Source organism: Macaca thibetana, chromosome 13, assembly GCF_024542745.1.
Source record: "Macaca thibetana thibetana isolate TM-01 chromosome 13, ASM2454274v1, whole genome shotgun sequence".
Lineage (NCBI taxonomy): Eukaryota > Metazoa > Chordata > Mammalia > Primates > Cercopithecidae > Macaca > Macaca thibetana.
Window position 1 is genome coordinate 98,067,044 of NC_065590.1, and position 288,358 is coordinate 98,355,401.

The 288,358-nt window shown below is 39.9% G+C and overlaps 2 protein-coding genes, 1 long non-coding RNA gene and 1 other non-coding gene across 39 annotated transcripts in view; 2 read left to right on the top strand and 2 right to left on the bottom strand.

The window, feature by feature from the left end:
- Window positions 1-2,905: 2,905 nt before the first annotated feature.
- LOC126933803 (uncharacterized) lies at window positions 2,906-26,515 on the bottom strand. Of its 3 annotated transcripts, XR_007718730.1 has the most exons (6): window positions 26,465-26,515; window positions 25,039-25,116; window positions 22,376-22,439; window positions 21,178-21,326; window positions 4,989-5,086; window positions 4,121-4,340 (listed from the first exon to the last, which is right to left on the bottom strand). It is a non-coding gene; the product is annotated as an uncharacterized LOC126933803 (long non-coding RNA). The 3 variants fall into 3 exon arrangements; XR_007718729.1 differs by lacking the exons at window positions 4,121-4,340; window positions 22,376-22,439 and adding an exon at window positions 2,906-3,669; XR_007718728.1 differs by lacking the exon at window positions 22,376-22,439.
- Window positions 26,516-26,618: 103 nt separating this feature from the next.
- On the top strand, window positions 26,619-169,841 carry MBOAT2 (membrane bound O-acyltransferase domain containing 2). 7 transcript variants are annotated; one of them, XM_050753914.1, is made up of 14 exons: window positions 41,992-42,775; window positions 43,888-43,937; window positions 66,485-66,630; window positions 80,577-80,654; window positions 125,431-125,526; window positions 139,136-139,191; window positions 144,649-144,703; window positions 149,699-149,882; window positions 154,007-154,199; window positions 159,463-159,566; window positions 163,829-163,893; window positions 165,340-165,472; window positions 167,289-167,440; window positions 169,062-169,841. In XM_050753914.1, exons 1-14 carry the CDS (start codon window positions 42,748-42,750, stop codon window positions 169,285-169,287), a joined length of 1,566 nt encoding a protein of 521 aa, XP_050609871.1. In that variant the 5' UTR covers window positions 41,992-42,747; the 3' UTR covers window positions 169,288-169,841. The 7 variants fall into 7 exon arrangements, with proteins under 7 accessions (XP_050609874.1, XP_050609872.1, XP_050609877.1 ...); XM_050753917.1 differs by lacking the exons at window positions 41,992-42,775; window positions 43,888-43,937 and adding an exon at window positions 26,619-26,665; XM_050753915.1 differs by lacking the exons at window positions 41,992-42,775; window positions 43,888-43,937 and adding an exon at window positions 26,798-27,063.
- Window positions 51,806-51,906, bottom strand: LOC126934574 (small nucleolar RNA U13). Its single transcript, XR_007719036.1, has one exon. It is a non-coding gene; the product is annotated as a small nucleolar RNA U13 (small nucleolar RNA).
- A 21,045-nt stretch (window positions 169,842-190,886) lies between the features above and the next one.
- KIDINS220 (kinase D interacting substrate 220) overlaps window positions 190,887-288,358 on the top strand; it is a 117,839-nt gene continuing 20,367 nt past the window's right edge. For 2 of the 28 annotated variants that reach the window (XM_050754743.1, XM_050754750.1), the window contains exons 1-27: window positions 190,902-191,030; window positions 201,363-201,506; window positions 203,476-203,596; window positions 209,287-209,385; window positions 210,380-210,478; window positions 214,983-215,081; window positions 215,834-215,935; window positions 222,295-222,393; window positions 225,527-225,724; window positions 228,159-228,257; window positions 230,334-230,432; window positions 231,780-231,878; window positions 234,653-234,830; window positions 237,395-237,559; window positions 238,540-238,719; window positions 239,453-239,618; window positions 241,918-242,069; window positions 242,247-242,536; window positions 248,868-249,008; window positions 249,743-249,986; window positions 250,147-250,235; window positions 252,002-252,146; window positions 258,465-258,627; window positions 277,982-278,160; window positions 279,574-279,797; window positions 281,934-282,047; window positions 282,798-282,854. In XM_050754743.1, the coding sequence (XP_050610700.1) occupies window positions 201,493-201,506; window positions 203,476-203,596; window positions 209,287-209,385; window positions 210,380-210,478; window positions 214,983-215,081; window positions 215,834-215,935; window positions 222,295-222,393; window positions 225,527-225,724; window positions 228,159-228,257; window positions 230,334-230,432; window positions 231,780-231,878; window positions 234,653-234,830; window positions 237,395-237,559; window positions 238,540-238,719; window positions 239,453-239,618; window positions 241,918-242,069; window positions 242,247-242,536; window positions 248,868-249,008; window positions 249,743-249,986; window positions 250,147-250,235; window positions 252,002-252,146; window positions 258,465-258,627; window positions 277,982-278,160; window positions 279,574-279,797; window positions 281,934-282,047; window positions 282,798-282,854 (3,615 nt within the window). In that variant the 5' untranslated portion in view covers window positions 190,902-191,030; window positions 201,363-201,492. Of the gene's footprint in view, window positions 191,042-200,855; window positions 200,877-201,362; window positions 201,507-203,475; window positions 203,597-209,286; window positions 209,386-210,379; window positions 210,479-214,982; window positions 215,082-215,833; window positions 215,936-222,294; window positions 222,394-225,526; window positions 225,725-228,158; window positions 228,258-230,333; window positions 230,433-231,779; window positions 231,879-234,652; window positions 234,831-237,394; window positions 237,560-238,539; window positions 238,720-239,452; window positions 239,619-241,917; window positions 242,070-242,246; window positions 242,537-248,867; window positions 249,009-249,742; window positions 249,987-250,146; window positions 250,236-252,001; window positions 252,147-258,464; window positions 258,628-277,981; window positions 278,161-279,573; window positions 279,798-281,933; window positions 282,048-282,797; window positions 282,855-288,358 lie in introns of those variants that run through there. The other 26 variants (XM_050754746.1, XM_050754752.1, XM_050754745.1 and 23 more) reach the window with 18 other exon arrangements.

Genomic DNA, 288,358 nt, shown 5'->3' on the forward strand with positions numbered 1-288,358 from the left:
ATCTGAATGCTAAATAGATAGTTTTTGACTTTGAGGTAACTGATAGCACACTGTTCTTCTAGGAAGGAACCAAGAGTATAAGCAGCTTCTAGAAGCCAGTTCTGCGACACAGTAAGTTCCTGCCATCAGCACGTAAAATGGTGCTTTGTCTTTTTATCTTATGTTCAAAAACAGACTGATATACCTCTGATTAGACCTGGGCTAAGTTGATAACATGGAAATGGTAAAGAAGAAACATTTTCATCTTATTAATGATAAGGAAATTGACAAAATGATAGATGAGTTGGAGAATTTGGAAGGTGTTGTCAAAAGGTCAAGTTAGCATAGAAATTTTCTGGAAGCGTGGAACAGTGGAGAATCGAGCGTTTCTAGTACAATGAGCCTGGTTTTCTAAGTGTGAAGTTTCAGGCATCAGAGACACATTCAAATGCAGATATTCCAGAAGAGAGTTGAGATATGATAAAATAGGTCCCAAGCATTTCCCTATCTCTGTCTCCTCAGGGTCATTCTGCTGCCATCAACCATCTCACATGCTTAGAAAAAAGATAAATACTTCAAAGACCCAACGTCTTTGCTTTTCCCAGCTACCCCTTCTTAGGCAGACCTTCTTCTCACTATGCCCACCGCAATCCAATTCAAATAGTTTGTTAAAATGCACCTCTATGCTATAAAGGAAGTTAGACGGTATCACTGTAAAAGTTGAACGAGGCTGGGCACAGTGGCTCACGCCTGTAATTCCAGCACTCTGGGAGGCCAAGGCAGGTGAATCATCTGAGGCCAGGAGTTCAAGACCAGCTTGGCCAACATGGTGAAACCCTGTCTCCACTAAAAATAAAAAAAAATTAGCAGGGCATGGTAGCACAGTCCTTTAGTCCCAACTACTTGGGGGACTGAGGCAGGAGAATCGCTTGAATCCAGGAGGTGGAGGTTGCAATGACCTGAGATTGCTCCACTGCACTCCAGCCTGGGCGATAGTGTTGGGAACAAGCCCCCCAAAATCTGGCCATAAACTGGCCCCAAAACTGGCCATAAACAAAATCTCTGCAGCACTGTGACATGTTCATGATGGCCATAACGCCCACGCTGGAAGGTTGTGGGTTTATGGGAATGAGGGCAAGGAACACCTGGCCCATCCACGATGGAAAACCACTTAAAGGCATTCTTAAGCCACAAACAATAGCATGAGCAATCTGTGTCTTAAGGACATGCTCCTGCTGCTGTTAACTAGCTCAACCTATTCCTTTAATTCAGCCCATCCCTTTGTTTCCCATAAGGGATACTTTTAGTTAATCTAATATCTATAGAAACAATGCTAACGACTGGCTTGCTGTTAATAAATACGTGGGTAAATCTCTATTTGGGGCTCTCAGCTCTGAAGGCTGTAAGACCCCTGATTTCCCACTTCACATCTCTATATTTCTGTGTGTGTGTCTTTAATTCCTCTAGCGCTGCTGGGTTAGGGTCTCCCCAACCAAGCTGGTCTCAGCACGATAGAGTGAGACTCCATCTCTAAATAAATAAATACATACATACATACAGAAAATAAAATAAAATAAAAAATAAAGGTTGAACAATATACTGGATGCTGTGGTATAGTGTTGAGAGCTCAGATTCCGAAGGTGAATGTTGCTTGAATCCTGGCTCTACAGTCTACCAAAGGTATGGCCATGGTCAAGTTAGTCTGGCTGAACCTCGGTTTTCTTCTCTGTAAAATGTGTGTAACGAAAATTCTCCACAGTGATTAAATGAGATGGTTCATGAAAAGTGCACAGCCTAGGTCCTGGCACATGGTAAACATCCAGTAAATGGGAGCAAGTATATCCCACGAGTTCTACTTGTCCCACACTTAGGCCAGGAGATGCATTCCTGGAAGTGGGAACTGTAAGTAAAACAGCACTGTTAGGGATTGTGGGCAGTATTGCATATTCCCTGTGAAGATGAGTTTTGGAATTATACATCGGCAACCACTGTTTTGTTCTCTTCAAACCCTTAGAAGTCACTGCGTGCTCAGGCCATGGGCACCTCCACCCACTATTCATGTGCTTGATCATTCCTCCCAGGCTACTTTACGATAGCCTTGAAGATTTTACAGGATTTCCAATGATCATTAATTACCTGCTTATCATTAAACTCTCTCCTCTCCACCATATTTTTCCTCCTCGATATAAAACTTGATTTTTGTTTTTTGAAATAGAGTTTTGCTCCTGTTGCCCAGGCTGGAGTGCAATGGTGTGATCTCGGCTCACTGCAACCTCCACCTTCCAGGTCTAAGCAATTCTTCTGCCTCAGCCTCCTGAGTAGCTGGGATTACAGGCACCCTCCACCATACCCAGCTAATTTTTGTATTTTTACTAGAGATGGGGTTTCACCACATTGGCCAGGCTGGTCTCGAGCTCCTGAGCTCAGGTGATCCACCCGCCTTGGCTTCCCAAAGTGCTGGGATTACAGGTATGAGCCACGGTGCTGGCCTAAAACTTGATTTTTGACATCCAGCTTGAAATGCTTCCATGACACTTTGGAAACAGGTGCAGCACTGACCCCGTTTGTGGGCAAATGTGTTCACCAGAACATGAAATATTGGTGGAAGGCGAGATCACAGCCATGTCATGAGCAGATAGGTGAGCACATTTCAAAACAAGGAAATCTCCTTGATGGGCAGAGTGCCATGGAGCCCCTGTCATGTTGTAAGTTACACAGATGTTTGGGGATGAACAGGGGTAGGGTGAGTCAGTGTGGTATGAGGGGGGATTGAAAGAGGAGCCTGACCTCAGCTATGTCCTAAACCAAAGGGTTTCCCCAGAACATGATCCACATTAGAAAAAGACCCCAAATTCAAAAAGGACTGGGAGACCCTGGATAAATCATAGGGCTCTCAAGATACTAAAGACTCGGAGGAGATCTTCTGGCTCTGTTAAACCCATACTCTCCTGAGTATAGGGGCCACAGAACACATTTTGGAGCAATAAGTAGAAAACCTGCACCAAATACCTGCTTCCAGGCACTGCCTGTTCCACTGCAATTTGGTCAGATTATTGTCCTTCTCCTGGACCTTGATCTTGATGGTTACAGTCCTTGCAATTAACACACATTACTTCTACCTCTACCTCCAAATGAACTACCATTTTTCGTTTTCTTGTTAGACCAAAATCCTTTCTCTTTGAGTCTCAGGTATATTCCAGTTGTCATCAGTTCCATTAATCTGCACAGCTATGACTATATAGATATTATTTCTTATGCCAATAGCTTATCGATTTTATTTCTTAGAGCAGTGCTGTCCAATAGAATTTCCCGTGATGATGAAAATGGAAATCTCTCCCCTCTCTCTCTCCACTGTGTCCAATACTCTAGCACTAGCCACGGGGAACTATTGAGCACTTTATGTGGCTAGTGCAACTGAATCTTAGTAGAATGGAATTTTTTATTTTAATCAATTTAAATTTAGATAGCCACATGTGGGTAATCACTGTCATATTGGAAACTGTTGGGAAAACTCCCTGCCAGAACAGAAAACTGCCCTCTTTATGCAGAGAGCAAGCTCAGACTAAAGAAAGAGGTGGACCACTCCAGTCTGGGAGGTCATCAAAGATTTATTCAGGGGGAACTTACATGTGAGGCAGTCCAGGGTGGCAGCAAGACAAGGCAGATCTTGCAATGCATGCTGTCTATTCTCTTACACCATGAAAATAAAAGGGAAAGGGGGAAAAAGTCACTGGTGGTGTGTCAAACCTCCTGGCTGTTTTCCTAATCTATTTACTTTCTACTTAAAGGGACTGGTTGAGTTCCCTATAATCTGGTCAGCATTCCTAAATAGGGCTGTTTCAGGGGGAAGCAGTTATCTTGTTCCACCGGTTGCTCTATCCTACAACTCACATTGTGGCCACATACCCAGAATACATTTTCACAACAGCAATCTTACTAGATCCTGTATATATATGTATCTGCATCCAGGAGAGAAATAAGATAATAGTTAGAAGTCACGTGAATCAGATAAAGCCACAATAACCCCTACAAGGCACAAAACATTGCTGATCACCAATCATCTCTTCAAAACATACAATGTTGAATATTCTCTTGATGTACCATTTGTATAATTTTAAATAACAAAAACATAGATAATTTTTTGTATAATATAGCGAATAATATAGAGAAAAAGCACTATTGGAGTATAATAAATGAAACCACTTATTGGCAAAGCTAATATTATTAGACTAAAGAGAATTTTTGGAAAGATACACTTTAAATAATGATGGAAAGGTTGGAAATAACCGCCAGGAATATTCAATGTGGATCCACTCTGATGTAAAATTGACTTTCAAATGTTCCAGTGGAAAAAGCCAAATCTGAAATATAAGAAATCCATATGACTAAAGTATCTTTGGGTGTCTATGGCCACCTCCAGAGTGGAGGGGGTGGCCTCCCTATGGTGAGAGTGCAATGCAGATGCCTCAGTGTTCACGAAAGGGTGCTCTGCTGCTTACATATCTGGTAAAGGGAGCATGCGGCTCTCCCTTCAGTTACAATATTGGTTATCTGACCTTCAGCTACATGTTAGAGACTCAACTTATGAACTGTCTGAACATAGCTCATTTCAAAACTCCAGCTGAGACAAATGTCATTTTCCAAGGATCCTGTTCCTTAAGGTTCCCTGAGTTTCAGCCCTGTGTCAAGATGAGTCTCTAGAAAACTTGGACCCAACTTGTATTCCCTTGGCACCCTCATCGCAGAAGAAAAACTTCACAGCATGGCTCAGCTTCACAAGAAACAGTCACGAGTAGAACTTTTGGGCCTTTCTTGTGAGACTGGGGGGACATTGTCCGGCATGCTGCTCACTAAATCCACCCTCTTGAGAAGTTGCTCACAGACATGAGAGCCAGAAAACGATTGTTTCATGATGGACTGGAGTGTTTCATTTTCTAAGACAATGAAAAATACATAACCAGTGTGTTTCCCTCTTTGTCTTCATCCCCAAGAAACTCAGAGCCACTTACGTGCTTATTTGCAGATTTTCTCAGTCCAAGATTTCTTTTTTCTTCTTCTTTTTTCTTGTTTTAACAAGGCCTGTTTTTTTTTTTTTTCACTCCAACATCTGGAGAAAACACATTTAAGGAAATGTTACCAATAGTTACAGGAATTGATAACTTTGAAATAGATGTACTTCCTTATAGAGCAAAAAAATAATCAGAGTAGATAGAATCTTTTAAATCAGTTTTACACAGAGAATACCAAAAAATTTAATCATAAAAATGATCTCATTTAAGAAGATTCAGTTTATGTCCTTTCCTAGGGTCAACCAAATGACTAATGTCGAATTCCCAAAGCACATAGATACAATAACATTTCCTCACAAAAGAATGACCTAGGATTTCAATGTTCAAATTTTCAAATTTTCCACTTTTTGAAAAAACTGTGTTTTATTTTAGATTCAGGAGCCCATGTGCATGTTTGTTACATGGGTATATTGTGTCATGGTGGGATTGGGCCTCTTGTATACTCATCACCCAAGCAGTGAACATTGTACCCAATAGGTAATTTTTCAACCCTCACCCCCCACAACCCTCCCCTCTTTTGGAGTCCCCAGTGTCTCGTGTCTATTATTTCTATCTCTTTGTCCCTGTGTACCCAGTGGTTCACTCTCATTTTTAAGTGAGAACATGAGGTATTCGATTTTCTATTTCTGAGTTAGTTCACTTAAGATAATGGCCTCCAGCTCCATCCATGTTGCTGCAAAGGACATGATGTCATTCCTTTTTATGGCTGCACAGTATCCCATGGTTTATATATACCACATTTTCTTTATCCCGTCAACCACTGATGGATACATAGGTTGGTTCCATGGCTTTGCTATTGTGAATGGTGCTGTGATGAATATACATGTGCAGATGTTGTTTTTATATAATGATTTCTTTTCCTTTGGGTAGGTACCCAGTAATAGGATTAATAGGATTGCTGGGTCAAATGGTAGTTTTATTTCTAGTTCTTTGAAAAATATCCATATTCTTTTCCATAGAGATTGAACTAATTTACATTCCCACCAACAGTGTATAAATGTCCCCTCTTCTCTACATCCACACCAACATCTGTTGTTTCTTGACTGTTCAATAATGGCCATTCTGACTGGAGTAAGATGATATTTCATTATGGTTTTAATTTGCATTTCTCTGGTGATTACTGACGTTGAGCATTTTTTCATGTGTTGTTTTAAGCCCAAGATTTCTTTTTTAATCGTTTTAATTTTTTTTTTTTTATTTCAATAGGCTTTTGGGGAACAGGGTGTTTGGTTACATGGATAAGTTCTATAGTGGTGATTTCTGAGATTTTGGTGCACCCCTCACCCGAGCAGGGTACACTTTTACCCCTCACCCCCCTCCCACCCTTCTCCCCGAGTCCCCAAATTCCATCATATCATTCTTATGCTTTTGCATTCTCATAGCTTAGCTCCCACTTCTAAGTGGTGTCCGCCACCACTCCCAGCTAATTTTTGTATTTTTAGTAGGGACGGGATTTCACCATGTTGACCAGGCTGGTCTTGAACTTATGACTTCAGGTGATTCACCCACCTCGGCCTCCCAAAGTGCTGGGATTACAGCCGTAAGCCACCACGCCCAGCCCAAAAAGATTTTTATAGGATTAAAAGGACCATCAAGTTTATGATGTTTCTACATAAAGTTATATTCTGATATCTTTGCTGAATAGCATTCAAATATTGCCAGATGGGTTGGTATCGCTGGCATTCTTAAAGTGCTGCCATGCCTCTGTTATGCACTTTGTATGATAATGATCTGTTAGCATCTAACTTTGAGCTCCTTAAGGGAAGGGCTATGTCTTATTTCATTTTCCCATTAGTGGTCCATAGCACGGTATTTTTTGCCCACTAAATAAAAAATGGATTTTCAGGAAGATTATTTTTCTCATTTGTCACTTTAATCAATATTCTATTTATGTTGAAATACAGTACTGGTTGTTTTATTGCTGTTGTTATTCTGCCCTTAATAAAAATGGGAAACAATGTTATAAAGAATCAAAAACAGAATAATTAAATTCCTTTCCCTAGCTACTTACCTTTCTGCCCCCAATCTCTGATTTTTCAAGCTTTCCTTATGGATAATTTCTTCTTAAAAAATCATTACTGTGTATCTACCTCGGAACTTGTCCAGATCCTCAATTTTATTTAGTTTGGAGTTTTAAATTTTTGTTTTTTAAGATACCTGTACAAATTATTCCAATAACTTTTGAATATTTATCTTCAACTTTCATGTTGAAAACTTTCATTCAATGTAGTGAACAAGAATTTATTGATCACTGAGGGCACTGTTCTATTAGAGGTCAAATAAAATTTACGTAAGTCTTTCTCACTCAGCTGTGTGAAAATCCCCATGTTTTCCCTCGTATGTTGGAACTCAAAAACTACTAACTTACTTGCAGAAATGGAAAGGGTAAAAGGAGGGTGTGGCTGACTGTAAAGATGGCCACAAGAATCCTGCCCATCCCTACGCATGCATGCTTCTCCTTCTACCAAGAGGTGCAGTGCGTTTCCCCTCCCTTGAAATTGGACTAACCTGTGATATTTTGATCAATGAAGTGACACTGTACTAGTTCTAAGCCAAGGGTGTAAAAAGCCTGGCAGCCTTCTACTTTCTTTCTCTTGGATCCCTGAACCGCAATGTGAGGAAGCCAGGCTACCCTGTTGGAGAGAGAGGCCGCATGGAGGAATGCTGAGATGCCCCAGCCAACAGGCAATGCCATGGTCCCAGATATATGAGTCAGGTCATCTGGCATCCTCTAGCCTTAATTCAGCCCAGCTGCCACCATGTGGATCAGAGAGAAAACATTCCACTGAGACTTCCCCCAACTGAAGATCTACAGAATGGTTAAGTCCATATGTTTGAGGATAGTTTGTTACACAGCTTTGGAAAACTGATACAAAGGAGGTGTGGTGGTTAAATCATATGTGTCAATGTGACTGGGTTAAAGGATGCTCAGATGGCAGGCAAAACATTGTTTCTGGGTGAGTCTGTGAGGGTATTTCCAGAAGAGATCAGTATTTCCAGAAGAGATCAGTAGATCCAGTAAAAAACCTCCTCTCTCACCAATTGGGCTGGCATCATCCACTCCATTAAGGGCCCAAATAGAAGAAAAAGGCAGAGGAAGGGTGAAATCTCTCTCCTTCCTGAGCCAGGACATCCATTTTCTCCTGCCCTCAGACATTGGCACTCCTGGTTCGGAGGCCTTTGGACTCAGACACACTGGCCTCCCTGGGTCTCCAGCTTGAGGGCAGATCATGGGACTTCTTGGCCTTCATAGTCACATGAACCAATTCCCATAATAAATCTCCTCTAGTATATCTCTATGTATTCCATTGATTCTGTTACTCTGGAGAACCCTTATTAATCTAGAGGGAAAAGGGAAACCCTTTCCCTGTGCTTAGCATCTATATTCCTTGTCTGCACATGCTACAATGCTAGTTTCTATTCTCCCTATCTATCAAAATTCTACCCGTCTTTAGAAACTACACAAAGATCCAAGCATAGAAGATTGGTTTTTTCCAGATTATTTCCTCCCCCAGGACTGAGGCACAGTATCTTCAAGATGGGCCTGGAACTTATTGTTCCAGAAGTGGCCCATGCGCTAGGAAGTAAGAAAGCATGCACACACACACACAAATTACAGGGATATTCAAGGGGATCTCACGGGTCACATCTGTTACACTATTGCCACCAAAATTAAAAAGTATAGTAATGAATTATAAATAATACAGGAATTAATGAGTTTAGACCAAAAATAAATATATATGAAGCAAAAGGAGGAAGAAGGAAAAAAGAGAGAAGGATATATTGATAGATGATAGGTAGGTAGATAGACATATAGATAGATAGATAGATAGATAGATAGATAGATAGATAGATAGATATAGAGGAGAAGAAGGGAGGGCTCTTGCTTATCCCAAAATGCCAAAGCCAAATGGAAAATATGATGGGAGTGTTGGAGTTGGAAAATCCTAATTTTGTAACCATCATGTTAAATGTTGGCTCCAGCAATTAACAGCTGCTAAGTGTAAGGGAAATATTGATGAGAAGCAGGATATTCGTAAGTTCTTAATGTGCCAGTCTCTAATAAAACTCATTATTAGTTACAAGGGAGAAAAATAAATCGTAATTATAGACTGGAAAGATCAGACAACACCTTAACCAGATGATCAAAATGAGCATTGCTTACGAAGGACAGGTGGATATCACGTGCTACCAGATGTGATACCCTGAAAAGAACACAACCCTGCCTGTACCGTCTTCTGGTCAAGAACACATAACCCCAGTGTAACCACAAAGGAACAGCAGATAAGCACAAATAAATACTGTTATCAAGGTAAAAAGAAAAAAATAGTGGGAACTAAAACTAGAGTCTCCAAAAGCATTAATGCCATAAAGGGCAAAGAAAGGTTGTGGTTTCAAGGAGGCTAAAGAGTCTCAATAACAAATGCAATATTTGACCTGGATCCTGTACTGGGAAAAATGCCTTAAAAAATGCTACTAGATCAAAGGAAAAAATTGGAAAAGGGATTGTAGATTGATAGATTAGAGAAATGCATTATGTATCAACATAATTTATGAAGTTGATAACTGTACTGTGGTTACTTAAGAAAAAATCCTAATCTTAAAAAATATACACTGAAGTATTTAGTGGTAACGGGCTATAATGTATGTAACTTACCCTTAAATAATTTTTTTAAAGTGTGTGTAAAATAAATAAATAAATAAAGAGCAAGCACCAGTGATAAAGCGAATGAGGTAAAATGTCAACAACAGGTGAATCCAAATCTGGATAAAGGGTATACAAACGTTCCTTATACTATTTCTATTTTCGTAATGATTTTAAGGCTGAAATTATTTTCAAACAAAAGTTAAGAAGTTCTACCATTCTAAGATATAGACCATGAAACTGTTTAATTCTCAGACCTAAATCATCTCTCCTCTCTAAATCCCATGGCACTTTACTGTTTTGTTTGTTTTCGTTTAATTATCACACACAGCTTTGTATTGTTAGTTGTCGCAGGTTGTTTGGGGTGTAGAAGTCTGGATTTTGGCTTCTTGGTTTCATAGGAAGTCCCCCGCATGCTCTTTGTAACTCTCTCGTGTCCCTTGTAGAATGCTAGCATAGGGTAGGCGCTCTAATGGGGTGTGGAAAGCTCTGGATACCAAGATTTGGCTTGAAGTCTTTGCTCTGCCGCTCAATTGCTCCGTGAGCGTGGCAAATTAACATAAGTCTCTGTGCCTCAGTTTTCCTGTTTGTTAAACTGGAGTTTTCCTGCTTGTTAAACAGTAGGTGGCTTTTCCTGTTCTAAAATCAGTGGTTCAGTATTTGTGTGGTTATGTTTCAGCAGTTTAATGTTCTAGATGAAAATGTAAACAACTTTGGATTAGTCAACAATTTTGAGATTTTTTTTTTTTAAGACAGAGTCTAGCTCTGTTGCCCAGGCTGGAATGCAACGGCACCATCCCGGCTTGCTGCAACCTCCACCTCCCTGGTTCAAGTAAGTCTCCTGCCTCAGCCTCCTGAGTAGCTGGGATTACAGGCGTGCACCACCACACCTGGCTAATTTTTGTATTTTTAGCAGAAATAGGGTTTCACCATGTTGGCCAGGCTGGTCTCAAACTCCTGACCTCAGGTGATCTGTCCACCTTGGCCTCCCAAAATGCTAGGATTACAGGCTTAAGCCACTGCGCCCAGCCAATTTTGAGATTTTTAATGTGTGTATACGTGTCGATTGATATGATAACAGGTTGCAGCTATTAAAAGTGATTCAACAGCCATTGCAGTACATCGAGTTCCATAGAGACTGTGCCAGGAGCCCATGAGAGCTGGACAAGCACGGGGCAAGGCTGTGCCTCACCAAGGAAACATAACTAACCATGGGCAAAGGTGATCCTAAAAAGCTGAGAGGCAAAATGTCATCATAGGCATCCTTTGTGCAAACTGGCCAGGAGGAGCACAAGAAACAGCACCCAGATGGTTCCGTCAGCTTCTCAGAGCCTTCTAAGAAGTGCTCAGGGAAGTAGAAGACCATGTCAGCTAAAGAGAAAGCAAAATTTGAGGACATGGCACAGGCAGACCAGGCCTGTGAAATGAAAGGGAAATGAAACCTACATCTCTCCCAAAGAGGAAATAAAAAAGAAGCTCAAGGATCCCAATGCATTCAAGAGGCCTCCTTCTGCCTTTTTCTTGTTCTGCACCCCAACATTAAAGGAGAACATCCTGGTATGTCCATTGGTGATGCTGCAAAGAAACAGAGAGGTGTGGAATAACAGTGCTGCTGGTGACATGCAGCCTTGTAAAAAGACTGCAAAGCTGAAGGAAAAATACAAAAAGGACATTGCTTACTGCTGCATACCCAGCTAGAGGAAAACCGGATGCAGCAGGAAAAAAAAAAGAGTCATCACAACCGAAAAAAGCAAAGAAGGAAGAGGAGGAAGATGAAAAGGATGATGATGATGAGGAAGATGAAGAAGATGATGATGGCTAAGTTGGTTTTAGGGCAGTTTTTCCTCGTCTATAAAGCATTCAACCACCCCGCACATAATTCACTCCTTTTAAAGAAAAAAACTCTGAAATATAAGGCTGTGTAAGATACGTTTTTAAACTGTACAATGTCTTTTTTTGTACAGTTACATTACCAAATATGTCTTTAAATAACCCTGTTCTGGTGCTATTTTCAATAGCCACTAACCTTGCCTGGTACAGTATGGGGATTGTAAATTGACATGGAAATGTAAAGCAGGTTCTTGTTGGCGTACAGCACAAATTAGTTATATACAGGAATGGTAGCTTTTTCATTTTCAGTTGTCCTTGATGCAGCTTATAGGAAATAATTGTTGTTCTGTTAGCATTGTTGTTCTGAATACCACTCTATAACTGCAGAAAAAAGTTGTAACTATTTGGTTGACATTCCAAATGCTTCTAAGTAAATACAAGTCATTTTTTTAATTTAGAAAAACAATAATTTGGGGGCAGGGGGTCCAAGAGTCTTAGAAGTGACATTTTGCACACATTTGTTGAACATTCATAGATCCTTTCCTTGTTTCATTTGACGACATTTTTCTGTACCATAGATGTCATGATAATGACTTTGGATGGAGGCACAGAGAAAGCTGAGACCCGGGACCCCAGACGCTTGGGTTGTCTTTTTCAGCAGTTAAGTTGGTTTTATATCAGTCTATCCACACTCTGCCAGTTTCCCTTGTGGCTCGTGAAATACATTTGCAAGATACTTGGTGAAGGTAATTAAGTGTGCCCAGGGTTCCTAGTAGTTTAAAGTTCATTTAATAATTCTTCACTTCTTATGTCTTACCTTATTTTTGCCACTAATGATTTTGAACAAAGGCCTATAGAGTTTCAATCTTCTTTCTCCCTCCCCTTCAGGGCTAAAAATTGTTGAAATATAGTGAGAGAGTAGTCAAAATTGTGTTTGCAGATTGAAGCTATAAGAAGAAGTCTGGTTCAAATACACATTTTGTTACTGAAATATGAAAATAATGGGGGATTGGTGTGGTGGTTCACACCTATAATCCCAGTGCTTTGGGAGGCCCAGACAGGAGGGTAACTTGAGGCCAGAAGTTCAGACCAGCCTGGGCAACAGTAAGAGACCCCGTCTCTACAAAAAAAGAAAAAAAAAATTAAAAGCTTAGCCAGGCACTGTGGTGCCTACCTGTAGTCCCAGATACTCAGGAGGCTGAGGCGGGAGGATCACTTGAGCCCACGAGTTTGAGGTTACAGTGAGCTATGATTTTACTACTTCATTTCAGCCTGGGCAACAGAGGAAGGGTAAAAAAAAGAAAAGAAAAAAGAAAAAAAATAAACAAAACAATGGACATAAAAGGAGTCCTTCTCTTTAATTGATTAAATTATCAAATTGTTCTCTTTTAATTTGATCATTATTAAAATAGTACTTATTTAATGTACTATCACATGAAAATTTTAAAAGATTTCAGCTGTTTTTGAAAAGATTTGACCCGCTGACGTAGGAATAAAATGTACCTTATGTTCTATTTATGATCTTTAGAAACATTTTAGATAATAAAAATTGTGTTGGAGCACCATGCTTCCCAATTGTCAAATCTTTCAGCGTGTGTATTAGAATGAAGTGAAAGTGGCATGTGTGTGGTGGTTAAACATGTGATAAATAAGGTTTGCAGTTCACAGAAACGCTGTTCGATATGTTTCTATAATCTCCTCAGTAAACATAAAGATATTCCACTCTTTGGAGGCCTGACATTCTTGTTCACTCTGATAGTACCAGTGATTAATACAGTATCTGATATTTTAGGAACTCAATAAATATTTTGTGAACAAATGAATCAGTGAATAATAACCGATACTTAAAGAAATCTTAATTTAATAAATTTTACATACATTTAAAACTATTCTCCAACAACTGCATGAGCCATCTGGTTATACTGATGAGTTTATTTTATTTTTATTTTGTCATCTGTGCAAATTTTAAAGAGCAAAGCTGTGTCACCTAAAATTTCTAATATTAGGACCATGAAAGCTAACTCTGCTTATCCATTCTGGTTGAATCAGGTTTGTTTTGTTCTCCAGATGGGGACACACTAGTAAATTGGAATAGTCATGACCACAGAAGGAATCTTCTTCTTCTGCATAATTCTGCACCACTCTTGAGCCCTGGTCTCTCTCTACTGCATCACTGAGCTTTGCTTTGTATTGGTTGATTGAACGTATATTGGGAATAGTGGAGAACTTTCCATGATTGATCTTGTTGTTGTTTTCATTGTCATTTTTTATTTTTATTTTATTTATTTATTTATTTTGAGACGAAGTCTTGCTGTGTCACCCAGGCTGTAGTGCAGTGGCGTGATCTCCACCCACTGCAAGCTCTGCCTCCCGGGTTCACGCCATTCTCCTACCTCAGCCTCCCAAGTAGCAGGGACTACAGGCACCTGCCACCACACCCGGCTAATCTTTTTGTATTTTTTTTTTTTAGTAGAGACGGGGTTTCACTGCAACAGCTAGGATGGTCTCTATCTCCTGACCTCGTGATCCACCTGCCTCAGCCTCCCAAAGTGCTGGGATTACAGGCGTGAGCCACTGTGCCCGGCCTTCACTGCCATTTTGTAAAGGTTGATGAGAATTTTAGCTTGTGCCAAAGCTCTTATAGATATCAAAACAGCCATGGGGGAAAACATTGTTCAGAATTTCTACTTCGTTAGCAACAAGGAGTGATGGTTCATCTGGCTCTATCACTATTATTTCTAAATAGAACTATACTTTTTGACTCTTGTGAATAGGACATCTGGGGAGGAAATGCTTGGTTTGTATATATAAAATCAAATATATTACCCCGGCCATCAAATGAGACCACTGACCAGGGTCAAAGATGTATTTTACCTACTACAGGAACACCACTGAAGGGGAGAAGCAATATTTTCTGAAATTTGTGTCCACATTATAACCCACTGCCTACATTTTCACAAGCAGTATTGGCTTTTTTCAAAAAACGAATGCGTTTTCAACATGTTGGTGAATTTGTAACTCAACCCTCCCTTTAAATAAAGCATATGTCTTCACTAGAAATGCAAGCTGTATTTCAACTTGGAAGCCCAGGGGCTTATTATGAGATTGTGTATATTTTTAAGTGAAGGTCAATTTTTTTTTTTTTACTAAGTTGTTTGCCTAACAAAATGTTTACACCCCAAACCTTGACAATATCTTTATTCAGAATAGGTTTATGTTTTCACATTTCAAATCGAACATTAGAAATACTACTGTAAGTTTGTCCAATTTATACATTTAAGATAAATTTTTGTAAGAAAGCCTTGGCATAAATACAACTTAGGAAAAAGTAAACTTGGTTTAAAACTTAAATCTGAACATTGCTCATGTGTAACATGAAATATTTTAAATTATAAAAATGCATGTGTGTTTGTTTTTCTTTTCTAAGTAAACTAAGTCTTAACAAGTGCATAAATATTAATTTGGGAATAGGTATTTGGAAAGGTCTGATAGATGAAGTCATATTCTTTGATATCATGTTATGTGTAATGATATATAAAATTGACTTAGTGGACATTCTATTTAATTAGAACATGGTTTAAGTGGATACTTTAATATGTATAGACATTACGCTTGCTGATATTTATTTGGTGTTCTTTGTTATTCATGCTATTTTAACATAAGTTGTGACAAATTCTTCTTCTTTTTTTTTTAGATGGAGTTTCATTCTATTGCCCAGGCTAGAGTCCAGTGGTGTGATCTCAGCTCACTGCAACCTCCAACTCCTGGGTTCAAGCCATTCTCCTGCCTCAGCCTCCTGAGTAGCTGCGATTACAGGCATATGCCATCACATTTGGCTAATTTTTAGTAGACGGGGTTTCACCATGTTAGCTAGGCTGGTCTTGAACTCCTGACCTCAAGTAATTCACCCACCTTGGCCTCCCAAAGTGCTGGGATTACAGGCATGAGCCACCACGCCCGGCTGACAAATTCTTCTTCAGTATAGTGAAATTCACTATTTCAGCAAAACCTGCTCAGCAGGTTACAAGAAGTGCTTGCTTTTTACTTTGGAAATATTCACCATTTAGAGTTAGTGAAGATGGTATGAGTTTGGCACTGATATTGTGAAAATCAGAAACATGAGGTAGATCTCGTATTTCTTAATGTTCTCACTTACATTTCATAAGTGATTGATTGAGGAGTTACATAAACTGTAACGTGCAGTGGGCTAGTTGATGGGAATAGTCTTTGCACAGACATTTGGATGTGTTCTGGGTGCTTGTTCACATTTGTTTATTGTTTCTTTTATTGTACAAACCCCTTTCTCATAACTTAAACTTTTTAAGTGTACGAAACATATTTCATTGTTATTTCATTTTGTTACTCTTATTCATTGCAGGAATTTTTTTTTTTTTTTTTTGAGACGGAGTCTCGCTCTGTCGCCCAGGCTGGAGTGCAGTGGCCGGATCTCAGCTCACTGCAAGCTCCGCCTCCTGGGTTCACGCCATTCTCCTGCCTCAGCCTCCCGAGCAGCTGGGACTACAGGCACCCGCCACCTCGCCCGGCTAGTTTTTTTTGTATTTTTTTAGTAGAGACGGGGTTTCACCGTGTTAGCCAGGATGGTCTCGATCTCCTGATCTTGTGATCCGCCCGTCTCGGCCTCCCAAAGTGCTGGGATTACAGGCTTGAGCCACCGCGCCCGGCCCATTGCAGGAATTTTCAATGAGGAGAATGTATATATTTTTGTGAACAATATAATGAAAAATATCTAGAGAAAATAATAGCAAATCAGGAGAAGGTTGGAAGATAAAGTCGAGAAAGTTATATAGAAGAAAAGACAAAGCTGGAAAATAGAGACAAAAATTAAGTTGGAGGATTAATCCAGAAAGTCCAATATCCTACAAATAAGAATTCCACAAAGACAGAACAGTAAAAATGAAGAGAAGACAATTATCAAAGAAACACGAAAAACTTCCTGAACTGAAGGTCTTGTGTTTCTACATCCAAAGAGTCCACAAAATACCCATCCCAATGAATAGCAAAGACCCACCCTAAGACAGATCACTACAATTTCAGAACATCAGTGATAAAAAAGAATATCTCTAGAGAGGGAAGAAAAATTAAAAACCAGGTCACATCTAAAGAATCAGGAATTAAAACGGCATTTCTTAATAGCATCATTGGAACTTATAAGAAAATGGAGCAATGCCTTCAAAATTCTAAGTGATAAAGGTTTTGGTCTGAAAATTCTAGACCCATCTTGGGCAGATATCACAGACTGGGGCACTCAGCACCCACTCTTCCATCCCCTTCCTAACAGCTTTCCTCTACTTTAGACACTAGAAAGAAAAAAACTGTATTTCCCAGGCTCCCTTGCAGCAGCAGCTTTGCATGTCACTGAGGTCCATCAGGTAAACTCACCCAGGAGAGATTTGGGCATTGGAGACAAGAAATGGTAACTACACAGAGGTAGCACATATTCTGGGGCATTGTGGCAAAGGCTCTGCTATCTGTGTTTCTCATCCTTTTTTCTTTTTATTATTGCCCCTCTGTGGAGTCTTTTTAAACATATTTTCCTTTACCCCATCCATGAAATCTGAATATAATAGATATATTGTTTATCTATTTATGTACTATGTAAATATCTATTACCCCCAATCTCCTAAAACCAATTTTCACTGCCATTGAGAATGCATGTACTATCTGGTCCCTAGAGTTAAGCACCAAACAGCAGGTGGCGGGGGCTGTGGGATTACTATTAGAGCAGTCCTACGGTGGAACTGGGTGTCGTTCCTGGTTGTGTAACATCCAGGTGTCCCATTATGGCAGAGGAGTGAAAGGAATCCCTCCATCACACCAAAGGAAAATCCTAGGCTGCAGGCTTGCTTTGGGGCTTAAGAGTAGCCAGGACAGAATGAAGCAGAAGAACACAGGGGGCCAGGATACCCAGAAAAACACAGAACTAATAGGTCACTCTGTGCACATGGCCATGTTGATAGGAGTTCTAGAGTTCTGTGGTAGGATTTGGAAATGAATTCGATAGTTATGTAGAAAACTGAGTGATGAAGGAAAGGCAACTGTTAGCTCCAGGAAAAACACAAAGTTGTAGAGGAATGAAAACATAATCATAATATACTATGTGGCTCCTCTCTGAAAAATATTTATGAGTTCATAAAAATGGAAACACCAAATATTTGTTTAGCCCAAAGTAGTAATATAATTATATTGGGAGAATCAGGTTGAAGGGAGAATGGGAAAATACTTCTATTCTCATCATCCACAGTTAGGTTGTCAATGTACAATGTTTAAAATGGAAAAGTCCTGAAGGAGCACTATAAACATCTTCCCCCCCAACCCCAGAAAATGTGAAGGCCAATTCATATAGAAATAGTTAAAAGAGATGAAAATGTTGGCCGGGTACAGTGGCTTATGCCTGTAATCCCAGCATTTTGGGAGACAGAGGCGGATCACTTGAGGTCAGGAGTTCAAGACCAGCCTGGCCAACACGGTGAAACTCCGTCTCTACTAAAAAAAAAAAAAAAAAAAAAAAAATTAGCCGGGTGTGATGGCGGGTGCCTGTAATCCCAGCTACTTGGGAGGCTGAGGCAGGAGAACAGCTTGAACCTGGGAGGCTGAGGTTGCAGTGAGCCGAGATCGCGCCAGTGCACTCCAGCCTGGGCGACAGAGTGAGACTCTGCCTCAAAAAAGAAAAAAAAAAAAAAAAAAGAGTTCATAGTGTTAACTATAGGAAGCAAAATTTAGGAGAAAACATAAAACAGGGACTTCTCTTTTTTGTTAAAATCTTATAGTGTTATTTGCCTTTTAAAATTGTTTAATACAAATAAAGTGAAATCCAAAAAATAAAAACAAGAGAAAAATGTCTGCCCTGTTCTAAAACTTCTTAATTGCTTCTTTTTTTCATTTCCTTCTTTGACAGTTTTTGTCTGTGATTACTTTTTCTTCATAAAAGACCTTGGCTATACCATATGTATATTACTTATGAGTCTTCACCTAGATGAAGCTCTTAAAACTGAACACTGTGCTACACGAATTCCCTTTACTTCCAAATTCTCTTCCTGGTCCAAATACTCTATCACTTGCATGGTGAATCTAGCCAATGCTGGCTCTCAAACGCAGGATCTCAAAGCTAGCAGGTTTCTGAAATTTGTAAAAACCATAGCTACTCAGAAAGATACAAGAATATTTACATCTTTATTACACATATTCAGTAAGAACCCTGGACATTTGATTTTTATTTTATTTACATAATAAAATGGATATAGTAATGTTAGTTGTCATAGTTATTAGTACTGATGTAATGTTAGTGAATTTAATTAACATTTTAACATACAGAAAGGATTGTGGATTATTTGTAAATTGGAAAGACACAGTAAAACCTTGTTAATTTATTATGGCATATGAATCAGCATATAACAATTATTTTTGTATTTGCTTAATTATAATGAAGTTCTTAATAGAATACGATATATTAAGGGCCCAGGGTAATAGTTCTTAAACTTCAGCGGGTACTTAGGAATTACCCATGAACACTAATAAAATGCAGATTCTAGGGCTCTGACGTAGAAAACGCTGATTCTTTATGTGTTGACTATTGCTCAGGAATCTGGACTTTAAATAAGCATACTGAGTGATTCTAATAAAGATGATCCTGGGACCCCACTGAGACACACTGTCTTGTTGAGTTGTATCAGACATACTTGAGTTGATTTTGTCTTTTGATTTATTTCTCAATGACACTCAGGCAACTCCAAAGGGAGCAATTTTAAGTGCTCTCTTAAATAAGTATCTAGGGACCAGTAGTGGAATATATTTCACACAAAGAGGAATAGAGTGGCTTTATGCAATAAAACCAAGTTCCTGGCTCCTGTCCTATAATAATGTAGGATCATTTTACTGGTTACCAGCTGGACGCCAACCAAAAAGAGATAAATATTTGTGGATTCAGAGATGGTATTTAGAGAAATACTGTGCAGAAGGATGAAATCTAATGGTGCCTGGCATTTTCAAAATAATCAGAGTAATAATTTTTAATGTGCCACAAAGTAATATGATACTGTAAATTATAAATTATGCATTCATTTGCTTAGTTCTTATCCATGAAATTTTTATATGAATTACTGTTTGTCCTTTTAAAATCCCTTTCCTACTGTGTAGGTTGTAAAGACTCAGAAGAGATACTAACAGTTAAAAGCAAAATATCTAACCACAGTATATTCCAGCATTTAAGAAGAAAAAGTTCAAAACTAGTTGTTGCCCAATTTATTTCCGTAAGTGCAAAATTCTGTTAACGCTTTCAGGTGAGATAGGCCAGGAATTCATTAAATTACTGAATGTACTCTTTATACCCTAAATTTTAGCCCTCAGTGGTTTTTTTCCCTCAATCTGGAGGAATAAGCTGACTAAAGCAACAACTTGTGTTTTTTGTTTGTTTGTTTGTTAGATTTTGTTTTAACTTATGGGATACATGTACAGGACATGCAGGTTTGTTACATAGGTAAATGTGTGCCATGGTGGTTTGCTGCACCTATCAACCCATCACCTAGGTATTAAGGCCAGCAGGCGTTAGCTATTTATCCTGATGCTCTCCCCTCCCACCCCCCAACCCCCAACAGGCTCAAGTGTGTGCTGTTCCCCTCCCTGTGTCCATGTAACAACTTGTTTTTAATCTACCCTTCTATCTAGCATATGGTACTTATGATGATAAATGTAACCATATGCTGTAAGACATAATGGTGATGATGATGATGAAGGTGCTGGTGCTGCTGATGAAGGTGATGATGGCTAATATTTATTGAGCACTTACAATATGACAAGCACTAAGTGTATTAAGTTATTTGAACACCACAACAAATCATTATTACTTCCATTTTATAGATGACAAGATTGAGGCCCGAGGAGGTTAAGTAACTTTCCCCAAATCAAATAAGTAGGCCTCAAACTTAAGGCAGTCTCATTCCAGTGCTCTTCTTTATCTGTTGTTTTATATTAACATAACCCTCACCACCCAGTTCCTCAACAAAGCTAAGGACAAAATTTCAGATGAAGTATCTAATAAAGGACCCTCCTTTCGTGTTTATTTCCACCTGACCTACATCTTCACTTTGGAAGTGGTAACCCATTATTTGTAAATTTAATAATAAATTGGTTTAAGCTTCCTTGGGAACAGTATCTCTTTCATGATAGGTTTTCCTTTAAACTTAATGTTTTGTGATTTTAATAACAACTGTCTTGTGACATACAGTATTTTAGGCCTACATCAAAATGTACACACAAAAAAATCTAAATAAGAGGGAATAACTATCTGATTTCAAATGGAAAATAAATTAAAATATAATTTGATGAGATCGAAACTAGACTATTATCTGATTATAAGGTCATTCCTTAGCAGGTACCTCATGTTTATCCAGAGTCACCCATCCTGGAGAGCAAGTTCTTTGGCAAGAGAACAAGGTTAGATGTGGTAACCCCAGACATTATGGAAAGAGATGACTCTCATTTCTAATTTTTCACTGGCTGGAACCCTGACATTAGTTAGGACACTGGTATTGTAACCTGTGGACCAAAACCCAGCATCTATAAAATGACAATAAGGGAGAAAGGGTTTAGACATAAAATAACACACAACAAAACATGCAGTTTGACACATTTACTTACAAAGGGGCAATTCTGCTGAAAGTGATAGGCTTCTGGGGACTATGCAAAACTCTTCAGCAGGCTGGAGAATAACTTACAGCTTTCTCTTTGTCACAGAGCTGGCAGCAGAAGAGGGTGAGTGTAACTCCTTCCCTAGTAGCCAGACTACACTGTTGAGAAGAACAGTGATATGTCAACATGTATCAGAAAGGCAACTCTTCTTACAATTATAGATAAACAGAAAGAACCTGGAATATTAGGTGAACTGGGAAAATGAGACCTTCTTCCCCAGTGCAGTGCCCCAAGCAGATGCAATAAATGCTGCTAGTAGTGGCAGTGCTTATGATGAAACTTGGGGAGGCTACAGCAATTTATATTTAAGATGTTTCATAATTTGGACACGAAAACTACTATGCAGACATGAAAGAGATTGAACTTTATTTTTCTGTACGTAGGGATCAGGGGTTGCAGGTTGCATGCTCATGTTGTAATAAATAAGCATGAAAGGGGTGTTCTTTGTATTGAGATTTGACTCATTCACATAAAGATAAAAACGCCAAATAAAGCTATGAGGAAAATAGAATGCTTCCCCAAGATGCACAGATTTAAAACAGAAATCTTTGCAGGCCGCTGAGAAATAATAGGCATTTTTAAGAAGAATGATTGATTAGAGACGTAATAAATTCGAGGTAGTTCTGGAACCTGTGAAGTAATTAGAAAGCAATGCTATTCCCAAACTGATGAGTAATCATTAGTTTCATTTGCATCTTTTAGCCTAATTTAAACCTAGACTGTGGTCTCACAGAGAAAGTACCAAAAATTCTTGGGAATCATATAATTTTAGAGGAACAGGGGACCATTGAAATCATTTATTTTAAAAATCTCTTAACATTCTCAATGAAATTGAAGATAAGTGATTTGTTTGCTGGTACAGTCCACGTCAGTGGTGAAGCCAGAACACAGTGGAGCCAGGACTTCTCCTACTGTGTTTGCTACCTCTTGTTTAGCCTAGTTAGGTCTTAAAAGGGTGACATTCTAGTTCCATTTTCCAGTCTCAGGCTAGGGTTAGCTTGTAAGTGCTTAAAGATGCCCCTCTGGTTAACTTGGGTGTTATTATGTGTATGGTTCAATGTTCTTCATCTATCAAAATTATTCCAGGGTAAAGGAGCATAGAATAGGCAAAATAATTGCCTGAGAGCTCAAATTTCATGGCACATACTATTTTTTACAAAACAAGAGCAGCTTGGCAGATTCTTCATTTCTTCTCAGTGGTTTCTTCAAAGCTAAAAATAAGTTGGGAAGGAAAAATGTCATTTTAGCAATCTTTAATGATCACAGCGATTTTGGGAGGCAAGGACAATGAACCCAGGACAAGCACACTGCCGCACTGCCATTTTACCACACGTGGACACTGCCTGGTGCTCCTGCGCCTTTGTCTAAGTAACTCTTGTTAACAACGTGGCTGCTATACTGAAATCCCTTACTACGGGTTATTATTCCTCAGACTCATAGTACTAGTAACTTTAAAAATAATTGAGTCTATGATTAAGTTCATGCTCATAGCCACAACACTCCTATGAGGTAGGATGAACAGTTACCATTATTCACATGTAACAATGGGAAACTTAAGGCACACAGAAGTTGAGCCAATTTCTAAAGTTCACAGCTATCTGATGGAAAAGTTAGGGTTAAAATTCAGGTCTTTCAACTTCAAGCTAAACTTCTTTCTTATAGACATGTTCCTTTGATTTTAACATTAAAAAAAGAACCTTCCTTGGTACTTTTCTTGTAACATATGAATTTGTGAATATGACTGTTTCTTCTTTTGATTATAGGCATCATTTATCCTTTACATCACCTCACATAGTTCCTTGAACATAGTAAGCGGTTAATAAATGTTTTAACACAAGAATTGCTCTTTATAGGATGGATGTTATCCAAGGTAGGGCGGTGAGGCATTATATACAATTAGTTTAATTCTTTCTCTTTTGTCTCCACTGCAGAGCTTCTGGTATAATTAGCAGATACTGGTCAGGCTAATTGTATGGCCTGCATACAGTTTATGCAACCATCACTGAGTTATCAGCTTAAAATGCCAGCTTCAATTCTTCATTAAAAACATGAAGAGATAGTATTTTTAATATGAAACAAATGGTTTCCATTTTCAGAATTATACTAAATTTCTTGGATTAATATTATGTGTCAACTTGACTAGGCTAAAAGGTGCCCAGATAGAGCTGTTGAAACATTATTTCTCAATATGTATTTGAGCATGTTTCCAGGAGAGATCAGCATTAGAACTGGTAGACTAAGTAAAGAAGATTCTCTCACCCACGTACCCTGGCATCATTACATCTGTTGAGGGCCCAAATAGAACAAAAAGGTGGAGGAAGGGTGAATTCATTCTGTTTGAATTGGGACATCCATCATCTCCTGCCCTCGGATATCACTGCTCCTGGTTCTCAGGCTTTCGGGCATAAACTGAATTACACTGTTGGCTCCTGTGGTTCTCAGGCCTTTGGGCTTGGACTGGACCTACACTACTGGCTTTCCTGGGCCTTTAGTTTACAGATGGCAGATCGTGGGACTTCTCAGCCTTCATAATCTCAACCCAATCTCTTGTAATAAACTTCTCTCTCTCTCTCTCTATCATCTATTTATCTCTATCTATATCTATCTATTACATATCTATCTATCTATTATATCTAGAGTTCTCTAGAGAAACAAAACCATATCTATCTCCTATTGTTTTTGTTTCTCTGGAGAACTCTAATATAATCTTTCTTAAGTTTTATCATGCACCAAGCAATGTTCTGAGCTCTTCATATAAGCACACCTTTATAACCTCATAAACTTGGAGTTGGTGCTGTTATTATGCTCATTTTTACACGAGGAAATGGAGACTTAGAAAAGGTTAAATAACTTGCCCAAGATCTTGCTGCTAATAAATGGAAGAGACTAGGTCCGTCTAATTCCAAAATCTAAGCTACTATTACTACTATACTATATTTTACCTATAGTTTTGTAACTCTGACACAGCAAAATTTTCCCAGATGGCTAAAATACTCCCTATTCTCTCTCTCTCTCTATATATATATATATAATTTATTTATTTATTCATATTTTTTTGAGACAGAGTCTCACTCTTTCGCCCAGTCTGGAGTGCAGTGGTGTGATCATGGCTCACTGCAACCTCCTCCTTCTGGGTTCAAGCAATTCTCCTGCCTCAGCCTCCTGAGTAGCTGGGACTACAGATGCCTGCCACCATGCCTGTCTAATTTTTTTGTATTTTTAGTAGAGACGGGGTTTCACCATGTTGGCTGGTCTCGAACTCCTGATCTCAAGTGATCCACTGGCCTTGACCTCCCACAGTGCTGGGATTACAGGCGTGAGCCACCATGCCTGACTTATTTATTTTTTTGAGACAGGGTCTCACTCTGTCACCCAGGCTGGGGTGCAGTGGTGCGATCACAGATCACTGCAGCCTCAACCTCCCTGGGCTCAGGCCATCCTCCCACCTCAGCTTTCTGAGTAGCTGGGCCTATAGGTATGTGCCACCACACCCATCTAATTTTTGTAGTTTTTGTAGAAGTGGGGTTTCACCATGTTGCCAGGCTGGTCTGGAGCTCCTGGGCTCAGGTGATCCCCCTGCCTCAGCCTCCCAAAGTGCTGGGATTACAGGCATGAGCCACTGCACCCTACCATTCTAGATATTAAATAATTTCGTGTAGTTACTCCAAATACAGACTATGTTCTGTCATGTCTGACTAAAATAAAAATTTCGCTTAAGGAAACTCCTTTCTGCAGACATTATTTGTTCTAGCTCCGAGATTGTATCTCCATGCTGCTTACTTTAGGTTGCAATATGTTCCCAACACCCACCTTTCAAGTTTTTAAAATGGCATTTCAATTTTTTCTTCAGTTTGTATGCTCAGCCACCTGTGCGCTTCCTCTACTTCTCTAAAGTGAAGAAAAGGAAAAAAAAATAGTTTCTTTCCAATATAATGTTAGTAGAGAGGTCTGGATTTTTGGATTAATATACTGTAAGAAGCAGCTAATTGATTACAAATCCCACTGGAACACTCCCCCGGGGAATGAAGGTCCCAGTTTTTTTACTCTTCCTTTTATCTTCTATTCCGTTTCAGCTGAGAATCCACCAAACTAGGATTGAGTCAACCAGTGAAAGAATTCTAAGCAAGAAGGGATTGCACTGATGAGTTCCACTGCCTCTTTTTCAGAGAGACAAATGTAAGCCCACAGACTGATTACTAAAGCAGGTGTATTTTTATCTGTGCTGTCTTCTTATTCGAGACTCTAAGCTAGTCATCAAGCCAATGGTATAACTGATAGCTGACGGGAGTTTCTGGAATGGGTGTTAAGTGTGAGAGACATGAAGTGGTAAGGTCAGCTCTAAATGTATTTTTACTTGGATTCCAATCTACTGATCAGCTGTGTGCCCCTGGGCAAGTTACGTAACTTTTCTGTGACACAATTTCCTTTAAGGAGGGCGTATAATAGTATCTATTTCACACGGTTATTGTGAGGATTAAATGAGCTATTCTACCAAAAGTATTAAAGCTGTGGTTAAACTCTCATTAAACATTAGTTATTTCTACCAAAGTTAAACTGCCAAATCCTTGAGTCTTGATTTGTCCTCATAACTGCTGTGGCATTCCTCCTCTTTTAAAGTCTTCTGAACAGAAGTTGACGTTTGCATTTTAAAGGAGCTCAAATGGCTTACTTTTACGAAGTTTGGGGCAAATGGATCCTATATACACGAGACCCGCCAGGGCATGTAAACCTGGCGGACTTCAACAGTCTGGGGGTGACTGCGCTCAGGGGGTGAAGGGATGCTTAGAAACTGTCTTTCTCGGGAAGAAGATGAGGCCTTCAACGAGGGCGGCTGGCTACCAAAGAACTAAACTTTCACACAGCAAAGCGGAGCCGGTCTCCCTGCGCCCGGGGGGCGTCGAATCCAGGCCCGGCTCTCACCACCCAAAGGCCCGGGTGCGGCTGGAGGGTGACGAAAGCGTCAGACCCCGGGGCCGCTCTCAGCTTTGGGCTTTCACCCGGCAGTCTCACAGACAAAGGGGCTTCTCAGCCAGGTCGCTGTTCTGGTTTGTCGTCCTCCCAGCCCCCACCTTGGTCCCCAACTTCCCCCGGCGCCGACTCGGCGGCGTCCCTCACATCGCCCCTTTGGCCGCCACCCCGGGCCCCTTTGTTGTCTGCCGTCTCTCCTAGAGAGGGGTGGGGGGCCGCGACATTCCAGGGAGGAGAAACCGAGAAGTGAGGGCAAAGACGCTCTTACATGCTCCCACCCGAGGAGCGCGCCCCACGACGCTCGCCAGCCGCCCTCCGTCGGCAGCCCCGGCCGCGCCTCAGCGCCCTCGCCCGGGTCCTCGGCACAGAGGAGGGGCGTGGCGCGGCCGGCGCTCTCTGATTGGCTGCGGGCGTCAGGGCGCCGCGCCGCGATTGGGTCGCGCAGCTGTCTGGAGCGAGAGCGCGCGAGGTGGGGAGGGGGCCGCTGGAAGCTGCTGGAAGTCGGGGGCGGGGGATGCGGCGGGGGCGCCGGGGCGGGGACGACTGGGGCTACGGCAGGAGGGGCCGCGCCTGTGCAGGGCGGTCGGGGGCGACAGGCGCGGGAGGCGGTGGCGGCGGAGGGGGAGGTGCGAGCCGGGCGCCGCCCCCGGCCCCTCCCGGGCCCTCCCCGCTCAGCGCTCAGACCGCGGGCGGCCCAGGGGCGGGCGCGCCGCTGCATCCCCATCCTCGTCGTCGCCCGGCACAGCGCGAGCGGGCGAGCGGCGCGGGCGGCCGGAGCGCCGAGGCCCGGCCATGGCCACCACCAGCACCACGGGCTCCACCCTGCTGCAGCCCCTGAGCAACGCCGTGCAGCTGCCCATCGACCAGGTACCCCGAGGCGCCCTGGCGCCGGGCGTCGCGCCCTCGCCGCCCCTCCTCCCTGCCGTGGTGCCACCCGACCGGGGGCCCGGGAGGAGGGTGGGGGCTGGGGCCGGGCACCCGTTGCCCCCCTGCCCGCCGCTCCCTGGAAGGGAGGGGGCAACAAGCCGGTTATTGTCCCAGAGCCCCCTCCCTCGTCAGTGCGCCCCCGGGCCCCCAGCCCTCCAGTCCCGGGCCTGGCGGGGGTGGGCTGGGCATTGTTGCCAGCGACAGCCCCCGGGGAAGGTGGTCGTATGGGCATGCGGGTGTGCATGCCGTCCCTGCCCTCCGCGGCAGCGGCGCTCGGATTCGGTGGTCGGGTCCCGGAGCAGCCCCCGGTGTGCATGGACCGGGGTGTAGAAACGGTGCGGAAGGCTGGGCTTTGGTGAGCCCGGCGTGGTGCTGCCTGCCCCGCGCGCGCCTCTGAGCGACCCCTGGAGAGGCTGATGCATGGGTCTGGGTGTGCTGGGTGCCTTATAGACGGCGTCGATGGGTGCGAGGGGCCCGGAGAGGCTTAAGCGCTACTGCACTTTGGGGACAGTTTGCGTTGGATTGTGGCTTAAGAGAGACAGAGGCAACAGTTTGGGGGAAGGCAGACAGGTTATGAAGAAAAGTCAGAGGGAGTTAATCCCAGGATTCTAGCTGAGAAAGTGGCAACCCTGTAGATTGATACAACCACCTTACCTCCTTGCTCAACCCTCAAAAAAGCTCTTGACAGTGTCTAGGGAAGGGTGGCATTTAAATGAGGCCAATCGAGTTTGATGGTTTAAAGGGCCTAAGGATTACTGAGAAATAAACAGCATTGTGATGGGAAAAGCAGCGCCATTTTCACTGAGAAAAGAAAGTTTGGAAGTACTTTGTTGTGAGAGTGAGATTTAGGGAAGTTGTTAATGGGGCTGGGGGGCGGGCGGGGGTATAGTTAGGTGATTGCTCTAGCCCCAGTCTAAAGGTAGTTAACTTTGGAAATTTTGCCTACAATTATTTCAAGTGTACTTAACCTGGAAGTGTTTGCACTTCACACGGGATACAGGTTCACTGTCTTGAACTTGAAGGTGCTGCTGTCATTTAGTCTTCAGGGATTTCATTTCGATATGGGATTCCTTCTTGTCCAGACGGCTTTCCATAGCAGCAAGCTGGAAACCTCACATTAGGATACTAGCTGCTTTGTGCTTTACTGTTTTAAATAAAGTCGCCTTAAGTATGTCGAAGGAGTGTTAAACAATTGTGGCTTCTGTTGAAATTCCACATCGCAGCCATAACTTCTGATTAATAGTAAAGTACCTATCCCCCACCTGTCTTGAACAACAGTTCTAATGTGTGTCTTGCTAATGAAGTATGGTAGTGAAATTGATCGTGTATTTGAAGAAAATATTCTTCTCTCTTTATTAGTAAATTGACCAGAATTTAGGGTTTTTCATCCTCTCGGCCCTGCAGAGGATTCTTGCTGACGTTTCCGCACTGGTGTGCAGTGTATGACCTTTTAGCGTATCACACTCCTGCCTGAAATAGGCTGCTTCCAGTGTATCAGCAAATGCAGGGTGGGTGTCTGTTGAAAAGTTCCTTGCTGATGAGGAGCAAGGGAGATAGGTTTATACACTTACATTTCTTTCAGAGAGATGGGCACATATTCACGTTCTCTTTTTCTCTCCCCCCTTTCTTTCCCTTTCACTCCATGTCTGCTGTAGCCCTGCCTGTCCCTGCTATGCTGAAATATTTTCTTAAATATGCTAATAATACCTATTCATTTATATAATGCTTATAACTTTTTAGAGTGATTTTATATTAATGAACTCATTTAAGCATCCAGAGAAAGTTCTTTTCAGTACTGAAATAAGCAGGAGAATCAAGGGAAAGTGACAGGACTTAAAATTTTTGACATCCTTCTTTATTAGCTAAAGGTCTTAAGTTGGTATCGTGGGACTACTCTAAATTTGTACAGCCATGTGTAACCCTGACTTTGTGTAGCACAGTCGTGCACTGCATAGTGACATTTTGGTCATCAGACCGTATGTCTGATGGTGGTCCTATAAGATTATGATGGAGCCGAACAATTCCTGTTGCCTAGTAAAGCTGTAGTCATTGTCATGTCATAGCACCACGCATTACTTAGGTGTTTGGGATGATGCCAGTGTAAACAAACCTACTGTGCTGCCAGTCCTATAGAAATCTAGCACATTGTGTATAAAACTACACAGTTAGGTACAGTACATAATATTTGATAATGCTAAGTGCATCACTGCTTTATGTATTTACTATACTTTTTATTGTTGTTTTAGAGTATACTCCTATTTATTAAAAAAAAAAAAGTTAACTGTGGAACAGCCCGAGGCAGGGCCTTCAGGAAATATTCCAGAAGGCATTGTTATTATAGGACATGGCAGCTCCATGCGTGTTATTGCCCCTGAAGACCTTCCAGTGGGACAGGCTGTGGAGGTGGAAGACAGTGATGTTAATGATCCTGACCCTGTGTGGGCCTAGGCTAGTGTGTGTGTTTGTGTCTTAGCTTTTAATTGTTTTTTAAATTTAAAAAAAATTAGAAAAAAGCTGATAGAATAACAATATACAAAAAGAATATTTTTGTGCAACTGTGCAGTGTGTTTTATGCTATTATAAAAGAATTAAAAAGTTAATAAAGTAAAAAAGTTACAGTAAGCCAAGGTTAATTTATTATTGAAGAAAGGAAAATGTATTTTATAACTTCAGTGTAGCCTAAATGTAGAGTATTTATGAAGTCTACAGTGGTGTACGGTAAAGTCCTGGACCTTCGCATTCACACACTACTCACTCACCCAGAGTGACTTCTAGTCCTTCATGGTGAGTGCCCCATGCAGCTGTACCATTTTAAATCTTTTATGCTGTATTTTTACTGTACCTTTTCTATGTTTAGATACATACATACCTACTATTGTGTTACTTACTATGGTATTCAGTACAGTATGCTGCTGTATAGGTTTGTAGCCCAGGAGCAATAGCTGTACCATCTGGTCTAGGTGTGTAGCAGGCTATGCCATCTAGGTTTGCGTAAGTACACTATGGTATCCACACAGCAACAAAATTGCCTAATGATTTTTCAGAATATAGCCCCATCATTTAGTGACACGTGACTGTACTTTGAGTTGTTTTCTCTTTGAGCAAGGCTTTAAAATACTGGATTAACTTTTTGTAGTGATAATAAATTGTTTCTTTGAAGCACTTAAGAGTTGACTTTCTTGTTGATGAAGCCGTTGGAATAACTAAATCTCAATTTTGTAAAATTGGATGACTGAAGTCATTTATCTATTATTTTTAAATTGAGCAAAATAGAAAATTTTTATAATGTAAATAATTTATTCCAAGTTGAGAGAAGGCTTATGAATTTGTTATAATCGGATAGTGTGATTCAATAGGAAAAAGACAAATCAGGAAATGAAGAGTGTAAAAATATAACTTGTTAGTATGTTAATTTGGTATGTGCTAATTAACAGTGTTTTGAAAAATTAGGAAATTATAAAAGCAGTTGTTTGATGTCTGAGGAAGAAAAGGATTTAATGTAAGAAAAACAATTGACTTTTTACTAGGTAAGTGTGGAATTTATGAGATGATAGAAATTATGGGTCTGCATGGAATGTAAGAATGCACCTTGCAGGGCAAGGTAGCAGAAAGGAGGAAGTGTTTTGTGGTTAGGCTGAGGCCAGGGAAGGAAAAGAAGCAAAAGACTACTTTGCCGTAGACTCCTGTGCTGTTTCATCTTTACTGAGAATTCCAGAGGTATTGGAATTTAGGTAGCCATAGTATTTGTTCAGTAGGCCTTAAATTTTAATAACAATATAGAATCTATTAAGTGAGGTTACCTGATGCTTTAAGAGAGGAAGTATCCAGCATCTGATGTTTGCCTTTCTAGGCCTTGTTTTCCAGATGACTTTATTTCTAGGGTAATGTTTGGTAGGTGGTTATGATTAAAGGAATGTATGGACAGTGGGTTTTGAAGAGGGAATTGTACTGAGAAAGAGCTGTGCCAAGAAAAGGCCCAAATGTGCTATTTAGACGACATCAGGAATCACTGAAGGTATCTGTGTTCTTTATTATTAATAGTTGCTGATGTGCTGGATTTTTAAGACTCGAAAGCGAGTACCAAAATGAAACAAGAAAATAATTAAATGTCCCAGATCAACCTATTTTTTAGAGTTTTTATTTTTCAATCTTAACATACCCTATACTCTATTACATTTGATTTGCCTAACTCCCGGTTACCAGACTGAGGTTGCTATCTAGCCTTTTCCCTCTTCCTCCCTCCCTCCCACCTCTTTCTTGCCTTTTTAACCATTTTCTGTCCTTATTTCTCATGATGCTGTAATTACTGCTATGAAACTAGAGTAAATTTCTCTAGTGATGTGATATCCAGGATGGCATACTTGGCAGAAGGCCAGTTAGGGATGAAACTGGCCTGTATAAAGTCATTGAGCAGCCGTGTTTAGGGACAGGGGTCATTGTTTTAGAGATAATGTGCTGAATTCTGGGCAGGGAGAGGGGCAAGATGGAGACTCAGGATCTTTTGAAAGGTTTGGAGGGGGAAGGGGAAGGAGGAACGGTTATATGTTACTAATCCTGCAAAGTCAGATAATAATTATAATGTCTAACACTTAATACAGTTTTCAAAGCTGTTTCACACAGATTATATTATTTAATCAAATCCTCACAGCACCTTGTGAAGTCAGATAAAGTTCAAGGCCTGAAGTATTTAGCTTCACGGGTGTGTGTGCATGCATGTATGGTATTTACTATTTGAATAAAAAAGGTCAATTTTAGTTTATAGTCTTAGTAATATACGGCAAGTATTTTTGGTAGATCATTATTTTAGATCATATTTTTGGAGGGAAAGGTGGAGAGCAACTGAAGGTGCCTGAAGTCAACACTGAAGGGCTAGGGGTTGTGGTTGACACAGGGAAAATAATGATGCATGTAAGGGAGAGAAAGCATTGTGGGCTTACGAGATCTTTGTTTCCTTTTTGGACAGTTCATTGACTGATCTTTTCTGTATATTCCCCCTGCCGCACTGTAACCAGTGAAGTGAAGTTGATGTTAGGGAAAAGAGTAGTTTAAAACATTCACTTCTTTAATCTTTCTGCAGGTCTATACTATGATGAATTCCATTTCATAGGGGAAGAAACAGGTGAAGTTCTCAGTATTGAGCCTTCTTAAGAGTGTGACTTTTAGGAAGAGAAGGTGAATGAATGGCAACAAAACAAGCAGATCAAAGATTTATTTTCAACTTGCCATTTGAATGCTCTAGGTTTAGAACATAAATATTTAACTCATATCTCTCTCCTGTCTACTTTTACACTCATAATGAGCATTAGTCTTCATCACGAGAGCATGAAAATCCCGACAGTCTGCTGTGGACGATTCCTTTTCATCAGGAAGGCATATGGGACTGAGAATCTCGAATCTGTATTTTAGCCCCTGTCACAGTTAACAGTTTTAGATATGTTACTATACATGAATGAGTTTTCTCCTCTGTGTGTGTTGGTCTTAGTTTTAAAATTCCATGATTCTCTGTTTGTCTTATTAACTGATGAAGCTGCCCAAATTCTTTTTGGACCAAGTTGGAGAGAAAATAAATAAAAATTTAGAGGAGGAAAGTGAACTACTAAATTTTGAAGATGTTTTCAATAGTAAAGAGAGTTGAAACTGCCCCTCTGTTTAATTCAGAGCAGCTAAGCAAAATACCACAAGCCCTGACAACAACTGCAGCTAATACAGGTTTCCCTGTATTTCATTGTCCTTCATTAAGAGGAAGTAGTAGGGCAGTGGTGTAGTGGAAATGGCATGATTAGGTTGGCAGCCAGACTCTGCCAACCTTGTGCTCTTTGGTAAAACACTATGTTTTTCTTTAAGCCCTGATTTCCTTATCTGTAGAATAAGGATAATAATAAGTAGTAGTACCTACTTGTAGGTTATCGTGAAGATTGAAACCGTAATCTTTGTAAAATGGCAGGCCTCTAGTAGATATTCGATGCACAGTTTCTTCCTCTTTACAAATTATCAAATTTCTGGAATTTGTTTTTATTTTGAGAAGTTAACATCTGTTCATATGTATTTCATTTTTAATCTTTAGGACTTCCTTTTTAGGAAGGGAAATACAAGGCTTGGGTTGGGTCATATGCCCACACAGTGATTAAACTAGGATTAAAATCTAGTTTTGAATTTGGAGTCAAAAGTGGTTTTTCTGCTTCCTCACTGCTCAAGAGCTCTTTGTCTCCCTGCTTTAAAAATGCTTCCTGTGTTGTTACTGCCTCTGTAGGTGCAAATAGCCCTCATCTCTGTTTATTGGGTCCATCAGGGCCAACTTTCTAGGGAAATAAAACAACTCACACTCAGCTTTTGGCTCCAGTTGGTTTAACAGGTGGGACTCTACAATGATAGCACTTGGTAAGATTCCTTTAAAATAAAGCCAGCCATAAATATTACCCTCAGCAGAGTGGTCTTTTAATGATTTTTATGTGTGCTATGAGTGATTGAAGCAGGCTTTTGTCAGTATGTGGTGTGTGGCAAGTGGGGCAGCTGATGGGTGGAAAGGTAGGCTCAGGATTCAGGAGATAGGAACAGGCACTGGTGACGTGCCCCTTCTACCATGGCTTCCCAATCCTAACCATCCTTCCTGTATTCACTGCACCCTCCATACGAATCTTTTTCTGAATCCCATCTGATGTGACCGCTTCCTTATTTGAGCCACGAGAGTATTTTGGATTTGGCGTTGTTCTGGCATTTGCATTCTGCTTAATGTTGTACGTGTCATTCAGGGTTCTGGTAAGAGAGACAGATTGAAGTAGGTAACTAAGGCAACCAGGTAACTTAAAGAGCTATTTACAAAGATGTGGGCAGGTCTTGGGAAATAGCAAGGAATAGCGAAGTTCCCAAGCCAGCTGTACTAGACGTGGAGGGTCAAGGGGGAAGGAAGGAGCAGAACCCCAAGATAGTGGCTGTGGAGCAGGGGCTTCTTCGCAGCAGGGGAGGAAGAGCGATGGCCTCCAGTTGAAGGACTCAGTCAGCCTCCAGCGAAGCTGAGTGAGGGCTGCGGCCGGGAGAGCATGCCCCTGCCTTTCGCTTCTCCCATCCTCTCGTCTCCTGCTGGAGTCTACTTCAGAGGACAAGTTGGTGCTTTGGGGGCACAGAATAGAGAGGAGAGTGGATCTGAAGGGGCATTTAAATACAATCCAGAACGTTAGGGTTACTTCAGTATTACTTATTTCTCTACCCGATGAATACAAATAAAAAACCCGTTGTCAGACTGCTTTATGCGCATTCTTATTTTGTCTCTTTCTTCTTAGTCATACATTTTGAAAGAATAGTTGATTTCCTAATTCCAGTTCACTCTTAAAACCGTTATAATCAGGCTTCTGTCTCTGATACTCGGAGCTGAATCCAGTGGCAAATGTTGAGACACGCAGCACTCATCAGTTACTTCCTTGCTTAAACTCTTCACAGCTTCCATGTTGCTGAGCCATTGTGGTGCTTTTTTAAAGTGTGGCTCTGAGACCACTTGTGTCAAAAATCACTGGGGATTGTTACTAAAAGTGTACATTCCCAGGCTGTACTCAGGCTACACCCAGTGAGGGCCAGGGAGTCTGCCTTTTTGACAGGGTTCCTTCCCCCCACCTCCCGCCACCATCACAGATAAGAGACTTGGACCAAAGTTTTTAGGCTCTTCGTGTTATTAAAAGTTTATTAAAATGGAATGTATTTTTAAAAAATGTTTATATTTAACACATTAACATGTACTCACCAAAATATAAGGCAGTATAATTATGCTATTGACAATATAGTCACAAGGGAAAAATAAAATTCATAGTGGACTCTACTGTAGGCAGTTTGGCCCTGAAACAAGACAAGACTGGAGTTGGATGATGTACACATCTCCCTTCAATCCTGTCACTGCGTCTCTGGTGACTGTACGTATAATCTCATGTGCAGAAATGTTGAAAGTCTACATTTGGGGTCCTCCCCGAAGGGGAGGCCTGGGCCAAGTGTCCCTTTTGGCCTGCTCTATGAGAGAGCCTGCTCCATGTGGTTCTTTTTTCCCTCCTTTAAAAATTTTATTGATTGATTAATTGAGATAGGCTGGAGTGCAGTGGCTCAATCTCAGCTCACTGCAGCCAGTAATGAAATTGCTGGACTATGTGGCAGTTCTTTTCTTACCGTGAGCTTACCTTTGAGAGCCTCTGTCTGATGGGGTAGGCTTAGACCTTCCGAAGGATGGCTTATTCAACCCCCGACCCCTGGCAAACTCTCACACTCTTTCCACACATGCCAAGTAAATTGCTTAGAGCAATGCATGCAGAAATGGCGAGCTGGAATTTAAATCCTGGCTTTCTGCTGCTTCAAGTACTTGCATACTCAATTACTTAAAATGCTCCTCGATACATTTTCTTTTAACTCCTTGCCTTTGATTAAGCTGTTTCCTCTTGAAATCCCTGCTACACTTTCTGGCTTGGCAGATCCATGGTTTTCAATAGTCAGCTAAAGCCTGTGCCTCCTTAATGAAGCGTTTTGAGATTTGCCCATCCTTTCCTCCCTTTTTCGGTATCTTGTGTGCATCATATGTTCATGCATACTACACCTACATGCCATAAGTATTTGTAATACTTCAGCCTCAGGCTGCAGGCATCCCGGGTGGACCCATGACTTGGGACCCCTTCAGACAGCTGTCTCACATCCCATGCAGCATTTATGTCATGAGGCCAGTGTTCTGGAGAAGGACTGAGAGAAGAGAGGCCCCTGGTAGTCCTGATCCGCCTCTCGCCTGTGCTCTGGACTAACCAGCGTGTCCCATTTCTGTACAGCAGAAGCCCAGTGTCATCCAGTCTTTCTCTCTTTCTTAGGAAAGAGTTAATGGCAAGATCCCATGCGGGGTCCTCACCCCTCTCCACTGGCTCCTTGTCATGTGTGAGTAGCCCTCCAACTCCAGGAGGCAGTGCTGTGAGAGAGTGCCTGATGTTTCCAGGTGACTGGGCCGCCCTGTTGATTAGGGTCCTCTGAACAGTCCCCTCATGCCCCACTTTCACTGTATTCTACTCTGATAACACCTGGAGCATTGAATTTTTTTTGCTTGCTTTACAAGTCTCCCTCCCAAACTAAATTTCTTAAGAATAAGGACCTCCACTTACTCATCTTTGTGTCCCGTCTGCCTAGGACCATTCTTGGCATGGAGCATGTTTGGAGTCTGCAGGTGTGATGAAACATAGACTGGCTCAGCTTCTGACTGTCACTTATTAGCTGGGTGCTCTTGGCAAGGTGCTGATCTTTTATTCGCTTCAGTTTCCTCATCTATCAAATAGGGCACATAGTGGGTCCCTCCCCACGGAGTTGCGGTTAGCACTGAGGAGATGATGCACACAGAGTCAGAACCTGGTGCTTTGGGTGTTACTGACTTTAAGTGCTTTTCCGGGGGCTGAGGAGGTCACCATGCTGTTTAAGTCTTCACATTTTTCAGAGCCTAGCAGAGTGTTCTCTGTCATCCATTTTACAGGAAGTGGAATGTCTTATATATGCCAGGTGGTGAACAAGACACAGGGTACAGCGGAAGTACTGCAGTTGAATGCAGTGATTTTCAGACTTATAACACCACCGCTCCTTGGAGCACCTAGCCTGGTAGAGAGGGCCAGGTCCTGTCGAGGAAGTTAGGAAGGCCAGGTTCTGAGAGGTGCGGTCTGGTGGGGTTGTGCTAGGTGTTCCCAGGGGACTTTTCCTGGTAACTGTGCACTTTTCCTGTCTTTCACTGGCACTCACGCCTCCTGGGCTAGGTAGAAGGCAGGTTAGGGGCTGGGGAATCTGTGGACACTCACTTCACTGGCCGACAAGCTTCTACACAGACTGAGCTCCCCAAATCAACTTCTGGTCATTCTGCAGCTGCTTTCTCTTGCAGCTGGACTGTGCCTCTTACCGCTGTGGAGTCTTGAGCATTCTGATGCCTTTGGTGGTTAAGCTCACTGAAGGACTGAGCAGCAGGTCTCTCTTAGGTAAGAAGTGAGGGATAGAAACCTTTTTCAAATGGGTTACTTAAAAGGAGGCTGGGGACATGCAAAGCATTGAAGAATTTTGGGGGATTTTGGCTGGATTATTCAAAAACAATTGAATATAACTCTGAGAGGTACCAGTATTTTCAGCTGGATGATTACAATGTCAGGTGTGGTTGGAAAAAGAAGCTTTATGAGCATTTTAATCAAGAGATTCGGATAAAAGAAGCCTGCAGTTGCACAATTGTCTTTATCGATGGAGAACAAAGGACTGCCACTTTTAGTGTCCCTTTAGTAGGGCCCTCTAGAAAGACTCCTTTGGGATATCTCACCCACCCTCCATGTCCTCCAACCATCCATCCAGTCCAGGGAAGCCTGGCTTTTGGGCAGCAGCGGATGAGTCATCGACAGATCCTCCCAGAGCAGCTCAAAGGAACAGGTAAACTCGTGTCCCTGTGGAGTGGGGAAAGCTCTGCTGAGCCAGGCGACCAGCCAGCTGCCAACCCTGTGGACCACATTCTTCTGGGAAGTCCCAGGCTCTGACCAGCATGCCTTGCTTCTGTCTAGGCATTGGACAAAGATGTAACATCCCATTTTAATCCATTATCTCTTATAAACTTTTTTAGGTTTTGGAGATTTTCTGTGCCAGATTTAGGTGTGTAGTGGAAGGTCAGAGTGATACATAATATATAATTTTAGATATATTTAAGTTGTTCAGTTACATGTATAGTGTATGTTAAAATAAAATAGATAGCTCCCTGCTTATACGGACAAAACATTCTGGTTCCTTTAATCTTCTTTTTGAAACTAAATTATAGCTGAAACTACAATAATATACATGAAAAACATCTAAGTGATGCTTTCCTTGTTAAAACTCAATGTAGAGGCTGGGCACGGTGACTCATGCCTGTAATCCTAGCACTTTGGGAGGCTAAAGCAGGAGGATCCCTTGAGTCCAGGAGTTTGAGACCAGCCCAAGCAATGTAGCAAGACCCTTCATCTCTATATTAAAACTAACAAAAAGAACGAATGGAGAGAGGTGCTTGCTGCCTGTTACATAACAAGTAGTTACAAAACTATTTATCTACTGGGTGCTCAATAAATAGTAAAATTGGATATATCTAATTTAACAATATTAAATTTCAAGATAGATGTAAAGACCTGCAATAAAGGTCTAGAAATTAATTGTAGACAGAAAGTGACTTGAGACCAGAAGTACATTTTATCAACAAGCCCTGGGAGTTTTTGTTTATTGTATGGTATTGCTTAGCTGACCGGATCGTGAGGTTAGGTGAAATAGCTAATCCCAACATAAATTCCAAGTTCACATGTCTGGAGGGTACCAGGGAAGGAACATAAATGGAAAGGCAGATGCATGGGTTTTCTGAGGTGTGGACAGCATGACCGTCCGAAAGCCCATGTCCAGTCTAAAGGGAAAGCCCCTACTCACTTTTGCTAGTGGTGACCGTAAAGGAATGTTGGCTTGATGCGACCAAAGCTGATTTGTCAAGGGAAGATGGAAATTTCGATTTCTTGTGAAAATAGGATTTTTAAAATTTTGGGTAAAATTTTAAGTTTTCTCCTTTTTGAGCCCTGATAACACATCTAAGGCTAGATTTAGTTGATTGGCCACCAGGAGTTAGGTAACAGTTTCTGTTACAGTTTATGGTGTTCAGTCCATCTGAAGTACACTTGTGTTTTGCAACTTAAAAGGAACATTCACAAATGGGATTATAACCAGAGCAGGGCACTGAGGACTACAGAATGCTTAGAAACCATGTCAAACAGTAGTTGAAGATACAGTTCTTATATTTCACCATTCAGTAATTTCATCCTTAAATTGACTGAAAGAGTTTCAAATTTTATCTGACTAGTTCTTTTCATTTGGAGAAGATCACATCTTGGAAATAATCTTGAAAGTTAATACCCCGTTACAGTGGAAGGTTGGAATTTCACACTACTAGCATTTTATTCTTTTTGCAGATCCAGTATTACTATTATTAATTGGTTTACATTGTCAAGGCTATTTTATGGTATGTGACATTAAAATAAATGTCTAGCTGGAGGGGAATAAAGTAATACTTGGAAAGGTCTTGATAAGTCCCTGTCAGTTTTTTGTTTTTCTAGAATGTGTATTGATTTTTGGCCAAAATGTTTTATTTTGTGGTAACTCTGGAGTTACCAGCTTTGGAGTTTAGGTTTAATCTGCAGTGTGCTTCACTGTGAGTGTCAGCATGCCTTTTCTAATACTAGGACTGACACAGCTGTTCTTATTAGCTATATCCCAAGAATAGCAGTGACGGAGATTTTTGGTTTGCAAGTAGAGCCAAGAAGATGAAGGTAGAGGACAAGGCAGAGGTTTGTTGAACTAGTACTTAGTATCTTTGGAGATAGTTAAGGGGTTCTTAGTATAAGCTTATAATGTTGGGTGCTGTAATTATAGCCCTTATATATTTCCTGTACAATGAGACTAGTTATGTCTTCACCTTTTGTTCTTGGAAAATACTTTTAAAGCCACATAGTAAAGGAAAATTTTGGTAAACTTGGCATCAAATATTGAGCCTCAGCTGTCTATTAGACTTGAATGGAAATTCTGATACACTAATCAAAATTAATTCTAAGTATTGTTGCAATTTTTATATGAATTGAGGGAATTCATTTCTAAGCACTCAAGTTTCTTTTTAAGGTATAAGAAATATAAATTAATGGAGAAATATTCCAAGAAGGTTTTTGGCATAGACTCAGAGTTTTACTTTATAGGATTATAAAGTGATCTGTTAAATAATTTTTGAATGAATATTGCATTGGGTAGGAAATGCTTCAGTAGATTAAAAAATTCTTAAAAATTAATATTAAAAGAGTATATTAAAGATAAAAGGATGTTGGTACTATGTCAGCAAAGACAGAAAAGATTGAAATAGTGCCAGAGGCTGGACTTGGATTGCTTTCCTTTTTGTATTTTATTGAAAGCAGGAACCACTAGAAAATAATATAAAAATATTAAACTACTTTCCCTATTTTGTCTCTATCTCCAGATTTGGTGTGATACTGGAGTTTAGCCCTTGTGAAATGAAGGAGAAAGTATAAATTTTCTTGGAATCTTGTAGCAAAGGTGCAACTTCTAGTTAAGGAAGCTGCAGTGTAAAGAAGGGACAGCTTAGCTCATTGAGTATTTATTGATTGCCAGGCTTTTTTCTAAGCCTCAAATTTCAGAGAGCAGAGGGTCGAGTTGGCAGGGTTGGATGATATAGCAAATGAAAAAACAAACGTGTTTCATATATTTAGATTATAGTGACTAAGATCATGGATTCAGGAGTTAACCTCTGTTCCAGTTTTGGTTCTGCAACATAGCATCCCTTACAAGCTGTGTGAGTTTATCTGGGTGCACAGGAGTGTAGTGTGTAATGAGTACTCTATAAATGGTAGCCATGGCTGCCATTGTACCTTTTGTGCAAACTGCTTGTGTGAAATAAAATTTTATCAGGTGATGGTCATCTGGATTGTACTTGAACACTTCTGCTGGTGCAGAGCTTGCTCCCTTCATTAGGGCAGCCAGTTTCATTTCTGGATAGTTGTAGTTGCTAGAGAGTTTGTCGTTTATGTGCTTGCAAACTTTCTGGAGTAACCCAGAAGTGGTCTGAATAAGCCCATTTCTTCGTGGTTACCTTTCAGAGAATTGGACGCTTCCTATTCTTTTTTCACATGACTGGCTTATGAACAACTGCGTATTTGTACATTAGGCCTCAGTAACCCTCAGTCTTCTGTGAAATCCATGGGCTCATGATTGAACATTTCTAGCTCTCCTGGGATGATACAGCCCCATATCTTGAAAGTTCACTTTCTAAGTTTTGTCCTCTCTAGAGTTTTGCAGTGTTGGTGTACTTATTTGAAGATATGTTTTTGTTGTTGTTTTTTTTGCCTCCATTATTTACTAAAATGTACTGAAAATAAAAATGACTAATTTATAATAAGCATGTTCTCATAAATTATCCTGTTGAGTCAATGATAGAACCCAGGAGGCATGCCCAGAATACCATTTCTTTAGACACAGTAGACTTATTTGACGTTAGCTGGCTGATAGTGTGTCAGGAGTGAGAAAGGAGCATAACTGAAGGATGCAGGTGGCATGCTGGAAATGTGTTACCTAAGATTGCACTGAGATAGGGGCTCATCAAACACATTTTTGGTCAAATGTCTTAATGATAGTGTTAAAATCAACGTTGAGTTAAAGCTGAATATCATCCACTCAAATCTCAAAGATTTCTTTGTCTTCAACTCCTGAAAATGATCAACAATGTCATCTAATCATTTCTGCAAACATTTGTTTCCCTCCGTAGATTCAAAACAATAGGAACTATCTTATTAAAACATTTAAAGACTTAATTTCAGGTTTGATTAGTGAGAACAATACATGTTTTAGATACTCCAGTTTTCTTTAACACTTTCCTTTTTTCTTCATATACTTTATGTATTTTATTGTGTATGATTCATTATGGATATTATTATGTATGAGTTTAGGATTTTTTTCTTCTTGCCATATTGAGATGTCAGAGCTAAATGTTCTCCTTTTAATTCATTCTCACAGGATGTGTAGAATTCACAGATAGAGCTTTTTCATGAAAAAGGCTGTTTTTCGTTACTTGAATGGAACTAAATAACTCAAAATCAAATACAGCTCCTAAGGGTTGTTTTGTTTAATGTTGGCACACTAAACAAGCTTGCAAATAACATATTGTGAAATAATCGAATCTCTTAATGACTTGTTTAAAAATTTGGCTCAAAGGATCTAATGTTCTAAAAGTTGTCATATAATGAAGCTTTCTCAATACTCACATTAACTTGTTTCCCTAGTCTCAGTTATAGTATTTTATTTTTGTAATAAATATTTAAACTGATACAATAGTAATATATAAATCATATAAAGTCATTTATTCTTTACACTCCAAGGTAACTGTAGAGTGTTTATACGTATTTGAAAGTTGATGTTCATATAGTAACAGTAAATATGAATGACATGCATTGTTTGTATTTTTGATGTTACTTTGCTGATCAGAAATGATGGTAGTTTAGGCTGTCAGATGGTCACTGACCTCCACCAATTTAAGGATGCTACAAATGACCAGCAAGCAGACATTAGGCCAAAACCCAAACCAAAGCAAAATAGCAGGGATTTGGGCGTAACCACGGATAAAGCCAAAGTTCAGTTCATCTGTACCTTAAAAAGGGAGATGAAATGAGGTACCTCATAATGTTTTTGCTGTTTGAGAGCTAATTCTTCTCTTATAACATGCAAATATATTTAACATTTTTGCTTTTCTAATTTCATTTGTGTTTTCAGTAATGTGTTACATACCCTAGTAGGGAACTGAATTTAGTTTGTATGTTTCTCATCTGATTTAGAAAGTAATACATCTTTATCATATGAAACTTATAAAATAAAAAAAGTATGAATAGAAAATTTAAAAATCACCCATTACCCTTTAGTCCAGAGACAACTTTTGTTAATATATTTATATTAGAGTATGTGTGTATGTTGAAACAAAATTGGGCTTATACTGAACATAAAATTTTTGTAACCTGGCCACCACGTTGTGAGGAATCCCAGGTTATATAAAGATGCCTTGTGTAGGTGTTTGAACCTACAGGCCCAGCTGAAGTCCGGATGACAGCCAGCATCCACTGTCTGACATGTGAGTGAGCAAGCCTTTAGATAATTCCAGTCTCTTATGCCAAATAGAGAAACAATGAGGTATCCATGCTGAACCTTGCCCAAATTCCAGATTCTAGAGCAAAAGAAATGTGAGTGTTTTCAGCTGCCAAATTCAAGGGTACTTTTTAGGTCATCACCGTTTTCATTTGGCAATCATATATATTTTAAAAATTTTAATTGAATCTAACTTAAATATGGTGAAATGCATAGACGTTAATTGTGCAGTTTGACCAATTTTGACAAATATGTACACTTGTGTAACTCATATCCTGTGTAACCCTAGTAAAGGTGAACATGGTAGGCCAGAGTGAGCAAGGCGTAAGTGTTTGTGTCACCCTAGTAAAGGTGAACATGGTAGGCCAGAGTGAGCAAGGCGTAAGTGTTTGTGTCACCCTAGTAAAGGTGAACATGGTAGGCCAGAGTGAGCAAGGCGTAAGTGTTTGTGTCACCCTAGTAAAGGTGAACATGGTAGGCCAGAGTGAGCAAGGCGTAAGTGTTTGTGTCACCCTAGTAAAGGTGAACATGGTAGGCCAGAGTGAGCAAGGCGTAAGTGTTTGTGTCACCCTAGTAAAGGTGAACATGGTAGGCCAGAGTGAGCAAGGCGTAAGTGTTTGTGTCACCCTAGTAAAGGTGAACATGGTAGGCCAGAGTGAGCAAGGTGTAAGTGTTTGTGTCACCCTAGTAAAGGTGAACATGGTAGGCCAGAGTGAGCAAGGCGTAAGTGTCCGATGATGAGTGGAAAAGACTGGGAGGACTTTGGTCATAATATAAATATCATAGGAAGCCATGAGATTTTTGAAAATATACTTTTAATTTTAGAATAGTTTTAAATTTGCAGAAAGTTGTGAAGATAGTACAGAGAGTTTCCACATACCCCATGTCCAGTTTTTCCTCTCGTTAACATGTTTCATTAGGATGGTCATTTGTCACAGCTGGTGAAACAATATTGATACATTATTGTTGACTAAACTCTATACGTTATTTGATAGATTTCTTTAGTTTTTACTTAAGGTTAAGGTCTGTATTAGTTAGCTTTCATAACAAAAACCATAGACTGCGTGGATTAAACAACAGAAATTTATTTTCCCACAGATCCAGAGGCTGGAAGTCTGAGATCCAGGTGCCAGCACGGTTGGGTTCTGGTGAGGGCTCTCTTCCTGCCTTGCAGATGGCCACCCCTGGGGGGTGTGCTCACCTGGTCTTTTCTAGATGTGTTCTTGGTGAAAGAGAGAGCAAGCCCTCTGTGTCTCTTTTTATAACGGCACTAATCCAGTCAGGCCAGGGTCCTACCTATCCTCACAACCTCATCTAATCCAAATTAACTTCCAAAGGCCCCCATCTCCATATGCATCACATTGGGAGTGAGGACTTCAACATATGAATTTTGGGGGGAAACAGACATTCAGTCTATAGAGTCCTTTTGTGTTCCTGGATCTTATGCAAGTTACTGTATTACCTTTTTCTTTCTTTCTTTCTTTCTTTTTTTTAAGACAGAATCTCACCCTGTCGCCCCCAGCCTAGAGTACAGTCATGTGATCATGGCTCACCACAACCTTGACCTCTTGGGCTTAAGTGATCCTCCCACCTCAGCCTCCTGAGTAGCTGGGACTGCAGACTACGTGCGTCACGAGGCACGAATAATGTATTTTTTGTAGAGAGGGGATTTCACTTTGTCGCCCAGGCTGGTCTCGCAAGACCTGCCTCAGCCTCCCAAAGTGCTGGGATTACATATATGAGCCACCATGCCTGGCCCATATTACATTTAGTCATTGTGTCTCCGTAGCTTCCTCCAGACTGTGGCAGTTTCTCAGACTTTACTTTTTTTTGGTGACCTTGTCAGCTTTGAGGATTACTGGTCATGGATTTTGTAGAATCTCTCCGGTGGGATTTATCGAATGTTTTTCTCATGAGTCTGTGCTTATTGGTGTTTGAGAGGAAGACCACAAAGATGAAGTGTTGTTTTCATCACATCATTCCAGGCTATGTACTTTCAGTGTGACTGATCACTCTTGATGTTAATTTGATCACCTGGCTGAGGCAGTGTCTGTCAGATTTCTCCACTGTAAAGTTTCTCTTTTTACTCCCACTTTCCATATTGCACTCTTTGGAAGAAGCCATTCTGAGCAGCCTATGCATAGGGATAAACTGTGGATGCTTTGAATAGAGGAATTAGCTACTCTGGTTTACGTCTGAAGAAGCTCTCATTACTGTGTGGAGGGCAAGAGTTGAATCAGGGAGGGGAGTTGGCTTGTGATCACAGTAGTCTAGGCTTGGTGATGGTGGTTATGGTGGGTGTGGTGAAGAGTGGCCTCATTTGGGATATACTTGAAGGTAGAACTGATATGACTTACTGGTGGATTGAATGTGGTTATGAGAAAAAGAGAAGACTCAAGGATGACGCTTCCTAAGTTTTTGTCCTAAGCAGCTCAGACAGATAATTGTGGGGAGCTAGGGGAGAGGGTGGGGAGGACTGGAAGAGAAGTGGCTTTTGGAGCATGGGAAGGGGTGGATGTGAAAGGTTTTCCTTTGGGCTGTATTAAGTTTCAGATGCTTGTTAGACTTTGAGGTATAAACATGTAGACCATTGAAGATGTGAATCTGGAGTTCAGTTATAGATCAGGTCTCAATATTCTATTTGGGGGTCACACATTTTGTCTTTAAAGAATTCCATGTATTTTCAGAATAAAAATTTAGTTTGATAGAATAAAGAGCTTGTGGTAATTCGACTCGAATTATGAAAAAAATTTAAATCAAACTTTTTTTCCCCCTGAAAGCATTGTGAAAAAAGGGTAAAATGTAGATGATTTTCAATCAGCATCAGTGTGACCTGTCTGTGTCTGACCTAAGTCTCAGCTAATATATCCAGTTGAGCAGTGGAAGATTAAGAATTTGATTTGCATGTCTTAAAGCCGTTGAGAAAAGGAACTAGACATTTTAGGTTTTTTTTTTTTTCCCTAAGGAACTATATGCATATATTTTGAGCGTTACATTTTTTTTCTTAGAGGGAAACTAGTCAGGAGTGGGAGGCCTCTGAACAAGCTGCATTCTGTGTAGCCGCCAGCTTTTCTTTTTCTTTATCCAGGAGAACGCTGGCCTTCAGCGCCTCTTTCTGCTTCCCCTCGTTCAGACCAGTGGGGGCGACTGGCTTTCCTGTCTGATTCCTCGTGTTCTGGTAATGAAGATAGGGAGGCTGAAGGATTGATATTATTTGGCTCCCTGTTTAGAAGGTAGTTATGTAAAATTAAATAAAATTTGGCCAATACCACTTACAACTTTAAGTTGTTGTAGAAATTGATTCATTATTATTCAGAAAAGATAATTTTAAGTTAATAATACTGGAAGAATTTATGGGTTTTTTTCTCTTCCCTTCCCTCCCCCCTAGTTCTTTATTTATTTTTAGAGGTTTTTGTACTAGTACATCCTCCCTTTTCTGGGGAGTTGATTTGAAAAATTAGATTTGCAAGAGAATGTATGCTTTTAGAGGATGATGAAAGCAACTTGCACTGCAACTTAAGGAAAACCCTTTTCAGCTCCCTGCATGCCCTATCTAGACCCCATCCCAGAGAGGAATGACTTCTGGAATATTGTGTTAATCATTTCCTTGCCTTCTTCGTAATGTTAACCACAAATGTTTATATGTATGTGGTAATAAACATGAAATATACCATCCTAACCATCTTTAAATGCACAGCTCAATAGTGATAAGTATATTCACAGTGTTGAGCAGTAGATCCCCAGAACTTTTTCATCTTGCAGAACTGAAATTGCATATTCATTAAGCAACTCCTTGTTTTCCCCACGTCCCAGCTCCTGGCCTTTTGTTTTTATGAAGTTGACTGTTCTAGATACTTAGTGTAAGTGGAAACCTATAGTGTTTGTCTTTTTGTGACGGTTTAATTTCACGTAGCATATGTTTTCAAGGTTCACTTATATTTTCACATAGGAGGTATGTTATGGGACCTCATAAAAGCCGGAATTTCCTTCCTTTTAAAAGCTTAATAACATTCTATTCATAGTTCTTAATTTCCATGTGATTGAAATTATAACATTTTATTCATGATTTGTGATATTTTTGTACTTAGTTTAGGAAAATATTCTGTATGCTGAGATCATAAAGATATCTTCCTATATTATCTTTTTAAGAAATAATTTTTATTTTAAAACAATATTAAACTCACAGAAAATTTCCAAGTACAGTTTAGAGAACGTTTTCCTGAACCATTTGAGAGTAAGTTGCTGACTCGTTGCCCCATCACTTCTGAATACATTTGTGAGATTTCCTACAAAAAAGGACATTTTTCTGTGTAATCTCAAAATGACTATCAAAATTAGGAAATTAATACATTTCTATAATCAAGTCTTCAGATTTTAAGTTTTACCAGTTATCACATAAAGTCCTTTTTAGCAACAGCATCCAGTTTAGAATCACAGGTTGCATTTAGTTTGCGTGTCTCTTTAGTCTCGTTAAGTCTGGAACACTCCCTTTATTGAATTGAGAAGTATTCCTTCTTCTTCTGTTTTCTGGAAGGGATTGTGTAAAACTGGTATTAATTCTTTTTTAAACATTTGATAGAATTCTCCAGTAAAACCATCTGGGCCTAGAGATGTTTTTTTCTAGGAGATTTTAAATTCCAAAGTGTTTTGTTAACAGTTACAGGGCTATTTAAATTATCTATTTCATATCGGGTGAGTTATAGTAGTTTGAGTATGGAATTGGTGCATTTCACCTAAGAAGTTTCCATTTTAGCTAATCTGTGTGCAGTTTTATTCTTCCTTACTTTATATAGATATATTTGTAATGAAAATACAATATGTATTTATGAAAATAAATATGTATTTTACATCTGTGTCATATACTTTTATATCTGTATCATATAATTTGGATCAAGCTCTGGATGCAGTCAGGACCTGCACAGATGGGAGTCTCAGTGACCTGTAAAGTCTGTGCCTTTACACACTTCAGAATTTGCTATGCGTGAGTCTTCTGACCGTGCAGATAGTTGTACTGTGGCTATTCTGTGCACACACCTCATTCTATTTCAATTTTTTTCCTTCAAAACAGTGTGATACAGTGAAAATCAGATTTGCTATGGTCCCTGCCCCCAGGTTGCTTAGAGTCTCTGAGGGGTTATGGAGAAGTAATTAGGAAATTGGGAATCAGAGTGGTTTGTGTTCTGATGAGGAAGGGACAGGTCCTTATGAGAACACAGAGAAGAGGTACATGTTTTATTCTCCTCTGCGTCTCTAGCACCGGGTACAGTACTTGGCACATAGTAGGTTCTCACTAAATCTTTGTTGAATGAATGAATAAACTCAGAGGTGGGTTGATTGCATGGTCACTTTTGGGGAGATCTTACGTCTGAGCTAAGTTAGTGATATCCACTGGAAGTAGATGGATAGAGGGAATTCTCCCAGGTGGGTGCAATAGTACGCAGTGTCATAGAAGCAAAGAAAGCTTAGCGATCTAAACAGTTGTCTAGAGGTAACTATTTGCAAGTGAGGAGTGGTTTCCAAAAGTGATTACAGACGGAGGACTAAGAAGAAGTTACTCTGACCAAAGTGTATATTGGACAAGGTTAGCGAAGAACTAAAATTGATTTTTATGGATTAGCATTTTTGGTTCTGGCTGTTGTTTACCATTGTTAAGTTTAGTTTCTAATATAACTTAAGAATAATGCTTCCCAAATGAATGAGAAATATTTTTTTGTGAAATGTGGTACAGCTTTCTCCAGGTCTTACCTAATCATCTTACTCAGACTGTCTTTGCTCGAAAACAAACCTTTCCTATGCTGTAAGTATGTCTGTGATAAATCATGAGTTGACTGCTCATACTGGTGGGTCATACATGAGCATTTTCATGTGCCAGGTACTGTATTGAGACCCTGCTGTGGGTTACCTCACTTAATCCGGACAGCAGCCTATCCGAGAGGAAACCAAACCTGGGTTCACTCCCACTTTACAGAAGTAACTAAGGTTTGGGGAAGTTAAGTGGTGTGTACCCAGCGTCACTTTGATAAGCCCACTACTCGTGTTTGGATCTAAGTCTGTCTGTCTTCATTAACCATTGAGTTTTGTGTGCTCTTTCCAAGGTTTCATATGTCTTTTTATTAAATAAAAAAGACCTGGGATTTAGTTTTGGGTACAGATCTTTAGAAAGTTCATCAGTTAAATAGGGAAATAGTTTGTAATGAAGTAACATATTAGGACACCCCTAAAGCAAATTACAGAAACCCACTTCAGCTATAGCCAACATGGCTGGATGCAGTAAACACTGTGTTCTTCGTCTCCGTCTTCCCTCTTTTTTTCTTTCCTATTTCCCCTCCCTCCTTATCCCACTGCCCCACTCCCTCTCTCATCCTGCTTTTCTTTGAGTGTTGGCCCATTCCCTCCTGTCATAGAAGCAGCTCATTTGAAACCAGTTCCACTTGTGATCCTGGGAAGGGAGATCATCGTCTTCTCTGAGGCTCTGGCAGAAATGCCCTAGGGAAGACTCTTGTTCCTGGGGCCTTGGGCTGTGACAGGACTTTGTGAAACTACATGGAATGGGGCTGTTGGGGGTGACAGAATATCCTTATTTCATCTTAATAAGACATATTCGATGGCTGAAAGCTATAATTATTATGTAAAGATAATGCATAGTATATTTTAATAGATTTATCAAGATATAATTCACGTACCATACAACTCGCCCATTTAAAGTGTACAATTCAATGGTTTTAATGTACTCAGCTGTGCACCTATCACTGCTGTCTAACCTGGAACATTTTCATCCCTAAAAGAAACCTTATACCATTAGCAGTCACTCCCCATTTCCCCAAACCCCTCAGCCCTAAGCAACCACTCGTCTACTTTCGGTCTCTATAGGTTTGCCAGTTTCATGTAAGTGGAATCATACAATATGTGGTCTTTTGTGTCTGGCTTCCTTCATTATCATAATGTTTTCAAGGTTTATCTTTGCATATCAGTGTGCATTTCATATTGCTAAATAATATTTCATTATGTGGATATACCACATTTTATCCATCTGTTGATGGACATTTAGGGTGTTTTCACATTTTGGTTATTATGAATAATGCTGCTGTGAACATTTTTGTAGAAGTCTTTGTGCAGATTTAAGTTTTCAGTTCTCTCATATATATACCTAGGAGTGGAACTGCTGGATCATATGCTAACCGTGTCTCACATTTTGAGGAACTGTTTTCCAAAGTGGCTGTACCATTTTATATTCCCATCAGTGGTGTGTGAGAGTTCCAGTTTCTCCACATTTTTGTCAACGCTTACGATCTTTTTGATTGTAGGCCTCTTGGTGCATGTGAAGTGGTATAATTTATAATATTTTATGAAAAGGTTGTTTTGTTTTTTAAACACTTGCCTGTTTACTTGTTTTTTTTGGTTTGTTTGTTTTTTTGCCTTGTGTTGGAGCTCTCCCAGTTGTCTCCCTGAACCTTTTCCACCTTAGTCCAGGTGGCCAGGTAGGCAGACCATGTCACTCAAAGGATCAGAAGTGCATGTTTGCTTGTTTTTCTTTTTCTTTATAAACTTCATAATCTACAAGTACAGATAGGGATTATTCTTATTTTCATATTAAGAAACTATGGCGTAAAGAGGTTGTAAATGCCAGAGGTTTTTTGGTCAGGGCTGAAACAAGGGTTTGTCGTTAGGGTTGATTGAGTGGTGTTGAGTTGCTTGCCTCAGATCTGCTGTTGTCCTCCTGCTGTGATGTGGTAGGTGCATTCCTGTGGCACACATTCCCACTGTGTTCACTGTGTTATATGTAGTTCCCACAACCTAGTTGCATCTCTACTGCTTTTTTCCCTAGAAATGTGAGGGCAAGAGTAATGTTTTAGGAATAATCTTTATTAAATTGTTCACAAACTTGACTACTTTAATTTTCATTAGTATAAATTACTTGCAGCACACCAGAACTGAACCATTTTTCTATGATTCACAATTGGTGCCTTTGACTACTTAGTTATGATGACCTTTATCGGCTGTGTAGGGCTATTTAACATTCACCTTGGGGTTGGTATAAAATGTGATATTCTGGCAGTCCATAGTCTGGGATGCACAGATGGTTTTCCATCTGTGGCTTTCTCCCTGGCCCTAAAGAGACTCTATTGTTAGGGGTATTAGTAGTGGAGTCTGCATTCCAGGACTCCATGTTGAGTCTTGTGTTGTCAGCACAACATGAAAGAATCTATGTTGATCACACCTTATGCAAGAATCTATGTTGATCTCTTGCCATCGATTTGCCACATGCCACTGTATAGTTTGGAAGTCAAAAACTTGTGATTTAGAATTGCTGTTCAGCTCATGCTTAATATTATAATGGCATCAAGCAGTAGCAAGAAGAGATTACACATATTGGCTGTACCCCCTAAATTTGGAATAATACAGTGATCTGCATAAGATAAAAGGAAACATGAGCTTGCAAGTATCTTAACACATACTTGTTAAGCTGATAATGTGCTGGGACTGCATGCTGGAGGACACAATAAACAAAACAGATAAAAATCCCTGTCCTTATAAAATGTACATCCCAGTGATTAATTTAATGACTTCCTAAAAGATCAATTCATCATATGCGACATTCAGGCAAAATAATCAATTGTGATTTCTTTTTGGTAGCAGTTTCTGGAAACTTTAAAATTCTAAAAAAGAAAAATAAGAAATTAAAAATGCCTAAATTGATTCATTTAGATAGTGTATTATGTAAGTGATTATTGGTTAAATATCCCAAAGACAAGATACCACAGATCCCAATCTATCCATTAAAAGTTAGTACCTTTTGTATTGACCCGATCCTTCTTGAAGAGTGTACTATTTTAGTGGGAAGCAGTATAATTTCAAAATCACATCATCATATCCATAAGTTGATAAGTTGATATTGTATCTAATGGAAATCTGATGATAATGAGGCAGGCCAGTAGAGGAGTTTTTTTTGTTTTATAGAAGCATAATTTGAAGATGTGTAAAATTAGCACTCTGGAAATTGATCTTTATTTTTAAGTATTAGGTAGTGTGCTGATGTTGTAAAAAAGGTTTGAGGAAAGCACATCTCACACATGAGTGTGGAAACCCAATCATCACACTTAGGAATTTAAAAAGGGTCAAAATAGATGTCCGCTTCCCCGCCCCTTTTTTTTTTTAAGATGGGTGCTTTTTAAATTTTTATTTTACTTTAAGTTCTGGGATGCAAGTGTAGAATATGCAGGTTTGTTACATAGGTATATGTGTGCCATGGTAGTTTGCTGCACCTGTCAACCCATCATTTAGGTTTTAGGCCCCAATGCATTAGCTATTTGTCCTAATGCTCTCTCTCCCCTCATTCCCCACCCCCTGACTGGCCCCAGTGTGTGTTGTTCCCCTCCATGTGTCTATGTGTTCTCATTGCTCAACTCAGGTGGATGGATGCCTTTTACCCCGTAGTACCTAGGCACTTGGAGAGGAATGCTTTCAAGTTAAATTAGGAAAGGATCACAACTCTTATTTGGGCTAATGTTTCTGATGGTCATAGCAGGAATGAATGAGTGAATAGATAAATTTTATTAGCATAAATAAATGAATGAGTGAATAAATTTTATCTAATTTTTTTAGATAAATTAGTAAATTTACTTATTATTATAAATAAGTAATTGTTTACAAGATAATTTTAGATGACGAAAAATACTGTAAAGTCAGTAACATGGGGTCCATGACAAGTGATTGGGGATGCTGCTTTAGATTGTAAGGTCTGTGAAGCTTTGGAAGATGTTATGTGAGTTGTGAATGGTGAAACATCTGTGTGCACTCCAGGTGTGGTGGCGGGGAAGTGTCAACTTTGGGTTGGAAGTGAGTTGAGTGTGTTGGAGATGGTCAATATGTTGGAATATAGCCAGTGAGAGAAACTGTGTGAGATGAGGCTGGAGAGGTGGAAGGGGCCTTGGCCTTTTAGGGCAGAATAAGGAGTGGAGATTTTATTTTAATCATGGCAGTCTGTAGAGTGTTTTAGGTCTGGGGATTGGTGGCCTCATGTCTGTGGCTTCTGTGTAGGGACTGACTGGTAGAGGCAGGAGAGGAAATGGGGACCTTAAAGAGCTGTTGTCCAGACAAGAAGCCATCACAGTCGTGGAGACAGAGCCCGGCCCAGCTTTGTGATGTGCTTTGAAGACAGAGCTAAGAAACGTAAGTGTGGATTCCTTGTGGAAGGCAGGTGATGAGGAGTCAGGGGTTGATTGCTGGGTGTTGGTCGAAGTGTGATGGTGCAGTTACTGAGATGGGTCAACTTGGAGGAGAGGTTGGTGGTGAGGGGAATCAGCAGCTCCCTTTTGGCCACAATAAATTTTAGATACTTATTAGATATTCAAGTGAAGTGGTTTAATGGGCAGTCGAATAAATGTCTGAAGTTCAGCGGAGAGGTCAAAACTAAAATGACAGAGGATGGTGTCAGCAACATAGAGCTCACTTCAGAGCCATAGGACTGGACGAACTCCCCATTAGGGAGTGGGCTCTGCAGTTTACTTCCTTAAACTGAGAAAGTTGGACGTGATGGTCTTTAAGGTCCCTTTTTTTCCCCCAAAAAATTAGATATTCATCGAGTTCTAGGAGCCTTTGTAAGAAACTTGAAGTGATGAGAATTTTCTCTAAAATGCTCTAGCTTCTTTTAAGCCATGGAAAGGATGAATGGGGAAGAAATATAGACATTTCAGTATTCCACATCTGTATTCATTCCACAATTGCTTGTCCACAAAGTGTGATATGTAACTTCAATGAAATACCCTTCTGAGAGGGAAAGTAGTATCAGTCACATTGCAAGGTTTTCAGTTGAACCCAGTGGTGGTCAATGTGAACTTATTTTTGTTAGAAAAAATGTAAACAGCTTCATTGAGGTATAAGTGAAACCCAAGCTGTACATACTACAAGTGTAAAATTTGGTGTTTTGACATAGGTATCCACCCATAAGGCTGTCACCACAATAAAGATGATAGACATATCTGACACCCAACAGTTTCCTTGTGCCCTTCAGTACTGTCTCCCTTCTGCCTCTCCCTGGCCTCCATCCTCAGGCAACCACTGATAAGCTTTTTGTCACTGTAGATTAGTTTGGGTTTTCTAGAAATTCATATAAATAGAATTATGCAGTAGGCACTCTTCTCTTCTTCTGGCTTCTTTGACTCCACATAATTATTTTGAGATTCATCCATGCTGTTGTGTGTGTCAATAGTTCTTTCCTTTTTGTTGCTAAGTAAGTCATATCCTATTGCATGGCTATACCAGATTCACTTGTGCAGTCATTGTGAAGTTAGACTACTTTCTTTTTCCCTTCAGCAGGTCTTCTGATTTGCTGGTATTGTTTGTAACCACCTAAGAGGTTAAATGTGTAAATGTGCACACACACAGACACGCTCCGAACTTGCTTTATGGAAGGGCTTCCTTGTTCTTGTATTCATCCCCCTTCTTGCCATTCAGGGATGGGCTGCTTGGCTTTTCATTTGTCAGAGCAAGCTTGACAGTGTTTGGAGAGGAAGCAGGCCCGTCCTTTCTGTGCATCTGTGTTCTGCGTGGTGTTTTGGGATGTGTATGTTGTTGAGCCTTACTTATTTTTTATCTGGCTTGTATTTATTTCAGTAGGTCGCCTACTGAAGCTTCATAGTTTAACCCTTCCTTAGGCTTCATGGTTTAGCACTTGTGGATGCAGTTAATCTAGTACCTTTTAATTTCATAGGAAGTGTAAATAAATTCCTTCTCAGTTCATTGGAATTTTTTATAGTTGGTTAAGACAGAGATCAAAATGAGACAAGCACTCATTAGCCTGGTAGGTAGGTGCCTACCTTTAATCTCTGTGGTGCTTTGATTAAATCACTCGCTTTCTGCTTCTGTTTCAGTGCATTTGGAAAAACTCACTGCTTTTTGGTTTGTATGGATGATCTGAGAATATATTTAGGGATTTGTGAGTTAATCAACCTTTGGGAGTCTGGCTGTTTTTAACAACATCAGCTTTAGCGTGGAGTTTATGGATGTCTGGGCTGTAGATTGGCAGTTCTCTGTGCTGTTGTCTGGGGAGGAAGAGGAGAGGATGTTGTGTCTGATGTACAGGCTTGTCCTGGCAGAACAGGGCTTCTTGCTGGCTGAACCCAGTGTGTTTGGTGTAGGTGGGATTAGAATGGGCAGTGGCCATATAATTCAGGAGATAAGAAATAGCCTTAAGAGAGGCATGCCAAATAAATCTCTCTACTTTGTGTTCTCATGATGCTATTTCTCTGCCTAACATAAGACTTAGTGGCCATCATTTTTTTTTGTATTGTTCATTTAATTGTCTTCTTTTACTGGCCTGTAAGTTTTGTGAGTACAAGGAAAACCATGGTTGTGTTGTTCATCCATTGTACCTATACAAGAAGTGTTTACAGAATGTTGTTAGAATGTGTCCTTATGCTTCTTGTATTTATTTTACATTTGTGGTTATAAAGTTTCTAGTTGTAGCAATTAATGTTAAGAGTTTTAAGCCCTTTAGGAAAGATGGAAGATAAATATGAGCTGTTTTATTAGTCTGCTCTCCTTGATTTTAAGCAAACTCTCGAGGCATGATTCTGGCCCCCACCCCCTCACCCCCATTTTCCTTTCAGTGAATGAAAGGCACAGATGGAGCCAGGCCTTCCACTCAGGGATTGGTAGGAATGCATAGATGAATACAGTTTGTTCCCAAGCCATCAGAAGCTCACAATCAAAAAGGAAAGTCAGACTCATAGGCCAGTAAGTTACAGTTTAATATAAGCACATACAGAAATTACTTTAAAAGTATTTTGGGATCCCAAAAAGTATGAATAAAGGTTCTACTTTCTAGGTTCAAGAGGTGGGTAGAAGTGACCCCATTAAGTAAAACAGGAGATCCAGGAGGAAACGAGGCAGATTTGGCAAGATGGTGACATTGGTCAGGTACAAGTACAGTAAATAATTCAGTTTTGGGATGTTCTCAGTTTGAATTTTGTGCAGTGTTGTTCTTTTTAGGTAATCTGTAGATTTTTGTGTTGGTTTATAAAAAGCGCTTTCCCCAGTTGGTAGCTTTGAATTCGTCTTCGTTATTTGTGAGGAGGCTATACTTTTTGGATTAGATATTCCCCGTTACCTTACCAAAGTTGGCTCTAAGTAGTTGAGCCAACTGTCTGCTTACGTTATGCTTGGAAAAAGTGTTTTTTCTATGACAGTGACCTAGAAATGTTTGAAAATGTTTGCATCCTTTAGGGTGTGGTTGCCATTGCATAAAATGTACTGGGATGAAACTGGCAGATTCAGTATAGGGAGATGAGGTAATTACTATCTTAAATGCTGGTGCTCAGTTTCTTGTTGAGAAATTTGAAAACAAGCATGTATTTCTTAAAAAATCATCTATTTGGGAGTAGATAATAAATGCCCATGTTGCAAAATATCAAGGGAGATGGGTACGTAATGAGAAATAACTCTCCCTTTTACCCCATCCTCTGGATTCCCAGGTGCCTTTCCCCTTCCGTGTGTCTCATGTACATGGCAAAGTCCACAGGCGAAAAGCAAGTATCTTTGTTGTATCCCTTTTTAAGAGTGAGGAAGACTTTCCCAATAATCCCTAGCCATATTTCTCATTGAACAAAATTGCAGCACAGTTACAGTCCCAGAATTAGTTGTTGGTGATGATTGGTTGAGACCAGTGACTATTCATCCCGTGAGACTAGGGAAGAGTCTAGCTTTTCTTAAAACACATGGCTGCCTGGTCTGGTTACTGAACAAAATCTGGTTTCTCTTAGCAGGGAAAAAGATTACTGCTATGGGGTATCTAAAAGATCATTACATCTTAGTGCTTTGTACTTGGTACAGGGCTGCCTCATTCTTTGTAATGGCTAGAGAACATTCATTCCATTCACTTCATGTACATGCTTTAGCAGTCTCTGTCTTTTCCAATTTTTCTATTATCACCATGCTGCAGTACATGTTTATAAATGTAAATACATCATCTTCCCTATTTCCAAATTGTTCCCTATTAACATTGTATCAGTATATATTAAATACTTCCACCAACAGTGTTCAGTGTGCCTGTTTCCTTATACACTTGACAGTGCAGAGTACTGCTGAAGTCCATCTGATAGGTGAAAATGTTATTTTACTCTTATTTTAATTTCCGTTTCTCTTATTATAGGGTTTGGGCATCTTTTCTTATGAATGAATCATTTGTGAATCTTTTTCTGAGACCTGACTATGCCTGTGCTCTGCCTACTTTTCTATTAGGTGGTTACTGTGTTTATTATTGACATGTAGGAGCTTTAGATAGATTAAAGAAATCAGCTCTTGGTGATATGACTTATGTTACGGCTTTTAAGTTTGTTGTTTGTCCTTTGACTTTGCTTATGGTGTTTTGCCATGAAGGAATTTTTTATATTTATGTGATGAAATTGTATCTATTTTTTTATTGCTTCCAAAGTTTGTGTTATACTCAAAATATTTCAGATATTACCTTTATCATATTCTGAATACCCAGTATGCATTTGGATCTATCACTGGAATTCTAGTTATGTTTCACTGATCTGTCTGTTCATCTGTTCATCTGTTCATCATTCTAGGTTTTAAAAAATGTGTTCTAGTCTCTGAAAGGAAAGTCATAAATTTTCTGGCTATCTCACATGATTATATTTCTATATTAGTTTTAAAATCAAGTTTTCTTTTTTTAAAATCCTATTGACATTTTTATTGTATGGACTTAATGATTAACATAGAGAGAAAGTAACATCTTTATGATTCTGAGTCTTCTCATCCAAGAAAGTTTTGCGTTTCCATTTATTCGAGTGAAGCTCTTTGAGCAGGGTATCTCCTTTGGACAGTTATGTGAACCTCTGTTTCATTAGAGCCATTACGTATTTTTTGTGTCTATTTATTACAGTACATGGTGTTACTATTAATAATAAGGTTTAACAAAAAACTAAAAGTCAGTATCTGTGTAACCACCCTGGGCAAAAAGTAGAAATACTCAGCCCACAAAAGCCCCTTGTTGTCTGTCACTATTATAACCCGTTCTCTCCCTTCATAGGTAAACACTTTAGTGACTTCAGTGATAGTCATTTTCATGTTCTTCTTTATAGTTTTATCAATTATGTAGGCGTTCCCAGACAATATGGTTTATTGCTTGCTGTTTGGAACTTTTTGTGAAATACATTTGTATATTGTATATATTCCTCTGAATTGACTTGAGATGTATGGTTTCTTCTAGAAGTTAGTTTCTTCATCTTCATTGTTTTGTGTAATTTCCCATTGTACAGATAAACCAGAATGTATGTAGCCATTTTGCTGTTAAAGGTTTTATTTTTCCTTAGCATTTATTTGGCTATTATGAACAACATTGTATTGAACATTCTTGTACATGCCTCTCCTAGTCCCCATGTTAGACACATGGGTATTGAGTGCTCTGTCATGGATAGGACTATTTTCAATCCTGTAAGAAAATACTGAATTTTTTTTCTAAAGCACTTGTTGACCATGTATGAGAAATCCCATTGCTCTACATTGTATTTGGTATTGTGAGACTAAACTTTTGGCAATCTGGTAGGTGTATAATGGTGTCTTATTTGGCTTTGTTTTATCTCATAAAGATGTAAAAAAAAATGGTTCTTTCCTTTGCCTTTGGGCCCTGTCATCTCTACTTAACTTTGAAGTTGGTTTGTCGCTGCGAGGTTGGTTGATGAGGACACTTACTTTCCAAACATAGCTGCACATAAGTTTTGCCTGGGAAATTAAAAAAAAATTCAAGGTCCCATTTCAAACTGGGGAATAAAAAGTTATGGAGCTAGAATCCAAGAATCTGTTTCTAACTAGCTGTTAGATGATTACTACACAGCTAAACTTCCACAGATAAGATCCCAGCACAGGGTCCTTGAAACTGAAGGTTGTTCTGTCTGTCTGTACTGTGTCTTCCTAGTCTGGTGAGTGTTTGGCATTTAAAACACACCTCAATTTGGAATAGCCACATATAATTGCTCATAGCCACATGGGGCCAGTGACTGTTATATTGAACAATGCAGATCTATTCAGTAAACTGCTCAGCAATAAGTGTATAGTTTGATACGCATTTTGAACTTTGATATACACTTTGATCTTTCCCATCAGGTTGTATACTTCACGCCTCCCCACGCCCCTTTCTATCAATGCAGGGTCTCACAAAGACTGGCTGTTCGCCTTGGGAGGGACTGGTTAAGAATATGTTACCGAAAATCCATTTATATTATTTTTAAAAATTAGAACATATTTTGTATTCCATCAGTAGAGATGTGGATGTAACAATTGATTTTTGGGGGCTGTTTTTATTGATTCGTTGAAGATTGTAATCACTTTGCACTATCTTAAAATTTAAGGTTTTTTTACTCCAAAATTATTATAGGTTAATTTTTGGCTTAGTGTAGAATGCTTAATTCTGATGTGGAGGTAATTAACAAGCTTTTGTTGGGCACGTGTGACAGTTGATGGGCATGTGGCTAGTGGCTATCATATTGAACGGTGCAGATCTTTTCAGAAAATCGCTCAGTTACATGTAAGTGTATGGTTTGATATGCATTTTAAATACCCCAGAAACTCCTTTCTCGTGTTCTAGTAAGAGGGAGGAAAGTTAAAGCATGTAAAGCTGGAGAAAATATACAATCTATTGTGGAGACAGAATGTAAATTTGTGAATAACATTTTTATATTTTTTAACCACACATTAATTAAAGTGTAAGCACCCTTAGTAAAAATTTAAAGATGATAAGATCAGGTTCAACTTTGGAACTAAAAGGAAAAAAGTGTAAGATGGAGGAGATCGCAGAGGTTGAGGTCCTACATCTGCCATACTTGCTGTTTCCTTTTAAAGTAGAGGTAACACTGGTCTCACATGAGCATTGAGGATAGCTTAGGTTTCCTGAAATGTAATAACATTTGTTATACAGAAATGGAAAATGTTAGCACTGGGAGCACTAAGGTATTTGGTTTAAGCAGGAAATAGGTATAGATAAATGTTTTAATGCCATAAGTGGGAAATTCAGAATTCCTGGTTTCTCTTAACTCAATGATATAACTACACTTGAACTGTTCTGTTTTTTTAAAAAACTAACCCAAAAAGTACATTGATGCGTGTCCATGTATTCATGTAATACAGTTGTATGTATACTGCAAAAATAAAAAGCTAAAGAGCTCGCAGACCATAATGGAAATCACTATTGGAAAAGACACCATAAAAAAAGATACAAGACTAAGCCATAGACTGACAGAGATGCTATTTGCAAAAGGTCAGTTTCAGATATATAAAGAATTCTTTTTAAAGAAATCAATGAGGCCGGGCGCGGTGGCTCAAGCCTGTAATCCCAGCACTTTGGGAGGCCGAGACGGGTGGATCACGAGGTCAGGAGATCGAGACCATCCTGGCTAACCCGGTGAAACCCCGTCTCTACTAAGAAATACAAAAAACTAGCCGGGCGAGGTGGCGGGCGCCTGTAGTCCCAGCTACTTGGGAGGCTGAGGCCGGAGAATGGCGTGAACCCGGGAGGCGGAGCTTGCAGTGAGCTGAGATCCGGCCACTGCACTCCAGCCTGGGCTACAGAGTGAGACTCCGTCTCAAAAAAAAAAAAAAAAAAAAAGAAATCAATGAGAAAAAGACAAGCTGATAGAATAATGGGCAAAGGCTCTAAAGGGAAAACTAAATGTCCAATAGACATAAGAAAAATATTCATCCGGGCTAGTAATCGGGAGAAATACACATTTAAAAAATAGAGAAATAATGTTTTACATTTATTAGCTTGGCAAAAATTAGTAGTCTTGACAGTACCAACTGTTGTCAAGAATGTGGAGCAGTGGAACTCACATTGCTGATAAATACTTAATTAGGAGAGCAATTTAGCAATACTTAGTCAAGTGGATGTTGCTTGACTTAGAGCTTCTACTCTGGGTATTAACATAATGAAATACAATACACAAGGTGAGTAAATAAGGTAGAGCCATGTGTATCAACATAGATAAATGTCAGCAATGTAATACTAAGTGAAAAAAATTGCAGAAGCTTACATTCAGTTTTATACCATTTTTAGTTTAAAATATTCAAAGCAATACCATATGTAAAATACACAAGTAGCAAAAGTATAAAAATATGCACGAGAATGCTACAACAAACTTAAGGCTAGTAATCTTTGTGGGAGGGATGGAAGGAGTAGGGCCAGAGGAGGGGTTTGCACAGGAGGCTTCATTGTATGTGTAGTATTAGAAATACTGGAATATTTCAAGTCCCTGTCGTTCTCCAATACCTCCTTCCTAGAGGTGACAGCATCTAATGATTTAGTGTCTAGTGTTTCTGGGCCTGTGCATATGGAAGTAGAATAGCATGGGCTCTGGGGTAAGGGTGCCTGGTTGTGCAAGGTGGCTATGATTATTACATGAACCCCTCCTTGTAAAGCACAGTGTGCTGCACTGCCTGGCACACATCTGGTATCTACTGAGCACCTACAATTAGTGAAGTATGATATATAAATGGACTATATGGAGACTATGTTAATGTCTAGCACATAGTGGGCTCATAATAAGTACAGAATAAATGCATATTTAATAAATGAATGTATATACATAGTTTGGATTTTTCTTCTATAACTCGTACCTTTCACTTACTAGTATTTCTTGGTAATCTTCCATATCGAAATATACAGATTTATAAAATTATTTTCGCCACATTTTAAAAAATCTGATTTTAATTTTTAGTTTCAGGTTGGGCGTGGTGACTCATGCCTGTAATCCCAGCACTTTGGGAGGCCGAGGTGGGTGGATCCCCTGAGGTCAGGAGTTCAAGACCAGCCTGACCAACATGGAGAAACCCCGTCTTTACTAAAAATACAAAAATTAGCCAGGCGTGGTAGTGTATGCCTATAATCCCAGCTGCTTGGGAGGCTGAGGCAGGAGAATCGCTTGAACCCGGGAGGCGGAGGTTGCAGTGAGCTGAGATTGTGCCCCTGCACTCCAGCCTGGGCAACAAGAGCAAAACTCCGTCTCAAAAAAAAAAAAAAAAAAAAGAAATTTAGTTTCTTTTTGTGACTTGTTAGTTTCTTCCCTCCTCCCACCATTTTTTTTTTTTTTTTTTTTTTTTTTTTTGAGAAAGGCTCTCGCTCTGTCGCCTTGACTGGAATGCAGTGGCGTGATCACAGCTCACTGCAACCTTGACTTCCAAGGCTCAAGCAATCCTTCCACCTCAGCCTCCCCAGTAGCTGGGACTACTGGTCTGCACCACCATGCCCAGCTAATTTTTGTATTTTTTTGTAGAGATGGGGTTTCGCCATGTTGCCCAGGTGCGAACTCCTGGATTCAAGTGATCCTCCTGCCTTGGCCTCCCAAAGTGTTGGGACTATAGGTATGAGCCACCTCGTTTGGCCCTGATTTTTGAACTGATGTTTATCTTTCTCTTACTGACTTTTAGGAGTTCTTTCTACCTTTTGAATACTAACTGTCTGTTACGTATCTCATGTGTGTATATAGGTTCTTTTTCCTTCCACGTTGTTACTTAGGATGTCTTTAGTATTTTTTTGTTGTTTGTAGAAGTTTTTTATTTTTATGTAGTAAATCCATTCAATATATAAAATTTATATTAAATTATTGTTATATCACATAAGATTATAATCTCTTACATTCTTGTCTAGGATATACATACATACATATATATATGTACTATATATATATATAGTGTTAGTTTTCATAGTTAGGTTATGCTGCAGTAATAAACTATCCCCAAATCTCACAGGCTCAAAACACCAAAGGTCCCTCTTGCTACTTGCCCACTCATGGACTGGCAGGGTAATTTGCTCCTCATCATTTCTGGAACATTGCAGATAGCACAACTCTGAAGATTCTTGTTCTGGCAGTTAAGTGTCCTGGCCGAGAAGCAACACACATCACTTCTGCTAACAATTCACCAACCAAAACTTGTCCCCACAAGGGAGTAGGAAATACATCCTCTGTCTACCCAGAAGGGGAGGAGAACCAGATATAGGTGACTGGTACTAAAGACTATTACAGTTGTGTATGGACCTTTATTCTGTTTGGGGTTTGTTTTTAAATGTGGTAGGCAGTATAATGTAGTGGTCAGGAATTCAAGTTCTAGATCTAGACTACCTGATGAGTAACAAGTTACACTAGTTAAACTGTTTCAGACTTGGTAAGTGGAGATAATAGTAGAGTTCTCCTCATAGGGTTATTGTGAAGATTAAATAGATTATAAATGTAAGGTGCTTAGAATGTTGTGTCAGCTTGGGTCCTCTGAGGAGCAGGTGCCAAGGAGCAATTAGAGAGCAAGTGATGAGCTGGGGAAGTTGTCTGTGAGACAATGCTCTGGGGAGCTGGCAGAGGGAGGGAGAGCTGTGGACTGCAGGACCGGCCCCTCTGGAGGAGAGGGGGAAGGAAGGAAGGCTGGGCAGGTGGAGGCACAGGCTGTCAGTAGTATGGCCTTGGCATGAGTCTGGGCAGGGAGCCTGGCTGTGGGGAAATGAAGTTCTAAGGAGGTCCCAGCATGGCCTTGGCATGAGCCTGGTGATGGGTATCAAGTGTGCTGCAGATGATGCTGCCAGTCAGTTATGCCCCCTGCGGGTGGAGATCTGAGGGGCGTGTACTCATACCTGCCATATAAGCACACGATTAATATTAGCAACGTGGCTTATCAAACGGGAGTGTAACTTGGTTTTTCCAAAAGGAAAAGCAGTTACCCCAGCTACATTAATTGGATAATCTAGCTTTTTTTTTTTTTTTTCCTACTGACGGGAAATGGAAATGCTGCTTTTCTGTAGATGTGAGATGCTCTATTTGTGTAACAGTCTCCTGTGGATGGCCCTGTGCATGTGTGCTCTGACAGTGTGTAGTGGATCTTCGTGTGTGCCTAAGCTCTTGTGCTTTTGTGCCACTTTATCTGGGGTAAAGTTGTAAATGTTGAATTTCTTGGTAAGGAATATTATGTTTTAAGTTTTGGTGGCCGTTGTCCAATTTTCTTTAAAGAGCTGTCCCAAGGTACAGTCAGATTAACAGTATAGAGCACCAGCTTCCTCATGTCCCCAGCAGCACTGAGAGGTGGAAGATAGTGCCTCACTGATGGTTTATTTCACACTTCATTACTTATAGTTGAGAGAGAATATTTTTCAGATTTTATTGGACATTGATATTTGTAAATTGTTCTTTCCTTTTGCCCAGTTTTCTATTGAGTGGTTCATAGTTTCTCATGGATATCCAAGAGTTCTGGATATGTAGAGGTGGAGGGTCAATCTCATCACTTTCTTGTTTTAAAAATCTTCCATGGTTTTGTCGTCACTATGGGCTCAAACACCTTGGCATGGCATTCAAAGCCCTCACTTCTGAACCACCCCACTTCCGACCTCATCTCCCATGATCCCTGGCCATGCGGTGCGTTGGCGCTTTCCTGTCTGTGTGCTTCCTTCATGTTGTTTTCTTCCTTAAAATGCCATTTCCCTTTTTCTCCAACACAGTGCTTCTCACACCTTGAGGATCATGAGAACCTATGTTTTCATTTTATTTTTTATGTATATTTTTGGGCCTATCCCCCCAAGGATTTTGATTCAGTGTCCAGAGTGAGGCCTGATCTCATTTTCTTTATCTGAATGATGACAATGTTGAAAAGAGATTTCAAAAATTCTGTACAATCCTATATGTGTGTTGTCCTTGACATACTCTTTCTTGGCAAGAATCATACTTTGTCTTGTAATGTATGAATAGATTGATATGGAACAGGGGAGGGGAAGCTGCCCCCTCCGATGGTTGTGGAGATGAGCGGGATTGGGAAGCAGTGCCCGCCTAGCTCGCCCCTCACATGCTTTGTGGCACGCACCCCTTCAGGCTCGCTCTTTTGTGGTGTCTTGAAGGATGTTCTATGTAACCATTAAGAAGACTCTGATGTTGGGTTGACGTTCCTTCTGTATATGTTTATGTTTTCCATTAGGTTCTAAAGTCATCCTGAGCTAGGACTGGGACTCGTGCATTTTTAGATTTCCCATGTTTGCGCATAGTAGATGCTTGGTAAATGTTTGCTATAATTAAATTAGGAGCTATCTGAAAAAGAAAGAAATAAGAGATATTTGAAACAAAGTTTTAAACTGTAAGAAACCATATAGATGTGAGTAGTTAATATGAAGAATACTGATTTTTCCATTTTATTCACTTTTTGCTTAATTAAAAAAATGCTGTTAGAATCCTTTAGAAGGCAAGAAGTGTTACAACTTTTGGAAAGACATTTTGCTTTTATTGAGTCTGTTTTAAAGAACAATTGTTTCTTAGACAATGTACAACAATGTTCTACTGTTTTTCTCCTTGAAATGTGAGAAAGAGAACATACTTGTCTGTGTCTTTAGGCAGAGATATCTCTATGGGTCTGTGGAGATAGCTACATGTAGATAGTGTGATTTGTTCACAATTTAGGTGCCTGAAACACTGATTGTTTTGTTATGTATTTTTTTGCAAGTTCCTAACGTCAATGGATTTTTTCTTTTATTTATAGACTTTAAGGCCTATTATTCCTAAGATTCTATGAGAATGTGTTTCGTAAGAGAGAAATGGAGATTTTTGGCCAGGTGTGATGGTTCATGCCTATAATCCCAGCCCTTTGGGAGGCAGAGGCAGGCAGATTGTTTGAGCCCAGGAGTTCAAGACCATCTTGAGCAACATAGTGAAACTTTGTCTTTCCAAAAAAATGCACAAATTAGCTTGGCATGGTGGTGTGTGCCTGTAGTCCCAGCTACTTGGAAGGCTGAGATGGGAGAATTGCCCAAGCCTGGGAGGTAGAGGCTGCAGTGAGCTATGATTTCACCACTGCAGTGCAGCCTTGGCCACAGAGCAAGACCCTGTCTTAAAAAAAAAAGGAAAAGGAAATGGAGATTTTTCTCCAGTCTGTCTTTACTTACCATGAGACATTCTTATTTTCTGTCTTTTTGTTTGGGGAGAAAAGAGCAGCAGCAGTCTTACCAGAGTGTATTTCACTTCTATAAGTCAAGAACAGTTTAGTTCCTAGTGAACTATGAGGAAATTTAAAAATTGAGGTTGGTGGACTTGAGCTTTTCGAAGGCTGCTTTGTCCCATATCTAATTCATTCCTTCCCCTTGGGAGCCGATCCTTGAGATGCCTCAGAGCTTAGCTGCAGATTCCCACTGTCCACAGTGGTGATGTTTAGGCCACAGTAGACTCCCCTTTACTCCCGTTGCCACAGACTGTCTTGCATCCCACCAGATCCTCCAGCCCCTGGTGCCCTTATAGTCTCAGGGTGCTTGGGGACTTTGACCCCTCCCAGAGCTTTTGCGAAGAAATTTAGTGCTCCTCTTTTTCACCAGTTACAGGGTTCCTTCAGTCATTAAAACAAGTTTCTCTTCCCCTTAACCCATAGGTGCCCTGGGCTTTTTGTTTCTGTGTCTGCAAACCAGTGTCAACCAGATTTTTCCAGGTGTCCTTCTACACCTCTCCCCACGTGGCCACACCTGTTCCCGGCCAGGTGTAGCAGAGACAGTATTGGTGGGCATTGGCCCATCACTTGGAACTTGAGGCTCATCCTTGGGATTTCCCTTAATTTTTGTTTTTGTTTGTAAATTTGGAAGGTCTTAATTTTTGTGTAACCTTTGTGTTTTTGTCCTGAGAATTTCAATGTAACATGACATGAAAAATTCAGGTCTGTGTTGCTAATACAAAATTTTAATTTTTCTTTACAGGTCAACTTTGTAGTGTGCCAACTCTTTGCCTTGCTAGCAGCCATTTGGTTTCGAACTTATCTACATTCAAGCAAAACTAGCTCTTTTATAAGACATGTAGTTGCTACCCTTTTGGGCCTTTATCTTGCACTTTTTTGCTTTGGATGGTAAGTAACTATTTTGATCCTTTTAAAATGAAGACTATTTGGATATATTTGAGAATTGAGTATGTGGAAAGATACAGTATGTAGGGTGTTGTTCTTACATTTATTTAAAACGTTTTTTTTCCAGGCCAACTTTTAAATTTCTATTTTTAAAACAAAAAACAACGAATGGGAAATGGGCTCTCTCTCTCTCTCTTTAGTTTAGTCTTAGAGGAAAATTTACTATTTATAATTTATGAAAAGACAGATGAAAAGTATATAAAAGCATTTTATCCTGTCATGAGTAGTTCTTTACACCTATTTTGCAAATCTTTTATACTGACAGAAAAGCCATTTAAAATGTGTTTTTGTTTGTTTGGCTGTTTTTTCTCTGGGCAAGTAGCTTTTAAGAGCCTGATAAAGCCTATGATAGAACTTTATTGCTATTTTTTAGATTCTGCCATTAGCAAAAAGAGGCTTTTTGTTTGTTCATTTATCTGTTCTTCATGGGGAAGAATTATTTATGATGGAAAGCTTTTATTTCTGACTTTTCAGATGGATGTTGGTATTTTCTTTCATTAGGTCTCTTTCTCAGTCCTCAGGGCTACCCTGAGAGTCTTAAATACAGAAATACTGTACTTCCTGTTTGTTACAGGAAGTAACAAACAAATGTTAGCTGTGCATGCAGAAGAAATCAGAAGGGCACACTGTCTTGGCAAAACAGCAGAAACTCTCAGTGGCAGTCTCTTTGTGGTCTCTTCCTGAGCTTGCTTTCTTATGTGAGCACTTGTGCTGCATGCTCATCTGCTGTAGTGACAGTGAAGGACTTCTAGACTTGCTCTTCTGCAGATTGTTGTTTGATATCAGAATTCCCTGAGAGGATGAAAATGCACTCACTCGGTCTGTGCCTTAGTAGTTTCTGTTGTGGGTTGTAGAATCTGGGACTTTAATGACGCTTTTGTGTTTGTTCTAGAATGTTGTTTTTTGATGGTTATGAGGATTGGAATACACTGATATTTCTTAATCTAATTTTTGCCTCTGGCAATTGCAAGTGTTTCCTAGAAACTCATGAAAAATTAATTAGGGATAATTTATTCAGTCTCTACCATATTATCTCTGATAGGCACTGCCTTGGTAGACAGTGTTTAGTATTGAGATTTAAATATGACCTCTTAAATAAGACCCAAGTCTGGTCTTTTTTGCTTCATTGATATCACATTTATATCATCACAGTTTTTTAAGGTTTCTCAGGTGATACTATTTAAACTTTTCATAAATCATGCCATGGAGTAGTATATATTTTTCAAACTTTTGATTATGGAGCTTTTCAAACATAAAGGTACAAAGAACAATATAGTGAGCCCTCATATGCCCATCACTGAGCTTCAACAGTTATTAAAATTCTACCATTCTTGTTTTATCTTTTTCAACTTATTTTTGTAGAGTATTTTAAAGCATATCCCAGTCTACGCATTTCATCCACAAATAACTTTGATATTCAGTATATATTTGGGTAGCATATTTCCATAATGCATTGGGAAAGGCTTATAGTTCATATTGGCCAACTCCAGGGGACACCATTCACTCTGTGGTCTATGGAGACAGAGTAGAAGATAAAAATATAAATAGTATCTCCTACAGTTGTGTAACATGGAGGTACTGCCAAAGATGAGGAGGCATCTCTTTACTTAAAAATCTTTTACTAAAGAAGTGTTCTATTGCTGTGAAGCCTTCTTGGATGCCTTGTAACACAATGTCACAAGTAACCCGACATTGTTAATGTCAGGTAGTCTGAAGTACTTCAAATTATATGTGATAACCAGGATTTCTTCTTTATTCAATTTTTTAAGACAGGGTCTCACTTTGTTGCCCATGCTGGAGTGCAGTGACGTGATCACAGCTCACTGCAGCCTCAATCTCCTGGGCTCAGGTGATCGATCCTCCCACCTCAGCCTCCTGGGCAGCTGGGATTATAGGCGTGTGCCACCACACCTGGCTAATTTTTTGTAGAGGTGGAGTTTTGCCATGTTATCTAAACTGGTCTTGAACTCCCAGACTCAAGCAGTCTGCCCACCTTGACTTCCCAAAGTGTTGGGATTATAGGCGTGAGCCACTGTGCCCAGCCAGGATTTTTATTTTTATTTTTCAAACGAGTTCTCTATTTTTTTCTTAAAGGAGAAAGCTTTCTGTATTCTTTCTTTGGAAAGAGGGATTGTTTATGCCTCTGTACCATGTGTAAGATCACTCTTTGTTAATTGGAATTAACTAATAGGGATATATTATTTTGATTTGCATTTCAGTATTTTCTTTTGTAGGCTCAAAAACAATTGTATCTGCTATTGATTTTGACAACTTGTCTTTTGGAAAACATGTTAGTACTCTGTAAGTATACAGGCATGCCTCAGAGATATTGCAGATTTGATTCCAGACCACAACAATATAGTGAATATCATAATAAAGCAAGTCACATAAACTTTTTTGGTTTCCCAGTGCATTTAAAAGTTATATTTACCCTATATTCTAGTCTATTAAGTATGCAATATAATTATGTCTAAAAAAATGTACATACCTTAATTGAAAAATTTTTTATTAGTAAATAATACTAAGGATCATCTGGACCTTCAGTGGGTTGTAATCTTTTTGTTGGTAGAAGATCTTGTTTGATGTTGATGGCTGCTCGCTTATCAGTGTTGTCTGCTGAAGGTTTGGGTTGCTGTGGCAAATTCTAAAAAGGCAACAATGAACTTTACCATAGTGATCGACTCTTCTTTTCACAAAAGATTTCTCTGTAGCATGTGATGCTGTTTGATAGCCTTTTACCCACAGTAGAACTTTCAAAATCGGAGTCAAACCCTGCTGCTGCTTTGTCAGCTAAGTTTCTGTAATATTCTAAATTCTGAATTAAAAGTAGAGTCCAAGATGGCTGATTAGAGACTTTCAGTGTGCCTCAGCCACTTGGAAATAGCATGGTAGTACATAAAGATCAACTCTCTGAACTTTAATTCAAGAAGGAAAACAGAAATTCACCAGAATTGTGAAGGACACCTCAGATCCTGAAGGGAATGCTGGCAAACAGCCCCTGTGATAGCATCCAGTTGATAAAAGTGAGTGAAGCCCCAGTAAGTGAGAGAGGCAGGGAGCCCTTCTCTGTTGCTCACTTTTCCACTGAGGATCTGAGCAACCCACTCTGAGGGAGAGCACTTTGTTTCTCCCAAGCCAACTTGGGAAGAGGGTTTGAGACACTGTGAGAAACAGACATCATGAAAAGCTGCAGACATTCTCCCAGACCTGAGATGGAAAACAGGACACAATTTTTAATCCAGGCACGTATGAAGCCAGCCATTCCTTGGTGACTCAGCAGCATGGCCGTGCAGGCATTTCAGTCTTGGGCCAGAGATTAGAGCACCTGCCCTGGAGTGGGGTAGGGGCCTCCACAGCTAGAACTGTGGAAAGCGCCTCAGCTGTAGGGCTAGAATTGTGCTTTCCTCCATTGCAAGACTGGGTCAGGAGGAGAGCTGCTAAGTTGCAGTTTCTCCTGGGCAGCAAGACTTGCAGCCAAGGCCAGCTTGGTGACCTGAAACTGATCCATGTGTGCCATTATTGGGTGCCCCACTCTGTTCTACTGATACTGTGGTATGACAGGCCCTCTCTACTCCACCTGCAGGCAGAAATCCAGACATTTGAGAGCACCTGTTTGCCTGGACCAGCAGACTGAGCCACCCCATCCCTCCTGGACATAGATCGTGGTGCAGTGAGGCTCTCTCTGCTCCACACCCAGGCAAATCTACAGGCATTTAGACCTTCTGTTTCTCTGGTTCAGCAGCCTGAGCCGCCCCACTCTTCCTGGACGTAGCTTGTGGTTCAAGGGGACCCTCTGTGTTCCATGCCCAGGCAGGTTTCCAAGCATATGGAATGGCAACTCTTCTAGATTAGAAGTTTAAGCCATCTCCCATTCCTGTGTAGAGAACATGGAGCCCAGATGGTTTCCCAGCTGCATGTCTAGGCACAATCCTGCGTTCTTGGTGGCTGCCCTCTGGATTCTCCCTTGGCACTAGTGTCTGTGCTTGCCACTGGGGGATCTGTAGGCCAGCCTGCTCTGTTTGGCCCTGCTGTTTGTGGCCCCTGTCCCCCTGGGGCTGAGTAGGGAGCTCAGACCACTGTATACTCCACAAACCAGCTTATTGCCTGAGGCAGTAGAGAGCTTCTGCCAATAAACAAGGATCAAGTATATACTCTGTGTTGGCTGCAGCCAGCTTTCACTTATAAGCACCATCTGTGGGCTTGTAGGTTGAACTTCACAGCCCAATCTCATTAAGGAGGGAGAAAAAGGAAAAAGGAAAGAAAAAATAACATGACAGGGAAAGAAAGAAAAAGAAAAAAACTTACCTGCATGAAAATAATTACAGAAATTAGAAGTGCCAGCATCTCTAGATGAGAAAGAACCAGTGCAAGAATTTTGGCGTTATGTAGTGACACCACCAAATGATTGCACTAGATCTCCAACAATGGACCCTAACCAAAATGGAAACTCAGAAATGACAGATAAAGAATCAAATCATGGATTGCAAGGAAGCTCAGTGAGATCCAAGACAAAGTTGAAAGTCAACACAAAGAAACTTCTAAGGCAATCCAGGAAATGAAGGAAGAGATAAACATCTGTAAAAGAAATCAGTCAGAGCTTTTGGAATTGAAAAACTCACTCAAGGAATTTCAAAATACAGTTGAAAGCTCTATCAATAGACTGGACCAAGCAGAGAAAAGAATTTCAGAGCTTGAAGACCAGTCTTTGGAACTAACCCAATCAGACAAAAATAGAAAAGAATTTTAATAAATGAACAAAATCTTCAAGAAATATGGGATTATGTGAAGCAACCAAATGTACAAATTATTAGCATTCCTGAGAGAGAAGGAGAAAAAGTAAACAACCTGGAAAATGTATTTGAGGAAATAATTCAAGAAAACTTCCCTAATCTTGCTAGAAGTAGCCATCCATATATAAGAAATCCAGAAAACATCTGCAAGATAGTATATAAAATGAGTAACACCAAGGCGTATAGTCACCAGACTGTCCAAGGTCAGTGCTAAGGAAAAAAATCTTAAAAGTAGCTTGAGAAAAAGGGCAAGCCATATACAAAGGGAACCCCATCAGGGCTAACCTTACAAGCCAGGACAGATTGGAGAGCTATTTTCAGCATTCTTAAAGACATTCCAACTAAGAATTTCTCAACCCACCAAACTAAACTTCTTAAGTGAAGGAGAACTAGACTCTCTTCTAGACAAGCAAGCACTAAGGGAATTTGTTACTATCAGACCAGCCTTAGCTCCTTAAGGGAGTTCTAACACAGAAACAAAAGAACAATACCTGCTACCACAATAACAACATAAATATGTAGCCCACAGACCCTGTAAAGCAGCCACACAATAGAAACTACAAAGCAACCAGCTAACAATGTCATGATAGAATGAAAACCTCACATATCAATATTAACTTTGAATATAAATGACCTACATGCTCCACTTAAAAGGCACAGAGTGGCAGGTGGAATAAAAACAAAAGACTCATTCTTGTGCAGTCTTCAAGAGACCCATCTCACACATAATGACACCCATAGGCTCAAAGTAAAGGGTTGGAGAAAGATCTACCATGCAAATGGGGGGTGGAAAAAAAACGCAGATGTTGCTTGCTATTCTTATATATGATAAAACAGACTTTAAACCAGCAGCAGTTAAAAAAAAAAGGGGGGGTATTACATAATGAATCCTACATGCATAAAATCATAAAATTACGTACAATTCTACCTGAATAAAATTACATAAAATTCTACCTCTCAAGGGTTCAACTCAAGAAGAAGACTTAACTATCCTAAGTATGTACATGCGCAGCATTGGAGCACTTAGATTGATAAGACAGGTACTTCTAGACCTATGAAAAGACTTAGCCACACAATAATAGTGGGGAACTTTAACTCCCACTGACAGCATTAGACAGATCAATGAGGCAGAAAACTAATAAATTAACTCTGGACTTATAGTCATCACTTGACTAGGCGGACCTAATAAACATTACAGAATGCTCCACCCATCAGCCACAGGATATATGTTCTTATCTGCACATGGAATGTACTTCAAGATCGACCACATGCTCAGGCATAAAGCAAGTCTCAATACCTTCAGAAAAACTGAAACCATACCGTCTATGCTCTTGGACCACAGTTGAGTAAAAATGGAAATCAATACCAAGAAGATCTCTCAAAACCACACAATTACATGGAAATTAAACAATTTGCTCCTGAATTGCTTTTGAATAAACAATGAAATCAAGGCAGAAGCTTAAAAATTCTTTGAAATAAATGAAAACAGAGACACAATATACCAAAAGCTCTGGGATGCAGCAAAAGCGTGTTAAGAGGAAAGTACACAGTGATAAACATCACTTCAAAAAGTTAGATCTCAAAATAATGATCTAACATCACACCTAGAGGAACTAGAAAAACGAGAACAAACTAACCCCAAAGCTAGCAGAAGAAAAGAAGTCACTAAAATCAGAGCTGAACTGAATGAAATTGAGACCCAAAAATCCAACCAAAGACCCAACAAAACCAAAAGTTTGTTCTTTAAAAGGATAAACAGGGCCAATAGATTGCAAGCTAGATTAACAAAGAGAGGAAATCCAAATAAGCACAATCAGAAATGACAAAGGTGACATTACAGCTGATCCCACAGAAATACAAAAAGATCCTCAGAGACTATTATAAACATCTCTGTGCACACAAACTAGAAAATCTAGGGGAAATGGATAAATTCCTGGAAATACACAGTCTTGTAAGATTGAATCAGAAAGAAATTGAAACACTGAACAGACTAATATTGAGTTCTAAAATTGAACCTGTAATGAAAAACCTACCAACCACAAAAAAAGCCCTTGACCAGATAGATTCACAGCTGATTTCTATTAGATGTATAAAGAAGAGCTGGTGGCCGGGCATGGTGGCTCACACTTGTTATCCCTGTACTTTGGGAGGCCAAGGCGGGTGTATTACCTGAGCTCAGGAGTTTGAGAACAGCCTGGCCAACATGGGAAAACCCCATCTCTATTAAAAATACAAAAATTAGCCAGGCGTGGTGGCACACGTCTGTAATCCCAGCTACTTGGGAGGCTGAGGAGGCTTGAGCTCGGGAGACAGAGGTTGCAGTGAGCCAAGATCATGCCACTGCACTCCAGCCTGGGCAACAGAGTGAGACTCAGTCTCAAAAAAAAACTGGAATCGTTTTATTGAGAACAGGAATGAGAGAAGGATATCCCCTCTCACCACTCCTGTTCAACATAGTTCTGGAAGTGCTAGCCACAGCAATTAGACAAGAGAAAGAAATAGAAGGCATCCAAATAGGAAAAGAAGAAATCAAACTCTTGGTCTTTGCTGATGATATGATTCTATACTTAGAAAACCCTAAGGACTCCTCCTTAGGAAGAGTTAGAACTGATAAATAAGGCTGTTAGAATTGATAAATGATTGTAGCAAGATTTCAGGCTACAAGATCGATGTACAGAAATCAGCAGCTTTTCTATATACCAATAATGTTCAAGCTGAGAGCCAAATCAAGAATGTAATCTCATTTACAATAGCCACACAGACAAAAAAAAAAATACCTAGGAATACATCTAACTAGGGAGGTGAAAGATCTTTACAAGGAAAGCTTCAAAACACCACTAAAATAAATCATAGATGACACAACAAATGGAAAAACCTCTCAGCTTATGGATTGGAAGAGTCAATGCCACTAAAATGGCCATACTGCCCAAAGCAATTCCTATCAAACTACCAACGTCATTTTTCACAGAATTGGAAAAAACTATGCTAAAATTCATATGGAACCAAAAAAGAGCCCAAATAGCCAAAGCAATCTTAAGCAAAATGAACAAAGTTGGAGGCATCACACTACATAACTTAAAACTATACTATAAGGATACAGTAACCAAAACAGCATGATAGTGGTACAAAACAGATATAAACCAATGGAACAGAATAGAGGACTGCAAAATAAAGCCACACACCTACAGCCATCTAATCGTCAACAAAATTGACAAAAATAAAGAGTGGGGAAAGGACTCCCTAGTCAATAAATGGTGCTGGTATAATTGGCTAGTCATATGCAGAAGAAAGAAACTAGACCCCTACCTTTCACCATGTACAAAAATTAACTCAAGATGGATTAAAGATTTAAATGTAAGACCTCAAACTATAGGAATCCTGGAAAAAAAAAAGTGAAGAACATCATTTTATCTGGGCATTGACCTTGGGAAAGGATTTATGATTAAAGTCCTCAAAAGCAATTGCAAGAAAAACAAAAATTGACAAGTGGAACCTAATTAGAACCAAAAAGCTTCTGCACAGCAAAAGAAACTATCAACAGAGTAAACAGACCACCTACAGAATGGGAGAAAATATTTGCTAACTATAGATTTGACAAAGGTTTAATATCCAGAATCTATAAGGAATTTAAACAGTTGAACAGGCAAAAAGCAAATAATCCCATTAAAAATGGGCAAAAGGCATGAAAAGACACTTTTCAAAAGAAGACATACAAGTGTTCAACAAACATGAAAAAATTACTCCGCATTATTAATCATCAGAGAAATGCAAATCAAAACCATGACAAGATACCATCTCATACCAGTCAGAATAGTTATTATTAAAAAGTCAAAACACAATGGATATTGGCAAGGCTGTGGAGAAAAGGGAATGCTTCATACAACGTTGGGAAAGTAAGTTAGTTCGGCCACTGTGGAAAGCGGTTTGCAGATTTCTTAAAGAACTTAAAACAACTACAGTTTGACCCAGCAATTCCATTACTGGGTATATACCCCAAGGAAAACGAATTATTCTGCCAAAAAGACACATGCTTTTCCCTGTTAATCACAGCACTATTCACAATAGCAAAGACATGGAATCAACCTAGATGCTCATCAATGCTGGACTGGACAAAGAAAATGTCATACATATATACCATGGAATACCACACAGCTATAAAAAAGAATGAAATCATGCCCTTTGTGGCAACATGGAGTTGGAGGCCATTATCCTATGCAAATTAACATAGGAACACAAAACCAAATATTGCATGGTCTCACTTATAAGTGGGAGCTAAACATTGGGTACTCATGGACATAGAGATGGCAACAATAGTCACTAGGGACTACTAGAGATGGGAGATAAGGAGGGGAGCAATAGTTAAAAAACTGACTGTTGGGTACTATGCTTAGTACCTGGGTGATGGGATCATTCATACCCTAAAACCTCATCATTATGGAATATACCCAGGTACTGCACATGTATCCCCTGAATCTAAAATAGAAGTTGGAAAGAAAATGTTTTTGTTGTTATTCCAACAATGTTCACAGTATCTTTACCAGGAGTAGACTCCATCTGAAGAAATCACTTTCTTTGCTCATGAAGTTTTGTCATGAGATTGCAGTAATCAGTCACATCTTTAGGCTTAACTTCTAGTTTTCCTGCTATTTTCCACCACATCTGCGGTTACTTACTCCACTGAAGTCTCGAACCCCTCAATGACATCCATGAGAGTTGGAATCAACCTCTTCCAAACTGTTGCTAATGTTTATGTTTTGACCTCCTCCCATGAATCACAAATGTATTTAGTGGCATCTAGAATGGTGAATCCTTTCCAGAAAGTTTTCAATTTAGTTTGCCTAGATCCATCAGAGGAATCACTATCTATGGCAGCTATAGCCCTACGAAGTGCATTTCTTAAATAACGAGACTTGAAAGTCAGAATTACTCCCTGAGCTGCAGGCTGCATAATGGGTATTGTGTTAGCAGGTATGGAGATGGCTTCTTTCCTTAAACATCATGAGCCAGTATCTGCTACTTTCAAAATTTTCTTTTACAGCTTCACCTCTCTCCACCTTACTAGAATTGAAGAGAGTTAGGGTCTTGATCTGGACTGGGCTTTGACTTAAGGAATGTTTGGCTGGTTTAAGCTTCTGTCCAGACAATTAAACTTTCTCTATGTTAGCAGCAATGCTGTTGTGCTTTCTTATCATTTGTGTGTGTTCAGTGGAGTAGCACTCTCAGTTTCCTCCCATAACTTTTTCTTTGTATTTACAACTGGTGTAAGAAGCTTAGCTTTCAGCCTGTCTTGGCTTTTGACATACCATCATCACTAAGCTTAATCATTTTTGGCTTTTGATTTAACGGTGAGAGACATACAACTTTTCCTTTCACTTGAACACTTAGAGGCCATTGTAGGTTAATTAATTGGCCTAATTTAAATAATTGTTGTCTCTCCGGAATGGGGAAGCCTCAGGAGAGGGAGAAAGACAGAGGAAGACAGAGACTGCTGGTCAGTGGAGCAGTCAGAACACACCTAACATTTATCAATTAAGTTCTTATGTGGGCACAGTATGTGGCGCCCCAAACGATTACAGTAGTAACATCAAAGATTGCTGATCACAGATCACTGTAGCAGGTAAAATAATATTGAAAAAGTTTGAACTATTGTTGAGAATTACCAAACTGCGACAAAGAGACATGAAGTCCCAGCACGTGCTATTGGAAAAATGGTGCCAAGAGGCTGACACGATGCAGGGTTGCCACAAACCTTCAAGTTGGAAAAAATCTCAGTATCTGCAAAGCACAGTAAGGCAAAGTACAGTAAAACAAGTCATGCCTGTAACTTACCATTTACCTCCTTCTCTTTGGTCTTAGTTTTTTTTTAAAAAAAAAAAAAAAGAGAGAAAGATCATCTGCAAGTTCCTTTTAAGTGAGAATTAATTTAGACTTCAATTATTTATTTAAATGTCTTTCATAATAACACCATATGGTAATGGGATAGAGCTTAAACTCTGAAGTCAGGCAAACCTGTATTCCAGTGTGGCTGCCTTGGTCTGGTGGCTGTATGACTTTGGACATGTTATTAGCCACTCTGAGCTTCACTTTCCTCATCTGTGAAATAGAACCAATGATTACTGTGAGAAGTAAATCTGTAAAACTACGGAAAGAACATGGTGTGATAGCTAGTTATTATGAACATGGAAAGTTACTCAGAGTCATTCATCTGTTATTACCATCATCCAGAGTGATGCAGGTTGGAAATTTTTGTGTTTATCTCTTTTTTAGCATATATCGTACAGTATTGAAGTAATCTATTCTTGTCTTTCTGTCTAGACTGGGAGCTCTATGAGGACATAAACTGTGTCTCATTGATTCTTGTATTTCTAGTGTTCAGTACAGTGCCTTTCAGATGGTGGACATTCGGTAAAGATTAGTGGAACAATTGAGGTGTTTTCAACCTTTTTTTAAAACTGTTTTTTTTTTTTTTTTTTTTTTTTTTTTTTTTTTTTTTGCTAAAAATAAACCTTATACTTGCCTTTAGTGTGACTTGAAATTCAGAAGACTTAAAATGTGTATCTGAAAACAAACTAATGTTTTGTGACAAAGCATTGTTTTATTTTCCAAGTGCTTATTAGGTAGCTTAAAAGATTATGATATACAGCTTATGGGGTTCCATTCTACCTGACTGCATTCCCTGGAGAATCAGCCAGTGGATAAATTGCCCTGAAACAACTTGAGTTTTGATGTGAGTTGGAATATACTGACTAGATATATGATCTTAGTTTCCTCAGTTCTGAAATTATGAGGGTTGGATTGTAATAGACTTTTAACATATCTGTCTTTAATTTTTAGTTTACTAATAATACTTAATAGTTGAGTGCTTACTACGTGCTAGATAACCCTGCCAATGCTTTTCATGTATTATCCCTTAATCCTGAAAAATCTCAAGTGGCTACTGTGTTTATTATGGTCACTTTACAAATGAGAACAAGCAGAGTAGCTCAGTACAGAAAATTATGAAGAATATCAACAGTGCATTCACTGAGTAGAAAAGCAACTGAATGCTTGTTGCGGAGGTCAGTGAGATAGAGGTAAATGCAGATTCATCTTCTACTGCTAAACTTGGATTGTTGCAACAACGAAGGCTTACACAGCAGGAGGCTGCCCAAATGTTAAACTGCACTCCAAAGAGGGCCAAACATATCACCTGAATGGCTATGTCCGGAGAGGAGGGGCCACCTTAAGGTGATATGAGACACCATATCACCGTTTGAGAAGACTCGTAGCTTCTAAAGTTGTGATATATCCCTCATGTTTCAAGAAATTTAACATAGCAAAGGAGCACTTTTTTCCCCCAAGAGTCCTTAAAAATGTGTTTTCCGTGTTTAAGATAAGTACCTCTATTGAGTTCTACTCTCAATTTAAGAAGCCCTTGAAGGTGTTCTAGCAGCCCTTGTCACCTTTTCCCACGAAGTCAGAAGTCAGCCAGTGAACTGCTAGTGTTGGCAACAAATAAGAAGTAGATCATTAATTTGAAAAGTGTGTGTTTTAATTGTTTTTTAAAAAAACTTTCTTCTATTTCCTTTTATACTCATTTAGGTTTTTCTGCTTCCTCTGATTATAATAGTTTTTTTAAAAAAGGCCACCATTTTTTCATTGCGTGTGTGTGTGTGTGCGTGTCAGTCAAACACGTAGACTGACCTCTTCTGTACAACAGGTCAAATAAGTTTCTCCTACGGGCCTGCCTTGGAGACTATTACTGATTTATAATATTTCTATGGAAAAATGTGTTCAAAATTTTGCGTAACTTTTCCACATTGGAGGTGCCTGTTATTCCATATGGATTAAGTTTAAAAGTTATTTTGATTATAGGTTAACACCCTCAGTAGTAGTTTAAAATTAAAGTAGATTTAGAGATTCAAGAGAAAACAAAATACTTTAAATTGTGCCTGATGATTTGAAAATTTTATTTTAAATTGTTCGTGCCACCAAAGGGGAAAGAAATTAGAAAGAGTGTGTGCGCATGCATGGACATGCATAAATTAGGGATGGTTTTGATGGATTTTAGTCACAGACATGCTGATCATATTTTGCCTGAATTTTGTGAAATGAGTATATTTATATAATATTCCAATATTCTTGAAATCCTCATTTAATGGTGGATTTCAAGAATACTGGAATATTAGAAAATACTGTGTCATGGGCTGGGTGCGGTGGTTCATGCCTGTAATCCCAGTACTTTGGTAGGCCGAGCTGGGCGGATCACGAGGTCAGGAGTTTGAGACCTGCCTGGCCAACATAGTGAATCCCTGTCTCTACTGAAAATACAAAAAATTAGCTGGGTGTGGTGGTGGGCGCCTGTAATCCCAGCTACTTGGGAGGCTGAGATAGGAGAATTGCTTGAACCCGGGAGGCCGAGGTTGCAGTGAGCCGAGATCACGCCATTGCACTCCAGCCCAGGCGACAGTGTGAGACTGTCTCAAAAAAGAAAAGAAAAGACTGTGTCATGTTAGCCAGAATGTTTGTAGATATGTTACAGCAAATTAAAATTAGTGAATTCAATTTATATAAGGAAGTTTATTTGACTTGAGCCATCATGTATTCAGAAGAAGTGGATTTGAGTATACCCTTTTCTTTTGTAAATTCTAATATTTAGTACTTTTTTGTTGTTTTGTCAGTCATACTGTTAAAAAGGTAGAGGCGGAGTACAAAGTTGGTATTGGAGAAACTAGCTTGGGAAAACAATTGATGTTCTGTCAGGATGATCCTGAAATTCATATTAATTACTTTTTAAAATAATTGTGCCTTGAGTTATAAAGAAAGCTATAATCCTGAGCCACGTAATCCCACATAGCTTCCATGCAGCCAGGAGACATGGAGTGCTGGGCACTGGGCATGGCTTTAGGCCTTGTTTTTTTCCCCCCAGCTCTTCTGGAGCCTGTGGTATGTGACTCCCTCTTTAGGGTGTCCACAGGATTTTAGGCTTCTGAGATTTCATTCCTTATTTTTTTCTGGGAATATTCTGTGTTGTGCGTAAGTATTTTTTAGCTTAATTCACTTCAGCTTGATGTTTGTGACTTGGCATCCCTCTTCTAATAGTGCTCTTACTTTTTATAGGTATGCCTTACACTTTCTTGTACAAAGTGGAATTTCCTACTGTATCATGATCATCATAGGAGTGGAGAACATGCACAAGTAAGTATTCACTTTATTCACATGCAAATAGATATTTCACTTGAATAGAATTGCATCAGAATAGAATTTTATTCATTACATTAAAAGTAATTCTGAATTGTGATAACTTTTTAAAGAAGAATTGTCATAAATACAAAAATAAAATCATTGGTATGCATCATTCTTCTTTTTACTTAAAGCACCGTTGACATTTTGGGATGGATGATTCATTGGCGTTCAGGACTAACCCGTGCTTTCTTTGTAGGATGTTGGGTAGCATTCCTGGCTTTCACCCCCTAGATGCCAGTAGCACCCCTTGAGCTGTGACAACCATAAATGTTTCCAGATATTTTCACATGTCTCTTGGAGGAGTGAAATTGCCTACTGTTAAGAACCACTGGCTTAGTCGGTAGGTGATAGCTGTGGAGAGATGCAGTGAAGTGAGTAGACTGGAGAGAGATTTAGAAGGACCGGTAGGAGATAAGGTGTCAAGGATGACTTCTGTGTTTCTGGCTTAAACAGTAGGGTAGATGGCAGCACTGTCTTCTGAGGTGGGGAGCCCTGAAAGTGGGGAGCATGTTGAGGGTGGCATAGAGCATTTCAAGCATTTCAGCCCCTAAACAGTGGTTGGTATATAGTAAACACTCAATGGATTTTTGCTGTGTAAGTGGATGCTGACTTTAAGATATCTGTAAGACATGTAATAGGAGATAGGTAACTAAGGAGACATATAGTAGGAGCTGAGTAGCTGGGCTAGAGGTGGAAATTTGGGAATAGAGATGGATAAAATGTACTTGACTGAAAACCCAGGGACAGAGTCTATCAGCAGATCCTGCTGGGTGTTCTGCAATATCTGAGCTATGATGTGTGACATATGTACCATATTTCTGAATTCTGAATCACATATGTCTGCAAAAACTTTGTATAAGGAATCAAACCTATGGCTTTTATTAGCTTTTTTCTAAGTCTCATTTTATTTTGCATTTTCCGTGTTTGGCACTGTCAGTCACTACCTCTGTTGTGATGTGCACTGTCTTCTCCATTTCCATTGACATCACCTGCACTGACTTTTCTTTTTCCTCTGTAAACCAGCCCTTACAAGTACCTGATGTTTTGATTTTAATTTTTATAAGAGGAGAAAGGGTATTTAGATAGTGTTTCAGATGAAGCAATTTTTATAGGCTTATGACCCTATTTTTAAAAAAACTTGTACCTCTGACGGGTTCAAAGTGATGCTACAATTAATATCTGATGCAGAAGATATTAATCAGGTTTAGATTACATTAGATTACAGAAAAGAAGGGACTTACATACATTTTGGCTAAAGCAAAAGTAATATGCTTTTCAGTTGGAAGGTTAGTCAATTCATGTTTAGCAATGGGAAATTGTTTCTTTTTCTTTTTTTTTTTTTTTTTTTTTTTATTATTATACTTTAAGTTCTAGGGTACATGTGCATAACGTGCAGGTTTGTTACATATGTATACTTGTGCCATGTTGGCGTGCTGCACCCATCAACTCGTCAGCACCCATCAACTCGTCATTTATATCAGGTATAACTCCCAATGCAATCCCTGCCCCCTCCCCTGTCCCCATGATAGGCCCCGGTGTATGATGTTCCCCTTCCCGAGTCCAAGTGATCTCATTGTTCAGTTCCCACCTATGAGTGAGAACATGTGGTGTTTGGTTTTCTGTTCTTGCGATAGTTTGCTGAGAATGATGGTTTCCAGCTGCATCCGTGTCCCTACAAAGGACACAAACTCATCCTTTTTTATGGCTGCATAGTATTCCATGGTGTATATGTGCCACATTTTCTTAATCCAGTCTGTCACTGTTTCTTAGTTGCAGTCTGTGAAGTAAACTTTGTGATACTTTAGACCTGCATTGTTCAGTATGACAGCTACTAGTGCACATGTGACTGTGTAAGTTTAAATTAATTAAAATTTAAAATTCAGTTCCTTAGTTACACCAGCCACATTTCAAGTGCTCACTAGCCACATATGGCTAGGGGCTACATTGGACAGTGCGGATAGAGAACATTTCTGTCATTGCAGAAAATGATATTGGATAGTGCTGCTTTAGAGACATACAGTTGTATAAAATTAGTAACGTTACTCTTTTACAGTAAGTATTCAGGGAGATAATGCTACTTGCTTATATGATGCTGATATTTAGGTTAGAATCTTGGTGTTGTAATTTGACACTATTAGTGTAGAAGATTAGGGCAGGTAAGTAAGATTTGCCATGTGAGTAAATTGCTAGGGTTGGCAGTAAATAGTAGGTGGATAATTAATTTGAAAAGTACGTATTTTGATTTCTTTTTTAGCTCCCTTCTATTCAGCTTATATCCATATATATTTTTCTATGAATTTACTTTTTTACTTTTTTTCTTATTATCTGAATACGGTTTTTTTTTTTTTTTTTTTTTGCTTAGGCCTTTATAGTAATTAGAAATGTTTAATGGGTCAGACCAAATACACTAAATGGGACTTAGAGCATTTTTATGTGTTGTCCAAAGTGATTGTTTATGTGCAATACAATCTGTTTATTTCTAGTTTTACATGGTATATATTTCTTATATTATATTTTAATATATTTCTTTGACTAGCTAGAGTTTCAGTCTTTAAAATGAAAGATTTGAACTTATCTGAGTACTGAACAGTTTTTAAATTCTTACCTCTCTCTGCTTTATGATTTTTTTTGCTTTATACTCTTTATGAGATATTCATAATGTAGTTATTGTACTTGCTTTGATTGACCCATGTATAAATACAAATATATATAATATATATTATATATGTATATATACACATGCACATACATACTTTATTTTTGTAATTCCCTTTAATGCCTCTATAGTATGTTTCATTATTCTGATTCATATCTAGATATTTCACCTTTAAAATGTAATCTAGGCCGGGCACCTTTAAAATGTAATCTACAGGCTCACACCTGTAATCCAGCTCTTAGGGAGGCCGAGGCAGGTGGATCACTTGAAGCCAGGAGTTTGAGACGAGCCTGGCCAACATGGGGAAACCCCATCTCTACTAAAAATACAAAAAATTAGCCAGATGTGGTGGCATGCCTGTAATCCCAACTACTCGGGAGGTTGAGGCAGGAGAATCACTTGAACCCGCAGGTGGAGGTTGCAGTGAGCCGAGATTGTGCCACTGCATTCCAGCCTGGGTGACAGAGTGAGACCTTGTCTCAAAAAATAAAGTAAAATAAAATGTAATCTATTCTAAAATTCAGTGCTTTTTCCTAGTCTGTATTTTCATATAAGCTTTGAAATTTTTGAGGAAAACATTGAACAGTTGAGGTAATAGAGACAAAGAAAAGAGCGTTGGGGATGGAGTATCCTATATGTCTTACTTTGAAGTGCGGTAATGATACACCTTAAGCTGCATGTCTGATAACAGAAGTTTATTTTTCCCAGTTCTGGAGTCTGGGCTGTCCAAGATCAAGGTGCTGATAGATTTGGCATCTGGCAAGGACCTGCTTCCTGGTTCGTAGTCAACGATCTTCTCTCTAACCTCACATGGTGGAAGGGGCAGGAGAGATCTAGATGTCTTCTAGAAGGCACTAATCCCACACATGAGGGTTCTATCCTCATGACCTAATCAACTCCAAAAGGACTCACCTCCAAATATCCTCATATTGGGGATTAGGTTTCAACATACGAATTTTGGGACACTCTATAGCACTATATATTATGATATTAATTCCCCTTATTTGACATAGCAGGAATTTAAGTTTCACCATATTCACCCAGCACTTCTGAGAGCAGATTTGACAGATTATCTTTATAAAGATCCAGATAGTGAACTTTCAGCTTGCAGGACATACAGCCTCTGTCGCTATTCCACTCTGCTGGCGTCGTGCAAAGGTATCCATAGACAACATGTAAGCGAGAAGTGTGGCTGTGCTTCAGGAAAACTTTATTTACAAAAACAGGTGGTGGACTGGATTTGGCTAACTTGTATTCTAAGCTAACTTGTATTCTAACAGGGATTTTTAAAAAGAGCAGGAGGCAGAGAGAAACCTTTGCTACTAGCTTCAAAACTAGAAGTTTAAGTTTGCTAAGTGGTAATTTTAAACTTGCTAGAGCACAAATAATGAAATATGTGAACTTTTAAAAATTAATGACTTACAGTCGGGGGTGGTGGCTCACGTCTGTAATCCCAGCACTTTGGGAGGCCGAGGCAGGTGGATCACAAAGTCAGGAGATCGAGACCATCCTAACTAACACGGTGAAACTCCGTCTCTACTAAAAAATACAAAAAATTAGCCAGATGTGGTGGCGGGCGCCTGTAGTCCCAGCTACTCGGGAGGCTGAGGCAGGAGAATGGCATGAACCCGGGAGGCAGAGCTTGCAGTAAGCCAAGATGGCGCCACTGCATTCCAGTCTGGGTGACAGAGCGAGACTCCGTCTCAAAAAAATAAAAATAAAAAAAATGACTTATCATGGATTATTGTTCTGAAGCAGGTGATTTTTTAAATGCTGATTGAACTGTTTGCCTTTCCCTTGGTATAGCTGTTGTGTAAAAGGGAAGTAAAATAATGTAAGGCCTGATATTTAACAGTTGAAGTGAGAACTATTATTCAAAACAATGTAAAAGAGATAGTTAAATCACAGGATGTAAGATCAATATACAAAAATCAGTGTTATTTCTGTATGTCAGAAATGAATAGTCCAAGTAAAATTGTAAAAATTCACTCACAGTAGCACGAAAAAGAACAATATGCTTAGGAATTAGCAAAAGAAGTGCAAGATCACTACACTGGAAGGAAGAAGCATTGCTGAGAGAAATGAAAGAAGACCTAAATAAATGGGAGAGACACCATGTTATGGATAGGGAGAGTCAGTTCTTGTTAAGATGGCAGTGCTTTCACTTCCACATTTGAGCAACAGGTTCAGTGCAATCCCTGTCAGAATTCCAGCGAGCTGTTTTGTAGAAATTGGCAAGCTGATCCTAAAATTTAAATGGAAATAAAAAGAATTTAAGATAGCCCCCCAAAAAGAAAAAAGTCAAAGGCCTAGACTATCTCATTACAAAACTTACCACAAAGCTACAGTAATCAAGACTGTAGAGATAGACATGTAAATCAGTTGAACAAAATATGGTCAAATGATTGTTGACAAATGTGTGAGGGCAAGGCACTAGGGAAGGGATTATCTTTTCTACAAATGATGCCATAAATTAGATATACACACTCAGGCCAGGCATGGTGGCTCTCGCCTGCAATCCCAGCACTTTGGCCGACTGAGGTGGGAGGACTGCTTGAGCCCAGGAGTTCAAGAGCAGCCTGGGCAACATAGTGAGACCCTATCTCTAGAAAATAAAAGTTATACGCATGGAAACAAGTAAATAATAAATCTTGAGCCCTGCCTCAGAGTGTACACACAAATTAACTCAAAATAGACCAGAGACCTACATGTGAGAAAAAACTATACAACCTCTAAGAAAAAATAGAAGTAAATATATTTGACATTGGATTAGGCAAAGGTATGACATTAAAAGCACAAAATAAAAACAAAAGTGTAGTTTGGACTTAATGAAAAGCCACAGACTAAAATAAAATACTTGCAAAATATGTATCTGATAAAGGATTTTATCCAGAATATTTAAAGAACTCTTACAACTCCATATTAAGAAAACAAGCTACCCAGTTAAGAAAGGGGCAAAAGATTTGAATAGGCATTTCATCAAAAAAGATACATAAATGCAAAGTGAGCATATGAAAGATACTCAGCATCATTAGTGATTAGCAAAATGCAAATGCAAACAGCAGTGAGGTACCAGTTCACACGCACAAAGAGCAGCAGCACGAAGTGTGGGTGATGCCGTGGGGAGGGTGGAAACTTCACACATCGCTGCTGGGAATATAAAATGGGGCAGCCGCTGAGGGAAAGAGTTTGCGGTTCCTTAAAATGTTAAACATACACTTCCCATAAAACCTAGTAATTCTACTCCAAAAGAAATGGAAACATACCCTCATGGCCACCTGTCTGTGAAAGCTTATGGCCGTGTTATTCATCATAGCCCAAATTGGATATAACCCAAGTGTTGATCAGCAGTGAGTGAACCATGGTACATCCACGCAGTGAAATACTACTGAGCAGTGACAAGGAATGTGCACGTGCCACAGCATGAGTAAACCCCGAGTCCACATGCTGAGTGAGGAAGCCAGCCACAAGAGACTAGCTTATAGGATGCCATTTGTATGAAATTTCTATGCAAGGCGAAGCCAGAATGACAGAAAGCATCAATGGCTGCCCAGGGGCAGGGGATGGGAGTGAGGATTCACTGCAGATGGGAATGAAGGAACTTTCCAGTGATGGAAGGATTCTAAACCTGCCCTGTAGTGTGAATTCACTGAAACACATTGACTTGTACACTTAAATTAGGTAAGTTTTATGTCATGTAAGTCTACCTCAAAGCTGTTTAAAAAAGATAAACGCTATAAAGGAAAATGTAACAAGGAAGGTCAATATTAAAAAGGCACAGCTTGAATGTTGGTTTAAGGATTTTGTATATTTTCTCATTGAAGCAAATGTATGGGTGTTTATATATATCTGTATTTTTCTGAGCTGAAAAGAATGAAACATCAGAAGGAGCACTGACCCTCGAAGGTGCCCTTGAAGGAAGGAGGTCTAGAGTTGAAGGGGAGGCATGGTAACTGTCTTCAGATGCTGGAAGGGAGTAGATGTGCTCATTCTTTGGCGTGCTCAGATGGAATACTAGTAGCCAGATGAAATGTGAAAAGGCACACATGGCCCAAGGAAGGATGGCCTCAGGTACAGTGAGAATGTTTAACAGTATGGTTTGTGGAATATTGCATTTGTCATTGGAGATCTGTAAATTGATGCTGAGGGGACATTTTGGTTTGGATGCTGTGGGAGATTGTGTCAGGTGCCTTCTACATTCCCTTCTGGTGGGCGTTCCTGACAAGCCATGGCAGGAGCTGCTGAGCAATGATATAAGCTGTTCACGAGTGCCTTCCCCTTAAATCCATAAAGAACTAAGAAAATGGAAGAGTCAGCTGGGTGCAGTGGCTTACACCTGTAATCCCAGCACTTTGGGAGGCCGAGGCAGGTAGATCACGAGGTCCGGAGTTTGGGAACAGCCTGCCCAACATGGCAAAACCCCGCCTCTACTAAAAATACAAAAATTAGCTGGGTGTGGTGGCAGGTGCCTGTAATCCCAGCTACTCAGGAGGCTGAGGCAGGAGAATCGCTTGAACTGGGGAGGCGGAGATGGCGGTGAGGCAATATTGCACCACTGCACTCCAGCCTGAGCAACAGAGCGAGACTCCTTCTCAAAAAAAAAAAAAAAAAAAAAAAGAAAGAAAAGAAGAAGAAAAAAAAAAGAAAATGGAAAAGTTCTATCGTTGCAGCATTGACTTTCTCCCTGTTCTCTGCCTTTTATGCCTTAGTACATCCGTTCCTTCTCTTTATATTCCCACTACCTTGTTTTCTATCCCCCATTAAGACATAGAAGGGAAGAGGGGGCTGATTGTGTGCCCTATTGGCAGTTTTACTGCTTGAGAGGTGGTGGCACCTCATTGTATAAGTGAGAAAGCAGAGACTGAGTTATTGGGTAACTGAGGAAGTGTGGCTAGAAAACAGTGGGTATGAACCGGTATCTGTTCTGTTCTGAGCATGCTGTTTTAAATAATCTATTTTCATTTGACCGAAATTTATTTGCACGATCTGTCACAGGTAATTTGCCCTTTATCTCTTTTTATGAAACGAAAAACTATTGCTGTTAAAGGAATTACAGATATCAGCAGACAGAGGAGAATCTTTCTTGAGATATGGGATGAGAAAGTTCAAGTGAGTTTCTTTCTAGTAATTTTGACATCATGTGATGTTTTAGAACCATTTCCAAAGTTTATTCTGTGTGTGTATGTGTTTGAAGATTGCTCCAGGGAAAGGATTGGCCGTGTGTCTTTTCTGGCCTCAGATGACCTCCCTGCTTCCCAGGGATTGTGTGCTCTGGACAGCAGCCGCGGAAGCCTGTTTCCTAGGACCGGTGTGGTGTGGAGGGTCTGAGAGCGTCTTTGGCCTGACTGTGTCTCTGACCCTCTAGCCTAGCATAAGCTTGCTTGCTTCAGCATAAGTCCTGAAGCTGTGCCCCAACCCTGATCTCCTTGTCCTAGAACCTCCCTTCATCCCTGTCACAAGACATCTTTCCCCCATGCTCCCGCTGCAGTTGATGCCATCGGACTCTGTCCTGCCGTTTTCTTTGGCCCCAGTGGTTCCAGGTCCTCTGATTCTAGGCCAGGAGGAGTGAGCAGCAGGATTTACTCGAGTGCCACCTTGTTGGGGCTTTGGGCCTCCATCAGGTTCAGCTGTGGAGTGTGTTCCCCAGGCACAGGACATGGATATGGGGGACAAGTGACTCTGCCAGAGTGCAAAGGGACAGAATTGAGATTAAATTCCTGAGATACACGAATACCAGTCTCCATTTAGTAGAAAGATTCCTTCACTGTTTTGTGGTAGACAAAATTCCAGTAAGGGCGATGAATCATGAAATCAGGCTGTTTTATTGGTTCATTCATTCGTTTGTCTTATCTATAAGACCAACTTCACACCCCCCTCCTGTGTCCTAGGAGAGGACTGTCCTCTCCTAGGACACTGTCCTCCGCTTCTCCTCCGCGGAGTTCAGTATGGCAGGAGGCATGTGAGCACATTTTAATATTGTGTGCTAAGAGCTCTGGTGGGAGAGAGTTTACAAAAATAGCTAACCTAGCTAGGAGCAAGCAACTCAGGGCAGAGCTTCCTGGGGGGAATGGTATGTGAATTAGATATGAGGACTCTTAAGTAGCTGAAGAGGTAGCAAGGTCAGACTTTACTGCAGGGTAGACAGCACAGGCAGAGGCGTGGAGGCATGAAATGTGGCAACATGAAACATGGTGGCATGAAACACGGTGGCATGAAACATGGCATGAAACATGGCAGCGTGAAACGTGGCGGCATGAAATGTGGCGGCATGAAACATGGCGGCATGAAATGTGGCGGCATGAAACACGGTGGCATGAAACACGGCGGCATAAAACAGCATGGAAGCACTGGCAGCTTAATAAGTAACCCGACTATAGGGGGTGGTGAGGTGTGAGTGTGTGTGTGTGTATATGGCAGAGAGAGCATATGCCCAAGCATATGAGCTTGGTGGGGGAGGGGTGACACCGTTACATCTCAAGGCATGCTTTCCCAGCCATTTCTCTTTGGCCAAAGTATATGGTTTGTGTAATAGTCCCCTTGTCCTCTCAAATGAGAAACAAATGCATCAAATGTGTTTCATGTACACAGAGAGGGCTAAATTTCTCTTTTATCTAGCATTTATTTAGTATATACAATTTAAAAATAGACACACGTGTGCCTTGCCTATAAAAAACTGTATGATCTGGCTATGGAAACAATCCCTACATGCGTCTTGATGTGTGCCACAACCAGCACCATTTAAACCAGGCCCTGGGGTAGGTACAATCTGTGTACTTGGACTTCCCTCTCATAGAAATTCAGTACCATGGTGGCAGTCACATGCACATAGCACCGTTTGATGTGATCTTGCTTGTGTACATCTTGGTCTGTGTCTCCCTGGCGAGTGTGAGTGACGGAGGGGCAGGAGCACGCCCTGCCTGTCTCACACACCGCTTCATCCCCAGGGCCTCGCAGAGTGCCTGGCACATGGTACGGTCTCAGTCAATACTTATTAAAAGAGTGCGTTTAGGGTACAGCCTGGTTTTATCCACCCTCTACTGACTCCTTTGCCTTGTTCTCTATGACTGCGCTTCCTTCCTTCCTGGGAAATGTCTCTTTTCTAGCAGGTATGGTTCCCTGTGTTCCTTCTGTTTGTAGTGTTCTTCATCCTCCCTCTCCTCCTGACTCTCAGATTTCACCGTATTACATCCCTAGTGAGTCTTGCTGAGATGTCTCAATCTAGGACAAATGATTCGTTACACACCCTCTCGTGGAATTGTGTTCCTTTCCTTCAGAGAATCTATCTCAGTTCTTGATGATAAATGTTTGAGAGAGTTAACTTGAGGAATGTGTTTTGCCCTCATTGACTGCAAATTCTGTGATGGCCATTATGCTGTGCCTGTTTTGTTTTCTGAATATAGTCAGTACCTAAGAGACTGTATGCTCTCAGTGAGTGTTCACTGGTGAATAGATGACTGATGACATGACTTCTGCATCACAGCACACCTTGTCCAAGGAGCTCCCTCAAGCTCCTGCTTCCTAGCCATAGCCCTGCCTCATTTGGAACACCGGGATCCTCCTCAGGGCCTGCCCCATGAGGGGCTCATGAAAGCCACTGTAGACTCCCTGTCTCCTTCTCTGTGCCCCTGGAGCAAGTCTCATCTCTGATTCTTGTACCTGCAGCAGCTCTTGCCAGACTGTACTCTCTCTGTTCCCAGGAAAGAAGCAGAGGGGTGGAAATGAGGGAAGGGCCGAACATAGGGAGCCTCTCCACTTAGGCTGTGGAGGAAGGGGAAGAAAAATGTGTTTCAGGCGTACCTAATTGGAATTTGAAAGGTATTTTCCCTGGAGAAGGCAGCACAATGTGGCCGTGTTCTGTGATATTCAAGAGTGGAAACCTGTTAACCTTGAGAAGTTAAGCTGAAAATTTTCTTTATAACTTGGCAAGTAATTTCCTCCGTCCCTCCCTCCCTCCTCCTCTCTCCCTCCCTCCCTCCCTCCCTCCCTCCCTCCCTCCCTCCCTTCCTTCCTTCCTTCCTTCCTTCCTTCCTTCCTTCCTTCCTTCCTTCCTTCCTTCCTTCCTTCTTTCCTTCTTTCCTTCTTTCCTTCCTGATGGAGTCTCCCTCTCTAGCTCAGGCTGAGTGCAGTGGCGCAATCTTGGCTCAGTGCAACCTCTGTCTCCCGGGTCCTGGTTCAAGCAGTTCTCCTGCCTCAGCCGCCCGAGTAGCTGGGATTACAGGCATGCGCCTCTACGCCTAGCTAATTTTTGTATTTTTAATAGAGACGGGATTTCACCATATTGTCCAGGCTGATCTTGAACTTCTGACCTTGTGATCTGCCTGCCTTGGCCTCCCAAAGTGCTGGGATTACAGGCAAGTAATTTTCAACAAGATACATGACCTGAAGAAAAATGTAAAAGATGTAAGTATATGCAATAAATTATTGCATAGATCTAATGGGTTGCTTTGCTGTGTGTGGAATTATATTGTAAAAGCTGTAGGAAAGTGATTTTAAAGCTCCCATCATATGGTTCCGCTGCCCACCAATTTGAACAAACACTTATTGTGGGCCACAGTATTTCCAGGAACTCAAAGATAAAGGAGATGGGCTCCTTACCCTCTGAAATGAACAGTTAAGTTGGGAATATTACAACGTCATTCCTGCAACAAATGTTTATTATGCTGATGCTGATGCTGGATTCATCTAGTGATGAATAAAAAAGACAGACTCTGTCCCCTCATGAAGCTTACAGTCTAACTACCCACCACAGGCAATTACTGTTACAAAAGAAGGGTGTACCAAAGCGGGGGGACATCCTGGAGGGAACAGCTGTGGTGGAAAGTAGTAAAACTATGTGTCAGCCACTGACTGTATTCAGTAGAATAAAAAAGGTACAAACGGTTTACAGATATTTGGTGTTAAGTAGAATGATGCCAACATATACTTATTTTAAAATATTGGGAAATATATTTTCTTCAGAAGTCTACTTTATTGATGATAAAATTGAACAGCAGACATGAAAAAAGGTTGAATTTAAACTCTGATTCCCACTGGGTGGCCTTAGTGATTGATTTTTATGAGCACTGGTTGGAGTCAGATATATATGGGTTTGAATTCAAGCTCTGCTAAGTTTCCATTACCTTCAGAACCTTGGCTAAGTCACTTTGCCTTTCCAGGCTTAAATTGGATTAAATCAGTAACTTAGATGAGGAGCAGGGTACCTGCATGCTTTGTATTGTGGGCATGTAGGTAAACTTTTCTTGGAATAATGGGTTCAGCTACCAAGGAGAGGTGTTCAAACTTCTAGATCAAATCCTTTCAGAGGTCATTTTTAGTTCTGAAGTATTTGCTGGTTTTTTTTCTCTCTCCTGATTATGTGATATTAAAGCTTATTTTAAAGCATTCATACTTGTCGTATTTACCACCGTGTACTGCGGTTCATTTTCTTCTCCCCAGAGTGTGAACTCCTTGGCAGGGATATTTTACTCTTTAAAATCCCACTGTTGAGCATACAGATGATAGCTCAGTAAGTGAAGTTACCTGTTGTATTCTGTTCTATCAAATGAGTATTTGTGAGTTCTTGCCTTTGACTCTTTTTAACATTTTTTTGGCTGGATATTGGTTCCTGGTGTAAGAGATTTCCAAATTCTTTTCACTATGCTCTTGGCCTTGAATGCCACACTTGATGGGTTGACTTGCCATAGTCTCTTGGTGTTCTCTGCTTCTCTTCCCTCTTGCTTTTCTTCCTCTTAGGCTCTCCATAGGGTCAGCAGACATGGTAACTGGCAAAGTGGGGTGGAGTCGGGGCAGGAAGAGGCAGCTTGGGCTGCTGTGGTCTCTATCTCAATCCACCATGACCCTGAAGAGCAGACTGTCCTGGGGTCCGTGTTATCTGTCATCTGTCAGTACTCACAGCACTCCTACAGTGGCTTCCTAGATAGAAGTGTCATCAGGAACTGCCTTAACTCTACTGGGAATGAATGATGATCTTGGAAGTGCCATCTGGCAGGCAGAAGGCTCAAGTCGTTTGAAAATGTGTCCTCATGGAGTTAATTAGCAGTGGTTAGTGGCTTGGCAGGAACTCTGTGGGGAGAATACTAACTTCACTGAGGACAATCCCATGATCCCACAAGAGAGAATAAAATGTGGCAGCAAGGAAAGTGGACTTTAGATTGTTTTCTTGTATGTTCTCTGTGGACCATATTCGCCAGCCTTTCAGGGGTTTGGAATAAAGGTACAGGCCCTCTTGGTATTGCTGTGCTAACCCGAGATAAAAATTGCATTTCATTTGGGAAACTATGAGTAATTCTAAAATTGATTTTTTGATATTATCTTATCCTCCTAAGAGTTAATGTTTCAGTAATTACCATGTATCAGTCACTGTGATAAGCACATGTGATTGCATCCTAGCAACAGCACTTACAGGTTTGTGTGTTATGCCTCTTTCACCAAGAAACAGAAGTTAGTAAATGGTGATCTGGGATTTGAATTAGTTGTGTCCCATTCCACCCAGGGCTTTTTATTATTATTTCTAAGCAGTAACCATTATGATTATGAGATTGTGTCATTAAAAAGAAATACTCTAAATAGATTGAGGAGAGTTTGTGGAGCCAACAGGGTCTCCGAACAAAAGCGGGGGTTGTAGGTGTTTGTGATTATTCATCAGAGCAAATATGCATATATCTCTATCCACAAGAATGTGGTTGCCTTTTGGCATATTGTGCTTAGGATGTAAGGGTTTTAAAATATTCTCAGTTCCCGTAGGGAGTTACTTGGTAATAGGTAATAGGATGTCCAGGTCCTGTTGGATTTCTGAAAGATTTTCAGAACATGGCATTATGCCATCAAATCCTACACTCAGGAAAGGCTGTGATTGAGATTCCTCTGAATACTGGTAAGTCAATGTCGTGTCTCTTTTGGAGGTGTTATGTTTGAATTAACTTTATTTCAAATTGTAAACTGAATCCCTGTTGAGGTTTCAGTCATTCTTGAGCAAGTAAGGGAAGCACTTTTTTTTCTTGGATCGAGGGCTTTTATATGAAGTAGGGGGATTCTGTTAATTAGAGGGATGGTAAGACTAACACACATGTTTGGTAAATAAAGGCATTACTTTGGACATTCTGAACCTATTAGAGTAAAAAGAAGTTCACATAGATTGCTCATAAAATGGGGCTCTGCCAGGTCAGGACTGTCTAAAAGGTCAGTTTGATAGTTAATGCCCCAAATTAATCAATTAAAAATCAAAAGATGTCATTCATGATGGCTCATGCCTGTAACCCCAAGCGCTTTGGGAGACTGAGGTGGGAGGATTGCTTGAGGGCAGGAGTTCAAAACCAGCCTGTGCAATATAGTGAAACCCTGCCTCTACAAAAATTGTATAACTTAGCCAGGTTTGGTGATATACCTGTAGTACCAGCTACTTGAGGAGGGCAGGAGAATTGCTGAACCCAAGAGTTCAAGCCAGCAGTGAGCTGTGATTGTGCCACTTCACTCCAGCCTGGGCAACAGAGCAAGACCCTGTTTCCTCCCTCTCTTCTACCCAAAACATTTTCAAGATATCATCCAATTTGATGATATATCTGATCTTGAAAATATATATTACTGAAACATAACTGGGTAGTTGTAGTAACTTAAAATAAGAATATTACTCCTTATGATAAAGTACAAGGATGCATCTTTTGCATTTGGGAACTTCTAGAAACTAATCTTACTTTTACACCAAGATCCTAATCCTTGCCAGAACACTGAAAGAAAAATTAAGAGCCCATGCAACCATCCATTAGAATGACGAACAAAATTATTCAGTTGTTATAATACCATGCCATTTATATAAAAAATTGTGGTTCATGTTGAAGTTTTATCATAAAAGAAGCATAAGTGAAAGGGGTATTTTTTCAACTTTTGGTTAGTAAATGAGGAAATTGTCTTAGACAGTTGAGACTTGCTAAATGATGAACTCTACCTATGATGTGGTGTGTTGTTATAAGTATATAGACTTGACATGTGCACGTTCTGTAGTCACTGTGTTAGAAAGAGTATGGTTTAATTAAAAGAGCTTTTGGCCTTTGACTTTGGAATTTGAATGATGGAGTGATTTCTATGTGCTACTTTGCTGAATTTTTTTTTTTTTCCTCCTAAATACGGTATCCCATTTGACCGTTGAAACAATCCTGTATAGGAAGTGTTACTGTCTACTTGTACAGATGGGGATACTGAGGTTCCAGAAGATTAAATCACTTCAACAAGGTCGCAAAACCAGTAACTGGCGGCTCTAGAAGTCTGTAAAATTCATTAGTCTTTTCGAGGGTTGTTAGATTGTTTATTTACTGAGATTCTTGTAAAGAATGTTTTATTTAAGTTGGAGAAACAAAGATATTTTTACTTGCTTACCTGCTAGCATAAAAATCTTGGTTTACTTTTTGAAAGAATAGCAGGCACCATTGAGACATTGTATTGTGACTGGCTTGTTGTCTGTCTTCTTCTTCAGCATGTAGTATTGGGAGTCTTTAAAAAAATATTTCAACCTTTAAATAAATATCTGAGTATAATAGTGATTTTATTCTCTAGAATCTCTCTATTTAAAATTGTTCAGCCTTCTGTAAGTGCTTGCAGTTGGTATTTATTAAAATGCTAATAAATATAGACTTCAAAATAGTATTTTAATGTCAGCTGACTAAAAATATAATTTTAGAATCTTTTAGATAAATTAACTGTAGGGAAAACATGACTTCCTCCTACTTGTTGCTAGCTTATTAAACAGTCCTTATTTAGAGTAGTTATGGAAAAGACAGATAAAAGGTAACAGAGGCAATAGCTAAGAACCTGAAAAACTGCCAGGCATTTTAGTGGAAGGATATTAGAACAATTGAGCCTGGCATTTATTTCTCATGGTGAAAATTGAACATTTATGGTACAGGTACAGAAACAGACACACAGACCAATGGAACAGAATAGAGATCTCAGAAATAATACCATACATCTACAACCATCTGATCTTCAACGGACTGACAAAAGCAAGCAATGGGGAAAGGATTCCCTATTTAGTAAATGGTGCTTGAAAAACTGGCTAGCCATGTGCAAAAAATTGAAACTGGATCCCTTCCTTACACCTTATACAAAAATTAACTGAAGATGGATTTAAAGACTTAAATATAAAACCCAAAATGATAGAAACCTAGAAGAAAATCTAGGCAATACCATTCAGGAAATAGGCACAGGCAAAGATTTCATGACAAAAACATCAAAAGCAATTGCAACAAAAGCAAAAATTGACAAATGGGATCTAGTTAAACTAAAGAGCTTCTGCACAGCAAAAGAAACTATCATCAGAGTAATCAGGCCACCTACAGAGTGGGAGAAAATTTTTGCAGTCTAACCATCTGACAAAGGTGTAATATCTGGAATCTACAAGGAACTTTAACAAATTTACAAGAAAAAAAAAAAAAAACATCAGAAAGTGGGCAAAGGACAGGAACCTCCTGAGGTTCTTGAGACCTCCCCAGAAGCCAAGCAGATGTCAGCATCATGCTTCCTATACTGACACTTCTCAAAAGATAGCATTTATGTGGCCAACAAACGTATGTAAAAAAGCTCAATATCACTGATTAGAGAAATGCACATCAAAACCAATTTGAGATATCATCTCACACCAGTCAGAATGGCGATTATTAAAAAGTCAAGAAACAACATGCTGGCGAGGCTGTGGAGAAATAATAATGCTTTTACACTGTTGGTGGGAACGTAAATTAGTCAACCATTGTGGAAGACAGTGTGGCGATTCCTCAAAGATCTAGAAGCAGAAATACCGTTTGACCCAGCATTCCCGTAACGCCAAAGGTTCTTGCCTTAGCCACACCAAAGATTTGGTGTGGCGGCAGCCCGTGGTGAGAGAGAGACACAGATCGGACCGAGAGAAAAAAAACTGTAGGCTTTATTGAGCAGAGTGACAGTACAAAGTACAAAGCTTCTGCAGCATTGAAGGGGTCCCCAGCGGGTAGCCAGTGTTAGATTTTTTGATCACCTTTTAAACTATTTAAGGCGGGAAGTACGTGCAGCGGGAAGATGTTACCAGAGCGAGAAACAAAGACAATTAACATGTCTCAGATCTTGAGGAAAACTGGAATTGTAACTTAAGTTTTATCTACTTTATAACCTTGCAGCGACATGGCAAAGGAGACAGGATCTCACAGGATTTTACAAATTGTGTTTACAAGGAATTGGAATTGGGACATAGATAAGGTCTGCTGGTCACAGAAAAACGAACTTTTAACATTCCTTTTAGTTTCAGGGGAGGGGAAGGGAGAGAGGGAGAGAGGACACAGGGAAGCTTACAACAAAATTTTCGCTGTTTATAGCTTTTTTGGGGAAGAAAACACGTGCACAAATTCTGACGTTAGGAATATTTTAAGCATATATCTTCAATATTATTCTTCCAGGACCAAGTCCTGATGCAGGAAATGAGTGAGTTTCACAGCTTTCTGAGCCCCTACTCGACCCAGGAAGCCCAGTTGGAACCCCCTCTCAAATACCATTTGACCTAGCAATCCCATTACTGGGTATATACTCAAAGGAATATAAATCATTCTGTTATAAAGATACATGCATGCATATGTTAGATGCCTCCTATAAAATGTTAGAGCTAGCCAGGTGTGGTGGCTCATGCCTGTAATCCTAACACTTTGAGAGGCCAACGCAGGCAGATCGCTTGAGCTCAAGAGTTCAAGACTAGCCTAGGCCACGTGGCAAAACCCAGCCTCTACAAAAAATACAAAAGATTAGCTGGGCATAGTGGCATAGGCCTGCAGTCCCAGCTACTTGGGGGGCTGAGGCGGGAGAATTGCTTGAGCCTAGGAGGTCGAGGCTGCAGTGAGCTGAGATCGTGCCACTGCACTTCAGCCTGGATGACAAAGTGAGACCCTTTCTCAAATGAATGAACAAATAAATAAAATGTTAGAGCCATGGGTAAATCAGTGGTTTTTCTTACCCCCAATGTATCTAACAGAACATAGTTTAATTAGTAGTAGTACTTTCTATAGCAGTAATTTTTACCTCTTTGAAGTAAAGGGTTATACCAGATTTTGCGGGACTGGGACAGTGATTCTGATATGTTGTTATACTCTTTTATCCCTGGCTTACAAAAAAGGTGCCAGCCAATTTTGAGATCTATTTTTGTGTCTGCTGACATATCAAGTAGAAAATTTCACACCTCCCCACTACCTTTTCCATTTACCGCTGTTTCAGTTTGGGGGCTTATCTGGCTGTTCTGTTCTTTGTGTCTCTCTAAATTGCTGTCATTTACCATCCTCTGGATCAGTCATTTGCAAAATCTGATCTGGAGATCTCTGAGAGTCCCTGAGATCTTTTTAGGCGGGAGGTGGTAAAGTCAAAACTATTTTCATAATAATAACACTTAGACATTATTTGCCTTTTTCATTTTCATTCTCTCAAGAGCATATGGGGGCTTTCCAGAGTCTGTATGATGTGTGATATTGTAGTAGAAACATTTGAGGATCTGTTGGTCTACTATTAAGTCAGACATTCAATAGAGTTGTAAAAATATAGGACAGTACCACTCTTCTCACTAATTTTTTTGTTTTGGAAATATATTTTTCATTAAAACTTTATTATAATTATTCTTGAATTAATAGATTTTTTAAAATGCTCAGTTTTAATTCCTAATATGGTATATATCAATGGCTATTATTTATGTAAGTTATGATTCTTTGGTTTCCTCAATAATTTTTAAGGGTGAAAAAGGTCCTGAGACCAAAAAATTTAAGAACAGCTGCTCTAGAATTAATTCATGCCTCTTGGGTAGCTGGCTCTGTAGTCTTCCCCAATCATCTGGATGGCGGACGTCCTACCAGCCTCTGTGCCAGGGGTCACCTTAGCCCCTCGTTAGCGTCCGTCATGTTTCTGCACCCTCACTATTCACTCTCTTGTCTAGTGCTGCTCTATCTGAAATCTGTAACTCCTGGAACTGGCTGAGACCCCTCTTCTGGAGTCAGGCTTGCTTACTGATATGGTTTGGATCTGTGTCCCCTCCCAGATCTCATGTTGAAATGTAATCCCCAGTGTTGGAGGTGGAACCTGATGGGAGGTGATTGGATCAGGGGGCAGGTTCTCATGAATGGTTTAGCAGCATCCGTTTGGTACTGTTCTCACAATAGTGAGTGAGTTCTTGTGAGATCTGGTCATTTAAAGGTGTGTGACATCTCCCCCTGCTTTCTTACTCCTGCTCTAGCCATGTGATGTGCCTGCTCCCCCTTCGCCTTCTGCCATGATTATAAGCTTCCTGAGACCTCCCCAGAAGCCAAACAGATGTCAGTACCATGCTTCCTGTAGAGTCTGCAGAACTTGAGCCAATTAACCCTATTTCTTTGTAAATTACTCAGAGATATTTCTTTGTAGCAGCATGAGAACAGCCTGATCACACAGTCTTACTCCCACAGGACCACCCACATTTGGATGTCTGCCTGACACTGTGGTGGGTGACGGAGAGACTCAAGAGTTGAGGGCCTAGGAAGTGTGCTAGAGGTGATGCTCCTCCTCTTTCCCCTTCCCCAGTTCTCCTGGCTGTGCCTTCCTACCCTGCCCTTCCTTGAACACCAGCTCTACCTCTCCTGCCTGCACCCTCATCTCCCTTGCCTCACTGGCACTCCATGCACCACCGGCTGCTTTCCCAGCCTCAGTTGGACACAGCTGTCTATTGTACTTGGGCTGCCTGTTGTTTGAGAGAAGCGCAACTTGATGGAGCTACTGCAGTTATGATTTCTTACCTCACTTAAGTCTTCAGTTCTCTTGAAAATTGTTTTAATTGATGGGTTTCAGTTTCCATTCCATTCTTTTCAAAGGTTAATCTAAATCTTAGTTACCTTATTAAATCCATTCACTTTATCTCTGTCCCCACACTTAGCAGACAATATGAATTTATAATGGAAAGTTTTAAAATGAAGATAATTCTTGGGAGATAATCCTTAAAGATATAGGGTAACATTTTTAAGAAGTAACATAAAGGAAGAAAAAGAAGGCAGAGAAATGGCCGTTGGAAGAAGGAGATGGGGGTTGATGGTCTGCAGGTGTCCCTGGGCAGAAAATGTTCCTGCCGCGTGTCTCGCCCTGCTCATTTCTGCGTCCACCCCAGCATACCTAACGCCACACTCATCTCGGCCTCAGATCTCTTCCTCGCTTATGCTTTCTGTGGCATCATTCTCTCTCTGAGGTGCCCAGGTAACTGGAATAAATCATCCCTTCTTTCTTCTCACCTCCATATCTAGCCATCACTAAGAACTATCTGTGCTTTGGTTTCCTATTGAGTTGTTTTGAGGACTTGACGTTTGTAAAGCATTTAAAGCAGCCCAGGGCATGTAGTAAGCACTAAATGGGTGGTGGTGACCCTTAGCTCTTGTTACCCCCCAACCCATGTCAGATCCACTGTTGGTCTTCAGCTCTACCCATTTCTGCTGTTTGCCATCTGGTACCTGCATCTCACATTACTTTGCCAACCAGTCCCTCTGGCCTCTGGTCTGTGCTGTGCTTTGCTGCCCAGATGATTTTTACAGTATCTGTCTGACCATGCCTCTTTTCTGCTTCAGATTTTGTTAGCTTGGCAGCTTTGCAGCGCCCGTTGTGACTGCCCCTGCCTTCCTTTCCACTCTCAGTTCACAGCACTCGCTCCTCGACTGAGCCGGGCCCAGCCATAATGAACCATTTGTAGTAGTACACACATGCTCTACTGTTTGACACTTGGTTCCTTTGTATTTGCAGGGAGCCCCCTGCCCCCAACTGAATTCTGGCTGGTTTTTCAGAGCCCTGTTGGCCTGTGACCTCTGTGGTGAGGCCTTTTCCCTCTTAATAAAATAAGTCAGCCTTGTACTCTATCTTGAGTTTTCTACCTAGAGTTGTACTTTACCTTGTACATCTTGTATACTTCACTTATTGCACTGTATTACTCATACTTGTATTCAGGTGGTTTAACACTGCAAGTGGTCAGTGTGTGGTGCTGTGTGCCTGTAGTCCCAGCTATGCAGCAGGCTGAGGTAGGGGAATCGCTTGAGCCCAGGAGGTTAAGGCTTCAGTGAGCCATGATCACACCACTGTACTCCAGCCTGGGCGACAGAGTGAGACCCTGTCTCAAATCAGACAAAACAAACAAACAAACAAACAAACAAACAAAAGAAACCTGCTGCTAAGATCCAGACTTCAGAGCCACACTGCCTTCTCATCCTTGCTCTCCTGCCCAGTATCTTTGTCACATTATCCAAGTTACTTACCCTCTCCATGCTCAGTTTCCTCATTTGTAAATTGGAGCAATAATACCTACTTCATAAGATTGTAGTGAAGATTAAATGAAATGCTGTATTTCATTAAATGTGAGATGCCATTGATGGTAAAATGTACCGTTATTTTATGTACCACTAAAAAGGTTTACATGCCATCAATTATGAAGAGGATTCTTGATTTCAGAGATGTTAAAATGTGAAAACACACATGCATCACATTCAGTGGGGTGGCCATGTGTTTGTGAGCCAGCACACATTTGCCTTCGCCTCCTGTACTGGACTTCAAACGCAGGATGGGGACTGTGAGTCTCGTTCAATATTGTGTCCTCAGAACCCTGCCAGACAATTTTAGATGATTAACATGTATATTCTAGCAGAGCTGATAACAGACTCTGCTCACAGCTAACCATTTTCTCCTATCTGCAATCAAAGAGCAGACTGGACAGTGTACCTTTTCTTCAGGGCCTCATTTCTAAGAGGGTATGGCAGCTCATCTGTTGTTCAACCATGGTGGTGTCTTCATCTTGTTCCCACTTACTGGTTCAGTTGTGTTATGAACCAAAATATGGGATATAAAGAACTGTAACCCACATAGTCTTGTTGCCCTTGCTTTTAAGTGGTTTTCAGAATTATTTGAATTTCTTTTTTTTTTTTCTTTTCCTACTTTCCGCCTAAAGGTTTTTCTCCTGAATTCAATAAAAGAATGATGAGTGATTTTGTGTGCGGGCAGGTGGGGAGATCTGGACAGTAGCACCCTTTATTAAAATGTGGCCCCTGAGGAACAGTCAGTGATAGGTTCTAATCTTGGTGTAAAAACCAAGATCTTGGCATTGGGGTGTGAGAGGGGTGATACGAAGTCTTTTCCAAACATTTTTTTTTTCAAAGTCCTGGTTTTATTAGTGACTAGAATAGGCTGAAATCTGGATGTGTTTTCATGGATAATTGTCTTTCTCAGTTGCTCCGTGATTCTGCCATTACATTGGTAGTTTTTGATGTTATTAAAAAGCTTTAAATTTTTTTTTATGTGTACTTATTGAGATACTAGGAGAGCTTGAATTGGGGACTGTTAATCAGGTGATTTGTTGAAGGTCTTAAATCTTCATGTAAACTACAATATTATTCCTTGTATTTTGAAAGATAAAATAATCTTGCTTAATACCAACAGCCAAAGACCAATTTATTTGTATATTTTAGCTAACTTTGAAATTTTCTTAGTGAAGAACAATTAAGTGTCTTCATTATCTTACTGAACCAGGTGTGGGAACAAAAGTTAGATTTTGTTTTAAAAAAAAAAGCAGCTGAACAATAGCTGGGCGGGGGGGTTGGTTCATTTTTGTCATCCGTAAACAAAGTGAGAACAGGAAAGAATCGAGTGACTTCATGTTCAGTGTCACTATTTGTGTCTGGCATAGTGAATACATCGAAGGTCCTTTCCTCTTTGTTATGAATAGGGCTTTGTAAAAGAACAAACAAAATCCCTCACGACTTTTATTACATCTGTAACTCATTGAGATCCCTTTGTTCTAACTAAGAGGACACCTGGCCAGGAGAGACAGGGCAGATCACCAAGCAAGCCCACACTTCGTGGAACAGCAGAGTTTTTATTGAGGATCATAAGATTATGTGCAGGTCTCTAGGAAGGAAGGAAGTGGGTGTTCTGGTCGCCAGACACCAGAATCTGGTGTGTCTGTATTCAAGGAAAAGCCTAGTGAGGCTATTAATCAGTGAAATGGGATCCTAGAGGATTGGTGAATTTCCCCTACAGAGGACCCCAAGTGTTTTAAAGTGAGTGGGAAGAAAAGGAGGGACCTCTGAATCTTGTGTGAAGATGGCATGCCTATCTTGTGCTGATAAGGCAGGTGGTTTAAAAAATTCTTCTATTCAAGTAGGAAATATAGAGACAATTTCTCATTTAAAGAACTCAGTTTACTCTTCCTAGTGAGGGTTGGCTGTCTGTTCTTACTACCAGCACTTTACTAAGTATAGATGTTTCTGGTTTTCTGGATCTATGTTGGAATCCTAGTTTACCTCCCACAGAAATAATGTTTCCTCCTGATTTACAAAAAACCCATTTTAATTGATGCACCTGCCAGCTATTGAATAGTGAAGGGGTCAGTGAATGTTCTTCCACCTGAAATGGCTGTAAAACTGGATGAACTTGTCAGAAACACTTTTGGGCTCTGGAAATTGACCAAAAGCAAACAACAATTTGAGAAGCATTAATTAATGAAAAACTGCTGACTTTTAGATAAAAACAGTGGGAATTGATGGTATTCTTGCTTGCAGTTAGCCTGTTTCCCATTCCTTGGCAAAGTAAATCTACCAGGGTCTCAGCCTGATGGGTTCTTCTTGACTACTGCCCAGAAAAACCAATGCACTGAGAACAGCAGGTATTGCAGCAAAGAAAGAGTTTAATAATTGCAGGGTCAGCCAAACAGAGGGACAGAGGAGGTATTTCACAAATCTGCCTCTCTGAGAATTCAAATTAAGGGTGCTTTGGTTGGCAGGGGCCTGGAGAACTGTAATGATTGACTGGGGATGAAAGCATAGGGGTGTCTAAAACTGTTTTTGCATAGCTGAGTCAGTTCCTGGGAGGAGGTCTCAGGTGGTGTCTCCTGATCTGCCAAAGTGCTACTCTGAAAAATATCTCAAAGAGCAGTTCTTTAGGTTTGGCAATAGTGATGTTTTCTGTAGGAGTAGTTGAGGAAGTTATAAATCTTGCAATCCCTGGTTACATGACTCTGAAACAGTAAGCAATTTAGAGAAAAGCAAGCTAAGCAATGGCAGGTCATGGTCAGGTGTGCCTATTCTTTAGCAAAGATGTAGTCCCTACCATAATTCTAACCTTGTGACCTTTTGTTAGTCTTTACAAATATGGTTTCAACTTTTTTTTTTTTAAACAAAAGAATGTGATTTTATTTGTATTCAAAAAGCATTAGGCTTTAGACTTTTTTAATCAAAGAAGGTTATTACTTATAAGGGGCTAGTTTTTTGTTTAATAATAGTTAATGCAATGCTTAATGACTCCTCCCATCCCTGCAGACAACATTTTAATTATACAATGCAGAATGTTGCATAATTATTTGGAAAATCTCTAATTTTAATATTTTTTCCCAAACTCTCTGTCTCCCTTCACATGTAAATTACCCATGGCTATTATTATTTCTTTTTTTAAAATTATTATTATACTTAAAGTTCTAGGGTACATGTGCACAATATGCAGGTTTGTTACATATGTATCCATGTGCCATGTTGGTGTGCTGCACCCATTAACTCATCATTTACATTAGGTATATCTCCTAATGCTATCCTCCCCACTCTCCCAACCCCACAACAGGCCCTGGTGTGTGATGTTCCCTTTCCTGTGTCCAAATGTTCTCGTTCAATTCCTGCCTATGAGTGAGAACATGCGGTGTTTGGTTTTCTGTTCTTGCGATCGTTTGCTGAGAATGATGGTTTCCAGCTGCATCCATGTCCCTACAAAGGACATGAACTCATCTTTTTTTATGGCTGCATAGTATTCCATGGTGTATATGTGCCACATTTTCTTAATCCAGTCTGTCATTGATGGACATTTGGGTTGGTTCCAAGTCTTTGCTATTGTGAATAGTGCTGCAATAAACATACGTGTACATGTGTCTTTATAGCAGCATGATTTATAATCCTTTTGGTATATACCCAGTATTGGGATGGCTGGGTCAAATGATATTTCTGGTTCTAGATCCTTGAGGAATGGCCACACTGTTTTCCACGATGGTTGAACTAGTTTACAGTCCCACCAACAGCGTAAAAGTGTTCCTATTTCTGCACATCCTCTCCAGCACCTCTTGTTTCCTGAGTTTTTAATGATCACCATTCTAACTGGTATAAGATGGTATCTCATTGTGGTTTTGATTTGCATGTCTCTGATGGCCAGTGATGATGAGCATTTTTTCATGTGTCTGTTGGCTGCATAAATGTCTTCTTTTGAGAAGTATCTGTTCATACCCTTTGCCCACTTTCTGATGGGGTTGTTTGTTTTTTTCTTGTAAATTTGTTTGTGTTCTTTGTAGGTTCTGGATATTAACCCTTCGTCAGATGAGTAGATTGCAAAAATTTTCTCCCATTCTGTAGGTTGCCTGTTCACTCTGATGGTAGTTTCCTTTGCTGTGTGGAAGCTCTTTAGTTTAATTAGATCCCATTTGTCAGTTTTGGCTTTTGTTGCCATTGCTTTTGGTGTTTTAGACATGAAGTCCTTGCCCATGCCTATGACCTGAATGGTATTGCCTAGGTTTTCTTCTAGGGTTTTTATGGTTTTAGGTCTAACATTTAAGTCTCTAATCCATCTTGAATTAATTTTTGTATAAGGTGTAAGGAAGGGATCCAGTTTCAACTTTCCACATATGGCTAGCCAGTTTTCCCAGCACCATTTATTAAATAGGGAATCCTTTCCCCATTTCTTGTTTTTGTCAGTTTTGTCAAAGATCAGATGGCTGTAGATGTGTGGTATTATTTCTGAGGGCTCTGTTCTGTTCCATTGGTCTATATCTCTGTTTTGGTACCAATGCCATGCTGTTTTGGTTACCGTAGCCTTGTAGTATAGTTTGAAGTCAGGTAGCATGATGCCTCCAGCTTTGTTCTTTTGGCTTAGGATTGTCTTGGCAATGGGGGCTCTTTTTTGGTTCCATATGAACTCTAAAGTAGTTTTTTCCAATTCTATGAAGAAAGTCATTGGTAGCTTAATGGGGATGGCATTGAATCTGTAAATTACCTTGGGCAGTATGGCCATTTTCATGACACTGATTCTTTCTATCCATGAGCATGGAATGTTCTTCTGTTTGTTTGTGTCCTCTTTTATTTCATTGAACAGTGGTTTGTAGTTCTCCTTGAAGAGGTCCTTCACATCCCTTGTAAGTTGGATTCTTAGGTATTTTATTCTCTTTGAAGCAATTGTGAATGGGAGTTCACTCATGATTTGGCTCTCTGTTTGTCTGTTATTGGTGTGTAAGAATGCTTGTGATTTTTGCACATTGATTTTGTATCCTGAGACTTTGCTGAAGTTTCTTATCAGCTTAAGGAGATTTTGGGCTGAGATGATGGGGTTTTCTAAATATACAATCATGTCATCTGCAAACAGGGACAATTTGACTTCCTCTTTTCCTAATTGAATACCCTTTATTTCTTTCTCCTGCCTGATTGCCCTGGCCAGAACTTCCAACACTATGTTAAATAGGAGTGGTGGGAGAGGGCATCCCTGTCTTGTGCCAGTATCAAAGGGAATGCTTCCAGTTTTTGCCCATTCAGTATGATATTGACTGTGGGTTTGTCATAAATAGCTCTTATTATTTTGAGATACGTTCCATCAATACCGAATTTATTGAGAGTTTTTAGCATGAAGGGCTGTTGAATTTTGTCAAAGGCCTTTTCTGCATCTATTGAGATAATCATGTGGTTTTTGTCTTTGGTTCTGTTTATATGCTGGATTATGTTTATTGATTTGCGTATGTTGAGCCAGACTTGCATCCCAGGGATGAAGCCCACTTGATCATGGTGGATAAGCTTTTTGATGTACTACTGGATTCGGTTTGCCAGTATTTTATTGAGGATTTTTACATCAATGTTCATCAGTGATATTGGTCTAAAATTCTCTTTTTTGTTGTTGTGTCTCTGCCAGGCTTTGGTATCAGGATGATGTTGGCCTCATAAAATGAGTTAGGGAGGATTCCCTCTTTTTCTATTGATTGGAATAGTTTCAGAAGGAAACTCCTCCTTGTACGTCTGGTAGAATTCGGCTGTGAATTCATCTGGTCCTGGACTTTTTTTGGTTGGTAGGCTATTAATTATTGCCTCAATTTCAGAGCCTGTTATTGGTCTATTCAGGGATTCAACTTCTTCCTAGTTTAGTCTTGGGAGAGTGTATGTGTCCAGGAATTTATCCATTTCTTCTAGGTTTTCTAGTTTATTTGCGTGGAGGTGTTCATAGTATTCTCTGATGGTAGTTTGTATTTCTGTGGGTTGGTGGTGATATCCCCTTTATCATTTTTTTATTTGATTCATCTCTCTTTTCTTCTTTATTAGTCTTGCTAGCGGTCTATCAATTTTGTTGATCTTTTCAAAAACCCAGCTCCTGGATTCATTGATTTTTTTGAAGGATTTTTTGTGTCTCTGTCTCCTTCAGTTCTGCTCTGATCTTAGTTATTTCTTGCCTTCTGCTAGCGTTTGAATGTGTTTGCTCTTGCTTCTCTAGTTCTTTTAATTGTGATGTTAGGGTGTCAATTTTAGATCTTTCCTGCTTTCTCTTGTGGGCATTTAGTGCTATAAATTTCCCTCTATACAGTGCTTTAAATGTGTCCCAGAGATTCTGGTATGTTGTATCTTTGTTCTCATTGGTTTCAAAGAACATTTTCATTTCTGCCTTCCTTTCATTATGTACCCAGTAGTCATTCAGGAGCAGGTTGTTCAGTTTCCATGTTGTTGAGCAGTTTTGAGTGAGTTTCTTAATCCCGAGTTCTAGTTTGATTGCACTGTGGTCTGAGAAACAGTTTGTTATAATTTCTGTACTTTTACATTTGCTGAGGAGTGCTTTACTTCCAACTATATGGTCAGTTTTGGAATAAGTGTGATGTGGTGCTGAGAAGAATGTATATTCTGTTGCTTTGGGGTGGAGTGTTCTGTAGATGTCTATTAGGTCTGCTTGGTGCAGAGCTGAGTTCAATTCCTGGATATCCTTGTTAACTTTCTGTCTCGTTGATCTGTCTAATGTTGACAGTGGGGTGTTAATGTCTCCCATTATTATTGTGTGGCAGTCTAAGAAGTCTCTTTGTAAATCTCTAAGGACTTGCTTTATGAGTCTGGGTGCTCCTGTATTAGGTGCATATATATTTAGGATAATTAGCTCTTCTTGTTGAATTGATCCCTTTACCATTATGTAATGGCCTTCTTTGCCTCTTTTAATCTTTGTTGGTTTAAAGTTTGTTTTATCAGTCAGGCACAGTGGCTCATGCCTGTAATCCCAGCACTTTGGGAGGCTGAGGCAGGAGGATCACAAGGTTAGGAGATTGAGACCATCCTGACTAACATGGTGAAACCCCGTCTCTACTAAAAATACAAAAAATTAGCTGGGCGTGGTGGCAGGCTCCTGTAGTTCCAGCTATTGGGGAGACTGAGGCAGGAGAATGTCATGAACCCAGGAGGCAGAGTTTGCAGTGAGCTGAGATCATACCACTGCACTCCAGCCTGAGCAACAGAGTGAGACTCCATCTCAAAATAAATAAATAAATAAATAAAGTCTGTTTTATCAGAGACTAGGATTGCAACCCCTGCCTTTTTTTGTTTTCTATTTGCTTGGTATATCTTCCTCCATCTCTTTATTTTGAGCCTATGTGTGTGTCTCGGCACATGAGATGGGTCTCCTGAATACAGCACACTGATGGGTCTTGACTCTTTATCCAATTTGCCAGTCTGTGTCTTTTAATTGGAGCATTTAGCCCATTTACATTTAAGGTTAATATTGTTATGTGTGCATTTGATCCTGTCATTATGATGTTAGCTGGTTGCTCATTAGTTGATGCAGTTTCTTCCTAGCATCGATGGTCTTTACATTTTGGTATGTTTTTGCAGTGGCTGGTACCAGTTGTTCCTTTCCATGTTTGTGCTTCCTTTAGGAGCTCTTGTGGGGCAGGCCTGGTGGTGACAAAATCTCTCAGCATTTGGTTGTCTGTAAAGGATTTTATTTCTCCTTCACTTGTGAAACTTAGTTTGGCTGGATATGATATTCTGGGTTGAAAATTCCTTTCTTTAAGAATGTTGAATATTGGCCCCCACACTCTTCTGGCTTGTAGAGTTTCTGCTGAGAGATCCGCTGTTAGTCTGATGGGCTTCCCTTTGTGGGTAACCCAACCTTTCTCTCTGGCTGTCCTTAACATTTTTTCCTTCATTTCAACTTTGGTGAATCTGACAATTATGTGTCTTGGGGTTGCTCTTCTTGAGGAGTATCTTTGTGGCATTCTCTGTATTTCCAGAATTTGAATGTTGGCCTGCCTTGCTAGGTTGGGGAAGTTCTCCTGGATAATATCCTGCAGAGTGTTTTCCAGCTTGGTTCCATTCTCCCTATCACTTTCAGGTATACCAATCAGATGTAGATTTGGTCTTTTCCCATAGTCCCATATTTCTCGGGAGCTTTGTTTGTTTCTTTTTACTCTTTTTTTCTCCAAACTTCTCTTCTAGTTTCATTTCATCAGTTTGATCTTCAGTCACTGATACCCTTTCTTCAGTTGATCGAATCGCTTATTGAAGCTTGTGCATTTGTCATGTAGTTCTCGTGCCATGGTTTTCAGCTCTATCAGGTCATTTAAGGACTTCTCTACATTGGTTGTTCTAGTTAGCCATTCATCTAATCTTTGTTCAAGGTTTTTAGCTTGTTTGTGATGTGTTCAAACTTCCTCCTTTAGCTTGGAGAATTTTGATCGTCTGAAGCCTTCTCTCAACTCGTCAAAGTCGTTCTCCGTCCAGCTTTGTTCTGCTGCTGGTGAGGAGCTGCATTCCTTTGAAGGGGGAGAGGTGCTCTGATTTTTAGAATTTTCAGCTTTTCTGCTCTGTTTTTTCCCCTCTTTGTGGTTTTATCTACCTTTGGTCTTTGATGATGGTGACGTACAGATGGGGTTTTGGGGTGGATGTCCTTTCTGTTTGTTAGTTTTCCTTCTAACAGTCAGGACCCTCAGCTGAAGGTCTGTTGGAGTTTTTGCTAGAGGTCCACTCCACACCCTGTTTGCCTGGGTGTTAGCAGCAGAGGCTGCATTAGAGTGAATATTGCTGAACAGCAAATGTTGCTGCCTAATCGTTCCTCTGGAAGCTTTATCTCAGAGGGGTACTTGGCCATGTGAGGTGTCAGTCTGCCCTTACTGGGGGGTGCCTCCCAGTTAGGCTACTTGGGGGTCAGGGACCCACTTGAGGAGGCAGTCTGTCCGTTCTCAGATCTCAAACTCCATGCTGGGAGAACCACTACTCTCTTCAAAGCTATCAGACAGGGACATTTAAATCTGCAGAGGTTTCTGCTGCCTTTTGTTTGGCTTTGCCCTGTCCCCAGAGATGGAGTCTACAGAGGCAGGCAGGCCTTCTTGAGCTGCGTTGGGCTCCACCCGGTTCCAGCTTCCAGGCTACTTTGTTTACCTACTCAAGCCTCAGCAATGGCGGATGCCCCTCCCCCAGCCTCGCTGCCATCTTGCAGTTAGACCTCAGATTGCTGTGCTAGCAATGAGGGAGGCCCCGTGGGCATGGGATCCTCCAAGCCTGGCGCGGGATATAATATCCTGGTGTACCGTTTGCTAAGACCCTTGGAAAAGCACAGTATTAGGGTGGGAGTGACTCGATTTTCCAGGTACTGTGTGTCACAGTTTCCCTTGGCTAGGAAAGGGAATTCCCTTACTCCTTGTGCTTCCCGGGTGAGGCGATGCCTTGCCCTGCTTTGGTTCTCTCTTGGTGGGCTGCACCCACTGTCCCGCACCCACTGTCCAACATGCCCCAGTGAGATGAACCCGGTACCTCAGTTGGAAATGCAGAAATCACCCGTCTTCTGTGTCGCGCACGCTGGGAGATGTAGCCTGGAGCTGTTCCTGTTCGGCCATCTCGGAATCTCAGTCCCCTTTCAACTTTTGAACAAGGGCAGGATCAGTTCAAGAAAGGTTTATTATAACCCCTCCAAAAGCAGTTTAGCCTGATAGAAGCCAGCTTGAGTCAGTTATGTCAGACCTCCCTTACCACTGTAATGTTTGCAAACGTGGTTTCAAGGGCAAGGCTGGCCGTGAAAACCAGCTGACTTGATTTGGAGTGAAAGGCAGAGAACCCCATGCAGTAGCTAACAGAACGCCTCCAGCTTTCCTAGCCTAAGGGTGGTCCATCATTTAACAGGGAGATCTTGGAAGTGAGAGAGCCATCGAGGGACTTGATGAGATCTCCATACACCCCTGGCTGATGATGGCTGCATCTCAGCACAGATGAGGCCTGAGAGGACCTGGGGGAAAGTAAAAGCTGGGGCTGACTGGAAAAAGATGGAACTTTGAACAACTCTCTTACTTGCTTCGGGTGTTTGAGCATAAGCTCCGACTAATCATTGACTGACCACTCAGATATGCAGACATGGGGGAAACCTCTAGAGTGAGGCTAAAAGATAACACTGAGGCTTTAAAAAACTGAGTAGAGACATCAGCTGCTGCATCAGTTCTCACTGTGAGTGAGAAAGATTCAGTGGATTAACTTCAGGCTAAGAAACAAAAACAGCCCAGCAGTGCTCAAGAAAAAGTTGATTAAAATCCAGAGTTACTGTCATGTATTATCTAACATGTCCAGTTTAAAAAATTATAAGAAATGAGGAAAAAAGCAGTCAATTGAAACCGCCTCTAAATGGACCCAGATGTTGGGTTTACCAGACAAAACAACTGTTATAAATACATTTAAAGAACTAAGATAAGGAGGATCATGATTTAACAAATAGGGAATATAGATAAAGAAATGGAAACTTTGAAAAGGAAACAAATGAAAGTCCTAGAGCTGAAAAGTAATGAACCGAAATGAAAAGTTCACGATAAGTGCTACAAAGTGATTTGCAATGGCCAAAGAATCAGTGAACTTAAGGGTATGTCAAAGGTATTAGCCAATCTGAAGAAAAAAGGTATAAAAAATATTGAAGAAAAATAAACAGAGCTTCAGAGACCTGTGGAATAATATCCCATGCACCAACAGTGTTTAATGTGAGTTACAAAAGAGAGGGGAGAGAGAAAGGGACAGAAAAAGCATTTGAGGAAATGATGGCCATTGATATCCCAAATTTGATGTAAAACATTAATCTGTGGATCCAAGAAGCTCAACAGACCTCAAGTAGGATAAACACAAACAGATCTTCACTAAGTCATACTGCTGAAAGACAAAGATGAGGAGAATATCTTGAGAGCAGTGAGGGAAAAACAACTCATTTTAGAGACAGCAATGATAAAATTCTTATCAGAACAGTGGAGGCCAGAAGGAAATAGAATGACATATTCAAAATGCTGAAGGAAAATTTTTCAATTACAAGTTCTATATCCAGCAAAATTATCCTTCAGAAATGAAGGTTTAGTAAAGACATTCCAAGATAAACAAAGACCTGCTTTATAAGAAATTCCAAAGGAAGTCCTTAAGGTTGAAAGGAAGTCCATAGGAAGGAATGAGAAGCTCCAGAAATGGTAAACAGGTGGGTAAATGTGGAAGTCTGTATGCATCTCTCTTTTCTTGAGTTTTTAAAGGACAAAACAGTGTTTAAAGCAATAACTATAATGCTGTATTATTGGTATTGTAAAATTAGTAGATGCCGTATATATGACAGTAATAGCTCAAAGGATGACAGAAAATGAAGCTGTATTGGAGCAAGCTGGCCATATTTTATCAGAATTAAGTCAGTATTAATCTGAAATAGATTGTGATGAAATGAGACACATGGTAATTCCTAGAGCAATTGCTAAATAACTAAAAAGTATACATTGAAAGAATCAACAGAGGAATTAAAATAGTTCACTGCCAAATATTTGTTTAATACAAAAGAAGGCACTAAAGGAGGAACAAAAAAGGCCTGAGACATAGCTAAAACAAATAGCAGTTAAATCTAACCATATAAATACTTACAGTAAATATCAATCAGAAGTCAGAAGTTGTCAGACTGGATGAAAAAAAAAATCTAACCATATGTTTGTTGTCTACAAGAAAAACACTTTAAAGACATGAATAGGTTAAAGGTAAAAGAGTAGAAAAGATGTAAGCCATGCAAACAGAAACCAGATGAGTGTTAGAATAGCCAGAGAAAAATACTCTTGGGACTAATAAATGAGGCTGGCAAGGTTGCAGTTTATAAGACCAGTGTGCAAAATCAGTTATATTTCTATATATTACAAATTGAGAGTCCAGAAATGCAGGTATAAAAACAATTCCATTCACAGCAACATCACAAAGAATAAAATACTTAGGAATAAATTTAATAAAATAATTGCAATTGCACTTGAAAACTATAAAACATGCCTGAGAGAAGGAAGATTAAATGGAGAAGTATTTTATACTTATGAGTTGGAAGACTTTACATTGTTAAGATGGAATTTCTTCACAAATTCATCTGTAGATTTAATGCAATTCCTAACAGAAACACTGGCAGGTTTTAAGCTTTTCCTAAAATTTATATGGAAATACTAAGGACCTTAAATAACCGAGATAATTTTGAAAAAGAACAACAGAGTTTGAGGATTTATACTCCTGAGTTTCAAAACTAATACTACTGTGATCAAGACATTGTGCTATTGGCATAAGGATAGACATATAAATCTTTGCAACAAAATTGAGAGTTCCAAAATAAACCTTTATGGTCAGTTGAGTTTTGACAAAAGTGCCAAGGCAGTTGGAAAAGGATAGTTTTTTCAATACACAGTGCTGGGACAATCAGGTTTCTATATGCACAGAAATGAACCTGATCCTTACCTCACATCGTACATAAAAATCAACTTAAAATGCATCGTAGTCCTAAATGTAGCAGCTAAACCTTTAAAACTTCAGAAGACAATATGGGAGAAACTCTCTGTGACTTTTTGGTTGGGCAAAGACTTCTTAGGTATGACAACCAAGGAATTGTCCATAAAGAATAAAATTGGCTGGGTGTGGTAGCACATGCCTATGATCCCAGCACTTTGGGAAGCTGAGGGAAGAGGATTACTTGAGGCCAGGAGTTTGAGACCAGCCTGGGCAACATAGTGAGACCCAATTGTTTTTAAGTAGAAAAGTACCCCAATGTGGTGGTGCACACCTGTAGTCCTAGCTGCTTGGAAGGCTAAGGCAGGAAGATCACTTGAACCCAGGAGTCCAAGGTACATTGAGCTATGATTGTACCACTGTGCTCCAGCCTGAGAAACAGTGAGAACCTGTCTCAAAAAAAAATTAAAAATAAATCATAATAAAATAAAAAAATTGAATACTCGTTTTTCAGAATTTAAAACTTTTACTATTCAAAAGACACCTTTAAGAAAATGAAGAGATAAGCCACAGGAGAAAAATACTTGCAAAACATGTGTCTGATATAGGACTTGGATCCAGAAGATGTACAGAACTCGTACAATCAATACCAAGAAGACCACCCAATTTAAAGATGGACAAAACTGCTGGTTAGACATTTCATGGCTAATATGCAAATTAAAAGATGCTCAAGATCACTAGTCATTAGTGAATTGCAAATTAAAACTATAATGAAATTAAAACTATGATATATAATAACCACTATATATCCATTAGAATGGATGTAGTTTAAAAGACTGACAATACCCAGCATTAGTGAGGATATGAAGAAACTGGAATCTTCATATGTTGCTTACAGGAGCATAAAAATTATAGTCACTTTGGAAAACATTTTGGTTGAAAGTTAAACATTAACTTACCATATGCCCTGAAAAGTCTGTTGTTAGGTTTCTACCCAAGGTAAAAACATATGTCCACATCAAGTAGCATTATTCATTAATAGCCAAAAGCTTCAAACAGCACAGATATTCACTGGCTGGTGAAAGGATAAACGAAATGTGGCATGTTCATGCAATGGAATACTATTCAGCAGTTTACAAAGAACAAACTGCTGAGGTATGCCGCAACATGGATGAACCTCAAGAGCATGCTAAGTGGAAGAAGCCAGATACAAAAGACTACATATTGTATTATTTTATTTATATGAGATTCCCAGAAAAGACAGATCTAGAGACAGAAAATGATTGGTGGTTGCCTAGGGTTGAGGGTACAATTAGGGATTACTGCAAGTAACCACAAGGGAACTCTTGGGGCAGTGGTCTTGCAGTATGGTCACACAACTCTACACATTTACTAAAAATTGTTGAATTGTACACATACAATAAGTAAATTTCATAGTGTGTAAATTATACATCAATAAAGCTGTTTAATAAAAAGCCTATTTCAGTGAGGCTTGCAAGCCTTTTAGGCCTGGAGCAGTAACAGCTCCTTAATTCAGTATTCCTTCTGCCTTTCCGGTAGGAACTATAATTCAGGTTAAACAAATATGGGCACACCTGTTTTATTGCATTCCATTTTATTGTGCACCATAGATACTGCCTTTTTTCTTTTTGTTAAACAAACAGAAAGTTTATGACATCCCTGCACCCAGCAAATCCATCAATGCTGGTTTCCAGCAACATGTGTTCACTTAGCGACTCTGTGTTACATTTGATAGTTCTGACAACACGTCAAACATTATTGTCTCTGTTATGGTGATCTGAGATCAGTGATCTTTGATGTTACTATTGTAATTGTTTAGGGGCACTGCACACTGTGTCCATTTCCTCTTGAAAATGAATGTAAATGGAGCAAAGATGCAAACTGAACCCTGGGACCCCAGGATAAGAAGGAATCTGCAAAGGGCTTGTGCAAAAATTGTTTGTTTCCAAATAATTTCTTAATCAGTTTTATTTAAGTACAACTTATCCAAAATAAAATAAAGCTGCCTGTTCCATGGGCTTGGACAAATGTATAGACCAGTGTGACTACCACTCTAAATCTAGAGATAGCACATTTCACTTGTCCCAGAAAGTTCCTTCGTGATCTTTTGCAGTCAGTCCATCTTGTCTTCTGCAACCGATGATCTGCTTTCTGTCACCATAGATCAATTTAGCTCGCTCTAGAATATCATAGCAACGGAATCATACATTCTGTAATCTTTTGTGTCTGGCATTTTTTACTCAGCTTAATGTTTAAAAAACTCAGCCCTGTTGTTGTGTTTCACAGTTTGTTCCTTTTTCTTCCAAAGTATGAATATATCTCAATTTATGTATCCTTTCACCTATTAGTGGACATTGAGTCGTTTAAAAATTCAAGAATGGGCTATTAGGAGTAAAACTTCGGAAACATTCTTCAAGTCTTTTTGTTGATACATATTTTCTTTTCTCTTGTGTAAACACCTAGGAGAGGAATTGCTGGGGAATCAGATAAAAATGTTTTAATCCAGTAAGAAATTGCCAGACTTCCCAAAGTGATTGTACCATTCTACACTCCCACTGGCAATGTATACGAGTGCCAGTTCCTTTCCGTTCCCGCCAGCAGTCGGTGTTCTCAGCCTTTTCCATGGTGCTCAGTCTGACGGATATAGTGATATTTCACTGTGATTTTAATTTAGATTTCTCTGATGATTAATGATGTCAAACATTTTTTCCTGTGCTGTTTGACGAATTGTATATCTTCTTTTGGGACATTTTGTTCATATCTGTTGACTGTTGGGTTTAATTTTTGTTATAATTCATTATTTCTGTTTTGGATGTAAGTCCTTTGTCAGATAGATAAATTATGAAAAAATGTTTTCAACCTATGTTTGCCTTTTCATTTCCTTAGTGGTGAGTTTTGAAGAGCAGAACTTTTAAATTTTGATGAAGTGAATTTCATTTTTTAGTTAGGAGCTTTTTATCTTTTACTGAGAAATCTGTGTCTGCCCTTGGTTTATGAATAGTTTCTCCTAGAAGTTTTACAGTTCTTGTTTTTGTGCCTAGATCAGTGATCCATATTGAGTTAATTTTTGTGTATGTTAAGAGACAAGGGTTGAAATTTATTTTTTCTATATGTATGTTCATTTGTCCCAGCACTGTTTGTTGCAAATACTTCTTTCTTTTGAATTGCAGTTTACCATCTACGTATGGCTTTATTTCTGTACTCTTTATTCTGTTCATTGATCTATGTGTCTAACTTTAGGCCAATGTCATACTGTCTTGGTTACTGAAGCTTCATACTTAGTCTTTAAATCAGGTAATGTAATTCCTCTAACTTTTCAAAAAAATGCATAAAACACTATAAAACAAAAAGTACATAGTAAACAGTCTTGGAAAATATAAACAGAGGGGAAGGCAGAATAGAGAGAAAAAAGTTAGTATTCAAATGTGCAAGCCTTCTGTGCAGTTGGGCTACAACCAAAGCCGTCTAAGCCTGAGAACCTTGGAGAGTAAACAGTTTAATTTGATTTCATCGTGTTAAAACAAACACTCATTTGTTAGTTTTTGTTTTCATTCCCATCAGGATTTTGAACCTTTTGGTGACATCACCTGTTTTCCTTTTTTGAAAACAATTCGTTTTTAGTTCTCTTCAGCCTTTCTAGTTCATTAATTCCCATAGTTGCTGCTACATGGGAATTAGCAATTTCCCTGAGCAATTTCCACTCTGTATCTAACACCTAAGTGAACAGATATTTTAGATGTGGTTTCACCTTTTGAAATAAGGCAGCAATTCAACAGTTCTTATTCAATTAATAAGAAAATGTTCTGTTCTGGAACTCTTCAGAAGCTGTTGATTTTATTTTGATATTAGTAATAATCATATCTGAATTCTTTTGGCTGTGAAGAGCAGAAATCCCAACTTATAGTAGTATCTGAATGGCGTAAACAGCAGAGAAAGGTTACCTCTCGAAGCTAGAAGTCATGAGACAAGGCACCTCGTTTTCATTAGTTCAGCAGCTCAGTGTTGATGAGGACATCAAAACACTTATTTTGCCATCTCAGCATATTGACTTTGTCCTCAGGCTAGCTCCTTGTAAGCTAAAGATGGACACTGCACATACAGACGTGCCAACAGCAAGTGTCACACTAAGAGTAAGAAAGGCCTTTCCAAAAGCTCTGTGTCAGGCTTCATCAACCAGACCTAAGTTTTCTGCCTCCCATAAACCAGTCAATTGCAAGGAGGGTGAGATGACAGTGATGGGGTTACCCGTAGCCAGGATCCCTGGAATAGTGCGTCCACCTTTTAGAAGTGAGAGAACCAGAATGCAGAAGGATAGTCACTTTCTAAGGTCACACAGGTAGGAATAATAAAAAGTGATTGGGACTGTTATTTAAATCCAGCCCAGGTCGGTCTGGATTTTATTTGCATGTATATTCTTCTATTTGAAGACATTCAGTGAAATTCATAAATGGACTGTTGCACTTAAAATAATTTGTGCACATAGTGGCTTATATGTCTGCTTTCTCTGCTGATGTGTGAACTTGAAAAATCAAAGGCTTTTCCCAACACCCTTCCCTGCAGTCTAATTCGAAAGACAAGATAGGAACAAAAGTTTGATGTGCTTTTGGAGGAGTACAGACAGTAAACAAAACAAAACAGAAAAACCCCCACCACCTAGAATTCTTTCTCAAGTTAGATTGTCCAGAGCTGGTATAGCAGCTCAACAGTGTCATTAAAGAACCAGGTTTCCCGCCTTGTTCTGCCTGTTAGCTTATTACCTCATGGGTGCAAGATGGCTGCTACAGCAGCCGTCAGATCCATATTCTAGGTAGAGAGAGTGGCAAAAATGTGAAAAGCCCCACCCGCTGTGTCTGTTTTCCTTTTTTCAGGAAAACCGTCTAGCACTGTGTGATAGAAATACAATGCAAGCCACAGATATAATTTAAAGGTTTCTGGCTGGGCATGGTGGCTCATGCTTGTAATTCCAGCACTTTGGGAGGCTGAGGCAGGTGGATCACTTGAGGTCAGGAGTTCAAGACCAGCCTGGCCAATGTGGTGAAACCTTATCTCTACTAAAATTACAAAAATTAGCTGGGTGTGATGGCGGGTACCTATAGTCCCAGCTACTCAAGAGGCCGAGGCAGGAGAATCGCTTGAACATGGGAGGTAGAGGTTGCAGTGAGCTGAGATTGTGCCACTGCACTCCAGCCTGGGCGACAGAGCTAGACTCAGTCTCAGAAAAAAAAAAATTCCAGTAGTCACAGTTTAAAAACTGAAAAAAAAAAGCACATTAATATATTTTAGTAATAACATTCCGTTTTACCCAATATAGCCAAAATAATGTTTCAAAGTATAATCAATGAAAACAATTTTTGTTTTTATACTTAGTCTTCAAAATCTGGGGTGTATTTTACAATTGCAGCTTATCTTAGTTTATACTAGCCACATTTCAAGAGCTCAGTAACTACATGTGGCTAGTAGGGGTATATTGGTGAGTACCAACTAACTGGCTTTCTAGAAAAAAATGCATAAATATGCATACGTGAGTTTATTGTAAATTTTACAAATTTAACAGACTTAGTGCACAATTTACAAATAATAATGAGAATAGAATATCCTTTATTTTCAATTCTGTGTAGCTCGTTGATTCTCACAAAACACTTTCATTGATTTTTTTTTGCTTGTTTGTTTCTGAACTCTCATAGCTAACTTATGGCTGCAATTCAACTGTAATCTGACCAAAATGACTATGAATAAATGCTTGGTTACTATCCTGTTTAGTAAAGTAGTTGCTCACATTATTGGCAAATGAATGTAGTTCCAATATGAACGTTGGTTAATATTTTTGCTTATGTTAATGAGATTTTTGGTTTTTTGTTTGTTTTCTGTTTAAGCTGTACTGGCTACAGTCATGATACGCTGTATCGAGGTGCACCCATCACCCAAGCAGTATACACTGTACCATATTTGTAATCTTTTATCCCTTGCCCCCCTCCCACTCTTCCTCCCAAGTCCCCAAAGTCCATTGTATCATTCTTATGCCTTTGCATCCTCATAGCTTAGTTCCCACATATCACAACATACGATGTTTGGTTTTCCATTCATGAGTTACTTCACTTACAGTAATAGTCTCCAGTCTCATCCAGGTCACTGCAAATGCTGTTCCTTTTTATGGCTGAGTAGTATTCCATCATATATATATACACCACAGTTTCTTTATTCACTTGTTGATTGATGGGCATTTGGGTTGGTTCCACGGTTTTGCAGTCGTGAATTGTGCGCTATAAACATGCATGCGCAAGTATCTTTTTCAAATAATGACTTTTTTTTTCCTCTGGGTAGATACCCAGTAGTGGGATTGCTGGATCAAATGATAGTTCTACTTTTAATTCTTAAAGGAATCTCCACACTGCTTTCCATAGTGACTGTACTAGTTTACATTCCCACCAGCAGTGTAGAAGTGTTCCCTGATGACTGCATCCACACTATTATCTACAGTTTTTTTATTATGACCATTCTTGCAGGAGTGAGGTGGTATCGCATTGTGGTTTTGATTTGCATTTCCCTGATCATTAGTGATGTGAGCATTTTTTCATATGTTTGTTGGCCATTTGTATATCTTCTTTTGAGAACTGTCTATTCATGTCCTTAGCCCACTTTTTGATGGGATTGTTTGTTTTTTTTCTTACTGATTGAGTTTGTTGTAGATTCTGGATATTAGTCCTTTGTTAGATGTACAGGTTGTAAAGATTTTCTCCCACTCTGTGGATTGTCTGTTTACTCTGCTGACTGTTCCTTTTGCTATGCAAAAGTTCTCCAGTTTAATTAGGTCCCAACTATTTATCTTCGTTTTTATTGCATTTGCTTTTGGGTTCTTGGTCATGAAATCCTTGCCTAAGCCAAAGTCTAGAAGGGTTTTTCCAATGTTATCTTCTAGGATTTTTATGGTTTCAGGTCTTAGGTTTAAGTCTTTAACCCATCTTGAGTTGATTTTTGTATAAGGTGAGAGATGAGGATCCAATTTCATTCTCCTACATGTGGCTAGCCAATTATCCATTTGTTGAAAAGGGTGTCCTTTCCCCATTTTACTTTTTTGTTTGCTTTGTTGAAGATCAGTTGGCTCTAAGTATTTGGGTTTATTTATGTGTTCTGTATTCTGTTCCACTGGTCTGTGTGCCTATTTTTTATACCAGTACCATGCTGTTTTTGTGACTATGGCCTTATAGTATAGTTTGAAATCAGGTAGTGTGATGCTTCCAGATTTGTCCTTTTTGCTTAGTCTTACTTTGGCTATGCGGGCTCTTTTTTGGTTCCATATGAATTTTAGAACTGCTTTTTCTAACTCTGTGAAGAATGATGGTGGTATTTTGATGGGGATTGCATTGAATTTGTAAATTGCTTTTGGCTGTATGGTCATTTCCATAATACTGATTCTACCCATCCTTGAGCATAGGATGTGTTTTCCATTTGTTTGTGTCATCTATGATTTCCTTCAGCAGTGTTTTGTAGTTCTCCTTGTAGTGATCTTTTGACTCCTTGGTTAGGTGTATTCCTTAGTATTTTATTTTTTTGCAGCTCTTGTAAAAGGGGTTGAATTACTGATTTGATTATCCACTTTGTTGCTGTTTGGTGTATGGAAGAGCTATGGATTTCTGTACATTAATCTTGTATCCAGAAAACTTTGCTGAATTCTTTTATCAATAAGTTCTAGGAGCTTTCTGGAGGAGTCCTTAGGGTTTTCAAGGTAAATTGACTTCCTTTTTACTGATGTGGATGCCCTTTTCTTTTCTTTTCTCCTCTCTCTCTCTTTCTCTCTTTCTTTCTGTCTTTCTGTCTTTCTTATTGCTTTAGCTAGGACTTCCAGTACTGTGTTGAAGAGGAGTGCTGAGAGTGGGCATCCTTGTCTTGTTCCTGTTCTCAGCAAGAATGCTTTCAACTTTTCCCCATTCGGTGTTATGTTGGCTGTGGGTTTGTCATAGATGGCTTTTATTACATTAAGGTATGTCCCTTGTATACCAATTTGCTGTGGGTTTTAATCATAGAGGCATGCAGGATATTTGCCAAATCCTTTTTCTGCATCTGTTGAGATATCATGTGATTTTTAATTCTGTCTATGATTTGCACTGTATTCTATTGGTAAAAACAAGTTATTAAGTCTAGCATAGATTCAAGGGGGGTGGGACAGGAAAGTGTCTTAATTTAGTGTTTCTATAAAGAAATACCTGAGACTGGGTAATTTATAAAGAGAAAAAGTTTATTTGGCTTATGGTTCTGATGATTAGAAAGTTCAACATTGAGCATCTGCCTCTGGTGAGGGCCTCAGGCTGCTTCTCCGTGTGGCAGAAGGTGAAGGGGAGCCAGTGTGTTCAGAGACCATGTGGCCAGAGCGGAGGAAAGAGCAGGGAGGTGCCAGGCTCTTTTTAACAACCAGCTCTCAAGAGAATAAACAGAGTGACAACTCACTCACCTCCTCATCCCCCAGGGAAGGCATTCATCTACATGAGGGATCTGCCCCCATGACCCAGACACCTCCCATTAGACCCCACCTCCAGCGTTAGAGATTAGATTTCTACATGAAGTTTTAGAGGAGGCAATCATCCAAACTATAGCAAGAATTTTCTTTCAGCTCTTGATGTAAAGAGTTAGACATGTACAACAGGGAGGGATGTTATTGATGGCAGCAGTCTTGAAAGACAGCCAGTCCTCTGGCCCCCACAGTTCACATGAATCCTACATGAAAGTTTACTCACTTTCCTCCCAGGATCCCCAAAGTCTCATCTCATTAGGACATCAAGCTCAAGTTCTTGATCTTGTCGTCTAAGTCAGGCCTGGATGAGGCTTCTTGGGGTAGGTCCCCAAGTACAGTTCTTTTTGATCTGAAGGCCAGCGGACTAACAGGCAAGCTTTTTGCCTCTCACACACCTAGTATCCAGGGATGATCAGCAATAGGACAGCTGTAGGAGACACTATTGTTAATGAAAACTATCGGACTGTAAGATGCTTCTCAGCCCTAGTCCACGGTGGTTGTGAAATCCAGACAGATATGTATGATCAGTTCCTTGATTAGGGCCCAGACCCAGTCCCTTGAGTGCATCTGTGTGGCTTTTGGCTTCATCCTCTGAGCTCTTGACTCCACACCATGGACTAGTCGTCCTTTTTCATAAGAAATGGCCAGGTTTTGCATTTGAATAGCTTTGCTAGACTGCTTCCTATGGGTAAAATTTGGGGACCTAAACTTCTCTTTTCATTTTGAACTGTCTCTCCTTTTCAGTCTAATCTTTTATAAGCCCATTAGAGAACTATGTGGGCTTCCTGTGTATCTAATTGTAATCCTCTACATTAGACAGAAACTACACCCACAAATCTCTTTTAGACAGCCTCCTTTCTACTTTGAGAGTCGGGGTGCTGTGTGACAACACCCTTGAGCTTCTTAAAAACTTTTTTTAAGTCTATCATAAGAGAATGTCTAAGAGGCATGCCCTTAGGATTCTTAGAAACGGCTTCTTATCTGACATATTCCATGAAGGTGTTTGGTTGCAGTAGCACCCCATTTTCAGTTACCAGTTTCTGTTTTGATTATGTCATTACATGAAAACATAGTGGCTTAAAACAAAGTGATACTCTGTATTAGGTTGCTTATGACTGTGGGTAAGCAGTTCAGGAAGGGTTCCACTGGATAGCATCATCTTTTTTCCATGTGGAATTAGCTTCCTCACTCACATGTCTAACCACTTGGTGCTCCTTGGTGCCTCACTCTCCATCTCCACCCTGCTCCTCTCTCCTTCACCCCTTTTTCCTTCCTTCCTTCTCTCCTAGATGTGTGTGATCAGTTCCTTGATTAGGGCCTAGACCCAACCCAATCCCCAACCCTTACTTTATCCCACCTTTTCTCTCTTGTTCTTTCTCTCTCTCTCTTTCTGTGCATGGTCTCTCATCCTCCAGAATCTCTACATGTAGTGGTCTCAGGATAGTCACACTTCTTCCCGACAACCAAATTCTAAAAGGCAAAAAGTAGAAACTGCCAGGTTAATTATGGTTCGCACCTGGAACTAGCAAAATGTTGCTTCTGTAATCCGCTGGTCTGTGCAGTTAGAAGGCCAGCCCACACTCGAAGTGGGCAAAGAGGTAGCCTCCTCCTCTTGACAGGGAGCAGCACAGGCTGCAGAAGAGCGTATGAAATGGGAGATACTGTTTTGGGCATCTTTGGAAAGTGCAGCCACATAATTTTTAGAAATTATTTTAAATGTGATTTCTCAACGCTTTGTGTATGGGTATCCATATATGCTATTTTTGTCAGATATAGCAATCATGAATATATTAACTTTGTTAAACATTTGGATTAAGAAGCTCTCCTTCCCTGTTCTTTGCTCAGGAATAATTCAAAAGATTATAATTAACTATTTGTCAAAAGTTTGAAACAACTTTCATAAAACCACCTGAACTGCCTACATGACAAAGATTTTTATTTGGTCAAAATTTTTTTTTAGTTAAAGGTTTTTCCCCCCCTTGATTTCTTCTATATCATATATGTTTAGAAAGTCTTTCCCCAATTTCAGAACATTTGAATATTTAGTCACAGTTCCTATTTGTTGTACTTGTATATTTTACATGTAATTCATTAATCCGCATAGAATTGTTTTGGTGTGAAATGAAGGCATAGCTTTCTTTTCCCCACCCAGATTTTGAACCAGTTAGATAACAACTCATCCATTCCCTGATAATTTGCATTGCAGCCTTCATCCTATTCAATGTTAAGTATTCTGAAGTCTGTTTCTGGGTTTCTCTTCTCTCCTGTTGATATATAAGTTCTTTTTCCCATGCTGTGTTTTTAATTTTAACTATATTCCAAGCATCTTAAGTTTGTAGAAATCACTAAGTGTTCATGGCTATGAAATGTGTGTAAATGCCACCCGACTCATACTAAGAAGGTATGCTTTTAGACTATCGAAGACAAGTTTTTTTCAAAATTCTATTAAGAATTTGTTTAATGTATACCTTAGCCAAATATTTTTGTGCTAACTTTTGTGTCCTAGAAAGGAGGAATAAATGGAACACATACTAACCATGTATTTATGTTCATGATCATGACTTTCAGATATATAAATTAGTGTGTGTATGTCTCTCACAAGGAAATGAATAAAATGAATTTACCATTGAAGGTGATAGTCAAGTAAACTGAAGCAGATGCTAGAAAAGAGTTTTCCTAATTTATTAAAGAAGGCTGTTTGTAGAGTAGATCTAGTAATATTTAATTTCTGAACCATGTCATTTAGCTAATAAATTACTTTAAAATGTACTCTTTAACAAAATGAGTCTTTTATCTTCATTAATGTAGCTTATTTTTGTTTTGCAGTTACTGCTTTGTGTTTGCTCTGGGATACCTCACAGTGTGCCAAGTTACTCGAGTCTATATCTTTGACTATGGACAATATTCTGCTGATTTTTCAGGGTAAGATGAAAACTGATTCAGTGGCCTGTTTATCCATTCTAACAAGGTGGTTAAAGAACAAAATATATTTGCATTTAGTAGTTCAAGTGAAAAGCTATTATTAAATATTTTAGTTGAAAATTTCTTTCTAAATTTAGAATTTCCCTCTTGTAAGTAGTCTTTTATAGTACTGTCTAAGTCAGTAAGAGCCTTGTTCTGCTTCTTCCTACCTAACGGGTCTTCCTTTGGTTCTTAGGTCCTTGGGCTAGGTCAGTCTGAGTTTCCTAGAGAAGATGCTCAAGGATGCATTTTACTTCTATGCATTTCACCTCTTTGCAGTGTTCTCCATTCAACACCAGTATTCAGTTGAGCAGTGGAAATAACTTCTAGTATTTGTTCCTTCGAAGGGAATTTATTTTCTTCCTGGTGCTAGATGAGTCTTTTTGTCCTGTAACAAAACTGATTATATGTTATCAGGGGAACTAGCTCCCAATATTTCAATGTAGGTTCTTTTTATTTTCCCCAAGTGTCAACCAGTCTGAGAAATAAAGAGAAAGAGTACAAAGAGAGGAATTTTACAGCTGGGCTGCTGGGGGTGACATCACGTATCGGTAGGTCCATGAAGCCCCCTGAGCTGCAAAACCAGCAAGTTTTTGTTAGGGATTTCAAAAGGGGAGGGGGTGTACGAACAGGGAGTAGGTCATAAAGATCACATGCTTCAAAGGGCAAAAAAGGAGAACAAAGTTCACATGCTTCTGAGGCCAATAAAGATCACAAGGCAAAGGGCAAAGCAAGATCACAAGGCAAGGGCAAAATTAGAATTACTGATGAGGGTCTGTGTTCGGCTGTGCACGTATTGTCTTGATAAACGTGTTAAACAACAGAAAACAGAGTTCGAGAACAGAGAACCGGTCTGACCTCAAATTCACCAGGGTGGGATTTTTTTCACCCTAATAAGCCTGAGGGTACTGCAGGAGACCAGGGCATATTTCAGTCCTTATCTCAACCACATAAGACAGAGACTCCCACAGCGGCCATTTATAGACCTCCCCAGGAATGCAATTCTTTTCCTAGGGTCTTAATATTTAATATTCCTTGCCAGGAGAAGAATTTAGCAATATCTCTCCTACTTGCATGTCTGAAGAAAATGTGGCTCTATTCTGCCCAACCCCACAGGCAGTCAGACCTTATGGTTGTCTCCCCTTGTTCCTTAAAATCACTGTTATTCTGATATTTTTCAAGGTGCACTGATTTCATATTGTTCAAACACACGTTTTACAATCAATTTGTACAGTAGTGGTCCTGAGGTGACATACATCCTCAGCTTACGAAGATAACAGGATTAAGAGATTAAAGTAAGACAGGCGTAAGAAATTGTAAGAGTATTATTAGGGAAATGATAAATGTCCATATTAAAATGAAATCTTCACAATTTATGTTCAGAGATTGCAGTAAAGACAGGCGTAAGAAATTATAAAAGTACCAATTTTGGGGACTGATATATGTCCATGAAATCTTCACAATTTATGTTCCTCTGCCGTGGCTCCAGCCCATCCCTCCGTTCAGGGTCCCTGACTTCCCACAACAATATGTCTGTTGTGAAATAAATGCACAAGCTCTTATAAAGTAACTTGCTTTCCATCTTTATAAAGTGACATCTGCTAACACTTTGGTACCAGATGGGGAAGTTGAAGATAAACCTTTATATATGTTTTTTTATGTCAGGCTTGACTGCTTTCTCCAGTGAACAAGATACAGTAGGCCTGCTTTGGACTAGTCTTGAGTCATCTGGACAGCATAAGTAATGAGCAATAAATCCAATTTAAGGATACGTGTATTGGAAAAATCATGGTACCTCTGACAAAAAAATTGTTCAGCGATAGAAATGGACCAAAGTTGTATGAGCTCAGGGAAAAAAGTCACTTCTATGAAACAAGAGAATTTTAGAAGAGAAAGAGGAAATACCTTTTTCTCCCTAATGAGATTGAAGTTTATTTTACTACACAGATCTTAAAAATAGGTTTAGATGAAAGGAAATTACATCAAAAACAAATAAAGCCCAGGTCAAAACAAAACAGTTTAAATGCACTAAAAAGCCAGTTAATCAAAGCTGTCGAATGGAATTGGGAAATACACCTGGCAGGGCAGAAAAGGAGAGCAGATGTTGGCAATCTGGTTTATGGATAGTAGGTATTCCTGGAGAACATGACCTCATGGGCAGGATCAGTAGATGCTGGACCACTGTGAAAACCTTCATGAGCTTGAGGAAGTAGCCCAGGTCACATTGTCATCATAGTGTAATGAAATTAGGAAATAGTTATATAAGTTTAAAAGAATTGCAATCACTTAGAAAATTTAATTCTCCTGAGAATTTGCAACCATATTGGTCTTGTTCATCATGCATCCTAGTGCTTAGCACATGGTGGCATTAAATATATATTGAGTCAGGAATAATACTTCACTACAGAAGAAAGTTGAAAATACAGTGAGAAAAATGGGGGAAAGTAACAGACAACACAAATAGAGAAACTAGAGCCATGTGGGCAAAGGCTGTGCCATCTGAAAGAGAAATTAAGAGCTTTGAATACTTGAATTATAGTAAGTGAGAAATAAGCATTTATTCATAGTAGAAAATAGAAACAAAAAACATACTTTTAAATAATTTAGTTTAATGTTGATAACAGAAATATTAACATTAGCAACTTAAGCTTAGCGATACCATAAAATCATGAGTTTTCACATTGACCTTTAGAGTCCTGGGACTCTGCAGGCAGGTTCTGCAGGTGTCTTAGGAGCTCAGCAGATGAGGTTCTAGGTCTTCCAGTCTTGCTTCAGCCACATCTGCTCTGTATTTCTCTAGTTTGTATTTTGGGATCCCGTATAATATTTCATTAAAAATATTTTGTTGCTCTTTTAACCATTCGATTTAAATAGTGATTTAACATAGCCAAATTGAATTTATTATACAACCATGTGGATTGGTGTTAGTATGGATTTGTGTGGCCCAGTCTTTGCTGGGCTCTCACAGCCCCTCCATCAGTTTGATCTTGGTCATTATCATTACCCTTTTTATTTCCCTGGTCAGCTATTCCAAATTATTGTCAGTCTCAAGGCCTTTACCTAACATTTCTGTATTATCTAGGGATAGGCTTACTACATTTAAAACAGTAACTTTATTTCAGTGGCTTAGCACAGTAAGAGTTTATTTCTCATTCACATTACAGTTCATTGAGGATGGAGTCTCTGCTCCACAGTCATTTAGGGAACCAGACTCCTTCCTTCTTGTGGTTCCACCTCCTTCAGGCTCTGTAATCCTCTAGGTTAAGTTGAGGGCGGGGTGGTGAGTATGAGCAAAGCGAGGGTGTGCCTACGCAGCACTTCTGCCTGCATCCTGTCGGCAAGCATGAGTCACATGGCCTCACAGATCAGAGGACAATTGACATTAAGAGCATAGCGCATGTTTAAAAAACAGCTGTATAGGACATGACTTTAGAAGTTCTAATTTTGCTGACCTCTAAAATGTCATTGAAGGCTGAGTGTGGTGGCTCACCCCTGTAATCCCAGCACTTTGGGAGGCCAAGGCAGGTGGATCACCTGAGCTCAGGAGTTTGGGCAACATGGCAAAACCCTGTATCTACTAAAAATAGAAAAAATTAGATAGGCATGGTGGCACATACCTGTAGCCCCAGATACTCAGGAGGCTAAAGTGGGAGAGTCGCTTGAGCCCTGGTGCAGGGGTTGCAGTGAGCTGAGATTGCACCACTGCACTCCAGCCCAGGTGACAGAGACCCTGTCTCAGAAATAAAATAAAATAAAATAAAATAAAATAAAATAAAGCCATTTAAACACTTAAATGCAGTTTTAAATGTTTAAATATGTAGGAGAAAAACAACCTGGCCTTTTTAAGATAGAAAACCTGTTTATAAAACTCCAAGTTTAAAGAATACCTTTTAATCCATTAGGAGAAAACTTTTTATTATTATTATTATACTTTAAGTTCTAGAGTACATGTACACACCGTGCAGGTTTGTTACATAGGTATACATGTGCCATGTTGGTTTGCTGCACCCATCAACTTGTCATTTATATTAGTATATCTCCTAATGCTATCCCTCTTCCAGCCCCCCTCCTCCCGACAGGCCCCAGTGTATGATGTTCCCCTCCCTGTGTCCAAGTGTTCTCATTGTTCAATTCCCACCTATAAGTGAAAAGTGTTTGGTTTTCTGTCCTTCTGATAGTTTACTGAGAATGGTGGTTTCCAGCTTTATCCATGTCCCTGCAAAGGATGTGAACTCATCTTTTTTTATGGCTGCATAGTACAGGAGAAAACTTTTGACCATTATCAGTGAACTGATAAAGATTAGACAGTCGAATTAGCTGAAGGAGACCATTGTGGCAGAATGAACTTGAAGGCTCTTGGTTTTTTGTTTTTTGTTTTTTAATGGACACAGGAGAGAAAAAAGCCACCTAGAGACAGACTCTCCCCTTGATGAAGTATTTGGGCACAGGGACCCCTTGAATGTGTTATAATACATGAGCAGAAAAGATCCTGACTGGATCCTAATTAGAGTGAATATCGTAGCTGTTCAGAGTGTCAGATGGTTAAGAAGGTGAACTGGATAGTGACTCACCCTTCGTGCTGAGCTGGCCCGTTGCTCTGATGCTAGAAAGCGCAAGAAGCAAAGCCCAGACTCCTGCTGGAGAATCAACCTGAAATCTCTCTTGTATGGGACAGTTTTACTTGCACAAGAGTATGGAGAAACTGCGTGTGGGTGTATGTGTAAATTGTTAGGTTTAAGATACATTTAAAATGTTGATTAGGTAAAGATAAACTTATACCATAATACAAGTTTCTATTTACAGAAAGGTTGAAAAGCTACTGAAGTTGTTTGATCTCATGTTAGCCTCAGATAATAGATACAAGAGAAGTATAAAACAACTAAATAGGTTTCTTCATGTCAGCAGTAATCAGTTAGAAAATATGATAGAAAAAGGATCCTTTTTCAAAAGCAAGAAAAACCATGAAATATCTGGTAATATGTGTAAAAATAAATGTACAGAACCTCTATGCAGAAAACTATAAATTTTTACTGTAGAACATAGAGTAATTGGGAAAAAAATTCAACCCGTTTGTTTGAATAATAAAACTCAGTATTGTGACTGGGTGCAGTGGCTCACACCTATAATACCAACACTTTGGGAGGCCAAGGTGGGAGGATCACTTGAGCTCAGGCGTTCAAGACCAGCCTGGGCAACATGGTGAAACCCATCTCTACAAAAAATTTAAAAATTAGCTGGGGCATGGTGCTGTGTGCCTGTAGTCCCAGCTACTCAGGAGGCTGAAGTGGGAGGATCGCATGAGCTTGGGAGGTTGAGGCTGCAGTAAGCCATGTTCGCACAACTGTACTCCAGCCTGGGTAACAGAGCAAGACCCTGTCTCAAAAAAAAAAAAAAGAAAAAAAGAAAACAACCCTCAGTATTATAAAGATACGAATGGGGCTGGGCGTGGTGGCTCATGCCTGCAATCTTAGCACTTTGGGAAACTGAGGCGAGTGGATCACTTGAGGCCAGGAATTTGAGAGCAGCCTGACCAATATGGCAAAACTCATCTCTACTAAAAATAGAAAAATTAGCCAGGCATGGTGGTACACAACTGTAATTGCAGCTTCTTGGGAGACTGAGGCATGAGAATCACTGGAATCCAGGAGGTGGAGGATGCAGTGAGCTGAGATCAAACCATTGCACTCCAGCCTGGGCGACAGAGCTGTCTCAAAAAAATAAAAAATAAAGAAAAAAAAAATACTGATTCCCCCAAGTTAATCTGTTGGTGTAATGCAGGTAAAATTGGAGTTTTGAGGGAAATTAGATAAATAAATTGAAAATTTTCTCTAGAAGAATAAATGCTTGAGTGTAGTGAAGTTGATATAAAGACATACTACTGTCTGTAAAGCAGGAGTCATTAAAATATTCTGGACTGACAGGAATAGACAAACCAAGGAAACCAGGATGAAGGACCGAGAAAGAGACTCATGGATCTAAGAAATAAAAATACAGAACAGCAGTGGTGGGATCAGAAATCTGTGGGGAAAGCCAGGCTCTACTCTTCAGTAAATGGTATTGGGATGTTTGGAAAGAGAAGAGAAAGGTGAATCCTTGCCCCACGTATAGATAATAGATTGTAGATGGAAGCAAGAACAGATTTTTTGGCAAAAGAATATGTTGTTTCTGTGGTACTGAAAGAGTTGCTTTTAGTGCACCCACCAAAAAAATATGTATGTGAAATAATTTTTCATTCACGTCAAGAATATATCTTAGAGCTAACTGAACTGTATCAGAGGCTTGGTAAATGTTTATTACTGCTCAGTCGTGTGTGCTCCTTCACTAAGGTTTATTAAGCATGCGTTGTGCGTTTTGATAGGTTCTTTTTTTTTTTTTTTGAGACGGAGTCTCGCTGTGTCGCCCAGGCTGGAGTGCAGTGGCGCGATCTCGGCTCACTGCAAGCTCCGCCTCCCGGGTTCACACCATTCTCCTGCCTCAGCCTCCGAGTAGCTGGGACTACAGGCGCCCGCCACCACGCCCAGCTAGTTTTTTGTATTTTTAGTAGAGACGGGGTTTCACCGTGTTAGCCAGGATGGTCTCGATCTCCTGACCTCGTGATCCACCCGCCTCGGCCTCCCAAAGTGCTGGGATTACAGGCTTGAGCCACCGCGCCCGGCCTGATAGGTTCTTGAAGGCTGAGCTGGGTACTTTTGTAGGCAACATTTTTTTCAGGTATAAGAAGAAGTGATAGAGCATGTGATCTGATAGCCACAAGTGTGCTTGTCATGTCCATCAGTCCTTTTTAGAAAGCATTATTCATGCTCAGAGTCTAATCGTAGATGTGTTTCTGTGTTCTGAAATGAGTCATGGAAGGCCCCCCTTGGCCCTTCATTATCTTCCCCGCACATGGCGCCCAGCAGCTGTGTTGCAAATAGGGTTGATGTGAATCATTAGACTGCCTGCGAGTGGTGGGCCTTTATCCTGGCCCATTCTGTGGGAGTGTCTCCCAGCCCCTTGACCTACGTTTGATTACAGGAAACATTCCGTTTGGCTGCCACTAATGTAATTCAAGTTACCGGGAGTAAACAGAGATGGATCCATTTGTGGTTTGCTTTGTCTGTTCCCCACCCTACCCAACCAAGCCTTTCTCCCTGAACATATGTGTGTTCACCAAGCAGTGTGGCACAAGATTCATCAGAAACATGCAGTGTTGTTCTCACTCATAAGTGGAAGTTGAACAACGAGAACATTTGGACACAGGGAGGGGAACATCACATATTGGGGCCTGTTGTGGGGTGAGGGTTAGGGGAGGGATAGCATTAGGAGAAATACCTAATGTAGATGAGGGGTTGATGGGTGCAGCAAACCACCATGGCACGTGTATACCTATATCACAAACCTGCATGATCTGCACATGGATCCCAGAACTTAAGAGTATTAAAAAAAAAAAAAAATGCAGTGTTTTCCTGAGGCTGAGAAGCTGGTGACGGACCTGCAGGGCCCCCTTGGTGTGTGCCTTCTCACCTGTTCTTTCTGTTTTAGTTCTGTTGCTCATCCCAATGTCTGTCTCAGCCATATCTACATGTCCAAACCTCCACAGTCTTAAAGGCCCAGACTAAATGACTCTTGTTTGAAATGCGTTCCCTCAGCTGTCTCTGTGCAGATCTTCAAATAGCTCACTGGGCAGTGGATACTTTGTTATGTAGTTATTCACATACCTTTCATTTTTCATTTCCTGTTCTCAAGAGAGAGCTTCTCCAGAAACAGCACTTCCCTTTTGATTATTATGTCTCTTCAGCGCCATTGGCTTCATGGCAGTTCTGGCAGTTACTATGCAAAGGTGTGAATGGGAGAAAGGACCCAGCTCCTATTAAACATCTGCTGTGTCTCAGATACTATTAAATTTAATCCACACAGTGGCATTATTATCCATGTTTTATAGATAACCGTTTTGAGAAAAGTTAAATAACTTCCTTGTCTTCCACAACTGATGTGAAGTGGGGTCAGGATTAAGTGTTCTGACCCGTATGTCCAGCTGCCTATGCACTCTGCTGTCTAGGGCCTCTTGTGCCAAGTGTGCCTAAAGCTGCAGTCCTGATTTCCCTTCTCAGTCAGTTTTCTACTCTTAGTTAGTTATCCTGGTCAAAAACCTTGGTGGTGCCAGGTGTGAAACCCTGCATTGGATGCATTATCAAATCCTGTTGACTTTCCCTTCAGCATAGATCTAGAGGTGACTTCAGACCTCCTGTGCTGTTACCTTAGTCTGAGCCACCGTCTTCCCCTGCCCACCTCCCCTGCCTCCTCCCCCTGACCCCTCCCCTTACCTCTGGTGCCCCCACAGTCTTTTTTCAACCTAGAGTCAGAATATATTCCTTTAAAACCAAGTCACTCTTTTGCCTAAAATCCTCCAGTAGTTTCTTGTCTCGCTCAGATTCAAGCCTCTGTCCTCACTCTGCAGAGCCTGCCGGATCCGGCATCCTGCTTGCCATCTTTAGCTTCTGTTCCTGTCCTCCTTGCTTGTCACATTGGCCTCTGTACTGATCCTCAAACATGCCAGTCACACTTCTTCCTGGGGCTGTTGAACTTACTTTTCTCTCTTCCTAGAACATTTTTACCCCAGGCCTCCACAGAGCTTGTCCTCTATTTCACTGTCATCTTCTGGGTGAGGCCGGTTCCCACCTTTGTTCTGTATTCCTTAGGCCCCTTACTCTGCTTCATTTCACTGCCCAGGACTTGCAGCATCTGACACACTGTATCTTTACCTGTTTATTTGTTTATAATCTGTCTCTCTCCAGTGCAGTATAAATTTCATAACAGCGAGGACTTGGCCTGTCTTGTTCTCACTGTGTCTTTGGCACATAGAACAGTACTTGGTGAATCGTAGGTGCTCATTAATTAAGTACTTGTTTTTTCTGAATGAAGCTGTAAGAAAATGAATGAATGGATGACTAAGACGAATGGCCTTTTCCATTACCTCTCACTTTGTATTCATTTGGTGTTAGGTAAGTGGGGTTACTTGGTGTCAGTGGATTTTGTTTGGATGCCAGGGTACTTGTACACTTAGGATAACTGAGGTGAACAGTTAACAGTTTGCCTCTGTTGCTGGGTAACACATGTCCTGGTGGCAAGCTGTTACCTAGTGGATGCTTTTAGTTGATTTGTAGCATTAATATACAGACTTCTCTTAAGCTTAGTGGTCTCCCAGAGATAATGGAACAATCATGAAAGTAATTGTTCATTTTTAGCATTCATTCTCTTGTAATGTTTAACTACATTTGAGTTTTACTGTGTAATAGAACCAAATCCTACTATTCTTGTTCTTTGTAGAGAAAAAAAATGTGTGAATATATTTTTTAACTTTTTCATCCTTTGTTTTATTTCAGGAAGTCTAGAGTTTTTACCTCAGCTGAATTTTTTAATATTAGCTGAAACTGTTACATCAGTTGAAGTATTACTATGAACAGTTACATTTCATATTTTCCCACATTCTTAGCAGAGGATCATTGGGAGGAAATTTCAGTAATGCCACTTAAATATACTGATGTTGTCCTATAGAAGGAAAGGGAAGCTCCATCCTGAGGCCCTGACCTCACTCTGGAAGTTCCAAAGCCTTCTGCTTCCCCTACCTTCTCCAGGTTCCCGTTTCCATACTAGGGAAACAGGAGGTTCTTTCCAATTCATGTCGAGGTATCCCAGACTTTCCTAGGGCCCAGGAAGTGGTTAGATACTGAGGCTCCATTAATACAAAGTCAACAGATATTTAATAGTTAAAGTGTCAGTAAAGATGTAAGTGAAATAGTTGTGTGAATCACCCTAATTGTCCTGAAACAGATATTTATGAACAAAATATGCTGTTAAGAAAGCCCACTGCGGTTACGTCCTGTGCACCATTGCACTGTTTTCATTTGTAAATGCTTCCTGCACAGTCGTTCCTGCTGCAGAAGGGTGAGGTGTGCCCTTTCCCATCAGTCTTTCTTGTCTCCCAGCCGTGTACCTGCCGCATTGGACTCATCTGTCTGTTTTGGCCTCCAGTTTGCATTTCTGAGCTCTCTTTAATCTGCTCATCCCTTACTGAACTTTTCCTATAATCCTTTCTTATTTTCATCCACAACATACTCCTGCATAGTTCCCTATGATAATTTTGTCTTCTGTCTTTCTGTTTCTCCATGTGCTACACCCTGGCTGACAGGTTGGACCAGAGGCATTGGGACTGCCATCCTCTTAAAACAAAGGGAATGTATGGAGCTAATGACCATCAGGAAATGAAACCAAAACTTGACGAGGCATTTCTATAAATCCGTCAGCACACTGACAGTGTATTAGGTGCCAGGTACTGAAGGCACAGAAATAATTAAAGCAGTGTTCCTGTTAAGTAGCTCATGGGTTTTTTGTAGTAATAGGAAAATAAATGAATCATTACAATATATAATAAATGCTTTCAAGCACAGATAAGAAACAACAAATGGGAGAGAGTATAATTAACCTACAGAAGGAGTAATAGATCTTGACTGGACACTTAGATTCAGTTTATTTTATATTTTAAATATATTTATTGGCCAGGCATGGTGGCTCACACCTGTAATTTCAGTACTTTGAGAGGCTGAGACGGGTGGATCGCTTGAGCCCAGGAGTTTGAGACCAGCCTGGGAAACATGGCAAAACCCCATGTCTACAAAAAATTAAAAAATTACCCATGTGTGGTGGCACGTGCCTGTAGTGTCAGCTGCTTGGGAGGCTGAGGTGGGAGGATCGCTTGAGCCCAGAAGATCGAGGCTTCAGTTAGCTGAGATTGCACCTCTGCACTCCAGCCTGGGTGACAGAGGAAGACCCTGAAGAAATTTTTAAAAAAATTTATTTAGCACATATTTTGTGCCAGACACTGTGCTACATGCTGGAGATTCAGTGGCAAACAGGACTGTTAGGTTCCTTGCCTCATGGACTTTCTAAACAAGGGAGAGATTTTAAAACAACCACTGAGATTTAATAAAGAAAACAACTATGAATGTTAAAACACCTTGAAGGAAACAACCAAGGACTAAGATGAAATGAAGGGTATTTGCGTGCATGTGTGTGTGTTTTTGTGGGCAGAGGGAAGCTGCTTGAGGTCGAGTTGTCCGGTGGGCTTCGTGTGCGAAGGGATTCTTCAGCTGATTCGTGAAGAGGGAGGAATAACTTATCCTTGTGAAACGGTTCCAGGAAGAGTAGTCTGGGTGGAGGGAGTAGCATTTGGAGAGAGGCTGGAGTATTCAGGTCTGTTTCCTGCCTTCCTTCCCGCTCTGTTAGGGCATGATTCTTGGAATCAGCAGTACAGCTACACGTCACCTGTCCTCCCAGCCACACGTCACCCATCCTCTCAGGTATACGTCACCCATCCTCCCAGCCACACCTTATCTGTCCTCCCAGCCATACATCACCTGTCCTTCCAACACAGCTTACTTTCACAGGAGCTTCTGTGTCCTTTGCACCTGATGGAATAAAAGTTGCATGTGGGTTCAGGGGCCCAAGTGGGCACAAGAAGGACATTCAGAGCACTTATTTACATTTTTGTTAACATCTTGTCTGTATATACCTGACAGCTTACTGTGTCACTGAATTGACAAAATAAATGTAATAGTTGTTTTATCAGTTGTTACTATGTTTTAAGGTGGCATGGAAATTAGAATTTAGAACTGAAGAGAATGTTGTAACTCACCAGTGAGCTAAACTATGAAAAGAATTAGGCAGAATGAGAAAAGTGATTCTCTCCCCCAGGGAAATGGAAATTATAGGGCATTTTTATCATTTTCAAGGACTTGAAAACGATAAAGCCCTTGTGAGGACGTCTGTGAGGACGGACATGAAGTGGAGACGGAGGCGCCTGCATTCATTGTCCCTCCTGACAGCAAACCCAAGGTCTCCCACACGCCCGGCCACCCAAGCCACTCGGGGCAGCCCCCCTTCTCTTTCAGGCTGCTCTCTGCTCACCACTTGGTTTGCACGAGTGCCTGGTGCATCCCAGGACATCTCTCCCCCGGCTCCACTTCTGTCTGTGGTGCCCACGTGACCTCCCGGGCACACACTGCTTCTCATCCTTGCGGCCTCCAGGCTGGGCAAGGCCCCCTCCTGGGTATCTTGCAAAGCAGAAATAGCAATCAGGTGTTTCAAGCCACCTGGGGGATTTAGGTTGGTTGAAGCATGATTCCTTGAGAAGTGAGTATGTAAATGTAAGAACTGACTTTTAAGGGAACCTGAGAGAAATCTCCTCCCTTAAGTACTTCCAGTTTAAGAACATTTGTCATTGATAAGACCTTCCTGTTAGTTGAGGAGAATGAGCTGTAGCTTCTCAAGGGCCCAGGTCTGTGAATCAAAGTTCCAGTGGTAGGAATGTTTAAAGCAAACCCTTGCTGCCAGTTTGCTGATGTTGTGAGAAAGACACCTCTGTTTGCCAGAGGCAGCAGTTTGAGTTTCTGCACTGAGCGGTGTGGGCTGCTGGAAGAGAGCAGGTCAGAACTAGACCCCCAGGGGTCTAAGCCTGGAGCCTGGAGCCCCCTCCCCTCCTGGCCCCTTTCGTTGGCGGTGCATGGGGTGATGCTGTGTGTGCCACAGTGTCCTCAGGTTCTGTGAAACATGTTCTCCTCTGCATGTATAGAGCACAGTCTACCTTGGGTCAAAACGCAATTTCCTGGTTTTATTATATTATTGTTTCAAAAAGTTAAATAACTTCTTGTCAATTGTTCTTCAATACAGTCTGTAAGCTAATGTAATAGTTAAAGGATAAAAGCCTTGCTGGTGGTTTTATTTTTTTATTTGTTTATTTTTATAGAGATGGGGTCTTGCTCTGTTGACCAGGGTGGTCTCAGACTGCTGGGTTCAAGCAATTCTCCCACCTCAGCCTCCCAAAGTGCTGGGATTATAGGCATGAGCCACCACGCCCAGCCTTAACTGTTTTTTAACACTGTCTGTAAGCTAATGTAATCCTTAAAGGATAAGATGCATCCTAGTGGTTTTCTTATGTGGATATATTTTTTTCCTTTCCAAGTTTCTCATTCAATTATAATGACTATAAAGTATGGGAGAATAATGCCATTTTTAAAATGATTTTAAAGTCATTTTTCCTTTCAAATACATCATGATTTTGGTTCCTTAGATGGCTGTGTGTAGAGTCCGTAACCCCTGGGTGCCTAGTTTTTAGAATAGGGAGTTGAGAGTCTGTCCATGATTTGTTGAAGAAAGTACTGAGCCGAAAGCAGGAGACTGGGGCCGCATCTCATGCCTGCGCACTTCTCAAAATCTCCAGGCCTTGTTTTCTAATGTGTGAGATGAGGAGGCCAGGTTAGATCACTGGGTCACCAGAGATTTCTTTTAGGGGTGGAGCCTTTTTCTTTTCTTTTTTGTTTTTTGAAGCTTTGGAGAAAGCCCAGATCCCCATCTCCTATGCTGTCCTCAAATACATAACTCCTGAGTTATTGCTGAAATCCCTTGGAGGTCTTTTTTATGTTAAAAATTTCAGGCTTTGTAGTGATAAAAGCAGAACAAACTCTTAACTCATATGTCATAAGTATTGTTTTAACTTTCTTCTTTTAAAACACTAATTTTTTTTATCTTGTCACAGCCCAATGATGATCATTACTCAGAAGATCACTAGTTTGGCTTGCGAAATTCATGATGGTAAGAATTCTGAAATTAATTTTTATTGCTGAAAAAATTTAATTCCAATAATATTTTGCTTGAGATATTACCATAACTTTCTGCTATTAGAGTAAGGAAATGGAGGGAGGTAAGATAGGGAAATATACTTAACTGTGCTTAGGGTTATGAAAAATGCTTGCTTTCCTTCAGTGTTTTATCTTCATTTTTAATTCAGTGCAGTGACAGAAAGTAGAATAGTGTGATTTAGTCATGTGGCCCACAGTAGTGATAATTTGACATATAAAGGAAAGAGACGTTTGGTCTAGATCAAGTTTTATTATTTCCTGCTTCAGCTCTTCATTAAATTTTTATTATAATTTATGTGTTTTCCCCACCTCTTCTCCTTTATATACACACATTCATAATTACATGTTTCCATGTATTTTTATTATGAATAATTTCTGTCTTCAGTGAGTGGACATCTAGTCCTGGCCTAACAGGACTCCGAGTCATGAGATTTGGGTTCTGATTCCTTCAAAGACTGAAAAAGCCAAGCATCCCTGTTAGAACGGTCATTTGTATGTAGCATGGGGAGCTTTTGAGATGAGTTTGAGCCCCACTGTGTCTCCACCCATCCTGTGCCCACTCCCCGCGCAGGTTTTCCCTCAATTATTGTCAGAGGACCAGCCTTAACAGTACTGTGAAGAGCGAGCGAGAGAGAGAGAGAGAGAATTTTTCCTCTTCTTCCCTCTGGCTACTAACAAGCAAAATTAGCGCTTAGTTTTTTTGGGGTGGGTGGTGGAGGGAAGGAGGTAGATTAAAAAATCTCTGCTACTTGTTTAATCAAGTCTGCAGGTTAAACAGCAACTCTCTTTCTGCCCTTCAGAGAAAGAAACACCACTGAGGGAAAATTCTGCATACAGGAGGGAACATGAGGATGTGGCTAGAGTGTGGGTTTTGATGGATAGGCAAACATACGCTCAGATTCCAGTTCAGCTTCTTACTGCTTCAGTTTTCTCCTTTGTCAATTAACAGTATGATTCAGCTTGGAGGGTTTTTTTGTGGATTATAATTTATGCACAGTGTCTTGTAGTTCTTGCATCCTGATCAATGAAGTGGGTGAAACTCACCAGACTCTGATACTAGACTGGAGTTATAAAACGTATGCTAGGAAACACTAGAGGTAAAAGCGTACAGTTACCTTCAGGTGCTGAAACTTCTGTAGAATGCTAGTAACAGATTACTCCTGTGACACTGGAAAGAGAATATAGGGAAGTTGTGGATCAGGGATATAATTTTGTCTATAGGTCTAGAAGTATCTGATGACAATATATATTCAACTCAGAAGAACAACAAACCTCATTTTGTGACCTGTTCTTTTAAATGGATTTCATGGTAATTATCTCTTTAGAACAGTTTAGATTTTGATTAGTCTTAGCAGTGTTAGAGGAGTTCATACACTTTAACTTTTCAAACTGCGTTCCTCTTCCAGTTTGCTTCAGACATCCTCCGAGACAGTCTGCTGCAGGTCTTCCACACCCCATACCACCCACCCCTTTATTCCCAGGGATAGATTGAACCTTGTCTAACCCATATTTTATCAGCTAGTCTTTCAGAGAAGGGCCTTATTATCTGTGTATCGGGGGACCCCAAGACCACTCCCAGTTTGGTGATTCACAGGACTTAGCATGTGGTTGAATTCATGACTAACATTTATTACAGCGAAAAGATTCCAAGCAAAGTCAGTAAAGTACAAAGGTGCCTGTCATGAAGTCTGGAAGAAACCAGGCACAAGTTTCCAGAAGTCCTCTCCCAAGGGAGTCACAGAACGTACTTAATTCCCCCAGCAACAAATTGTGACAACACCTGTGAAGCGTCCATCAGGCAAGCTCTTTAGACTCTCAGCACCCAAAGCTTTTATTGGGGACTGGTCACATAGGCCCCCTAGCACACACCAAAATTCCAGGCTCCTAGAAGGAAAGCAGGTGTTCAGAGTAAACCACATCTTTAGCACAAATAGGCTAGGCATAGGGGACATTTCCTATTGGTGTAGGGGACTGTGAACCAGCCAAGTTCTCGCACAGCAGCCATGGGCACACCTTATAAGCAGGCCTTTCTAAGGATAGCAGTCTCAGAACTGTGTTAATTTGTTTCTGCACAGCCTGGTTCTGGACCACTCCTAGATGAAACCAAATAAATTACCTACAACTGTGTCTGTTTCTCAACTATCAATCCACTGTCATCATTCATATTTGTATCTTCAGGAAGCAGGTGTTGTTTTATCCTTGGGTATTTGTAGGCATGGTTTTTAAGACATTTCATCACCCTCATATAATAGAGCCTACTTACCCTTCTGGCTTTGAATTGTGTATATGAGATTGCTGAGGGCTGAGGATGAATGACTAAAATAACCTGCTGGCATGTTTGCTCATGAAGTCTGGCTTATATTGTGGCCTGTAGGGATAGTGTAGCTGGTTGTCTTGCTGGCGGCGTCATTGATGTCACCTCACGGTAGAAATACTTCAACCTAAAGGAATGCTTGTACAGGTTGAATATCTCTTATATGAAATGCTTGAGAACAGAAGTGTTTCTGATTTTGGATTTATTCGGATTTTGGAATATTTGCATACATATAATGAGATATCTTGGGACCCAAGTCTAAACACAATTAATTGATGTTTTATATATACCTTATACACATAGACTGAAGGTAATTTATACATTATTTTTAATAATTTTGTGCATAAAACAAAATGTGTGTACACTGAACCATCAGAAACCAAAGGTACCACTATCTCAGCCACCCATGTAGATAATCAGTAGTTGTTTGGCATCACCATGATTCCTGACTCTGAATTTACATGAAAATGATAAGCAATCATTTTCTTATACCTATTCATACATAAGTACTAAACAGTGGAAGATACGCCATTCCATTAATTCAGTGAAAAAATGGTGTGTTCAGGGGAACTAAGCAGCACAGTAGAATCACTGGACTACCCGTGTCAGCTGTTAGACACAGCAGCAGTGGCAGGCTTTCCGTCTCCACCTGCAACGTGGTGTCGCACCGGGGCTCAGACATCTTCTCATACCCCATTGTGTGCTGGACCGCCTCACTTGTACTTGGTTAGACTTCTAGCTTTAAAAAATGGTATCTTGTCTTTAATTGGTTTTTGGTGATTATTTTGGCAAGTTCCCAAGTTGTGAACTGAGAAGGGAGGCTGGGCTTGTTGTGCATGTAGACTTTTGACACAAGTTTGTTCTATGAAACTCTGTCCTTTAAGCTCTGCGTCCACTTTTCTTGCCTAGTTTATACTTCGAAAGCAGTAATTGCTTCTTTGAGTAACATGGCAGACTGAACTGGTGTAGAGGCCCACCCTATGCCAAACACTTGGACATGCTGACTAAACATAACAACACAGTTTATGTATGGCAAAGCTTGAAATCACAAAGAAGGCTGTTAACATGTCACTTGCCTGGTAAAAGCATGAGGGAAAAAGGATAAGAAGTTTTTAAAAATTGAATACTTATCCTCATTTCTAAAGAGGGCTTTTTTTTTTTTTAAGGAAAGGGTGGACAGCATATATCTGATATGGGGGAAGAAAGTAGAATTGTCACGAGTAGGAATTATCCTTTTTGGGGGTTTAAATCCTGATAATGTTTTACCGTTTTCTCTTCTTCTATCATCTTTTTTTTAAGTGGTTTTTTTTCCTCCTGCTTATAAAAAGTAGGTATGTGATCATTGAGGAAAATTTGAAAAATACAAATTGGAAATATGAAGAAAAATAATCTTCCATGTCCCTCCCCAGACATTTCTCAGAGCCAGACTTTTTTTTTTTTTCTTTCTTTCTTTCTTTTTTTTTTTTTTTTTTGAGGCAGAGTCTTAGCTCACTGAAACCTCCACTTCCCAGATTCAAGTGATTCTCCTGCTTCAGCCTCCTGAGTAGTTGGGATTATAGGTGCCTGCTGCCACACCCAACTAATTTTTTTTTTTCTTTAGTAAAGACAAGGTTTTACCATGTTGGCCAGGCTGGTCTCAAACTCCTGACCTCAGGTGATCCACCCACCTTGGCCTCCCGAAGTACTGGTATTACAGGTATGAGCCAGTCTGTGCCCGGCCCCTTCTTTTTTATTAATATTTCCTTTATCATCTTATGAGGTATAGTTTTCTTTTTACATAATTGTCAAAAGTGGAATATGTAATATATTCCCTTTCCCCAATTGTTGCATATATAGGCTGTTACTTTTTTTTTCAACTATTATGTATAAAGTTGTGATGATCCTTGTCATAAATTTTGAATCGCACCTTCAGTTATTTCCTTAGGGCTAGAGTTTTAGGAATAAAGGGTAGAGAGATTTCTAAAGTGTTTGCTATACTGGTTTACAGAAAGATGATGTGAGTTCCTCTTGGTACCTCATTTATTTGTTTATCTTCTGTCTCCGTACTAGAATATAAGTGCTATAAAACCAGGGAGTTTGTTTTTCCTCTGCTCTTTCCTCAGTGCATAGAATAGTTCCTGAGGCATTTTAAGGCGGTAATTATTTTCTTCTCATCTTTGTTTTATATACATATAAAATACATAAAATGTGTGTTTTACATAATTTAGATTATATTATATGAGTAAGAGCCCTTTAAAATTTCTGCATACTTATAATAGGTGAAAATGGCATCTTGCTCTTTTAATGTACATTTAATGATTTATAATGATAACGTTATTAATCGTGAAATTAACATTTCATGTTAGTTGGCTACATGTATTTCTTCTACGATTTGTCTTTTCATGTTTTTAGGTTTGTCTATTTATTTCACTGTTTTTTAATTGCTTTAGCTTTGGTTCTTTGGGGGAATGTTACTACTTTACTTATATTAATTTATTAATATTAATGTTGCTATTTCCTTTTTACTTTCATTCCCCTGTCGTCTTTAAATTGGATTTGAGGTATATATTTTTAAAGCATATGGATCTAGTAAGTTGATGTGTAATCTTAAATAATATATCCTCCTCTTTGAAGAGAAAGGTAAATAGATGAAAGAAGATGATGTATTTGAGTTTGGTTTTCATGTATTGGAGTCATGGAGGAGTAAGGAAATTGCTCCTTGCTTTATGTTGAGCTTCTAGTTTATAGTACTCATGTGTAGTCATTTAAGTCATCCAGTAACAGAAAAATTGTAATGCCCGTTTTTGAAAAGTCATAGCATTTAGAATTAAGGATAATAACATTATAATTTAAAAAGTGCCAACATTTGGGAATTATTTAATTATAACTCCCCTTAGAGTGGAATTAGATACCCAACCATGTGTTATTTTATAGAGACTTTTCACATGATCGAAGCTGTGTTGCCATGAGAAGGAAAAGAACAGTCATTATATCAAAATTGGGAATATAATAGCATGAATTTCAAATGAGGAAAGTAATGAAAGTGTGCATGGGCAAAAATGCCATTTTGGGGGGAAATCTTAATTGGTAAGAAGAGTACCTATTTTTGTTTCTCAGGGATGTTTCGGAAGGATGAAGAACTGACTTCCTCACAGAGGGATTTAGCTGTAAGGTACGTGCCTTTGCATCCTATTCTGCCATGCTTCCTGCACCCCTGCCTGGGACCCACGTTCCTTCTGTGACTGAGGCTGATTAGTTCTTCTAGAGGTACTTACTTCTGAAAATCAAGCCTCACTCCCTCCATGCACCTCCCTCCTGCCAAAGCCTGCTGGGCGGGGCTGGGCATCCCTTCTGGCTCCTGTAGCACCCTGCCTCTGTGATTGTACATGTGCGCCTCCTATGGGCCACAAGGTTAGCTGCTAAAGTTTTCGTTCCTGTGAGACTCTTGAGTTCCTTGAAGACAGGAGGATAGTATTGTCTTCATGTCTGCCATGTAGTAATTACCGGTAATAATAGCAGCTACCATTGACAGGCCAATAACTTGATGGCAGGTACAGGGCTAAGATACAATACATTAATATAGCATATCGATGCCGTATTTTGAAATCATAAAGAACTAGTCAGATAATTCTCATTATTATTTGAGGAGTTCATTCTGGGATAGGCTTCTACTTCATTTACTGAAGGCACTCTGATGACTAAGGAATGGCTTAATTTCACAGGGTCTATCTCAACTAATATAATTTGAGATGGAATACTCATTATACTTACAGAAAAGTTTCCCATGGATTACCTTGTTTCCAAAACTAGAACGAATAAGTGCATAGCTGCTAGAAGAATGAGATTGTTTGTGATATTATTTAGAACTAAACTAAGTATTCATCTTTCATCCCAGGTAGCATGTCTTGGGGGTCTTTTTGTATTTTCCCATCTTTAAAAATGTTCTATTCCGATAGCCCCTATAGTCAGTCTTTATGTATCAATAAATAGACACTTGAGTAGCTTTCCTGACGAGAGGTTAATTTGGTCTTGGTTCTTTGATCTTTAGGAGCCCTTGCGCCATCCCAGTAGCTACTCATTTACAGACACTCAGCTGCCATTTCCCCTATGCCTCTCACATCGAGAGCAAATCCCCAGACCTAGGTAACCGCACCTCTCACCTACCTGAACAGTGGAAGAAAGCTGAGTGGAAAAACACTGTCTTGCTCACTGGACTCATTTTAAATTTGTTACCCCAAATTTAAAATTAGGATCCTTAGTATTGCCAGTGGTTCTGCATTTCCTCGGTCCACTCACTTGCCCACACTCTTCTAAGATGATATATTCTCCTTCCTGCCAGACTGCTAACACGCCGTCCCCCATACTTGTGTTGGTAGCAAAATTTTATTTTTTGGAGAGAAAAAAAAGCAATCCTGCTTTGATTCTGCAACCACCAAATCTACCATGCTGCCTGAATCTATAACACAGTGCTCTACTTTCTTTCCTGGTGTCAGGTGCTAGCTGTGCATAATCTAATTGAAGGCCAGCTTCTCACTGCTGCACAGAGTTCACTTCCTTCTCAAGGATTTTGCTGCATCAGTTACTCCTGCCTGTTCACTCACCGATTTCTCCCTCTCTGTTGGGCCGTCCCCACACCTGAACAGAACAAGCTCATGACACCTCTCATTCCCTTCTGGCCATCACCCCATTACTGCACACTCCTTTAGAGGAGCACTTCTTGAAGGCTTTGTGGACATTCAGTGTCTCCCCCCATTCTCTCCTCAGCCCCCTGCATTCAAGTTTTTGTGCCCATTCTTGGTCTGAAATCATTCTTTCAAGATTGCCCTTAATCTTGGCCGATTTCATTGTCAGCTTGTTTGCATGATGCTGAACCTCAGCAGCACTGGCCAGTTGGCCACTCTTCTGAAATACCTTCTTCACTTCCTTCCAGGACGTTCCCTTCTTTCAGTTTTTCTCGTCCTTCACTGGCTCTTTGTCTCTGTCTCTTCTGCTGAATCCTCTGCCCCTGCTTCTGCCTTACCACTAGCCTGGGCTCAGCCCTGGACTTCTCCGTTTTCTCCAGGTGGTCACATCCGTTGGCTTTAAAGGCCATCTTCATGTTTGAAGTCTCCTAAATTTATATTCCCGCCCAATCCACTCCCCTTGGCTCCAGCCTCATTTATCCAACTGCCATTTTAAGGTCTTCCATGGATAGTGACAGGCAGCTCAAACAGAACATGTTCAAAACAGAACTTCTGATTTGTCTCCCTCTTCCTTCCTCCCACCTCATCTGTTCCTCCACCATTATCACCCAGTTAGTTAATAGCAGTACCATTATCACTGGTGGCCTGGGGGGACTTCCATTTTCTTACAGCAAATCCACTTCACCAGCAAGTCAAGTTAGCCCTTCCTTTAAAATTAATCTCTAATCTGACTGATTTTCACCGCTTCCACTGGTCACATCCCAGTACAAACCCTCATTTTCTACTTGGTCTGCTGTGGTAGCTTTCCTTCCTGGCTTCCCTATTTTCTCCCATGCCCTGTGCAGCCTACTTTTCAGCTAGCAGCCAGAGAAGCTTTTAATGTGCATTGGGTTATATTATTCCTGTCCCCTGATGAAAATCCTCCAGTGGCTTCCACTGTAATTTAGAATAGAATTACAAACCCCTGACCATAGCATATAAGGCCCAGCAAGAGCCCAGAGCTCGACCCCGCTTCCTCACTCAGTCCATTCTTAACTGTGCAGACCACTCTGTCACAAATACCCTCCCTTCGTGCCATCACTTTCTATCCCTTTACTCTGCTTTGTTTTCTTCATAGTAGGTATTACTGTCTGATGTTATACAAGACATTTGTTTTATTTGTCCTTCCCCCTGCCCCTGTCATTGAGGACAGGAACTTTGTCTCATTTATTGTCCCCATCATCCAAACTGTGATCATTATTTGGAGTGATTTCGCCTCCAAGAGTCAGCTGACAATGTCTAGACATTTTTGGTTGTTACTGCTGAGGGAGGTGGTGCTACTGGCATCTGGTGGGTAGCACCTAGGGGGTGCTGCTAAACACCCTGCACTGCACACGAGGACCCCACAACAGAGAATTATGGGTCCAAAGTGTCAATAATTCTGCAGATGAGAAGCCCAAACTTGAGGCAACACATAGTTGATACCAAATATCAGTGGAATGAATGAATGAATCTTTTGTTTGATATTATACACTACAATTAGACTTAAGTTCTCATTTTATAAATAAATATAGTTATTTACTTCAGTACCTAAAATGACTTGTTGTTTGATATGACAGTTGAGCCAAAAATTACTTAAGTAAGTTTCATGGTTTAGAACTATCTCCTGTCCTTGCTAATGGTGATACATAGTTTGACTTGGTGTTAAAATAATTGGTATTGAGAATGGAGCTCTGCTGCTGGAGTACAAGGAGTTCTTTTATAACCTTGTGACTGCAGGGTACTTACCCTGGTCTTTGATACAGTGAGAAAGCATGCTGTTTCATCATTAAGTAGAAAGAACTAAAAGAGAAAATCTGCCAGAAACATTTTCTGTCATCAATTTCAAACCCTAAAAAGAAAATACTTAAGGTTCAAGACATTTTTAAAAGTGGAAAAATAATTCTGGAAAAGTTAGAAAAATAGTTTGGGCTGAGTGGTAACCCAGATAGTATCAGATGAACAGGAATCACTATTTTGTTCTATTTAATTTCTCAAAGAAAAATAATATATGCTAAGCTAGGCAAGGTGGTGTGTGTCTGTCATCCCAGCTACTCAGGAGGCCAAGGCAGAAGGATTGCTTGAGCTCAGGACTTTTGAGTTCAGCCTGGGCAACATAACAAGACTTAGCTCTTTAAAAAACTGTTTATGAGGGTGTTCTCTCAACCTCTCTTGTCCACAAGAGTGTTTGTATTTTTTAAGGAGACAGCTTATCATATTCAGAGAGGAGAAGGGACTGTAACATGTTCAAGAAGCCTGCCTGCTGTCCCCAGGTGCAGTTGTGCTTTCTTTGCGATGGTTTATAATTGACAGTGGACGGTAGACTTTCTTAATGGAGCTGTTTAAAAAAAAATACACTCCTTATTCATTTATATGATAATATAAATAGTCTAAATAATCTGTGTTAACTACCCATTTTCACCGTGTTACCCATAGGTACCATGTATCATTTGGACAGACCTCTAAGGAGCGGAATTAAAAATGTTTTGAGATGTCCTTGACTCCCTTTTCTCCTCCACCTCACAGCCAATCCCTCTGCAGCCTTCAGGCTCCACTGCCAGGATGCATGCAGAGCATCTGCCCCCTCCTCCAGCCATTGTCACTTTCTGCCTGGAGACTGCAGGAGCCCCACACATGGGCTGGAGTGATGCATTGAGACATAGGTCTTTTAAACACCTACTGTGTTTTTTCATTTCAGTCAGAGTAAAATCTGAAGTTCCTGCCATGGCTTGTAAGGCAGGCCCTGTCTGATTCCACCTCAGCTGTCTTGCCTGCTCCCACCTCTTCCCCTGGGTCCACTTTGCTCCAGCCCCACGGCTGCCTTGCTGCCAGCTATGCCCAGCTCAGGGGTCTTCACGCATCATTTCCTCTGCCTGGAACCCCTGTCACCAACATCCACACAGCTCCTCTCACTTCCTCCTGGTCTCTGCTCAACTGTAACCTTACCAGAGAGGCCTTTTCTGACTTCTTAATAGAATAAAAGAGTTCCTTCTTTTTGTAGCACTTAGCACCTCTGAAAATATGTTTTATGTATTTTATTATTGTTTTCTGCACCCGGTATGCAAGCTCCGTGGATGCAGGATTGTCCTCTCTTTGTTTACTGCCGTATCCAGGCCCTGCAGCAGGTGGGGTACACAGTGCGCAGCACGTGTTTGTTACAAGAGCAAATGATTGCTTAGGAGGAGACAGCAGTGTGGATAGTGCATCCGTCTTTGATTTGTCTCATCATGAGAAATCTAAGTCGAAACCTTCATATTTGCTCATAAGGATCTGTGTAGAAACTCTTATTCAGACATACTTTTGAGCATGACTACGTCCTGATCCTTAAAATTCCTATTGTATGGGTACAAATGAAAATGAAAGCTTGTCTTGTTTTGGAAATGGAGAGCAGTGAGGTGGATTGTTATTCTATCAAATGTTCTGAAGCTTATGCTGCATCTCACTGGTTGCATGTCTTTTCATTGCAGGCGCATGCCAAGCCTACTGGAGTATTTGAGTTACAACTGTAACTTCATGGGGATCCTGGCAGGCCCACTTTGCTCTTACAAAGACTACATTACTTTCATTGAAGGCAGATCTTACCATATGACACAAGCTGGTGAAAATGGAAAAGAAGAGACACAGTATGAAAGAACAGAGCCATCTCCAAATGTAAGGTCATGAGATTTATCTGGAGCCTTTATTTATTTATTTATTTTTTGAGACAGAGTCTCGCTCTGTCGCCCAGGCTGAAGTGCAGTGGCCGGATCTCAGCTCACTGCAAGCTCCACCTCCCGGGTTCACGCCATTCTCCTGCCTCAGCCTCCCGAGTAGCTGGGACTACAGGCACCCGCCACCTCGCCTGGCTAGTTTTTTGTATTTTTTAGTAGAGACGGGGTTTCACCGGGTTAGCCAGGATGGTCTCAATCTCCTGACCTCGTGATCCGCCCGTCTCGGCCTCCCAAAGTGCTGGGATTACAGGCTTGAGCCACCGCGCCCGGCCTATCTGGAGCCTTTATAGCATGTATTAGTTAGTCTTATTTAAAAATACAAATACTTTCACATTGGGAACTTACCCATCTGTTTCTTTAAAAATACTTTTCAAGATAAATGACTCTTCACACCGTACCTAGTAGAAGTACAGTCATGATTAAGAACACAAATAAGGTCACTTCAGAAACTATGTGCCGAATTCCTCAATGAGAATAATGCTTTGTAGTTACAGGGGATTTTACAAGAAAGCTCTTATCATGGAATTGGCCAGCCTAATAATTTTCCAGGCCCCCTTTCCCCTTCCCCCTTTCCTCTTCACCCCTTCATCCTTCCCCCTTCCCGCTTCCTGCTTCCCGCTTCCCTTCCTTTTCTTTCTTTCTTATTTCTTTCTTACCTAGGCCTTGTGTTCCAGCAGATTGTAAACACTCTGTATCCTCCATTTCTTTTTTGCTTTTCCTCTCCTCTTCTTAATTATTGCCAGTTGAAATCTTTCTTCTCTTTAAAAGCCTACTTCAAATATCACCTTTTTCCACAAAACAGCTCCTGATTCCCACAATGAAGAGATTAGTAATATTATAAAGATATTAATAGTAGCTAATGCTTTGACAGTGCTCACCATGTGCCAGGCACTGTGGTGTGGACCTCACACCACAGTTATTCTATCAAATGTAGAATAGTATTCTATCACATAGTTACTCTTTCAGCCCTCACAGCATTCATACAAGGTAGGTGCTGTTTTTCTCACCATCTAACAGATGAGAAAACTGAGACTCATAGGCTAAGTGATTTGATGAAGATTTCCCAGGTTGGCAGTAGAACTGGAATTCACACCAGTGCAGTCTGGTTTCAAGTCTATGCTAAGTTGCCTTACAACCAAACATAATTTTTACTTTCTTTAAGCCATTGGGGCACTTGAAATTGCTGGGATGCTCCTTCGTAAAGAAAGGCAGTGAGGCTCTGTATAGGCTAAGTTTCTGTTAGATTTCATCTGGTAAAATGTATAGTTTCCATGAAAAAGAATAGGCCAATCAGGAAGTCTGGGAGAAGAAGGAAAGGGGCTAGTGTGTTTTCTCTGAACGTAGGGCTTAGAGCAAGGGGTCACCTTCTTTCTCCTGCAATCTACCACCCTCTACCGTGTGGGCAACAAAGAGTGAATGTAGAAATGTACATGCACTCGCAAAAGATAATATATTATCTCTTTCCTACCATGTGGCTCATTGTATTTTATACCAAAAAGGTGTTTTTGTCTTCATATTTTCTATTACTGGTTAAGTGTTGAGAAATGTCATATCAAACTGAGTGGGATTCCAGACTTGAAATTGATGTCTGTTCATTGACTGTTTTGTATCTCCAGGATGACCACTCAATCTTTTAGCGGTCTCCTTGCTGAAAGAGAAGGTAAAGACAATTGTAGACAGCTTCTTAGAAGTTTATTTGGGAATGCTAGAAGGAGAAGAAAAACCTAGGAATCAAGATGCTGGACTGTCAGTGGCCAGTTTGGCTCATCATTTCGGCACATCACTTAATGTGTATGAGTCCTTGTCTGCAAAAGGAGAATCTTAATGTATTCCCCATTTTAGAGACTATATGAAGATCAAATGATTTTGTAAAGTACTTGAAAATATCCAATGTTATAAACATGTGATAGTAGTAAATCAAACTTGACAAAGAATAATACAAATGTATATATTCTGTCACTTCACCGAGTTTTTATGGGTTTTACTCTCTTAAAATGTCACTTTCCTCTTTTGGGTTATAGACATCCTAAATCAGAGGTTGTTGATAATGGCAAATATTCTTAATGTTTTTTCCCACCATTTTAATAATATATTTTATTTAAATTTCACATGCATATACTTTAGAAAGTCAAATAGTGGTAGTTAGTCATAAGTCCCTCAAGGGGCATTTGGAAGCTCCTTTTGCATCAGTGGAGTGCGTAGATGCTCAGGATCCTAAGGAGGATGCTCATGGAGCCCACTGGCTCTTCTGTCGGGGACCTCTCCACTGTCCTCTCCTCTATCTGCATCAGTTAGGATATGGGTTTGGCTGCTGAAACAAGGACCAAAATAACAGGAATTAAACAAGGTGGAAATTTGTTTTTATGTTACATGTGGGACAGCTCACCTGTAAGCAGTGCATTGATAATATGGGGGCCCCAAGGTGTTAGAGATCGAAGCTCCATCTTCCCTGTGCATACTACTTTTGCTCGCATCCTGTTGGCCAGAACCTAATCATAAGCCACACTCAGGTGCACCAAAGGCTATGATGTGTCATCTTTAGCTAGACTTCTAAGCACTCAAGAGAAATTTCCTTTTCTGTGCAGGAAGAGGAGGAGGGCTCCCGGGTAACACTTGGCAGTCTCTGTCATGATGTCTGTAGCCATTTCTCTGGGGCTCTTTGGTTTTTTGAGTGAAGGATTCTCCAGTCTTCTGCCTGGGGCATACAAACTTGACTGCTGGGACTCTGGGTCTAGGCAGGGAAAGGGGGCTGAGGATGTCACCTCTCAGGATACAGGCTGTCCTGGTATTCTCTACATTTTCATTGTAGCACCATATCCCTGCCCTGCTTCAGAACCATATAGTCTTGTGGCCACAGTACTTCTTATTACATTACTAAAATGATATGCCTCATTTTAAAATTAAAGTATGGGGCCATTTATTTCATCTTGCTTCATTTATAATTACAATTTTTTTCTCTTCCATTTTAAAATCTCATAATTCAAATGTATAGGTAAGATATTTGGGAGGCATTGAAGAAAGAGTAGCCTTATTTTATTAAAGAAAGGGATAAAAGACAACGGAAAATGAGAATAACTACTGCTGCAAGGAGTCTTTGAACACTGAGTTCCACCTTGCAGGAGCAACCAATAATAAAATACTGTTCTCAGAAGTGCAGTGCATCCAGCATATGCTTTGGCTTTTGCCTTGGAGCTTTTCTTTTGGCACTATTATATAAAGTGTTAAAATGTGGAGCTTGATTGATAAATTACTTCAGTTAATTTGAGTACTGTTTGGTTACTATATAGAGCATTTCTAAATCCAGGTATTTTGTGGCATACTTCATCTGAATCCAGCCTTCTCTTTGCTTGTTTCTTTTTCTTCATAGCCTATATAATCTCTTTCATACCAAATGAAGTTGAAATATTCTGGCCTTCTACAAATATAAAAACAGCACGAGTTGTAAAAATACAAAACACCATGAGTTGGTAATGTGACCTTACCGCAGCATTGCTGAGAAAAGCGTCTTCTTTTCGCCAATTTTATGCAAATTCTTATTCTTCTCAGGTGTATAGCTCTTTTGGTTTTTATTATTCTTGAACAAAGTTGTGTTAACTTTCAGATTTACAGAGATGCATAGATTGTTTATTGTAAAAATAACATCCATGAGATGCCTAGAATTTGGAAAATATAGAAAAGATGCAATGGAAAAAAATATATATCCGTATAAAATTTACTGCCAGAAGTAATTAATGTTAATTTTTTTGTATTCACTTCCATTCACACCAATACACTTATGCTTGCTTTTAGATTTTTTTTATTTCCTGAAAGTTCTGAATACAAAATGGAGGTTTTAGTATGAGTTGAGCAATAACCCCTAGGTAGTACTTACAGATACAGTTGGAAAAGTTCATACCATGAGACTATGGAAGACTTTAAATGCCAAGTGCAATGCAGCTCTTGAATTTTGACCAGGAGAATTGTAGGACTGATGATCGTTCAGGAAGGTTAATCTGTCAATAATACATAGAATGAATTAAAAGGAGCATGGATAAACTTGATGAAGTCTCGCCTTGCACTTTTCAGACTGCAGTTATTCAGAAGCTCTTAATTTGTGGGCTGTCCTTGTTATTTCACTTGACCATCTGTACAACATTACCTGTGGAGTACAACATCGATGAGCATTTTCAAGCTACAGCTTCATGGCCAACAAAGATTATCTATCTATATATCTCTCTTTTGGCTGCCAGACCCAAATACTATTTTGCATGGACGCTAGGTAAGTAACATGTAAATAGACTTCCCTGTGTCTGTGTTGAAGCGTTTCTTACCTTGTTGGTAGATTGCTATTAGTGCGCCCTCTTGAGGATACATAAAGACCAATTGGAAAAATTAAGTCATCTGTGTAGAAAAAACAGCCCTCCCAACTCGTATGTAAGGATATTCTAAAAACTGAATCAATTTTATTATAATACAAAATAAAAGTAAATGGATCAATGAAAAGACAACAGATATTTGTTAAATGCCTATTGTATTCTAGATTCAGTGCTAGCCAGGATAGATACAAGTATGTATAAGACATAGTCCTTATCCTCCAGATGGTTATAATTTAGTATGATTGTATTCAGCTTACCATTTTGATACCTGTTAAATAGACCATTTAGTATAATATGATCAGTAGTTTATCAGCAAAGTGAATAAAATGATATTGGCACACTGATAGGGGGTCATCAGTTATGCTGGGCAGGTAGAGCAAATTTTAGAGAAAAGATAACATGCAATCATGCCTTTAATTGAATGTGGGCCAGTTATGGTAGCTCACGTCTATAATCCCAGCACTTTGGGAGTTGAAGGTGGGAGGATCACTTGAGGCCAGGAGTTCAAGACCAGCCTGGGCAACATAGTGAGATCCCTCTCTCTACAAAAAGATTTTTAAAAATCAACTAGGCCTGGTGGCGTGTGCCTGTATTCCCAGCTACTTGAGAGGCTGGGGTGGGAGGACCGCTTGAGCCTAGGAGTTTGAGGCTGTAATTGCACCCCTGCACTCCAGCCTGAGCAACATAGTGAGGTTTTTTTGTTTTTTTTTTTTTTTTTTTTTTTGAGACGGAGTCTCGCTCTGCCACCCAGGCTGGAGTGCAGTGGCCGGATCTCAGCTCACTGCAAGCTCCGCCTCCCGGGTTCACGCCATTCTCCTGCCTCAGCCTCCCGAGTAGCTGGGACTACAGGCGCCCGCCACCTCGCCCGGCTAGTTTTTTGTATTTTTTAGTAGAGACAGGGTTTCACCATGTCAGCCAGGATGGTCTCGATCTCCTGACCTCGTGATCCGCCCGTCTCGGCCTCCCAAAGTGCTGAGATTACAGGCTTGAGCCACCGCGCCCGGCCCATAGTGAGGTTTTAGTATGAGTTGAGCAATAACCCCTAGGTAGTCTCAAAAACAAAAACAAAAAGATTAAATGTGATTTCACAAAGTGGAAAATGGCTAGTTTTTCACTCATGAGCAAAGAGAGATGAAGGTACCTCGCTTTGCATGGCAGATGTTAGCAGGGGCATGTAGGAAGGAAGGACCTGGTCAGGTGAAAGGGGCTTTCACAGGACCTTGCCTGCTCTGCTGAATGAGCCACAAGAGGCTTCAGGTAGGCTGACAGCCTGATCCTGTGGCAGAAGAAGATGATTCTGGCCATGTTTTGACGGTGGGACTGAAGTAGAGAGAATGCTTCATTGGATAAATTGAAACCTCTTTTATATATGTGTTGCCTTTTTTATCTCACAAGATTATAAACTCCTTTATTCTTAAGATTGTGTTCTGCTTGCCTTGTTTATATTTGTTACTCAACAAATATTTGAATGAATGCATGAAGAAACACCAGCCAATAATTAGGCCTCTGAGGATTAGCATTTTACTGTCGGTTTTATTTTGATTACAATGAAATAGAGTTTGGGGCTGGAATCATTATTTTCAGTCTTTCATCATATAGCTGTGCACAGTAGCATCATTAAAAGTTGCTTTAACCTGGTAAGTTAATGGCCAATTAAAATATAATGTTACTTTATGGATTTTAATCTAAGATTTAAGGATTGAACATTTTTATTGTAGCCAAATTTAGACATCAATAATACCAAATTAAATTCCTGTACTACTTAAATTCTGACTTTAAATTGAGACTGAGAACTTTCCCAAACAAACCTGGTACTTTTAGGGGTTTATAAGAATTGTGACCTATTGGTTGAATCACTAGATTTATAGAATATAAGAGTTCTGCATGTTTTTGGATTTGGTTGGACATCTAATTGTTGAAAATCTTATCAATAGAACAAGGGCATTGAATTAAGAAGGCTTTTGAGAAAAATCACAAGATCTCTGTAAATACGTAAAAATATACAAGATTTATCATTAGGCCGGGCACAGTGGCTCACACCTGTAATCCCAGCATGTTGGGAGGCTGAGGCAGGAGTTTGAGACCAGCCTGGCAACATGGTGAGACCCCATCTCTTCAAAAAAATTTTTTTAAATTAGTCAGGTGTGGTGTTACATGCCTGTGGTCCCAGCTACTCAGAAGTCTGAGGTGGAAGTATTGCTTTAGCCAGGGAAGTTGAGGCTGCAGTGAGCTGTGATCGCACCATTACACTCTAGCCTGGGTAAGAGTGAGACCTTGCCTCAGGAAAAAAAAAAAAAAAATTATCATTAATTTTTTATTTGCAATTATGACAATTAAAATGATTATTTGGGTACTTCTGATCTTCCAACCCCAATATTTGGTTTGAAAAATGAATCTTGTGCATTTTTACATATTTACAAACCAAAGCAAAGGTGAGTTAATTCCTTTTCCCTGATTCTTTCTTAAAGAAATAATCATATTAGAATATATATGAATGACAATTTGAAATTGAACTATATTTAAAGATTTTAAAGAATTTTTAGCTATAAGACAGTAAAGTTATTCCATTCAAAAAATATTATACTATGTCTGTACTGTCTTAACACAAGTAATGGTTGAGTCCCTGGTAATGGTTCAGCCCTGAGGTTCAGGTTTCGACTCTGTCAGTGGAGTCGCCAGCTGAGGCTCAGCATGCATGTGCCCACGTTCATCTCCACCCCCACTACCTTTTTTAAATTGTTCATTTGGTTGTAAAATTGGAGTTTAATGATCTCTGGAGGTCCAAAAATCTGTTTTTTGGGAAATCCAAGAGTTCCAAAATTCTTTAATTTTTTGTATTTTGTTAATAATTTATAAAATAGTATGAATGTATTCTGGATCATATGGACAGTTACTTTCCAATTTTTGTATCCACATGTACATTTTTCAAATTATGATCTCATGGATACTAGTGGCTAGGCAGACTATATTTAATTCCTTAATTCAGGGTTCTGAAAATGGGAATCAGGCTTCTCATCTCCACAGCCATGTGGCCCTGCCCTTTTCTCCTTAACACCTCAAAAAAATGATGTATTGGGATCTGAGCAGTTTTTTTCCCCTTTAATTCAAGTTTGAAAAACATTTAGCCCATGTAGGGACAGATTAAAGTTTAAATTGATGTTAATGGTCAGTTATTTGGAATATCTCTATATAATGACAACTTGGAAGCTCTCTCAGGGGTTACATTACCTGAGGTAAAGATTAGGCAGGGTCTGTGGTGGGAGACTGGGGGGCAGGGAAACATGGAAGGTGGACTTCTGCAGTTTGATATCCCCAGTTCTCTTCTCATTTTGTTGACCATACCCTGGGCCAATCTTGTTGTCAAGTGTGAAGTTGGTTAGGAGTTTCATTGCTCTTAGATCACAGTAGGGCTAAAAAAGATGGAGAGGATGAATACATGAACAAATCAGAAGTGGAGGCACCCATGAGGAAGGGAAGGAGTTCCCCAGCAGCCATGTATATGGGTATGCTGCCCATGTGGGTAACAGATTTTTATTTTTATTCTGGGGCTTACCTTTAAGGCTCGTATTTATGTGAACTGAACAAAGGTGGCTGACCTCATTAAACCTGACAAAGGAGTAAATCTTGTTTATTCTTTTCCCCAAAGTGTAATTTTTAAAGGATCTTGTTTGATGTACTAAAATGCACTAATAAACAATAAAACAGTTTAAGGATACATGTCTGTATAGGCATATTATTTTGCTGGACTTTGATGGATTTCTGTTTGTTTATTCTTTGGTCATGATACAAATAGCATAAACAGTTTTCCAGTTGATTGGAAAAGGGCTCATTTGAGGCAGAAATTTTCTTTGCGGCTTAATCAAGCATGTACATAAAGCAAAAATGACTAATCAAGCATTGTGGTGAAAAGGATTAGAAAACAAATTCTCGGTTGGGTGCGGTAGCTCATGCCTGAAATGCCAGCACTTTGGGAGGCCAAAGTGGGAAGATCACTTGAGGCCAGGAGTTCAAGACCAGCCTTGGCAACATAGTGAGACCCCCATCTCTACAGAAAAAAAAAAAAAAAAAATTAGATATGATGATATGCACCTGCAGTCTCAGCTACTCAGGAGGCCAGGGGAGGAGGATTGAGGCAGGAGGCTGAGGCAGGAGGATTGAGGCAGGGGGCTGAAGCAAGAGGCCGAGGCAAGAGGATTGAGGCAGGAGGCCAAGGCAGGAGGATTGAGGCAGGAGGTCGAGGCACGAGGATTGAGGCAAGAGGCTGAGGCAGGAGGATTGAGGTAGGAGGCCAAGGCAGGAGGATTGAGGCAGGAGGCTGAGGCGGGAGGATTGAGGTGGGAGGCTGAGGCAGGAGGCCGAGGCAGGAGGCTGAGGCAGGAGGATTGAGGCAGGAGGCTAAGGCAGGAGGATTGAGGCAGGAGGCTGAGGCAGGAGAATTGAGGCAGGAGGCTGAAGCAGGAGGATTGAGGCAGGAGGCTGAGGGAGGATCATTGAGGCATGAGGATTGAGGCAGGAGGATTGAGGCAGGAGGCTGAGGCAGGAGGATTGAGGCAGGAGGATTGCTTGAGCCCAAGAGTTCAAGGCTGCAGTGAGCTATAATCCTGCCACTCCAGCCTGGGGAGAGACAGAGGGAGACCCTGTCTCTATTTTTTGAAAATTCTAGAGACATATACACAGAGTAGGTTCTGGTGAACCAAGAAAGAAAGAAAATGGAAGGAAAATATTAGGCCTCACTTATATATTATTGTTTATACTAAACTTCAAATATATGATTAAAAAGAACATGGTGCTCCCAGAGCAAAAACATTCCCTTAGCAACTTCTTGGCAGCTGGTTGAGCATACTCTGCTGTGTTCCACTGGCACAGCTAATGTTGGGGAGCATTTCCTGTTCGAGTCTTCACCTTTACCTGCTGGTCCGCAGCAGCTTTTAAACTCCATCTGCCCCCAACTCATGCATAATGTGTCATGTATTACTGCCTAACCAAATTGTCCTGGATGTGTTATTTTCATTGTATGTGATGTTGTTTCTGACCTAAAAATTAGAATAAATCTACTTTTACTGTTTAAGAATAAAATAGAATAACACATACCTTCTGGGAGAATATGGTAGATTGTTGTGAGGATTCTTAATAGTTTTTTTTTTTTTTGAATTTTGTTTTCTATAGCTGATGCCATTAATAATGCTGCAGGCTTTGGTTTCAGAGGGTATGACAAAAATGGAGCAGCTCGCTGGGACTTAATTTCCAATTTGAGAATTCAACAAATAGAGGTGAGTCAATCATTAAGAAGTTAGTTAGTATATATTTTAAATACCAAGTTTGCTTTCATAAGTTATGGTGTGATGTCCTAGGAGTGGTGTTGAAGGTTTTTTAATATTAACATTCATTCTTTCATTTAACCAATATATATTGGTCGCCAACTATGTGCCCTGGGCACTGAATACAATGAATAAGATAGGTACAATTCAGGCCCTCATGGAGCTTTAGTTTCCTAGAGGTTACAGAATAAGGTAAAATAGGTGGTGATCAGAGAGGGGTAAGGCATGTGGGTATCCATGAAATAGGAATCCAGGTTAGTTTAGGTATTTAGGGGAAGAAGGTCCTAAAGAAAATGATGCTTAAGCTGAGTCCCAAAAGACAGGCAGACACTCCAAGCAGAGGGAGCAGCCTGCGGGCTGAGAGAAGTTGTGTGGCTCGTGTGGCTCATGTTGCTTCATAGTTGAGGGAGCCATGAAGGATGAGGTTGGGGAAGTGGAGGCCAGGCAGCCACACTCTTACAGGCCGTATTAAGAGTTTTGATCTTTCTTATAAGAGCAATGGGGCACTGTGGATGGATTATATGTGTAGCCAAGTGAGGTGATCATATAGGTGTTTTAGAAGAATCTGGCATGTAGAATGTATTTCCCTCAAGAGGCAGAGAGTTCTGTTAGGAGGATGTTTTGTTAATCCAAGATGATGGTGCCCTAAAGCACATACTGCCAGTAGGGCTAGAAACATATAAACATATTGGAGAGCTGTGTAAGAGACTCGACAGAACTTGGTGATAAATTGGGATCAGCAAGAGAGAATGAGTTATGAATCACGCCCAGAAACCTGATTTAAACAACTAGGTTTATGGTGATACCTTCCACTTAGATAAGGAACAGAGAATAGACGTGAGTTTGAAGGGAGAGGTAATATCTTCAAATCACAGACTTAGTGAGTTGTCTACCAGGCAGATCATGGTCAGACACTCAGCAGAGGCACCCGAGCTTGAGAGTAAAATCTGGAAACTGTCAGCACCTGGCAGTTCAGGCCCTGGAATGAGAACGAGAAGAGGTGAGAGTCTCTAAAAGAGCACCAGTACTGAGAGGCTGGGCAAAGGAATTCAGGAGTAGCCAGAAAGAAAAAAGGAGAAAACTAACTGGGCACTGTGGCTCACACCTGTAATCCCAGCACTTTGGGAGGCCGAGGCAGGCAGATCGCTTGAGCTCAGGAGTTTTAGACCAGCCTGGGCAACATGGCAAAACCCCATCTCTACAAAAAATACAAAAACTAGCTGGCATGGTGATGAGCACCTGTAGTCCCAACTGCTCAGCAGGCTTCAGTGAGCCGTGATTGTGCCACTTGCCCTGTAGCCTGGGTGACACAGTAAAACCCTGTCTCAAAAAAAAAAAAAACAACAACATTGTTTTGCCAGCCTATGAAAAGGATCATTCCAACATTCCAAATCCAACACCAAAACTTGAGGTGAAGAGGTCAAGCTGGATCTTCTGATGAGCCCTAATGTTGCTAAAAGTGGGCAGTCAGGCAGTAAGTGCCCAAGATGGGATGATGTAAGAAATGCAGGCCATCACTGAAGTGTGCTGAGATACCCAAATCCGAATCGGATTTCTAGATCCTTCTAAATTTAGGGGGGGATGTGGAGTATAGAGAGTAGGTTAAACACCAGGTCGGATCAAAAGGGGAAGTGCTATGGGACATATGACCCAAGCTATTACAGATTAAAAGGCTTTGGCCAAATGCACTGGATGAACCTTTTTTGGAATCCTGATTGACCAAACCAACTGGAAAGGACTTTTGTAAACATCAGGAATATTTTAATACAAAGGGGGATTAGATGATGTTGAGGAATTATTATTAATTTTGTCGGATCATGGTCTTTTAAAAAGTCTTTATTTATTGGACACACATTCTGAACTAATTGCAGGTGGAATAAGAAGTCTGGTATTTGCTTTGAAATATTCTTAACAACAGTGTTGGCAATAAAAATGGAGAAGGAGAGGGAAAAATTGATCATTGTTGAAGTTGAGTGGTGGATATAGCGGTGTTTCTGACCTTTAATTATTAACACCTTAGGGGGAGTTTTGAGACACTCTTTTCCTAATAATTTCCCCCCTAAAATTTTAATACCACAGATACACTGTATATCTGTATACCTATTGATATACTACTGTTTGTATATATGTTCTTCTTACATTAAAAAAAGATATTTTTGCCCCTTAAGAACCAATTTTCGTCTCCTGGGGGCGATATCACCCCTGCTGAGAGTGCATAGTGTAAGAAAAAGTAAAGAAAGGAGTTAATTTTTCTGAAGGAAAAAATGGTCATCAGTGCTAAGTGCCACTGAGATACCAAGTAAGAGAAGGATACAAATGCCTTAATTATTTATTTATTTATCTATTTTCTGAGACAAAGTGTCACTATGTTGCCCAGGCTGGAGTGCAGTGGCGTGATTTCGGTTCACTGCAACCTCTGCCTCCCGGGTTCAAGCGATTCTCCTGCTTCAGCCTCCTGAGTAACTGGGATTCAAGGCGCCTGCCACTACACCTGGCCAGTGTTTGTATTTGTAGTAGAGAGGGTGTTTCACCATGTTGGCCAGGCTAGTCTCAAACTCCTGACTTCAGGCAATCCACCCATCTCGGCCTCCCAAAGGGCTGGGATTACCGGCATGAGCCACCGTGCCCATCCTTGTTTATAGTTTTATGAACAACAGTTTCAGGAGAGGGATTGTCATAAAGGCCAGATTATACAACTCCTAGGAGTTCATTCCCCATAAAGGGAAGAGGGTAGAAATAGGGCAGTAGCTGAGGGGGACAGGGAATTAAGGAGAGCTGTTTGTTTAATTTTGTTTTAAAATGGAGAGATTAAAACATGTTTACTGAGTAGGAGACTATTTGGAGGGAAGAGTGTGAAGCTTCTCCTACAGTTGAAGGAGAGAGACCTATTGATCATTGAAGTCCCTGAGAAGATGGAAGTGGAGAGATTGGCCCTGAAGGAGAAGGACCACTTCTCCTGTTATAAAGACAGGAAGGAGGGCAGGATAAGTATGTGTGCAGCTGAGTGTGTAGTTTGATGGTGAGAATTGGAGTCTGATGATTTTATATCGTCTCTGTAAAGTAGGAGGCCAACTTACCTGTTGTGAGGGAGAAAGGAGGTGATAGGACCAGAGATATAGATGGGGTATTAGGTTGAATCATGTGAAACTGCTGACACTTACCTCTTCTTGACTTTATTTTAAAAAAAAGAGAAAAGAAAATTTCAAATGGTTCAGTCCAGTAGCTGTTTTCAGGAACAGGAGAATGAACTGTCTAGGAAAACAGGATTGTGGGTTGAGGGCTCAGTCGTGGTGGAGAACCATGAACCATGAACTTCAGACAAAGGTCTGAACTGTGGTGATACTCTGCACTCAGCGCGCAAATGTTACCAGTGGGAGAGTGGACAGTGTGGTTGATCTGGAATTAGGGTTTTGATAGGGAGGTGAATGGAAAGGAAAAAGAAACAAAAGCATTGAAGATTCTGACATAAGAATAGTAAATAATGGAACACAAAATCTAAAATGGTCAGAAGTGAAGACCAGAGGAAGAGAGAGTTACATAGGATAAAAGCAGGGTAGGAGATGAAAGGCCCCCTCTGAGATCAAAGAATAGCTTTAGTGGGAGTAACTTGAGAGAGGAAGCTGGGAAGGTGGGACGCCCTGTGAGATCTGGGTGTACAGATCCACTCTTTCAGGGGCAGCACAGCCAGGCAGCACCGGAATTGAGAGTAGCCAGGGCATCGAGAGACGATGGCAGGGCAGGATGTTGCGGTGGACATCTGCTTCACCCAGAACCATGGCGGAGCTTGGTGGGAAGGAGGTAATGAGGTAGGCACCCCAGTCTTCAGTGTGAGAGGGAGGCCATCGACAGGCATTTGTACACACTCTCAGGAATTTCTCTGGAAGAATTCCATGACATCCTTTGTAAATGTTAACATACAGGAGAAAATGGTGATGATCCATCTACCTCATAGATGTTCCCAACAGTAAATAAACTTGTCTTATATAGAATGATGTTACCATATTAGAAAAACAAGATTAAGGAAAGAGAAATCAGTATACTACCATTGATTAGTATAAGTAATCAATGGTAGTATACAATTAGTATAAGTAATCAATTACTTAACATTGTTAAGTAATTTTTGTTTTAATTTTTTAGCATAATAATATATTATTACTTAGATTTAAAGCTTCATTATTTTGTGACACAAAGAAAAAAGTTTCCTTTTTTTTCAGATGTCAACAAGTTTCAAGATGTTTCTTGATAATTGGAATATTCAGACAGCTCTTTGGCTCAAAAGGTGCGTTCCTTCAAAAACAATCTTTAGATGTGCTTCGACGTCTAGTTCTTGAGGTTGAGCTTCATTGAATTCAGGTTCTTGATTAAATTAACAGTGTTGAGTGACATTGTAACCTCACTGTCAGCCAGGAAACACTGTTAGCCTCCTCCTAAGCAAGTCAGTATCGAATGAGAACTATTTTGGCTTGAGTCACGAATGTAGCTATCCTGCAGGTGCAGCTATCCTGCAGGTGCAGCTATCCTGCCCTCTCAGCCTCCTTTAAAGGCCTCTGCCAATGTCAGAGGTCACCAGTATCCTCCTTTGCAGCTCCTGATCCCGTTCAGTAGAGATGTGGTTTAAATTAACAAGTGCCTGCACAAGCACAATACTTATGCCTGGGTACTCCAGAACAGTCCCGGTTTTAAATATTTCAATTCAACAAATCTTTATCTGTTAGGCAAGGGATAAAAAGACGAGTAAGATAAAAAGACTCAGCTCCTGAAAGTGAAAGAGTTTGCAGTTTTGTTAAAGACACGGTGGTGTAATCAGACACGTGCTGTTCCCTGTTGTGAGGATTAGGAGAGGGAAAGCAGGAACAGTGAGGGCACAGAGGGATGCAGGAAGAAATTCCTGGAGTGTGGATGCTTGAGCAGAGGTTTGTGTCAGGAGTGTGTCTCCTCAACAGGGCAAGGTAGAGGCAAGACAGGCTGGGTGGAGTAACAGGTGCGAAGGACAGAGCTGGGGAACAGCGCACTCGCCCAGGGGTTCTCTTACCGTCCCTGTGAGCACATTGCCCTATCTTGAACTTACTTCATTAAAAACGGCCCCTATAATGATAGGGCGCTAAGCAGCCTTCTTTTATAGTGTCCTTTTTAAAATGACAAATGAAACATCTTTGTCCCTTGAGATGGCGAGCATACGCTAGCATCTCTTCACAGTGCCTGGCAGAGTCTCCCCAGTGGCTGCAGATCCTCTGAGCTAATCTGTTGTGTTATTTTTTGTTATTGTTATAATTTAAATTTGATACCTTAGGGAAACTTTATTTTCACTGCGTTCTCTATCTCTGTTATAGGAAAACTGTAGACTAAGCACAGTCTATCTGCCAGAAAGAGTAGTGTTATTAGGTCATTTGAAAGTTATTGATGTTTTTTTTTTAAATAAAATAATGTAGGATAAAAGTAACCTTATCCTTTTTGTGAATTGTATAGACTCCCAAATACTAGAAATGACCATTTAAGTTACTATATATACCAGTAAGAAGATAGGAATTAACTTTATGTTCCTAAGTTTGACACTTAATAGCTATAGCCTTCCTGAGATCATAGAGAAGTGATTGCCTAAGATAAGTTGTATTTGTTTTTCTAGTTACCCTAAATCCTGTCAGGTAATAAAAGAATGATCATTGCAGGCTTTGTAAACTCGGGTCACTCACTCCGCTTGGCTCTCCATGTTTTTCATGGTTTCTAGGGTGTGTTATGAACGAACCTCCTTCAGTCCAACTATCCAGACGTTCATTCTCTCTGCCATTTGGCACGGGGTATACCCAGGATATTATCTAACGTTTCTAACAGGGGTGTTAATGACATTAGCAGCACGAGCTGTAAGTATCAAGAATTTTATTTTACAATTCAATGGTCCACTTGAACTGTTAAAAAGGCTGAGTACATCTCTCTTACAAGGTAGACCCTCTTTCCTTGGCCATAGTCAGTATTGTCCTTTCCACTAGAAGCAAAGTGTGTAACTGTGTGCGTGTTTGCTGAGCACTCACCGTGGGCTAGGCTCCACGCCCAGTTCCTGTGAGGAGAAAACATGTTTCTATGTGCCTGGCAGGTAGGAGGCACTCACAAAATGTTACTTTGTCTTTACAGAATTTTCTGAAGGAGAGATAAAAACTGAGTTAAATAAAGATGATCAGAATGGGTAGGTTTATTTTAGAAATGTTTCCTGAAAGCTGTAACCTTTGAATCCTCTCTGAGACGAAGAGTAGACTGTGCGAGGCCAAGACAGTGGATGAGCCACACTGGAAGTGGGCACAGTTCTCTAAAGTATTTGCCCAGATAGAACCTAGAGTAATATTTTGGGAAACAATTGAGAAATTAGGTTGGTGACGTGAGAGAGGTGAGGAGAAGGATAATTTAGTGTAAGCCCTTGAAAAGCAGTTAGAGGAAAGTGACGTGACAAAAACCACGTTTGAACAAGCTGCTAATGGCACTTACAGGTAAGAGGGTTTCATTTAACAAACTAGCAGATATTTACTATATTCCATTTTGAGGTACTTTGGGGATATATGAGGGAAATTTCAAGAAGTATTGACTAAGGGTACCTTCCGGTAGTTTGTAGTCTAATTTGGGATAAGGTGTATGTGTGTGTACATACCTTACGCTTGCGTGTGTGTACACACATGTGCATCACAAGGCATGTGTGACAGATTCCGTGGGTGTTATAAATACTAAGTCGCATAGGTGTTTAGAGATGGAAGAAGTCTCTTTGGGTTGGGTTAATTAGAGATGGCCCCATTAGGAAGGTGTTTGGATCTAGACTTTGAGAGATGAAAGTTATTTCAATAATGAGTGAAGTACAATGGGGAAGAAAATGACATTCTAGGCATGGGAAGGACATTAGCAAAACCCATAATTCTTAGTGGCTAGGCTCTGCTATCTCTTGCCTAGCTCACCGCCATAGCAGTCACCTGCTTTTGATTCCATCCTGTTCACCAATGACAAATCCATTTGTCCTGAGGTACGGGCTTTCAGCATTCCATTCTTGCGCTTAAAAACTGTACCTAACTCCCTCCCATTGCAGACAGAATAGGATAGGCTTCTTCCCCACTTGGTGTTCAAGTTCTACCAATGCCCTCCTCCCTTCCCCCATTTGCCTCTCTAGAATTACCCAGTGTCTATGCATACATGAATTCTCTGCTTCCATTAGATTGACTTGTCATTCCCCAAATACACCATGCACTTGCACATTAGCAAAGCCAAGTTTGTCTTTCACAAATGCAGAGGTTAAATAAGAGTTAAGGATGAAGGTAAACCAAACTTTATTTATATACGATATTTTACCAAATATGATTTAAGGATCTCTAGGCAGTGTTGTCTTAAACTTTTTTTTTGAAACTTTTACAGAATCTAATCTACAGAAAAGTTGCAAAGAACTTCTATATGCCCTTTACCCAGACTCACCAGTCATTTATGTTTTCCCTGTGACTTCCTCTCTTTTATACACAGTGTGTACAATGTGTATTAGCCTTTTTAGAACCAACTTTTTCCATAGTAGCAGTGTACATTCCCACTAGCAACATAGGAGAGTTTCAGTTACTCCACTCCACATCCTTCCAACAGTTGCTATCACCAGTGTAATTGCATAAGTAATGTTAATTTAAAGATACAGCAAATATTTTTGTTTCTTTATTTCAGATGAGAAATAACTTTAGACATTATTTCATTGAACCTTCCCAACTGAAATTATTTTATGATGTTATAACATGGATAGTAACTCAAGTAGCAATAAGTTACACAGTTGTGCCATTCGTACTTCTTTCTATAAAACCGTCATTCATGTTTTACAGGTAAGTGTTACTCTTAAAACTTTGTCAGTGGGAATAACTTTATTTTCAAAAGAAAGGTTCTTGCTATTGGATAGAATGGAAAAATAGTACCACAGCCACATTTCCTACTGATAAATGCATTATCAGTTACTTTTTAATTCTGAATCAAGCAGTCTCAGCGTTTCTCTGTGGAATGACTCATACTACTCACCCCTCAGATGACTGATTCAGCCAGGTAACCACTGCCTCAAACCTCTCCTAAATTTAACAGAAAGCTTCTTAGCTTAATTGTCCTGAACCTCTTTAGGGAAAAAACTAGCTATTTCCAAAGAATTATTAATTATCTTTTTTTTTTTTTTTTTGGGGGGGGGGGACGGAATCTCGCTCTGTCGCCCAGGCTGGAGTGCAGTGGTACAGTCTCGGTCACTGCAACCTCCGCCTCCCAGGTTCAAGCAATTCTCTGCCTCAGCCTCCCAAGTAGCTGGGATTACAGGCGCCCGCCACTACTCCAGGCTAATTTTTGTGTTTTTTTTTTAGTAGAGACGGGGTTTCACCATCTTGGCCAGGCTGGTCTTGAGCTCTTGACCTCGTGATCCACCCGCCTTGGCCTCCCAAAGTGCTGGGATTACAGGCATGAGCCACCACACCCAGCCGAAGGAAAATAAATTATATTTTGTTTGTTCCTTTTCACTGTGTCTTTTATGTTTGATTGATACTGTGGTGATCTGTATGTTACAGAAATTGTCTTGTCTTGAATTCTGTATTTTTATAATCTACTTATCTCCTCTCCCTGCCCACCAAATTCCACTCCCCCATATTAGATGGTGATATTTTAGAGATCAAAAACTTTATTCTTTTATAAATTCTTTATTACTCTAGCATTTAGAATCACTTAGCACAGAGTATATAGTCAAAAAATTACTGACTCAAATTTGACAATAATTATACAGGAAGACATTAAGTAAGTCCTGCTAAAGTTTCCATTTTAACAATGTTAGTATATGTTTAAAAATGTGATTGGGCTGTTGGTTAGATTTTCTATCCCAGGTACTTTGTTCAGAATTACTTGGACTTACAGCTATAGATACAGTTTAGGTTACATTCGATTTATATAATTTGAGAAATGATGTTTTCAATATTTTTAATAATGTCGCCTTTCTTTGCTTCATGGAAGTAACCATCAAGAAGCAATATTGCTTCTCTGTCACTCCCCTCATTAGAATATTTGTAACTTAGAGACAGTAAATAGCAGGTGAGGCCAGACTGGTAAAAGTCTTAACTATCTCCACATTTTCTTTGTTGACTCAACTTTTGATTCTGTGAATTGGGGAGATTTTCAGATGGCTACCTGTATTAATATGTACCTTTTTGTTTTTATTCTGTTTAACCATGGCCTTATGACCCTTACAAAGGAATGTAATATGCTATCTAGAAAATCAGGCTTCTAATCAGCCTGGGTTTATCCAGTGCTATAAATACCCACTGGCCTACACTATCAGGTTTCTCCTCCTGAGGGGGAAGAATAAAAGAATAATGTAGTAAACAAATACATCCTAAGGTGGGCCACGGGACATTTTGACAAGCGGGCAGTTATTAAGGATTATTATCACATTTGAATAAGCTTTTTCCCTTTTTCTTTTAGCTCCTGGTATTACTGCCTGCACATTCTTGGTATCTTAGTATTATTGTTGTTGCCGTTGAAAAAAACTCAAAGAAGAAAGAATACACATGAAAACATTCAGCTCTCACAATCCAAAAAGTTTGATGAAGGAGAAAATTCTTTGGGACAGAACAGTTTTTCTACAACAAACAATGTTTGCAATCAGAATCAAGAAATAGCCTCGAGACATTCATCACTAAAGCAGTGATCGGCAAGGCTCCGAGGGCTGTTTTTTTTTTTTGATGTTAACAGAAACCAATCTTAGCACCTTTTCAAGGGGTTTGAGTTTGTTGGAAAAGCGATTGACTGGGGGGAAATGGACAGTTATAGATAAGGAATTTCCTGTACACCAGATCGGAAATGGAGTGCAACAAGCCCTCCCATGCCATATCCCCGTGGGCCACGCCTTATGTAAGAATATTTCCATATTTCAGTGGGTACTCCCAGCCTCAGCACTTGTCCTAGGGTCACATGCGTGCCCTGTTGCTGAATGTACGTTGCGTATCCCAAGGCACTGAAGAGGTGGAAAAATAATCGTGTCAATCTGGATGATAGAAATTAACTTTTCCAAATGAATGTCTTGCCTTAAACCCTCTTATTTCCTAAAATATTGTTCCTAAATGGTATTTTCAAGTGTAATATTGTGAGAACGCTATTGCAGTAGTTGATGTTGTGTGCTGTAAAGGATTTTAGGAGGAATTTGAAACAGGATATTTAAGAATGTGGATTTTTTAAAATGCAATAAACATCTCAGTATTTGAAGGGTTTTCTTAAAGTATGTCAAATGACTACAATCCATAGTGAAACTGCAAACATTTAATGGACGCCAAATTATAGGTAGCTGATTTTGCTGGAGAGTTTAATTACCTTGTGCAGTCAAAGAGCACTTCCAGAAGGAATTTCTTAAAACATAATGAAAGGTTTGGTAATGTGATATTTTAAGCTTATTCTTTTTCTTAAAAGAGAGAGGTGACTAAGGAAGGCAGGAATGAAGAAGCACTGCCTGGCCTCCAGTGGAATGCACAGGGTGGAGCCACAGCTCTGCAAGGCCGCTTCTCCCCCACGCCAGGGCTCTGCACCATCATGTGAGACTTAAACAAAAAGTGGAATGACTTTGTGATACTTTGGACTTCTAAACTAAATTTATCAGGCATAAATTATGTAGAATTAGAAAGAGGCTTTGAAAATAATATCGGTAGGTTGCTCAAAGGTTTTGAAAGAGAAACCGCCAGGTAGGTTACTATCTGGCTAATCAATTTCTTATCTTTGACAATTTAATTCATATTTGGGAAACTTTTAGGGAAATGAAAACTGAAAGTCATTGAGTCTGGGTGACATTTTTTGAGAATAATACAAATTCATTTTCAAACTCTTCTCATATTAAAACTTTGCTGTGATCTCTTACTAAAATGAGTTTTAGGTCTGTAAGTGGAAAAATGTGCTTTTATTTTATGGGCCATTTTTACCATGATTAATCTTGCCTTGGATTACTAGGTGTCTCCTGCAGTCCCACAGAGGACTGTGGTGGCCACAGGAGCTGAAGGCAGGAGAGCGGGATTTGACGCCAGGCAGTGCAGCAGCCTCAGCCCCAGATGGTTCCTCCTGCCCTGTGGGAGGGAAGGGGGCAAAGCCTTCTGACCTCACCTTTATTTGATCTATGTATGGAGCTTACTTTTACTTTTTGCCTTACATTTTTAATGAAATGCAAATTTTCTGTGATGAGTTTCTCTCTCTGTTTTTTCGGGGGTGGGGTCACTAATAAATTTGCAAATGAAGTTAAGGACAAGGCAACCATCTGGCTTATGCTATATAATACTTCATTTAAAGCAGAAAGGAAAAGTAAATGCACTTGCAGCTTTTGAGGTCTCAGCAAAAATGGGAATGTGTCTTTTTTGAAGTTTAGAAATATCCTGATCTATTTTTATTTCTCTAAAAGTAAGTGTTTTCCAGCTGATAAGGCTAACCCTACCATTCCTTCTCAGGAAAAGATCGATAACTAAATAAATTTCCTGTGTTTTCCCATGCATTGAAATTATGTTGGCTGGGCGCAGTGGCTCACACCTGTAATCCCAGCAGTTTGGGAGGCCGAGGCAGGTGGATCACTTGAGGTCAGGAGTTCGAGACCAGCCTGACGAACATGGTGAAACCCCATCTCTACTAAAAATACAAAAATTAGACGGGTGTGGTGGTGCACACCTGTAATCCCAGCTACTTGGGAGGCTGAGGCAGGAGAATTGCTTGAACCTGGGAAGTGGAGGTTGCAGTGGGCTGAAATTGCACCACTGCACTCCAGCCTGGGCGACAGAGGGAGACTCCGTCTCACACACACACACAAAAAAAAAAAAAGAAAGAAAAAAAAATTATGCTAGCTGTTTAATGTGAGAGAATAGAAAGAATATTCACAGAAAGTACCTGCCCTGTAAAATGTTTGATCATTTTCATTAATGTTGCAGAGAATCCAACTGCTATTAAGAGAAAGTGAACAAATTAAGAATATAAAAGATAGGTTCAGGCATGTCATAAGTGAAAACAAGAAGGCTTAATACAAACTTGTTGGGTTTTGTTTTTGTGTGTGTGTTTTTTTTTTTTTTTTTTTTTTTTTTTTTGGTTCAGCCTATCTAGCCACTTACAAATAATCACATTTCTGTTACTTGAATTTACTTTATTTCTCAGCCTGTAAACCTTAGTCACTGTTACCTATTTCTTGCTCAGTGAATATAATCTTAGCACCGTCATCTAGAAAGCAAGATATTTGATTTGTTTTCCGGTTCCTTTGAAGATAATAATTCCATGTCCAGTTTGACTGATTTTCATACCCCTGAATCAACTAGTTATTTTTATGAAATGGTTTTTGGATAGCTCTCCTCTAGTTTGGAGAAGTAATAATAACAAAGATTAATATTTTGCTTTTAGTACTTACAGTAGAAGAATTTTAAACTAGTACGTCTACTCCTGTTAAATAGAAACGGGATTCATTGTATTATGTGCTTGCTTTTTTTTAAATCAATAGAATAAGATTCAATGCATATTTATGTTATATATTTTCCACTATTCAGGTATCATGAAATCACTCCAGAGATGATCAATCAACATCATATTTATACTTTTGGTTAATTATATACTACTCAGGGAAAAAATGAACAAAAATAATTATTCATCCTTCAATTTCATTTTCTTGAAACAGAGTTCGTTTAATTTGGTATGCCTCAGCTGTCACCATTTTATAAGTGGCTTGTTCTGTTTTTAAAATAAGTATTTTTATTGGAACTCAGGGTAATTGGGGGAATTTATTTAGCTTCTGAAATATCCAGCAGGGTAGAGAAGATTTATTTGGCTTCACAAATGTCTGGTGACCCCTTCTTTTATTAGCCACTACTGCCCATTTGATTCAAAAATAAATTTATTGGTCTCCACCATGTGTGACACACACAGGATTTCCAAACATACCACTTTTAAGAAAAATGTGCAGTAGAAAGGAGGTTTCTAGAAAGTGACAGTAACTCACATTTAAGCACTACCTGACCTGGGAGGGGACCTGGATTTTCATTCTGGTTCTGCCTTTCATGAGACTTAAGACTTGGAGGAGCCACCTGTCCTGTAAACCCCAAGTTCCTCAGCCATAAGCAAATGGGTTCATCCTAAGAGTTCAGGACCAGTTGGGTGTCATGAATGGAGCCATTAGCAAGGTCTGTAGGATTCAAGGAGTTGGGCAAATTCACAGTCCACTCTATTGTCATGGTTACTGACTTGTACTCCTTGAGCTCAAAGCCCTGACATTTCAAAAGGTTGTCATGATAACAGTGAAACCTCTGAATCCCTTAAATCAGAAGGCATGGCAAATACTTTTTCTACTGGCAATAGCTCTTACAATGAGTGTTTCATAATGAAATGTCTCTGCTGAAGAAAACATGTTTTCCTTTTGCTTTCTCTGCTTTGTTGGTTTCTGTGTGTGCTGTGTAACACTGGAGAAGATACATGCTCTGGAATATTTTATACAGATTACTGACTACTGGACAGCGTTTAACACTGCACAACATCTCAAAGTTATTCAAGGATATTTAAAGCATATTTACTTTAGTTACACCTTATTTTAAACTCCAGAAAACAATAGCTTTAAAATTTTTGACATTAAAATAATTATAAATGTATACTTTTACTCGAGGACTAGATCACAATTTTAGGACAAAAATCTTTCCTATTTAAAATTAATGCCTTGTAAATATTTAGTTTATATATTCATGAACAAATCTGGACATTTATACTTTTTTTGTTTCCTTATCAACTGTTCACAATTATTACTTAATTGGTTTTAACAGTTCTACATTATAATTGAAAGAAAAACTACTTGAGCGACTGATTGTTTCAGAATAGTGCCTACTATTTCTGTGTCAGCTAAAAATTTGTCCAGAGTTTTAGATATAAGCTAGTATTTTGTGGAGTTTTATCCAGGCATGAATAGTTCTTCCTGGCTGAAACTTAATACATCAGATTTAATATAGGTGCAGAATCCTAAATAACACTGTGAGATGTAATCTTAACTGCCCTCCATACCTTATAAAACTGCTGCACTTAACCCAGTGTGCATTTAATGAGTGGCTGGTCATTGATACACTCATCTTAGATGCTGAAATTTCTGTTCTGCTAGCCCTTGTAAAAGTGGGTTTCTTGATCAATGCGTGCTCCCAATGCTGAAGGAAAAGATTTGTGTTCAAGAAAAGAAGTACATGCTGAAATTTGAGTGTGAAAGATTAGAACATAGAGGGTCTCTACAGTGTTCTTCTGCCACACTAGGATGTCAAATCTATCTATAGAGACTCTGATTACAACAGAAATTTTAAAACGAAATTTTCCACATAAGTATTTTGTAGGAAAGCTCTTATAATCAATGCTTAAGCTGCTTTTTGAGGCTTTTCTTGTACAGAGGTTGCAGCCAATTACATTTTAATTGGTAGGCTGCTGAATAATGTTTTTGTACGTTTTAAAATAATATTTATTTTAATAGGTTTTTTAACATTATGCAAACCCCAATAAAGAACTGACACGCTGCACAGGCCATTGACTGGGAAATTTTGTGAAACACAGCCTGAATACACAGTTTTTACACCAACTAATTTGTCTTGCCTTTAAAACTGATTATAACTCTTTAAGTACAACTTTTATAAAGAAAAAACACAACACTAAGACTGTATGTTCTATAAATTACAGTGTAATGACCCATGCAGAACCACTGTCTGAAGCTTCCTCAGTGATGCATTGCCATCTCTCCAGCCATGTTGTATCAAATTGCACACTAAAAAGAAAGGGAAATACTACAATGAAAAACCAAAAGTTGGCCGGGCGCGGTGGCTCAAGCCTGTAATCCCAGCACTTTGGGAGGCCGAGACGGGTGGATCACGAGGTCAGGAAATCGAGACCATCCTGGCTAACACGGTGAAACCCCGTCTCTACTAAAAAATACAAAAAACTAGCCGGGCCCAGTGGCGGGTGCCTGCAGTCCCAGCTACTCAGGAGGCTGAGGCAGGAGAATGGCGGGAACCCGGGAGGCGGAGCTTGCAGTGAGCTGAGATCCGGCCACTGCACTCCAGCCCGGGCGACAGAGCGAGACTCCGTCTCAAAAAAAAAAAACCAAAAGTTACAGAGCAACATAAGTAAAATGACTAACCAGTTTCCTAGTAACATGTTTGAAATGGAAAAGGTGACTGACTGCCTTTCACTAGAGTCTTAGCTGTTTCATGTTCACTATTTTAGGTTAATTTTCTTGGGAAATCAATTTGAATATTCCTCCCTGTCCTTTTGCATTATAGGACAAAAATATATGTTCAGAGTTTGACAGACTTAAATATGCCTCTTTCCCAATTTTAAGTATTTTTGGTTCTGCGTGCATAGATTTATCAATGAAGTACATTTGCCTCTGACTTTATCACAAGGAAAAAGGAATCAAACATTGAACACAAATGTGTTCCAAACCAGTCTTGTCCATCTTGTCACTTTTATGTGACTGCTCCTTTGAACCAGAAGGGGCATGATAGAAGGCAATAGGAATTAAAGTAAAAATCATTCAGGGGAAGTGAGAAATTCTACCATATACAGAGTGAAAATGTGTGATTTCATTCCTGCCTTCCTTTAAACCTTGTCTCTTGATCTCTGCCTAGTAGTAGTTAAGCCCACAGTCGCCCAAACATGAGGAGAGACCCAACTCCAGCAACCAGAATTTAGTATTTACATTTGCCTTCCCAAGTTGAGAATAGAATGTGGTGTTCTGTACTTTCTGTTTTTATTATTCTGAAATATTTTTTTAAAGAAGTGTTATTTTTCAACAGATTCATAAATTAGTTCCTGATGTATGGGAAATTAAAACTCCCACTGTGTCAGTCAAACTGATATGCTAATTTCATAACCACTCATTTCTAGTCCGTCAGAGCTGTACTGGTGGCTTATTGCTGGGTTTTAAAGGTGTTTTTAACTTACATATAAGTGTTTTTTTTTTTTCTAATTTGTGTGTCTTTACAACTGATTAAACAGTAGTTTAAAAATACGCGTGTGTGTGTTTGCTAATATCTTAGGCTTTTAATTCCACTTATAGAACAATACTGGCTCTGTTACGAGAGTTAACGGTCATTTTTATTGAAGGATTCTTCAGCAATATGGTAGTAATATTCTAAAGAGTCATTGACTCTTTAGCTGCTTAAAGATTATTTAAAAGAAACTATTGTCATGTTATAAACACTTTGGAAGGTAATTTAAGCAACCTTAAATTAGTGTATAGTATCTATATTCTCTCCTAAAACAGACTTGTCAAGCGAAGAAGATACTGACTTTGCTCAGCTGAAAGGGAACGCCCACCTCCCAGGCCCTGCAGTTAGCCAGTTCCCAGCACTCCTGTGGGAGGCCGTGGGTGTGGCTGCTGGGAAGCAGAGTGCTGGGACTCTGCGAGACACTCCATTTCTGTGCCATCACCATCACAGACCTAGAAGAACTTCGGAGCGTGCCTGGGGGCTCTTCCTTTATGCCGTTGTGAACAACTGTAGGGAAACGTCTTCTGTTTTACTCTTGTGTAGAGATGCCAGGCTGAACATACAGTCATAGTGCTTTCTCTCCGGAAGACCTTAGAATTTCATGCCAGATTTACCCCATTTTGAGATTCAAGACCATGTTGAAATTGGGCCATGACCAAAAGCAGTACAGACTCAGAATTCCTACCCACGTGCTGGGTAAGGAGAATAGTCATTACCCTTGTCCTCAAGGAGTTAGTGAACAGTGACCATGTGCCACCATCAGTGCTTTATTGGAGGCATTCACCAGGGGCCGTGGCAATAGGAGGAGGAGTGAGGACCCAGAGCTGAGTGTGGGAGAGCCCCACAGAGGAGCTGGCTCCTGGACTCCTGGGGAAGGCTTTTCCTGGGCTGAGAAAGAGGAGGTGGGGAGTTAGAGGAAGAAAGAAAAGCTATGCCAAGAATTTTATAAATTATTACACACAAATATAATACATGAGTTAAGCAAGTTTAGATCTATTATGTACCAACAATATGTCTATCTGTTTGATAACATTTCCCTCAACTGGGAAAACGAGTAATAGGAAATTAGCCAATGTTTTAAAACGCCAATGAAATATTTCACGCAGGTAGTTCAGTACAGAACAATAATAATAGACACTTGTGTGCCCACCCTCAAACTAAACAGATGTTACCGCTTTGCCACATTGGGGTCAATTTTTTTTTTTCGCGTGAGAAGGATGTTGCACATAAGGACAGCATACCCACCTGTCCTGGCCTTCTCTCCCTCCCGAGGGGTACCGGCTATGTCAGCCTGCGCCTGGCCTGGCCTTATGTCCCTCCCGAGGGGTACCGGCTATGTCAGCCTGCGCCTGGCCTGGCCTTATCTCCCTCCCGAGGGGTACCGGCTATGTCAGCATGGGCCTCTTTGGGGAGGCTTTGCCTTTGGCTGCCTTTCTTGTGGGCTTAACTATGTGATTTTAAAACATAACTTTGTGTTACATTTCCGATAGCTTTTCTCGGTGTTTTGTGGCATGATGGGTTGTGTTGGCTCAGTCAGCTTGTTGCTGGAGCCAGATGTCAGCTCAGATTTTAAGTCTATAAATACTGCATGTCTCTTTCCTGGTAAAAGCTTTTCTGTTTGCTGACTGTGTATCTGTTGTTCAAGTTTGCTTTGTTTTGTGCTTGAGTCTTCTTTTTTGGTACATCCTCCTGAGTGATCCCAGTGGCATCTTTTGGCACAGGCTGAGCCTCACCATGAGCAGGGGCCCTGGTCCTGATAGGTCAGCAGTGCGGAGCTGGATGCCCTGTGGCCCGGGACAGGGAGACCATTCCCTGGGTGCCATCCCTTTGTGAGGGGTGAACATGAGCGCTGCCCTAAAAAGACAGGCCTGAGATTTTAGCTTAGATGCCAGCTGTTTTCAGCCATTACTGGGAAAGTCGGCTGCGCAGCACCAGAGCCCGGAGAGTTGAGATCCTGATTGTCACTCCACCCTTTTTTAATGCATGTGTCAGTCGCCTCAAGAAGAATACTATATTCACATTGCCTTAGGATCAAGCTTCTTTCATGGGAGGGGAGGACCAATTAAAAAGGAACAGCAACCTATTCTGCAACCCTCAGCCTTTCCAACGGAGCTTCTCAGAGGAGCAGGCAACACCACCTCGGTGTTCCTTTTGTCCACAGCGCTCGCCTGAACCATTTTTACAAAGGTCATTTTCAGCCTCTTTGTTGCTGAATTCAAGGTTTTCAATCTTTACGTCACTTTATCTCTGTAGCATTTGACTATATTGACGTGTCAAATGCTCTTCTTGAAGTTATTTTCTTGGCTCTGTGTAACGATTCTTCCTTGCTTCTCTTCCTGCCTCTCCGGATAATCATTCTCAGTCTCCTGAGACTCCTGTTCCTTCTCTCAGTGCATACACACCTACTGTTACAGCTCCTCTGTGCTGATCCTCCCTCCAGCACACATCTGTCTGCCTAACTCCCCTCCCGCAAGCCCTTCCTCCCTTTCCCGTATCTGATCAATATGTATGCAACTCCCTGCTAAGTATCTCCGTCCACAACTCACAGGCACCTCCAGCTCATCACATCTAAAACGAAACCCATTATCTCATTCCATCAGCCCCAAAGCTTGTGATAACTCTTGTAGTCCCTATCTCATTAATTATGAATATTTCCCTGGCTACCCAAGTCAGAGACCTGTGTACCATCTTGACCTCATCAACCCTGTTTGCTCACCCGCTGGATAACCGACTCCATCTCATTGCCCTCCCAATTGTTCATCTAGTTTATAGGAACAGCTTCCTAACCGGACTTCCATTCTCCAGTCATGCCTGCCTTGTCCATTCTCTACAATACAGGACGTGGTCATCTTTCTAAAGATATTTTTTATTCTCCTGCTTCAAAAGTCAAACTGGGCTGGGCACAGTGGCTTATGTTTGTAATCCCAGCACTTTGGGAGGCCGAGGTAGGAGGATCACTTGAACCCAGGAGTTTGAGACCAGCCTGGGCACACAGTGAGACCTTGCCTCTACAAAAAATAAATTAGCCAGGCCTGGCAGTGTGTGCCTGTGGTCCCAGCTACTCAGCCGTGTGAGCAGGGAGAATCGCTTGAGCCCAGGAGGTTGAACTGTGTTCTCGCCACTGCACTCTAGCCTGGGCAACATAGCGAGACCCTGTCTCAAAAAAAAAAAATGGTGAAACTCTGAAACGCTTGTGGTAAATGCAAACTTTTAGTGTGACATAAAAGACTTGTGGTCTGGCAGCTGTTTGCCTTTGCTTCGTCATGTTTCCCTCTGATTTGCCGCCCTGCCGGTACACACATGCTCACTCGCATCCTCCAGCCATGCGGAGTAGCTGGACCTGCCTCACTGTCTGGCTTGCTCCTGCCTCCTAGCCTGTGTGGCTGCTGCTCCATTTGCCCAGAACTCCCCCTGCTCCCCGCATCCTCCCCACCCCTTCTCCCTGGCTGGCTCCAGCTTCATCACCAGGATTCGGGTTCCTTGTCACTAATGAGGAAATGTTCGATGAACTTGTACTATGCTCCAAGCACGGTGATGCATCCTAGGCATTCAAAGAGAAGGTGTTTTTCTCCAGGCAACTTTTCCTGAGCCTTCCAGACACAAATTCTCTGCTCGATATTCTCGTGCGCCTCACACTAACCACACGGTGTTGTCATTGTTAATATATAATATCTGTTTGTAGAAAGTCCAAGAGTACTTCATGACCAAAGAAGGAGATAGAGTACTAAATGTAGAACAGTCCACAAATTCATGAATTATCTAATGTTTACTTCAGCCTAATTCACTTGGCTACGGGACCTCCATTGCCAAGGGCCTTCATTACTAGCCACTAGTTATAGTTGACGTGCAGATATAATTCCCAAAGTCTCTACACTGATTCATGGTAGCCAGCCCCGTTTTGTCAACATGTGTAGGTCCTGGAGGCTATGTTTAAAGCATGAGAAACACTTAAAACACATACATTGGAATGGGGTATAAACAGAATCACTTAGAAAATCAGTCATTGTTAAACAGTTGCTAAACTGAAATAACCTATACTTCTTAAATACATTTCATATTCACACAAACCACAAAGTGTTGTGAAATTTGATAAATTTTAGAAAATCTGCAGTAAGGCAAAAAAAAAAAAAAAAAAAAAAAAAAAGCTTAATACTAAGACTGAAGGTGTCCTGTAGACAAGATTAAATATTTTTCATCTAAACCCTCAGATCAGGAATTAATCGGTTCACCACACACACAAATTGGTGACTCCCTCCCTGATGTTTATACTAGGTATGACCTGGGCAGTAAGATGCATTCAAGTAAATAGATCCATTGTCCTAACACTGATAAACAACTTTAACATTTTGGTACATTGCTTTCTAATCATTTTTCTATCGATAGATAAAAAGATGGAGATATGTTTTACAAAGTAATTTTGTGAACTTCATTTTGAATTGAACATATTTTGTTCCTCTCTTTTCCTGTTACACTGAACATTTTTTGTTTTGTTTTTGAAACGTGGGGAGAAGAGAGATCAGACTGTTACTGTGTCTATGTAGAAAGAAGTAGACATAAGAGACTCCATTTTGTTCTGTACTAAGAAAAATTCTTTTACCTTGAGATGCTGTGAATCTGTAACCCTAGCCCCAACCCTGTGCTCGCAGAAACGTGTTGACCCAAGGTTTAATGGATTTAGGGCTATGCAGAATGTGCTTTGTTTAAAAAGTGCTTCAAGGCAGTATGCTTGTTAAAAGTCATCACCATTCTCTAATCTCAAGTACCCAGGGACACAATACACTGCGGAAGGCCACAGGGACCTTTGCCTAGGAAAGCCAGGTATTGTCCAAGGTTTCTCCCCATGTAATAGCCTGAGATATGGCCTCCTAGGAAGGGAAAGACCTGACCATCCCCCAGCCTGACACCCGTAAACGGTCTGTGCTGAGGAGGATCAGTAAAAGAGGAAGGCATCTGTCTCCTGCTGGTCCTTAGGCAATAGAATGTCTTGGTTTCTATGTTCTGTTTACTGAGATAGGAGAAAACCGCCTTAAGCCTGGAGGTGAGACATGCTAGCAGCAATACCGCTCTTTAATGCACTGAGATGTTTGTGTACATGCACATCAAAGCACAGTGCACCTTTTCTTAACCTTGTTTATGACATAGAGGCCTTTGTTTACATGTTTTCCTGCTGACCCTCTTCCCACTATTACCCAATTGTCCTGCCACATCCCCCTGTAGAGAGATAATGATCAATAAATACTGAGGGAACTCAGAGACCAGTGCCCGTGTGGGTCCTCTGTATGCTGAGCTCCTGTCCCCTGGGCCCACTTTTATTTCTCTACACTTTGTCTCTGTGTCTCTTTCTTTTCTCAGTTTCTCATCCCACCTGACGAGAAACGCCCACAGGCATGGAGGTCCGGGCCACCCCTTCAGAAACAAGGTCTCACTCTATCACCCAGGCTGGAGTGCAGTGGGCAAGAACACGGCTCACTGTGGCCGCAACCTCCTGTGCTCAAGCAATCCTCCCACCCCAGCCTCCCAGGTAGCTGTGACTACAGGTGTGCACCACCACACCCAGCTAATTTTTTAATTGTTTATAGAGATGGGGCCTTGCCATGTTGCCCAGGCTGCACCTAAGTTTAATTAAAAGGACAACAGCAGACAAAAGCAAAATGATAGATGCAGTTAATATGCAGATTAAATAAGCCACATGTGCATGAACCCCACTCCAACCCATCAAGACAGAAAATGAGCTGTCAAGTTACATTTGCAGACTGAAGCGGTAAGCAGATCCCAGATATGGGGGCCATGATATGTATTTCTCTTCCTTGACCCTGGTGCACAATATTTTCCCGAAAAATTTTTTTCCAGGCTAATAAACAGAAAAAAATGAATTTGTCCAGAATAATAGAAAGGTAGACAGTGGAATAATTCAGGATATACCCAATATAAGGAAACAGCCTGTCTGACTTATCATCTGACTTTCTGAGTCAGTCTACTCACATAAAAACTGACTAATGATGAATAACTAGGAAATGTTGCACCAGCAATCATGTGTTCCTGACATTTTATTCCATAAGGAATTTGGACCCATAAACTACAATGTGGTTAGTGCTTTTTAAGTACACGATGGCGGTGCTCTCTGTTGGAACTTGCTGTGTGAATGGCTCAACAATCAGCCTAATGCTGTTGTTGTAAACACGGGGACTGTTTTTTATTTTTCTTCTTTGTCTGTAGTCATAGCATTCAATATACCTAGGTTTGCCAAATCATCTCCACTTTTATTAATATTCAAATTGAGCTGGGCATGGTGGCATCTATCCCAGCTATAGGTCATGCCTAATTTGAGGCAGGAGGATTGCTTAAGCCCAGGAGTTTGAGGCCCGCCTGCTAGTGAGACCTTGTCTCTTAAAAAGAAAAATTTAAATTGAAACCTTGCTATCCCCATGCAGCTCTATGCAGTCCATCCACCACCCCTGCCTCCAACTCCCCCAAACACGACCACTGTCCTGGGAAATTCATGGCACACGACCAGTAAAACCAAAACAAAAACAATCCCCATTTCCTCAGACTCTACCATTCACCTTTTGGTCTAATGAAAACCCACATCTCACCTGAGGACATAGCTTCTCTTGTAGTCCTCTGAAGTGACAGTTTCTCTCTCAACCCTCTCATCGCTGGGCCTGTAGAGGAGGCAGGCACTCTCCTTCCTCCTCCATGTTATCTGTAAATGACTGTCTCTTTTTCCTTCCCAAGATGCCAGAGTCCAGCTTAGGCTAGCTGACATCAAACCTCCCATTCCTCCTTGCTGCCACCATCTACGGACTTCTCTGGGTTACCCCCTACTAGAAAATATTAGAATCTGGTTATTGTCACTCTCTTCAACACAACACATGATTCTTAATGATTTCAGTATCCCTGTAGAAAACCTTCCAATACCCTGGCCTCTCAGTTCCCTGATTTGCAGTCCTCCGGTGATCTTCCCCGCTTTCTACGTAAGCCACCAATAGACATGCTTTAGACCTTGTTGTTAGCAGTAGTCTTCATTCCAAGCATTCTATTCTCGACCACCTCCCAACTTTCCATCTCACCCCCTCTAGTATCTAGACTCTATCAGCTCACCACCATACTTCTATGCCATTGATCTTAGTTCATGTCCTACTGAGGACCCCACTGAGACTCAGTGGTCTGAAATTCTAATCATCAGTTGCATATCCCTTCAAGTCCTTCCTGTTTCCCTTCATCAGCTTCACCTGACAAAGCTAAGCCAGTCCTCCTGAAATCCACTGGCGTCCGGTGCTGCACCTGCTCCTGCACCTGGGTGGCTGACATCGTCATGCTGCCTAGTTTCACCTTGGTAGTGCCTAGCAGTGCCAGGCGGTTCTGGCCATGTCACTCACTCTGCTTTCCCTTCTCCTAGAAGAAGATTTAATACCTTCTCTCATCCCATCTGCCGCACATCCTCCCCACTCAATCATTAATAAGATAAACTGAAGCTGCTGCTGCTAAATGACATGCTGACCTAAATGATTAATATATCTTTAGCAAGAAAAAATGGTTTGATCATTTAACATATGATAAAATGAAGCTAAATTTTATGATGAAGATAGGAGGTAGGTGAAATTTCAAAACATCCTAACTAGCAGATCCAAATTACAATTTTTTTCTGGCACAATAAAATTAATATTAACCCATAGTTCTCATAGAGTTGAAGGGATAAAAAACGCACTAGTGCACTGAATGCAATATTAACCATCTCTATTCCAGTTCTTGTTCCCTTTCATGGGAATCCGTGCTGTGAGTGAACTCTGGCTTTGGAGGTTAATGGAGATTCAAGGTGCCAACCTACACTGGGTGAGATGCCAAGACCCTGGAAATGAGCAAAGGTCCCAATTTTCAAGAAAAGAGAGGAAGGAACTGAACCTCTTGCTAACTTGATGTTGCCCTAAAAATAATTTCGGTTTGAGACTGTGAGCCAGTGGGGTTGGACAGCCACCCTGAGCAGAACTGCTGGCCGTGTGGTGCCCATTTCACCTTACAGTTGCTATCATTCACCTGACCCCTGCCAGACCTCACCCGTTCTTTGAGGGCATTTACTCAACTCTTCCTAACCCCAGAGGCCACTCATTTTTCTGAGCTGCCACTTCCTCGGTTCTTACCTATGCTATCTTGTACTGATAATATCTTCCATTAGTATATCACCTGTCTCACTAATTAGATTGTACTCTCAAGAAGAAGGACTCTGAGTCTTCCATCTCTATTAACGAGTAAGAATTTGGTGATGAGAACAACTTTACAGCCCTGGCAACATAGCAAGACCCCATCTCTACAAAAAAAGAATTTAGCTGGGCGTGGTGATGCATGCCTGTGGTCCCAGCTACCTAGGAGGCTGAGGTGGGAGAGTCGCTTGAACCTGGGGAGTTGAGGCTGCAGTGAGCCCTGATAGCACCACTGCACTCCATCCTGGATGACAGAGTGAGACCCTGTCTCAAATAATAATAATAATAAAAGCAAAAAGCTCTAGAGTGTAAAGCAGCTGTGGCCAGGCAGTGGGTGTGCAACATGGACATGGTCTGCCCTGATGTTGAGCTTGCGAAACGCCACTGAAACCCGACATCTTTTCACATGAACTGATGAATGTGACCTGCAGACAACAGGTAACTCACTTATCACTTTCTTTGTCCTCTAACCGTCTCTCCCTGTCTCTGTCTCTTGCTTTCCGTGTCTCCTCATTTGAACTGGGCCTTTGAACACAGGATCGTGCATTTGCCCCTCCTCTTGCCTCTCATAGTTGTTCTAAACGTTGTCCTCTTGTGTATTCCTTTTCTTTCTGCTGCCATCCTAGAGTTAAGCAAACTTCCTTCTACGTCTTTTTTCTGTAGAAGGATCATACTGATCAAAGGGGTCAGGGAGGCAGCTGGCAAAGATATCAAGAGAAGTGACATTGACAACATCACACCCCGCAAAAAATAACATCTCAGGAGCATCCTTCCCACCCCTCCCCTTTCCAATGATGAGTCTTTAAAATAATGAATTGGGTTAATAATGATTATGGTTTTTGTTTTGTTTTGTTTTGTTTGAGATGGAGTCTCGTTCTGTTGCCCAGGCTGGAGTGCAGTGATGCAATCTTGGCTCACTGCAACCCCCACCTCCTGGGTTCAAGTGATTCTCCTGCCTAAGCCTCCCAAGTAGCTGGCATTACAGGCATGAGCCACCACACCTGGCTAATTTTTGTATTTGTAGTAGAGATGGGGCTTTTGCCATGTTGCCCGGGCTGGTCTCAAACTCCAGACCTCAAGTGATCTGCCCACCTCAGACTCCCAAACTGCTGGGATTACAGTCTTGAGCCACCGCACCCAGTCAATAAAAATTGTTTTTTAAATCTCTGTTTAAGAAGTCAGAGTGATAAGATTAGGGGAGCTATCTCTTCAAACTGTTACGTATTTTCCAAATTCTTTATAATGAACACATATTCCTTTTATAATCACAGAAGAACAATGTTTAAAGCAATATGGTTTGCAAAACATCTTCAGACTTCTATGGAAAATGTGATTACCATGAACTTGAAACCTGACCTGCTGCAGTCGCCATCTCAGTGTGCTGATCCTGGTAAAAAAGACGAAAGGGCGATTAAATTACAGTCCTGATGGGGAGAGCGGTGAGGAATGCAAAGATAACTCCTATTTTTCCCTCTACATAAAAACCACAGAGCAAGTCGAGAAGCCACACCCTTAAACTGATTTGAGTAATTCTGCTGGAGTGAAACCCTGGGGATGAATTTGCCAAAAAGATTTAGGCTCCAGGAACCATGAGAAAAACCAAAGAATGTGGAAAGAGGGATATATTTGAAACAAAACTGAGGAGAAATAATTTTTGTTATACTTTGCAACAGTTATATCTTTGTAAAATATGAGTTTTAGAGCTCATAAGTATGAAACAAATAAACAGCATTTGGCATGACTGAGGACATATTTGTTATTAAAATAGATATAATTTACTAAATGTCACCATCACTGTAATTTTTTTTTTTTTTTTTTTTAGACAGAGTCTCGTTCTGTCACCCAGGCTGGAGTGCAGAGGTGCAATCTCAGCTCACCGCAACCTCCACCTCCTGGGTTCAAGTGATTCTCCTGCCTCAGCCTCCCGAGTAGCTGGGATTACAGGCATATGCCACCACTGCTGGCTAATTTTTGTATTTTTAGTAGAGATGGGGTTTTGCTATGTAGGCTGGTCTCGAACTCCTGACCTCAGGTGATCCGCCTGCCTCAGCCTCCCTAAGTGCTGGGATTACAGATGTGAGCCACCACGCCTGGGCTAATGTCACCATCATTTGAGACAGGTGAATGCAGTACAGCAGAATTGCAAAGAAACTTGCCTTGTCCTCAGGACCGCTCCTGCGAATGCCTGGGCCTATAGACCTCTTGCTCCCGTCCCTGGAGGAATTTTGAGTAGGTCTCATAATTTTCATAATTTTTCTTGTCACTTTTACATCATAAAATGTTATCTTGCCACTTTTAGTCATTACAAATTATCATTTTAGTAATTAAATGCCTGGCCCGGTATAATAGCAAAAGTAGTGAAACCAAGGGTCTCCCCTCTCCAGTTCAGATCTGCAGAGGGGGAAGGGGCTAGGGTTTCTCCTTGCCGGCTCTCCATCATCCGCCCCCTGCGACGCCCGGCATCTGATCCTCCTCTCCTCCATCAAAATGTGGCTATAGCCAAGCCTGTTTCCAATAACTTCTTTCCAGGCTGTTATCTGGATTGCTTTCCAAAACATTCCTAAGAAAGAACAAGTTGCATGCTGCATATTCTCAGGGATTTTTCTTTGCTGGGGAGAGGAGCAGGAGGTTCAGGTGGCGTGGGCATATTCTTATCAGTGTCTGGGACTGAACCTCCCATGTCTTCTGAGATGGACATTTGCAGAGTTCTTACTGAGAACCCCCAGTATAGTTCAGCAGTGCTTGGACCACCTAAGCTGGAGAGCCCAGCACTCCCTCCCTCTCCTCCTGCCTTGCTTACTGTTGTGTTCCAAGTTCCTCCAAGAGACGTGTTTCGGTTGTGCAGGTTCACTCACACCCAGTATGGCTCACACCTGGTGGGCAGAGCTCGGCCTAGGCATGAGCTGGACCTGCTTAAAGCCAGTCTTCTGGGCTTGTTGTAGAGGGATGGAGTTACAGAAATTACCAGGGCAGAGGCACTAGGGGGTTTGGGGTGTGAGGTGGGGTGAAAGGATCACTTGAGCCCAGGAGTTCGAGGCTACAGTGAGCTGAGATCACACCACTGCACTTCAGCCAGGGCAACAGAGCAAGATCCTGTCTCCAAACAAACAAACAAACAAAAACAGAAGTTGGTGTGCCCCCCATGAAACAAGGAGCAGATACCGCAATGTGTACAGTGAAGTCCTAAATGGTGTGATTTCTTCAATAATGGCTTGCTAAGGCCAGCCACTGTTGTAAACACGGCAGGGTGGGTCAGGAGTTGGGGGCATGGTAGGTGTATTAGCCCGTTTTCTTTTTTTCTTTTTTTTTTTTTTGAGATGGAGTCTCACTCTGTTGCCTAGGCTGGAGTGCAGTGGCTGGATCTCAGCTCACTGCAAGCTCCGCCTCCCGGGTTCACGCCATTCTCCTGCCTCAGCCCCCCGAGTAGCTGGGACTACAGGCGCCCGCCACCTCGCCCAGCTACTTTTTTTGTACTTTTTAGTAGAGATGGGGTTTCACCGTGTTCGCCACAATGGTCTCGATCTCCTGACCTCGTGATCCGCCCGTCTCGGCCTCCCAAAGTGCTGGGATTATAGGCTTGAGCCACCGCGCCCGGCCTATTAGCCCGTTTTCACACTGCTATAAAGAACTGCCTGAGACAGGGTAATTTATAAAGAAAAGAGGTTTGATTGACTCACAGTTCCGCATGGTTGGGGAGGCCTCAGGAAACTTAAAATCATGGCGGAAAGGGAAGCAAACACTTCCTTCATCACATGGCTGCAGGAAGAGAGGTGCCGAGCAAAAGGGTCAAAAGCCCCTTATACATCCAACAGATCTCGTGAGAATTCACTCACTATCACGAGAACAGCATGGGGGCAACCGCTGACATGATCCAATCACCCCCCACCAAGTCCCTCCCTTGACACCAGGGATTATGGGAAATACAATTTGAGATGAGATTTGGGTGGGGACACAGAGCCAAACCATATCAGTAGGATATAAGGATGAAGCCAACCTTAGAGTAGGGGAGAGGACAAGGAAACAGGTTAAATGTACGTTATCATCACAGCTTTTCTGAGTCCTGACCATATCCTAGGCACTGTGCAGTGAGGAGGTAAGCATGGAGGATGGAGTTACCAACTCTGCTTGGGGTCCACTAGGAAAGTTCACAAAAGAGGGGACCCCCCCCCCAGCTGTATCTGAGGTAGAGTTTGTCCATTACAATCAGTTGGATGGGGCTAGGAAGAATGTCCGGGTGGGGGAACAATGCTTTGGAAAAGAATAGAGATGAGAAGGAGGGTGGTCCAAAGTTCCAGGAACTGTCAATATTTGCCAGCCTTGGGGCTGGGGTGGCAGCATGGGAGGGGACAGTAGACAGAGCAGGGGTCAGCCTCTGAAGGGCCTTGAGTGTGAAGTACCATTTGGGAATTCGTTTTAGGGAAACAGAAGTCCACTGAAGGGATTAGAAGAGTATCGAATTTGTCTTATGGAAATAGAAGGCTGCCTCCGCCAGCATTCCCTACCCTTCCCACCACCCCCCAACCCCATCTTTCCTCAGTCTCCAGCTGTTTCCCTCAATCCCCTCCATCCTCCTCTTATCCTGTCACCGCCTCCTCCACCCTCTGCCCCCACATCCCCCCCAACTCCCCCCATCCCCCTCTTCCTCCCACCCCTCCCTCTGTCCTCCCCTGTCTTCCTCCAGCCACCCAAGCCTCCCTAAACCTCCCACCACTTCCCCTAGTCCTCTTTCTGTCCTCCTTCATCCTCTTCCCTCCCTCTCTTGGTAGCACAGTTTAGGACTCCCTCCTGGACTTCTATCCTATTCTTCTGGCGGCTCCTTCTCAGATTCCACCTCCCATGAACTGTTGAGGTTGCAGAGTTCTGTTCCCATTGGACTCATCCATACCCCTCCCACCCACCCTTCCTCCTGCAGCACTAGTTTCAGAGCCCGGGCTCCATCCCTAACCACCAAAACAGGAAGTCGGAAGTCATCTTCCCCCTGATTAAATCGTCATTTAATCAGCCCATCACCTGACTGTAGCCACTTTCATCCCAGGGATCTGTTTAAAGGCCTCAGAGCTCCCAACCAGGACTATCCCAATAGTCCCCAGCAACTCTCCCTGCTAACCCAGTGGCCCTGCTAACCACTCCTCCACAAACTTGCCAGCTAATGCCACTTCTTTCATTAAACTCTTCAGTGGCCTTCTGTTTCCCCAGAACAAACTCCCAAGTGGTACTAACACGCAAGGCCTTTCAGAGGCTGGCCCTGCTCTGTCTCCTGCCCCCGCCCACACTGCTACTCCCACCCCAAGGCTGGCAAATATTTACAGTTCCTGGAACTTTGGGCCATGCTCCTTCTCATCTCCATTCTTTTCCAAAGTGTTGTTCCCCAACCTGGACATTCTTCCTAACCCCATTCAACCGACTGTGATGGGCAAATTCTATTTAAGATACAGCTGAGGGGGTCCCCTCTTCTGTGAACGTTCCTAGTGGGCCCCCACAGAGTTGGCCATTTCATTCTCCGTGCTTACCTTCATACAGCACAGTGCCTGGGACAGTGTCGGGACTCAGAAAGGCTGTGTTAAAGAAGGTACATTTAACCTGTGTCCTTGTTCTCTCCCCTACTCTAAGGTCGACTTCATCCTTATATCTCACCATACCTCCAACACCCCCTCCCCCACCCCACCCTGTTTACAACAGTGGCTGCCCTTAGCAAAGCCATTACCAAAGAAATCACACCATTTAGGGCTTCGTTGTATGTGTGAGAGTATTCTCTCCTTGTTTCATGAGGGTATGAACCCAAAATATCTGAGACCGTCTCAGTCAATTAAGAAAGTTTATTCTGCCAATGCTAAGGAGCACCCGTGACATACTCTCAGGCAGTCCTAAGGACATGTGCCCGAGGGGGTCAGGGTCCAGCTTGCTTTTAAACATTTTAGGGATGCATAATACATCAATCGATACATGTAAGATTTACATTGGTTCCATCTGGAAGGGCGGGACAGCTGGAAGGGAGGGGGTGCTTCCAGGTCATAGGTAGCTTTAAAATTTTTCTGATTGGCAATTGGTGGAAAGAATTATTAGCAATGGAAGGGGTTTACTTTCTACTTTTTAAGACTTTACTTTTTAAGACCGAGGTTTTATTATGCAGGTGAAGCCTCAAGTATCAGGCTTCAGAGAGAATAGCCTGTCAATGTTTCTTACCGGACTTTATGTCTGCATTGATGTTAATGCTGGAGGGATATAAAGAGGCCTGACTCCCTCTTCCATCATGGCCTGAACTAGATGTTAAGGTTAACTCTGGAATGCCCTTGGCAGAGAAGAGGGGTCCACGCAGACGTTTGGGAGGCCTTAGGATTTTATTTTTGGCTTACAAGGGTCACGTCAACTTCTGATGAAGCCGTCCTGCAACACCACGCCTGGCTAAGTTTCGTAGTTTTGTATTTTGTTTTTTGTAGAGACGAGGTCTCTCCATGTTGCCCAGGCTGGTTTCAAACTCCTGAGCTCAAGTGATCCTCCGCCTTGGCCTCACAAGCGCTGGGATTACAGGTGTGAGGCATTGTCCCCAGCCCGCACCAACTTCTGCTGAAGTCAGGCTCCCTACCGGCTTTTTCCTGAGTTGCCAGGTTGACATATCAGTGGGTGCTTTTCGATGGTTCCCAACCCACGCACGTCGTAATCATCCTTGGACTTTTTCAAAAATCAAGATTGACGCTTATTGGCAGCAAGGCCTAGGAATGTGGAGGCTGAAGGAGGTGAGGGGAGGTGGTGGGAGACCTGGAAGGCCGGGAGTGTGAACCACAGGCCCCGTGGAAGGCGGAGGTCTCGCTCCTGGATCCGGAAGAAGGCTGCTGAGCCGGCTTTCACTTCTCATGTCTGTGCAGTGTCTTCTGAAGTTTAAGTGATGTTTATTTCTCTGAATAAGGTTGATTATAATGGCAAATAGGGATAATAAATTAACTGTAATAAGAGTGACAATGACAGTGAAAAACATTGCCTGCGGCGCTGGTCCCGGGTGTACCCGTCCCGCGGCCCCTCCAGCCCCGCCTGCTCTACGCCCCACCCCTTCACGCCCAGGGGGCGTGGCAACCCGGAGTCCCGCCCCTACCCAGGGCACGTGATCTGTCAGTTCGTGGAGAGAAGAATATGGCCGCCGGGTGTGGTGAGGGCGACGCGCTTGCAGTCGCCGTCTCTTGCTTTCCCGTCCTCTGACATCGCCTGCAGCCGAGTGGGCCCGTTCCGCCGCAGCCGAGGACCAGGTTGGGAGACGGTCAGTGTGAAGGCCGGTCCGCGGGGCTTTTCCGCGGGATTGGGGAGGAGATGGGCGCGAGGCCGGGCTGGGGCATCCGGGCGGGGAGGTGGGACAACTGGAGAGTGCGCGGGAGGGGCGCGCTCGGGCCGGGGGTCCCGGGGAGGGCCAGGCGCTGGCCCGGGACGCTCGGGCCCCGGTTTTCGGGGCGAGTCCGCTTTTGCTGGAGCGCCGGGAAGGTCTCCGACCTTGGAGTCTCAGGTGGTCTGTCTCCTCGGAGCCCCTCGGGTGGGTTGGGGTGAAGGGTGTTGGTAAAACCGTTTTTTTTTTCTTTTGCCAAGCAGCCTCTGACACTTCCACCACCTTGAGAGCCCCCTTAGCTGGTACCGCTAATCGTTCTAGGTTCCTCTTCCTAGGCTTCCACGGGCCGGGAGGTGTTGTTTTCTGCCTTGCTTTTATCGTGGGCTCCATTGCTCCATTGTCCTGTGCAGGCTTTTAAACGCCTGGCAAAATAGTGCAAGCCATTGATGTCCACCCCTCCAGGGTTTATTTATGGGGAAATAATTTCTTCATCACTTTGTAATGTTGGAATTTTTATTCTTTCAAGTTGACAGGTTTAAACCGATGAAGAATTTTTTTTTGAATTACTATTTATGCAGTCGTATCTGCTCCCTATGGGCGCTTGTTAAAAATGTAGATTTCTTAGCGTTTTAGAGATTCCCATTCCTTCGGCCTGAGGTGTGGCTCGGGAATCACCCCTTCAGGTTCGTTCCTGTCCACATTTTGACAACACTGAGGACCAGGCGTTTTTAAACCACCGTGGTGTGTTGAGTGCAGAGCCCAGGTTGGGAAATGCCGTGGCCAGGTGTGTTCTTTGTTCTCTTCTAGCTTTACTAGCATGGACTACTTTCATCAGAATCATTTTGGGGTGTTAGTTAACATGTCAGTTTCTGGGCACCACCCCAGATCTAGGGAATGGGATTCTCCCGGGGAGGAGCTCAGGGAATATGTGTATTTGACCAGCTTCCCAAATAATTTTGATGCACACAAGTTTGAGAATCCTTGTTCTACACCCTTTAGGTGAATAATTTCGAGATCATTCACACAGAGTGTGAACGATATATTTTTCCAAGTATTGGGTGGATTTCTCCAACCTAGCTCTTTTGGGACACTTCAAATTCAGCCTGGCCAAAGCACCCCATAGCCCCATTCACCCAGCTGGGGTGGTGGGAGGGAGGAAGCATAACTAAGTAGAGGAAAGTCTACTCTTTCTCCTGTGTTTTTGTTGTTGTTGTTGTTGTTAAGGGCACCTCCATTCTTCAGTCACTTATGCTGGGCATCTGGTCATCTTCCACCTGTTCTTTTCTTTTCCATCCAGTCACATAGTTACTTTTATCTTTGTATCCAGAATATCTCTTCTGGATATTTTGGTAGGTCAGAAAATTCAAATATTGGGGATTTTATATTTTTCAAGTTAATATCTCTCATTTCTTCTCTATTCCCACGGCCTCTCCTGTGTACTGTCTGTTTGCTGGTTCCTAGACTGGCATCTAGGGCCCTGATTCTTCGTGTTTTTTTCCAGTCTGGGTCACGTACACTGCCAGATTAATTTTTATAGGATCATGTATGAATGTGACATCCCCTTCTTCCTGCTTTTGCTCAAGAACTGTCAGTTTCTCCATTTTATGTGCTGCTGTATTTGTCAGGACTGTTAGAAGACAAAGAACAGAAACTTAAATCTTTTACTTCAAGGAAAAGGAGATTATGGGATTGAGAGTCAGAAGTCAGGATCCCAGGTAGCTCCATTTTCTACATCTCCCTGGGGCAACTTTTTTGTTTTTTTGGTTTTTTTTGGAGACAGGGTCTGGCCCTGTTGCCCAGACTGGAGTGCAGTGGTGTGATCTTGGCTCACTGCAGCCCTGACCTCCTTTTAGGGGCCACATTTGTTCTCTTACTTAGGAGGAGTCTCTTTTCTGTTCATATCTGTTGTGTTCTCTCTTTGCTGATTGGATGTCTCAGAACTGTATCATTTTATGTGTGACCCGTATTGATTGGCCCAGTCTCTGGTTTCTAATTCCCAGTTCTAGAGATAGGAGTCTGATTGGCCCAGCTTATCTTTTTCAACAGTTTCATGCCACAGATCATATGCCCATCCCTGGGTATGGCTGATGCTAGAGAACATGGCTGTTGAGGGTAGCAGGGGCTGTGGGTGGGCAAAGTCCTCCAGAAGAGGTATCCTTAGCATACCTACGCAGTTATTCAATTTGACAGTTATCTATTAAGTTTCTACCTATTCTAGATCTGTAGTAGGTTCTGGGGATATAAGAATGAAGGAGAGAGACAGCCCTTAATAAATTAGTTCAAGGCCGGGCGTGCAGGCTCACACCTGTCATCTCAGTGCTTTGGGAGGCTAAGGCAAGAGGATCACTTGAGGCTAGGAGTTCAAGAGCAGCCTCGGCAATATAGCAAGACCTGTCTCTACAAAAATTAAAAATACAAACAATTATCTGGGTGTGTTGGTGTGCACCTGTAGTCCCAGCTACTCAGGGAGGGTGAGGCAGGAGGATCACTTGAGTCCAGGAGTTTGAGGCTGCAGTGAGCTGTGAATGTGCCACTGCACTCCATCCTGGGCAATAGAGCCAGACCCTGTCTCAGTAAAAATAACTAAATACATACATACATACATATATATACATAAGTTAGTTTAAAGGTGACCCGCGAGTGGGGTTTTGAAGGATATGTTTTGGCTTGTTAAGAACCTTAAAGTTGGGTCAGTCATTCCAGGTAGTTGGATCAGCGTGGGCATGTCCATTCATTCTACCGATCCTGGGTTCTGTGGTGTACCAGGCACTTCTCTAAGTGCTGGAGATTCAGCAGTGAACAAAACAGAGATAGTCTTTATTCTTATTGAGCTACATTTGTTTGGCTAGGGGAAGCAGACCAAAAACAAAGTCTGTGGTATGTGGAGTGATGCTAGGTGTTCTATAAAGAAGACCTTTAAAGTACGGCCATGGAAGGGGGATATAGTAGAGGGGAGAGGGCTGTTTTATACACCATTTATACACGGTGGTCAGAGAAGCTCTGACCAGGTGACGTATGTACAGAAAGTCATTGTGGCCTGAGCAGAGTCAAGGAGAAGGAGCAGGAAGAGTTGAGCTTAGGGAGGTGGGGAAGGGGTGGAATAGATCAAGCAGGGCCTTGTCGGCTGTGGTAGGGATCTGGGATTTTATTTTGAGTGAGAAGACAACTGTTGGGGTGTTTTGAGCACAGAATGGTTGTAAGAGGACACGATTGAGTAGGACCGCTTAGGCCTCTGTGTGGAGGGGGCAAAGTGCTGCCACCCAGGCCCAGGAATGTCAGCACCAGGGTAGGCTCTGGGGACTGCATAGGGATGATCATTGCTGGAGACTTAAGTGGGAGGAGGAAAAGAGGGGCTGGAGATAGGAGAACCATGGGAGGGGCCACATTCAAGAACTTACTGTGTCGTATCTGGAGGATAATAAATAAGTAAGCATTGGGCAGCATGGCCACTGTTGTTGCTTTCATACACTGTGTCTGTAACTGGAGAAAAGTTATAGGGTGCATCTATTAACCAATTGTCCTTTTGGTGAAAGCATTTTGAATACATTTAGAGATTTTGCCTATTAAATTGGCAAGTTCTAAAAATGAGCTTACTACAACATAAATTTTTTGTTCTGCCATTGCTGTTGGCTACCTCTGTCATTTTCAAAACGGGTGGCAAGACATTCATTTTTTTGCTAATTGTGCAAAAGAATGTATAGCCTTATATTCCCATTAGACAGGAAATGCTGTGGACATTAGATTCAACTGATGTCCATTTATTCAAGAAATATAGTGTCTTGTATGAACCAGCTATTAAGCTAAGTGTTGGGTATTTGGTATAGAACAAAAGAAAATAATCCATTCTTTTTATAAGCTTATATTCTAGTGGGAGAGACAACTATTAATCAGGTAAATATGTCCCATTCCAGCAGGTGTAGCTAAAAAAAAAAGACAAATGTAAAAAAGGTAAATATGTAAGTTACAAGTTTAGTAAAGTGTTACGAAGGAATAAAACTGATTCCATAATAGAGAACAATCCAGGTATTGAGAATCTACCAAGAAAGGGTGGTTAAGAAATGATCATATTCTGTTATTATGTAAAACAGCTAATATTTATTGGCTTCATATGGGTAAGGTATTATTTTAATCCCATTGCATGTAATCGTGCAGTTATTTGAAGATGGGGAAACTCAGACACCGAGATGAAGAAAGTAGCCCAGGGGACAGGGAGTGATAAAGAGAGATTGGTTCATGAATACAGACATACAGTTAGGTAGAAGGAATAAGCTCTAGTGTTCAGCAGCACAGTACTATACTTAACAGTTCATTGTAGATTTAACTTTTTATTGTATATTTTAAAGTAGCTAGAAGATAAGATTTGAGATGTTCCCAGCACCAAGAAATGATAAATGTTTGAGGTGATGGATATCCTAAATACTCTGATCATCACATATCATATGCATGTAATCCAAATAGTACACATACCCTGTAAATATGTACAATTATTATCTATTAGTTAAAAAATTAAGAAAAAAAGAAACTAGCCCGAGATGATACAATGGTCAGTAATAAAGTCAGGAGTCAAACCAAGGCAGTCTGTCCATACTTTTGACCACTAGACAGCTTCGTTTTAAGCCGAAAGGCCTTTTTGAAGTGAACATTGAAACTGAAATGTGAAAGATGAGAAGCTGTAGTTTTCCACCTGTGATGAAACATTTTTTTCTAATGAAAATGAATGTAGACGTATCAAGTAAAACAATATAGCACAAAGATGCGTAAAGGCAAAGCTAATTATCTTCTCCTTTTAGTCCTACGTGGTAAGATAACGAATTTTACAGCCAGGTGTGTGTCCTTCCACACTTTTCTTTTTGTTCATGTGTACACACTGGATAGATACATATATGGGGGTCTTATTTATTTTATCAAATAGCATTATACTACACACGTACTCTTTAACATTACAGTGTGCTCTTGGTTTTACTATTGTATGTATCAACAGATGTGGATTTAATGTTCAAATTTTATTTTGTAATTTCTAGGTACTTACGTATGTGCTTACAAACATGACATTGAATAATAGATTATTCAGTGAAATTTATTAAACACTGTCAATGCCTTCTAGTCAAAGACTGCCAGGACCGTACCTCTAGTTGAACAAAGTTGGTCTTATTAACTCCCTGCAATGAAGGAGAATGCCTGTCCTAGGGAACGATGGGGGTCTCTGTAAGAGGTTGTTAGAAAGCACTTAGAAGATTCGAGATGATGTTAGGTGATTCGGGGAAGAGTTCAAGGAAGCAAAGCTTTGCTTAGTCTTGGGTGCTTCAGGAAGCAGGAGGACTGGGAATTCTGCAATTGGATATTTAAAATATTAACAAAAAGGCGAGAGGTACGGAGTAAGGCTAAAGCTGTAATTGATAAAGAAGCAGCAATCCTTCATATTAGCCAGGATAGGAAGATGTTTGAGCATTTTGTGGTTTGGGTGGTGTTCATGTTTTTGTCTGTGTTCAGATATGATTCCAGAGTAGTCTTATTTTTGTCTTCATATCCTGGTGGCAGAGTGACCTTGTTTGATGTTGGCATTCTTTGAAATTGTTGCATTTACGTTAGAACACCAAGTCTGGCTGTGCGTGCCAGGTCAGTTCCCGACAGTCAGGGGCTGCTTTTCTCTCTCACCCCCTGTTGTGTGGGCATTGTGCTAGAAATAAAGCAGATCCTGCTGCCAGAACTTCTAGTCTAAGGGAGATGTGGAGAGAGTAAGTAAAATGAGATGAAGAGGAGAGTTGAGTGTGATGTGAGCAGTCTACGACTAGATGTATACACAGGTGTGGAGGAGCCCAGGGCCTGGCCCAGCTTGGGGTAAGCAGCCAGTCAGTGAAGGCTTCTAGAAGATCTGTTAGAGCCATGTTCTTAAGGATTGGTAGGAGCTGTCCAGGCGTACATACGTGGAGAATGGACTTTCTAAGCAGAGGGGGCATTAAGTGTGAAGGTCTGGAAAGAACAAAGTGTGGGGCAGTGAAGGAGCTGCAAGTAGATCAGTCTGGCTGGAGCCGGAAGTTAGATGTGACTGTGTAAATGGTGGGAGGGATGGGGCTGGGGAGGGGAGAAAGAGATGAGGCCGGAATGGTAAGATGGGGCCAGATTGTGAAGGATCTGCATGCCCTCATTATAATCAAGAAGTTTTCACTCTGCTCTGTGGAGAGCGAAGCTTTCCATAGGAATTGCGTATTTGCATCTTTACAATGGCTTTAAAAGCCTTAGAAGGTGTAAGTTCCTTGAATAAGTTGTAAGTAGTAAAGCTGTCGTCTGTCCTCCCAGCCTTGGTTTTAAGAAGAATGTATTGTAGGTTCAGTCTTGCTTCAGTGTGGCAAGTGGATTGCAGGGGCAGGACTGGAGAGAGGAGGCACAAGTTGCCGGCCTGTCACGTTGGTCTGGGCGGGAGATGGTATAGTAGGTGTTTTCAGGATTGCAGCCTAGATCACAACCGTTTACTCTTTTCTGGAAACAGTGCCGATACCGTGTGACCTCGTAACCCCTTCCCAACTTTGTGTCTCTTGTTGATTGGTTCTGGGGGTGCATCAGATCCGGCCTGGGCAGGCATAGCCCTTTTCTGGGACTTCTGGATCTGGGAACAAAGAATAGCCTGCTTTCTCTGGTGTTAGAGACTATCTGATTTAGGCCAGGTGCGGTGGCTCACGCCTATAATCCCAACACTTTGGGAGGCAGAGGCAGGCGGATCTCTTGAGCCCAGGAGTTTGAGACCAGCCTGGGCAACATGGTGAAACCTCATTTCTAAAAAAAATACAAAAATTAGCTGGACATGGTGGTGTGCGCCTATAGTCCCAACTAAGGAGGCTGAGGTGGGAGGATCGCTTGAGCCCCAGAGGTCAAGGCTGCAGTAAGCCATGATCGTGCTATTGCACTCCAGTCTGAGTGACAGAGTGAGACCCTGTCTCAAAAAATAGATAAACAATCTAATTTGAGGCTGGATGGTTGTGGAAAGCCATATTTCCCTTTGTGTAGAAGTAGTTGGTCTAGAATGAAAGTAGATTAAGCCAGTAGAGAAAGAGAATCCTCCTGGCATTTGAGGTCCAGTGGCACCCACTCTTCCCGTAGTGTGGTTATGGGAAATAAACCAGTATTCTTCAAATACATTTTTCTGTTTTGCTTAAGCTAGTTTAAATTAGTTTCTTGCAACCTTAGGGGTCTTGATTAGTATAGATGGTGTAGACCTAAACTAAGGCACTGAGTGTGGGGTTGGGTGATCTCACACTTTAGGGGGTAAACTAGATGAAAAATGGTAGCTGTGTGACTCAGAGGGCCATGGATGCCTTGGTAGAGTAAAGATGAGAATGGTGTTCTACATGGAAGGAGAACATAGAGCATAGGCAGGCGTGTGGAGCAGCACTGGGGAGGTGTGGTGAATTTGAGTTCTTCTGCTTGGCTGGGCTGTGGGGTGAGCTCGGGACTGATATAGAGGGAGAGCCAGATCCTGCAAGCCCTGCTGAGGCCTTAGGCTTGATCCTAGAAGGAGTAGGAACAAATGAAGGTGGGTGTTGGTGATGACTGCTAATAAAAACCCTCACTGCTTTCTAATGATAGAAGCATCACATTCCAGAACATGTAGGAAATAAAGGTTTTAAGGAAAATAAAAATTACACTGATGCCCATCACCATTTATTCTTTTTTTATTTCCAGTATTTAAACATGTATGTATTTAAAATAGCTGAGATGCTGTATATATAGCTCTTAATCTTTCACCCCACTTCTGCTATCATGAGTATTTTTCTGTAACACATTTTTTGAGACATTTTGATGACTGTATATTATCCTACTTTGTGCATTTTTATAATTTTATAGTTTATATAATATCCATTTCTAAGATTTTTGTTCTTAAGGATAAAATTGTTTTACTTAAAATCTTAAAATATTGTTCATGTTTCTCATGTTTTTAGAATAATTCCTAGAAGTGAAACTATGGGATCAAATAACATCATGTTTTAAAATAAAAGTTTTTCAACCCAAGAGTATGAATTCAAGTTGCTCTGAATAGATACTCCCTGAAAGTAAGGTATTCTGATTTGTGGTTTACATATAATAACATTCCCCCTTTTTAATGGACAGATTTGAATTTTGACAAATGAATGATTGTGTAACTGCCACCACAGTCAAGATATAGAACAGCCATTAATGTACCAGATTCTCTTGTACTCTTTTGTAGCCACCTCATTCCCCTGCCTTAGACCCTGGCAGCCCCGATCTTTTTTCTGCCCCTGCAGTTTTCCTTTTCCAGAATGCTATGTAAGTAGAATCATAGAGTGTGATAGTTTCTGCCCTCTGGCCCCCAGAGATAAATTTCCTTCCCATGTCAAAACATATTCATTCCATCCCAAGGCCTCCCCAAAAGTCTCAGTTCATTTCAGCATCAACCCAAAGTCCACAGTCTCATTTAAATCTCATTTAAATCTCATCATCTAAATCAGGTATGAGAGGCTCTGGGTGTAGTCCATCTGGAGGCATGATTCCTTTCCACCTGGGAAACCCAAGAAACAAGTTATTTGCTCCAACATAGAGTTGGGGAATGGGCATGGGATATCAGTTACAGACAGTCCTGTTCAAGGGTAGAGAAAAAGGAAGGAAAAAAGGATTCACCAGTCCCAAACAATTTCATTTTCATAACAGCAAAAGTTTTCAATTTTGACGAACTCTGGTCTATCAGTTTTCTTTTTTTATGCACCATGCTTTTAGTGTTATATCAAATCTTCCTTAATCTAAGGTCACTAAGGTTATCTATGTTTTCTTCTAGAAGTTTTGTACTTTCAGACATTATATTTAGGTGAATTTTGAGTTAGCACCTGTGTGTGGTAAAAAGTATGGATTGAGGTTTGTTTATTTGCATTTGGATGTCCAGTAATAAAATTTCTACTCCTTTGAAACTTAAAGTGTAGTTACGGTAGACAGACAGTCAGCGAACAATATGAATTTTTCGGATGATGGCAAGTGCTACGGAGAGTGGTGAAAGCAGGGCAAAGGGTTGAGAGTGCAGGGCGACAGTGAAGCCTGTGTGGGGTCGGTACCCTGACATCCCACATCAGGTGAGACTTTCTAACCAGGTGACCTGACGGAGGTCAGGGGGTGAGCCATGTGCATGTCTTGTGGAAGAGAATTTTAGGCAGACAGAAAAGTAGCACAGAGGCCTGGTGAGGGGGGACAGGTGCTCAGCGTGGCCAGGCAGCTAGAAGGGTGAGAAGGATTGGTAGGAGCTACAGTCACAGGTGTAACACAGGTGAGAGGCTTGCCACTTAGAGTTATCTTGGCCAAGGTAAAAACATTTTATTTTATCTTGAGCACTCTGAGAAGCCCTTAGAGGGCTTCGAATAAAAGAGGTCATTCTCTGACTTAGTACTGCCCACATTGTGGTTCTTCCTCAGTGGTGTCAGTGTCACAGGGAGCTGGATAAAGATGCAGAGTAAGGGGCCCCACTCAGACCTGCTGAGTCAGAATCTCTGACGGTGGGGCCCAGGAATCTGCTTTAAAAGCTCTTCAGGTGATTCTGATATATGTTAAAGTTTTAAAAAAAGTAATGTAATTTTAATTGACAAATTTTATATATTTATGGGGTACAGTGTGATGTTTTGATACATGTATCCATTGTAGAATGATCAAATGAGGCTAATTAATATATTCATCACCTCACATACTTAATTATTTATTTGCAGTGAGACCATTTAAAAGCCACTCTTCTAGGTCAAGTGGAGGCAGGGAGGCCAGTTAGGAAGCGATGACAGTGGTGCAGGTGAGTCACGGTGGCTCGTCCAGGGTGGCGGTGATGGAAGTGGTGAGTAGTAGTCAGATGTGGAATGTGTTTTATAAGTAGAGCCAAAAGGATCTGCTAATAGATTGAGTGTAGGGTGTAAGAGGAAGAGGTAAGTCGTGAACATTTCCAAGGTTTTTGGCCTTGGAAGAATGGACCTGCAGCTGCCGTTGACTGGGATGGTGAGAGCAGGAGGAGCAGGGAAGCGTTTTAGAGTGGTGATGGGGAGGGTCGGGGTGGATCTGGAGTTGGGTGTTGGGATAGGTTAAGATGGAGCTGAGTGTGAACCTAAGAGACGGCTTGGCAGCTTTTTGACACCTGAGCTATGGGAGCCGTCGGAAGCCGTGTCTTCACTTCTGCCACTGGAGGTGTCCTTGGATGTGGTTAATGTTAAGAAGGATATTGTATTTAATAGTAACTTAATTTTTTTCTGATTGTAAATTATATGTATTTTGTCTAATTTAACAGGTATTCAAATAAAGTTAACTGCAGCTTTCTGTGAAAATGTCAGTTTTGATATCACAGAGCGTAATAAATTATGTAGAGGAAGAAAACATTCCTGCTCTGAAAGCTCTTCTTGAAAAATGCAAAGACGTAGATGAGAGAAATGAGGTAAGACCAAGTTTGCAAAATTACATTCTTTCACAAATATTTGTTGACTACCTACTACGTATAGGATAGAAGTGTGTAAGAAATAGGTAGTTCTAACCCTTAGTAATATTGCACTGTACTTACGATGTAATGTCTTATAGTTAAAAGTACTTCAAATCCATGTTTTTGGAGTACATTTTAACTTACATAAATGATTGACTATTGAATTTAGATTTATTGATTTTTTTTCCACTGATGGAATAATTAATATTCAGGAAGCTTGATTACTGAAATCACGTACTTCTGTGAAACTTTAGAGATCATCTGGACCTGATCTTGATTAACCAGACAAAATCAGGGATTGTTGAAATACTTTCTTTAATGAGCCCCCACTATCTTCCTCCATTGTTTGTCCCACACACTGTGGGATTTTAAAAACCCTACATCTTTATTAGAGAGTTAAATATGTTAGGTATTATATTTAGTAACACATTAATAAACATTAACTGAAGTGAGATGTTTCTCCTCAATGTTATGAGTTAAAAAATGTGGATCTTAGTTCATTATGAAAAGCCAAGCTATTATTATTATTATTATTATTTGAGACGAAGTCTTGCTCTGTCGCCCAGGCTGGAGTGCAGTGGCGCGATCTCGGCTCACTGCAAGCTCCACCTCCTGGGTTCATGCCATTCTCCTGCCTCAGCCTCCCGAGTAGCTGGGACTACAGGTGCCCGCCACCTCTCCTGGCTAATTTTTTTTTTTTAGGAGAGACAGGGTTTCACCATGTTAGCCAGGATGAGTCTCCATCTCCTGACCTCGTGATCCGCCCACCTCAGCCTCCTAAGTGTTGGGATTACAGGCGTGAGCCACCATGCCTGGCAAGCCAAGCTATTATTATTTGGCAGGACATTTTAGGTGCTAATACAGTTTTGTGTAAATTTTGTGACTGTCAGGGTATGTGTTTGGTTTACAGAACTTAAGGAAAACAAGCCTGTCTCTTAGAACTGTGTGTGTTTTCAAGAGTATGATATTTCTTGCCAGTAGATAAGATGAATAAGGAGTGACTTTTTATTTTACACTATATATGTATGTATATATACTTATGTGTTTGTATATATTTGCTTACATATATATCTTGTGTAGACATATAAAAAGTTTTATTTATTTTTTATTGTGATAAACACATAATATAAAATTTTACGTCTTTACCATCTTAACCATTTTTAAGGATACAGTTTAGGAGTATTAAGTATTTCTCCACTGTTGGGCAATAGATTCCAGAACTTTTTCTGTTTTTTATTTTTTTATTTTTTTTGAGACGGAGTCTTGCTGTCGCCCAGGCTGGAGTGAAGTAGTGTGATCTCGGCTCACTGCAACCTCCGTCCCCGGAGTTCAAGTGATTCTCGTGCCTCAGCCTCCTAACTGGGACTACAGTTGTGCGCCACCACACCTGGCTAATTTTTTGTATTTTTAGTAGATATGGGGTTTCACCATGTTGGTCAGGCTTGTCTTGAACTCCTGACCTCAAGTGATTCGCCCGCCTCGGCCTCCCAAAAGTGCTGCGATTACAGGCGTGACCGCTCCATCCAGCCTACCAGAACTTTTTCATCTTGCAAAATCAAAATTCTGTCTATTAAACAACAGCTCTGCCTTTCCCCCTCTCTCTAAACCCTGGCAGTGACTATTTTACTTTCTATTTATATGAATATGACTATTTAGATACCTCATGTAATTGGACTTACATACTGTTTGTCTTTTTGTGACTGGCTTATTTCAGTTAGCATAATATCCTCAAGGTTCATTCACGTTATAGCATGTAACAGGATTTCCTTCCTTTTAAGGCTGAATAATATTTCATTGTATGTACGTAGCACATTTCTGTGGCTAGAAATTTGGGTTGCTTCCATCTGTTGGTTGTTGTGAATAATGCTGCTATAAACATGAGTGTGCAAATGTTATACATGTTTTTGCTTTTGTTTTTTGTTTTTAGACAGGATCTCACTCCATTGGCCAGGCTGGAGTGCAGTGGCAGAATCAGGGGTCACTGCAGCCTTGACCTCTCAGGCTTAAGCGGTCCTTCTGCTTCAGCCCCCCAAGTAGCTGGGACACAGGTGTGCACCACCATACCTGGCTAATTTTTTGTATTTTAGCTGAGATGGGGTTTTGCCATGTTGCCCAGGCTGGTCTTGAACTCCTTGACTCAATCTATCTGCCCGCCTGAGCCTCCCAAAGTGCTGGGATTACAGGCGTGAGGCATCATGCCTGATGTATAAATGTTTTTAAAGCTGCTAAATTGACTTAGTAATTACTTCATTATTACTTTTTCTGATTTGTGGTACCTAATTTCATTTAATGTTAACTCAGTTGTTAAGGAAATGTTGATATAAAAATGTTGCTATTATAATAATATTATGCTAGCTAATGTTTTTATTGAATACTTATGCAAATATTCTGGTATATATTTTCTATATCTTAGCTCATTTAACTTGCATAGCAGCTGTGTAAAGATTAATACTGTTATTTATCTTTATTTATGGGTAAATGACTGAATTACTCAGTTTCCTATCCAATGTATTATTTGGTAGAGTCCATATTTGAACTTTGCTCAATTTGACTTTAAACAGATTATAATCTGTTTAAGCTCTATGTTTTTTCTTTGAGTTTTCATAATAAAGTTTATTTAATGATTATGCCTATATTTTCACTGTTTCTATATTGAACAAAATATATTTTCATTAGTTAACATCATTACCCCCTTCTATGATAATGAATAGTCAAAAATTGTTATACGTAGATAAGATACTAATCATTGGAGGTTAATTGTTATAAAATTATTACAGAATTAGTCATTTTGTTAGCATATATTAGCATATTTGGAATAACCATACGATAGTTTGAAAACATTAAATTTTACTTCAGAGACACTTGTCTAGGGAATGCTGAGAAAACAGCTTCACTCGGAAGGAAAAGATAGCACATCAGTAAGCGTCAAATTAATCTTATTGCTGTAAGGAGTAAAGCACAGTGGCATAGAGCTTAGTTTAGCATCATGCTAGATAAGCATTTAATGAATATTAACATATCCAGTTTAATATTGTATCAATTTAAATTGGAGTTTTAAAGTGATAATTTGAAACCACCTAGGCTTGTTCAGTTATGGCTCAGTGTAAAAGCTGGTATTTTTTTTTTTTTTTTTTTTTAGCATTTTGCTTTTACAACTTCTGATAAAATGTAATTTTTATAGAATTACAAAAAGTTGTTTGTATTTTTTCCCCTTTTCTCTCGTTTTATTTTTATGTAACTTCATGTTAATGTGTTTTGGTTATCAGTTTTGAGAAAGATTCTTAAGTATTAGATCAATTAAAATAATGTGGGTAGGCTGTATACAGTGGCTCACACCTGTAATCCCAGCACTTTGAGAGGCTGAGTCTCTTGAGCCTAGGAGTTTGAGACCAGCCCGGGCACTGTAGTGAGACCCTACTTCTAAAAAAATTAGCTATGTGTGGCACCTTTTAGACCTAGCTACTTGGGAGGCTGAGGTGGGAGGATCGCCTGACCCCAGGAGTTCAAGGCTGCAGTGAGCTATGATTGCACCACTACACTCCAGCCTGGGTGACAGACTGAGACCCTATCTCTAAGAAATATAAAATAAACAAATTAAAAAGGGGTAAAATTGCCTGATACTGTGTTTATTAGCACATAATTGGCCACAAACAGTGAATTCTAGTTTCCTTTTATTGCTTTATTTATAAACTAGATACATCTTTGGCTTATGAATATTTTCAGTGATGGCAAATCTTTGTCCTTTGTAGAGTAGCAAAATGTTTTTATTTTTATTTTATTTTTGAAAGGAACAAACAGTCACTCTCAGGGAATAGTGTTGAGGCTGGTCATTTTTCTCCTGTTTAAGAAAATGAACTGAGACTTTAAGCAATGGAATTTGCTATATGTTTATGAGTAAACTTTATTTTATTTTTTTGAGACAGGATCTTGCTCTGTTGCCCAGGCTGGAGTGTAATGGCATGATCCAGCTCACTGCAGCCTTGACCTGCTGGGCTTAAGCAATCCTCCCATCTCAGCCACCCGAGTAGCTAGGACTACAGGCGTGTGCTACCACGCCTGGCTCATTAAAATTTTTTTTTTTTTTTTTTGTAGAGATGAAGTTTCACAATGTTGCCCAGGCTATTCTCCAACTGCCGGGCTCAAGTGATCCTCCTGCCTCAGCCTCCCAAAGTGCTAGGATTACAGGCATGAGAGTCACTGCGCCTGGTCTGTAAATAGACTAAAGGAAATTTCAAAGGAGGATTTCGAAATATTTTAGTTTCACTATAGTTATTGGAAGAAGTAGAAACCCTCCAGAAGGACTGCTTTAAAAAAAAAACAAAAAACCGTGGTTATTTAGGTTTCATACACTTAAATAAGTAGAAATGGGAACCTGGAAATTGGGAAGAGCAAAAAGATGCTTGAATAGTAGCTGTTTTTGCATTGTAGTCTTCTGGGAAGCTGAGATAAAGTCCAGTATTTCAGTAGGTGCATAGTGTTCTGTTTTGTTTTTGGTGTTTTGGCTTGAGGTCACTATAAGTAGTAGAGCAGGGTTTATGTGGATTATGTAATCCTGTGTTTTCTGGAAGGAGATAGGCATGGAATTTGCTGGGATGTGTGGGGTCAGGTATGGAAAGGATCTTTACTGATTCATTTTCAAGTAGAAAAATGAAAGTTCTCATGATATAAGTTACTTTATCTCTACAACTGTAGTTACTGGACTGGTTAAGCAAGAACTAGGAAAATCCAAAGATAGGCTTTGTTTTCAGGCCGAACTTTTAAAGTAACAATCGTTCTATTTTTGGGGATCCTGTAAAACTTTATGGCAGCCTTTCCTGAAAGTCATTATCTTTTTGGATAGTGTAGATACAAAAGGTGCATCAGTTAAGAATTGCTTTGTGCTGCATGGAACAGCTCTCAAAACAGTGATTTAGACAAATTAAGGTTTTGTTTTTCTGTCATTATGACAAGCTAGATGAGCTATTTCAAGGCTAATATGATGGCTTCAGGATATCCTCAAGAACCCAGGCTCCTTCCTTTCTCTCCAGTCGTCACTGTGTGCCTATTGCATCACATCCGTCATGTTCAAAAGCCCCAGCACTGTGTCTCAGTTTGGCCAAGAAGAAGGAAAAGGCACAGACCAGCAGAATTAGTCCCTGACAGAGCTTTCCTGGGAGAGCTAACCAGGGCACCATTGTGGGATTATTTCCAGCTGCAAGTGAGGCTGAACACTGGGCGTTTTTTTTCCAGCTGAGCTCACTGCCACCCCCAACAAGCCCTGTCTTTCTACATGCTGGGTAGACAACTGATAGTTTCTGCAAGAAAAGAGAATGACAGTTCGAGTCTTTCATTTGGCATGTTTCTAGGCTATCAAATTTATACCATCTTTCCTACTTGTGTTGTATGTATTTGTAACATTTATATTATGTTTTTCTCTCATTATCTAGAAACACTTATCTATGTGAACATCTGAAATGTAACTGTGACCCAGAGAGTAAACAGAAAACTTCCCTGAGTCTTTGGAATTATAATTTTGAAAACTGTGATGTAAAATTGATGTATCCTCAGGACTGTGGATTTAGAGTCTGTTGCTTTAATTTATATATTTTACCAATGACTTTGATACCTGACTTTGTGTCCCAGTAGATTAGAAGGGAGAACAGTTCTATAGAATGTATACCAAAGAACCTAGAGCTGACAGAGGCATGCATGGCAAAGTAATTGATGTTGGTAGTTATGACTCAGAATTATAAACGTAATGTTTCAGGTAATCTGTTTAACAAGTAGCAGTACGTGCATAGCTTTTTAGAATGATGATTATCATAAAAGTTATAATCAGCTTTAATGTTGAGAAGATAAATTGTTTCACCCAGAAAATCTATTTATGTGTAATGCGTCATTCCCTAATGACCATGGTTGGATGACATGTGGCTACCACATATAATTTAGCATCCATCCTTACATAGGAATGTCTGTATTTAATGTGACCGATATTTGAACTTTAAACCAGTGTTTGTGTTTAAATCCTTACTTGTATTATTCTTATAATAGCATCTGTTGTATTTTGCTAATCATTATAACTGTTTGCTTATTTGGATTTTGTGCCTAATAGAATTTTAAATTCTTTGAGACTTTGCTCACTCGTTTACTCAGCAAATATTTGGATACCTGTGTGGCAGTCACTGTCCCTCACACTGGGTATATAGTTTTAAACCCATAAGCAAAACAGACATGTTTCCCGGCCTTTAGGGGAGACAGAAATGATCAGTTGTTAATCACACAATAAAAATGTGGTTACAAACGAGGATTAGTATAGGAGAAGTAAATTATAGGGGATCAGTAAGGAGGTAGGAATGAGCAGGAGGGCACGTTGAGGCTGGAGGTGGCACAGACTGGGTTGAGAGCCAGGCACATGCCCTGCTCCGCATCACTCAGGGTTTGTGTCAGCATGGGTAAGGATGTTGGTTCTTATCCAAAAGAACTATGGGAAAACATCAAAGGGTTTTCAGCCAAGGAATAATGTTAGGTGGGCATTTAAAAGAATCATAGATATTTCCCCCCATACTAATATACATGTAGTAAGTAGGTGTTTAAGTGTTTGCATAATTAAACTTAATTTTTGGTGTACATTTTTCTCATATGCCTTAGTGTGTCTTAGTACCTTTAGTATCATCCCTCTTTAACCTGGTACTTCCTTTTTGAAAAATTTTAATTTTAATTTTTTTTTGGGACAAGTCTTGCTGTGTCACACAGGCTGGAGCTCAGTGGTACGATCTTGGTTCACTGCAACCTTTGCCTCCCAGGTTCCAGCGATTCTCGTGTCTCAGCCTCCCAGGTAGCTGGGATTACAGGAATGCACCATGACGCTCCCTCTAGTTTTGTATTTTTAGTAGAGACGGGATTTCACCATGTTGGTCAGGCTGGTCTTGAACTCCTGGCCTCACGTGATCCGTCCATCTTGACCTCCCAAAGTGCTGGGATTACAGGCTTGAGCCACTGCGCCCGGCCTAACCTGGTACTTGCCGATCTGTTTCCTGTCATGGCACTTACAGAAAATGATAACTTTTGACTGCACTTGCAGTAGATGAGGCTTGCTGGTAGGGGTGACTTGTCCAGGTACCTAGCTGCCTGAGCCCTGCCCTTGTCTCCAGGGCTTGAGGGAGCATCGTCTCTGTACTCCTGTGACTCATTCTTAACCCGAAGGCTGGGACACTGATTTCACTAGTAGGAGTTTTATTTAGTTTAGTGAACTAAGTTTCTAAGAGAAGGCTTTAAAAAAACTACATATGTGTATTATACATAGCACCTGGTTGTTTCTATTCATTATTTTACTTTTCTTCTTATGGTCCTATTTCAGACAAAACATCTATATGTAATTAAAAACACATTCTAGATCGTATTCTACCTGTATTGTTAGAGAATTTGGCTACCATAAGTATTCTTAAATTTTATGTATATTTCAGTAATTGCATTCCAAATCCTAGTGTTATTCATATTTACTTGCTTTAAATGAATTTGCAGGGCCAAAAACAGATTGTTAATACTGTGGGAAGAAAAATTATGTTTTATTTTTTCTTTGACTTTTAAATTACTACTAAACTGCAACTTAAAGTTCAAAGCTATTTCTAAATTAAATATAGTAAACACAACTAACCAGTGCTTAACATACATTCATGAAAATGTTTGGTATATTTAACTGTGATGTTTTAGTAAAAGTAGCATATCTTGATAAGTTCCCTGTGTCCTTTATATTTTCTAGTGTGGCCAGACTCCACTGATGATAGCTGCTGAACAAGGCAATCTGGAAATAGTGAAGGAATTAATTAAGAATGGAGCTAACTGCAATCTGGAAGATTTGGTATATATTAAATAATTTACTCATCATTTGCTCACTCTTTTCTTTGCTATGTTTTTTGTTTTTCAGAGGTGATTCAAAAGTAATAATTAAAACTTTTACATATATTTCAACTTTGCCTAGTGGGCTGTATCAGTGTTTTTTTAAAAGAGTAATACAGGAGAGAAATTTTTACTTTCAATGAAGGATCTCAGCTCTTTGGTTTTTTTATATGGATGAGACTGGCTGAATAGAGAGCATGTGTACATACAGTTAAATGTCCGCCTAGAAGATATCCACGTATGAGTCATGTTAAGTAACTCCCCATAATGGTAACTTATTATAAATATCATTACATATGATAATGGCCAGGAATATATGGTCCCTTCTGATACCACCTCTGAGGGGTAAATCGACATTTCACACGGTTACATTTCCTCTGATTCTCCCTGTATTTTTGGAATTGCTTTTGAGGGTCACATAGCTACATCTATTTTGTTTCTTAATTGAATGATTACAGTTAGGAATAAAAGTTAACATAGGATGCTTATATCCTTTATTTAAAAAATAAAGGAGAATAGTTCTTTTCTTTATCACATTGTATCTAAACATTTGAGATCTCTGTAGTCTGGTAGCCTGTGAATGTGCTTTTAAATCTGATTACAGTCTCTTTAATTTGAATTTAAATTATAGTCAGGGTGGCTAGCCATGAGGATTAGCTTTGAGGTTTTGATGATCATTTTTTCTCATTTTTAAAAAGCACAGTATATGATTAGAAGTCCAGTGAGAAGACTGAACAAGCGGTTATAAAACCATGTTTACCCCATTCTTAGTGATGCAAGTGGACAGATGGATTCTTAGGAGAGCTTCAGTGTGACTGTAGAGTAGTTTAGTTAGCATGGGTCACGTCATGTCAACTTGGTATGATCATTTGGTATGTAAGGTGAAATTTAGTTTTCCTTACTTTGAAATGTTATTTTTGGTTTGAAAATGATAACTTTTAAAATATGTGTTCAAGGATAATTGGACAGCACTTATATCCGCATCGAAAGAAGGGCATATACACATCGTAGAGGAACTGCTGAAATGTGGGGTTAACCTGGAGCACCGTGATATGGTATGGACATTTTTATATGTTCTTCATTAGCTGAAATCTTGTTTATAATCATAGATATGTGTGAAATCTTGTATTTTTATGTGTGAAATGATATTATAATAATGTTTTTAGAATTTGGGGTTGGACATTGAAATGACCCTCAAGAATGTTTTAAAACCCAGGTGTTATAATATACCTCATAGTACATTCTTAGTCATTTTTCGTTTATTTCAGAGTTTAAAATTCTGACATATTGTTACAAATAACTCATTACTCTTTAATATATCAACATTTTGGATCTTCTGAGACAGTTGTTTCCTTTAGGTAGGACTTTAGGAGGGACAGCGTATGGTTTTAAAACTGTTACCAGGTATTCAAAGTTACACTTTTCAGAATAATATTTTAGATTTATTTTTAAAATGTGGTTATTTTCAGACATGCTATCCGTGCATGACAGAAGTTTAACAAGATGTGATCCTTAATTATTACTTAGCTCTTACTTGAGCTTGGCATCTGGTTAAAGCATAAGGTGAAGAGAGAGGTCATTTCTGGCTAATTCTGTAAAATGTTCAGCCCTTTTAAAAGTTGATTTAAACAGTAGAAGAAAGGAAGAAAATGATCTGCTGTGATATATAAAATATTTATTACTTAGCTGATGATGGTTTTTAAAGTACAGACGGTCTGAGTTTTTAAGAAGCCTTAGCATTTCACCATTTTGCACTTAATAACACATTAAAATTTCACAGTAGTTCAACCTGTATAATCTTATATTTGTTCTCAAAACTAAGTGCAATGGGTGGTATCCTTATTTTTATAGGAAGATACAGGGAACCGCTGGTATCTTATATATTTCCAAAAAGAATTTAAGTACGTTGCAGTGAAAGTTTAGGGAGAGAAGATAATGATGTCAGTAACTGAGGCAAAGATGGATATGACAGCTGAGAGTGAAGTGTGGTTCTTGCCTTGTTGGTACGAAAGGTAGAAGGGAAATGCAGGGAGTTATCGAGTTCTCAATACTTTATTAAAGGTACCTTACCAGATTATCAGATGGGTTAATGACACAGCAGCTGTAAAGCACCTAAAGAGACCAGGTGTGGAATAGGTACCATACCAATAGGTACTATACCAGTAGGTAGCTATTCCATGCCTGGCCTCGTTAGGTGCTTTATAGCTGCTCTGTCATTTAACTGACTTCTCAGAACAATCCTGTGGACTAAGGGTAGATTTTATTCTCAATGTATAATTGAGGAAATTGAGACTGGAAGAGGTGAATCTTTATCCTAAGTCACGCAGCTAGTAAGCAATTAGGCTGGGTTTTGAACCAGGTCTCCCTGCTCCAAAGACTTTCTCCTCTATCATTGTTTTACATATATCAGCAAGGGAATTAGGAACAATAAAATATACATTATGAATGTGTAAAAGTGCATTAAGATTTGTAAAAACTGATTTCTTAAACTTTGTTGGTTCTCCCTATTTCTTCAAAGTGATGACCAGGAAACCTTTAACATTTAAAGGGTCTTTATTTTGGCTTTAAAACACTGAAAATTGGGGAAACTGAGGACCATGTCTCCCTCAGTAACCAGTATTGTGGGACCTTAACCTCAAAGGATTGGGTGGGTGGGCAGTAGTAACTACCAAGTTGAGGGAAGACAGAGTCCCTGGGACTTGTTTAAGGAGAGGAGAGTGACCACTGAGGTCCTGTGGGGCTCAGGAAGGATTCCAGGATTTAATATCAGAAGTCTAGTGGGGACTCTTCCTGTGAGGACCTTTACTGGCACCAAAGTAAAGAAAGAGTTCATGAAATATAAAGCTATACTATAGTTAATTGGTCTCAGTCTTTTGCCAATTTAGCTTCATTTTCTTGAGATTAAAATTTTATCTCGTAGTTTCTTACGTAGGGGGCCAGAGGGACATTATTCTTTTTTTTTTTTTTCCCCCTGAGACGGAGTCTCACTCTTTGCCCAGTCTGGAGCACAGTGGCACAATCTTGGCTCACTGCAACCTCCGCTTCCCAAGTTCAAACAATTCTTCTGCCTCAGCCTCCTAAGGAGCTGGGATTACAGGTATGTGCCACCACGCCTGGCTCACTTTTTGTGTTTTTAGTAGAGACAGGATTTCACCATGTTGGCCAGGCTGGTGTTAAACTCCTGACCTCAAGTGATCCTTCTGCCTAGGCCTCATTTTTTTTTTTTTTTTTTTTTGAGACAGGGTCTCTGTCACCTCACTACAACCTCCGTCCCCCAGGCTTGAGTGATCCTCCCACCTCAGCCCCCCTTGTAGCTGGGACTACAGATGCACACCACCGTGGCTGGCTAATTTTTGTATTTTTTGTAGAGTCAGGGTTTTGCCATGTTGCCCAGGCTGGTCTTGAACTCCTGAGCTCAAGTGATCTGCCTGTCTTGGGCTCCCAAAGTGCTGGCATTACAGGCGTGAGCCACCATGCCCGGCTGGGACATTATTCAAATTGAAGTGAGGGCATGATGATAAAAAGTTCTGGGCAAGGCTGGGTGCGGTGGCTCATGCCTGTAATCCCAGCACTTTGGGAGGCGGAGGTGGGCAGGTCCCGCGGTCAGGAGATCTAGACCATCCTGGCTAACATGGTGAAACCCTGTCTGTACTAAAAATACAAAAAAATTAGCTGGGCGTGGTGGCTGCCTGTAGTCCCAGCTACTCAGGAGGCTGAGGCAGGAGAATGGCGTGAACCCGGGAGGCAGAGCTTGCAGTGAGCTGAGATTGCACCACTGCCCTCCAGCCTGGGCGACAAGTGAGACTCCGTCTCAAAAAAAAAAAAAAAAAAAAAGTTCCGGGCAAGTATTTTACAAGTTAAAATATAGATGTAAGACTTTACTTGACCAAATGCCCAGCTCTGTAATTTGACCTAAATATGTTGTGTCTTTCACGGCCTTGACACTTTAGAAGAGTACTCATCAGTAGTTTTAGGTTGTTCCTCAGTTTGGATTTGTAGATGTTTCTCGTGTTCACATGCAGATGTGCTTTAGAGGGAAGGATGTCCCAGAGGCGATGTGCTTTTCTTGGTGTACCTCCTGGGGGAATGTGATTTCAGTTGGTGTCACTGGTGATGTCAGCCTTCATCTCTTGATTAGGGTAGTGTCTGTTACTGTAAGGGTACTATTTTTCCGTTTGTAATTACTTAATATTTGGGGGAAGATACTTTGAGACTAAACAAAATACCTTTCTTCTGACTAAACTTTCACCTATTTGATTTAGCATTCATCAGTGAATCTTACCTGCAACAGTTATTACCATAACTGTGGTGGTATAATGATGAGTTTCTGCTGCCCTCATATTCTGCATTAATTAATTAGAATTCTTCTGTAGGGAAGAGTGCCTGCTTCCCTTCCCCACACCCTACTCTGTCTGTCGTCTGTCTGTCCATCCATCCATCCATTCATCCATTCATCTATATATCTATCTATATCTTTCTATTTCAGTATGGACTTATAAATATTTATTCCTTGGGTTATAGTCCAGTACTAATATTACTGCTCAAGTTATTCCAACTTTATCCATTAGAAGCTCTTTCAGGCTGGCTCTGTGCCCTTTTAAGATGCTCCGTACTTAAAAAAAATTCCTTAGTAAGATTTGATTACATTGGTCTTTTTTTATTGAATTGTATCATAGTTAAGAAGAAGATTGCTCCTGTAGCTTAGTAAGTAGAACTTCATCAAGTGTGGTGTTAATTCATACCTGATGACCTTGCCTACATCTGGAAATCCTGATCATGGATGAGATGCCTTAGCATCCTCTCTCTTTTAGCAAGAGGTACTATAATGATCTGGGGTTTAAAGGATGTGTTTAAATGCAGGAGTTGAATATGATTGTTAGAATCTCTCTCTGGATAAAGTTTAAATTCATATAAAGAAATGAATATCTAGGAACATAGAAAGTTTTCTGAAGAAAAAAATTGTTTTTTTCTGAGATGGAGTCTCGCACTGTCGCCTGGGCTGGAGTGCAGTGGCACAATCTCGGCTTACTGCAACCTCCGCCTCCCAGGTTCAAGTGGGACTTCTGCCTCAGCCTCCCAAGTAGCTGGGACTACAGGTGCACGCCATCTTGCCTGGCTAATTTTTGTATTCTTTTAGTAGAGATGGAGTTTCACCATATTGGTCAGGCTGGTCTCAAACTTCTGAGCTCATGAGCCGCCTGCCTTGGCCTCCCAAAGTGCTGGGATTACAGGCATGAGCCACCACGCCCAGCCTGAAGAAATATTTTTAGACAGCCAAAATAAATCTTAGAAATTTGGAAGAGTTCATAATGAATGTTCTCTAATTCAGGTTTCGTTATATAGCATAAACTTTGGACTAACCATTTGTGGATGCAAGAGATTTGACTTACTTCATGTACTATTGTATTTGGGGAGCCTGGGAATTTAAAACTATATAATACTACCATCATGAAACAATGGTTTATAAAGATATTTACTAAAGAAATTTCATTAGTGACATTTTTTATACTCAGAGATGATCTAACGTTTGATTCCCTTACCCCTACTTTTTTTATGTAGGGAGGATGGACAGCTCTCATGTGGGCATGTTACAAAGGCCGTACTGACGTAGTAGATTTGCTTCTTTCTCATGGTGCCAATCCAAGTGTCACTGGTCTGGTAAGCATTAACAAACAAATTTGTTTGTATTATAAGTGGTAAGTTTTCTTAGGGAATACTTAAGGTTGATTATACTTGGCTTCATTGTGGGTAGAGATATTCTTTATCTTATTAAATAAACATAATGTAGAATATGATTTCAAAACACACACAGTAATGAGAATTTTTATCTAAAGCTATGTTTATTTTTCAATTGTTGTCAGCAAAAAGGCAGCTCTTAGAGCTTAAATGTTAATTATAACTATATAACATTGCAAAAGGAAATTTTGAAATCTTTAGTCATCTTCCTGTTTTCTGTGTGTGAATCCTTAATCTGAACTTATTTAAAGAAAAGAGACATTTACCAAATAATTATGCTGTTTTTCTATACATTCTGTTATATATATTTACATTCCTCTTATTTCACTTTCTTCTTAATAGTATTGCCTTTTGACCAGATAACCACATTTTAATGTGTTGAATTTACAAAAATAAATGTATTCATAATATATGATTATTTAAGATTTGTTATATCTTAGTTGCCAATTATGTATTACGAGTGTTTCATCTGTTTTTAAAATGGAGAATGGTTTGTAATCTGATTAAAAAAACATTGCTTTGTGTTACTTCCTTTGATATTTACTTTACTTAGCAAATGTGTGTTGTAAATATCTACCTAAAAGATTTTATTTTTCCTTCCCTCCCTCCCTCCTTGCTTGCTTTCTTTCCTTCCTTCCTGCTTATCTACCTACCTACCTACCAATCTATCCTAGCAGTACAGTGTTTACCCCATCATTTGGGCAGCAGGGAGAGGACATGCAGATATAGTGCATCTTTTACTGCAAAATGGTGCCAAAGTCAACTGCTCTGATAAGGTAGGTCAGCAGCATCATTTCAGGTTCCAGTCCATGTTGTGTCCACTCAGTGTCTAAGTTATAAACATTTTTATATGATATCATGAGGCTTCTCTAATGTAGTTTATATTTTTGTATATTAATGCATTTTATATAGATATATATCTCATAGATGGATTCCCTGGGTATATTATGTAGTAAGTATCCTTCTGATGTTTTCTTATGTCACATTCATCATTCCCAAGAAAACTGACTGGGATGATAGAGTCCCTGTCTTCATTGTTTGAAGTTTTCGATTGTAACTCTTCTTCCTACCTTCAGTCCTATCTGCTTTCTCTGTATTGTTGTGTGAGAGATCTTTCTAAAATTGAAGTTTGGTTGTCTTTCTCTTGGGCTTAAATTCCTGAAGACCGTCTCTGGTATGGTGGGTGAAGATGGGCCTTGCCTTCCTTTTTCCCCTTCTCTTGCTTCTTATCCCCCATGCTTCCTCACATGCCAGCCACCAAACGACCCATGGTCCAGGGCTCCTTCGCAGTGTGCCCGCCTCTTCCTCCTCAGCTTCTCTTCATCTCTGAGGCTCTGCCTATTTGCTGGCACCTCCAGAAAGCATTCCAGAATCATGTGCTATTCTTTTTTTTTTTTTTAATACTTAACACTTACCTCAGTTATTGCATAAATACTTACCTAATTATCTTTTTTTCTTCTTTACTTTTGGAAAGCTTCATTGGCTTTCACTGTTTGGGGATAAAACCCAGGCTTTTCAGTTTGGCTTCAGCCTGTCTCTGAGGCTCACTTCTTGCCATTTTTTACATATATGCTGTGTTTTAGATACAACAGATTGTCTAACGTTCTGTGAACGTTGTTTCTGTGTTTATTCTGTTCCCTTTGCTAGGCATGCTATTACTTCCTCTGCCTGATGAACTCCTGTTTATTTCTCAAGGCTTATTTGAGGTGTTAGCTTCTTTGTTAAGTCTTCTTACCCTGGGTGCCCCTTCCTGGGTACTCTGCACATTTCCATTAGGGCACATAACCTATTGCCTTGTAATGATTGATTTCCACATCCTTCTTACCACTAGAGTGTACGTTTCATGTAGATAAGGACTGCCTTTTTTTTTTTTTTTTCCCATTTTGTACCTCCATTATTTCCATTAGTGGTCTTAGTATTTGGCATATTGTGGGGATAACTGTAATCTTTTCATATTTATTGTAGCTAAATATAGGGAAATAGCTATTACTTTAAGATTTGTTTTTTGTCATTAAAATAGATTCTGCACATAAATTTCTTTAAGTACAACAGTATTGTTTAACCTTATGGGGCTGCTGGAAATCATTCATCTCTTGATCTGGGCAGTAGTTATGCCAGTGTATACATATGTAAAAAATCATCAAGTCGTACAGTGAAAGTTAGTATATTTTTTGTACTTTGTACATGTTATGCCTCACTTAAAAATATTACACAAAATAATAGCTTAATGAGGAGCATAGGGAGGCTGTTGTAAATATTTATATTATAATATGGCATTTAAGAATATTGCATTTGTACTGTTGGCTAATTCAGATTGACTGAGGTTTGACGTATGTCTAAAATGGATACAGTTTTGTCTGTTGATGGATTTTTTTTTTTTTTTTTTTTTTTTTTTTTTTTTTTTTTTTGAGACGGAGTCTCGCTCTGTCACCCAGGCTGGAGTGCAGTGGCCGGATCTCAGCTCACTGCAAGCTCCGCCTCCCGGGTTCACGCCATTCTCCAGCCTCAGCCTCCCAAGTAGCTGGGACTACAGGCGCCCGCCACCTCGCCCGGCTAGTTTTTTTTTTGTATTTCTTAATAGAGACGGGGTTTCATCGTGTTAGCCAGGATGGTCTCGATCTCCTGACCTCGTGATCCACCCGTCTCGGCCTCCCAAAGTGCTGGGATTACAGGCTTGAGCCACCGCGCCCGGCCGGATTTTTTTTTTTATATGGAGTCTTGCTCTGTCACCCAGGCTGGAGTGCAGTGGTACGATCTTGGCTCACTGCAACCTCTGTCTCCTGGGTTCAAGTGATTCTCCTGTGTCAGCCTCCTGAGTAGCTGGGATTACAGGTGCGCACCACCACACCTGTCTAATTTTTGTATTTTTAGTAGAGACGGGGTTTCACCATGTTGCCCAGGCTGGTCTCGACCTCCTGAGCTCAGGTGATTCACCTGCCTCGGCCTCCCAAAGTGCTGGGATTACAGGCGTGAGCCACCACGCCCAGCCTGTGATGTAATTTAATTATAATAGAGAAGCCTTTATTTTCTCCTTGCCTGTAATAAAATGTTTATATATAGCTTGGCTTTCAAGGCCCTCAAGAATCAGGTAATAATGCTACCTAATCTGTCACTCATTAGCATTTTGAGAGAATGTTTAGTATCCACTATGCAGTACCCTGTACCTGCACTTAGCACAGAAGATATAAAAACAAAGAAGAAATGATCTCTGTTTAGAGAAGTAGGGAGATAAGTGGGCCACGTAAAATGCAAAGGCCCAGGGTCAGGTGACTTAGGAGTGTAGAGGTGGGAGAATTCACTGATGGTGCAGCAGTCAGTCAAGATTTGGTAAAAGAATGCGACTTCCTCTAGACCTTGAAGAAAGGGTAGAGTTTACATCCCTGAGAGAGGAGGAGCAGAAACGAACTGGGCACAGGGAAAAGAGAGCACAAGGTACCAGGGAACGGCTTCAGGTGGCCTGTTGAGCTAGTGTTGAGTGCACCCTCAGTGGTGAGGAGAGGGGTGGGAGGAGGAAGCTGGGCTGCAGGCGAAGCCACCTTTGGGTGAGCCTTGGATACTTGGCTGAGGAGCTTGGACATCTGGCCTGTAGACACTCAGAATCACTGGGGATTTTAAGTAGTAGGTGGTCGCAAAGTGATGTTTTGAAAACATTGACGTTTAATAGCCCACAGTGGGATGGATTGGAGGTTGAGAGCATTTTTATTTCTGACAGAAGTAGGGAGGCTTCTATGGGAAGGAATTCTTAGAGAAAGGAAGGCAGTCTGTTTAGACGTGTTGACCTTGAAGTGGTGGGAACTTGTAGTTGAAGGTGTCCTACTAGGTAGTGGACATAGAGATTTGGGTTGCTGGTGCTAAAGGGCTTGCCTAGAGGTGATTCTTGAAATGCTGTGAGTGCGGATTTGGCAGCTGAGATCAGTAGTAACAGAATATGGTGAGCAAAGGGCTGATTATTAGGAATAATAGTAATTATTTTTTCTTAATTATAATACCTAGTTATTTATATAATTATTATTAATCTCCAGAGCTGGGAGAACTTGGCTGGTATAGCGTCAAACGTGGTGAATGAATCAAAAATTCAAGTTGGAAGGGACAGTCAGTATAGTTCAAAAATACTGCAGAGCTTTCAGGAAGAAAAGAAAGAACTTAGTAAAAGATACATAGGTGGCTGAGTGTGGTGGCTCATGTTTGTAATCCCAGCACTTTGGGAGGCCGGGGCAGGTGGATCACCTGAGGTCAAGAGTTCAAAACCACCCTTGCCAACATGGTAAAACCCTGTCTCTACTAAAAATACAAAAATTAGCTGGGCATGATGGTGGGTGCCTGTAATCCCAGCTACTTGGGAGGCTAAAGCAGGTGAATCACTTGAGCCCAGGAGGTGTGGAGATTGCAGTGAGCTGAGATCGTGCCACTGCACTCCAAGCTGGGCAGCAGAGTGAGATTCCCTCTCAAAGAAAAAACAAACAAACAAAAAAACACACCAAAAAAAGATACATAGATCTGGAGTTTAGGTGACTATTTGGGTGACCTCTGCAATGGTGGTTTTGTAATGTTTGTAGCAGAAACTAGTTTTTTAGGGGAGTTTGGTAAGGGGTTATAAATTATCTTGAAAAGCTTAAAAGAAAGGACAGTGATTATCTTCAGAGGGTAGCCTGTTGGAAAAATCTGTTAGGATAGGAGAGACCCACATTGGAAGGACTTCAGTCAGAGACTAATAGGAAGAGGGAGTAAGAAGAAAAGACTGATGATGTGGCAGGAGATTATTGAGTAAGGGCCTGGGTGAAAGAGGACCATAGGATCAAGAATATACATAAAGGGATTAGATTGAGAAGGGGTAGAGAGCAGAATTTGAGAAAGAGATGAGAGACTTATTGAGATAGTTCAGAGTGTGGCTGCAGAGCTGTTTTGAAGCAGACAGGATGCAAGGTGAGGGAAGGTCTTGCTGGATGTTAGGAGTTCTTTGTAATGTTGAGAGTGGGACTGTCTCCCAAATGGGAGTGGGTGAGGACTAGCTGGCTCATGTGATGAGGCAGGGAAAGGAGCAGAAATCATAGCATATAATCGTGGATAGTTCAGTTCCATAAGAAGGGCAGAAATCCAATGCAATAGGTATTCAAAGGATGAGAGCTCAGTTACAATTAGTATATTTTTAAAAGGCTTTATGAAGGGTGATTTTCTATGTGTATTATGTTTGAAGATGTCTAAGATATTGATATTGTAAAGTTGGGAAAGGCATTTTACCCAGAGTAAGTATTATCCACAAAGAAGGAGGCTAGAAAAGAGAATTTAGTTCTTTTTAGGGGAGAAAACCACAGATGCAGGAGTGAAGTTGGGAATCTCCTCCTGAATTTCTTTTCTTTTCTTTTTTTTTCTTTTTGAGACAGAGTCTCGCTCTGTCGCCCAGGCTGGAGTGCGGTGGCGTGATCACGACTCATTGCAACCTCCACCTCTCAGGTTTAAGTGATCCTCCTGCATCAGCCTCCCCAGTAGCTGGGACTACAGGCATATACCACCATGCTTGACTAATTTTTTTGTGTTTTTAGTCTAGATGGGATTTCTCCATGTTGGCCAGGCTGCTCTTGAACTCCTGACCTCAGGTGATCCACCTGGCTTAGCCTCCCAAAGTGCTGGGATTACAGGCGTGAGTCATAGTGCCTGCTCCTCCTGTATTTCTTACTCGTTCTCCCTAAGCCTGCTTTGAGGCAGTGACTGTGGCAGCTGCTTCCCCTCCATTCTCTTCCTTGTTTTGTGAGGCTCTGGCTCCCATGTACTGTATTGGCAGCCTTTTGATTCTGGCTGTCATGGAGTCTTCATCCATCTGGGAAGCCCGTCCAGGGCTCCAGCCCTCAACAGTGTGGTTGCTGTGGTGTCCGACATGATTTATAGAGCAACTCTGCTCCGTACAGTAGCCACTAGCACAGGACTACTTAGACTTACATTAATTAAAAAAACCAAAACAAAACTCAGTTCACAGTCACAGTAGCCACATAGCATTCAAGTGCTTCATAGTCATTATTTGACGAGTGACTACTGTATCTCACAGCACAGAATTATAGAGTATTTCCATCAACACAGAAAGTTCTACTGGACAGGGCTGTCGCAGAGAGTAGATTAAATTAAATTAAATTAAATGTTAATTTCCACCTGTGGGCTGCATGTACTGAAAGGTCACTGTGGGCATTCATCTGTCTGCCGATCGCTAGCCTCCTCAAAGGCAGGCAATGCCTTAATGCATGATTTATATTCCTGGATGCCTTTTGAATCATGTTTCAGGGAAAGGTGCTTTTGAGTGCAGTTTCAAGGGCTCATGGGTCTTGTCCCATCTCGTGATAACTTTGTGACCTTAGCCTATGAATTAAGCTCTTAGGGCCTCAGTGTCGTCATCTGTGAAAATGTGATACTGTGAATTGTTCTTATGATAAGGATCACACACGCAGACCCATGTAAAGTGGTTAGGCTGCTTTAGTTTGTTTGGCACTTGGTTGCTATTCCCGCTCACAGTCAGACTGCTGGACTTTAAATTCTGTTTCACAAGATATGGGAAGCAATGAAATCTTGTTGAAAATTTGGGGCTGTGTTACCTTGTGATGGAAACATTGTCACTCATTATAAAAGTTAAATAAGAGCCTGGCTCAGTGGCTCATGTCTATAATCCCAGCACTTGGGGAGGCTGAGGCAGGCAGATCAGTTGAGGTCAGGAGTTCAAGACCAGCCTGACCAACATGGCAAAACCGGTCTCTACTGAAAATACAAAAAAATGAGCCAGTTGTGGTGGTGCATACCTGTAATTCCAGCTACTCAGGAGGCTGAGGCATGAGAATTGCTTGAGCCGGGAGGCAGAGATTGCAGTGAACCGAGATTGCACTACTGCATTCCAGCCTGGGCGATAGAGTGAGACTCTGTCTCAAGAAAAGGTTGAATAAGATTGGTTAAAAGACATTTCATGGACTGGTTAATCATCTACTCAGGAGAAATAAAATGGGAAAAATAGGATTTATCTAAGATTAAAATTATGATAAATGTATACAGTTTTCTAAGAATCATAAAAAGTAAGATTTTTATTAAAATTCATGTTAAGAGCTAGTTTCTTTGAGTATACTTTTTATAATAATTTTAAATTTATTGTTTGTTTTAATAGTATGGAACCACCCCTTTAGTTTGGGCTGCACGAAAGGGTCATTTGGAATGTGTGAAACATTTACTGGCCATGGGAGCTGATGTGGATCAAGAAGGAGCTGTAAGTATCTTATATTTTCATGCTTGGCCATAGAAACATGTTTTTTATTTTGGAGAGAATTTATGTCTTTAGTATATGCCTAGAGAAATTTCCCTCTAGTTCTAAAATGATAGTAACAGGAAAACAAGCATTTTCTGTTACCCTAAGTATGTTATATTATAAACATATATGCTATAAATAGATGCTTTTAAGGATCTGTTGCTAATGCACACACAATTGGGGAGGCTAAAAGTATAGAGAACAGCTTTCAGTAATCCTAGTGTGATATATAGAGAGTTATGTGTCGCTTAATGACAGGGGTACATTCAGAGAAATGTGTCCTTCGGTGATTCCGCCACTGTGGGAGCATCACAGAGTGCACTTACACACATCTGGCTGGTGTAGCCTACTCCGTACCTAGGCTCTGTGGTATGGCCTGTTGCTTCTAGGCTGTAGCCTGTGCAGTGTGTTACTGTACTGAGTACTGTAGGCAGTTGTGAGACAATGGTTATTTCTTTATCTAAACATACCTAAACACAGAAAAAGTACAATGAAAGTCCAGTATCATAATCTTACGGAACTTCTGTCATATATGCCGTCTGTCATTGATCAAAATGTGCTGTGCATGACTATTTTGGTGTTTGTCCATGGTTCCTGGCTGACTGCTCCTATAACCTATGTAATATCATAAGTGACTACAGCAGTAAGAGTGTCTTTGGTTATATTTGGCCTTTTGTCCTTGGTTCTTGAAACAGCTCTGGTTCAGTTCTAGAGTGATAAAGATGAAATACAGTCTTTTGTTACTTATCACAAGCCCCTGTTAACCACACTTGAGTTTGTGTTAATGAGATTATTTTTGGAAAGTTTCTAGATAACCCCACTGGTTGAGGTGCTGGTTGCCAGGTACACCAACCATGTGCTTAGAGGGTTGGAACTCACAGCCCTAACCCAACACCTCTGGGGAGGAGAGAGGAGCTGAAGGTTGCATTGATCATCATTGACCAATGATTTAATAAATCATGCCTTCATAATGAAGCCTACATAAAAACCCAAAAGGACTGAGTTCAGGGGGCTTCCAGGAAGATGACCAAGAGCACATCCCTGTACTGGGAGGGTGGCATACCGCAACTCCATGGGGACAGAAGCTCTTGTACTCAGGACCCTTTCAGACCTCATCCTATGTATGTCTTCATCTGCCTGCTCATTTCTATCCTTTAAAATATCCCTTTTGGAAACTGGTGAATATTGCTTCCCTGAACTGTGTGAACTGCTCTAGCAAATTAATCAAACCCAAGGAGGGGATTGTGGGAGTTCTGATTTATAGCCAGTCAGTCAAACAACCTGAGCTTTCATTGGCATGGGAAGCGGGGGCAGTCTTGGGCACCGAGCACTTGCCTGTGGGGTCTGATGCTATCTCCAGGTAGGTAGTGTCAGAATTGAGTTGGAGAATACCCAGCTGATGTCCGCTGCAGAACTGATTGCTTGCTTGATGGGTGGGGAAAAACCCCACGCATCTGGTCATAGAAGTATTTAGTGTTGTAAGAATTTATGTGAAATGGAGTTTGTTTTTTCCTGTACGTAGTACAAATTGTTTAATAAACTGTTCAAATCAAATGGTTTTTAATATTGTGGAAAAATATTGTGCTGCATTAAAATATTTTTTCTTAAAAAATTTAAAATAATATTGTAATTTTGGGGATTTTTTAGCTGTGCCTTATTTTCCCTCTTCAATGAACAGATTTTAAAAAATCAGAAATCAGCTGATAGAACCCAGAAAGCTTAAAAACTGGTTAGATACATCTTACCGATTAGCGGTTTTTAATTCCTCGTTCCCCAGCCTGTGCCAGTTGTGTTGGGGAGATGAAGAAGCCTAATATCGCTTTTCCCTTGAGCCTATAAGAATATGGTTAAAGGAAGCAATATTTATGCATAAGAACAGTTAAAATAATGCAGACAGCTATTTATAGAATTAGTATATTACGTGAGTGGATCGTAAAGGATTCTGAGAGGAGATAGTACCGGATCTTGGGTCGTAGTGAAACAAGAGTAAACTCTTTCTGTCATACTTTGTGGCACACTGTCAACCCGTTCCTCCTGTTTGCATACTGGTAGGAGCTGACTCATTGCCAGTCTTCAAGGTGTAGACCCTGTTTTCGTGCTGGTGGAGGCAGCATGGTCCGTAGGCAGCTGCAGATGCTGTACCTTCCATCTGCCTCCTCTGGACAGTTGGTCAAGTGAGCAAGTGGCTTGTTTCTATGATGATTGATGGCTCAAGAATTTGAAAGGCTGTGTTATTTTAATATGTGGGAAAATGACAGCTTAATTTTGGGGGCTGACCTAAAATATTTCTATAAGGAAATTGTATGACAGCTTGAAGTAGATGAACATCTCGAGAAGCAATTTTAATACTACTTCTGGTAGCGAGTCACATTCTTCTCTTAGTTGATTTATTGTTTGTTTATTTAGAGACAGAGTCTCATATGTTGCCTAGGCTGGTCTTGAACTCCTGGCCTCAAATGATTCTCCTGCCTTGGCCTCCTAAAGCTTTGAGATTATAGGTGTGGGCCATCATACCTGGCCTGATTTATTGTTATAAAATAGATGTACAGTTTTTACAATAATTACTTAAAATAAGAGGTTTTGAAAATGTAGTTTCTAGATCACTATGAAAGTCAAAGAGTATATTACACTTTTCTTGAAATAGCTTATGGCTATTAATTCATTGTTGACTTTAGTGTTTTTTATGGGTTTTATTACAAAGAATTCTTGAAGTCTGATTCACCTGACTTTGGATTATTTAATTTAGAATGTGTTTAGTCACCCTGTCACTATTTTATCCGTCATTACATTAGTGAGTTTGTTTGTTGATTGTAAATGAATCCAATTTCAGATTATCATTTAAATAACTGAACTTCATAATAGCACTAATGACTGAAGATCATTAATGTATTTTCAAAAACAAAAGATACCTCCTAGCCATTTTTGGTATGTTTCTTGCTATTTATTTTGGCATTTTATTATTGGAAATGACAATAATAGGCCACCTATTTGAAAACATTAGTTTTGTGATTATGGCATAAATCATATATTTTCTAGAATACACTTAATTTCTTGGGCTTGTATTTTGTTTTGTTTTTGTTGTTGTTGTTTTTAGAATTCAATGACCGCACTGATTGTGGCAGTGAAAGGAGGCTACACACAGTCAGTAAAAGAAATTTTGAAGAGGAATCCAAATGTAAACTTAACAGATAAAGACGGAAATACAGCTTTGATGATTGCATCAAAGGAGGGACATACGGAGATTGTGCAGGATCTGCTAGATGCTGGAACATATGTGAACATACCTGACAGGGTAGGTCACCTGTTTCATATTTGTCTCCTAGTGGCGAAGTGGATGAAAGATGACCCTAGTGTCTTACTACCTTTCAAAATTCTCATGCATCACATAAACTTGTTTTAAGACAAGTTTATTTCTGCCTTTGAAACTAGTAAGTTAAAAACTGTTCGATCGTTCTGAAAAATATGCTTTTTAATTTTTGTCAAATAATGTTGTTATCGAAAATGTCACATGTACTATTAGTCTGTAACTGACCTTGATGTGTCACTGTAGATGTGCTTTCTTGTGCCCTAACTTCTCTGCGCTCACATTTACTGATCCACCTCTACCTGAACTCTCCACTTGAATGTCTAATTGGCCTCTTAAACTTACAGCAAAACAGATGCCTTGTTTTTTTCACCCCAAACCTGCTTTTCCCTCATTCTCTGTCTCAGCAAGTGGTACCACCATTCCCCTCTTGTTGAAGCCCCAAATCCTGTGCCTTAGCCTTGATTTCTCTCTTTTCCTCATCTGCTCTCCAGCAGGCTCTTGTTGACTTTACTCCAAAACAAATCCTTTATCTGTCCACCTGTCTTCATTCCACTATCACCTCCCAGCTGAAGCCACTGTCTCTGGTGGTGCTACTGTTAAAGCAGCAGCTTTGCAACTGGGTTCTCCACTCTAATCTTGGAGTGATCTTTAAAACAATAAATCTCGTGTGTACTTCTTTGTTTAAAGCCATCCAAGACTTCCTGTTGCACTGAGGATGAATGTTATCTTTTTAGTTTATAGACATGACATGACATTGTTTTTGCCTAACCTGTCTCCCAACTTTGTACCCCTCTTCTGCCAGTTTTCATAGCCTGCAGCTGTGTTTCCTTCTTTCCCTTTCTTGAATGCCCTGAGCTTGTTCCTGCTGTGGGTCCTTTGCCACACCTATGCTCTTAGTCTGGAACGCTGATCTTGTGGTTGGCTCCTTCTTGTCCTTCCCACCTGGGCTTCAATGTTACCTCCTTGGAAGGGTCTTCAACTACTCAATCCAAAGTAGCTACCTCATCACTTTTTTTGAGACAGGATCTTGTTCTTTTACGCAGGCTGGAGTGCAATGGTGTGATCACAGCTCACTGTGGCCTCAACTTCCTAGACTCAAGCGATCCTCCTTGCCTCAGCCTCCCAAGTAGCTGGGACTATAGGTGCATGCCACCACGCCTGGCTAATTCTTGTTTGTTTTGAGAGACAGGGTCTCACTATGTTGACCAGGCTGGTCTCGAACTCCTGGCCTCTAGTGATTCTCCTGCCTTGGCCTCTCAAAGAGGTAAGATTACAGGCATAGGCCATCATGCCCAGCCTACCTGGTAGTCACTTTCTAGAACATTACCTTATTTTATTTGCATAGTGTTTGTGTGATTTTTTTGTTTATTGTATGTTGTCTTCTCTGCCAGGCTATAAATTCTTCCAGAGGTAGGACCCTGTCTGTCTTGTTTCCTAGTACCTAGAAAGGCGGATGGCACATTTAGAGGTTTACTAGTCTGCACCCATGTTAATGCTAATGTTTCCAACTAAAATTTGTCTGCCTTGGGTTTATTTCTGCTATAAATGTGGTAGTTAAGACACTACATCATGGTGCTGAGCTTAATAACCCTTAAGGACCTGCATCCTGATTTATATCATAGTACTTTTGAGGTCCACTCAGGATTGAATTGAGCTGCAACTCGTGGGCTCATTCAACTCAAAAGACTACAACTGATTTTTAAGTTAGCAGTAAATAATAAAATATTTATGCCCATTTCCAAAATAGCTGTTTCCAGTATTTTAAGTATAGGAAGGTATAACTAAAAATGATTGTTGCTTGGTGAATATAGTTCCTGGGGAGAGCGATGTCCTCATGAGGTCGTGAACTTAGTCTTATGCTGGGGAATGAGTCAGTCCTGATGCACTACTGGCCTGTAACTGCCAAATCCACTAGGTTTTCATAGATGCTGCTCGGGGAACTGTCTCCCTTAATTAAATGTGGCTGTGGATTCATTGATAGTTTTAGCTTTATAGCTTCGTTTTTTAGAGTTCATGGCTTTCGTCGTATAGCATTATTCCAAGAGATTTTTACTATGTGATTTTAAAATGTTCATCTGGTTCACTGACAGCCACAGTGTTATTGTAGTTCATTTACATGTGTAACAGGCGGTTACCTTCAAAGAGAATAGGTTATTGTTCTGGGTAACAGGTCTTTCTAAACTTTGTTTAGGAATTTCAGTCCTCATTTTGGGGCATAAAATCCTCTGTCCCTTACTCTGATGTCTGTTAATATCAGGTATTCATATTGGTTAAGTAATATTTTTCTCTTATTTAGAGATAGACTTTTTCCAAGAAATTTTTAGAAAAAAATATGAAAACATGATTAATTTGAACTTCAGAAGAGTGCTTATTTGTTGTCAATTCACTTTTTTTTTTTTTTTTTTTTCTGTCTTCTTAGAGTGGGGATACTGTATTGATTGGCGCTGTCAGAGGTGGTCATGTTGAAATTGTTCGAGCGCTTCTCCAAAAATACGCTGATATAGACATTAGAGGACAGGTATGTGTGATTACAGTGCAATTGCTATCTTAGAGTATAATTGGATGTAAATGTTGACTGATCATAATGTTATTCTTCCCACTTTCCTATGGAGATAAACTTGTAAACCCTAGTACGTTTAACAGGCGTATATTATTACTAAATTTCACTGCCATTATTGTAAAATTTCTATATTAATGTCGAGTTAAATGTAGATAGAGGTAAACCAAAAAAGCTCATGTTTTTAGAATATACTGTCCTTACTAATGTGTATATATAGATTCAGTCCTCAAAACTATAATGAGTAGTTAGTGATACTGAGAGAGTCAGTGGCCCTTTGAATATCTGGTACTTACTTATTTTCTTTAATGTTTTCTCCCTGTTTTGTCTTCTTCCTCCATCTGCTGTTCTTCTATTGTTGTTGTTTTATTTTCTTCTCCTTTTTCTCCACTGTGCCTGCCTTTCCTAGGACCACTTGGTAGTCCTATGGACATTGCTTAAGGCAATCATAGTTCATAGAACCACAAAGGTTATTAATTTTAGATAAAAGCCTTGCCCACAGTTGTGAATTTATCAAATACTTCACGAGCTTTAGACTTTAGAAAAAGTTCTTGGTGTCTCATTTTGTTGTTGGACAGTATACATTTCTGCTCATTTTTTTCTTGTATTTGGCCAAAAATCTCTTGTATCCAAATCCATTTTTGGATCAAACTATAACCATTATGCCAAATGTTATGGGGGAATTAACAAGGGCCCCTTGTCTTTAAGACACATATATTTTAATTTGAAAGATTTTAGTTTGTTTATTTTTATGCTTTTATTTAACATAAAAAGTGAAGCCACAAGATGATATATGATTGATTGCTTAGCATAAGGTTCAAGTATGAGTCTTGAGGTGGGGAAAGAAGGCCTTAAGGTCAGGGGCTTTTGGAACAAGGTAGAACTCGAGCTAAGTTTGAAGATGAGTTGGATTTAGATAGGTGAAGAGCCTGGCCGGGTGGCTGATGCCTGTAATCCCAGGCTGAGGTGGGAAGATCTCTTGAGCCCAGGAGTTTGAGGTTATAGTGAGCTGTGACCATGCCACTGCACTCCAGTCTGGGTGACAGAGTAAGACCTTTTCTCTTAAAAAAAAAAAGAAAAAAGAAAAAAGAAAAGGAAAGCCAGGTGTTTCAGGCAAGGGGAGTGGTAATAGGATGAGAAAATTAGAAAGTGAAAGACTGCATTTCATAGCTGGCGAATGAATCATTTGGCATTGGGCAGTGGGGAGGTAGGCATGGTGGGGAAAGGTGGAGAAATGAAATGGGAAGGGAGGTAGGGCCTGACAAGTTTGAGTTGGGCAGCTAGTGTGCATTTTTTAGAAGAGAAACTCTGTTGGGGAAATTTTGGTATTAGGAACTTAATGTGGCTGCTGCAAAAAGTCATTCATTATCTCCTGGGTTAAAATAACATTGCCGCTAAAAGTTGGATTCTAGGTCACCTATTTGGACTTTTACCTAACTACCTTTCGTCTGGGAGTCCTCTTCTGTGTTTGAATTCGGTTTTTGTTGTTCTCTAGTTCTACTTTCAAGGTCTATATGGATTGATTTTTGGGTTTTGAGCTAGATAAGATTTTAAAGATCTCATCAAGGCAATATAGGGGTATGGGATGGATGGAAATTAAGAAAGCTAAAAATGATAATGCCTTATATTTGTGAAGTACATTTTTGTGCATTATCTTTTGAAAAATTGGGCAATACCTACAGCATGTTACAGATGAAAATCTAAGGGTCCAAGACTTGTCCAAGTTTACGGAGTGCAGGTATTGATGACTCCTAATCCAGTGTGTGTTCCTGAAATCTGATAACATTACAAAAGTATAGTTTACTTTATTAACTATGTGGGATTACTACTTTTTAGATTAAGTAATATGAAGTTTTCCTAGACTTCTTTCACAAAGAATTCCCAAAAGTAACTTCAAGATAGCATAAGGATTAATAGCACTTCCTACCATGCTGCCTGTTGGAATGCTTTCTGACAGAAATGATGTTTTGTATTTACAAGTGACAGCTTTAAATATTGTATCTTACATGAAGTGATTGTGGTTTTTTCATTATCTAGGACAATAAAACTGCTTTGTATTGGGCTGTTGAGAAAGGAAATGCAACAATGGTGAGAGATATCTTACAGTGCAATCCTGACACTGAAATATGCACCAAGGTATAAGTGGCATTTCTATTCTGTTATTAGCAGCACCTCATGCTGAATGTTAGTACTGCTCATTTTATTTCAGTCGTCTTTGTTTGATGTTAGAGTTACACTGATTTTACTGGTAATATTCCCTGTCAAATTGAGGAGTAACTTTGTATCCTTGCAGGATTTGTGTATTCATAGCAAAATATAGTGTGATATTTGTTATTTCAATTAAATACTTTTCAGAAAGTGCAATATCAGCTATTCATAAGTTGTTATTATTTGGACAGATCATTTCCCCCAAATTCATTTATGCTGCTGTTACCTGAGAGGCAGAACACATTCCTTTGTGGGGAGATTGCGTGTGCTCAGGAGTTCCAGGCCAGCCTGGGCAATAGAGTGAGACCCTGTCTCTTTAAATGAATATGTAAACAGCCATTGTGACTGGTGGTTGGTTCCCTACACTAGCCACTTTCAACTATTTTACTCAAATCATGTAAAAAATACAAAATTATCTAATACTGTGGTCTCCTATTTAGCCTATGTGTAATAGTTTTCTATGGGGAAAATATATTTGGAATTCTGGGTTGATATGACAGGAATTCTTAATGAATAAAGCAAAATTATAGAGTCACCCATAAGACAATCCCATGTCATCTGCTATAGATCAGGACCAGCCAATTTCTAACTCAATGATGGTACTTCTAGTACCCCAGGGTAGAAAATTTCTGAGATACCTTCTGGTTTGCAGGTGGCTCCTTAATCCTCTTTTTTCTTTTTCTTTTGGACCTTGGTGTCAGCCAGGGTGACTACCTGTGGCTTCTGATGAGATTTTTGTCTAACTAAGTGCTGAATTGTGGTCTCTTCTTGCTTCCCTTCCTTTGGTTTTGAAAGCAATCCTGAACTTTTTTGAGGTTTTCTGAAGGCATACTGCTTGTTTCAAAGGTTTCACTGAGAACTGAAGTGATATTGGTATACATTTCTGAAAAACTCTGGACACTGGCTTACCTGGATGTTGACAGGCTGGGCTGTGGGTTGGCTGGTGGGGAGAATGGGAAGTAGCCTCTGGAGGGGAGCTGCCCCAGGTCAGTGGTAGAACCTGGGGAAGGGCAGAAGCAGCCACTGCTGCCGGCTGTAGCTTACGAGCAGGTGGGGCAGGTCCCACACCTGGCTACGTGATTTAAAGTCACTTTGATACAAATGAGTGGTTGTAAAGGAAAAACATTTTTTTGTTGTTTGCTTTTATGTTTTCTTGAGGGGGTTTTAAATATAGACTGTTACCAGAGTCAGATATTTCTTGACATGTGCATTTGTATGACATAAACACAGGAGTCAAACTATTAATCTGGCAAACGTTCTTATTTGTGCCCACAGGATGGTGAGACGCCACTTATAAAGGCTACCAAGATGAGAAATATTGAAGTGGTGGAGCTGCTACTAGATAAAGGCGCGAAAGTGTCTGCTGTAGATAAGGTGAAACATCTGTGCAGAGAGAACACTGTATGGACAGCTGTTGGTAGACTGACCTCTGTATGGAGGGGATTTAATGGGGATCTGATTTTAGGTTGTGTGGGGAGAGATGACTTGCTGGGGATGTCTGTGTGGGATTTGGATCCCACACAGTAGCACGCTGAGGAGTGGGCAGGCTCAGTGTGCTGTTAATGCAGCTGCTCCCCATTTTCCTTCTATGGCTCACAGCAGCTGTGGGGCACTGCCATTGACCACCACATGAGGAGGAGGCTCCGCCTTCATCAGGGTAGAGCTTGTTGCAGATAAACAGGAGGAAAGAATGCACAGGGGCTGGAGGAGGCCGACTCTCAAAGCAGACGGCATTAATGTTCACTGACAGGAGATAATGTGTTTGTTCTGCTGCATGTCCTTGCTTTAGCCTTTTAGAGAAATTTTTGTATTTTCTATAATAAGTTTAGCTCTAAGTGACTTAATACTTCATATAGATTTGATTTTTCATTTTAGTTTCTTTTTGTTTTAAACAAGCTTATTTCTTTCTGTACTTTAAACTGATTTTCCCCCAGAGTAAACTAATTGATGTATGAAGTAAGAAATAATATTGTAAATTTTCTCCTCTGATGAATAATATGATTAGGGCTTTACTAATTAATAACAGATTGAAGTTTGTTTTTCTGTTGGTTATAAGGCAGTTAAACAAAAACAGAGAGTCAAGAATCAATGCATTTGTGTTTCATTTTGCTAAGTTACAATATTATTTTAAAACATGAAAGCACCTCCCCCGTCATTACCATATTAACATAATGTCATATCAAAGAAAGGAAACTTTAATATTAAAGATTAGAAGATATAAAGTCAAAGAAGAGTTTTCAAAATGGAGTATGTGTAGCTTTCTAGAAAATTTCTTATAATGCCTGTTTTTCTCAATCTGCCATTGACTCATCTGACACTGGTCCCCCAATTTGCGATATAGAACCACCAGACTCTTCAAGGTTCCATATAGCCTTGTTAATTATATAATATGCTATTTTAAGTAATTGCTTTATACTAATTCATAAGTTTCTTGAAGGCCTCTGCCTTGGTATTCTTTTGTGTGTTGCTGTGCCCAGAGTCAGCACATGATACTTGTTGACAAATACACATGATAGTTGGAACAGTTGTTCATTCATGAACACATCTTACTGAGGATGGGTAAAGTACTATCCTGCTAGAATTTGGGATACACACTTATGAAAGTCTTGAACCTGGATCTTCATAGAGAATTTCATAAAAACAATTTTAAAAGTGATGATTAATGTTATTTTTACCTTGCCCATCACTGCTTTCTGATTATTTTCAGCCTGTCAGCCAAGTGTGCTGATATCCTCCCTGCATTTATAGAATTTTTTTATCTGGCAGAAATGCTGCTGCTGCTGTTTTGTCTTCTCACAGGTTTGGGGATGAGAATTAGAATTGAGATGTGGAAATAAGATGAAATTGGGTTTGGATATGTTTAGTTTGAGGGCTGATAAGACATTCAGTCGTCTGTGGCCAGTAGACATTGGGAAATCTAGTATTGGAATCTGGGCAAGAAATCAAGGCCGGTGATGGAAATTTGGCAGTTAGTTACTAGGATAGAGAGTTGCATGGGAGTGACTAAGATGATCAGTGTGAAGAAAGATGAAAGCTGCAGTCAAAAATGGACTTCTCTTATGCTGTGTGTCATACTGCAGTTTTTAAATTGTGCATGTTTATTCGGTCTCTTCCTATTACAACATAAGCTACTTAAGGTCAGCAACTGTTTTGTCTTTCATCTTTATACCCTCTAAAGTACAAAGCACAGAACCTTGCGTATAGTGAACTTCGTGCATAGTTATGGTGCCACACTTTTTAGGACATGGGAGGAGAGTCTAGAAGATGAAAAGATCAAGATAAGGTCGTGCCTTGGAAGCCACAGGAAGAATGTGTAGGTCATTTTCATTTAGTGTCCTGGAGATCAGTGTGGATGAGAACCAATAATTTAATTTGTTAAGGTGTTTGTGAAGCAACCAGTAGGAGAGCACTTTGCAGCCCGAAGAGGGCTTTTGAAATTTACATGTTAGCTTTCATTTAGTGTTGGATGTGAACACTCATGTGATTGGAGATCCTAATATGGAGAGAAGGTGGGTTGATAGGGAAAAGTGAAAGGTGAGGAGAGTGGAAAGGTGAGGAGAATGGAAGAGTTGAGGAGAGAGTTGGAGGAGGATAGCTGTACCTAGAGGACTCAGGTTGAGAATGTAGAGTGATGAGATTTAAGGGTTCACTGTGGCAAATGGTTGACAAAGGTTACTGGAGCTGGCAAGATTACTTGTGTTAGATGGCTATCAGCATGGATTGTAAGGCTTTCTAGACAAATGAAGAGAGCTGTGAAATAGAATTTAAATTAGTTGAGGAAGGTAGTTGACATCCTTGGACAGTAAATATTTGGATGATGGAGGGATACAAATGAAGTGGACCCAAGGCCTAGGAGGAGCTGCAGGGAGAAAGCCTGTTGCTTCTCCTCTTTCACTGAGTTAAGGGAAGGAGAAAAGAATGACCTTCATTCTAGAGGGCTGTGGGAGAAATAATATCTGAGCAAAGCTGGGTGAGGAGCTACAGAAAGAAATTATGGGGAAGATAGAGATAAAAATTCATATTATATATGTGCTTTATGTGAAAAATAAGAAAAGTTCAGAGTTTATTTTACAGAAACATGGATGTTGTTACTCTGCACACTGTATACAAAGATAAGAACGTTCAAGCTTCCTACTATTATTTCACAGAAAGGAGACACTCCCTTGCATATTGCTATTCGTGGAAGGAGCCGGAAACTGGCAGAACTGCTTTTAAGAAATCCCAAAGATGGGCGATTACTTTATAGGCCCAACAAAGCAGGCGAGACTCCTTACAATATTGACTGTAGCCATCAGAAGAGTATTTTAACTCAAATATTTGGAGCCAGTAAGTATTGAGTTTTTCTCCGAACTGAGCTTTTAAATAATGAATGTTCCATTAAAAAGTATGGAAAATAAGGCCAGGCATGGTGACTCATGCCTGTAATCCCAGCACTTGAGGAGGCCGAGGCAGGAGGATTGCCTGAGTGCAGGAGTTTGAGACAAGCCTGGGCGGTACAGTGAGGCCTCATCTCTACAAAAAATTTAAAAAAGAGCTGAGTGTGGTGGTGTGCCTGTAGTCCTAGCTTCTTGGGAGGCTGAGGTGGGAGGATCTCTTGAGCCAGGGAGATGGAGATTGCTGTAAGCCAAGATCGTACCACTACACTGGGTCTCCCTCTGTTGCCCAGGCTGGAGTACAGTGATGCAGTCATAGCTCACGGCAACCTCAAATTCCTGGGCTCAAGCGATCCTCCCACCTCAGCCTCCTGAGTACTTGGAACTACAGGCCCATGCCACCACACCCAGCTAATTTTTTATTTTTTTTTGTAGAGACGAGGTCTTGCCATGTTCCCTAGTCTGGGGCCAAGCGATCCTCCCACCTTGGCCTCCCAAAGTGCTGGGATTACAGACATGAGCCACTGTGCCTGGCCATGATTCTATTTTTTTAAGATTTTTGTATTTTAAAATATTTTTTCTTATTATAATAGTAATGTGCACTAATTACATTTTAGGAATGAAAATATAAGTATAGCAGAAAGTGAAAATTCCCCATTATCCCCTATCTCCCAACTTGTAATTGTTTAAATGACCCTCCAGGCTTTTCTTTATGCTTATAAAAATGTTATATACTATATAGTTTTAAAAAATAAAAATTGAGTTATACTATGTTACAAAAGCTTAACGTATCATATTTTAATTATTGCATAATTTTTCATCATAGTACATTGAGTTCTCTGTTGGTGAATATTTAGTTTTGCTAACAATTAGTGCTGCAGCGAACACCTTTGTACATATATTCGTTGCCTCTTATTTCTAGGATTTTTTTTCTTTCTTTTGAAAATAGTATTAGAGATTCAGGGGGTACAATTAGGATTATTTTCTTAGGGTAAATTCCCACAAGTAGAATTCCTAAGTCAATGGATGCCAGTAGTTTCGATACACTTTCCAAAATGGTTGTAAAAATTTCTTCTCCCTCTGGCAGTGTAAGATACCACAATTCCCCACAAGTTTGCTAGCACTGGGTATTTCCAGCCTCTTACTCTTTGCAAATCAGATAAATAAGAAAAAAAAATCTAATTTCAATTTGTGTTTTAAAATTATTAGTGAAATTGAGATCTTGTAATATATTTACAGGCTATTGCTTCTGAACCTTTTGGCTTAGATAATATGTAATATATTCACAGGCTACTTGTATTCTTGCCAGTTTCGTTTTAGTATCCTTTGTCCACTTTTTAGTTTTCAATATTAAAAAAAAATTGATGTAAGAGTCTTTCTGTGTTATGAATATTGATCCTGGGTGTGTCCTATGTGCTGCTGCATTCCCCTCTCCTCAGCATACTCTTGGTTGATGGTCATGGATTTTTATTCCGCATTCAAAAGTTTTACATTTTTGTAGTTAATTCATTAGTCTTTTCCTGCAGTTCTGGCCTTAGTATTACATTGAGAAAGAAAAGCCTTTTTAAACAAAGATTTTTAAAGTTTCTCCTGTATTTTCTTCTATTACTTCTATGGTTTTACTTTTTTCTACTTAATTTTTTAATGTTCCAGAAAATTTTGTTAAGGCTATGAGGTATGTAGCATTTTAATTTAATTTTTTTCATGAATGATTAAACTTTCCCAACACCACTTACTAATTCATCCTTTCCTGCCTTATTTGAAATGCCACTTATGTTAATATCCTATATGAGTTCCAGAATGTTCAAATTATTGTTTTACATTTTTATTCTCCAGTGACAACTACCCTTCAGTAGTCTTTATTATTTTTTTCCTATTCTTACATATTCTTCTTTCCTTTCAATTAAAACAAAATTCTCATGGGTTTTTAATTAGAACTACCTTGAAGTGACAGAATAATTTGGGAGAATTGCTGAACCTTTCTGCTTGGAATCATAGAATGTTTCTTTTTCTCTTATCTATTATGCTCTTCAGTAACATTTTGTAACTTTCTTTGTATAGGTATTACACATATTAAATTTATTTCACATACTCATTTGTGTTAATCATCATATGTTACTGATTCTGAAATGCACACTGTTCCCATAATTTAACATCTCTGAAATTGGTATGTGTCTTGTAAGTGATGGACAAGAAAGCATGATGTCACAATTTGGCAGCATTTTGTTCTTTCTTAGTTATATATAAAAAGATGTATCTCATAATTAATAGGTATCTTAAGTTCTATGAAATATGATAGTAATTTAAGAATCTCTGAAACTTTTTTTTTTAATTTTAAATCAGGTAGCCTTCCAAGTCAGAGTAGGCTCAGAGACTCCCTGAAACTGTCTTTACATGGTTATAAACATTTGAAATAATTTTTTCCTTTCTAATCAAGTAAACAATAAATGAAAATAGTGTTCCTTTCTAATAGTAATTCCACTGTTTAACGTAAGATATGATGTGTTTTAATTACAGGACACTTGTCTCCTACTGAAACAGATGGTGACATGCTTGGGTATGATTTATATAGCAGTGCCCTAGCAGATATTCTCAGTGAGCCGACCATGCAGCCACCTATTTGTGTGGGGTTATATGCACAGTGGGGAAGTGGGAAATCTTTCTTACTCAAGAAACTAGAAGGTAAAGAGCTTGCTTATACAAAGTCTCTATATGTAAAACAAGGTTTTCTCTGGGGATTTTTCTGAAATAAAGAGGAAGACCGCTTTCTGTATGAGCATGTGTGTTACACGGTTTACTGAGATGAACTCCCCTCTGGTTGGTCCTTCACATGGTCATTTGAGTTCTCTTTCTAAAGCAGATCCAGTTGTGTGATAAACCTACATAAAAACCCTTGCTGGCAGGTTTTTTTGGGCCCTTCACAGACTTGTCAGTTTGCATGGTCCCACCTGCCAGTACCACCTCTGGCATGTGCCCCAGCTTCAGTCACAGAGGACTGTTTGCTCTTGCAAGAACAGACCAGACGTGTTTCCCAGGTTGCTCCCTCTATAAGCAGCTTCTTAGCTGGCCTCACTACCACCCACCTAACACGTATGCCTTTTGCTTGGCAAAATCTTGCTCGTTCTTCAAGGATAGGTTTCAGTATTGCCTGTAAAAATTTCCCAGAGTTTTGTACAAAGAATAACTTGTATGGGGCTCCTTTGGGCTCAACATGTACCTTTAAGCACAGTATTCTCAATTGTGATTGGAGGGAGAAGGGATGAGGACGATCACAGTGGAATGGTGGTGACATGTAGTTTGAAGATACAGAGTATTATTTTTGCATGTGGAAACAATATGCATATGCGTAATGTTTGTGTTAATGCAAACCACAAAAAATCTCAAGAAAATCTTGACAGGTGGGAGTATATGAGAAGGGATTTCGTACATCCTCCACGTGAAGCAGGAGAGGGTGGTGATTCAGGCCTAGCTGTGGTCCTGGGGGTGAGATGTTCATCTTGGCAAGAGAACACTGGTTAAAATGGTTAAGTAGCAGTATTCTATCTAGGGACCTAGTAAAGTGCCCAATAAATGTTTACATTGAAAATGTGAAAACTGCAAATCGTGTTAAAAGTTGTGTTTCTTAAAACAGGAATAAGGTTTCATACTAAATTATCTTTCAGATGAAATGAAAACCTTCGCCGGACAACAGATTGAGCCTCTCTTTCAGTTCTCGTGGCTCATAGTGTTTCTTACCCTGCTACTTTGTGGAGGGCTTGGTTTATTGTTTGCCTTCACGGTCCATCCGAATCTTGGAATAGCAGTGTCATTGAGCTTCTTGGCTCTCTTATATATATTCTTTAGTAAGTTTTTGCTTTTTATCTTTTTCAAAAATGGAGAAAATGTTAAGATTCATAGATAAAGAAAAAAACATTATCTGTCTTTGAAAACCTGTATGTGATTTTCACTAATAGGGTGAGAAAATTGACCTTTTTGCTACTTCATAAATTTTCCTAAAGAAACATTACTCACAACTTGGCGGAAGTAGCTTATAAACTAATGTACTACTTGTTAATCTTGAAGTAAGACCCTAGATTATTATACTTACTTTAATTAATGATTTATATTTAAATCTTTTTTCTGAAAAGAGGGCTTCTGAGCCATCACGGCGTGCTCTTGAGCATTTTGACCATGTCTGTACTTTTAATTTTATCTAAAAGCAAAGTAAAAAAATATAATCCCTATTCTTGGGGGTGTCTTCAGTTGCAAGAAAAGAAATAGATTTACTGTAAGAGGAACTGATAACCAACTTTACCAGTTGCAAATAGTGATAAATCCAAAGTCATTTGCATTTGAATCTGAACTGCAGTTATGTTTCTGTTTAAGGCATATTTTAGTCAGTTTACTTTTCGTTTTTCGTATCTACTGTATCTTAGGGGAGGTTAATGGAATTCTTTGAGGAGTAGTTAGGAAATAGTATGGGACCATAGAAAGCTATGTAAGCTTAGCTGTCATTGCTTGATATTTGATCTTTGGAGAAAAGATCTGCTTGACTGATGACTGCTTTGGATAACTTTTTTAAACTGTGAATTTCAGTTGTCATTTACTTTGGTGGACGAAGAGAAGGAGAGAGTTGGAATTGGGCCTGGGTCCTCAGCACTAGATTGGCAAGACATATTGGATATTTGGAACTCCTCCTTAAATTGATGTTTGTGAATCCACCTGAGTTGCCAGAGCAGACTACTAAAGCTTTACCTGTGAGGTGAGTTGTTCCATTTGACAGAAGAAATCTTCAGTGAGATTCAGAAAAAAATATTTTTCACTTCAAAAAATTTATAGGGGCCGGGCGCGGTGACTCACCCTTGCAATCCCAGCACTTTGGGAGGCCGAGGTGGGCAGATCACCTGAGGTCAGGAGTTCGAGACCAGCCTGCCCAACATGGTGAAACCCCATCTCTACTAAAAATACAAAACTAGAGGGGGCATCATGGTGCATTCCTGTAATCCCAGCTACTTGGAAGGATGAAGCAGGAGAATCGCTTGAACCAGGGAGGCAGAGGTTGCAGTGAGCCAGGATCGTGCCATTGCACTCCAGCCTGGGTGACAAGAACGAAACTCTGTCTCAAAAAAAAAGTTTATAGAGTATAATTTCTCAATGTATGTTCCAAAAAACATTGGTACCTGGAACCTTTTACATACAAAAATAAAAACATGCCCTGGTCAAATACTGTGGGAAACACTTCAGATTATGTGTCCCTCTTGTACGTTAAAGGATCAGAGGCACCTTTCCATAAAGAAAGCTGTTTAACCTTTATTTACCAAATTTTTTTTGAGCATAAACCTTTTCTCCCTGTTATGTCACCTGTTACTGTCCTTTGGAACACACTTTGAAGAGAGCACTGGATGGAGGAAGGGTCCAGCCAATGGCCTTGGTTCCCAGAGAGCTCCTGGTTGGAGACCTGGCCCCTCCTTATGTGAGCAGTTAACCTGGGGAAACCCAGCTCCCCTCTCTGAGCTGTGCTTTTCTCAGCTCAGGAAATATATTCACATGTCTATCTAAAATTATTATTCATACTAAGTAGGAAATGTATGAGAAAACAGAAAAGATGAAAAATGTTTAAGTCCAGGAATAAAGGAAAGGTAGAGGACTCCAGAAGAAAGTAAAATGGAAAAAAAAAAGAAAAAAAAGGCTAGAAAATTAAAAGCAAAAGAAAGTCAATGGAAGTAAGCAATGTAAGAATTTAAATAGTATTAAGGCCAGATGTGGTGGCTCACACCTGTAATCCCAGCACTGTGGGAGTCCGAAGCAGGCAATTGGTTGCACTCAGGAGTTCACAACAAGCCTGGGTAATGGCGAAACCCCATCTCTACAAAAAATAAAAAAATTAGCTGGGTGTGGTGGCCCGCCTGTAGTTCTAGCTACATGGGAGGCTGAAGTGGGAGGACTGCTTAAGCTTGGGAGGTTGAGGGTACAGTGAGCCAAGATCATGCCACTGCACTCCAGCCTGGGCGACAAAGTGAGACCCTGTCTCTAAATAAATAAAAAGCATTAAAAGATGAAACAATTTTAAATTATAAGAAAAAATAAGTGTAATTTAAGATGAAAATAAATAGGCCAAATCAGATAAAATATTAAAACTGAATATAAGAGAAGAATAAAGGTGAAAACTTTTAAGTAACTAGCATATAGAATTAAGTATTAAGAAAAGGATTTAAAAGTGAAAAAGTTAAAAGGAAAACAGAATAAAATAATTGGGAGAATGTTTTTACAGAAAATAAGGAAACCAGTCTAAATTAATGAGGTGGTATTTTTTTTTCAGTTAGAACAATTAAAATAGCATCATCAAGACCACACAGTATAATGCAGATTGTATTCTGAGAGCAATGCTTATCTACTGGACTGAGATGAGAGTTTAATTTACAGATGGAAGGGAGAAAGGAACTAATACAGAAATAATAATGATTCAGAGACTCAGAATACAAATAATTCACTTAATTTTTAAGAACAATTGTGAAGAGAATACTTTACAACTATTTCTCAACCCCTGGCAGATGTTGAGGCTATAAATAAGCCTTTCTAAAACTTGAGTTTTTAAATGGTATTACTGGGCTTGAAATTCTTTAATGAATGTAATTACTATTTTTTCAGGGTTAGAGTCTCTTTCGTTGGTGTTAGAAAACTTTCTTTGTGCAACTCTTGGTGGTCACATCATGACACGGGTGTCACCTTTTAACCACTGTGTCATCAGGTCTGCTGGGGTGTCCGGTACTCCACATCTAAGTTCTGGCATAACTTTCCCCCGACTGTCCTTAGTCAGAATTACTTCATATGACTCTGCATATTTCACTTTTATTACTGTTTTTTTCCTAAGAAAAGTATGTAAGATTTTAGAAGTGGAAGCTACCTAATTACAAATTCTTTTCCCTCCTTGGAATTTAAAAAACAATATTTTGAAAGAGAAATAAAATAAAGGGTAAATGATGCAAAGATGACATATATACATTTAAGTTATTTGTTACTTTAGATACCAAAGTAATGTTTGATTTGTTCTTTTCTTCAAGGTTTTTGTTTACAGATTACAATAGACTGTCCAGTGTAGGTGGAGAAACTTCTCTGGCTGAAATGATTGCAACCCTCTCGGATGCTTGTGAAAGAGAGTTTGGCTTTTTGGCAACCAGGCTTTTTCGAGTATTCAAGACTGAAGATACTCAGGGTAGGATTTCTTTCCTTCCTTCTTTGTGTGTAAGGGGTCGGGGTGGGATGGATGTTCAATTTATTTTCATGAAACATACCTTGAACATTAGACTCATCAGGCACTGTGACTATAATGTTAGGATTTTCTAGATACTTGATATATTAGTAATTATTAAAACCATTTGTTGCATTACAGGTAAAAAGAAATGGAAAAAAACATGTTGTCTCCCATCTTTTGTCATCTTCCTTTTTATCATTGGCTGCATTATATCTGGAATTACTCTTCTGGCTATATTTAGAGTTGACCCAAAGCATCTGACTGTAAATGCTGTCCTCATATCAATCGCATCTATAGTGGGATTGGCCTTTGTGTTGAACTGTCGTACATGGTGGCAAGTGCTGGACTCCCTCCTGAATTCCCAAAGAAAGCGCCTCCATAATGCAGCCTCCAAACTGCACAAATTGAAAAGCGAAGGATTCATGAAAGTAAGCACCCACTGGTTATTAGAAACAATTGTAATGTGAATGTGCTGCCACTGCCATGCTCATTTGGGCTTTAGAAAGTATACTCTCTAAGTGTTAAAGTGTTGCATTTATTTTAGGTTAGTTAATTTGTTCATTGACTCATTCAAGACTATAATTTAAGGTAGTTTTAAGTTCACAGCAAAATTTAGAGGGAGGTGCAAAGATATCCCATATACCCACTTCCCCGACACATACAGAGCCTCCCCAGTTAGCACCATTACTACCAGAGCAGTACATTTGTTACAACTGACGAACTTAGGTTGACACATCAGAATCACCCAGCATCCATAGTTTACGTTAGGGTTCACTCTTGGTGTGGTACATTCTATGGGCTTGGACAAATGTGTAACATGTATCCACCATTATAGTCTTATACAGAGTAGATTTATTGCCCTCAAAATCTTCTGTGCTTCACCTGTTCACACCTGTTCACCCTTCCCTCCACCCTCCTCCCTAATCCCTGGCTACCATTTCTTTTTCCTATCACCATAGTTTTGCCCTTTCCAGAATGTCATCTAGTTGAATCATACATGTGTAGTCTTTTCAGATTGGCTTCTTTCACATAGTCATATGCATTTAGTTTCCCTTTGTGTCTTTTCATGGCTTGCTAGCTCATTTCTTTTTAGCATGGCTAATATTCCATTGTCTGGATATATCACAGTTCATTTATACATTTACCTACTGAAGGACATCTTTATTGCTTCCAGGTTTTGGCAAGTATGAATAAAGCTGCTATAAACTTTTGTGTACAGGCTTTTGTATGAACATAAAGGAGTTGAAAACTCTTTGGGTAAATACCAAGGGGTGTGATTGCTAGCTTGTATGGTGTTTCGTTTTGTTAGAAACAACCAAACTGTCTTCCAAGGTGGCTGTACTATTTTGCATTCCCACCAGAAATGAATGAGGCTCCTGTTGCTCCACATCACATCCTCACCAGCGTTTGGTATTTTTGGTGTTCTGGATTTTGGCCATTCTGATAGGTGTGCAGTGGTATCTTATTGTTTGAATTTGCATTTCCCTGATGACACGTGTTGTGGAGCGTATTTTCATGTGCTTATTTGCTATCTGTATGTCTTCTTTGGTGAATTCGCTGTTAAAGTCTTTGGCTTATTTTTCAATCAGGTTGTTCATTTTCTTATTGTTGAGTTTTAAAAGTTCTTTGTATATTTTGGATAATGGTCCTTTATCAGACATGCTTTTTGCAAATATTTTTTCCCATTCTTTGGGTTGCTTTTCATTCACTTGACAGTGTCTTTTGCAGAGCAGACATTTTTTATGAAGTCTAGCTTATTAATTCTTTCTTTCATGGATCTTGCTGTGGTGTACTATCTAAAAAGTTAACACCAAACCTGTAGTCATCTAGATTTTATCCTCTGTTATTTTGTAGGTGTTTTATATTTTTACATTTAGGTCTGTGAGCTATTTTGAGTTAATTTTTGTGAAGTGTGAATGTGTCTAGATTCTCTTCTTTCTTGCTTTCTTGCTGGCTTCTTTGCTTCTTCTTCTGTTCTCTTCTCTTCTCTTTTCCTCTCTTCTCCTCTCTCTTCTCCTCTCCTCTCCTCTCTTCTCTTTCTCTACCTTTTCTTTTCTTTTTTTGTTTCCAGTTGTTCCAGAACCATTCGTTAAAAAGACTGTTTCTTCCATTGTATTGCCTTTGCCGCTTGTCAAAGACCAATTGACTACATTTGTGTAGGTCTGTTTATGGGCTCTCTTTTCTCTTTGTCTATTAATTTGCCCATACCACACTGTTTGATTACTCTAGCTTTATTTTCTTGAAGTTGGGTAGTGTCAGTCCTCCTATTTTGTTCTTCTCCTTCAATATTGTGATGGCTATTCTGGGTCTTTTTCTCCTCATAGGAACTTTTGATTCACCTTAAATAACTTGCTGGGATTTTCATTGAGATTGCATTAAATCTATAGGTCAAATATTGAGTCTTCCTATCCATGAACATGGAATATCTCCTCATTTATTTAGTTCTTCCTTGATTTCTTTCAAGAGTTTTGTAGTTTTCTTATATAGATCTTATACATATTTTGTTAGATTTATACCTATTTCATTTTTTGCAGTGTTAATATAGATAGTAATTGTGTTCTTAATTTCATGTTTGACTTGTTCATTGCTGATATATAGGAAAGTGATCAAATTTTGTATATTAATCTGAAACCTTGCTATAATTGTTAGTCCCAGGAGGTTTTTTTGTTGTTGATTCTTTCAGTTTTTCTACATAGAGAGTCAAGTCACCTGTGAACTAAGACAGTTTTCTTTCTTCCCAATCTTCATACCTTTTTTTTCCTTTGTTGTTGTTGTTGTTTGTTTTATTGCGTTAGTTAGGACTTCCAGTACTATGTTGAAAAGGAGTGGTAGGAAAAGGGACATCCTTGCCTCGTTCCTGATCTTAGTATATGTTCTCATGTTCTCACCATTAAGTATGATGTTAACTATGGATATTCTTTATCAAGTTGAAGAAGTTTCTCTCTGTTTCTAGTTTACTGAGAGTTTCTACCATGAATGGGTGTTGGCTTTTTCTGTATCTATTTATATAATCATGTGATCTTTCTTCTTCAGTCTGTTTTTCTTTTTTTTGTTTTTTTTTTGAGACTGAGTTTCACTCTTGTTGCCCAGGCTGGAGTGCAGGAGTGCAGTGGTGCCATCTCAGCTCACTACAACCTCCGCCTCCCGGGTTCAAGCGATTCTCCTGCCTCAGCCTCCCAAGTCGGTGAGATTACAGGAATGTACCACCACGCCCAGCTAATTTTGTATTTTTAGAAGAGACGAGGTTTCACCATGTTGATCAGGCTGGTCTCGAACTCCTGACCTCAGGCGACCCACCTTCCTTGGCCTCCCAAAGTGCTGGGATTACAGGTGTGAGCCATTGTGCCCAGCTTAGTCTGTTGATGTGATGGATTACATTAATTGATTTTTGAATGTGGAAGCAGCCCTACCTACCTGGCATAAATCTCACTTGATTGTGGTGTATAATTCTTTTTATATATTTGCATATGATTTGCTAATACTTTGTTGAGGATTTTTGTATCTATGTCCATGAGATATTTATTGATCTGTAGTTTGCTTCTCTGGTCATGACTTTGGTTTTGGTATTAGGGTGATGCTGACTTCATAGAATGAGTTAGGAAGCATTCCCTTTGCTTCTGTCTTCTGAAAGATGCTATGTAGAGTTAGTATAATTTCTTCTGTAAGTGCTTGGTAGACTTCACTCATGAACCCTTCTGAGCCTGGTGCTTTCTGTTTTGAAAAATTATTATTGATGCAATTTCTTCAATAGATACAGGCCTGTTCTTATGAATTTTGGCAAATTATGTCTTTCAAAGAACTGGTCCGTTTATCTAAGTTATCAAATTTGTGGGCATAGAGTTGTTCGTGGTATCCCTTTATTATCCTATTTTTTCCATGAGGTCTAAAGTGATAACCTGTCTTTCATGTGCTGTTATTCTGAATTTGTGTTCCCTCTTCTTTCATCTTAGTTAGTCCAAGGCTTACTGGTTGTGTTTACCTTTTGACCTAACTAGCTTTTGGTTTCATTGTTTTATTTCTGTTTTAGTTTTTATTATTTCTTTTCTTCTGATTACTTTGGATTTAATTTGCTCTTCTTTTTTCTGCTTTCCTGAGGTGGAAGCTTAGATTATTAATTTTATTTTATTTTTATTTATTTATTTTTTGAGATGGAATCTCACTCTGTTGCCCAGGCTGTAGTGCAGTGGTGCAATCCCAGCTCACTGCAACCTCTGCCCCCTGGGCTCAAGGAATCCTCCCACCTCAGCCTGCTGAGTAGTTGGGACCACAGGCTACATGCCAGCATGCCTGGCTAATTTTTGTAGAGATAGGGTTTCATCGTGTTGCCCACACTGGTCTCGAACTCCTGAGCTCAAGTGCTCCACCCTGCTTGACCTCCCAAAGTGCTAGGATTACAGGCATGAGCCACTGCACCCAGCCAGATTATTGATTTTATATCTTTATTCTTTACTAATACATGCATTCAGTGCTATACATTTTCTTCTTAGCAGTTCTTTTGCTGCATCCCACAAATTTTGATAAGTTGTGTTTCCATTTTTATTTAGTTCAAAATATTTTAAAATTTCTCTTGAGATTTTTTTTCTTTGACCCATGTGTTATTTGGAAGTGTGTTTTAAAATCTGTACATGTTTTGGGATTTTCCAATTATCTTTCTGTTTTTGATTTCTAGTTTAATTCCACTGAGGGTAGACATTGTATGCATGATTTCTATTTTAAATTTGTTGCTGGGCGCGGTGGCTCACGCCTGTAATCCCAGCACTTTGGGAGGCCGAGGCAGGTGAATCATGAGGTCAGGAGATTGAGACCATCCTGGCCAACATGGTGAAAACCCGTCTCTACTAAAAATACAAAAAATTAGCCAGGCGTGGTGGTGGGCGCCTGTAGCCCCAGCTACTTGGGAGGCCGAGACAGGAGAATGGCGTGAACCCAGGAAGCGGAGCTTGTAGTGAGCCGAGATTGTGCCACTGCACTCCAGCCTGGGCGACAGAGCGAGACTCCGTCTCAAAAAAAAAAAAAAAATTTTGTTATGGTGTGTTTTATGGCTCAGAATGTGGTCCATCTTGGTGAATGCTTTATGTGAATTATTTTTTTCTGGATGAAGTAACTGTAGATGTCTGTCATACCAAGTTGATTGATGGTGGTATTGAGCTGAACTGCGTCCTTACTGGTTTTCTGACTGCTGCATCTGTCCTTGTAGAATGGTGTTGAGGTCTCCAGCTATGATAGTGTATTTATCTATTTCTTCTTGCAGTTCTGTCAGCTTTTGTTTTATATATTTTGATTCTCTGTTCTTAGATATGTAAATGTTTAGGATTGTTATGTCTCCTTAGAGAATCAGCTCCTTTGTTGTTATGTAATGCCCCTCTTTAATCCCAGTTACTTTCCTTGCTTTGAAGTCTACTCTGTCTGTCTGAAATTAATATAGTTACTCCCACTCTCTTTTGATTGGTGTTGGTATATCTTTCTCCATTCATTTACTTTTAATCTACATATGTCTTTTTATGTAAGGTGGGTTTCTTGTAGATAACATAAAATTAGCTCTTGTTTTTTGATCATCTCTGACATCTCTTTCTTCTAATTGGTGTCTTTAGAACACTGACATTCAGAGGGATAATTGATTTAGATGAATTAATATCTATTGTATTTGCTACTGTTTTCTATTTGTTGCTCTATTTGTTCCTATTTTTGTCTTCTACTCTTCTTTTTGTCTTTTATGCTTTTATTGAGCATTTTATATGATTTCATTTTCTCACCTTTCTTAGCATATCAATTGTACTTTTTTTTAAACTTTTTTTTTAGTGGTTGCCCTACAGTTTGCAATATGCGTTTACAACGAATCCAAGCCCACTTTCAAGTAATACTGTATCACTTCTCAGGTAGTTTATCTTATAAAAGCAAAATAATCCTAATTTCTCTCTCCCATCTCCAGTATCATTGTTGTCCTTAATTTCATTTACATATACAATCATACATATTAAATATGCACATTATACGCACACACCCCCCCACACACACACCCACACACACATATATAAGCATACATAATCAAGGAGTGGCCACTTCTAAAGTGTTTACATATATGTAGAACCAGAAACCAGCAGTCCTTTTATTTATTTTGAGTTCTATTTCAGATTTTTCCAGTGGAAATACATATTTGGAGTGAGAAACATTATAACAATAGCATGTTTTTATAAAATAGACTTTTATAAGTTATTTGAAAGAGTTAGCAACTACTATCTAATAATATAAGTTCCTCTAGAGCCCAGTAAAGAGATCTGTGTTTGAAAATAGCAAATTGAACCACCAAAATAAATAATACAGGATTTTGTTTTTCAAAGTGAAAGGGACTTTATAGAATTCTGCAGCTCATTCCTGTGGTCAAGGTCAGATGCCATCAGGGAGCCAGCAGCAGTGTAGTGCTTCGATCATTTGGATTTGCATCCAGATCTGAATCTTTTGACAGTCAGAGCCTCTGACCTTGGCAAGTTAGTCACTCAACCCAGTTTGTTCTTTTTAGAACAGATATGGTAGTGTCTATCCCACAGTGTCATTCTGAGGATCAACTGCTGTAATTTATGTGTAGTCACTTGGTAAATTGTGAAGTACTTGCTCTTATTTTAAGTGGAACCACAACTGGCAGCACGGACTTCGAATGTCTTCTGTTCCTATTAGATGACTTTCTATCACATTTTCTAAGAAATATGTTTAAGCTTCTTGGATCTTCCTTCAGTGCTTTCTATACCTTCCTTTGCAATACAGGTTCTTAAATGTGAAGTAGAATTGATGGCCAGGATGGCAAAAACCATTGACAGCTTCACTCAGAATCAGACAAGGCTGGTCGTCATCATCGATGGATTAGATGCCTGTGAGCAGGACAAAGTCCTTCAGATGCTGGACACTGTATGTTTGCGCCACCTCAAAAGTCGCTGTTGTTATGTTGTGGCACTTGAGAGAATGTGTGACTTCACAAATATCTAAAAATAGAATGGAATTTGTTTTTATTTGAGTAGTTCTTATTCATTTTGTGATTTTTCTTTTGTAAAATCAACCATTCTTTATGCAGAAACATAGAAAGAGTAAATGTTTAGTCACAAAGAGATTTAAATAATTTAGCTTAATGGCACTGTGAGAAAAAAATGAATAGAGCATCTCTTAAGTCTGCAGTGTGGCTCAAGCTTTTCTTTGCAGATAGTTATGGTTAGAATCCAAGATAACACAGGAAGCCCACAGAATTTGTAGCTTTTTTTTAATTAAAGCAAGTACATCAGTGGGGCTCTCTGTAAGGTATGTTATGAGCAATAGTGATTTGACTTTGGGCAGAGACCAGTGTGCCCAGTACCTCATGTGTGTTCGTGAATGTTTCTCATGTGTGTTGATTTATCTCTTTAGCAGACTGTAAATGTCTGAAAGAAGGACAATATAAATTTTCTTTGCAGATTTTATCCATGTTAGATGACAACAAACCTAGACTGAGCTGTCAATAAACTTTGCTTCTGTACAGAATAAGTTTTGATGAACAAGAAATAGTAGTTTAGAAATAGAGTCACCAAAAGATAGCACATATTTTGAAGAGATGCCTTATTCTTTTGGACAATTAAAATGTGTGTCACAGCTGTACATGTCTTCTACCACAGGTCCGAGTTCTGTTTTCAAAAGGCCCTTTCATTGCCATTTTTGCAAGTGATCCACATATTATCATAAAGGCAATTAACCAGAACCTCAATAGTGTGCTTCGGGATTCGAATATAAATGGCCATGACTACATGCGCAACATAGTGCATTTGCCTGTGTTCCTTAATAGTCGTGGACTGAGCAATGCAAGAAAATTTCTCGTAACTTCAGCAACAAATGGGGACGTTCCATGCTCAGATACTACAGGTAAAGCTCAGGCTCCTAAAGTACTTTGAGTTTGAAATAGTTTCGTTGTTTCTTTATGGCGACTCTCTTTTTTACCTTGAAAAATGTTGTTATTTCACATTTCTTTAAATATACAACAGAATTTTGGTGTAAGTGATGCTGTCTTGATAAATTCTTTAAGGGATACAGGAAGATGCTGACAGAAGAGTTTCACAGAACAGCCTTGGGGAGATGACAAAACTTGGTAGCAAGACAGCTCTCAATAGACGGGTAAGATGCCATTGGTTTCAATCTGTATGTTTGTATTGCTATTTATTTGAATACAAATAAAATTAAGATGATGCCACTTAAATAATATTTTGTAAATATTGCATTAAGCTCTTCAAATAAACATTATCATTGAATTCCCTTTCAGCTTCATGTGTTTCAGGGAATGTCCGCACCTAGAACCCTCACAACTGTACTTCGTATAGGGGTCCCAGCCTGTTCTCAGCCCAGGTGCTGCTCCTGATCCCTCAGATCTTAAAGCTTGCCAAATGATTTCATCCAGGGTTGAGAACCACTGTATTCATTCCTGGTCAGGTTGAGCTATGCCTGTTGCCACCATAGCAGTAGGGGAGAAAGGTTTGTAGTGTGAGAAAACTCCTGGCTTTGTCTTCCTTCCTGTTGGCCGTCCTTCCCTAAATGCTTGTGGGATGCTCACTCTTTGTTCTCTACCACACAGTGACTTGTGTCCTTCCCAGCCACTGGGGGTTTCTCCTTCAACACACTGGTTTCCCTGACCTCCCCATCTTGTTTGTATGGGACGAGGGCATGTTCTCTGTATATGTCTGTATGCATATGACAGGGAGATAATCACTTGCAGGGCAGTTGTGATAGTGCCACTCACACTCAGTGAAGTTGAGCTACTATTGGCCTTGTGTTTTTTTCTGATTTGCTACCATTAAGTTTGGATGTTTTACTTTTAAAAAAAAAGTCTTCAGTGACATTTTGATTTTATGCCTCTACCCTTTACAGATATGGATGCAAAGTTAATATGATGAACGACAATCGACAGCACTAAATTCAGAGGCATATATAACTTACTATTTTTAATTTCTTGCCTGGCATCCTTGGGTGCCGCATGGTTGCATCCATCTTTCCTGTGCATCAGGACCTTAGACAAGAGCACACCTTGGTTGTACCTGTTCCTCCTCTTATGAGATGGAATTCCTTTAGCCCATCCACCCTGTAGAGTGCCTTTCGTTCATATGGAGATGTGAGGATAGTTAGAGAGGCGGTCCCTTTGACACAGTTTTCACATGCTTTAAAATATCTAAACATCAGGCCAGGTGCAGTGCTCATGCCTGTAATCCTAGCACTTTGGGAGGATGAAGTGAGAGGATCACTTGAGACCAGGAGTTCGATACCAGCCTGGGCAACATAGTCACACCCTCTACATAAAATAGAAATAAAAAATTAGATGGGTGTGGTTGTGCATGCCTGTAGTCCCAACTACTCAGAAGGCTGAGGTGGGAGGATTGCCCAAGCTCAGAACGTCCAGGTGGCAGTGAGCTGTGATTGCCCTACTGTACTCCAGCCTGGGTAGCAGAGAGAGACCCTGTCTAATAATAATAATAATAATAACCTAAAAATCAAAATGCTGAATCCTTAAAACCAGACAAGGGCTTATTTGCTTTATTATTTAAGGGTTCCTATAAATAGCCAGACCCCATGGAGTTTGAATATCATTCTCTTTACACAATTCTGCTTACTTATAATCTTAAAGGCATTGAGCTTCCTCTAATTGTACCACTGTAACTTAAAATGCATCTGAAGCTAAACCGTAGCATTTCATGCAGTTGCTGTGAATATGACTTTACAATTGCTTTGTGAAGATTCTACCTCACGGATAATAATTTATTACTGTATGATATTCCTCTTTGACTAAAACTTTGGATTTTTTGTTGCTATAAAAATTTATTAACATCTCAGAAAGCCTTAAGTTCCTAGACTGGACGCATGGGTTCCTTCTCACTGATGATGTGCTGTTTCAGGACACTTACCGAAGAAGGCAGATGCAGAGGACCATCACTCGCCAGATGTCCTTTGATCTTACAAAACTGCTGGTTACCGAGGACTGGTTCAGTGACATCAGTCCCCAGACCATGAGAAGATTACTTAATATTGTTTCTGTGACAGGTGACTTTTGTCTCTTATTGTCTATGATCGATAATAAACTTTAACATTCACAAAACCATTTAATTTCAGAAACAAAGGTAGGTATGTATTGTGTGTATATGTTTACATTGCTGAATACTGGGTTTGTTTGTATTAAGTGCACTTAATGAAGTCAGTTTTAGTTTTGACAATGAAAAGTCAAAACTGATATTATCAACCATCAGCTGTATACCATTATTTTAAAACTTTATGATTTAAAAAATCTTTCACTTAATCTGAAGTTTAATTTTTCTTTTGCTGTAAAGATAATTTAATTCTAATTCGTATTACTGAGTATAAATTAGCTTACAATTTACAATGTTGAAACTCAGATGTTATATGCTATTATTGTTTTAATTTTCAAATGATATTTTTGAATAAAAAATATTGACAATAAAATTGAGGATTATTGCCTGTGCCTGAAGTCCCTGCATGGAAGTCTGCTCCCTGCCTTGTGAATTCCTGCTTGCTCATAGCTTCAGGGCAACCACATCAATACTTGTAAGTTAGTTTGTAAAATATATGTCTCTTTGCAAGGTATTGATTGGTACTTTGTAATATTTACTAGTGTTAACTCTATTATGATAGTTATACTAGAATTGTGTTTTATATTGTTGGGGTTCATGCTGTGAACTATATTCCAAGTGAGGTTGTATCTAATATACTTACAATATTTTTGGTACTTAAATTCCTTTAAGTGAGTTCTCAAGCCTCACTGTATTTATGTTCAACAATGGGAATGTTTTAGTATGTTATCAACGTATATATATTCATTTAACAGATGTGTAGTGAGTGTCTACCTTATGCCAGGTAACATTTCTGTCCTTTGTGGAGATAAGCAGTGAACAAGATAAAGTCTCTGCCCTAATAGAGAAGACCAAAAGATATAATGTCACAGAATGATGTGTGTCATGAAAACCACACCGTAAACAGGAGATAGCCCTCCCTCTCACTCGAAAATTACTCCCATCAACACACAGATTGTTTCTCCCTTCCCAAGAAAAGCTGCTCTTGACCGCACCTCTGCCTCTGGCTACTACCCCATTTCTCAGCAAAGCTCCTCAAAAGCCTTGTCTGTCCCTGTGTCTCATATTCATCTCCCTCTGTTTTCTCTAACCTATTCCAATAATCTCTTGCTCTTGGTTCAGTAAAATTGCATTTTCAAGGTCACCAGTGGCTTCTGTGTTATAAAATTCAGTGGTCAGGCCAGCGCACATCTTATTTGACCCCATTAGTGGCGTTTGACAGTGTGTTGATCACTCTTCCTCTTTGAAAAACTTTTCTTCCTTTGGCTTCCAGAATGCCACCCTGACTGGATTTCCTCCTCCTGTGCTGGTGGTGAGTCTTCATCTCCCTTTCCCATTTAGCATTGCAATGCTCTTGAGTGCGTTTCTTGGAGTTCTCCTTTTCTATCTAGACCTGCTACCTGGTGATCGCATTTACTCTGAAAGGCTTAAATGCCATCTATATGCCAGCGACTCTCAAATATGTATTTTCAGCCCTATAGCTCTTCAGTTGCTTGTTTGACATCTAATGGTGTCAACATATATCTGACACATAATGTGTCTACAATTGAACTTTTGATTCTCTGACTCAAACTTCATCCATGTCTTTCCTGTCTATTAATCCACCTCTTCCAGTTCCTTAAGAAAATCTTGATCTTTCTTTTGTATACCACCACCAATCTACTAGTATATTCTGTAGCACTGTCTTCAGTCTATTTCCAAAATATAAGCACTGTTCACCATTTCTAGCATACCACCCTCATCAGATACATTTTCGTATTCTACCTTTATTAATTATGGAAATAGTCTGACTGGTCTCTACTCCTGTCTTTTTCTCTCTACAGCCTATTCTCCATACGGCAGCCACAGTGATTCTTTTAAAATAGAAGCCAGTCATGTTATGTCTCTGCTCAGAACTCCGTAGTGTGTCCTCATTTCACTGAAAATAAAAATCTAAGTCCTTATAGTTTCCTACAAAGCCCTTTATGATCTGCCTTTCTGCATCTCCTTCCCCCTTCTGACCTCATCTCCCACCATTCTCCTCCTCCATCCCTTACTGACTTCTTTGCTGTTGCTTGAAAATGTCAGACATGCTTCCATCAAAAGGCTCCTGCGATTGCTATTTCTTCTGCCTGTACAGATTGTTCTTTGGATATATGCATCATGGGGTTTCTCACTTCCTTTTAATCTTTGCTTAAATGTCAGCTTTTCGACAAGATCTTCCCTCACCATCTTGTATAAAATGACATCTTCTTTGGTATGCCTTGTGTTACCCTTCCCTGCTTTACTCAACATAAAAGAATCACCTCTAATTCACTACATCATTTACTTTTTTGTTTGTTTCTTTAGTTTTTGTCTGTCTCCTCTCAGTAGAATTTCAAATCCACCTGGCAAAGGTTTTCTATCTGTCTACTTTTCTTTCTTTTTTTTTTTTTTGAGACACAGTCTCGCCCTGTCGCCCAGACTGGAGTGCAGTGGCGTGATCTCAGCTCACTGCAACCTCCGCCTCCCAGGTTCAAGCGATTCTCCTGCGCCAGCCTCCCAAGTAGCTGGGATTACAGGCACGTGCCAGCACGCCTGTCTAATTTTTGTATTTTTAGTAGAGACAGGGTTTCTCCTTGTTGGTCAGGCTGGTCTCGAACTCCTGATCCGCCCACCTCGGCCTCCCAAAGTGCTGGGATTACAGGCGTGAGCCACTGCGCCCGGCCTTCTATCTATCTTTCTTATTTCTGTTTTCTCAGCACCCAGAACAATGTCTGGGATGCTGTTGTTGAATGACTAAGAGACCTGAATGAAGTGGGAACTGAGTTTTATATCTGTCTTGAGAAAAGCATCTTAACAAGAGGAAGAGCAAGTGTGGAGGCCCTGGGGTGGAAATCCAGGAACAGCTGGAGGACAGTGTGGTTGCACTTTGGGGATCAAAAGAGAATGGCGGGAAGTGATGTCAAAGAACTAGCCACTGGCCGGTTGTGCTGGCTCACGCCTCTAATCCCAGCACTTTGGGAGGCTGAGGCAGGTGGATTACTTGAGGTCAGGAGTTCAAGACCAGCCTGGCCAACATGATGAAACCCCATCTCTACTAAAAATACAAAAATTAGCAGGTGTGGTGGTACACACCTGTAATCCCAGCTACTCAGGAGGCTGAGGAAGGAGAATTGCTTGAACCCAGGAGGCAGAGTTTGCAGTGAGCCGAGACTGCACCACTGCACTCCAACCTGAGTGACAGAGTGAGACTCCATCTTAAAAAAAACAAAAAGACAAAAACAACTAGCCCCCCTGGGTAGTTCACTTTGAGCCTTACAGGCCCCAAATCCATAGAAAGGATTTTGGATTATATTTAGACATTTTCAGACACTCTAAAGAGGACCAAGTTAACATCATTTAATAGTTGATACTGAGATACACATTTTTAAAAATAATGATGTTTACACATCAGAATAGAAAGAAAATATCTTCCTAAAGCCACATTTCAAATGTAAGAATTTTTCTAATATTAGTCTTTGACTATACAGTAGACTTTCTAATTGTTAAATGAGAGATATTTGTCTTTTATGTCTCATCAAATGTAGCTCTGCCCATGAAAAATTTCTTTTTCTTTTTTTTTTTTTTTTTTGAGACGGAGTCTCGCTCTGTTGCCCAGGCTGGAGTGCAGTGGCACGATTCTTTTTTTTTTTTTAAGACGGAGTCTCGCTCTGTCGCCCAGGCTGGAGTGCAGTGGCCGGATCTCGGCTCACTGCAAGCTCCGCCTCCCGGGTTCACACCATTCTCCTGCCTCAGCCTCCCAAGTAGCTGGGACTACAGGCGCCCACCACCTTGCCTGGCTAGTTTTTTGAGTTTTTTAGTAGAGACGGGGTTTCACTGTGTTAGCCAGGATGGTCTCGATCTCCTGACCTCGTGATCCGCCTGTCTCGGCCTCCCAAAGTGCTGGGATTACAGGCTTGAGCCACCGCGCCCGGCCGAAAAATTTCTAAGTAAAATTTTCGTTTTATAAAAGCCCCTAATGCCATTAGTTTCATTGCTTAAAAGTGCTGTGTTGAAAAATAATACACAGATTTAAATCTGTATTTTAATGAAATTTTGATTTCTTTTTTGGTGATGTTTTCCATTTCGTTGGGTAACATTAGTTGGAAGTGTGTAGGGAAATATATTTTATTGGAAAGGATAGAATTTGAAGGCAAAAGACTTGGGTTTGAGTCCTGGGCATGTTACTTAGCCTCTTGAATCCCCAATTCTCATGTATGCAAAAGTGTATGTTACCGGCTGAACACCATGCAAATAGTTGTTGCTATTAGGAAAGTCATGCAATAGAGAGATTAATACCAGGAAAGAATTCGAGGTTTTAGCAGATAAATATTGGTAAGTATTTAGTTGAGTGGTTTCCTAATTAAAAATTGTGCTTTATCAAATATACTTTATTTCAAACTTGTTTTGTTGGATTGTTTTGGAAGATAAGATTAAAAAATTATCTTAGACATATTCGTTGTTCAGAATTTTCTTTTGATATTGCTTTATTTTTTAGCTAATTATAGGCTAGATATATTCTTAGGATAGAATATTTAATTTTAGTCACTCATTATAGGCTAGATAGATTCTTAGGATAGAATATTTATTTTTATTCACTCATACTTTTTTTTTTTTTTTTTTTTTTTTTTGAGATAGTCTCGCTCTGTCCACCAGGCTGGAGTGTGGTGGTGTGATCTTGGCTCACTGTAACCTCCACCTCCCAGGTTCAAGTGATTCTTCTGCGTCAGCCTCTCGAGTAGCTGGGACTACAGCCACCTGCCACCATGCTTGGCTAATTTTTGTATTTTCAGTAGAGGCAAGATTTCACCATATTGGCCAGGCTGTTCTTGAACTCCTGACCTCAAATGATCCTCCCACCTCTGCCTCCGAAAGTGCTGGGATTATAGGTGTGAGCCTCCGCACCTGGCCTATTCACTCATACTTTTAAAATAGTTTTCCAGTTCTCTCTGTCTACCAGTTCCTTCATGACTTTGCGTGCATGTGTGGTGCATTTGCTCTTCCTTTTGTCTGAATGTCCTCACTCTGCTTCCCTTCCCTGCCAGCCCGTGCCTTCCCACCAGACTAACTTGGGTTCATTCTTCATAGCTTAGTTCTAGTGGTTGGTTATATTCTTTTTTGTGTGTGTGTCTTTTTCTTTTTAGTGGTTATATTCTTAAGGAAACCTTCCCTTAACTGCCGCTTCTGGATTTGGTGCTCTTTTTCTCTTTTCACACAGCACTGTGTGTGTATCTCCAACATAGCCGTATTTCCATCAAATGCTCACATCTTACCTTCCAGGGAAAAGGAATCCAGCCATGAAAATATAAATTCTGTGTATGAGCAGATTTGCTGAGGGAGTGAGGGCCTGGTGATATAGGAAGAATTAGATTGGGGCTTATATAGCTATATATCTATATATCTGTATCTATCTATATATCTATATCTATATGTCTATTAGTAGTAGGAAAAGAAATAACTCATATTGGAACTAAAACAAGTAGGTATCTTAGTCTACATACAAACAAAATTGATAATGATGAAGTAAAATTGACGGTGTTTGAAAATTTAACAACAGTATCAGCAGCTCAGAATTCCTACCAAATCACGGTGAAACATGATGCAATGAAACAAGGCCTCCGTTCTGAAAGTTTGATTGCGACAGTCTACCTGTACAGATGCCTAGTGGTAGAACAGCGAATTAGAGTCCTCAGAAAATCCCAGCAATAGACAAGGTTGTTTTAAAATACATAAATAATAAATATTGGAAACATTACAACTCAGTCGGTAGGTTACTTACATAGATGACTCTTAGTATGTGAAAATGAAAGCGCGTAGGATTGCCCATTCATCCGTAATACAACGAGAAAGGACTGGCATATTTGGATCTGTTTATAGTCCATCAGTAGGATCTCAGCAGATGGCACTTTAGAGGACTGGGGTCCATTGTGGGTAAATGGATGTTCTGCTCAATGATTGTGGGTGGTGGTGAACTGTGTAACACAATTCTGAAAGATGTTTGCTTGCATGTATGTGGTCGAAGAAGTATATCTCACCAGTGGCAAATCAAACAACCAAAAATTGCTTTAGAATTGAAATTGTGTTTAAGCCCTAAAAGCTTTACTTAGTGCAGCTCTTCTAAAATGAAGCCGTGGCAGTACTAGATTTGAATTTGTAGTATAAATTAAATGGTAAATTTTAGAAATTTAAAATATTTGAGAATATACTACCTGTTTTACTTAACATACTATTGCACATCTGTTAATTTTAAAATGTTTTTGTATTTTTTTAAAAGGGCGATTACTGAGAGCCAATCAGATTAGTTTCAACTGGGACAGGCTTGCTAGCTGGATCAACCTCACCGAGCAGTGGCCGTACCGGACTTCATGGCTCATATTATATTTGGAAGAGACTGAAGGTATTCCAGATCAAATGACATTAAAAACCATCTACGAAAGGTACCTTTTTTACCTCTTTATATTTTACTTTATTTTAGATTGAGTCATATAAAGCAGACAATACAAAATAATATGTATAAAATATATACTTCTGGATTTAATCATTCTTATTAATTCCATTATAATTTTGGAGTTGTATTAGCACAGGCATATATCCCATCATGTAAAAATCTATGACTTTATTTGTACATGCTTTTCCTTTTTCAGATATATAAAGTTTATTTAAAAATTTTTTAAATTTTTTAGAAACAGGATCTCTCTCTGTCACCCAGGTTGGAGCACAGTAGCATAATCATAGCTCACTGTAGCCTCAAACTCCTGGACTCAAGTCATCCTCCCATCTCAGCCTCCCAAGTAGCTGGGACTGTAGGTGTGCACCAAGATGCCTGGCTCTTTCTTTTTATTTTATTTTTTTTATTTTTTTTGAGACAGAGTCTCGCTCTGTCGCCCAGGCTGGAGTGCAGTGGCTGCATCTCAGCTCACTGCAAGCTCCGCCTCCTGGGTTTACGCCATTCTCCTGCCTCAGCCTCCCGAGTAGCTGGGACTACAGGCGCCTGCCACCTCGCCCGGCTAGTTTTTTGTATTTTTTAGTAGAGACGGGGTTTCACTGTGTTAGCCAGGATGATCTCGATCTCCTGACCTCGTGATCCGCCCGTCTCGGACTCCCAAAGTGCTGGGATTACGGGCTTGAGCCACCACGCCTGGCCTTTCTTTTTATTTTTTGTAGAGGCAGGGACTTGCAGTGTTGCCCAGGCTGGTCTTAAACTCCTGGGCTCAAGCAGTTCTCCTGTCTTGGCCTCCCAAAGTGCTGGGATTACAGGCATGAACCACTGTGCCCAGCCTTAGTGTATAGTTTATATATTAAAACTTCTGAGATTTCAGATAACTTTTATTTCCTTAGAGTATTGTCAGTATGTGGTTTTCTTATTTTTCTAGTTCCTATTTTTTATGTACACATTTAATGTTTTCTAAGTAAATAACTGGTTTTAGAATTATAGAGGTGGTTGTATTAGTCCACAGATTTGAGCTCTTCTGGGTTTTTCTGGTTAGTTTATGTGAAATTAGTTTAGTGGTTTAAACCTGTGCTGTATCAAGTAGGTGTTCCAGTAGATGCAGTGATATATAATTACCGTCTACCTATTGAGAAGTGGTACTGCATTGCATCTGGTCTTTGAGGTTTTACAAATCATCTTATTGTGAGATGCATGATTCGTTTTTCTCTTGGTTCTGTAGTACAATATTTTATTGTACATACAAGGTTTTATTTTGTGAATAAACGTTTGTATTATAATACAGGTGCTGTATAATTATGAATGCTTGCTAGTAACAGTAATTACTAAGTGGTTAAAACTTAACTTTTAAAAAGATTTAAGTGCTTCATAATAATTCATACCAATATAATTAGGTTTATTTTTTGCATGTTATATTGATACATAAAGCCCTATTTAATATAAACAGGTAATCCCTTGACACTCTCATCTGTCCTTGAGATTGTTGTTGTTATCATTTGTGTGAAATTAAAATATGTCATAAAAAAGAATAAGCCTTCGTTTAGGAACTGTGGACTGATGGCTTAAGAAACAGTAGTGGAAGGAATTTGCAGCTGCCTCAGATTCTTAGACCCTGTCTGAATTGGTATTGTTTAGGAGAAGTATATTACTCCAGGAATGTATTTCTAGATTTCAAGAAATTTGTAAACTTGGGCACAGGAGAACTAGTTGTCTCACATGGGTTCTGACTTAAGGAGGTTGGGTCACTTAGTGTTCCTGACCTCCTTCCTTCCCATCAGGTGCTCTGCTAGGTGCCTTATGTACTCTTGAAGCTTTGGAAAGTGTGGAGGTGTTAGACGGGGATAGAATGAGGGATGTGAACTTTGCTTTGCCATTAAACCAACTCATTACTTTAAACTTCGGCATTTTGGCAGGCTTGTTACTGTGACTGGGCTGGATTTGGGGTGATTTTGAGATGCCGTTCTTCTCTTTTTGGTGAAATAAGTACATTTAAGTCTTAAATGCCTGCAACTACTTACAAAGAATATTTTGTAGCTAGTCTAAGGAAGAGAAAAAGTATAGTAAGCAGTCTTTGATAATTCGTAGGAATTGACTTAAAATAATTACATATAATAAGGATTTGGAATGAAAAACTATAGGAAGACACTTTGATCAACATATTGAAAAGCCAGATATTAAAGTATGTGAGAATAATCTAGATGATTATGTTTCTAGTTAACTGTAGTTGAGTTCTTTGATGCTATTGCTTGTCATTTGAAAGAGAAAATTTTATTTACAGTCGACAAGCAGCAGTATGTAATTGATATTCATTTATTGTATTAAAGAAATCTGATTTGGCAAAAACAATCAGAAAATAGTATTTTTAATGCTAGTAGTGAAATTTTTTTTTTAATCCATAAAAAGCCTCATTTATTTTTATAGCAATTTGATGACACATCTGCTGGCTTTATTCAGGTGAAAAAGAAAATGTTGGTTCTTGGTGTTTGGTGAAATTGCGTTGTTAAATTATTTTTTAAATTGTTCAACTTTTAACAAATGACATTTGATACTAACACTGGAAAGCAATTTCAGCGAATTAAATAGACCCCTCTGTAAACCACAGGAACATTAAGATGACACACTGTTCATTCAAGATGGTTTTAATTGGTACAATTATTGTAATTTTCTTGCAATTATGTGTTGAGCTGAAAGCTTTTGTCTGGATCATTTGAGAGTTTTTTTTTTTTTTTTTTTTTTTTTTTTTTAACATACGTTTAGTAAGAAAGGGAGTAAAATAAAAACTAAAAATTTTCTGTCTAGTTTTTATTGCAGCATTTTAGGCAACCATTGAAAGATTTTAGTCTAAAACTTTATTTCTGGCATTTAAAGCAGAATGATAGTGGTTTTTAAAAAAATGAATTTAAGTAGTTTTCATGAAGATAGTGTTTTAAATTTCTGTTTTGACACTGCTCAATCTTTTACCCAGGATGATATGGTCAGAATAATTTTGCAATAAGGATAACAACATTCTTTATTTTGGTACTTTATTTTGATGTTTAAAGAACAGTTGAATAAGTTCTAAGGGTGCTTCAGAATGGTAGCCATTTTCCATTTCATTGAAATAGCAGTTTGCTGTACAGACACTATGGACATCTAATTTATGACTTTAATAGACCTATCTGTTATTTTTAAATTATTCAAGTAATGGTGTTTCTATACATTAGGGCATTCTCATAATAAAATGTCATATTTTATAAGCCCTCCTGATACTCACCCAAAACTTTAATAAGCTTCATTTTATCACATCTAGTCATCTCATACCTCTTGTAGCTCTCACTAACCTGCTTGCTCTCTCCATCATTTTCCGGGTGATGATCAGCTCTCCTTCCCTCTCTTCCCCGCCATCATTTGGCCTGGATTATGCACAGGCTTGTTTGTTTTGCATGTGGACTTAAGTTATGAATGTGGATAGCATGAAAAATTTAACATTAGTTAGTTTAAAGGAAGTTGTTGCTTCATCTCCTTTGTAGTACAAAGTCCATCCTTTGTACTGATAATTTTTCTGTTTAGTTTTTAAGATACTAGCAATATTTTTTCCAAAAACTGTTTTGGTGTTTTTTATATATAGCTTAAAATCTTAATGAAATTCTTTGTTTTTGATATATTACTTATCTGTAGGTATTGGTGTTGTCATCATTCAAAATTTATTAAATTACTATCTTTTATATAATTATTGTTTCCATCTTTATTCTCAAAACACACTTGCTTTGACTGCAGAGGTTCAATATTTTATCCATCTCTTTATCTTTTTAAAGAGAAAGCCTGATCTAGTTATTTGCAAAATTACAAGATAATTCCCCATATAGGAGAGGAAACTTAAGCAGGTTTTTACTGAAATAAAGATTGTGTCATCTATAATAGAAATCGTATTTTTTCTGGACAGAAATAAATGAGATTTGTATATTTGCCAAGTTCAGTGTGAAGAGTGAGCCTGCAGACCTTGTATAAAGATGCCCATAATCAGATGTAATGTTGACCATTCAGTGTGCATTTCTGGATTGGCATTATTTTTCTCCAAGTCTTTGTGAAAATTGGACAATTCAGATTTCTAAAGATAAAGATGAAGGGCATAATTTTTTAGCTTATTTTGACGTATCTGTAAATCATGCCTACTTTCATTGTTTGGAGAAAACAGTGAAATGCATTAAAGTAGACGTGTTTGGCTTTTTTTTAGTTTACCTATTTGTGTATTTTGCTACTTATTTATTTTGTTGTTGTTACTAGACTTCTAGCAACATCCAAAGATGTGAGAGAAATTAAGGGGAGAAAGCTTAAAATTCATTCATTTATTCAGAAAACACTTACTGGACACCTATTATGGACCAGGCACAGTTCTAAGAGCTTGGGTGTATCCATGAACAAAACCAGCAAAGATCTCTGCCCCGAGGAGCTTGCAGTCTGTCAGAGAGTGATGGGTAATAAACAACATATATAATACATAATTAGCATGTTAAAAGGCAGCAAGTGTGGAGGAAAGGATAAAAGGTAGAAGAGAGTTAAGGAGATGAAGAGTAGTGCAGGTTCTGCATTAAGTAAGGGGATCAGGATTGTCCTCATGGAGAAGGGAAGAGTTGAGGAAGGGTTGAAGGAGGCAAGAGAGTTTTCCAGGCAGGTATCTGAGAAAGCATTTCCAGGCAGAGGGAACAGTTCCGGGCCAGAGAGCACCTGGAATCAGTGTTGAAGGAACAGCAACAAGGGAGCTGATGTGGTGAGATGGGGTGCAGTGAAGCGAGTGAGTAGGAGGTCAGGTCGGGTCACCAGTGGGGTTCATGGACCCCTTTTGGAGGACTGTGGTAAGGACTTTGGCTTTTACCCTGAGTAAGATGGGGATTCATTGCAGGGTCTTGAAAAATTTGTAGCCATTACCCTGATGCTTCAGGGCCTATTTGCTGTGTCAGTGCAGCTTGGCCTGAGTTAGGGAATCCTGTTGATTTTAAGGAGCTTATTTTGAGACTGTCACAGTGGGAGGGGAATAGGAATGAACCTGGGTAGAAAAATTAAGGTAAATGAAAAGTTCAGAAAGTAGTTGGCTATCCCACAGTAAAGATGAAATGATGAATAGAGTCAGGCATGGCGGAGTATGCCTGTAATCCCAGCTACTCGGGAGGCTGAGGTAGGAGGATCACTTGAGCCTGGGAGTTGGAGGCTGCAGCATGCCATGACTGTGCCTATGAATAGCCACCACACTGCAGCCTGGGTGACATAGTGAAACCTTGTCTTTCAAAAATAATAAAAGATGGGTTATAGAAATAGCACATTGTGGCATTTTCTATGTGAGCTAGGAAGTAAATAGCCAAACCTGCAGTCCTGTTGCAGGGTTTTGAAAGAAAACTAGTTATTCTAAACGTCTGCAAGAATTTATAAGACTAATTTCCCTTTGTGTCTCCCCTGTCTCAATACTTTCTTGTTTCTTAGGATCGTTTTATTCTCTATTTTTTAGTGATGGATTTATAGCCAACTTTTTGTATCATTTAAAAAATTGCCTTCCTTCCCTTTTCTTGCCAGCTACATGGTCTGGCTCTCTGATATACAAACCTCGGGTTGAGAGTGAATGAAAGGTGATTTTTGTGGCATTGAAGACTGCTAGGTGTAGGAAAGATATCATGGGCAGGAGAGCAACTAATGAGTTGCTTTTAGAATAATACTGATTTTGACTTATAGATAGTATAAAGTGCAAATGATGGTCTGTGCATCTCAAATTGGGCTCTAAAGACAAAAAGACATAATTGGTCAAAACTCCAGGTTTCTGCTGGAGTTCCCAGTGTCCTCAGCCTGGTTCTGGCTCCTCCCTCTTACTGTTTACTTTCCATGTGCTTCTCTCTCTGGCCCCTCCCACCTCCTTCTTCTGGTCTCATCTTAAATGTTACTACCTTAGGAAGCCTTTTGTTACCAAGCCCCCCCATCCTTTGAGGCTTTATTAGGTTAGTCCTTTATGTGCTAGTATGTTCTTTAATAGCACTGGCCATAGTTACCTTCTTATAAGTATTTGCATTGCTATTTCTTTAATATTTGTCTCCTGAATGAATACACTTCATGAACTGTAACTTTCTTAAACATTGCTGATTTTTTTTGCTTCTAGACAAGTGATTGGTATTTAGACAGTAGTGGGTATTTCTGAAAGAATAAAGAAATCTGATGATAACTTTTGGGTTGAGGAAGGCATGGACTGGGGAGGTAGTAGATGAAAAGCCTCACTTTATCTTGAAGAGAATACAAATACTTCATTCTTTAGGCTTAAATGTAGGCAAAATGTTTATTTTGTTATATACCAGTATGTCACTGGGCCGGACACATAGGAACGTCTCAGTACACATTGACTGAAGGATGACTGTATATTTCACCTAACACTTGGTGGTTTCTGCCTTATGTCAGGTGATGCTAAAATCACAGCAGTGTTTTTGAAGGCATTCCCTGTAACTCTGAGTTCAGCTGCGTTTCTAAGGTTTCTTACATTCATAATCCATTTATGAATGCCATGGTCTGGTGGAGTTGTTTTGTGTTTTTCAAAATGTTTATTTCAATAGCTTTTGGAGTACAAGTGGTTTTTGTTGCATGGATGGATTATATAGTGGTGCATTCTGAGATTTTAGTGCACCCATTACCCAAGCAGTGTGGGTTGTACCTAGTGTGTAGTTTTTTGTCCCTAGCCTTCCTCCCATCCTGTCCCTTCTGAGTCTCTAACGTCTATTATTTTACTCTGTGTGCCTTTGCTTACTCATAACTTGGCTCCCGCTTATAAGTAAGAACATATGGTTGTTGGTTTTCCACTCTTGTGTTACTTCGCTTAGAATAATGGTCTCAAGCTTCATCGGAGTTGCTGCAGAATATGTTATTTTGTTCCTTTTAATGGCTGAATAGTATTCCTTCGTGTATATAAACCACATTTTCTTCATCCACTCCTTAGTCAGTGGGCATTTAGGTTGGTTCCACGTCTTTGCAATTGTGAATTGTGCTGCTATAAACATGTATGTGCAAGTGTCTTTTTCATATAATGACTTTTTTCCCTTTGGGTAGATACCCAGTAGTGGTCTTGCTGCATCAAATGGTGGATCTACATTTAGCTCTTTGAGGAATCTCCATACTGTTTTCCATAGAGATTGTACTAATTTACATTCTGGTGGAGTTGCTTTGGATTGGCTACTTCCAGACAGGTTCCTCTCACTTCAGATTCTTCTTACGGACTCAGTTTCTTCTTAGAGACTTGTCAGAATTGTTTTTAAAGGATGACTCTAGTTCTGTTGTGCTAAACATTTTAATTGTGTTCATTTATTAAACAAATATTTATAGAATTTATTATATGTGGGGCACAGTCTGATAGTAGTAGCTAATGTATTTTGTGAGCCCTCATTCTGTCCAATGCATTGGATTAAGCACTTTACCTAGATTAACACATTTAATGCAGGTTGCATATCCCTAGTCTGAAAATCTGAAATCTGAAATGCCCCCAAATCTGAAACTGAGTGCCGACGTGATGTTCAAAGGAAATGCTCACTGGAGCATTTGGGATTTTGGATTTTTGGATTAGGAACGTTCAGCTGGTACTGCCGACACTCCCACATCTGAAACACTTCTGGTCCCAAGCATTTCAGATAAGGAATTCTCAACCTGTACTTGTAACCCTAAGAGGCAGAGAGCAGGAGTTACCTAAGACCTCACAGCTGTAACTGTGCGCTTCCCCAAGTCTTTCTGGGGGCCAAGAGCCTGTCCTCTGTAGCTGCCAGCTAGGCAGTGGGTCTGAGATACGAGAAATATAGAACTAAGTATTTTAATTTCCAGATAGATTTTAACTTTTCATTGAAATATCTGTGAGTATTTAGAATAACGTATCAATGGGAATGTTATAGCAGGGAGAAATTTTTCTGCAGTGTTGAATTTATCTTTTCTATTAAAAAATGTGAACAACTTATCAACATATACAATCTCAGATAAAGGCTTTAATTAGTTCTAATTGTGTCTAGTAACCGTGCTAGGTTTTGGGTGGAAAGCTTTGAAAAATCACTTCTGATATTTAGCACTTAAACATCTGCTACATCTGTTTGTTTAAGCCTTTATACCATTTTTATGTCTACTATATGACTATAATTTTTTTAGGTAACTTTTTCAATAGGTTTTCTTCTTTTTTTTCCTTGAGATGGAGTCTCGCTCTGTTGCCCAGGCTGGAGTGCAGTGGCATGATCTCGGCTCACTGCAAGCTCCGCCTCCTGGGTTCATGCCATTCTCCTGCCTCAGCCTCCTGAGTAGCTGGGACTACAGGCATCTGCCACCACTCCTGGCTAATTTTTTTTGTATTTTTAGTAGAGACAGGGTTTCACCATGTTAGCCAGGATGGTCTCAATCTTTTGACCCTCGTGATCTACCCGCCTCAGCCTCCCAAAGTGCTGGGATTACAGGCGTGAGCCACCGCGCCCGGCCAATAGGTTTTCTTTTACTTTTGATTTTGAATGTATTTTCTTAGCCTTTACTCTCATAATGCCATTTTTAGTGTTTAATGCAAATGTAGAATGAAGAAAAAGTGTTAAGTGTTCGAAAGTCATGTGTTTCTAACGTCATCATGAAAAACTCAGGTATATTAACCCAGATCTTCATTATCCAAAACCCTTATTATATAAGTTATCTTAAAATATTTAACATTGAAACAGTATAGAACCCAAGTTCTACAATGTTTGGAATTGTTGGAAACTAACACCAAAGACAATTTCTTGAAATAGGTGTTTTAATATGTAAGAAATATATGTTTAATATGTAAAAAAAATTATTACTTTTGCAGGTTTACAGTTTATTTTATAATATAGTAAGAGCATTATGTATAGTTATATTTTTCAAACAAGTCTGATTATTAAAGAATTCAGTGAGGGATTGCATTGGGAGTTATACCTGATGTAAATGACGAGTTGATGGGTGCTGACAAGTTGATGGGTGCAGCACAGCAACATGGCACAAGTATACATATGTAACAAACCTACATGTTATGCACATGTACCCTAGAACTTAAAGTATAGAAAAAAAAAAAAAAAGATTGAATATGAAAGCCTTAAACCATCACATCAAGCCACAGATCAATCATAGCCACCACACAGAGAAAATTACCATTTGGCAACATCCATCATCTTTACAAGTACTACCCACATCTGACTCCACCTGAGCCAGCATTGTTGCTGCTTGCTTCTATCTTCAGTGAGGCTGGAAGTCCACAAAAGGGTCTTATTCCCTTTACTGGGGGAGGAGAGGAGCACAGAAATGCTTTTCTGAGGGGTAACTGTCTTTCCAATCCTGGATTCTCTTGTCAGCTCCCTCCTCACCCCACATTTTATGAAATCAATAAAGAACTGAAGCTCTCCTTGAAAAAAAAAAAAAAAAAAAGAATTCAGTTTACCAAAAAAATTACATATGCCTTGGCAGATCAAGTAGCCAACTTTTTCCAGAAGTTGATTTTTTCAGTAAAGGTTTGTGATTTCAGAATTTCAAATCAAAATATTTAAACACTTTTTAAAATATAAGAATAAACAAAAGTGATTTGTAACAAAAATGCTAGCTAATTCAAATGCTAAGATGATGTGGAGCTGCTGGTGTAAAACCATGCTGCAGAAGTGGCTCCTGTTAGCAATATTCAAAAAGTCCACAAGATGGGAGCATTTCACTACAAACATTATTAGCACATTCGGCTAAAAATAGGATGTAATACATTTTGCTTTCCCCTTCCGTAGAAAAACAAGTGAGAGTTTAATGAAAGATTGAATTTCCTTTTTCGTTGTTGTTTTAAAAAAAATGGCTTCAGGACATTTTTCAGCACTGAGAATCTCTATCATAGGCAAATGAATGGTTTTCTATTCATATAACATAGTTTTTAAGTGTTGTGCTACTTTTGTCTCCTCAAATTAGTTTCAATTAACTTTTGGGAAAATAGTGGCTATGAAAAAAGAGGAGCGTAAAGAAATTGATCTGCTTACAAATTTGCCTTTAGTTATAAAAATATTAAATCCTAAGCATTGTAGAACTTCAGTTCTATACTTTTTAAACATTAAATCTTTTAAGAGAACTGTATAATAAAGATTTTGCCTTAATCTGAAACATATTCATAGATCTACTTTGAGTTCAGAGCCTCCTTTCTCTATGCCTGTTATTCAGTTTTATTACCCAACATTTGCATTCTATATATGATTAATGTAATACACTTAGATTTCTTAAAGGCGACAATTGCATAGACAATTCATCCCTTGGTAGCAACTTATGATATTACTAGTGGTGCCTAAAACAGCTATGAAAATTTGATCTCATGTACTTTTGTCGGAACATTTTAAAATATCAAGTATAAACTCTTGATGCCAAAAAACAGGCTTTGCTTTTTAATGATAGACACTATTTTCACGTGGAGTCAGTTGTGAATTATTTTGCCTCTCATCACTTTACTAAAGTCTTCTCTCATTACCCAAGGTGACAGTATTGCTTTGTCACCTGAATTACTAATATCTGATTACTTGCGTGGTCGTAACTGGGTAGATACCACGCAGTAATACACTGGTTTTTAGACTTTTACCCCAGTGGAAGCCTTTTTCCAAATCTTATGCAGAAGTCCAATAAATAAAGCAGAATTAACATAAGTTTATTGATTCAAATGATAACATTTCCTAATAAATTCAGTTCATGAGAAAAATGAGCTATTCTGAAGAATATTAAAATTGGAGAATTGTGGATGACTCTTACAATCCTAAATTGGTTTAAACATCTATTTGTTTCTCTAATTAGTTTTGGGACTGTAACAGTAAGAAAATCCTAAATCATGAGAAGATACAAATGTTACCAGTGTTTAAACATTCTTTGCAATGACAGGATGTTTTCATTTAATCTGATCTAGAAACTTGAAAGATTAATTGGGAATATTGTTTTATAGGTGAATCACCAATAGTATCTTGGAGTTGTTCACATTTCTTATAATTATTTGAGGTGCTATCTGCTTCTCTGACTCGGTGAAAGTCATGTCATGCAATTTTTTAATGATTTTTACAGCCTTTGCTCAGGCTTCTAGTCTGTAGTGTAGTGAATGGTTTGCATAATTTTGTAAACAAAAAAGTGCTGATCCGGATTCGGAAAAAATGATGAAGGAAATTAAATATGTCCATAAAGATGGAGGAGAAGCTTTATTTCCAAGTCTGCAAAAAACTGAAACTAAAAGAAAAATCCAGAATGACTTATCAGCACAGCTTATATGTTGATCTTCTTCAATGTGTTAAAATGTAATATGTAACAGCATTCTTTTCTATTATAGTTTTAAGGAGTAAAAACGTGTAAGTCATTACCTGAGGGATTTTGAGCCATGTCTGTGGCTCCTGTTTGAACTGGTGCAGTGAGCAGTCGGCAGCTTTTGAAGCAGTCAGGAGCAGGCACCTGCTGTGCCGCTGTATCCATGATGGGGCTGCATCCGTTGCTTACCTCTCTGAGACTTACTTTCCTCATTCTAAAAATGGAAATAATAAATACCTCATGGGATGCAGAGAGAGAAGTTAGATAAACTAGGTAAAGCAACTGCCTCAGAGAATGGCAGACAGTAGGTATTCAGCCAATTAGTTCTTTTTAAATTTCCTTCTCAATTCTTCATAACTTTTAAATATAGTTTCCCTGTTACAGTTTATATAAGAAGAGGGACACAGAGCCCCTAAATGTACTTTCCTCAGAACATTTGACATAATAGACATGAACGAAGACAGTGCCTTACCAGTATTGTGCTTGAACCTAGGCAGATACCCCTTTGAGTTTTTATATTTTACCCTCCCTGGTTGTTGATTCTTTTTTCATCCATCTAGTTGCCAGAATTGCAGCCTTAATGCCAAAGACAGTTTGTGTACATGATGACATTCTACTGAGTTTAAGGGTTTTTTTAATCCTTTAAGTTACATACATACAAGTTTCCTTCCTTCATATAAAAACGTAATCTTGAGCCCTGATGTTCTGGCCAAGTAGATCATCTTGGAGATATACACCCTCAGTGGGAATAATTTTTGTTTAATGTAGAGTAGTCTCTTCTGGTAAGTGAGATAATAACTTTGTTTAGCTCTGCCGATGTTTTCCATGGCAACTTATATGAGTGCTTTTATGGTTTGCACCATTTAACCCTAATCACACCATCCTTAAACACGTAAGTCAGACACATTAGATACTTGCAAATGTCTTCTTTTAAACCAGAAATAAACAGACAAATACACTTGAAGAAGCCATGCCATGATGATCTATTCGGCCTGCAGAGTATATAAGCGCTTCATTGTTTCCTAGTGTAGTTACTCAATAGGATGCCTATGAAATGCAGACTTACTTTTGTAGACCTTGAAAAATGAGTGTCAGTGAGAACACCTGGCACTGTTCGCGTTGTTGTCTTGAGACTATTCTGTGACCACCACAGGAGCACAGATGCCTCTTTTCTCTTCCAGCGAGTTCTTTTCTCCACAGAGAGCTATCATGTATTTAATGCAGACTTCTGCATGGGGACAGCTTCAGCTCTTGGTACTTTATTACTTCGGCTGTGGCAGACAAAGTGTCTACTTTCTGACCCCCTCAGCTAATGTTCTTTCCAACATGGTGGGAAAGGTGACTCATGGAATAGTTATGAAAATACTTTTACAAAAATATTAGGAATGATGAAAACTTACAGATGCAGCAAAGGCAGTGCTCAGAGGGAAATTTATGGCTGTAAATGCCTACATTAAAAAAAGAGAAAGATACTAAATTAATAACCTAACTTTACACCTTGAGGAACTGGAAAAAGAAGAGCAAATTATACCGCAAGCTAGCGGAAGGAAGGAAATAATAAAGGTTCGAGTAGAGAGAAATAAAATCGAGAATAGAATAACAGTAGAGAAAAGCAATGAAACCACAAGTATTTTCCTTGAACATATCAACAAATTGACAGATCCAATGTGGAAGTCCAGGCTCAGAGGCAGAGTCAGAGGCCAAGGTGAGCAGAGGTGCCGCGAATTGGAGTTGCTACTGAGGCCAGGACCTGTTCCTAAGGATTGGTGAGGGTGAACAGGGCTTAATCACGGTAGATTTTTCTCAAGTATTTTTTTTCCAGTCTGTTTGGAACCTGGGAAGTGAGGGTTTTAATTTGGGGATTACACAGACAGGAAAAAAACACAATTTTATGCAGATTACAGGTTGGAAAAGTCATTACTAACGTTTCTATGATCAGATTTAATGTTGAGATGGTAACTTATAAAAACCATGCACGGCTGGGCACAGTGGCTCACGCCTGTAATCCCAGCACTCTGGGAGGCCAAGGCAGGCAGATCACCTGAGGTCAGGAGTTCGAGACCAGTCTGGCCAGCATGGTGAAACCTCGTCTCTACTAAAAATACAAAAATTAACCAGGCGTGGTGGCCAATGCCTCCACTGCCAGCTACTCGGGAGGCTGCGGCGGGAGAATTGCTTGAACCCAGGAGGCGGAGGTTGCAGTGAGCTAAGAGATCGCACCACTGCACTCCAGCCTGGGCAACAAGAGCGAAACTCCATCTTAAAACAAAAACAAAACCAACTAAGAAAACATAGAATTCCAAGTCTGGGATTTAGGAGGACAGAGCCATACTGAAGATGTATGTATTCAAACACAGATGTGTGTATTCAAACACAGATGCTGTGGTGCAGACAGTTGTGACCAAGACCGAATTGGCATTTCCAAGTCAGAGTTAGTTGCCATGTTGATGGAGAGCTGAGCAAAGCCATTTTAGGGTCATTTCCAAATAAGCAGGACATGGAACAGGCCGTGACTCCCTCAGAGATGCACATTCACTTGGATTATCTGCCTCAAAGGACTGAAAAGGCAAATATTCAGAACTTCAGCAATCAGAGGCACTGGCCTTCATGAGACAACGGAATGATTAGTTGAAACATTAAAGAGCAAACAACAGTAGTCACTTCTGCTCCTCTGAAATGAAGACGGCCTCACATATCCCTTTGGAAACAGTCAAATGTACTTCTCATGACTAAAGGTTAAAGCTGTATGACTGTTGGCATTTACTGAACTGACTGTGACATTTGTAATAAATAAATATTAAAAAAAAGATATTTGGTTGAAAGGGTAATTCATCTTGATTGAGCCAATTGAGTGTTCTATGTTGTGGGACATGTTGCTTCCCTGCTTTCTTAATGTTAAGTACACATTCCATCTGTGTGTGATTTTTATTCAAATAATCCTATTAAAGTATGCACTTTTATTGGGGAAAAACAAACCCTATTTTTTGAACCAATGGTTGCATCTTGTTTGTATAACACTAGTAAATATCTTAACTTTTTTTTTCATTAAATGAATTTTGAAAGATTGCAGTAAATAGAATAGGCTAGGAAATAGTGTGGGTAGCATAGTCTTCATTTTCTTAATTGACTACTTTATATTAAGCTGTTTGATTTAAAAGCTTTTGGATGTAGGCCTGATGTTGAGATCATTATTTTAGTGGTTAACTTTTATCTGCGGCTAACATCGTACTCAATAGTGAAAGACTGAAATTATCCCTCCTAAGTTACAAGAACAGGACAAGGATGCCTGCTGCTATGAACAAATGCTTGTGTCCTGCCAAAATTTTTTATGTTGAAGCCCAAACCCCCAGTATGACATTATTTAGAATTGGTACCTTTGGGAGATAATTAGGTTTAGATGAGGTCATGAGGGTGGAATCCTCGTATGGGATTAGTGCCCTTCTAAGAAGAAACTAGAGAGCTTCTCTCTCTCTCTCTCTGTAGTGTCCTTGATGTCAGGACATAGGAAGGGGATCATCTGCAAACCAAAAAGAAGGCCCTTAACAGAATCTTACCATCTGGCACTTTGATCTCTGACTTCCAGCCTCTGTAACTTCAAGAAATAAATGTCTGATCTTTAAGCCATCCAGCCTATGGTATTCTGCTATAGCAGCCTGAGCTAACTAAAATACCCACTTTCACCACAGCTATTCAACATTGCACTAGAAGCTTTAGCCATTGCAATTGGACTAGCAAAATAAATAAAAGAATCCAAACTGGATGATTCTTCTATATATAGAAACATCCCAACGAGCCCACAAGAAAGCTGTTAGAGCTAATTAATCAGCAGGTACAGATCAACACACAAAAATCAGTTGTGTTTCTGTACACCTTCAGTGAACAATCTGAAAGGAAATTAAGGAGGCAGTTCATTTTACAGTAGCATCTAAAAGAATAAAATACCTCAGAATAACTTTAACCAAGAAAGTTAAAGACTTGTACACTGACAACTAAAAACAATTGCCAAAAGAAATGAAAGATCTAAATAAGTGGGAAGACATCTTGTGCTTGTGGGTAGGAAGACTAAACGTCAGGATGTCAATACTCCCTGAAGTGATCTACAGATTTAATATTATACCTATCAAAATTCCAGTGGCCTTTTTTTGCAGAAACAGAAAACTGATCCTTAAGTTCATATGCAATTGCAAGATACCTCCTGCTCGGCTAATTTTTGGTATTTTTATTAGAGACGGGGTTTCACCGAGCTAGCCAGGATGGTTTGGATCTCCTGACCTCGTGATCCACCCGCTTCGGCCTCCCAGAGTACTGGGATTACAGGCGTGAGCCACCACGCCCGGCCCGGGTTTTTGCCTTTTCACAGATGGCAGTGGGCGTATAAATGGACTCCATTTTATCTTTGTTTCTGACTTTTTGGCTGCAATGCCAAGTGGCTGTTTTCTGTCTGTGTTCTGTCTGCCTCCCAGAATCTCCAAAGTGTTCTGTGCATGGATAGTATTTAATAAATGGGCATTCACTGGTAGAAAGTATTTGAGAGACTATTAGAAGGTAAATTTGTTTCAAGGTAATAAAATTATAAGGCATTTAAGAGTTTTCTCTTTAAATTTTTAAAGAAAATGTGTCTTATTTTTTAACACCCTACTAAATAATGACATTATTAGGCAGCTACTTTTAGATAAAATGTGATAAATAATACCTTCTTCATAAATTCTGCTCTAAGAATCTGTTTATATTTTGATTTAAAATAGAAGTCTTTTATGTAATTTAAAACCTCATTTTGAATGGAAGTGATATGAATAGTTTATGCAATTTCTGCCAAGGAATTAATATGGACTTTGTTTAAACCACTGTCATTTATAATCAAAATGCTTTTAACTTACATTGATGTTGGCATTAACAAGTATTGCTAGATTGGTAGCATAGAAGGAAATTGCATTTAGACTTACTAGGAGCTCATTGGTGCCTGAGGTTTTATAACGCTTTCTTTGGGCCATTTAACTGCTGGCAACTTTAATTCACATGATTCATAATACTGGAAATTTAAATTCACTCTTAATTGAAAAGTGAAGTTACTTAAATTCTTTAAATGCTAACCTTTGGAAAAATATCTGAAAAATAAAGGCACATATGATTTTGATGGCCCACTGCCAAAAGATTATCATTTACATAAATACCTCTTTCAGCAGAAGAGTTTAATGTATTGAGCTCAGAAGGTTAGAATAGAGACTTCAATCTGGAAGCCAGCAGTAGCCTGTTGGCTTGTGAACAGCAGCATTGTTCATCATACTGAGAACACTGTTGCATTCAGGCAGAAGCAGAGCTGGCATTAAAATGCAGTTAATTTGTTTCATGTGACTTGTCAGCTGTGTGTTTTTATCTAAATCTTTCTAGCTTCTCTTTTTAGTATTTTGTGTTCAACTCCTGAAATAGATGAACTACCTATTTAACTGTTTAAGCTCTGATTTTATCGCCACTTGCAACCATTCTACAGGTTTTCCATTTCATTTTAAATATATTTAATAATCAGTTTGAACACGATTTTAGTGTATTAAAAGTAACCCCATCTCACATGGCTTTTCTGTCTTGTGCATGTGTCTGTGTCTGTAAAAGGAACTTTCTGAAATTAATTAAGATAAAATTGCTACCCTTATTTTCTCACCAGCATCCTATTCTCTTCTTGTTTGCTAATTGTGTTCTCTGGATTTTTCCCTTAGATGACTTTTAATATTTGGCTACTAGCCAAGTATTGGGTCTGAGCAGTAAAGTGCTAGTCCCAAAGAAATGCTATAACTGTTACTAACATTAGAATAAGATTCCCATTTCACTTTTTGAAGAGCATGAGAATCTTACTGCTCCTCTGCAACTGTGCTCACTTAGTTTAATCAAACAGGTAATATTCTTGTTTAATTGGAAAGATATATCCAGTGATTTTTAAAGAACTTTTTGAGGTATAATTGACATGCAATAAACTGCCATGTTTAAATTGACCGATCTCAGGAGTTTGATAAATGTGTATACCCACAAAGTCACCACCACAATCAAGAGAGTGAATGTTTCCATCAGTTCCAAAATTTTCCATCTGTTCCTTTGAAACCCTCCCTTGCCCCCCTCCTGCCTCACATTCCTAACTTCACAGCAAACCCTGGTCTGCATTGATACTTTAGATTGGTTTGCATTTTCTAGTTTTATAGAAATGAAAACATACTGCTCTGCACTCTTTGTTGGCTGGATTAATTTATTGAGAGATTCATCCATGTTCTTTGTATCAGTAGTTCATTTTTTTTATTAGTGCTGAGTAATATTCCATTGTGTGGATATACCACCATTTATTTATCCTTCCATCTGTTAGTGGACATTTGGGTTGTTTCTAGTTTTCTCATGTACCCCTTGTCTTTTAACTTCTCTTTCTTTTTCTTCTCTTTATCCCTCAGTGATTTGTTCTTGCTTACTGCCTTAGATCAGGAATTGTCAACATTTGACCATTTTCGACCTACAAAAACTACGGTTTCATACAGTAGTGTTTAATAAATGTTTTTAAATGAATATTACTTATTTTTACATTCAAGAGTCTCTGCGTGATACAGAATTGTTTACATATTGCTTGAACTCAGTTATACAAAACATTCCGCATAATAAAAGACTAAGTGACATATTAGCAGGTGTTGTGTCTGATTGGCAAAAGTATATGTTTTTCCTGTCTGTTTTTCTGTCTTGTGTACACACGTATATAGTAAGCATATATTACTTTTACAATAGGAAAAAAAACCCTTTTTAAAAAAGGAAAAACCTATACTAACTTTTTTAAAATTTGTGTAATTTATTTATAAGTTCTTCATTTCTTGTTTTCTTTGCAAAGGAAAAACCATGGTATTCTATTTAAAAAGCATGGGTTTCAGAACCAGTCAGATTCTCTTCCCTAGTTGTGTGACTTTGGGCAGTCTGTTTAATCTGTCTGAGGCCACTGTCGTCGTCTGTAAAGCGATAACTCAGTGAATCTTCACTGAGCGTAGCCAGCTTAGGTGACCTGGAGCATATGACACGCCTGTGCATGTGCGGCTCTCCTTCCTGTTTCCCCACCCACGTCCTGCCGTGGCTAAAGGCAGTAGAATTCTGGCTGTACACATTGTTACCTTTTTTTGTAACCATACTACTTTTTTGAGTTTCTTTCTCTTTTATTAAAAAAAAATTTTAGACTGGGTGAGGTAGCTCATGCCTGTAATCCCAATAGGGAAGCTGAGGTGAATGGATTGCTTGAGTCCAGGAGTTCAAGAGCCTCCTGGGCAACATGGAGAAATCTTGTCTGTATAGAAAAATATAAAAATTAGCCAGGCTTGGTAGCATGAGCCTGTAGTTTTAGCTACTCCAGAGGCTGAAATGGGAGGATCACTTGAGCCAGGGAGGCAGAGGTTGCAGTGAGCCAAGATTGTGCCGCTGCACTCCAGCCTGGGTGGCAGAACAAGATTCAGTCTCAAAAATAAAAAAAAAAAATTAAAAAAACCCTAAAAATTAAAAATAGATTTTTGGCTGGGCATGGTGGCTCACACCTGTAATCCCAGCACTTTGGGAGATTGAGGTGGGTGGATCACCTTAGGTCAGGAGATCGAGACCATCCTGACTAACATGGTGAAACCCCATCTCTACTAAAAAATACAAAAACTAGCCAGGCGCGGTGGCGGGCGCCTGTAGTCCCAGCTACTCGGGAGGCAGAGGCAGGAGAATGGCGTAAACACGGGAGGCGGAGCTTGCAGTGAGCTGAGATCCGGCCACTGCACTCCAGCCTGGGTGACAGAGCGAGACTCCGTCTCAAAAAAAAAAAAAAAAAAAAAAAAAAAAAAAAAATAATAATAATACAAAAATTAGCCAGGTATGGTAGTACACACCTGTAATCCTAGCTACTCGGAAGGCGGAGGCAGGAGAATCGCTTGAACCTGGAGGCAGAGGTTGCAGTGAGCCGATGTGTAATCAGACCAAGATGTGTAATTGTTGTATAAGTAACTTCAGGTGACATGCAGAATTTGCCTTTCTAATAGTGACATTGATAACCTTTTTCATTGATTTCTTATTTGAAGAATATCAAAGAATATTCCAACAACTAAGGATGTTGAGCCACTGCTTGAAATTGATGGAGATATAAGAAATTTTGAGGTGTTTTTATCTTCAAGGACCCCAGTTCTTGTGGCTCGAGATGTAAAAGTCTTTTTGCCATGCACTGTAAACCTAGATCCCAAACTACGGGAAATTATTGCAGGTGGGTATTAGTAGTAAATTTCATTTTTCATCTGAAGTCCTAATAATTTTTCATGTTTCTAACTTATTTGTATACATTTCTCCTGCTCTATGAAAAACCAAGAGGTATTAAACTAAGCACTACACAGAAAAAATAATGAAATTAAAGATTAGGAGTCTTGGTATCCTTTTGAGAATGTAAAGAAAATCCCGTTAGTATTTGTGGAACTCACTTTATTATGATCCCTGTCCCCCACCCCTCGCGCCCCTGCCCAAGTCCTTACTTTGGAACTTTGGAATTGGATTTCTTTTAACATACAGTCATGACTTCATGATGTCCATCCATTGTAATTTGCCTGTCACCAGTCTTCGGTTCTTAATAGGGATCTCTATCCAGAGAAGTAAGAAAATCTTTATATTACTTTTCAGATATTAACTTAAATCTGGGGACTAGAGCTTTAGGGTAGTGACATTAAGGCTTTGAAATAAATGAAGTTCTGGAGGTACCACTCTGTGCACATGAACACACATAAAACCTTCATTGAAACAGTCTTTTGTATGACCTGGCTCTGCTGACCTGCCTTTGAGTTTTCCAGGAACTGTGAAGAGATCACCTTAAACTACTTCTGTATTCTGTTTTCTAGGTACCTGTTACAAGGCTGATGTCAAAGGATATTACATGGCTGTGGAATTTGTTATTGTTGTTCAGAGGTGGATCAGTCTCATAATTTGCAAACCCACAGTCTTTGCTAACATTGTATGTGTTAATACCCAATATGAGTTATTAATAGTTGATAACATTATGAATCAAAAGAATTGTTAGAATATCTTAAATCCTTTAAGAGTTAGAGATGAGTCAGTAGTTCTTTTTTTTTTTTTTTGAGATGGAGTCTCGCTCTGTCGCCCAGGCTGGAGTGCAGTGGCCGGATCTCAGCTCACTGCAAGCTCCGCCTCCCGGGTTTACGCCATTCTCCTGCCTCAGCCTCCCGAGCAGCTGGGACTACAGGCACCCGCCACCTCGCCCGGCTAGTTTTTTTTGCGTTTTTTAGTAGAGACGGGGTTTCACTGTGTTAGCCAGGATGGTCTCGATCTCCTGACCTTGTGATCCGCCCGTCTCGGCCTCCCAAAGTGCTGGGATTACAGGCTTGAGCCACCGCGCCCGGTGAGTCAGTAGTTCTGATAACTGAAGAGAAGAATCCAGATATTGGTGACTTCGAATGGTGAAAAAGCTTTTATGCAAAGTAGCTGGGCACTTCTCACTGAAAGGCCTGTGAGTTTTTAAGATTTTCTGTCTTCTTTTTTAATCTAGTTGGAATCCCTGGCAAGAGTGATAAAGTCATGTTTCTGCCTGGTAACTAAAGAAGAATGTGATAATTGGACTAATTCCTAATGTCCTGTTTTCTCTTGCCTTGTGGGGTCTGATTGAATCTTTCAGATGTTCGCGCTGCCAGAGAGCAGATCAGTATCGGAGGACTGGCGTACCCGCCGCTCCCTCTACATGAGGGTCCTCCTAGGGCACCATCAGCGTACAGCCAGCCCCCATCTGTGTGCTCTTCCACGTCCTTCAATGGGCCCTTCGCAGGTGGAGTGGTGTCACCACAGCCTCACAGCAGCTATTACAGTGGCATGACGGGCCCTCAGCATCCCTTCTACAACAGGGTAAGGAAGTTGGAGGCAGCTTTATTTTTAAGAATTTGTTCCAGGGACACCTCAGTTTTCTGCTTGTAGATTCTGTTACTGTTTTAAAACTGTGCTTTGGCTTTAACATAGGAAAAATGTAAAGTTTGAATGTAAAATATAGGAGTTTTTGGAAATCAAAATAATTTAGAATTTTAATGTGTTCTAGATCTCAAGAGGGTCTGAATATTAGATATTTTTTTCTTTTATTTAGTTTCTTGATAAGTATATGGACTCCATAGGGTCAACAGTGACTGTCCTATGCTTCAAAGGAATCTGTTTCTTTGTTTATAAACATATATAACAAGTATTCTATTTGTTATATCTTGTATAATAGCTTATATTGGCATTTAAAACAATGATAAACTTAAATTCTTCCAGTAGTTTAGTAAACCTATACTTAATATGCTTTTGTCTTTTAAATATGAGATAATAATGGGAAGGTACTGCTATGAAACTCAGATGTTTTTCCAAATAGTAGCACTATAGCCTATTTTTAGAGTTTTATGTTATCTTCAGTCATCTATACTTTTTTACTTAATATAAATAAGATAATTTCCTAGATGAAAAGATGAAATGCAACTAATTATCAGTGGTATTCAGGCCCTGTCAAGTTTAGTAGGCCCAAGCTATATTCTCACTTTAATGACCTCAAACACTAACATTTCCTGTAGGAAAATGGAGCATGAACTTGGGGTTACACTTTTTGGAACTGTTCTCTTAAGATGCATTGCAATTTCTTATTTTGCTGTCTCCCTCTTTAGTCTAATTCGAGAAAACATAGGACCTAGTTAGTCATAGAAGCCTAGTGCCTAAACTGCCTGCATAAATGCATTTCATATGAGCTGGGAAGAAAGAGAATGTAGAATAAAGATGACAAAGAAAGGATTCTAGAATTTAAACTTTCAGTTTTTGAAAAATGTTGCCCATATAAGTAATTAGGTACTGTTTAAAGAGGCCCTAGAAATGTTATTCCGTTTTTCTATTTGGACAAGGAGACAAAGGTGGAATAATAGCATTTTATCATGTATTCCATCTTTTAAAATTTAACTGTGTGGTAGGCAGTGTGAAATACAGGGTTTTATTTACCATTCTTAAAATCTGCTGTGTAAGTTTACATACAATAGCTCTGTTGATGCCAACTGAAAATTTGAAACCAAGAAGCTTATTTTAAAAAACTAAAGATTACCTTACCATCTAGCCTGAGATACTATGTTCACTAATTTCATGAATAACAATAATGTAATCATGCTTTAATAGTATTTTATCATTTTTTAAAACATTTACAGTTTTCTTTTGTTTTTAAATCTAGCTACTTTTCGCTGTAGTTATTTAAGATTTTTTAGTCTTAAAGTTGAAAGCAGAATAATTCTTCTAAGCTGGCAGGAGTAAAAAGGGTGGGCAACATTTCACCTCATGTAACAAAACTTCATGAACTGCAGTCTTTATGTTTAGCCCATATAATTTGATATCTTCTGTTTATATGAAACTGGTTACAAATGCATGCCATTGTTATAAATCTCACACAAACAGTGGATTCCCCACCTATTTTTTGTTGTTGTTGTTGTTGTTGTTTTAAATATGCTTGCTTATTTAGGATATAAACTCCAGGGTGTAAACTAGAGGTGAACTCCAGGAACTTGTAATAACATTATTCTTGGAATTTGTGCCAGGGTGTTCTCATATATTCCAGACTTATTTTGGTCTTATTTAGGCTAATCTCTTTTATTGGTGAGGAATAGTATTAAGATTCCAGTCTGCTTCTTTTAAAAAGATGATGAGTTAATATTGGTTAAGTCACTTAGAACCTGACAGATGGTAAGCTTGTAAACATATTAAATATAGAGAAACTCGTGTCAAACTGTAAAGTGCAAAACTTTAGTTGCTCATTTTTCTAAAAAAAGCTTACATGAAATGACCAATATAAAAATGTAAGTAATATGTCTTAAGTTTGAGTTTAGTATCTTATGGAATATGAGTGAGGCTTTTTTTTTTCTTTTGTTTTGTCATTTGCATTAAAATTTTGGAGTTGTGTGTTACTGGTTTCATTTGAAAAATCTCATTACACTTTCATTTCTGTAATTGTTTACCCCTTTTTTGTTACGTGTTTTTCCCTAGCCATTCTTTGCCCCATACCTTTACACGCCAAGGTATTACCCTGGCGGCTCCCAACATCTCATCTCACGTCCATCAGTAAAAACGAGTTTGCCCAGAGATCAGAACAATGGCCTAGTAAGTATATAAAAGGGTAACGAAAATATTAATTTAATAATAAACATAGATAGCATTGGAGATTTGCTTATTTCCTTTACATAGTAAAAGAGTACAAGTTATTTTATACATAGTTTTAAGAAACATAACCTATTATTAACATAAAATGTATTTGTTTTCATTTCTGGTAAATGTCTATGGAAGGAAAACGACTAGCAGTCTCAGCAAATAAGTGTTGACTTGTTTATAACCAGAACTTTCTGGCTTGTAAATATAGTGTTTACTACCAAAACTTTTAAAACTAAGCCTTTACATTTGGTAATTTCTAATATCTTTGTAAAGAACATGTGTATATAGTACCTTTATAGTGTATATATATATTAGCACCATGATATAAAAAATAGAGGATGTATTGAAGGAAGAACATTTTAGTCAAATGACAGGAATTAAACAAGATAAGGGAAATTCTTCCAATGAGCTATTGAATCTAATAAAAGACATTTGTGCCCAAAATATTAGAGGTTCCTGATGATAAAAGTAATAATTTTAAAAAAGAAACTCTCTATTAATATATTTTTATAAATCAGAAGGCAAAAAGCTACAGCACTTACACTGCTGTTTATTTTGTAAAGTGTTGTGCAGGGAAGATCTGTTCACATAAACTGTTGAGTTTCAGTGTCATGTATTATTTTACCATCATGTTCATTTGTCTTCACAGTTTGGCTCCCCTCTTCCCCTTTTCACCCACACTCTCCTGTTTTGTGTTGTTAGGAAGTTATCAAGGAGGATGCTGCTGAGGGGCTTTCTTCACCCACAGACTCCTCGAGGGTAATGGAGTAGTCCTGTGGTGTGGATCGCTGGCATCTCATTGCTTCTGCCTCAGTAATGACTGTCTTAATTGTGATGATAGCAGCTCACTAACTCTGCATTTGTGGTGTGATGAGCAGCTAGTATAGAGTAGCTGAATGCTAATAATTATGGTTCATGAATTAATTAAAAAGCGGATGTTTAACTTCACTCATTTCCTCCTGCTTTTCCCCTTTTTCAATACATGGGATGGGTTTTTTTGATTCTCCAATAAGGAAGGGCTTTTTCTAGCAGCTGTCAGGGGTGTTCAGTTGGTAGTATTTGCTCCTTATTGTGAGCTCTAGCTTTGCCTTTGACTGTTTCTGTTAAGCCTGTAGTTGGTATTACACATGTGGAATATTTTAGAAAAGTATCCAGTGTTAGCCTTGAGACTACAAAAAGACACGAGCTAGATGATCTAGACCAAAAATGCATCTTTAGTAACTCAATCTTGGTGTATACATTTAGTTAAGTCTTAGTCTGAGTTTTAGTGCAGTACTATAGTACTTTTCTTTACCTATATATTTGTTAAAATAAATTTTCCAGATAAACAGATCATTCAGCATGTAAAAGAAATTATTTATTTATTTTTTGCCAACACCTTAAGGTAGGTTTCTTTAAAACAAAACAAAACAAACAAACAAACAAACCTTGTAGAGGGAATCACTTCATAAATTACTGTATAAGTGGCTGGGCGCAGTGGTTCACACCTGTAATCCCAGCACTTTGGGAGGCTGAGGTGGGTGGATCACTTGAGGTCAGGAGTTCAAGACCAGCCTGGCCAACATGGTGAAACCCCGTCTCTACTAAAAAAAATACGAAAATTAGCCAAGCGTGTGGTGGGCACCTATAATCCCAGCTGCTTGGGAAGCCGAGGCAGGAGAATCGCTTGAACCTGGGAGGTAGAGGTTGCAGTGAGCTGAGATCACACTGCTGCACTCCAGCCTGGGCGACAAGAGCGAGACTTGGTCTCAAAAAAAAAAAACTACTATATAAGGCTTCGTACTTAATAAGAAATAAGTTTGTAATGAGCTTTAAAATCTTCATTTAGAGCCCGGGCGACAGAGCAAGACTCTGTCTCAAAAAAAGAAAAAAAGAACCCAGTTTGTATTTTAACTTCAGTTGTTTTATTTATAGACTATGCTACACCCATGTAATATGGTCAGTTTAGCCTATAGCTGTGCTGAAATGTGGCATAGCAGTTAGAGTTAACATGGTGAAATATTGCATCCTAAGTTTATCTGTAATTTTTAACTTAAAACATGCAGTTTGGCAGGCAATAGGTTGTTTTTTTTTAGATAGAGTTTCACTCTTTCGGTCAGGCTGGAATGCAGTGGTGCCATCTCTGCTCACTGCAGCCTCAGCCTCCCGGTTTCAAGTGATTCTCCTGCCTCAGCCTCCTGAGTTGCTGGGATTACAGGCACCCGCCACCATGCCTGGCTAATTTTTGTATTTTTGTAGTAGCGACGGGGTTTCACCTTGTTGGCCAGGCTGGTCTCAAACTCCTGACCTTGTGATCTGCCCACCTCGGCCTCCCAAAGTGCTGGGATTACAGGTGTGAGCCACCGTGCCCAACCAGCAATATTTTTTTAACTTTAATTTCCTTGGAGTTAATGTTAGTAAGATAGAAAAAGAGAACCGTTGTGCTTTCATTGAGAGATTGATTCTTTTAAAGTCATTAACATTTCAGCTGAAGTGTTTAAGTGACTTCAATTATCCGCAGTAAACTACAATAATGCTCTTTAGTGCTTATGGAATCTTTATGGGTCATCATCATTATATGCAAGAATGACCTTTAGTTTAGTCAGAGAGCCTTTAGCATATAGATTCATTGCATGCAATTCAATTCTCCGAGCTAAAATTCCTCAGCAAATTTTTGAAGAAAATCAGATACTGTGAAGAAGTTAATGGCCTTAATGACACAGACATGCTGACATAGTAGCTATTCCCATGCTCAAGAATGTAGACAAATACATGTCATTAAAAGGTGTCTAGTGTTTTTTAGGGACCAGTAAAGGAGCATTAGGCAAATTTTGAAATGAGTTTTTGGAGAAGGGGAAATCATGTGATTCGTGAGATGTGTTTAGAAGCTCAGCAAAGGTGCACTCTGCATATATTAGTGACTTTGTCTAGTAAAATAACCATATCATTTGCTTTTATTTTACTATGAAAAGATCACTTTATGATTAGTATAGCAAATAATAGATGCTTACTAAGCTTCCTTTGCTTTTAAGAAATTAACAATGACAATAGCATGTAAAATTTGTTTTGTTGAAGCCTAGAAAAAGTAAGTAGTCACTTAGTTCAATGTCAGATTGAAAGCTGTGGTGGAAAGGCAAAGAATCAGTACATGGGAACATTGCCAGAACTTCGTAGTTGGACCAACAGAGAGTACCTAATAGAAGAGTATGTAGCCCATCAAGCCCTGTAGCAGAAAACTGTTTCTGGACAATGGGACTTCCCGTTGGTCCCATCTCTGCTCAGTCAGCTGTCCCTGTACAAAGCTTGTAGAAAAGTCAAGAGCTACACAAACATCTTTGGACAAATTGTCATGTCACAGGGTAATGTGTTAAGAAAGCCAGACCATGAGGGGTTAACCAGCTATGGTCTTTTCAAAATAGAGGTGATCCCTGTATATATATGTGTGTGTATGTGTGTGTGTGTGTGTGTGTGTGTGTGTATATATATATATATATTTGCCATGAGGAACATCTGAATCACCTTTATAAATTAGATCCTTATAAAAATAATCGAGTTTTCTCACATTAAGGAACATTGTAGTGCTTATATACCTTGTGAAGTCCAGGCAGGGACTTCTCAGATAAATTATAGATATATCCAAGTGTTCCACAGAAGTGAAGATTTATATAAATAAAATATAATATAAATAATATATATTATAAAATATTTATATTAATATATAACATATTTATATTATATACTATATAAGAAATAATATATTAATATATTAATATAAAATATGTTAATATAAATATATTAATAATATAAATCCTCACTTCTGTGAAACATTTGGATATATCTATAAGCCTCCATACTAGCTTTTAAAAAATAATTGTATAATAGAGCAAAAATATATGCCAAATCTTATGAAACCAGGTTAAAAAATTAGTACTATATGCAAGACATGCTCCCCCGAATATTAGGGCTAGAAAGGAACAGTGTTTTTCAAACTTCCAAAGCATAGAAGCTGTTAGAAATGAACTCTTAATCAAAACTCCAGTTTATAAAACCAATAAACGCAGAATCCTGGCACCCACATTACACTTGCCTTCCCTCTTGAGGGTCCCCCAGGAGTGCTCGTCTCCACATGGCACAGATGGAACGTGTGAGACTTACTTGAGGGACACAGGAAGGGTGCCAGATTTGGAACTAGAATGCAGGAGACCGTGGCGCTCACCACCATGCTGGTGGCTCCGCCCCGTTCGTCCTGAGCATGACTTAGTCAGGTATTTGGTCTTTTGAGGTAAACAGACCCTGAGGATGAGCTCTTTGCCTTGGACACATTACTTCACACCTCTGATTCTCAGCTTTCTCACCAGGAAAAGCAGACCTGCCTCATAGGTCTGATTTAAGGATTAGTCAGCCTTAGCATACTTCAAGTACTTTATTATTATTATTATTATTATTATTATTATTATTATTATTACTACTGCCCAAAGGCCAGAATCCATGGAGCTTTAAAGATGCAGAACTCAGACTGTTTTTGGTTAAATCATCTTTGTCTCAGTCATGGGAGTGGTGTACAAATACTCCAATCAATTTAGATTCACACAGACTTTTTAATCTGTTGATGCTTCTTAGGCCTAAAGGTGTTAATCGGTTTGTTTTCTTAGAATTTAGAAGAATTTCTAGGTTATTTGAATACTTCATACACTTTACAATTTTGAAAGCTTTCCAGGGATATTTTCATTGGTGCCTTTACCTTCTTTGAGTCCAGTTCCCACTAGGAAATGGCAGCATTCACACCATTCTGTGACCCTGCCGAAGCGAAGGACCCAGTATTGAGGGCCTGTGTCTGGCCAGGTCTCCTAAGAGTTGCTCTAAAAGCTCTGTGGTCTGGCTTAATTTAAGGTATGCTGCTTCTGGTGGTAACTGTTTCATTGAAAAGCGCATGTTCAAAGGAGCAATAAAGCATTTCTTCATTCTTTCATTTTTCCCTGAATTATTTTACAATGAGTACCATAGATGCTTGTGTGATCAATTCAACAAATATTTATTGAGTGTAAGAGGCGCTGTTCTCATGGGATACAGCAGTGAACAAAACTGATGAAAATCCTGCCTCACAGAGTGTGGACCTGAAGGCCACCGAAGGAATTATCAGTTCTATGAAGTCTTTCTTTCTTGACCTCCTCAGCCACAGGGTTTACTGGTTACCTTTGGACAGCTTTATTTAGATGACTTTTATACCCTGTTGAGAAAGCATGACAATAATTAGCACAAAGTTTAATCATAAGGAATTTCAGAACTGCAAAGGCAGTGTTAACACAGTATCATGATCTCCAGTGTGCTGTTACCTTTACCTTTAGATGTTGATGAAAACTATTGAATGAAGATATTAAAACTGAAAGTCTTGGTTTTCATCAAACAGGATCCAGTCAGTGGAGTGACCAAGTAAAAAGTGAAAACAAGTCCCCATGGGAGGATTCCTGCAGCAATCCCTGCGCAGTCCCCATGTGGTGGCTCCTGCAGCAATCCTGCACTTTGGAAGGCTGAGGAAGGAGGATGACTTGAGCCCGAAAGTTCAAGACCAGCCTGGACAACATAGCAAGACCGTTACTTTAAAAAAAAAAAAAAAAAAAATTAGCCGGGCAGGGCATGGTAGTGCACACCTGTAGTCCCCCTGCTTGAGAGGCTGAGGTGAGAGGATCAGTTTAGTGCCAAGATCACACCACTGCACCCTCAGCCTGGTGACAGAGCAGATCTTGTCTCAAAAAAAAAAAAAAAAAAAAAAAAAAAAAAAAAAAGCGGGGCTCACCTGTAGAGAATTTTTATTTTCGCCACTGATTTAGAAGTTCAAGCTGTCTCTCATTGTTCAGGAGAAGACGTGGACAAGAAAGTTAAAGGTGCCATAGGTAGGGAGCCAAAGGCATTTCAGGTTGTGTTTAGGCTTCAGGCTCAGGACAGGTGCTCCCTGTCAGCTCTCAGTGACTTTGCACAGTAGCCTCAACCAGCTTTAACACCATTCACACTTTTAGAAGTGTCTTAGAAGTGAATTTGTACTATTCTGTTTGAATTTGGAAAAGTATTTGCCCATTTTTGCCTTTTATTAAAGTATAGTGAAAAATTGTCTTCACTTCCCACTTGAAAGTCTTTGTACCAGACTTCAACTCAAGAGAACTTTTTTTCCTAAACAATTTTCAGCTAAATTGATTGGGATATTTTCACAGAAATAATATTACAGGAAAGTTATGAAATCCTAGAGTACAGTTAAAAGTTTAAAAATAACAAAATTATGTTCATTGCAG

What these genes read in the sequence shown, in the direction of transcription:
- MBOAT2 (XM_050753914.1), top strand. Translation starts at nt 42,748, where the DNA reads ATGACAGCCAGCATCCACTGTCTGACAT. An exon ending in CAGAGGGATTTAGCTGTAAG is followed by an intron (nt 144,704 to 149,698) that starts GTACGTGCCTTT and finishes TTTTCATTGCAG; the next exon opens with GCGCATGCCAAGCCTACTGG. An exon ending in CCGTCATTCATGTTTTACAG is followed by an intron (nt 167,441 to 169,061) that starts GTAAGTGTTACT and finishes TTTTTCTTTTAG; the next exon opens with CTCCTGGTATTACTGCCTGC.